This window comes from Pelophylax lessonae (assembly GCF_965119305.1).
Source record: "Pelophylax lessonae genome assembly, chromosome: 5".
NCBI lineage: Eukaryota > Metazoa > Chordata > Amphibia > Anura > Ranidae > Pelophylax > Pelophylax lessonae.
In genome coordinates this window covers 411015545-411303022 of record NC_138772.1, presented here as the reverse complement: position 1 = coordinate 411303022, position 287478 = coordinate 411015545, and the positions used below count along the sequence as shown (strand labels likewise).

The 287478-nt window shown below is 43.4% G+C and overlaps 1 protein-coding gene and 1 pseudogene across 2 annotated transcripts; both read left to right on the top strand.

Moving 5' to 3' along the window:
- Window positions 1-48116: 48116 nt before the first annotated feature.
- On the top strand, window positions 48117-186182 carry LOC309556539 (opsin-5-like; the record flags this gene model as incomplete). The annotated part of the gene is made up of 7 exons (XM_082258983.1): window positions 48117-48245; window positions 54003-54194; window positions 132633-132717; window positions 138499-138661; window positions 150850-150977; window positions 155818-156152; window positions 185556-186182. 7 exons carry the CDS (start codon window positions 48117-48119, stop codon window positions 186162-186164), a joined length of 1641 nt encoding a protein of 546 aa, XP_082115109.1. The 3' UTR covers window positions 186165-186182.
- Window positions 186183-258320: 72138 nt separating this feature from the next.
- Window positions 258321-262643, top strand: LOC309556537 (putative nuclease HARBI1; annotated as a pseudogene). Its single transcript has 2 exons — window positions 258321-258627; window positions 261836-262643. The product of its transcript is annotated as a putative nuclease HARBI1 (transcript).
- The last annotated feature ends 24835 nt before the right edge of the window (window positions 262644-287478 follow it).

Here is a 287478-nt window from a genome sequence, read left to right as displayed (position 1 = left end):
TCATTCTTTTTTGGACTGCTTGCTACAACTGAGCATAAGTGAGGTGAATGGTTTATAGGGGTTAATTTACTAAAGGCAAATAGGCTGTTTACTTTGCAAGGAAATTTTCCCTCAGCTTGGTGAATGTGGTAAAGTTCTGTTGGGTTCCTGTATCCAATGGTGTGGAAACACCATTTGATATTATCTCTTTAATTTATTTTCCTCCCATTTGCTCTCCCTCCTTGTTTCTTCCCTATCTTTGTCCGTCTATGTGCTGTTCTCATTATATGCATTGGTTCTATTTTTGCAGGATTGATTGTAACACACATTGTTTAATACTGTTTGTTTTCTATTGGTTGTGATGAATCTATGTAATTTCATTTATTAACATTATCCTTATGTATTATCACCTTGGAAATTTTTATCTATCAATCATTCTTTTGCTCCATTTACGTGCCTCCTTGGAGGCCTTTCTGTGCATGTCGGCAGCTCTGCAACGTCAGGCGCTGCTCTTCCTGTGCATGTCAGCAGCTCTGCACCGCTGAGCTGGGGGTCAACTTGGATGCCAGGTTCCTGGAGCGGTGCATGGTTGGACGTGACTGCCCAGACTAATATAGTGTTTCTAGCCACAAGCACACCAGCTTATAATTCTCCAATTGATGTGGTAGGGGAGCGAGTTGGGTGTTACCACACCCCCTAATAAATGTAGTTCTGCACATGTGAGGGCTCCCTATCCCTCTGCAGGCTTCACTTTGGACATGGCTGTGTATTGCTCACAACAGTGTATATGTAAGTACGTCTTATGGGAACATTTGTTTGCATTGGATGCTTGTAATTCTAATGGACCTGGCATCTATTGCTAGGCACCACTTGGATTCTTCCTCATGTTTTCTATATACTTACTTCTTATATACACCAGGTATGTTACAATGCCCATCTATTATTACTACTACTATTTTTTCATCAGGACTGGCTCCCGTTTTTTTGATCCTTGTGGGTGAACAATGTGGCAGAACCTTTGAGCATTTGGTCTTTCAAGCCCTCTCCATCCTTTTGGTCTCGACATATACAGCCTTAGTCTGGGGCAACATACTAGGACATGGTCATATTGGGGCACGTATCCAGGATCCAACTTGCAATGTTTTGACCCGACTGTATAAGTGTGAGTATACAGCACTTTATTTGCCATGACGACTGTATGGATTTGGTTATGATGATACAGTTTTGATAAATCATATATATTGATATACAGTACACCCCTAACATTTTACAACACTGAAGAAATGACACTTTGCTACAATGTAAAGTAGTGAGTGTACAGCTTGTATAACAGTGTAAATTTGCTGTCCCCTCAAAATAACTCAACACACAGCCATTAATGTCTAAACCACCGGCAACAAAAGTGAGTACACTCCTAAGTCAAAATGTCCAAATTGGGCCCATAGTGTTAATATTTTGTGTGGCCACCATTATTTTCCAGAACTGCCTTATACTCTCTTGGGCATGGAGTTCACCAGAGCTTCACAGGTTGCCACTGGAGTCCTCTTCCACTCCTCCATGACAACATATATAGTTAGGTGAGGTTGAATAAAGACAATAGTCCATCCAGTTCAACCTGTGTAGGTGTGTGTGGCTGTAATCATCTCACATCTCACATAGCCCTGAATGTTCTGATCCTTGAGATGTACGTCTAAGAGTCTTATGAAAGCCACCATACTACCCGCAGAAACCACCTCTTGTGGTAGAGAATTCCACAATCTTGTAGCCCTAACAGTAAAGAACCCCCCAACGTTGCCTGAGGTTAAAACGCTTCTCCACTAATCGCATTGTGTGCCCTCGAGTCCTCATGCAATCCCTTCGACTGAACAGCTTATTTTCTAAGCTGAGATCCCCATTGAGATATTTAAAAATTGCTATCATATCCCCCCTCAGGCGTCTCTTCTCCAGGGAGAATAAATCAAGCGATTGCAGTATATAGTAAAAAGTATATCAGCCACCAATTTAAGCGGATCCCGCAAGAATCCCCGGATCCGCTTAAATTGGTGGCTGATATACTTTTTACTTGAATAAACCGCTTTATAAAAAATAATACACTGTCTGGAGCTTTTTATCCTTTAAATCCTACAACATGAACTGCCTCATGGAGGGATAAGGAAGAAAATAACCATCGGCACAGGAGGATCTTAAAGGGGACTAACCAACAAACGAGATTGGCCGCAATACTATAAGGTATATGAGGCCCACTATATTCGGTAAGTCACCCAATTTATAAATTGCTGCACGGGAAGAAGGCACCCAGCACCTGCACTTTATTTTGTCACTCATTGAATTTTGCGAGCACTTGCACAGTTCCCAGGAAAAGGAACAAACACTGAACACTGTTTATCTGATTTTTATGACTTCTAAGATTTTGCACTTTTTGGGATTGACTTTTATTGATATATTTATAAATTGAAAAATTTTGGATTAATTAATTGGCACAGTATTTGCACCTTTGCACTATATTCGTAAGAATATTGCACATATTTATATTGTTTTAGCAAGCGCTGTAGATAGTCCTAAATAGTAGGACTATTTTTCCTTTTTATGATTTTTTTCCACACTACTGCTGCTGCTGTATTTATTTATTTATTTATTTAAAATTACGATTTATCACTAAATTATTTACACACTTAATGCACACTAAATCCTAGGCACGGGGAGTACGCCTCTTTTAAGTGGTACTTTTTCACTGTATGGTCTTGGCCACTGTGCTGCAGCTCAGTTTTAGGGTCTTGGCAATCTTCTTATAGCCTAGGCCTTCTTTATGTAGAGCAACAATTTTTTTTTTTTTTTTTCAGATCCTCAGAGTTCTTTGCCATGAGGTGCCATGTTGAACTTTCAGTGAGCAGTATAAGAGAGTGAGAGCGATAACACCAAATTGAACACACCTGCTCCCCATTCACACCTAAGACCTTTTAACACTAACGAGTCGCATGACACCGGGGAGGGAAAATGGCTAATTGGGCCCAATTTGGAAACTTTTACACTTAGGGGTGTACTCACTTTTGTTGGCAGCGGTTTAGACATTAATGGCTGTGTGTTGCGGTATTTTGAGGGGACAGCAAATATACACTGTTATACAAGCTGTACACTAACTACTTTACATTGTAGCAAAGTGTAATTTCTTCAGTGTTGTCGCATGAAAAGTTATAATAAAATATTTCCAAAAATGTGAGCGTTGTATACTGTATATACTTTGCATTTGTAGACCTGAGTACTCTGTTCCCATTTTTCCCTTGAAGAAGGAATTTTTATGTGCCGAAACATGTTGGGTATAGATGTCTGAGTGTAAACCTATGTCGGGTTGGATATTTACATCCTATGACCCACCTGGCTTCCCTGACTGAAGCTATGGTACATGTGTACTCCTACAGATGGTCAATTGTTTTTATATCTTTGTAATGTCATATTGTCACTTTTTACTATGTGAAAAAAATGTATTGATTTTTATACTCCTATTACTCCATTCATTCTCTGCCTGTAAAATCCTACTTTGGGGTTCCTCTTTTTGCGTTTTGATTTAGATTTAAAGTGATGTTAAAAGCAATAAAAAAAATAAAATAAATACAAATATTAAAATTACCTGCTCTGTGCAGTGGGTTTGCACAGAGCAGCCCTGAACCACTTCTCGGGTCCTCTGCTGGTGCTCCTGGCTCTCCCTCCTGCCAAGTTCCCCCAGAGCAACCAGCTTGCTATAGGGGCACCCAAGCAGGCTTGCTCCAGAGCTGCTGCTCTGCATGTCCATTCACACACCCAGCTACGGCTCGCCCCCCACGTCTCTTCTCTTGCTGTGATCAACAGGCGCAAGTCAATATTGGGGGAAGGGGGGGCTGGGGGCTCCTGCAGAAAGAAGGTTTTTACCTTTTATTCATATAAAGCATGAAGGTAAAAAGCCTTGAGCCGTTAGAACCGCTTTAAGCTATAATATAATTTTCTGGCTTTTATCCCATTTATATACATTCTGTTTGGATGTCATTAATGACCATTCTGTGTATTCCCTACACATCTTTAGGTATACTTATATTTTCTTTAAGATACAGTACAAGAACATATGAAAGAAAACCTTGTGCTGCATCCAGTATGTTTAGGGGACATTCAAAAAATGATTGTATGATATACATTAGACAATTTATAGCCGGGGAATATTGACCTTACTTTCAAATCATCCTGTCATTCATGAGTCCTATGACCTTCAGAGACACACACATTACTTCTGCTTTATACATATGTGATGTATGTAAGTGTAAACTGTATTCACTTCACTAAATGGGAAATGGCTGGAAGCAGCCTGCAGGAAATAGCTTTGTGTTCTCTTAGAGTTGATGTACCATCACTAAAAGAACATGGTTTAGAGCATGTACATGTATATTTTAGTTTGGACATCTTTGTGATTTAAAATGCATAAAAAGAATTCTGGACATGGTTATAGTATGTATAAATTCTAACGTAATGATATTAAGTTTGCTAAATTACTGTGAGTGTGTGTGTATATCATAAATATTTGACTTTTTGCTATAAATAAACAATGTCTACCATTTTTATCCTCTGTTGTATCTCAGTGATGCTGATCTTCTGCAGCCTTTTGAATTCACTTTTTCCTATATGCTAATACTCCAAAACTGTTGCAGTTGTTGGGTTTCCCAGTGGTGACAACAGTTGGACAAGTCTGAGCAATGTACAATATATCGGCATGGCCACTAATAGTCTCCACTGGGAGAAAGTGTCACGTTGTAAGAGCACAATTGGGAGAGTGGAAAAGAGCATTGTCCTCCCATAACAGGAAGGGGCTAAACAAGGACCCATTATGACAACATCACCCGTATACTGCAGAGATGCAGATTTGATAAATATTCAGAAGGATGGACTTTTAAAATTACATTTTTTTGAAAAAGCTTATATGAGATTCACAGATTAGGTTTGTCAGAAAACAGAGATATAGGTAGCTGTTATAACATGCAAACCTTAAATTTCCCTAAATGTGAGCATGGTCCTTCCCTCTCAACTTTTTCTGTTGGTCAGTGTGGCTATAGTTCACATTAAAGAGCTGATAGGGAGGTTCAGGAGGAATGAAGGGACAGGGTCGAGCTGAACCGTTGAAGGAAAAGTTAAGATCGGTACACAATTTCATCTTTTATATCTCTGGATCTACTATGAATTGCTTTAACATGTGGTTTCCACTTAGGGCCCTGTCACATTACTGTATTTTGCCATACATCACCACGTGTGTATCTTGCATATGTTAGTGAATTGAGGTGCAATTTTTTTGAATGGCATCTAGCACATCTCTGGAATGCAGCTGCCTTACAGTGCATCACAAGGCAGGCTGTGTGCTGTGCTGCAAAAAAATGCAGCAGAACCCATTTTTTTTCATGCCTACTGCAACATACTTCAAAGAAAACGTATACACAGTGGTGCACTGTTCTGGTTTATCATAAGCTTTCTTTGAATAGTCCCTAGTTTTCACAACTTTTAAAATTATTCTCCCCAGTAGGCTTTGAACATGGTTCCTAGTCATTTCTTACCCTTTCTGATTATGTGGCACTGTCCCCGTAGGGCTCGCTGTGTTGGTTTTTTGATATTTATTGTGAAACTTGGATGGGAAAAGGGAATAGCAGAAAACTCCAACTTTAGCTTTTTACAGTTGACAAGGACAACTCTCACTTGGCCTCACCAGGTTACTTGTGGAAGCAGTCACACTGCTTTACCCAAACTGCCACGTTTATAGAAAGGGTTAGAAACATAGAAACATAGAATGTGTCGGCAGATAAGAACCATTTGGCCCATCTAGTCTGCCCAATATATCTGAATCCTATGAATAGTCCCTGGCCCTATCTTGTATGAAGGATAGCCTTATGCCTATCCCATGCATGCTTAAACTCCTTCACTGTATTTGTAGCTACCACTTCTGCAGGAAGGTTATTCCATGCATCCACTACTCTCTCAGTAAAGTAATACTTCCTCATATTACTTTTAAACCTTTGCCCCTCTAATTTAAAACTGTGTCCTCTTGTGGTAGTTTTTCTTCTTTTAAATTAAGTCTTCTTGCCCTCTCTCCAGCAACAGACTTGGTGAACTACATTATCTTCAGGACACTCTCCAGCATCCCCTTTACTGACACCCGTCCACTGACTCTTCTAGCTGAAGTTGTGGCCCCCCTCAGGACAGGCCCCTTGACACAGATCTGTACTCACTGTATTCAGAATCAGATCCTTTCCAGTGTCCCTCTTCCAGTCAGCTCTGCAGGACCTCTGTGTTCGGTTCCTCTCTACTCCTTAGGCCCTCAGGTCAACCACCTGAGGCCTCATGGCAACTTTTACAGAGGAGGAGGCAGCTGCCCCCTCCCTCCGGGGACTCCACTCTCCAGCTGAAAGACCCCGAGCACATTTGACCTTGGCATTTATGCAGCATCCCAGCATGCACCAATGCACTTTCCTCTGCCAATCACTAGGGCTGTACTAAATGCCTGTGCACTCATTTGTCAGGTTTCCTCCCACTGTCCAATATGCCTCCCTATTGGACCAGTGTGAAACACTTCAGACAAACTGAGCTGCACCTGAGCACCATGAGCAGACCCCACTAACAGATCCTGCTCTCTGGTAGGCAGAGAACAATATAGATTTGCCTTGCAATCTTTCTGGTATGCAGAAAATATCCAAAACTAAACTCTCTCTGTAGCACCTACCTAGGAGGGTGCTACAATTATACTCACCTCATATATGAACAAACCCTTGTAGAACAATCAGAATGTTGAGAACACGAGACTTTGGTGGGCGCATGTGCCGAGACAGACATGTCCTGCTGAAGCTCCGTATCTCCCGGGACTTCTTGGCCACATAAGGCACCTGAACGGCTTTCCCCACCCTGCTTACCTTCCCTGAAGTACTGGGACCACTTTATGGTTCTTGGCGAGGCCGTCTGAAGGGTTCTGCGTAGGGCTGCATCTAAAATGGCGCTGCCCCCTTCTCCTCATGCAAGCACATGTCGAGCTGCTAAACAAACAGCAGCCTCAAGATGATTTTGCCGAATCTGACTGTGACTGTAGTGCCTCCTCACAAGCTGTGAAAGGAGACTCACTACATCCTAACATCATGAAACAATTTCAAAAGATGCTACAAAAAGCATTAAGGCAGACCTCCGACCATATAACAGAAAGCCTGACTAGAGAAATCTGTGAGTTAGGTCAACATACATCAGACTTAGAAAACAGGGTAGAAGATGTGGAAACAAATATACAGTCCTATATCTGTGAATTAGAGAATCTTGAGGAGGAAAACCTTACTCTGCAGACACGTCTGGAGGATTTTGAAAATAGAGTGCGTTGCTCCAGTCTTTATATTTGTGGGATTCCTGATGCAATTGTTGATCTTTAGTCTACTGCTAATTCCAAGAATTACTGCTGTCAATCCCTGTAGAACGTTTATAGCTTAATAGGATCCACAGGCTTTAACACCATGCAAATCTGAAGGGCCACCTTGTTATATAATCGCAAAATTCCATTATTTTCGCACCACAGCACAACTCCTGACGCTAGCGTATGAAAAGGATTTTCTCACTTTCCAGGGGCACTCTTATCAGCTATTTGATGATATTTCCCCAATCACGGTTGTTAAACGACGTGCTTTGAAACCCCTGCTTCAAAATCTTCAGCGGCACTATCAGATATCTTATCAATGGGGATTCCTGTTTTCTGTATGTTTCACTTACCAAAGTATTAAATATACTTGCCGATCTTCTGATGAATTGCAAACTACTTTACAGGATACATCTCATGGATAGGTCATCTATTTCTGAGGGGCCTTGCCGACATGCTACACCTAACTCTTCATGAGAGTCCTCCAACACCAAAGATGACCGAGGCCGACAGAGATTTTCTAAGCGTAGTCGCTTCAATTCACCAGACAATGACCCTCTAGATACTATAGGCGGATTTTCTCTTACTCTTCTTTCTCGATTCTGAACTTCTTAAATGTTCTATTATCTTTGATCTGTTGGTAACTGTTTTTATCATTACCCCTAATTTATCCTTAAACCCCTGACCTAAAATATATATTATTAGAGTTCATTCTTATCCCTTACCTCTTTTAACCCAGAAAATATATTCTTTGTGTTTTAAAACCTACAACTTCTTTACCTCCCATGCCCCTTTTTTTTTTATCCATATGGTATTACTGTTATCAGTAGTTCACAAATGTATATTATACACTGAAATATAATGTATTCCTACTTGTTATTCCTCCACTCTCTCCCTTTCCCCCTCCTTTTTCTTTCCTACCCACCCCTCTTTCCCTTTTTATTTTCCTTATTCATTACCGATTATCGCTGATTTTGGGTGTCAACTAACCTTTTTCTACATATCTTATATACATTTTGGCTGTTGTGGTCTCGGGAGACTTTCACTTTTCTCCCCATCTTTCTATCCTTTGGTATTCCTCCTACTTGTTCTTTTGGACTTCCCCGGACTGATATTTGGCCTCTGGGTCCGTGATTTCCGCGCACCCAGCACGCCGCACTTTTACCCGCTGTTTGCATAATTACCTTCAATGTTTATTGACAATATGAATCTTATCTCTGTCCCTCTTCTTACTACCCTTTCTCTAATTTTCTCTAATTCTTTACTGGTCCTTGCCCCTCCCTGAGGTATATGTGGCTACGCAGTACATAAATACAATTTGAGACCATATCATTTTTATGGTCTTCTTATGACCCCCTTGAATGTACTTACACTAAACGTACAGGGTCTTAATATACCGCAAAAGTGTACTAAAGCCTTTCACTCCTTGACATCAACAAAAGCGCACGTAGTGTGTCTCCAAGAAACCCATCTTACTACGATGGCAACTCCTAAATATTTTAGCTCTTTATACCCTCGAGGTTTCACGGCTTCGGCTAAGACCAAACAAAGAGGATTATTGGTGGCATTCCATCGCACAACACCTTTTTCTCTTCAGACAGAGATTAAGGATCCTGAATGGAGATACCCTATACTCACAAGGTATTTATCTAACTCTCCAATCACAGAAGCATCTCACTAAGCTCCAAACAAAACTCCAACATCTTTCCTTTCCCACTTACTAAAGGTGGTTGAAACTCATAAAATGGGCACAATATTAATTTGCGAAGATTCAAATCAAGTGCTTTACCCATTTTTAGATAAATTCCCAATTCCCATCACCTCTAATCCCCAGAAACACACATTCATTCCAACAATTACTCCAACAATATTCCCTACTAGACTCTTGGCATAAAACTAACCCTGCAAACGCCAATTCACCTTTAGTTCTCATCCTCATATTTTTCCTGGATTGATCATATATTGATTAAAATAGGCAGGACTCCCAAACTCCTTTCCTCTTCTAATATTACCTTTACATGGACTTACCATAGTGCTGTACTAACCACATTTACCTCTCTAAATCCTAAGGCACACGATCCCACGTGGCATATTTAATGACTCCATTTTATCTCATCCATCTCATTCCACAGATTTGGAAAAAGCTTTAAAAGACTATCTGACCAACAACAAAAAAGAAAAGTGTTTGCTACAGCAAAAGCTAGAAGCTGAATTGAATTCATCTCATGCGCTCTTTCAATTGAATCCTCCCCCCATGACTAAATTGTAACTAGATAAATCACGTCTTGACGTTGATCTTTTCCTTTCAGACTCAGTAACTAAATTGTTATGTAAATCCAGACATTCTTTTTACCTCAAAGACAATAAATCCGATACACTTCTAGCACGAGCCCTCAAAAAGTTAAATCACCTTTCCAAACCAATATGTCTAAAAATATCCCAAGATACATACACCAGCAACCCTGTGAAAATCCTTCATACCTTCCAAAAACATCTTGCTTCCTTATACAAAAAGAAAGATCCTTTTGACCAGGCTTCAGCCGAATCTTTCTTCTCACAAATTACACTTTCGACTATTCCCTTGGCCCATCGTTATTGCCTCGAAAATCCTATTGCCACTACTGAAATTATGATGGCTAATAAATCCTTTAAATTAAATAAGCATCTGGGCCCAGGTGGCTTCTCAGCCTTGTACTACAAGAAATTTGCCCATATTCTAGCCCCATTATTGACCGAAGCCCCTAATTCCCTCCTTGAGGAACACTCCTTCTGATCTAAAGCTCTAACAACAATTATTTCAATGATTCCCATACCTCACTGATGAAACATCTTGCTCCAATTATAGGCCTATCTCATTGCTTAACCTTGACATTAAACTTCTAGTGAAAGTTTTAACAACCAGTTTAAACAATAATATAAACTCTTTAATACACTGCTGAAAAAATGAAAGGAACACTTTTTTTAATCAGCGTATAGCACCAAGTCAATTAAACTCCTGGGATATTGCTCTGGTCAGTTAAAGCGTTTGTTACCCTAAAAAAAAAAAAAATATTGATCCTGTTCCCTTAAAGCATGTTATACAGCACAGTGGCTTATGCTGTGTAATTTGAATCCCTGTACCACCTAAAAAACCTGGCTGATCCTGCCTGGTTCTACCCTCCCCCCTGTAAACTGACCATGGTGTATCATGGCTGCTGAGCCCTGACACTGTGGTCAGTATCTCTGCCATCCTCCTCTGTCCTCCTCCCCCCTCCCTGCCTGTCAGCTTCATGTCACGACCTGCCCACACCTCCTCCTGCTAAAATAACTGTTGTTTTAAATAATCCTCTTTGTTTCCTAAGCCTGTGTACCTCTATGTCTATGTATTTTATAAAAAATATGCTGTATATACCTGATTTCAGTGTGTTTCTCGGCGATCTGGCTCTCTCTCTCCTCCTCTCCTCCAGTTTGACATCAGCATGGGATTCTCGGCCCCACCCCCTGCAGCTGTAATACGGGGAGAGGAGAGAGCTGGCCAGTCACGTGATAGACAAGCAGCACACTAAAATCAGGTATATACAGCTTTTTTTTTTATAAAACACATAGACAGAGGTACACAGGCTTAGCAAACAAAGAGGATTATACAAAGTAATGCAAGTGGCTTAACAACTGCTTTAAGTAGCCGAGGAGGTTGTTAATCAATTTCAGCTGGTTTAGTGTTAATGAAATTAAAAACAGGTGCACTAGATGGGCAATAATGAGATAACTCCAAAACAGGAGTGGTTTTACAGGTGGAGGCCACTGACTTTTTTTCCCTACTCATCTTTTCAGACTGTTTTTCACTAGTTTTGCATTTGGCTGAGGTTTCACTATTGGTAGCATGAGGCGATACCTGGATACTATAGAGCAGTGGTTCTTAACCTTGTTGGAGGTACTGAACCCCACCAGTTTCATATGCGCATTCACCGAACCCTTCTTAATTGAAAAAATAAAATATGATTTTTTCAAATTCAAAACATAGGTATATATTTAGGTATATATTTATACATAGGGAGGTGTTTGGAGGGCATACCATGGGGTGTTAGGAGGGCACACATTTGGGGGAGGTGTTGGGAGAGCATTCCATGGGGTATCAGGAGGGCACACACCAGGGGGTATTCACAATGCTTTATTGAGCTATATGAAAAGGACATGCATTTCCATCTGTCAGCTAACAGCACCTCTATGCTAAGCTGCAGTAACTCAGCAGACGTAGCATAGAGGTGCTTGTAAATGAATCCACCATGTACAGCTAGCTGAGCCTACCTCCAGGAACATTCACTCGGCTCCCTCTGCTCAGCTGCTCACACTTCCCTCTTCCAGGCGGGCGCGATCTCCGTGGTCAGGTACATCCCGCCCACTCACGCAGCAAGCACCTGCAGGAGATAGGCTGGAAACCTGCTGGGGGAGGTACAGGGGGCGGAGTGTCAAGTGTCTATGTGTAATGGCTGTGAGTCGTCCCGACCGCAGCTCTGATTTCCCGGGGTGCGCTCAGCCTCACAATCAGTAATATTTTCTCGGGGGGAGCAATTGCCCCTTTGTCCCCCCTGCCGAACCCCGGAGACTGACTCACCGAACCCCTGGGGTTCGATCGAACCCAGGTTAAGAACCACTGCTATAGAGGTTGTACAGGCAATCCAACTCCTCTCCAGGATGGCACATCAATACGTGCCATTGCCAGAAGGTTTCCTTTGTCTCCCACCACAGTCTTAAGAGCATAGAGGAGATTCCAGGAGTTACTCTGAGAGCTGGACAGGGCCATAGAAGGTCCTTAACCCATCAGCAGGACCAGTATCTGCTTCTTTGTGCAAGGAGTAACAGGATGAGCACTGCAAGAGCCCTACAAAATGACCTCCAGCAGGCCACTGGTGTGAATGTCTCTGACCAATCAGAAACTGACTTCATGAGGGTGGCCTGACGTCCTCTAGTGGGCCCTGTGCTTATTGCCCGGCACTGTGGAGCTCGATTGGTATTTGCCATTGAACACCAGAATTGGCAGGTGCTCCACTAGCATCATGTGCTTTTCACAGATGAGAACAGGTACACCCTAAGCACATGTGACAGACATGGAGAAGCAGTGGAGATTGTTATGCTGCCTATAACATTGTTCAGCATGACCAGTTTGGTGGTGGGTCAGTGATGGTCTGGGGAGGCATATCCATGGAGGGACGCACAGACCTCTACAGGCTAGACAATGGCATCCTGACTGCCATTGGCTATTGGGATAAAATCTTTGGACCCATTGTCAGACCCTATGCTGGTGCAGTGGGTCCTGGGTTTCTCCTGGTGCACGACAATGCCCGGCCTCTTCTGGTGAGAGTATGCAGCCAGTTCCTGGAGGATGAAGGAATTTATACCATTTAATGGCCCCCAAGCTCCCCTGACCAAAATCCAATAGAACACCTCTGGGACATTATGTTTCGGTCCATCCGAAGTTGCCAGATTGCACCTCAGTCTGTTCAGGAGCTCAGTGATGTCCTAGTCCAGATCTGGGAGGAATTACCCCAGGGCTGTCCTCTCATTAGGAGCATGCCCCGACAGGCATGCAAACAAGCACGTGGGGGGCCATACAAATTAATGAGTACCATTTTGTTATGCTGGAATGAAATTTTAGCAAAATGGACTAGCCTGCTGCATCATTTTTTACCTTGATTTTTTGGGGTGTCTTTGAATTTAGCCCTCTGTAGGTTGATAATTGTAATTTCCATAAAACAATGTGGCATCCTAACACATTACTCAGTCCAAATAGGTATAGAGATATCCAGCATGATCATTTTCCCCATTGTGATATGTGTTTTCAAAGTGTTCCTTTAAGTTTTTTAAGCAGTGTACATAGAGACCAAGTGGGCTTCATCAGGTGCTAATGTACATAGGGCAATGTTACTGATGCATGCTGCCAAATAATGTCAAATTCCTCTTTGCCTCTTATCCTTAGATATAAAAAAAGCATTTGATACGGCTTTGTGACCCTACTTGCATTATATCCTACAATGTTGGGGATTTGGCCCTTATTTGCTCGGTTGGATCTCATCTCTATATGATAAACCCAAAGCTTACGTAAAATATGCAGGATATTAAATCAAATCCATTTAATATCTGCAGCGGTACACGCCAGGGTTGTCCACTTTCTCCACTTTTATTCGCCTTGCTCATCAAACCCCTTGTCCAATCAATTTTCTCTGGCTCTTCAATTAAAGGTCTTGAATTAGTAGGACATCAACATAAAATTTGCCTGTTTGCTGATGACATTTTATTTTTTATGTCCTCCCTGCAAATCTCTGCCCCTAATCTTATTCGTAAACTTGATCACTTTCAGGTCTAACTAATAACCCTAAAAAAAACATGGCGCTGAATATATCGCTACCGCCCTCAGCTGTACAACAAGCACAAGCATCTCGTCCTTTCTCATGGTCCACTGCCCACCTCCCCCATTTAGGAATCTCTCTTATGCCTAATCTTACTGAACTCTTTACAGCCAATTTCCCCCCTATCTTGCGCCAAATACTAATTGTCTTCTCTTCACCTTATCTTGGATAGGTAAATATAATGTTATCAAAATGACTATATTACCTAAAATTCTTTGTCTTTTCTGGGTTCTGCCCATTTCTTTTCCAGCATAATTTTTAGAATATTACAGCGCGAATTGACAGCTTTTGTTTGGGTTTTTTTAAAACCCTGTTTGCCTAAGCATACCCTCTACCTTCCAAAACATAATGGTGGCCTCGGGTTCCCTAATTTATCCACCTATTACCATGCGGCTCATCTGGCACAAAATTTCAAATACCATGCAACTAGCGAAATCCCACTCTGGGTACCTTTTAAAATCTATGGATTGTGACCCAATATCTATATCTAATCTCTTATGGTTGGGGCCTTCCGATCATAAAAGACTCACTAATCTAGTCACTAAACATTCCCTTGCCATTTGGGACAGATTTAAATCAGTTCATGGTCTTCAACTTCCACATATCCCACACTTATAGTTTATTTTTAAAATCCTCTTTTTTACCCTGGACTTTTCGTAAATCTTTTAAAATATGGATCATAAATTAACCAGACTACATGATCTGATATCCTCTACTTTCCTTAAAACGTCCCCTGACTTATGTAAAAGCCATGGACTTCCAAATTCAGAACTTTTCCAGTATCTTTAGATAAAAAACTTTTTTTATGCCCTATATCAAAGGACGACTCGCACTTGATAAATTATCAAGCTTCGAGAATGTATGTAAACACGACCCCCCCATGCAAAAGGACTTATTTCAAATCTTTACGCCCAACTCATTTCTCAACCTAATTCTTGTCCACCCTTGTATGTAGCTAAGTGGGTGTCTGATCTTGGACGTTCGCTGAAAACAGACGAATGGGATGAGATCTGGATTACTACTTAATCCTCTTCGCAAAACATAGTTGCATTAGAGACTAACTATAAAGTGCTCCCACCCTGGTACTTGGTACCTGCCAGAACTGGGAAATTTGCCCCCAATTACTCCTCATCTTTCTTTCTAGGCTGTACTGATCTTGGATCATACCTTGATACCTCGTGGAATTGTCTGGTAGTTAAAAGATTTTGGAAATATATATTTCCCATGATCTCAACATTATTTGCAGTGTCCATCTCACCCGATCCTTTGATAGCGCTTTAAAATTGAAAACCGACAATTCTTTCTAGTATTCAGTTCAAACTCTTTCAACAGGTCACTACAGCTACGAAACAAACCATAGCTGAAGCCTGGAGATCCCCAACCCTGTTATTAACTGAAACCAAACAGAATTAATCAAGCTATGATTCATGCCAAAATAGAGGCCATATAGAAAATATGGCTCCCTTGGGTGACATATTATCTATCTTCCAATTTTGATGAATCCTTGTTGATGCCCTGGTAATTTCTACTCACATTCTCATTCTTTTTATAAACATCTTATGATTAGTGCCACACATTGACCCGGAGATCCCACCTCACGATTTTCTTCTTCATTTTATTCCTTCTCTTCCCTTTCTATTTTTCTTTCCATTATACCCTCTTTAATCCTTTTCCTCTTTTTCTTTTTTTTTTTTCCATCAGGTTCAAGTAGCAGTATCTTTAATTATTCTCTCCTAATTTTACAAATTATTGATATATGCTCCTGTATATTGCACAATTGCAATAATCCCTTAACACTCTTTTTTTAATATTCCTGTTTTTTACAGCTTACTATTAGCTTGACACTTCATCAAATTTTTATAGTTCATGTGTGGTTTCAGCCTCTTTTAAATAATACAATGAATTACCTTTTGTAGTTACTATTCGTATGATTATGTAACGAGACATACATTATTTTCAGTTACATTAAGGAGCTGACAAAGTATTGTCTTGTACCGCTTTTGAACTTGTTTTATTTTGTTACATTTTAACACTTGACAAGAGAACACGAGACTTCGTTCCAGATCTCAAAAAGAGGCTACTCTGATGGATTGGGATTGGATGTAATAGGTAAATGATGAAGTAGTGTGCTGTTCATAAAAAAATGTGTATGAACTTTCAATGAATTTATATTCATATATTAATATGACTTATAACAGTGTATAAAGAAAATCCATGTAAAACTTGCAACAAATATCCATTCACAAATCCAAATTGGCTAGTATATGGTGTACAAAAATCTGTGCACAATCTTATAATGAACATGCATAAATAATGATGCAATTGAAAGGGAAACAGAAAAAAGCCTTCTCCAAATAAAAAATGTATAACAAAGTTCGTGAATCATCGGTGCAGGTGTGCTCCACAGTGCACTTAAAATGTTCAGTGATAATGAGTGATTCCAATTTGTGTGATCCAACCACCTAATATCCACCTCTAGGTGCAATGTGCGCTCACCTGAAACAAACAGATAACTTGCAATGTAAGCAAAGCTCGCCTCAAAGAAGTCCTTTATCTTCCCTTAAGATCCTCCACTATCCAGAGTAGTTAGGCTCCATGGTCACATTCAAACAAACAAGATAGGTTCATTGTGCAGTACTTTATTTAGTTAAAAACATCTTAATCCAATGCACTCACAATGAAAAGGGCTTGTAATTTTCCTTACAATAGTCCCAAAAATGAGAACTTGACAGATGATAAAAGCGGCTTCAGCTCACCGACTTCCTAGCACAGGTCGCAGTGACACCGGATCTGTGACGTCACAGGCTCTCCTCCTACACGTTTCGTCACTAGTAACGTGAATTCTTTGGGGTGGGAGCATGGTGACAGATGCCGGGACTATATAGTCTCCAACTTCATTATGTGTAGTCATAGTAACGTCACTCCAATTTCACAAAGCAAAACAGTGGCATACAATCTGATATGTAAATAGGTGAACCATACATCGCTAAGCATAAAGGCATTTTAATTCACTGCTAATATTCATATATTCATAAATTTCTACATCACATTCATTAGAAAAATAGAGTACAAGCAGTGGATATTTATAAAGAAAAAATATACCATAAAAAATATATATATAAATAATTATATATATAAAAATTTAAAAAAATTGTTAAAAATAATTGGAATTAATAGGAAAAAATCAATAAGATGGATTCTTTGTACAGTATTGACCTTCTAAATTGACTTTACATTTAACCAATAAGGGGTTCATTATTTTAAGATCAACATGAAAAATTTAAAAATTGTGTTGGAGGGTATGTATGAAGATTACTCCACCTAGTGGTTATTATAGGTATTACAGGGGTCTAATAATTGGAAATAAAGCAATTTAAATCAAACTCAATATTATGTGCCTTAAGCTGCAGTGTACCTAATTCAAAAACCCAATATGATTCACTTGAGGAAACCTTTCCGAATATTCTGAACATGTTCTTTTATTCTTTTCCACGTGGGTTCTACCAACGTACTGTTTTTTGCATGGACAATGGAGTACATATACAACTCCTTCAGTTCTACAAGATATGAAGTCTTTAATCTGATATTGCCTCCCTGTAGTCATAGATGTATACTGATCACATTTTACTCCATTTATATTTGTCTTGTATATTTGTGACAGGCATAACATCCTTTGCAGGGGAAAAAAACCTTTTCCTTGAAAGAAAGAAAAATTGTTCTTTGGGCAGTCGACTAATTTTAATAATATTTTTTTATATATAATGTTTATGTCATATTTTTTCTTTATAAATATCCAGTGCTTGTAATCCTATTTTTCTAATCAATGTGATGTATAAATTTAGGAATATATGAATGTTAGCAGTGAATTAAAATGCCCTTTATGCTTAGCAATGTATGGTTCACCAATTTACATATCTGGTTAATGTCACTGTTTTGCTTTGTGAACTCGGAGTGATGTTACTATGACTACACATAATCAAGCTGGGGACTATATAGTTCCGGCATCTGTCACCATGCTTCTACCCTGAAGAAGTCCCGTGACTAGTGACGTAATGCATAGGAGGAGCTTGTGACGTCAGATCCGGTGTCACCGCGACCCATACTAGGAAGTTTGTGAGATGAAGCCGCTTTTATAATCTGTCAAGTCCTCATGTTTGGGAATATCGTAAGGTGAATTACAAGCCCTTTTTAATGTGTGTGGATTGGATTAAGAAGTTTTAAACTAAATACATTTTTTTTAAAAATGTACTGCATGATGAACCTATCTTGTTTGTTTGAATGTGCCCGTGGAGCCTAACTACTCTGGATAGAAGAGGTTCTAAAGGGAAGATAAAGGATTACTTTGAGGCGAGCTTTGCTTACATTGCGAGTTATCTGTTTGTTTTAGGTGACCACGCATTGCACCTAGAGGTGGATACTAGGTGGTTGGATCACTTAAGTGCACTGCAGAGCACACATGCACCTATGATTCATGGACTTCGTTATTAATTAATTTTCTATTGGGAGAAGACTATTTTTTTTCTGTTTCCCTTTCAATTGCATCATTATTTATGCATGTTCATTGTGCACTGATTTTTTTACACCATATTCTAGCCATTTTTGATTTGTAAATTGTTTTATATGGATTTTCTTTACACACTTATGAGTCATATTACTATGTTAATATAAATTGAAAGTACATCCACATTTTTAGGTGAACAGTGCACCACATCGCTGTTTTTTTAGTTGTATATTATTTCAAGACTCAGAGGGCTTGATTTGGTAGTAGCAGCAGTTTACACTCTTGTTTGCAATTTTGTTGTCATCACTAGCTAGCTTACCATAGCAGCACACCAGTTTCCCCGATTTAAATAGGTAAATGATACTGTATAAAGTGTCAAAGACATAAATGCTATCTTAATTTCATACTACATTTAATACAGTGTCCTTCATGGGACAGATAAAGTGGCATTTCCACACATTACCACAACGTTCATTTTAAACTTGGACGTGTATCCATACATTAGGAAGCCAGACATTATTAATGTAGCACTACCCCCATAGGGGGCCGCTGGATTATGCTTGTCCCCGGTTGTTGTCCTGACCTTGCAAGCCTATCGACCCCTCTGACACTCTAGGTTCAAACTTTCTCTAGCAAAATAAGATAACAAAAGCAAGAGACACAATTCTTTAGTGGCACTATTATATTTTATGCTGGTAAGCATGTGCTCCAATTAATAGTTGAATCAACATACACAGTCTCAAAAAGAGCATAAAAATAGTGAACTCTGAGTACAATACCAAATAATCAAATAGCAGTGTATATCTAGCTAAACAGTTAAGTGCAACTAAGAATAACCATTCAAGTGCAACACTGGACTTAAGAACTCATCAGCTCCCTCTGGACCACCGACGCACTGAGTTAGCTATTACTGATATACCCTTTCTGATTTAATAATGACGCACAAGGGTAGAGTGTTTCCTTAACTAGAGAGATTGTGTTTTTATGATCCTGTGTGGTAGATAATTTCAGCTTAAGGGTAGAAATTGTCTTCTGCTAGCATTGTTGGGGCCCATAGACGTTGTTAGACAGTTATAGGCCAGTGATATTAAACAGATAGTGAATTGGAGTGTGTAAAGCAAAGGTTTCTCTGTGACTGGAGTGTAAAATGCCTGCATGCAGTGTCTGTAAACAGTTGGATGACAGAAAGCGGTTAAGCGTCCGCCGCTCACCAATCCTGATAGGAATACAGCTTCCGCAGAAACAAAATGTATTGTGCAGACTCTTGCGTCTCAGTTGAGATTTTAAGAAGGGTCATCCAGCAGGCTGTCAGTGCGGTGAAGCTACAACAGAAGTGTGGATATGGATTGTAAAAGTTTGAATGAAGATGGACAGAAACAGCACCAGGTTTAGTGATCTGCAACGCAGTATGGAGATGCGCAGGCTTGAATGTCACAGTAAGCGGCTAGGCTGCTGAAAGTCCGCTGTGACTGTGTGATGACGGCAGCCTCCAACTGTCATGTCAGAAGTTCTGTGCTGAGAAAGTTAGCTCACTGAATGCAGTCAAAATATATATCCTCTCCCACAATCCTCTCTGCTCAGTCAGCCCTTTGGTATGTGTAGTTCATTTAACACTCTCCTGTTTCTAAGGAGATTAGCCCTCTCTCTCTGCTGACAGGAAGTGATGTAATTATCTGAATAATTGGCACTAGAGGAAAAAGGGTTAATCCATAGTTACACTTGGTAGTGTCCCTTGGTTTATATTATAACATAGCCACCACTTGGCTACATTGAATATTTGTAAAATTGTACCCAGTGTCAACCGTAATGACATTCATCCTATGAGGCGGTGTCTACAGTAGTTCACTCCAGAAGAAACCACAAAAAAAAAAGAAAGAGAGAGACTAGAGAGCCCATATGGTGTGGTAAAAAGTGTACAGTACTTTACGTTCAAAAAGGCTGCAACTAACCAAAACCTTTATGGGAAGCAAAACCTCGATATTGAGCTTGTGGAGAATAGGACTTAGTAATGGTCTTGGTGGCCTTTGATGCTCCAGTGGGCCCAACCCTGTGGTCACTGGCAGGATATCAGGACGATAGTCTTAATTCTGGAGATGTAACTCACCTTTACTATTATCCACTCACCACACAGGTGCCTGTGTTACAAATACAACCCTAGGGTTTTTCCTTGTCTTAATGAGGCAATCATAAATTATCTAAGCTTGTCCACGGGCGAGAACAGGGGAGCTAGAGTAGGCCAAGATCTCGAAATGATTTGTGCTGGAAAACCCACCCCATCTTTGGAGCTATTCCCTGCAGCTCGCTGCTCTGCAATCCAGAGCTGGTCCTCTTCCAGAAAAATAGATGCTTAATGTCATTTACCCACTTCCTGTAAACCTAAGATGTCATCAAGCTGACCTGGGTTTATGGAAGGCACCATTCTCTGCAGCATTCAGGACAGCCAAGCTACAGAGGAGGAAGAATACATGTGACCTCTTGTGATCTGCCAGAAGACTGCAGGATTTACAATATGTACTGTATGCAGTTTGTTTTTCAAAAAAAGATGTGGAACTGGTGTTGGGAGATAACATCTTAACCACTTAAGCCCCGGAGGATTTGGCTGCTAAAGGTCCAGACCCCTTTTTTCAACTTGGCACTTCGTGACTTTAACTGATAATTGCGCGGTCATGCAATGCAGTACCTAAACGAAATTTACGTCCTTTTTTTCCCACAAACAGAGCTTTCTTTTGGTGGTATTTGATCACCTCTGCGCTTTTTATTTTTTGCGATATTAATAAAAAAAGAGCGAAAATTTTGCAAAAAAATGACATTTTCAACTTTGTCTTTTAAAAAATATCCAATATACTCAATTTATGTCATTTTTTTTGGCCAAAATATATTTAGCTACATGTCTTTGACAAAAAAAAAAATCAATGAGCGTATTTTTATTGGTTTGCGCAAAAGTTATAGCGTCTACAAACTATGGTGTAAATACTGAAATTTACGAAGCTTTAATTTCTGACTGCCTATCTCATTTCATGAAGTGCTAAAATGGCGGGGCAGTACAAAACCCCCCCAAACTACCACTTTTTGGAAAGTAGACATCCTAAGGAATGTTCTGAGGGGCATGTTGAGCTCATTGAATATTTTATTTTTTTGTCACAGGTGTTTGAAAAATGACAAAAATAATTTTTTTTTTTTTTTTTTACACAAAGTTGTCATTGAAATGATATATTGCTCACACATGCCATGGGTATATGTGTAATTACACCCCAAAATATATTCTGATGCTTCTCCTGAGTACAGGGATACCACATATGTGAGACTTTTTGGGAGCGTAGCTGTGTACGGGAGCCGGAAAACAAATCACCACCATCAGAATTTCAAAGGGCGTACATTTTTCATTGCATTTTCTCACTACCTATAACGGTTTTGGAGGCCCTGAAATGTCAAGATACCACAAAACCCCCCCAAATGACCCCATTTTGGAAAGTAGACACCCCAAGCTGTTTGCTGAGAGGCATGGTGAGTCCATGGAATATTTTATATTTTGCCACAAGTTTCGGGAAAATTAAAATTTTTTTTTTTAATTTTTTTTTTTTACACAACGTTGTCACTAAAAGATAAATTTCTCACACATGACATGGGTATATGTGGAATGACACCCCAAAATACATTCTGCCACTTCTCCTGAGTATGGGGATGCCCCATGTGTGAGACTTTTTGGGAGCCTAGCTGTGTACAGGACCGCGAAAACCAATCAACACTCTCAGGTTTTCTAATGGCGTAAATTGTTCATGTCACCTCTGCACTACCTGTCGCAGTTTCGGAGGCCCTAAAATTCCAAAATAGCACAAAACCCCCCCAAATGACCCCATTTTGCAAAGTAGACACCCCAAGCTATTTGCTGAGAGGCATGGTGAGTCCATGGAATATTTTATATTTTGCCACAAGTTCCGGGAAATATATATATATATATATATATATATATATATTTTTTTTTACACAAAGTTGTCAGTAAATGATATATTGCTCACACATGCCATGGGTATATGTGAAATGACACCCCAAAATACATTCTGCTGCTTCTCCTGAGTACAAGGATACCCCATGTGTGAGACTTTTTTGCAGTCTAGCCGCGTACAGGACCCGGAAAACCAATCTGCACCTTCTGGCTTTCTAAGGGCGTAAATTGTTGATCTCACTCCTTACTACCTATCACACTTTTGAAGTCCATAAAAGGCCAAGATGGCACAAAACCCCCCCAAATGACCCCATTTTGCAAAGTAGACACTCCAATCTATTTGCTGAGAGGCATGGTGAGTATTTTGCAGCTCTCATTTTTTTTGGAAAATGAAGAAAAAACAGGAAAATGCATTTTTTTTCCTCTTTTTTCAATTTCCAAAACTTTGTGACAAAAAGTGAGATCTGCAAAACACTCAACATGCCTCTCTGCAAATAGCTCAGGGTGTCTACTTTCCAAAATGGGGTCATTTGGGGGGGTTTTGTGCTATCTTGGAATTTTAGGGCCTCCGAAACTGTGATAGGTAGTCAGGAGTGAAATCAACAATTTACGCCCTTGGAAAGCCTGAAAGTGGAGGTTGGTTTTCGGGGTCCTGTACTCGGCTAGACTGCAAAAAAGTCTCACACATGGGGTATCCCTGTACTCACGAGAAGCAGCAGAATGTATTTTGGGGTGTCATTTCACATATACCCGTGGCATGTGTGAGCAATATATCATTTACTGACAGCTTTGTGTAAAAAAAAAAAAATATATATATATATATATATATATTTCCCGGAACTTGTGGTAAAATATAAAATATTCCATGGACTCACCATGCCTCTCAGCAAACAGCTTGGGGTGTCTACTTTCCAAAATGGGGTCATTTGGGGGGGGTTTTGTGCTATCTTGGAATTTTAGGGCCTCCGAAACTGTGATAGGTAGTCAGGAGTGAAATCAACAATTTACGCCCTTGGAAAGCCTGAAAGTGGAGGTTGGATTTCGGGGTCCTGTACTCGGCTAGACTGCAAAAAAGTCTCACACATGGGGTATCCCTGTACTCAGGAGAAGCAGCAGAATGTATTTTGGGGTGTCATTTCACATATACCCATGGCATGTGTGAGCAATATATCATTTACTGACAGCTTTGTGTAAAAAAAAAAATATATATATATATATATATATATTTCCCTGGACTTGTGGCAAAATATAAAATATTCCATGGACTCACCATGCCTCTCAGCAAACAGCTTGGGGTGTCTACTTTCCAAAATGGGGTCATTTGGGGGGGGTTTTGTGCTATCTTAGAATTTTAGGGCCTCCGAAACTGTGATAGGTAGTCAGGAGTGAAATCAACAATTTACGCCCTTGGAAAGCCTGAAAGTGGAGGTTGGATTTCGGGGTCCTGTACTCGGCTAGACTGCAAAAAAGTCTCACACATGGGGTATCCCTGTACTCAGGAGAAGCAGCAGAATGTATTTTGGGGTGTCATTTCACATATACCCATGGCATGTGTGAGCAATATATCATTTACTGACAGCTTTGTGTAAAAAAAAATATATATATATATATATATATATTTCCCGGAACTTGTGGCAAAATATAAAATATTCCATGGACTCACCATGCCTCTCAGCAAACAGCTTGGGGTGTCTACTTTCCAAAATGGGGTCATTTGGGGGGGGTTTTGTGCTATCTTGGAATTTTAGGGCCTCCGAAACTGTGATAGGTAGTCAGGAGTGAAATCAACAATTTACGCCTTTGGAAAGCCTGAAAGTGGGGACTGGTTTTCGGGGACCTGTACTCGGCTAGACTGCAAAAAAGTTTCACACATGGGGTATCCCTGTACTCAGGATAAGCAGCAGAATGTATTTTGGGGTGTCATTTCACATATACACATGGCATGTGTGAGCAATATATCATTTAGTGACAACTTTCTGTAAAAAAACAACAAAAAAAAAAGAAATAATAATTTTCCCGACACTTGTAGCAAAATATAAAATATTCCATGGACTCACCATGCCTCTCAGCAAATAGCTTTGGGTGTCTACTTTTCAAAAAGGGGTCATTTGGGGGGTGTTTGAACAGTCCCGGCATTTTACGCTCAATCTTAGCCACACATCACCCACTCTTCTAACCACTTGAAAACCAAGCCTTTTCTGTGCCTTTTTGTTTACATGAAAAAATATTTTTTTTTTACTAGAAAATTACTTTGAACCCCCAAACATTATATATTTCTTTAAAGCAGAGGCCCTATAGAATAAAATGGTGGATGTTGCAATTTTTTTTGTCACACGGTATTTGCGCACAGATTTTCCAAACGCAATTTTTGCGAAAAAAATACATTTTTTTTAAATTTATTGCACAAATACACTATATAATTCCAATTTGTTTGGTAAAATTTAAAAGATGATCTTATGCCGAGTTCATAGACACCTGACATGACATGCTTTAAAAATTGCGCACACCTGCGCAGCGGCAAAAACGTACGTACATTTTTAAAAACCTTTAAAAGTCTCTACAGGTTACCACTTTAGACTTACAGAGGAGGTCTACTGCAAGAATTACTGCGATCGCGGCGATACCTCACATGCATGCTGAAATTGCGGTTTACATATGACACTAGACCAACGCTTGCGTGTGCCATTGCGCGCAAGCACGGGGGAAAGGGGGCGGAGCTCGATTTTTTTTTTTTTTTTGCTCTTTTATGTTATTTTGACACCTTTCCTTTAATTTTTTTTTTTTTTTAAATCATTTTTATTGCTATCACAGTGAATTTAGATATCCCCTATGATAGCAATCGGTAGTGACAGGTACTCTTTTTTTTAAAAATTGGGGTCTTTTATACTCTAGATCTCTCCTCTGACCTTAATGCTTCTGACCACGCCAAAATTGGTGTGATAAAATACTTTCCCAATTTCCCAATGGCCCTGTTTATTTCTGGCGAAAAATAAGTCATGAAATGCTCGTAGCCTCCGGCATCTTAGGCCATAGAGATGATTGGAGCCATTCTAATCTTCAATTAGCTCTATGGTTAGATAACTGAACCACCGGCTGCACTCTCGGGTTAACCGGTGGGACAGGAGAGCCCGAGAAAAACCACGGAAGGCTGCGGAAGGCGGCGGTGGGGGGGGGGGAGGCCCCTCCCACTGCATGTAAAAGCAGTCTAGCGGCCAATTACCTGCTAGGATTGCTTTTACATGTAAGCCGACCGCTGGCTGTAAAAAACGATACCAAGATGATGCCTAAATCTGCAGGCATCATCCTGGTATAACCACTCAAAGTCCAGCAACGTACCAGTACATTGCTAGTCCTTGTTTGGCATATAGGTTTTTTTTTTTTTCATGCAGCCTGTGGGCTGAACGGAAAAAAAGAGAACCTATCAGAAATCAGCACAGGAATAATGCGTAGTATTACTCATCATTAACCGCCCAAACAACCACCCACTGAATTTAATGATGGGTATACACGGCGCTATCCACGTATACCAAAATAGGATTTTAACTGCAGTGCTGAAATCAGAAAATCACCACAGCTGCTATCAGCAAAGGTATCCATATATGCTGAGCGCAAACGCTGTTTGTGTCAGAATATATAAAATCAATGCGTGGTAGCCGACAAGTACCTGCAAGAGAAACAGGTCACAAAAGAATGAAAAAACAAAGTACATTAAAAAAAAGTACATTAGGAAGAGTAGGACATATAAAATGACTGACAACAACAAAAGTTTTTGGATTCTCATCATTAACCGCCCAAACAACCACCCACTGAATTTAATGATGGGTATACACGGCGCTATCCACGTATACCAAAATAGGATTTTAACTGCAGTGCTGAAATCAGAAAATCACCACAGCTGCTATCAGCAAAGGTATCCATATATGCTGAGCGCAAACACTGTTTGTGTCAGAATATATAAAATCAATGCGTGGTAGCCGACGAGTACCTGCAGGAGAAACAGGTCACAAAAGAATGAAAAAACAAACAAAGGACATTTAAATGTACAGTAAGAAGAGTAGAAGGACATATAAAATGACTGACACAACAACAGTTTTTGGATCCTTTTATTTTTCTTTCTAACTGTTTCTTCATGTCTTGATTTGGGACTGCGATCTTCTGTGATCTTCTCTTCCAGCTTGGGTCTCTCAAAATGTCGATGGACATCCAACATCCTTCGAGACCCTGTGTTTGTGTGCCCTACACTGTGTCGTGCTGTACCCTACACTAATACTCCACTAGTGTATGGTAGCGCTCAAAACATTCCCCGATGCAGAGACCAGGTTGGTCAGGACATTTGGGACAATAATAACGGGTGTCACGCCTAAATCCGCGCCTGCGACAGACACGACATCTTCTTTGGGGCCATCTTTGGGTAGGGGTACTCGGGAGGGCATAAGGAAAATGCCTCTCATGCAGCCGGCTCACTGCATCTGGAAGGGGAAGTTGGGCAGGCATGCCTCCTGGGTACAGGTAGGCAAGGATGATCTCTTCCTGGAATTCCCGGAAAGATCCAGTTCGTCCTGACGCCTTGTATAGGACAAAGGCGTTCAGCATCGCCAATTGGAATAAATAAACAGACACTTTTTTGTACCAGCGTCTGGCTTTACGGGCAAATAAATACGGCGCCAAAATCTGGTCGTTAAGGTCCACCCCTCCCATGTTAAGGTTATATTCGTGGACACAGAGGGGTTTCTCCACAACGCCAGTTGCCGTAGTGATTTGGATTGTCGTGTCTGCGTGAAGGGAGGACAGAACATAAACATCCCGTGTATCCTTCCACTTCACCGCAAGCAATTTGTCCGTTTTCAAGCAGGCTCTCGCCCCCCGACTAAGACGGGAATCTACAAGCCGTTGGGGGAAGCCCCGGCGATTAGGTCGCACGGTGCCACATGCGCCAATTTGTAATTCGAGCAGGTGACTAAATAGTGGCACGCTTGTATAAAAGTTGTCCACGTACAAATGGTACCCCTTTCCGGATAAGGGTGACACCAAGTCCCAAACGATCTTACCGCTGCTCCCTATGTAGTCTGGGCAGTTGGGGGGCTCCACAGTGCTATCTTTTCCCTCATAGACCTGGAAACTAACTGTATAGCCTGTGGCCCTGTCACACAATTTATACAGTTTGACCCCGTATCTGGCACGCTTGCTGGGGAGGTACTGTTTCATAGCAAGGCGGCCAGTAAATTTAATCAGGGACTCGTCAACGCAGACAACTTGTTCGGGGGTAAACAAGGCTGCAAACCGCTGATTGAAGTGGTCTATGAGGGGCCGAATTTTGTGGAGCCGATCGTATGCAGGGTCTCCCCGAGGACGACAGATTTCATTGTCGCTGAAATGCATAAATCGCAGAATTTGCTCATATCTCGCCCTGGACATGGAGGCAGAGTACATGCGCATATGGTGAAGTGGGCTAGTGGACCAATATAGCCGCAATTCACTCTGTTTAGTTATGCCCATGTGGAGGGAAAGGCCCAGAAAGATCTTAAATTCGGAAACCGTTAAAGGTTTCCAGCCGAATTGTCTGGCAAGGGGCGAATTTGGGTTGGCGGCGATAAATTGTTGAGCATATAAATTTGATTGATCCACAATAGATCTGAAAAGATCTTCCGTGAAGAACAGCTCAAAAAAGTTCAGGGGCGTAAAACCAGCTGTCTCCACGTAGATTCAAGGTTGGGCGGTGAATGGGGGAAGTACTGGCGCTGTAGTATCAGTGGGTTGCCAATTAGGAAATGCCAGCGCATCAGGGAGGGCACTATGGGCTCTACGGGCCTGTCTTCGAATACGCGGTGGCTGCGGGCCACTACTTGTGCTAGCCACCGCACCAGCTTCAACTGCACTTAGGGGACTCGCCACGTCACCAGGTCTTACTGCAGTGCTGGTTGTACTAGGTCCAGGGTGTACTAGGCCGCTGGCGCTTGCCAGGTCGCCAGAAGGATGAGCGGCACTAGTACCCACACTCTGCTCCATACGAGCACCCTGCGATTCCTGCATCTCAACAACACCAGAATGGGGTCGGGTACGCCTGGGTCTAACAGGGACCCATCTGTCGTCGGAGCTATCTGTCAGGGAGCCGCTGCTGTCATTTGGTTCGTATACTGACCCTGATTCTGCCGGTGAGGCTTCCCCATCGCTCTCACCTGACATGGTCATTATACTGTAAATAGCTTCATCACTGTACGAACGTTTAGACATTTTGGTAACTAAATTTACCCGTACAGTGATGCGACTCACAGGTAATAAAAGCACCTGGTTGTCGAAGATTATTTCGAGCGCTACCAAAAAAACTGCTAATGCTAGCAGGGATCAGGCCTGACTCTGCTAACACAGCGGTTTTGTGTCTTGTGTTTTTTTTGTAAGTGACAGTAATCTGTTGATTACTACACTTACCTGGGTGAAAGGGTTAAACGCAGGTGCTGGCAGGAATCAGTGCTGATCGTGCAAACACTGCGTTTTGGGAACCCTAAACTATGGGGGCGCTAGTATAGTTCTGATCAGATCAGATATTGATCTGTTCAAACACTATACTAGAAATGGAAGTGTATGTGCGTGCGTGCGTGCGTGCGTGTGTGTGTGTGGCAATCAAGGGGTTATTTCTAAACTATGCGCTGGGGATCTGGGGGGGGTGGCGGGGACCCTAAACCTCCTTTGGGAAAGAAACTAGCTAGCTAGCACAACCTCAAGTCACAATGACACCAATACAAAATACAGTAAAAACAGTATATTATGTGTGTATTAGTGCTAATGTGACAGAGGGTGTAGGGGTTAACGGGATGTGATCAGGGGGGGATCAGGGGTTTAAATCTTTATTGGAAGGGACTGGCGGGTATCCTAAGGATAAAAGGAACGGTGGCAAGCGCTAAACCTGGTCACAAGTCACACTTATACGGGTATATAGAAAATGCTATATACTGTATACAGTGTGCGTTGTGGCAGGGGGTGTAGGGGTGATCAGGGGGGGATCAGGGGATTAAATCTTTATTGGGCGGGTGGGGGGGACCCTAAACCTGCTTGGGACACAAACTTAGTCGCCTGCGCTAATTCTGATCACAATCACACTAATACAAAAATACAAAAACACAGTATATTACGTTTGTATTAGTGCTGATGTGACAGAGGGTGTAGGGGTTAACTAGCGGTGATCAGGAGGGGATCAGGGGGGATCAGGGGCTCAAATCTTTATTAGGGGGGGGTGGTGGGTAATTCAAGTGGAAAAGGGGGGGTCGCAAGCGCTAGACCTGACCACAAATCACACTTATACGGGTATATAGCAAAATGCTATATACTGTATACGGTGTGTGTTATGGCAGGGGGTGTAGGGGTGATCAGGGGGGGGTCAGGGGCTTAAATCTTTATTGGTCGGGTGGCGGGGACCCTAAACCTTCTTGGGACAGAAACTTAGTCGCCTGCGCTAATTCTGATCACAATGACACTAATACAAAAATACAATAACACCGTATATTGCGTTTGTATTAGTGCTGATGTGACAGAGGGTGTAGGGGTTAACGGCGGTGATCAGGGGGGGTTCAGGGGGGATCAGTGGGTTAAATCTTTATTAGGGGGGGGTGGGGGGTAATTTGAGTGGAAAAGGGGGGGGTCGCAAGGGCTACACCTGTTCACAAATCACACTTATACAAGTATATAGGTATATGCTATATGCTGTATATAGTGTGTGTTGTGTCAGGTGCTGTAGGGGTTAATTGGGGGGGCGATCGGGGGTGAAATGTGCCTATCTAACTGTGTGTGGGTGTGCTTGGTGCAATACTCACAGTAAGATGTGCTCTCCTCTCACGCTGGATCCAAAAAGACCGTTGTGGGGGGAGGGCACATCTCCTCTAAGCCTGTGTTTACATTTCACAGGCTTAGAGGATGATCTGATTGGGCAGGACCGATCAACAGGTCCAGACCAAAAATGATTGGCCTGGACCTGATGACTGATCGGTTCTGAACCCAATCGAGTCATCGGCGGCGGCGGCGGGGCGCGGGAGCGCGCACAGGGCCGGCAAAAAGTGCTGACGTAGGCCTACGTCAGTTTGCCTGGCCGGGGCTGAGTGCCGACGTAGATCGTCGTGCGCCGGTCGTTAAGTGGTTAATGCAAAATCTGCAGCTTTCATGAACATCAAATGCCATGAAGAATCTTCAGGGAAAAAAAAAGATGAAAACTTATCTTATAAAACAAAAAAACTGTACAACTGTTTATGATTCATAGTGCTTAGCCTATGTAATGTTACACAGTTTAAATTTGCTTAAAGTGGAGTTCCACCCATTTTTGGAACTTTAGATCTTTGTAATCCCCTTTAAAATGGCTTTTACCATTGGAAACTTTTTTTTTTTTTTTTTGCTAGTAAATACCTTAATTTCGGATTTATTCCTCCTCTCCTCACTTCCTGGTCCGATCGGCGATGACGTCATTCGGCGATCCGCAGTGTCTGCTGGGATGTATTCTATTCCAGAAATCTCAGTAGCTGTATCTGTACTGAGCCGTGCCTGCCCCGCCTCCGCCCCGCCTCCTCTCAATGAATTGCATTGTATGAATGTATTAAGGCTGTTCTCTGCCCAGCCTCCGCCCCGCCTCCTCTCAATACAACTCAATGAGAGGAGGCGGGGTGGAGGCGGGGCAGAGAACGGCCTTAATACATTCATACAATGCAACTGAATGAGAGGAGGCGGGGCGGAGGCGGGGCAGGCACGGCTCAGTACAGATACAGCTACTGAGATTTCTGGCATGGAATACATCCCAGCAGACACTGCGGATCGCCGAATGACGTCATCGCCGATCGGACCAGGAAGTGAGGAGAGGAGGAATAAATCCGAAATTAAGGTATTTACTAGCAAAAAAAAAAAAAAAAGTTTCCATTGGTAAAAGCCGTTTTAAAGGGGATTACAAAGATCTATGTATTCCAACCTATTAAAAATGGGTGGAACTCTGCTTTAAATCATTTTAGGGATTTTTAAGCAAAACAGATCCACATTAGCATTAGTACTTATGACACAGGGTACTAATGTGTCAGTTCTTCACTTGTAGATTAGAAGGTGACCTGAGAATGAAAATTGTTACTTAGCAACACCAATTCATATAATTGCATTAAACATATTAAACATATTTTGTGTGCGATCGTAAAGTAAGAATTAGGGAATCTGCCCTTGACTGAATCAAAAATTCTAAAATCTGAGAACCTCAATCTTTGCAGCAAATCTCAATGAAGTTGAAATGCGTTGGGAGCTTTTCTGTGGCTTGTTACAGAACAACTTGCTTGACATGTATTGATATTTTATATGACTATTTAAGTGAGGGTTCATTCCGTTATGTGTATAGAGTCCAGAGTTTTTATACTTGGCTTTTATATTTTTTATACCAATAAAAGTTAGTTTTTATATTTACTGCCTTCACTTGTTTTGGGCTGCACTAAAATTCCCAGGGAGAATTTTCTTTCTTTCTTTCTTTATTTCAATGAAGACTGTAGAGCAAATCTTGCTGATAAATTCTGTCCAATTTTGAAGGTAATAGACAAACTAATGTAAAAAAAGGGGGGCTGGGCACTGTCCAAAAGCAAAAAATGTTTTTAAAACATTTCACACAGTGGGAAGAGGGTCCTTTAATGTGCCTTTGAGGGCAATATGGGAAAAATTCCAAACCTTTAAACTGCATGCTTTGTTGATGTATTTAATTTGTATGTGGTGTTGCAGAATAGTGCAATTTCACAGACGGCATGAGGGACATCAAGTCCTGTTTTTGACAGGCACCCTTCCTCACTTCCGGGAGACAGTGCCGCGGTGCAGTCCCTCGGAAGTTCGACCCCCCTCCTCCTTCCCCCGACGCCGGGCCAGTTAGAATGCATGCTCAGTAGGGAGCCGGCTGTGAATCAGAAAGGCTTCACTACCAGTTTCCCTTAGAAGGAATGGCAGCGGTAGCACCCGTCACCCGATCAAAAAATTGGCTGGGTGTTACATCGCGGGCTCCCTGGACAAGTAAGTCTTCTTATATTAAAAGTCAGCAGCTACAGTATTTGTAATTGCTGACTTTTAATTTTTTTTTTTTTGCCACCACTTTAATATGTAATAGTTTTTTAAACTTTTGCATTAAAGTGATTCTAAAAGATAATTTTTTTTTTTCTATTATGTTTTACTTCACTGCTCTGTATAGTGGTTTTGCACAGAGAGGCCCGATCCTCAACTTCTTGGGTCCCCCACCAGTGCTCCTGGCTCTTCCCCCTGCCGATTGGTCCAGTCCCTCGGAAGTTTGACCCCCCTCCTCCTTCCCCCCGACGCCGGGCCAGTTAGAATGCGCAGTGCGCTTTGCGCATGCTCAGTAGGGAGCCGGCTGTGGATCAGAAAGGCTTCACTACCGGTTTCCCTTAGAAGGAATGGCAGCGGCAGCGCCCAATCCGAAAATCGGCTGGGTGCTAACATCGCGGGCTCGCTGGACAAGTAAGTGTTCTTATATTAAAAGTCAGCAGCTACAGTATTTGTAACTGCTGACTTTTAATTTTTTTTTTGCCCAGCTGGAACACCACTTTTTTTAAACTTTTGCATTAAAGTGATTCTAAAAGATAATTAAAAAAAAAAATTATGTTTTACTTCACTGCTCTGTATATTGGTTTTGCACAGAGAGGCCCCATCCTCCACTTCTCGGGTCCCCCAGCAGTGCTCCTGGCTCTTCCCCCCTGCCGATTGGCCACCATAGCAAACTGCTTGCTGTGGGGTATGGGGGCACTCGTGCAGGCTTGCTCCACGCCCTCTTTCTACTCTCACTGGCTGTGATTGACAGCAGTAGGAGCCAATGACATCTCTATCCAGAGAAGAAACAAAGAGCCACTGCTCTCAAGCACAGTGCTAAGATTGCGCTAATTATAGGGGGCTTGGGGGTGAGCTGCACACAAAATGTTTTTTACCTTTAGAACCACTTTAAGCTTGGCCTAAATACAGTAGCAGCACACCAATCTGATTCATTTCAACGTGGAAAAAAAACTTTTCCAGGTAGTTTTGCATGTGACACTTTTTTTTTAACCACTTGCTGCCTCCCCCCCTTTAAGTGACGGCAGGCAGGAGCGGGACGACATCATATGACCGTGCCCCAGAATGGCTGCTCTCATGCACATAGGAACATGGCACGACCCTGATCTTGGTAAAGAGCCAATGACGCGACTCTTTACCCATGTGATCAGCTGTGCCCAATCACAGCCGGTCACATGTAAATTTGGAAGTGCCATTTATCGCGCCTCTCGCCTCACACTGTCAGAGTGTGAGGAGAGGAGAGACGATCAGCAGCTCTTGCTAGAAGGGATGACCAGGACTGATCATCAGTGCCCTGATTACAGTAAAGCCCCAGCAGGTGCCCATCAGTGACACCAATCAGTGTACATCAGTGACACCAATCAATGCCCATCAGTGACCCCAATCAGTGTCCACAGTGCCCCTTAGTGATGCCAGTCAGTGGCTGTCCGTCAGTGCCTGCTCATTTGCGCTGCCCATCAGTGCCGCCCACCAGTGTCGCCTATCAGTGCCACCTATAAGTGCGGCATATTATTCTCTTCTCACCAGTGCCACCTCATCAGTGCCAATAAGTAGAAAGGTACTGGGCTACCCTTGTGCAATATAAAGCAATAATAGTCTAATAGACAATGATATGTGACATATATCAAATACAAAATTCAAACTCCAAAATGACAACATATAGTGCTATAAATCGTATAGTGAAAAAATAAATAAATAAATGAATGTATAAATATATATGCAAGACAATAAATATATAAATAATTGGTGACTGTCCGTAGAATAGTGACGAAAAGGTGCAATAAGTGCTAGAATAGTCTCTTGAGTGAGGTTGACAATAGGTGATATACTTCAGTGACCCTCCGTTTCACCACTCTGTGCCAGAAGGTAAGGTAGCTCACTTACCAGAAGTTGTGGATTCTTATGGCGTACGCCAAAAAGAATCTAAATGCGCTTGTTTTGCTGTTCATCTGTGTATATGGACGAACTCCGTGGGATGCTGGTATGCACTCAGAATAGAAGAAAAGAGAGGCTCCTCATAGTGTAAAAAGGTAACGACCTTTATTTGTGCAATTCACACGAACACAGTAAAAACGCAATCTTCATATAAAAGCATCCATTAAAAGTCCATAAAAAATCACTGCAGCATTAAAACTTCCATCACACCAAATTAAAATATACGTGGGTATCACAGCAAAAAACAAACCGTGTTGTGGTCAAAAAGGTAAATATTCAACCGCTATTGAGCTCCTGTGTGGCCTCGCGGCTGGTGTGACAGGACGCTGGTTCTCTCCGCTAGCTGCGCCGTACCCGGAAGTGGGAACTCGGTGTGCGGTCCAGCTATCTGCTCATTAATATATATATTAATAAATAATTAAAAATAAAAATAAACATTATGCACAACATGAATATTAACAATTATAAAATAACTTTTACTGGTATTTATGATAAAACAGAGGTTAACTTTTTAGATTTGACTATTAACATCAAACAAGGCAAATTTTACACAAAAACATTTTTTAAGAGTACAGATCGCAATGTATACATACCTACCAGATCGCAATGGATACACACCTACCCACAGTTGCCATCACCCGCGGTGGATCAAGGGAATCCCAAAGGGACAAATGTTAAAAATGAAGAGAAACTGTAAAGATGATACAGACTATGATGAGCAAACTAATACACTTATAGAAAGATTCACAGATAAGGGATATAATGCACAAAAATTAGTTACATTGCGAGATCACATCAAAACTGTGGATAGAAAAACCTTACTGGAGGACAGAAATAAGAATAAGGACCAGAGCACCAGTCACTTTAATTTAGCCTTTATCACACAATACCATAGAAACCATAGACAATTTGAGAAAGTGATCAAACAACATTGGCATATACTTATGAGGGATAATGCCCTCAAAACTATTCTACCTCCCAAGCCACTCTTCATATACCGCAGAGTACCAAACTTGAGAGATAGATTGGCCCATAATATCCCTGACCCCCCGAAGAGGATGGTGTCATCCTTTCTGGATTTTAAGGGTTTCTATGCCTGTAAAAAATGTAAAGCATGTAACACAGTTAAAACAAAAACTAGAAAACAAACTTCTTTCAAATCTCACACCACGTCCAAAGAATACCAAATCAAAAAATTGATTACATGCTCCAGCACCCACGTAACCTATCTAGCAACCTGTCCATGTGGCCTACAGTACGTGGGCCGCACCACAAGAAAACTGAGCATAAGAATAGGGGAACACCTTAACAACATCAGAAAGGGCTACAAAAAACACAGTCTCTCTACGCACTTTAGGACGCACACAATAGGGATCCCACCCTTCTCCGCTTTTGTGGGATAAACAGAGTAGAACCCCACTGGAGAGGGGGGGGGGACATGAAAATAGCCATATCAAAAAATTAGACATTTTGGATATGCGAATTAGGTACACTACAACCTGGCGGAATGAACAAAGACCTTGATATTAATTGTTTCATTTCCAACTTTTAACCAAGGTTAGTGTAAGCAGGTGGCAGATACAATAGTAATCTTTTAACAATTTTTAACAATTTTAAATTAGTGTAACTAACACATATTTAATGTTTATTTTTATTTTTAATTATTTATTAATATATATATAACCAATTCATTAGTGAGGTGGCCATGGGCCAAGAAAAATAAGTTAGATGATGGGACCAAGATAGAAGGGTCGACCATTCACAAATAACCAATTTATTAATATTAGGGCCATCTACAGCCCATCAAATATATATGTTAGGTGTTAAGATAAAGAATGCATAAAAATATGTAAACGGAAGCAACTCATTGGTTTTACATCTGACCTACACCTAATAAGTAGGATAGATATATATAATGGGTGGCCAATAAATGAATAAATAAAATAAATTCTTTGCAAGAAATAGATGCAATATAGATACCCCGGAACCATAATTGATATACATCCTCATGGGATAGGGTATATATAATAGGGGGTTATTACGCTTTAATATATAACAAATTCCGTATGTCTCCTATACTGAGATCTAAGGCGCTGGAATAGTGATATTCAGGACTTATCATAATACAAGAGATCAGATCGCGGACCTAGTGAATTGCTTCCGGTCTGTATGAAAAAAGTTGGAAATAAGGGTGGGATGAAAGGCGGGTACCAATGAATCCTTTCGCATATAACCAAGCTGACACGCAACGCACGTACCACTTCCGAAGACGTCACATCTCTGACGAAACGCATCAAGTTGGTACGCACGTTGCCTCGCTTTGAGCAGATAGCTGGACCGCACGCCGAGTTCCCACTTCCGGGTACGGCGCAGCTAGCGGAGAGAACCAGCGTCCTGTCACACCAGCCGCGAGGCCACACAGGAGCTCAATAGCGGTGGAATATTTACCTTTTTGACCACAACGCGGTTTGTTTTTTGCTGTGATACCCACGTATATTTTAATTTGGAGTGATGGAAGTTTTAATTCTGCAGTGATTTTTTATGGACTTTTAATGGATGCTTTTATATGGAGATTGCGTTTTTACTGTGTTCGTGTGAATTGCACAAATAAAGGTCGTTACCTTTTTACACTATGAGGAGCCTATCTTTTCTTCTATTCTGAGTGCATACCAGCATCCCACGGAGTTCGTCCATATACACAGAGGAACAGCAAAACAAGCGCATTTAGATTCTTTTTGGCGTACGCCATAAGAATCCACAACTTCTGGTAAGTGAGCTACCTTACCTTCTGGCACAGAGTGGTGAAACGGAGGGTCACTGAAGTATATCACCTATTGTCAACCTCACTCAAGTGACTATTCTAGCACTTATTGCACCTTTTCGTCACTATTCTACGGACAGTCACCAATTATTTATATATTTATTGTCTTGCATATATATTTATACATTCATTTATTTATTTATTTTTTCACTATACGATTTATAGCACTATATGTTGTCACTTTATACACGTATGCACGTGCATTTTGGAGTTTGAATTTTGTATTTGATATATGTCACATATCATTGTCTATTAGACTATTGCTTTATATTGCACAAGGGTAGCGCAGTACCTTTCTACTTCACATGTTTTAGATCACTATAATATATATAGTGCACTTGACTACTTGCTGCTTCCCATACACACTACTGCACCTAGGCACGAGTAATTTACCAGTTTCACTAGTGCCCATAAGTGCCACCTCATCAGTACAGCCGATCAGTGCCGCCTCATCAGCGCACATCAGTGAAGGATAAAAATTACTTTTTTTACAAAATTTACTGACAGAAAATTTTTTTTTTTCAAAATTTTTAATAAATAAAAAACCCAGCGGTGATTAAATACCACCAAAATAAAGCTTTATTTGTGTGAAAAGACATAAAAAATTGGATTTTGCTACAGTGCTGCACGAACACGCAATTGTCATTTAAAGTGTGACAGCGCTGAAAGCTAAAAATTGGCCTAGGCAGGAAGGGGGTGAAAGTACCCAGTAGGCAGTTGGGTAATCAAGTAGTAATAGGCCTGAATTAACTGGTGAAAGTAGAAATCACAGCAGATTTAAAAGCTTTAAAAAAGTTTACTCTTAAAAAAATAAATATAAAACCCTCAACTCTGTGCACATTGGCCAGTGGAAAAAAACTGTTTAATAGCATAGTTTCTGAGCTTCTTTTTTCACAGTACCACACTTCATTGTCTGCTGGGGTCCAGCTGAAGAAACAGTGCAGTTGATTTACTAAGGTTAAATAGGCTGTTCACTTCCCAAGGGAAGATGCAATGTGCAAGGGAGATTTCTCTAGAGCTTAGTGCATGTGATGAAGTTTCACTTTGCAAATAATATACAATCACATGCAATGAAAATGTATTTTTGCTTGCACATAAGGGGAGAATGGAAGTAAGCTTATTCACTAAATTCACAGGGTAATTTGCTTGCAACGTAAACAGTCTATTTGTCTTTTGTAAATCAACCCAATTGTGTGGCACTTTTACAGTGCCAATGCACCAAAAAAGTCTACAAACTTCGAGGCACAACACAAGACCTACCGTGATGCAAAAATTTGAAATGTGGCAGCTAAGGTCTAGCTGCAAAAGTATTGCGTATTAGTTTTAGGCAGTGGAAGGAACTGGTAATGGTGGCAGGTATGTTTTATTTTTTTTGTGAGGGCTGAAGAAAATGAGAAATGTAGAATGTAACAGCAGGCATTGGTAATCCAAGATTGGAAGAAAAGAGGTTCCCACTTAAAGTAGATGTAAACTCAAAGCCTTAGGCTGGGTTCACACTGCAGACGGATACCTGAATTCGGACCAGAATCTGAGCCAAAGACGCACAGGACCCCTGTGCAATTCACTCCGCAGCCTCTCCGGAGATATGTGAACCGGCTCCATTGAAAGCCGGGCACAATCTCCTGTCATGCCAATTGGATAGAGGGAAAACCCGTATCCAATTCGCATTAGTGTGAACCCAGCCTTAATCAGTTAATCTGCTTTGCGTCTCAAAAAACCCCCCCCAAAAAATAGCTTTTTTATAGCAGTCATGACTGCTAAGTGCCTCTATCTGTGATGTTGATGGCAAGAGAATTCACTGGTGTGCAACTTTAGGGCTGGGCTTCAACCCTTTTCTTTCAACAATAAGTTGAAGAGTCTTGCATCTGTGCAACAGCTTAAACTGGGTACACACAGGCTGAAAATTAGACAGAAACTGTTGCTTCTGCAGGAACTAGCTGAATTTTGGTCCTTGTGTACAGCTGCCTGTTCTACAGAAGCCGGTCTTACAACCAGCTTCTGTAAAACGGGCATGGTGGGAAATCGGCATTTCACCAGCATCTGATCAGCGCTGGCAGCCAATGGCAGCCAATGTTGTACTTCTAAAAAAAAGTGCTAGGCATTGCCTGGCTGAAATATTTTTTTTTTTTTATAGTAACAAACATTTAAAAATTAAATAACTTTAAAGGTCACAAGGTGCAGCAACATAATAGGATTTTTTTTTTTTTGTTTATATACACTTAAGGGTCCATTCACAATAGGTCCACTACAGTGCTTTAGCTTGTGCCAATAAAGCACAGGGGACCGAAAATAAAAGTATGGATTTTTTCTACAGCTTACCTGTAAAATCAATTTCTTAGAGTACATCATGGGACACAGAGCCATATTCTGGTTGTGTGCAAACAGCCTGCCAACTCATAACACATACATTTTATGTAGGCTTTGCTTTAATCAGGGTGTACACCGATGTAGCTTATTCATATGTCTATGTAACCTTACAGTTTATGTTGTTGTCACAAAATAAGACTTTACCAATAAGCCACCCTTCTGGCATTTCGCCCCTTTCAAACTTCCGGTAGAGAGCACTGTCTTGTAACATCCTGGAATCATGGCACGACCCTGGGTGACCTGTGTTGGCACTCATTATGCGCTGTCTGGCATCACACACCAATTGGACGTTCAGGGAGTGGCACGTCAGAATCATCCAAAGCCAAGGGATGGTACTGGACGCACAACTGTCACGCCCCCTAGACGCCGGCTTTACACACACGCAGGACACCGCGGTCTTTGCATTGGCTTTGGATGATTCTGATGTGCCTATTTGCAAGATACCTATGTAAGTGCAATTTTAATAAATCTTTGTGCAAATCAAACGGGATTACGCTATGTGCTGCATATTTCCCCTTATACGCTTATGACATCACGTTTGGAGTTCCCATATGATGTAGAGGAATATACCTGATTACCTGGTCTTTGAAGGAGGCGATCCATTTGGATTCATTACTTGGCGTATGTGGCTGTTCCATTAAGTTGGAGGCCTCAGCTTCTGGTAAGCTGCCACTCTGCTATCTATATTCCACGGGTGTACTCCTGCCTCTATCTTTGGATTCAAGTCTTCGGGTCTATTATCACCTCTCTGGGACTTTTTATTTTTGGATTCACATTTTATCACCTTATGGACTTTGTTGTTCACTGTTTATTTAGTGTCATTTATTTAACATTTCACTTTTAAGTAAATGGGTTGCACCATATCTGATAGCGATGCACTACCTTTTGCTTAATATTACCTTGCTGCATCCCTCCTTATGCTGTAATTCCATGAAAAATAAATACTTTTGAACAGAAAAGGTCTTTATTTTTTTGTGGGTGGCTACAGACTTAAGCTGCCAAAGCCGGAGCTTTGCACTTTGTATGCTGCTTGTACTGGTGATGTGAGGGGTTGGAATGTAGGGTAGGGATGGGACAGTGTTGTGTTGAGGTGTGAAGCAAAGTGTAGTGTTGGAGGACTATGAGGGTCTGTGTTGTTCAAATATGGAGAGAGTCCAATACCAGACACATATGTTTGTTGTTCCTGAAATTCAACAACCATGGTAAATGTGTAAAAAATTGAAGCTCCGTGAAAATAGAATCACACTCATACAGTTAAAATTGTGTTTGTTCCATTAGTGCTCTGTATATTTATGTAGACCTCCCCCCCCCCCCCAAAAAAAAATTTACAAACAAAAACCAAAGAAAAATGATAGTGAAAAGAGATCCAAGTGTAGTGATTTGAAACCATGACGTTGTTAACTGTAGTTAAGTTGCAAAGCACTTAGCTATTCTGCAGAATAGAGCTGTTTGGTGAAAAGAAAGGAGTGTGTTAAGGCTAAAATGCACATATAGCTAAAGTACTAAACATTGTAGGGAATCTACCACAGAAAAAGTGTGAGTTTTTAATGTGGACCTGAAGTGGTGTAGTGGTTAGAATACTTTGTTCTGCACCGTGCAAGCATGAGTTCGAATCTACACACAGATGAGATTATGAAATCGCTGAACATAATGTAAGTTTGCAAGCGCTTCACAGTGTATGTACCTGATGTACATTTTGTAGCAATATAAATGATCCAATCCGTTAGAGTTTTTAAACAAACCAAAATAATACACAAAAGAAGTTAGGTGGAGATGGTCAGCCTCAAACCTACGGCAGAGGCAGATGCATTAATCAGAGGATATGTGCACAAACCCACTAGACCACAGTGCTATGTGAGACTACTCTGTGCACATAGACATAAGTATGAGAATTTGACAAGCCGCGATCACCATTCAGCGTAGCTCAACGCCGCTGAAGGCGGAATTCATTGTTGCTGTCACGCTGTCCAATTCGCCACTGCGGGAGTTAATTGATTGGAATGCGGCTAGAAATAAACAAGCCAAAGCAGTCTTAAGCTGGAGGTTTAATAAATTAGGCCCCCCGTGTCCTGATCTTGGAAGACTGAAGACGACATCTGACATAAACAAAGTAATGTGGGGGACAGCTTCAGATTGAGGGTGTATATTGCAACCTGAGCTAAATGTATTTTCAACTGGCTGAGGAACATACAAAGAAAAAATGTCTGCAGATGGGTTTAAAAGCATCCATAATGCATTCAGTGGGGTCAGTTTGCTAGCCACTTAAGCCTCGGAAGATTTTACCCCCATTCCGACCAGGGGGTATTTTGCGATTCGGCACTGCGTGACTTTAACGGACAATTGCGCGGTCGTGCGACGCTGTACCTAAACGAATTTGGCGTCCTTTTTTTCCCACAAACAGAGCTTTCTTTTGGTGGTATTTGATCACCTGTGAGATTTTTTGATCACGCGCTATAAACAAAAAAAGAGCGTCAATTTTGCAAAAATAGCAATAACATTTTCGGCCAATTTGTTTTATGCTACCTATGTTTGGTAAAAAAAATCGCAAAAAGCGTATTTTGATTGGTTTGCGCAAAAGTTATCGCGTTTACTAACAAAGGGAAAGATTTTTGTCATTTTTGTTGTTTTTTTTTTTTTACGCGTAATGGCGGCGACCTGCGATTTTTTTTGCGGTACTGCGACATTGTGGCGGACAGATCGGACCCTTGACTGACATTTTTGACACTTTTGGGGTTACCAGTGACATTTCTACAGTAATCAGTGCTATATATATGCACTGTTACTGTAAAAATACACTGGTAGTGAAGGGGTTAACTTTATTTGGGAGGGAGGGGCTGTGTGTGTCCCTAGGGGCGTGCTTTCTACTGTGATTGGCTGTGGCTTGAGCTGTAAGGACACTGATCAACGGATCTACATAGTAGATCCATGTGATCAGTGTCTTTACAGCGAGGAGAATGACAGGTGGCTTGTTTACACAAGCTGCCTGACATTCTCCCTCTCCCCCGCCGATCGCCGAGTGGCCGGCGGACATCGGGTCCGCTGGTCACGCGCGCGGGGGGGGTCCGTGACCACGCGGGAGCGCGCCTCCGGCGGCGCGTGCTCGCTCCCTAGACCCTCACAAGCAAGCAACGTAGCCCTACGTTAGTTTGCCTGTGAGGGGCTGACCGCCGACGTAGATAGTCGTGCGGCGGTCGGCAAGTGGCTAGAGAAGTAAAAAATATTTACTTAGCAAAATGAAGCAGCGTTCATTTTGAATACCTAATCCTGTGTAGATGGTTTAAAGAAAAAACATGGTTTTGCCTTTAAGTGAAGGCAGCTTCGGCTTTCCAAGTGAACATTTCCTGCTCCTTAATAAATCAATTCTAACAACTTTGTTTTGCTTGGAAATCATAAAAGCTTTAGTTACTCTAAACTGGGGTTCTGCCCAGTTATTTGATTATTTTCAAATGAAATCCGTGTAGATGTCAGTATACACATGTTCAATGCTCTTATAATTCAGTTCTTTTCAGGAATTGCTAAATTGCATCATACGTTTATTGTGAATGATTCATCTATCAGTCAGGCGCTCATGTCTCATTTCTCCTCATGCCCTTCTCCTCCAAGATGTTCTACATGACCTCCTAAATAAGAAAAGTCTAAAATAAATGAATAAAAAAGAAATAGGTTAATTAATGGGATTTACTGTACATTTTTTGTGAAGGCTGACACATGCAAAGCTCCGGCATTTGTCCCTATGGGTCCCTAGGGTGGGATGAAGAATTAATGGTTGGTTAGCACTTTTGCCTTACGGCACCAAGGCCCTGCTAGGGCTCATACTTATGGACCCTAAAAAATGATCACCAGTATCAGGTGTAATTCTCAATATCTGTTCTTTTTGAGATCTATGGATGCTGCACTGTAGCATTTATAATGTTCTTTATGTTATGTGTAATGTCAGTATCTGTTCCTATTATATTCTGTGCACCTGGAAAGTATTCACAGCGCTTCACTTTTTTCCACATTTTGTTATGTTACAGCCTTATTCCAAAATTGATTCAATTCATTATTTTCCTCAAAATTCTACAAACAATACCCCATAATGACAATGTTAAAGATGTTTGTTTGAAATTTTTGCAAATTTATTAATATAAAATGAAAAAAAAATCAAATGTACATAGGTATTCACAGCCAAGCCCCAAATACAACCTCAAGTCTTTGAGGATGATGCTACAAGCTTGGCTCACCTATTTTGGGGCAGTTTCTCTCATTCCTCTTTGCAGGACCTCTCAAGCTCCATCAGGTTGGATGGGGAGCATTGATGCACAGCCATTTTCAGATCTCTCCAGAAATGTTCAATCGGGTTCAAGTCTTTGCTCTTGCTGGGCCACTCAAGGACATTCAAAGAGTTGTCCAGTAGCCACTTCTTTGTTATTTTGGCTGTGTGCTTAGGATTGTGGCCCTTTTGGAAGATGAACCTTCGCACCAGTCCGAGGTCCAGAGCTCTCTGGAGCAGGCTTTCATCAAGAATGTCTTTGCACATTGCTGCATTCATCTTTCCTTTGATCCTGACTAGTCTCCCAGTTCCTGCCCCTGAAAAATATCACTACAGCATGATGCTGCCACCACCATGCTTCAATGTATTGCCCAGGTGATGAGCAGGGCCTGGTTTCCTCCAGACATGACGCTTGTCATTCAAACCAAAGAGTTTAATCTTTGTTTCATCAGACCAGAGAATTTTGTTTCTCATGGTCTAAGAGTCCTTCAGGTGCCTTTTGGCAAACTCCAGACGGGCTGTTGTGTGCCTTCCCTCTGGCCACTCTACTATACAGACCTGATTGGTGGAGTGCTGCAGGGATGGTTGTTCTTCTGGAAGGTTCTCCTCTCTCCACAGAGAAACCCTGCAGCTCTGTCAGAGTGACCATTGGGTTCTTGGTCACCTCCCTGACTAAGGCCCTTCTCCCCCGATCACTCAGTTTTGGCCAGAGAGCCCACTCTAGGAAGAGTCCCGGTGTTTCCAAACTTCTTCCATTTATGAATGATGGAGGCCACTGTGCTCATTGGGACCTTCAATGCTACAGAGATTTTTCTGTTCCTTTTTCCCAGATTGTGCCTCAATACAATTCTGTCTCAGAGATCCACAGATGAATTCTTGGACTTCATGGCTTGGTTTGTGCTCTGACATGGACTGTTAATAGTGGGACCTTATATAGACAGGTGTGCGCCTTTCCAAATCATGTCCAATCAACTGAATTTACCACAGGTGGACTCCAGTTAAGTTGTAGAAACAGTATTATAGGGGTATTTTTAGTTAAAAAAGGTATTTGAGGCAGGAACTCCGCTTTAAGCATGGTGGAGGGAGTGTCATGGCCTGGGGCTGCATGAGTGCTGCTGGCACTGGGGAGCTACAGTTCATTGAGGGAACCATGAATGCCAACATGTACTGTGACATACAGAAGCAGAGCATGATGCCCTCCCTTCGGAGACTGGGCCACAGGGCAGTATTCAAAACACATCCCAAACACTTCCAAGATGACCACTGCCTTGCTAAAGAAGCTGAGGGTAAAGGTGATGGATAGGCCAAGCATGTCAAACGGAAGGTGGAGGAGCGAAAGGTCTCTAACATCCACCAGCTCCGTGATGTCGTCATAGAGAAGTGGAAGAGGACTCCAGTGGCAACCTGTGAAGCTCTGGTGAACTCCATGCCCAAGAGGGTTAAGGCAGTGCTGAAAAATAATAGTGACCACACAAAATATTGACACTTTGGGCCCAGTTTGGACATTTACACTTAGGGGTGTACTCACTTTTGTTGCCAGCGGTTTAGACATTAATGGCTGTGTGTTGATTTATTTTGAGGGGACAGCATATTTACACTGTTGTACAAGCTTTACACTCACTACTTTACATTGTAGCAAAGTGTCATTTCTGCAGTGTTGTCACATGAAAAGATATAATAAAATATTTACAAAAATGTGAGGGGTGTACTCACTTTTGTGGGATACTGTATGTGATTGAACAATGCAGTGAAGCAACTGCCATGTCAGGTATGCTGGGTCCAACTCTTAGTATGTGTACCTATTATATACAGTATGTGGGGCCATTGCATTGTAGCACTTCACTTTTCTTGTATAAATTGTGTAATTTTAGTATTTTTTCCTATTATACATATATGGATGCAGCCAGGGGCTGACTGGCAACTTTCAGCCTAGGGGGCAAGTACAAACCAGAGGCCCGTGGTGCAGTGACTCGGCCCAGCTCCCACTCTCCCTCTTCCCAGCCTCCTCCTGACCCCTATTCTAGGCTAAAGCTCCGCTCCAGGTACTCTCTAATCACCGGCTGAATCCAGGTTCCTGACCTGGCCAGCAGGGGGCAGTTGGGGTTAGCTGGACAACTCAGTCGGGGCTGCCTGGGGGAGGAGAGTCTCCAGTGGGGCATAGAACTGGCCTCTGCTCAAACACAGTTTACACCGTCCATGCTGGGGGAGGCCTGCGCTCTGTCCTTGTCTTCATCTTACACTCAGTAGGCCAGCAGTGGGGACTTTTTTACTTCTCTTCACCAGGAATCATTTAGGCATGTCTGTGGCAGAAGCGGTGCAGCCTTTTTACGGGGCATCAGAACGGCCCGGGGGGGCAATTGCCCCCTACCCCCTGGCCCAGTCCTCCCCTGGATGCAGTACAGTAGTACTTCTACTACCTTGTATGTGGAGTGTAATTTCAGTATTTGCTCATATTATATATGTGTTCATACTGTACAGAAGGTGTCCTCATACTATGGCCCTCCAGTTGTTCAGGAACTACAATTCCCATCATGCCTAGTCATGTCTGTGAATGTCAGAGTTTTACAATGCCTCATGGGATGTGTAGTTCTGCAACAGCTGGAGGGTCGTAGTTTGAAGATCCCTGCTGTACAGGAACATTTCTCTTGTCCTGTATGCTTGGTGTAATATTCAGTATCTTTTCCTATTATATATATTTGGATGCTGCACTGTAGCACTTCTCTTATCCTGCATGTGGGATTTTAGTATCTGTTCCTTGAATATACAGGCATATATGGATATGGACAACAGTATTTCACTTGTCCTATATACTTGGGTATACATCTCATTATTTTGCCAGAGATAATGATGAGAAACTGCACATTAGAATTTCTCTTGTTCTATATGCCACTGGAGCCACTGTCAGTTTTTCCTGCAGTTAGTATCCAGTCTGGGAAGATTATCCTTACTTCCTGCCCTGGTGGATACATAAGAAGTTAGAAGAGTCTGCCCAACAAGTGCACAGGAATGAAAATCTGATTACGTTTTTAAACTTTTCCCTCTCAGCTACAGGTAAATTATTGGAGCCAAGTGTTGGAATCTATCCAGCATTGGGGCTGTGGACTCCAACCTCGATCCATGGATGAATTTTATTGAAAATCCAGTATTAATGATGCCCAGGACAAATGGAGCGGGTGAATCTCCTGGGGACATAGACAGCAGTAAAAACCAGACAGACGTTTTGAGTTTTTATTTCAAAGATATATTTCTATGACAGTTTAACCTGTTGCTGACCGACCACCCCCCACAGATTTACTGCAGCAAGGTGGCTCGGCTGCACGAACTGACTTAACTGTACGTTGATCCCACGCGGGGCTAGGGGGCATGTGCGCTGTCCTCGCGATGTTCTGTTTCGGTTCAGAGCCGATCAGTCATCAGGTCCAGGCCAATGATTTTTGGCCTGGACCTGGTGATCAGTTATGACCAGTTGCAGAACATCCTATGCCTGTGTAATGTAAACACAGGCACAGAAAATGATGCAATCTTCTCTCCTGGAGCCCTTTTAGGTTTCAGCGTGAGAAGAGAGAACATCTACCATGAGTACACAAGCACTACACTGACACCAGTACACATAGGCACATATTCAACCCCCTGATCACTCCCCAGTTAACCCTTTCACTCCCTGTCACAGTGTCACTGTATACAGTATACAGATAATTTACTGATGACTGTATTAGTGTCACTTGTGACTTCAGTTAGTGTGAGAGACAGTTAGTGGTCATCGCAAATAGGTTTAGGGTACCCGCCATATATCCCCTATTAAAGATTTAACCCCCTGATCACCCCCAGTTAACCCTTTCACAGCGTCACTATATACAGTATACAGATAATTTACTGATCACTGTATTAGTGTCATTTGTGACATCAGTTAGTGTGAGAGAAAGTTAGTAGTAGTTAGAGGGAGTCCCAGATAGGTTTAGGGTACCGGCCATATATCCCCTAATAAAGATTTAACCCCCTGATCACCCCCAGTTAACCCCTACATTGCCCTGTCACAGTGTCACTATTATAGTGTACAGATCTTTTTTTCTGATCACTGCATTAGTGTCACAGGTGACATCAGTTAGCATTACCGTTAGTTAGCGTCAATACAGGATAGCGTCAGATTGCCCGCCGAATAGTGTCCCCAATAGTTTAGTATAGTGTTCCCAAAATGCAGCATTAGCAGGATAAGCTTCGACAACTTCCAGCACCTATGTTTAGCCCCTGCCCCCCCCCCCCCCGAGAAGTGCAGAATCAGCAGATTACTGTCACTTCCAATACACAGCACACTAAACCGCAGCGTTAGCAGAGTTGGGCCTGATCTCTGCTAGCGCTAGCAGTTACATTTTTTGGTAGCGGTTCTAACAGTCCTTGACAACCAGGTGCTTTTTTACCTGTGAGTCAGACTAGGTACCTATTTTTTTATGCAAAAATGCCCAAACAGAGGTACACTAGTGAAGAGGCCTACACGATGCTGAGCATAACAGAAGAGAGTGATGGGGAGGCCTCACTGTCAGAAACAGGCTCAGTATTCAAACCTGTAGAGAGCAGCGCTACCCTGACAAATAGCTCTGACGATGGACTAGTGGTCCCTGCTGAGGTCAGGCGTACCCGAACCCTGTTCTTCTGTTGCTGAGGTGCAACAACCGCAGGGTTCTTGTATACAGCAGAGTGTCAGTACTAGTGCCGCTCAACCTACTTATGAACTGTCAAGCACCAGCGGCCTAGTAAACCTTGGTCTTAGTCAAACCAGCACTGCAGTAACACTTGGTGATGTGGCGAGTCCCAGAAGTGTAGTTCAAGCTGGTGCGGTGGCTAGCACAAGTAGTGTCCCGCAGCCACCAATAATTCAAAGACAGGCCCGTAGAGCCCATAGTGTTCTTCCTGATGTGCTTTCAAATCCTGATTGGGAGCCCACCATTTCTGCAACGCCTGTACTTCCCCCATTCACTAGCCAACCCATTCAGGTGGAAACAGCCAATTTTACGCCCCTTGGTTTTTATGGGCTGTTTTTCACAAAAGATCTGTACAGATCTATTGTGAACCAAAGCAATTTATATGCTGATCAATTCATCGCTGCAGATCCAAATTTGTCCCTTGCCAGAGAATTTGCATGGAACTTAAAACCTTTCTGGGCCTATTCCTCCTCATGGGCATTACTTAAAAGAGTGAGTTGCAGTCATATTGGTCCACTGACCCAATTCATCATATGTCTGTGTTCTCTGCTGCCATGGCCAGGACTAGATATGAGCAAATCTTGTGGTAATGCACTTCAGTGGCAATGAACTTTGTCATTCTCGGGATGACCCTGGATATGATCGGCTCCACAAAATTCGGCCCCTTGTAAACCACTTCAACCAGAGGTTTGCAGCCTTGTATACACCCCAACAAGCTGTCTGCGTTGATGAGTCTCTGATTACATTTTATGGCCGCCTTGATTTCAAACAGTTTCTCCCCAGCAAGCGTGCCAGATATGGGGTCAAGATGTATAAGCTCTGTGATAGGGCAACAGGCTATACATGTAGTTTCCTGGTTTACGAGGGAAAAGATAGCAATGTGGAGCCCCCCAACTGCCCAGACTTCATGGGGAGCAGTGACAAGATTGTTTGGGACTTGGTGTCACCCTTGTTCGGAAAGGGGTACCATTTATATGTAGACAATTATTTCACAAGCATGCCACTTTTTAGTCTTCTTTTTGATTTTGGAATTGGCGCATGTGGCACTGTGTGACCTAATCGCCGGGGCTTCCCCCAACGGCTTGTAGATTCCCGACTTAAACAGGGGGAGAGAGCCTGCTTGAAGTGTCATAAATTGCTTGCAGTGAAGTAGAGGGACACACGGAATATTTTCGTTCTGTCCTCCACTCACGCAGATACGACAGTCCAAATTGCAACGGCGACTGGTGTTGTTGAGAAGCCCCTCTGTGTCCATGAATACAACCTTAACATTGGAGGGGTGGACTTCAACGACCAGATGATGGCGCCGTACTTAATTGCTCCCAAGACCAGACACTGGTATAAAAAAGTGTCTGTATACTTATTCCAATTTGGCTCTGTTGAACACTTATGTGCTATACAAAGCATCAGGAAGAAGTGGATCCTTCCTAAAAATCCAGGAAGAGATCATCACAGCCCTTCTGTATCCAGAAGGTGCTGTGGCCCGAATTCACAATCCAGAGTGAGTGAACCGGCTGTATGAGAGGCATTTTCCAGATGTCCTACACAAAGAGCACCCCAAAGGAGGTGTGTCTGTAGAAAACAAGGATATAGGCGTGACACTCGCTATTTCTGTCCCTCCTGTCCTGGCCAACCTGGTCTCTGCATCGGGGACTGTTTCCCTCGCTACCACACACTAGTAGAGTTTTAGTATAGGGTACAGAATAGCATGGCATGGTACAGCATGGCACAATTTCACACAGGGTCTCGAAAGATGTTGGCTTTCACATATTGAGAGACCCTTGTCTAGAACAATTTTTTACAGTTACAAAAAAAGTGTAAAAAAAAAGTGTAAAAAAAAAGCTACAAAAAAATAAAAAATTCAAAAATAGTTGTCATTTTATTGAGGTAATTTTCTGTTCTTACTCTACTTACACTACTCTTTCTACTTTTAATGTACTTTATAATATAATGTTATACTGTAAAATTTTATTGTTACTATTTTTCATTGTTAACCATAGTTTTCTTTGCAGATCCCGCCATTCTACTGTACTGTATGCTATTATAATGTAATGTTTTATTGTTGCTATGTTTTTCATTGTTAACCATAGTTTTCTTTAGTTAATGCATAGTTAATGCTGTCTTGGCATTTCATGGCCTCCGAAACTGTGATAGGTAGTGAAGAGTGAAATCAACAATTTACACCCTTAGAAAGCCTGAAGGCAGTGATTGGTTTTCGTGGGCCTGTATGCGGCTAGACTGCAAAAAGGTCTCAATACTCAAGAGAAGCAGCAGAATGTATTTTGGGGTGTAATTCCACATATATCCATGGCAAGCATGAGCAACATATAATTTCAATGACACCTTTATGTAAAAAAATTGACAAAAAAATTAAATATTTAATTGGCTCAACACGCCTCTCAGGAAATTCCTTGGGGTATCTACTTTCCAAAAAGGGGTAATTTGGGGGGAGGGGGTTGCATTTCCCTGCCATTTTAGCACTTCAAGAAAATAGATAGGCAGTCAGAAAGTAAAGCTGCGTAAATTCCAGTACATACAGTACACTGTAGTTTGTAGACGCTATAACTTTTGCGCAAACCAATAAATAAACGCTTATTGAGATTTTTTTTAATCAAAGACATGCAGCTAAATACATTTTGGTCTAAATGTATGACAAAAATTGAGTTTGATGGATATTTTTTATAAGAAAACGTAGAAAATGTAATTTTTTCTCAAAATGTTCAGTCTTTTTTAATTTATATCGCAAACAATAAAAACCGCAGAGGTGATCAAATACCACTAAAAGAAAGCTCTATTTGTGGAAAAAAAGGACATACATTTTGTTTGGGTACAGCATTGTATGACTGCGCAATTACCAGTTACATTCACGCAGTGCCAAATTGCAAAAAATGGCCTGGTCATTAAGGGGGTAAAACCTTTCCGGTCCAGAAGTGGTTAAAACAATTTATTACTAAAAAATATTTTTACTCTGTATTTTTATTTTGAACATGTGACCAGCAGTAGAGGACTAGAAGCTCCTGCTGCCTTTTTTCCCTGCAGACAGGCTGGGAAAGATCTGGGTCAGGTGACAGCTGTATATTGATTTGGAAAAAGGCACTTAGATTTTTTTTTTTTTAAATAGTTACAGTGCCATCATCCATATACAGAAAGAGCAGGGATAATGTAAGTTAAACAGTGTGTGTTTACTATCACTTTAAGACACCATGCACATGGCCGCCTTGGGCTATATGACATAAAACGTGGGCATATTTCCCCAGGAGCCACAAGTGCTCTGTACAGCCGGCCACAGAAAGCAATGGCTACATGCAGCAGTATATGGGTGTATGCCAGTACTTGCGTAATCACACTCACAAATGTATGACCATGGACACAGAATATTATAGCGAGCCATTGCTTTCTCTGGGTGGCTGGAGCTCCTGGGTTGGGAAATACACTCAAATGTTTTGTCACACGGCCCAAGGTGTCAGTGCGCATGAGGTCTAAACTTGCAGCGTATGTGCTTATGGGAAAGATAAAAGGAATTTGTTAGGTCAAAGATAAGGGAACTGCCACTGCTGACTTCTTTTTAAAGATATACCGTATGCTCTGAAGTGATCACTCTTATCCAGACACCTGAAATGTTCATGCTTGTTCCAGGTCACTGGCTTGCCAACCTGTCTATATAAAAATGACAGTGCCAAGCAAGTCAGTAAAGGCAGCTGTCATGTTTCTGTTCAAAGGGGGATTTGATGTGTTGTGGGAGGTAGAAAGTTTAAATGTGAAGTTTAGTAAAAAGAAAAAGAATGTTTTCACCAATACAGCACCAGTGACATACACTATATTACCAAAAGTATTGGGACACCTTCCTTTACACGCACATGAACATTGATGGCATCCTAGTCTTAGTCTGTAGGGTTCGATATATATGTCACTATGCCTCCTGTCAATGTGATATTACTGCGCCCCTGTCACTATGCCCCCCTGTGGTTGTCCTATTACTGTGCCCCTGCCACTGTGCTCCCTGTCACTATGCCCCCTGTCACTGTGCCCCTGTCACTATGCTAATACTGTACCATGTCAAGAGCCCCTGCATCTCCTGTACCATACCCGCAGCCCCTGCATCTCCTATACCATGCCACAGCCTCTGACATGTCCTCCTGTACCATGCCCACACAGCCAATGACCACCTCCTGTACCACGTCCGCACTTTTAACCGGAATTTGCTCATAAATATATATATATATATATATATATATATTTATTTATTTATAGAGCCCTATATGCTTTCATATCTGTCTTATCTATAATGCACTGTTCAAATGTGCTTTAAAATGCATGGTTTTCCCTTTTATGAACAAGAAAATAATGACATTATGCTGTTGGGCTGGTATGAAATTATTTCCAGGGCTGAATTTTATTCCCAGTCCAGCCCTGCCCAATCCTGCAGCCTGATCCCTTCCAACCTGCTTTCTCCATCTCCTGTTACCCTCTTCCTGTCCTTTCTTGCTCCCAGCTCCCTCTGCTTGATCTCCAGTGTATGGCCCTGGCTCTGTTAGGATTACGCTTGCATTCCCCATTTGCTGTATATATTTGGTTTAGGCAGTTGGGCATTGTGTGTTACTATTTGTTTGGTTATCTGGTTTGTTTTACAGTGTTTGGTTTATTGGAGGTGCGTTTACATTTATGTTCACTTATTTAGCCCCGGTTCACATTTGTGCGAGTGCCGGGTTCGCATGTAATATCGGAGCGCACTGCTCCGACATTACATGCGATCAGCTGTGCGGTGCGAGTTTAGCCATACAGTTTGTATGGCTAAATTCGCATCGCACCCGGAGCAAACACGCACAGGAGGCATTTTTGCAGCCGCATCAGGATCGGATCGCACAGCGGTTCACACTTGTGCGATCCGCTCCTGTGCGAACTGCACGATCGCACTGCGATATGCGATCAAACTGGGGGTGTCGTTAAGATTACATTGACACCCCCAGCGTATCGCATATGGCAGTGTGAACTGCCGGGGGTGCGTGTGCGATGCGGGAACAGGCTGCGAATTCGCAGCCTTCTCGCATCGCATAAATGTGAACCGAGCCTCAAAAAAAAAAAAATTGCATTCTTTTACACTGTATTTGTACCTGACATTCTCTGTGGCAGTCCACACATTTCCGGTTACACCGGCAGCTGACACCCCTGCACTTTGAACCTTATTTACTCCTTACCTCTGTGTACATAAATTACTCCAGAACCCATGCACTGTGTGCATGTTATGTACTCCTTATGCCTGTGCTTTGTATGTTATTTACTCCTAATTACTGCACATTGCATGTTATTTACTCCTGACCCATGCACTCTGCATGTTATTTACTTCTGATCCCTGCACTGTGTACATAAATTACTCCTGACCCCCTTCGCTGTGTGCAATCATTACTCCTGACCCCTGAACCCTGTCCCTTACACAAAATTGAACCAGAGTAAGCTAGATTTTATTGAACCATACTCCTTTAAGCCCTTCCCACTTTTACCACTGTTCATTACATTGTAGATTCCGACATGCTTTGTAATTTTGAACAAGTTTAATGTATCAAGCAAAGAAGAGAGAAGATATGAACTTGACATACTGTATGTAAGGAAATATGCTTAATTCTTATGCAGTGGATTGCAGGGTACTCATAATGTAAAATGTTTTATTATGTATTTTTCACCAGCAATTGGTTCAGTCAAGACAATTCTTCAAACTTTTGCTCAGTCATTCTTACTGCTATATTGTGAACGGTTTGGAGAAATTTGACCTCCTACTACTAAAGTCATTCACAACACTGCTAAATGCATTTTCCCTGTTACTTTCTCATACACGTCATAAGGATTCTCAATCTGAGAAAGACATCCCAAGTGAACAGGTTTGTATCTCAGGTGGTGGTTTCCAGAGTGTAAATGTGGTGGCACTTGGAGGTAGCCCCAAAAATGAGAAGTGGAAGAAGATAAGAGGGCTCTTATAGTGTAGCATAGTTATAGTATAGTTGTATGAAAGACATTAACCAAAAAGCTTTGGGTATATTTATAATAAGGAAATAAATAATGTGACTTACATCTTGTAGGCTGTGGATGCTGTAGACCTATGGTATACACTATCTTGTGACAGAGCATAAGGCTAATATTTCTTTCTTCACATAGGCAGTGGTGTTGATACAGGGGGCCGGGGGGGGGGGGGCAATAGCCCTTCCTCAGTTATTCCTTGCCCCTCCCATGTACCCCGCTAAATGAGGCTGCCAGGTAGTGGTGGAACTTCCAGGGTCATAGCGAGCGGGCCCTGCCGTTCCACCACCTGGGGGGGGGGGGGGCGACAAGTGGAATGGGGCCCTGCTGCTATCATAATCATAAGCAGTATTGGGACCCCTCCTGTATGCCCAAGGACCTGTGCACCTTCTTTCCGAAGTGCACAGTGAAACCAGGTGCTGATGGACAGGGTTATCCATCCCTGCTAACCTCTGTTATGCAGCTGAACTTTTCACAGCTTAAAAGAAGTTCTGACGTGCAACGGACAGTAAAGGAACAGGGAATAAAAGTGTAGCACACCCCCATAGGGACTGCTAATGAACTTTGATTTGAACCCCTGTACAGCCAGGCACACCAAATTTTCACAAGCACCCCAGAGTCAGAGAACAATCCTTGACTTTGTTTTTGTTACTAATTGAGGATTAATAACTTGGATAGGGATGGGAGGGGGATGCCCATATGACTACAGCAAAACTTCGCTAACACTTTCAGGGACATCTTCCTATATACAGTCTATATACTAGAGTTTCACGATTACTCGTTATAAATTGCAATATCGATTCCCCTCTCCTCATGATCTTAAAACGGCATGTCCTCGATTCTTACAGAGCTGGTCTCTGCTCACTTACAGCTGTCAAAAAAAAAAAAATGCCTCAGCAAATGTTTATCAACATTGTTAGGGTTGCTAGTTAACTATAAACACTATGTTTTAGCCCCCCCGTTCACACTGGGGCGACGCTACTTCGCACCGCGACCTCGGAGCGGCCGCCACGGACTTCATAACATTGAAGTCTATGGCGGTCGCCTCCTGGTCGCCCCAAAGAAGCTCCGGACCCTTTTTCTGAGTCGGAGCGACTTGTGTCGCTCCTATCAGAACGGGTCCGCAGCTTCCCTATGGGAGGCGACCTGCGGCGACCTGTGAGGCGACCAGGTCGCCTCACAGGTCGCCCCAGTGTGAACGGGGGCTTAGGCTTGGTTTCCACTACCGCGGCTACGAAGTCGTGCTACTTCTAGCGCGACTTCGTAGCTAAAGTTGTTTGCGGCTTTCAGTGAGACTTGTCCCTCATTATAGAGGAAAGTCGCACTGAAGCCGGCTCAAAAGTAGTGCACAAACTACTTTTGAAGTCGCCGCAACTCAAGTCGCGGCAGTGGAAACGGGCTGCATTGAAATCAATGGCTTTTGACTTGCTGTGCGACTTGACATGTGTCAAGTCGCACAGCAAGTCGCACTAGTGGAAACCGAGCCTTACAATGTATAATTTTGTTCTTTTAGATTAAGAGCCCATTCACACTGCCGCGACTTGTCAGGCGACTTGTCAGCCTGACAAGTCGCGGTATGTCGCGGTCCATTGAGTAATACAGGACCCGTTCTAAAAGGAGCGACACAAGTCGCTCCGACTTAGAAAAAGGGTCCTGTACTACTTTGGGGCGACCTCGGAGCGACTTGCATAGACTTCCATTATGTGAAGTCCCTGCAAGTCGCGCCAAAGTTGCGGTGCACAGCGGTGCATGCGACTTCACAGATCGCCCCCCGAAGTCGTGCCGCTTCATTGTGAACCGGCACTAAGGCTACGTTCACATCTTGGTATTGCTATTTACAGGCGTTTTTTAGGCGTTTTTTCAGGCGTTTTACAGGCGTTTTTGTGCAGGCGTTTTTAGGTTGACTAGTAACCAAAGGAAAAAAATAAAAAAGCTTGTAATCTGCCCAAAAAGAAGCTCATGTACTTTTTTGAGCGCTGGGCGTTTTGCTTAAAACGTCAAAACGCTCAGATGTGAACAGGGGCAATTGAAATGAATAGGATTTGTCTTGTTGGGCGTTTTTTAAGCTGATCCTAGAGCAGAAAAACTCCCCAAAAATGCCCCAAAACGCCTTCATGTGAACTTAGCCTTAAGGAATGAACTTCCATCTGTAAGTGAGGGCAGTTTAACCTTAAAGACAAAGCCTTTTTCTTATGCCCCGTACACACGTGCAGATTATCTGCAGACTTTTGTCTGCAGACTTACCTTTTCTATGTAGTGCAAGGGCCTGCCGGATTGCATACAAATTGAAAGTGTTTAGGTTTGACCTCATATTATATGGTTTTGGTAAGTCTGCAGACAAAAGTCTGCAGATAATCTGCACGTGTGTATGGGGCATAACACTTGTTGCTTACAAGTTAAAATCTGTATTTTATGCATCATGTCCTTCCTTTGTGAAGACACTCAGACACTCAGGTTGAGCAGTGTTATTTAGTGTTATGCCCCGTACACACGTGCAGATTATCTGCAGACTTTTGTCTGCAGACTTACCAAAACCATATAATATGAGGTCAAACCTAAACACTTTCAATTTGTATGCAATCCGGCAGGCCCTTGCACTACATAGAAAAGGTAAGTCTGCAGACAAAAGTCTGCAGATAATCTGCACGTGTGTACGGGGCATTAGGTTCTGCAAGATACACAGGATGCCTTGTTGTTGGCCTTGCAGCTTCCGCATACATTTGCAAATGTGTGTTAACTAAACTCCTGATTTTAACCTACATCGTTAGACAGGTTTATTTGGTTTGTTAGCAGACTGGTGGGTAAGTATTTCAAACTAGGGATCGGCTGTTTTCCACACACCTTCATTTATCCCCCTTGCTGATCTACTCACTCTGTCCTCTCTTGCTCCTGTGCCTCCAAGAAAGGCTTCCTCCCTTGTGTTAGGGCATGATCCTTTCAGCACCTGAGCCATGGACCGAGGCAGGACCTTCAGCCCTTTCCTTTTCCTCTTGTATTTTACTTGCAGAAGGTGAAAATAACATCTAAAGATGGATATACGATCTTATTATTCATCTGTTACTAAAAAGCAGGCATGAGATTCTGCTGCAAAGGAGCAGCAACAGGACAAAAGTCAGCATTCTAAACATCCAAATTTAGGGATTAAATATGTGGAAACTGATTCCCCACACAGGGATTTTTATCTTGCTGAAGAAGAAGGGGAGGACCCTGAGCTATTACCACAGTTTGATGAATCAAGTTTTCAATCAGCAAGCTCACATCAATACAGTGCTAATGGCAAATGATCCCATGCCTGTGATTATGATCAGTCTTTGGTACATTGGCCAACTGGTGGCATCAAGAGCAAGCCACCAGGGCCATGTGACATCAGTCAGTGTGCTACTGAAGAGCCAAAACCACCAATACTAAAAAAAATACCCACAGACAAAATTTGGAGCAAACTTTCCGACTTCAATGGTTCCAGTCATTCAACTGGCTGGAATAATCAATTTCACAGTATGCAGCATAGTGCTTTTCATGTAGATTTTTTTTCTGTGTCCAAGTAAGTGGGGACAATAATTATTTGATCCTCTGCAGATTTTGTAAGTTTGCCCATTTACAAAGAAGAGAGGGTCTGTAATATTTATTTGTGTGCATGCCACAGCATGAAAAGTCTTCTTCCCACAAAGAATCCTGTGTAAACTGGCAGGATTTCAAAAGAAACAAAGAAAATGGTACATTTATTATGAAGGGCCTAAGTAAAGCACATACCAGAAAGGTGGAAGAAAACCGCTATTATATTAAGACAATTGCTACATAGCTACATAGTTAGGTTGAAAAAAAGACACAAGTCCATCTAGTTCAACCAAAAAAAAAAAAAAAACACAAAAAAATATAATTTCCCATATACACCATCCTATACCTACAGTTGATCCAGACCAGAGGAAGGCACCCCCCCCCCCCCCAGCAAAGCATGATCCAATTGCTGAAGTCCTTCTTTTAACAGCAAAAAACAAAATTGCACAAAGAGAGCATTGCTACAACTCTTGTACTTTCTTGCTGAATAAAAGGACTGTCTGTCCCAAAATCTTTGGTAATTACAAAAAAGATATGCATGCATTTGCTATATTTTTATGTAGCAGTCTATAAAATATCTTCTCCCCATCTGAAACCTAGCATAAAAAAATATATTTCTTGTTTTCATAGAATTGGAAAAAATACCCAATCCTTTATTTTAGCTTGAGGAAAAAAAAACTTTCCATGAGATCACAATTATCATAAAATGTTACTGTCTATTGGTTTATAAAAGAAATAACAATATTATAAAAAAAACATTGATACAAAATGATGTTGATATTAATGTGAATAGATGCTGTATGCTGGATGGTTGTAATATGGTGCAAATGCTGCATACAAAGTTATGTTTCTTATTGGCTATGCGCACTCTATCCTATGAAGCAGCCATTCTCAACCAGGGTTCCAGAGGTTGGCAGAGGCTTCTTGAGCTGTGGCTAATTTACCTCCTGTCTGATGATGCCTGCATAGTTCCAGGACCAGCATCACTTGGGGAGAATCGACGGCAAGCCCCGGGAGGTTTTAACCCCTTCGTGACCAGGGCCTATTTTGCAATTCGGCACTGCGTGACTTTAACGGACAATTGGTCGGTCGTGCGGCGCTGTACCTAAACGAATTTGACGTCCTTTTTCCCCACAAACAGAGCTTTCTTTTGGTTGTATTTGATCACCTGTGCGATTTTTTGATCATGCGCTATAAACAAAAAAAGAGCGTCAATTTTGCAAAAATAGCAATATTTTCACATTTTTTATATGAAATTCCCCCCAAAAAAATGTAAAAATCAAAATTTTTTAACATTTTCAGCCAATTTGTTTTATGCTACATATGTTTGATAAAAAAAAATCGCAAAAAGCGTATTTTGATTGGTTTGCGCAAAAGTTATTACTAACAAAGGGAAAGATTTTTGTCATTTTTGTTGTTTTTTTTTTAACGCGTAATGGCGGTGATCTGCGATTTTTTTGCAGTACTGCGACATTGCGGCGGACAGATCGGACCCTTGACTGACATTTTTGACACTTTTGGGGTTACCAGTGACATTACTACAGTAATCAGTGCTATAAATATGCACTGTTACTGTAAAATTACACTGGCAGTGAAGGGGTTAACTTTTTTTTGAGAGAGAGGGGTGGTGTGTGTCCCTAGGGGCGTGATTCTAACTGTGATTGGCTGTGGCTTGAGGTGTAGGAACAGTGATCAACGGTCCTACATAGTAGAACCGTATGATCAGTGTTTGTACACAGGGGAGAATGACAGGCGGCTTGTTTACATCAGCCACCTGCCTTTCTCCCTCTGCACCGACATCGGGTCCGCCGGTCACGGACCCCCCCGCGCGGGAGCTCGCTCTCCAGACCCTCACAGGCTAGCGACGTAGATCTACGTCACTCTGCCTGTGAGGGGCTGACTGCCGACGTAAATAGTCATGCGGCAGTCGGCAAGTGGTTAACTATCTCTAAGGCAATCTGACCACCACTGTAAGGGGCATACTTTCCACTAATGAATTGGTGTTAGTGGAGGTTATCTGGGATAAAAAGGTTGAGAAAGACTGATATATACATTTTATTTATGCTATTTTTATAACCCATTACAAAGTACTTTTCCATTCATGAAGCTGACTTACTGCTAGGCTGTGAACCGTATTAATAAATTAAGTTGCAAATAAAAAAAAAAAAAAAAAGATTGTATTGTAGAAAAGAAACTTCATGGATCAAAAAAAAAAAAAAAAAAGCTCATTATTTACATCCATCTATTTAAAATGAACTTTTAGCAGTTATGGCTTCATTAGTTAGAGAAGACATAGCAGAGACCTAAAAAACAGTCCTTTTCCTATCCTGGCAGATGAGACAAATAATCATAGCAAAACCAAACAGCTGTCTGCTGTTGTAAGATATTTTTTATATCAAGCTGTCCATCAGAGGTTTTTGAAATTTTGCGAAGCAGATAGCCTTGATGCTACATCATTGACAGATTATATATTAAATTTCCTTTCCTCACTAGAGATTTATAAAATTGGTGTGTCGGTCAAGCTTATGATGGGGCCACGGTAATGAGTGGTAGGGTGAATGGCGCTTAAGCAAGGATTCAAAAAGAGGTGCCTACTGCTCTATTTGTCTATTGCAGGAATCACTGTCTTAATTTAGGTGTCGTTGACATTGTTAAAAATGTAGTGGAAGCATCTGAATTTTTTGCAAAATTGGAAAGGCTTTACGTTTTTTCCAGTACATTTGTGGTTCACTCAATGTTTGAAAGTGGTCAGAAAGAAATGTCAACAAAATCCACTTCTGGACTGGAAGGATTTGCCCCCTTAATGACCAGGCCCTATTTTGTGATTCAGCACTGCGTTATTTTAACGTGCGATGCTGTAGACCTGGGGTGTCAGACTCAATTTCATTGCGGGGCCGCATCAGCATTATGGTTGACCTCAAGGGGGCCATTTATAGCTGTAGGATTAGATGTCCAGAGCACCCCACCATCAGAAGTCAAGAGTCACTCACCCTTCCTTACGTCACGATGCATCCCCTTACCATGTGCTTCTGGCAGGAAGAAGATGCAGGTGGATCTGGGAAGAAGTGCAGGGTCTGGAGGAGAACCAGAGGAGGGCTGGAGTCAGCTTCCAGATTCTTCTGAATGCTGAGACCAGATGAGGCAAAGACAAGGTGGTGTTGTGTCTGCACAGAGAGGTGCAGGAAATGTAGGAGGAGTTCTGCCCTCCTCTCTGCTGCAGACTGCAAAGAAGGGGGGCTGGGCAAAGACGAGCCTTTCTGCAGCTGCACAGAGGAGTGCAGGATCTGGCAAAGGAGTTCTGTCCTCTCTGCTACCGACTACAGAGGCAAGGTGGGGGCAGAGACAAGGAGGGTGCCGCAGCTGCAGGAGAGGTGTGAGGGCCACATGAAATGGCATGGGGGGCCACATTCAGCCTGCGGGCCTTGTGTTTGACACCTGTGCTGTAGACAAATAAAATGTATGTCCTTTTTTCCCACAAACAGAGCTTTCTTTTGATGGTATTTGATCATCTGTGTGATTTTTATTTTTTTGCGCTATACACAAAAAAAGAAAAAAAAAAAACAATATTCTCACATTCTGCTATATACTGTAAAATTCCCCAAAAAAATAATTAAAAAATCAAAATGTTTTAACATTTTAGTCTAATTTGTTTTCTGCTACATATTTTGGTAAAAAAAAAAATGTAATAAGCGTATTTTGCGCAAAAGCTATCGCGTCTACTAACTACGGGAAAGATTTATGTCATTTTTATTGTTTTTTTTTATTATTTTTACTAGTAATAGCGGCGATCTGCGATTTTTAGTAGGGCTGCTACATAGCGGCGGACAGATCGGACCCCTAACTGACATTTTTGACACTGTTACTGTAATAATGACACTGGCAGAGAAGGGGTTAACACTGTGGGTGATCAAGGGGTTAAATGTGAGCCTAGGGGAGTGATTATAACTGTATGGGGCGGGGCTTATGGAATGACCATAGAGACCTGTGATCCTATATAGAAGGATCGCAGGCACTCTGTGATCATTCCAGAGAGAAGAACGGTCAGCTGTGTTTACAACAGCTGACCGTTCTTCTCTCTCAGCGGAGAGCGATCGCGGGTGCCAGACGGCAATCAGAGCCACCTCCCCCGTGCATCGGAGTTCCCACTGCCGCTGGTGGCGCACACTCGCCCCCTAGCTGCAGGCTCGCGACCGAAGTGACCCCATGTTGGTTCGCGCAGGAGGGGCTGCCTGCCGCAGTATATCTGCGGCGGGCTGTCCAGAAGTGGTTAAGCTACAACAATTAAGTGATACAAGGTGGACATGCCAATATACTGCGGGCAAAGCTGTACTCCAGACACTTAAGCCTCTCTTGGGAACCCTTAAAGTTATTGTAAGGCACCTTTCACACTTGTGCGACTTATCCTGCAACTTGGAACTGCAAAGTCGCATGGCAAGTTGTACCCCATGATTTCCAATGAGTACCGTTCATATCTGCTTCAAAAGTAGTCCCTGCACTACTTTGGTTCAACTTTAATGTGACTTTGAGGTCCATAGACCTCAAGATTACACAGGCATTGCTTCAAGTCACGTTGAAGTCGCGTCAAAGTCGCACAACTTTCAGGTCGTTCAAGTGTGAAAGGGGCCTAAAGGTATTTTTTTATAAAAGCCTTCTCTTTTCGGTTCCCCGCCAGTGCTCCTGGCCCCTCCCCTCTGTCCAGTGCCCCCGTGGGAAGCCCCTTTCCATGGGGGCACTCGTGCGTGCTTGTACCCAAGCCCCGCTGCTGCGTCCATTGACCATCACTGGCTTTGACAGCAAAGGCAGCAAGGCCGGAAAGTGAGGAAAGAGAAGAGCTGCAGACTTGCAGGGCACTGTATCGAATGAGGGCTCAGGTAGCTAAAAGGGGGGGGGGTGAGGGGGGATGCTGAAACCTTACCCTTTACCTTAATGCAAGGAATGCTTCTAATAGAAAAACTTCTATTATTATTCTATCACTTGTGCTTTTTGAAAACATATTAAAAAGGAGACAGACGTTATCCAATATGCTACAAGCAAAAAAATCTTGATTTGGCATCAGCAGTTCTTCTTGTCCAGAATGTCATGGAAGAAATGAAAAAGACGGCCCTACAGGACCTGTGCAATCTTCCACAATAGGAAAGGTTTGGGTGGATACTATGGACTTGTGCATTAAATGCAGATTACAAACGTCTGATCCTGAAGGAGGTGAAACACCTCGCAAATGAAGAGATCGCTGACCACCTTTAACCACTTTAAGACCGGAAGGATTTGCCCCCTAATGACCAGGCCCTATTTTATGATTCGGCACTGCGTTACTTTAACGGACAATTGTGCGATCGTGCAATGCTGTACCCAAATAAAATTGATGCCCTTTTATTCCCACAAATAGAGCTTTCTTTTGGTGGTATTTGATCACCTGTGCGATTTTTTATTTTTTGCACTATAAACAAAAAAAGAGCGACAATTTAAAAAAAAAACAATATTTTTCACATTCTGCTATATGACATTCTCATTAAAAAAAAAAACCTTAAAAATCAACATTTTTTAACATTTTAGGTCAATTTGTTTTCTGCTACATATTTTTGGTAAAAAAAATTGCAATAAGCGTATTTTGATTGGTTTGCTCAAAAGTTATTGTGTCTACTAACTACGGGAAAGATTTATGTCATTTTTATTGCTTTTTTTTACTAGTAATGGCGGCGGGCAGATCGGACCCCTAACTGACATTTTTGACACTTTTGGAGGTACCAGTGACATTACTACAGTAATCAGTGCTAAAAATATGCTCTGTTACTGTAATAATGACACTGGCAGGGAAGGGGTTAACCCTATGGATGATCAATGGGTTAAATGTGAGCCTAGGGGAGTGATTCTAACTGTGGGGGGACGTGGCTTGTAAGATGACCATAGAGACATGATCCTATATAGAAGGATCACATGAGCTTTGTGATTATTTCAGGGAGAAGAGCGGTCGGCTGTGTTTACAACAGCTGACCATCCTTCTCTCTCAGCGGGGAACGATCGCCGGTGTCAGGTGGCAATCAGAGCTGCCTGACCTGTGCCTCAGCTTTCCTGCTGTCAAGTGGGGGTGGGAGCTCGCCCCCTAGCTTCCCTCGTGCGACTGACGCATTCAAGCACTTAAAGCGGAGTTCCGGGCACAAAAACGATATTTTTTTTTTGTGCCCCTCCGCTAGTTCGACATTACCTGAAAAGGAATTGGATAGTTATTTTTTTTTTTTTTGTTTACTCAACTTGTAATTGAAGATCGTAAATACTCACCTCAGAGTACTTCCTCCCTCAGCGCCGCGGCTCACCCCGTCACTTCCTGTCTCGCGATGATTCCTGGGAGCTGAACGTCATCGCTCCCAGGAATCAATGCGACTGCACCGGCCCCGCTCGTCACTTCCGGGCGACGCCGCATTCCCCTGCTAAACAGCTTCTGGGCATGCCCAGAAGCTGTGGAGGAATGCGGCGCCACACCGGAAGTGACGAGAGGGGCCGGTGCAGGCGCATTCTGGGACAGGAAGATGCGGAAGAAGACACAGAAGAGGACCGCACCGGCTTCACCTGCCCACAAGAGAGATGGAAACGCTGTGGAAGAAATTTTATAAGTAAGTATTTCTTCTAAAAGGTAAGTGCGAACCGGGACAGATCAGAGGCTAGCCATTGTGGAATGTGCTAGCCCTGACTGTCCCGGGGGTATGTTCATTAAAAAATGACTTCTGTGCCCGGAACTCCGCTTTAAAGCTGTAGTATACTCAGACTATTAAACCACATTTAAGCAATATATAAATCCAATCAGTTGTTTTTAATTAAACACCCACTAATGGTATGTTTAAAGAGCATTCTTACTGTTAGAAATCACTAGATTCTGATCGCTCCCGCTTGTTCCTAGCCACCGACATCACAACTATGGTCTTCCGCGTTTCTGCAGTGCTTTATTTTCGCCCTCTGTATGTTTCCCTGGTCATAATCCCACGCATGCGCATTACACGCCGTATCTGTAGCTTGTCAATGGGGAAGGAGTCTCGTGGGATCTCGGAGCTGACGCCAACAGAAGGAAATGGCGCAGCCCCGGCATATACCCAGCATTTTCCCGGCAGCCTAAGCTTGCTGGAAAATAAGGAATAACGACGCTTGCGCAGGTGATGTCATTAAAAGAAAAAACAACAATTTCTCGAAAAGGAAGCAGGTAAGAGGAGCATAAAAAATACAATAGCCTGCTATTATTCATGTAAAGAAACATGATCAATATGGGGATACTACCGCTTTAACCAAAAAGAAAATAGTTTTTTTGTATTTTTAAAAGTTGACCTCAATGGCAAAACTCTATGGCTGTAATTTTGAGTATTTAGAATCTGAACTCAAGTAGGCTCTTGTGACTTTGAAGAGGAAAGAAAAATCAGATGGCATAAAAGTTAACACTGTCCTGGAGTTCACAAACTTTCTGCAACCCTATGCTGTCCACTTCTTTGAACTGTACAGACTGTGTAAAATTGCATGCGTTTTACGAGTAGGCAAGCTTTTCAGCACTGAAATGAATAAAATCCTATTTGCGTACGACAATGACAGAGGAAAGGCTGTCAGATCTTGCCACTCTAGCAATTGAGTTCAAAGCGGAGTTCCGGCCTTGGAAACGTTTTTTTTATAAAAAATACCCCCGGGACAGTCAGGGCTTGTCAATTTTACAATGGATAGCCTCTGAACTGTCCCAGGTTGCACTTACCTTTTAGAAGAAATACTTACCTTGAAAATTTCTTGTCCAGCGCTGCCATCTCAGGTGTGGGCAGCTGAAGCCAGGGCGTCCTCTTCTAAGTCCTCTTCTGTGTACTCTTCGTCCCAGAATGCCCTGCACCGGCCCCGCTCGTCAGTTCCGGTGCAGGCGCGTCATGCCCAGAAGCGGTTTAGCAGGGAATGATGCACCTGCACCGGAACTGACGAGGCGCATTGATTCCTGGGAGCGATGATGTTCGGCTCCCAGGAGTCAATGCAAGCAGGAAGAGATGGCGCTGGCCGCGGCCGCAGAGGGAGAAAGTAGAAGGAAGGTAAATATACTTTCTTCAAAAACAAGGTAAGTAAAGAAAAAGAAATCGGGAGTATCCATTTGTTTTTAGGGGATTTAAAGCAAGCGGATGGCCCAAAGTTGTTTTTGAGGCCGGAACTCCGCTTTAAGCTTGCAGCCAAGATAAACATAGATCAAGTCATTGACAGGTATGCAACAATGCATAAAAATTCATATACTGTATGCTCTTCTAAATACAGGGGGCTCCTGCTTGCTTCAGAGGGCTATTAACAGAGTAGAAGATAAGAAATTATAGATCTATTTGCTAAAGGGTGATTTGCACGAGAATTGGTAGGAGAATTTCAAAATCTATTCTAGACCAATATAGACATTTTGAAAAGTGAGCTGTATGGGAGCATTTTCCTGATCCTGCTATTTTGACCTAGATTATTCAATTCTCATTTTAATTCTCCTACCTATTCTCCTGAAATTCTCCTAGCCAAATTGTAGGAGAATTGAAAGGGGAATTGAAGAATCTAGGTCAAAATAACCGAAGCAAGCAAATTCTTACATTTAGCTCACTTTCCAAATCATATCTATTGTTCTAGATTTGGAAATTCACCTTTTAGTGAAAAGACCTGATTGTTTCTTATTACTCAAGTGTGTGTGAATGAGCTTGTTTTGTTCAATGCTGCACCTACTGTATGTTAAAACTTTTAGATCAGTTCTTTGTTAAATGCAATGTTCTGTTGAATGAGCTAATGCTCTATAAATAATATTCATTATGTTATTTATTATAAATGCACCTTGACAGTCCTATTTTATTTAAAAGTCTCATTAGGTAGAAAGTGTCTGGCTGTGTAAAATTGGTAAATGATGGTACTTAATATTAGAGAGAGATGCGCACGCATGCACATACTCTGATGTCTGAAGCAAGGAGTAAGAAAGGAAAGCTGTTGAAAGCTTGCCTTTTAAGCATTAGGTTAATACCGCATTACTCTCGTATTTTGTAATCCTATTTATACTTACTTTTTTTTTTTTGTGGTATTATTTAGTGGGAAAAAATTATTGTGGCCCTCCCAGTTTTGACAGTGGCATCTTATGTGCCCCCCCCCCCCCCATATATTGCTCCTAGAGTTGCCACTGCGCATAGGGGATGTCTAGGTTGCTCTTAATGCTTTGGGGGCCCAGTTCTAGGTCCACTGTAGTGACATCAGGATTGTGGGTTGGTTGTGATTGGGTGATAAGAAAGCCCAGGGCGTTCTTTATGTAGCAGAGGTATCTGTTTAGTAGGTGTTTTTTGAAAGCGGAAAAAGAAGAAAAAGCGGAGAAAAGCGGAGTTAGCTAAAATTTAGGTATTTATGCAACATCATTGATAAATTTCACTTTCTTGGATAAGAAGGGTAACACAGGTTTGAAGAGCTATGCATCTGGAGAATTTAGCAGGATGGATTCTGTTTTATTCACATAAATATGAAATGCTGAATATGGGTATTTCATATGTAACACTTTCCACAAGCACCTGGTTCACCCAAGGCACTACAATGTGAATAGCCTGGAGAAATCTGACCTCCTGCTATTAATTTCCTTCACAATACACACAGCTAAATACATTCTCCCTCTCTCCTTCTAATACTAAAAAAAATGGATTTTCAGTCTGAGAGAGGCAATCAAAAGTGAGCAAGAAATTCTGTGCTTTTTTATTAGAAAGCCCAGTATGCTCTGCAATCAGTCTCGTAGATTAGAAGACCTCTGTATAAATGATTTATTTGTAAAATAAGTAATAAAATAAAATAAAAAAATATTTTGTTTTCCTTAGGTAGGCTTTTGGAAGGCTCCATTCACATGTGGGCATTTTTGGAGCGTTTTTCTGCTCACTAATCAGCTCTCAAAACGCCCAACAAGACAAATCCCATTCATTGCAATGACCCCTGTTCACATCTGAGCGTTTTGACGCCCTAAGGAAAACGCCCAACGCTCAAAAAAGTACTTGAGCTTCTTTTTGGGCAGATCACAGGCGTTTTGTCCCATAGACCTCAATGTAAAGTGATATTTGGCGTTTCACAGGCGTTTTACAAGCGTTTAGTTGCTCCTGATCAGCTCAAACAGCACAACTCTCCACCCAGCTCTCCACCCAGGTCTCCACCCCCTTGGCATGCCTCTGCTGTGAGCACATTTTCCTGAAACAGCTTAGGCAGTTTAGGTGACCAGACCCTGCCATACCAAGGTGACCGTAGCCTGCTGCCATACCAGGGTGACCGTAATGTAGTTTAGGTGAACTGACTCTGCTATGCCAGGCTGACCAAACTCTTCCATGCCAAGGTGACCGTAACAAAGTTTAGGTGAACTGACTCTACTATGCCAGGCTGACCAAACTCTTCCATGCCAAGGTGACCGTAACGAAGTTTAGGTGAACTGACTCTACTATGCCAGGCTGACCAAACTCTTCCATGCCAAGGTGACCGTAACGAAGTTTAGGTGAACTGACTCTGCTATGCCAGGCTGACCAAACTCTTCCATGCCAAGGTGACCGTAACGAAGTTTAGGTGAACTGACTCTGCTATGCCAGGCTGACCAAACTCTTCCATGCCAAGGTGACCGTAACGAAGTTTAGGTGAACTGACTCTGCTATGCCAGGCTGACCAAATTCTTCCATGCCAAGGTGACCGTAACGAAGTTTAGGTGAACTGACTCTGCTATGCCAGGCTGACCAAACTCTTCCATGCCAAGGTGACCGTAACGAAGTTTAGGTGAACTGACTCTACTATGCCAGGGTGACCAAACTCTTCCATGCCAAGGTGACCGTAATGTAGTTTAGGGTAAATTGACTCTGCTATGCCAAGGTGACCGTAATGTACAGTAGATATATATATGGAATCAAAAAACACCATTTTGAAGCCCTAAAACCCAATAAATGCCCCTAAAAAGTGCCTAGGGTTCTGGATCATGCCCCAGGGACTATGAATCAGGCAAAAAAAAGTTCTTAAAAATTGTCGTTTTTGATAGAGAGCAAATTATTGAAAAAAATAAAAAAAAATAAAAAAAATAAAAAAAAAAAGATTTCTTTGGATTTAGTTTTAATTTTAGTGTCTGGGGGGTCTAAAAAGTGTACCTGTGAAGTTTCAGCTCTGTAGCATGTCCAGAACCATAAAAAAAAAGATCATGCAGAAGAGGAGGTCCCTGGGAGGTCCAATGCAGAGGAGGAGTACCCTGGGAGGTTCCTTTGCAAATGTTGTAAAAAAAACACTCTGCTTTTCCATTGGTCACCAAAAACACCTGTTAAAAACGCCCAAAAAAAGCCTGTAAAACGCTTGCAAACGCTTGCAAAAACGCCTATAAAAACGCCTGTAAAACGCCTGAAAAACGATAAACAAACGCCTGAAAAACGCCAACGCCTACATGTGAACGGAGCCTTAGCACAGCTAAAAGAAATGGAGCTTATTTAGTGTAGTTTAGGTATTACATTTTAGTTTATTTATTACTTTGGGGTTTTTTTTTTTCCTATTTTGTTGTGTATTTGATCAGTATTTGCATAATCCTTTATGTGTACACAAGATACGGAGGAGTTAGGTGCAGTCCTTGCCTCCTGAACCCTGCTGCTATACAGCCAAAAGTAAGCCTGAATGTAGTGAAGAAGATAGATTTGGAACCTGGCACATCCCATGACATCAAATTTAGGTGAGTAAATAAATTATCTAGCTTTGAATCTTTTTACACTAAAGCTGCCTATAGATGGATCGAAATTCGCCTGGTTCAGCTGAATTTGGATCTATTTATGGCTGTTCCGGCTCAACAGAAGTTGATTTAAAGATTGACTTCTGTTGAATGGGTCTGTTGGAAATATTTTTTTTGATCTGCCGACTGCAACTGACAGGCTGATCAGTGTATTCTGATAGCAGGGGGGGGGGGGGGGGTCTTCCTGCTGTCAAAATACAATAGCACAGCAGGGAGGATTCCTCCATCCACCTCACTTGTGTGGATAAGGGAACCCATTCTTCTTTTTCTTATCAGCCCTCAGGCATCTATTGCCTTATTCAGCAATTAGAAAGAATTACAATCCTGAATTTAGCTTTTCATTTTTCCTCTATGCTATTCACTCCAATGTATTTTGTCAAAATGGTAAAGGTTCTCTGGTTTTTGCAGAATGTTCATGAAAATGTTCATCCCTAATGATCATTATCAAAATTGATCCATCTTTAGGGCCACACAAACATGGGAATCAGGCATTAAACATATTTTTTATATCTAATGCATTAGGAGCAATAAAACATTGCTATCATTTCAATTAAAGCTTCGATTACAAGATCAGCAGCTTAAGATGGCAAATCAGCGAGTGTGCTATAGAATGCCCATTTATTATGTGGTCGTCAGCATTGGCTGATTAGAGATAATAGAACTAATGCTGTTGTCAGCCTCTGTACATCAGGTTCCAATGAATATGTGAAGTGAATGCTGAGATCACACTCTTTTTTCTGCATTACACATTCATTACTCATTCTGTTCATAGATAGAGTCTTCATGTATTATGGTAAGCAGCTGACATGATTCACTGTGTTTCTCTTGTCAGTGGCGGTATGGAATAATGTAAAGTCACATATCACAAAAAATAAAACATCAAATGCTCTTGGTACAGTTAGAAAGCTGCAGTAGGTAAAATAAGAGACACTTTAAGAAACACCTACATTGGCCACATAACATAAGAAAACTAAAAATAAAAAATACTTGTTCTATTGAATAACGAAAGGAATGTTTTTTTGTTCATTTAAAGTAGCAACCAGGGTGCAACCAATCAGTAAAACAGAAGTTTCCATGACTATGAGTTATTGAACTCCTCTTCTTACTTATACAACAAGGAAACTTGTAGCAAGAAGAACACAGGGCTGCCATTGCTGATCTTCCTTAAAGAATACTGTAGTAGGTTTCCTATTTATTCACCATTCTCAGATACAAATTCATTTCTCTGCTTACTTTCTCAGCAGCTCAGTAGGATGAAGCATAAGTACAGTAACTAAGCAAAAGACCTGTAGCCGGGTGATAGGCCCTCCACTGTCAGAACCAGTGTGCAGGCAGCTGGGTAGGAGCCTAATAGCATGCAGCTTCTCCAGAAGACCCAGCTACTGTATTAAGCTCCTTTATATCAGTGTTTTGTATTTCCAGTGGGGTGGCCCTATTTCCTTAGGTTTTAGATCCCTCCAGCTGTTCGCCTATTACCTAAGCTACCCTGGACTTCACTGAGAGGGATGCTGTTTGTGTTCTAAACTTTTTTTACCAAAGAAGTTATTTTTAGCTAGACTCTCTGTTGCTACAGAGTCCTAAAAGGACTATGCTCTGCAGCCATGTTACTCTAATTAAGCCACAAAAACTTTCCTGTAAAAAGTCCATGTTTGTGCAGTTGTTTTATCTGTATTGAATTATTCTGCAGTGTATACATTCTCTTTACCGTTCTGATCTTGTTTTGCCATATTGACCTACACCTGTTTATTAAACTGCAAGTTAAAAGAATTAGCAGACACAGAGAGTGGTACCAGGCTCGAGTGACGAGTCCTCTGGTAGTGAGGGGGTCAGTGCTCTGGCTCCCTCCCCAGCGCTTGGTTCCCCAAAAGCAAACTGGATTGAACCTGCGGTATAGAGACCCCATGGACCTAGCCGCATGGTACAGGAAAGCAGAAGGAGTTAATTAAGTGCACGCATTAGGGTCTGCACTTAGTGCATGGCGGGACTCATTCCGTCACTGGGAGTGAGGTGGCAGAGAAAAGCTGGACTATTGGAGTAGTGCACAAGCTCAGCGATGTCCCCCGCTAAATGCTACATTCAGAAGACAATGTGTGCAGTGACATGGGACAGAGTGTTTCAGAGACGGGATCTCTATGTTGTTACACAGCTATGCAAGGTGTACGGTTCACTTCTAAGTCAGGATTCCGCCTTATTGTTGATTTGCACATGACTGCGTCCTGCCTCGTTCCAGGCATTAGTGAGTGCTTACCAGAGGAATGGTGCCACTATGTGCAGGGTGAATAGGCCCCACCCACAAGTTTACCTCCCATAATGCCAAATGAGCTTCCCTTATTCTGTTCACTGTTAGGTAGACCATAGAGTATGCAATTTTCTTTCCTTCCACCAAGGGTGGAAGATATGAAAATTACTCAATTTCCCCATCAACACAGTAAGTATTGATGGAGGAATCCCTCCCACAGCGCTATTGTATTCTGCCAGTAAGGAGCCTTCCCTACTGGTAGAACACGATTAGTGTTACTTGTAAACACACGGGGTGCGCATGCATGGATCAAACTTTGGTCGGTCTATGCTGTCTTTAGGCTGACCACACATTGATAGGTTTTTCGATCAGCCTGCGGATGAATGAATCTTCCCAGTGGTGGAGCCAGCTGAATTTTCCAGCAGGTTTTTCCAACAAAAGCCAGACAGAGCAGGGCCAGCAGGGCCACCCACTGATGGAGTTTCAGTTACTCAGGAATTGGCCAAAGTTTGTACAGTGCATGCCCAACTTAAGCTCTGTTGCCAACCAGCTTGTTGTACTGGAGGGGACAGCCACCATCTTGTAGAGAAGAATGGTATGTTCAAGTTGGTTGCCAGATCTGAGGTCTACTGAGGTGTCTGTACTGGGGAGGGGTTTCTGTACTGGGGACGGATGTCTATACCAAGAGGTCTGTGCTGGAAAGAGATATCTCTACTGGCCAGTCTGTGCTGGGAAGAGATGTATCTACTAGTGGGTCTGTGCTGGGAAGGCGTGTCTTTACTGAGAGGTCTATGCTGGGAAGAGATGACTTTACTGAGGGATCTGTACTGTGTCTGTGTGTCTGTGTTGGGAAGGGATGTCTATACTAAGAGGAGTGTGCTTGGAAGGGATGTCTCTACTGGTGGGTCTGCGCTGAAAAGAGATGTCTCTACTGGTAGGTCAGTGCTGGGAAGGGGGTGTCTATACTGGGGAGGGGTATCTGTACATAGGGATCTGTTCTTGTGTGCTGTGTGGGGGGTCAGTCTGTACTGAGGGGTCTGTGCTGGGAAGGGATGTCTCTACTGGCGGGTCCGCACTGGAAAGAGATGTCTCTACTGGTGGGTCTGTGCTGGGAAGGGGTTTCTATACTAAGAGGTCTGTGCTGGGAAGGTATGTTTGTACTTAGGGATCTGTACTGGTAGGGGTATCTGTACTGAGGGATCTGTGCTTGTGTGGGGGGGTCAGTCTGTACTGAGGGGTCTGTGCTGGGAAGGGATGTCTATACTAAGTGGTCTGTGCTGGGAAGAGTTGTCTCTACTGGTGGGTCTGCACTGAAAATAGATGTCTCTACTGGTGGGTCTGTGCTGAGAAGGGGTGTCTATACTGACAGGGATGTCTGTACTGGGGAGGGGTATCTGTACTGAAGGGTCTGTGTTAGTGTGCTGTGTGGGTGGTCGGTCTGTACTAAGGGGTCTTTGCTGGGAAGGCATGTCTATACTAAGAGGTCTATGCTGGAAAGGGATGTCTTTACTGGTAGGTCTGCACTGGAAAGAGATGTCTCTACTGGTGGGTCTGTGCTGAGAAGGGGTGTCTATACTGAGAGGTCTGTACTGGGGAGGGGTATCTGTACTGAAGAGTCTGTGTTAGTGTGCTGTGTGGGTGGTCGGTCTGTACTAAGGGGTCTTTGCTGGGAAAGAATGTCTGTACTAAGAGGTCTGTGCTGGGAAGGGATGTCTTTACTAGTCGGTCTGCACTGGAAAGAGATGTCTCTACTGGTGGGTCTGTGCTGAGAGGTACAGTATGTGCTGAGAAGGGATGTCTCTGAGGGCAGGTGTAAGATGTGTGCTGGGCAAGTAATACCTCTACTGATGGGTCTGCTAAGAGGTCTGTGCTGGGAAGGAATTTCTGTACTGAGGGGTCTGTACTGGTGTGCTGTGTGGGGGTCAGTCTGTACTGAGGGGTCTGTGCTGGGGAATAAGGGGGGTGGGATATTCAGGAAAATTAGGAGAGATCTGTACTGTGGCAAATATGGGCTTGGAACGCTTTAATTATTCCCAATGTTTTCATTTGGAGAAGGGGGTGTTCAAAAAAACGAGTGGTCCCGATTGTCAGATATCCTAGTTCGCCGCTGCCAGGCAATAAAAACACATTAATTGCAAAGATACATGCTTATTTGTGTTTTAGTGAAAGGGTTGGATGCTTCACTTTAACAGAGAATAAAATAAAGGAAATCAAACTGAATGCTTTTTCCATCCCTTCATTTAAATGACTCTGCTTAAACATTCCTTTGGTGTTTTTTTTATATCTTATCCATCTGATTTCTGCATTGGTGAATTAACAGTGTAGGAGAGTGCAACAAGTCACTGAGACACGCACACGCACAGCATCCTCCTCTCATTGCTTGAAACAGAGCAGCCAGTCCTGATGTATGTGCTTATATGCACAGATAGCAATGAGCTTGTTTCAGAATTCCCTACAAAGGACCTCTTTGCACAGCATATCATAGGACCCCTCTGCATAGCTCTTTTCAACAACCGCTTGGACCTGTTCTCCATCTCACCTGTGACAAATTTCTAGGAGCATCAAATGAAAACATTAGGTAAGCATCATTTTTAATTAGACTCAGCAAGCAGTTCATTAGCATTTCATTTATGAGTGCAGAGGATGTTTATATTACAGCACATCATAATGCTAAGGAACACCTAATAGTTTTAATTATAGTTTTTATCTATACAAATAACTATAGATATCAAGAAACACCCAGGGGATGTGCAGCATCTACAACATGCATTTTTCATGTTACACTATATGCATTAGCCCAGCTCATGCAAATAATTTTATATGTACAAACAAATGTATATATATATGTATTACAGATAAGTGCTTTTAGAGTATTGCGCTCCAAGAAAAGCAGATTCTCAAGGAGATGCTCATTGTATGGACCAACCCACATGGAAGAAAAATATATTTAAAATATATTTGTAAAAAAAAAAATTCATTTCCCCCCCCCCCCCCAAATATATTGGAAATATATTTTTCTTCCATATGGGAACAAAAGAAGTTATTACAGTATTATTGTTGTTAAAAAATAAAAAAATCTAGGGAGGATTCACCAGTTAGTAGGTAGGCACATCTCTGCATTTGTAGTTCTCTCCTTTCCACGTATGCATGTTTCGTAACTGTGTCCTTCTAAAAGGGTCGGTCATCCTTCATTGTTGTTGCCACTCTTCTGACTATTTATAACAAGGCTATTGTGATTAACAGCTGCCTTAACTATCACACAAAGGGTCCAATGCATGAAGCACAGGGCATGCTAAAAGTGTTATCAGCAGGTGCATTAATAAGGTCCTATTAAGGAATATATGTTTCAAGTATTTTAATGCCTGGAGTTTTTTGAAGGAAAATTTTCATTAAGGCACACATTCCTATCTGATCTTCAAACCTGATTCAGGGAATATTTAACTTGGTAAACATTTTGGATGTAAAAATCACATAAGCATTACATCTGCCAAAAAATAGTAAAAAATGATTTTCACACCGTTCTGCAGTGCATTGATAAGACACTGCTGAAGTGGATTTTTTAGAATAAATAAGTAAATAATGAACCACTTGCTGAGTTTTACTGCTACAGGGCGGCAGCTGTGCGCAGGATCATGTGTATATATAAATATATAGATATACAGTAATCCCCCGCTACATCGCGGTTCAGTTTTTGCGGTGCCGGTAATTCGCGTTTTTTTTTGTAATGTTATTTTACTATATAAATCATTAAAAATGAAAGATTTTTGTGTTTTTCATAGCTCTTGCTCTGTCTCTAAGTATCTTTTATGTGTTTAAATGAGTTTCTATTGTTTTAAAAGTGTGTTTAAAGACCTTAAAATGCTTCTACACGTACAGTGACAGTAAAAAAATCATGCCTACAATGCATTTTAGTAGGGTTTTTCTATTTTGCGGAATTTCACTTTTTCGCGGCTGGGTCCGGAACGTAACCCCCGCAATGGAGGGGGGTTTACTGTATACATGATCCTGCACTTCTCCCTACAAGGGGTGGTTGTGTGCCACTGGCGGGCTGCTTCTGCTGTGATTATTTACAGCAGAAGCCAATCTGTGGTTGTCGGGCACTCGATGTTCCCCGGCACCCACTGATAGTCAGTAAATTACACAGAACGGGGATCTGCCTATATAAACAAGGCAGAGTTGTGTTCTGACAGGCAGGAAGGGAGGAATTTTGTGCTCCTGCAAAGCAGGAACTATAATCCATCTCTTCCTCTAGTAAAAGCAGCACACATAGTAAACACAACACTGACTAGGCACACAGCTAACCCTTTGATTGCCCTAGATGTTTAACCTCTTCCCAGCCAGTGTCAGTAGTACAGTGACAATGCATATTTTTAGCACTGATCACTGTATTAGTGTCACCGGTTTCCACAAGGTGTCAAGGTGTCAGTTAGTCCGATTGTCCGCTGCAATATTAGTCGCTGATTGCAGCCATAACTAGTATAATTTATTAAAATTTCAGTATACTGTATATCCCATAGTTTAAAGACGCTATAACATTTGTGTAAACAAATCAATAGATGCTTATTATGTTTTTTTTTTTTATTTTTTTTAATTGGATATGTTTTATACCAGAAGGTAAAAAAACATTGTTGTTTTTTTTTTGTTATTTTTTTTTTCAAAATTGTTGGTCTTTTTATGTTTATAGTGCAAAAATTAAAAAAAAAAATGCAGTGGTGACCAAATACCACCAAAAGAAAGCTCTATTTGTGGGAAAAAATTGACATAACTTTTATTTGGGTACAGCGCTGCATGACCGTACAATTGTCAGGTAAGCTAACGGAGTGCCGTATCGCAAAAATTTAATCAGGGATAAAGTGATTTACGAGGGGCTGAATTTTGTGGAGCTGGTCATATCCAGGGTCACCCCAAGGACTACAGAGTTCATTGTCATTAAAATGCATGAACCGCAAGATTTGCTCGTTTCTAGTCCTGGCCATGACAGCAGAGAAAATTATGAATTGGGTCAGTGGACCAATATGACCGCAACACACTCTTTTTAGTAATGCCCATATTGAGGGAAAGGCCCAGAAGTGTTCTAAATTCGGGAAACAGTGATAAGTTTCCATGCAAATTCTCTGTCAAATTTGGGTTTGTGGCGATAAATTGATCGGCATATAAAGTGCTTTGGTCCACAATCAATCAATCCATTAAAAACAGCTCATAAAAACCAAGGAGAGTAAAATGGGGCTGTTTCCACCTGAATTCCAGGTAGACTAGAAGTGGTGAGCTCCCAATCAGAATTTGCTAGCGCATCAGGAAGGGCACTATGGGCTCCACAGGCCTGTCTCTGAATTCTTGGTGGCTGCGGGGCATTACTTGTGTTAGCCTCTACACTAGCTTGAATTTATTAAAATAAATGGGCTGCACTACTTGCGTTGTGCGCATGAAAACACGAATGCACAGATCTGAATAGACCCCTATATCACAATCCTGTTTTTACATTAGCATCTTCAGCCCCCCCTTCACATCAGTCACTCCTCTTCACTTCAAAATTCCCCCATTCACATTACTGACCTCAGCCCCCCTCATTACATTACTGTCCTCAGCCCCCCTTACTTTACTGTCCTCAGCCCCCCCCCATAACTGTCCTCAGCTCCCCCTATTACAGTTCTCCGTGACCCTATTAAAGTCCTAAGTGACCCCATTAATGTACTCAGCCCCCCATTTCTGTCCTAATGGGGGATTACTGTCCTAAGACCCTCAGTACAGTCCTAAACCCTGCCATTACTGTCCTGAGCCCCCCCCCCCCATTACTGTCCTCAGTCCTCCTATAACTGTCCTCAGTTTCCCCCCATTATAGTCCTCAGTGACCCCCATTAAAGGAGATGTACAGCCAAAGCTCGTTTGGCTGTACATCTCCTTTGGATCACAGGAGCTATATTCATTTTGCACTCCTGTGACCTGTTTTCATTAGAGAGCAGGCTGAAGCCCGCTCTCTGCTGATGTCATAGAAGTCCATCCAGGCACCGCGTCATCACGACCACGGAGTCGGAATCAGCCAGGTACCTGGACCGAAACCCAGCTCAGCCTCTTGAGCCGCTGAGAGCCAGAACCGGCTGCTCCCCACCCCTCCACAGCCCAGCGCTCCAGTGCGCAAGGAGGGGGCAGAGCAGAGAGCTGCTGACTGACAGTGATCAGTGGTGTTCAATTGCTCAGTGCGAAGGCGCCGGGGGACAGATGCAGCATAGGGCCGATGCTGCATCCACCTAAGTAAGTAATAATTAAAAAAAAAAAAAACAAACTTCTCTTTTAATGTCTTTAACGACCCCAATAATGTACTCAGCCCCCTATTTCTGTCCTAAGCCCCCCATTACTGTCAGTCCTCATTACTGTCCTAAGGCCATTAGTACAATCCTAAACCCTGCCATTACTATCCTGAGCCCCATATTACTGTCCTCAGTCCGCCCATTACTGTCCTCAGTCCCCCCTTTACTATCCAGAGTCAGACCATTACTGTCCTCAGTCCCCCTCATTACTGTCCTGAACCCCCCCCTTAACTGTCCTGAACCCCTCCCTTCACTGTCCTGAGCCCCCCCTTAACTGTCCTCAGTCCTCTCTATTACTCTCCTCAGTCCCCTCCATAAGTGTCCTCAGCCCCCCTATTACTGTCTTCAGTCCCCCTATTATTGTCCTGAGCTCCCCCATTACTGTCTTAAGCCCCCCCATTACTGTCCTCAACCCCTCCATTACTGTCCTGAGCCCCCCCATTACAGTCCCGAGCTCCCCCCTTTACTGTCCTGAGTTTCCCCTTAACTGTTCTGAGCCCTTCCTTAACTGTCCTGGGTTCCCCCCTCCCATTAACTGTCCTGAGCTTCCCTCCCCTAGCTGCCCTTGGACCCCCCTTAACTCTCCTGAGCTCCCCCCTTAACTGTTCTGAACCCCTCCATTATAGTTTTCAGCAATCCCATTAATATCCTAAACCCCTCTTCACATCACCCCCTCCTATCCTACCTTACACAGACAGGGTAGAGGACAGGAGGCACAGCAGATATGGCCAGAGGGCTTTGTGAGAATGAGAATGACAGCAGTGGCAGAAACAGCTCTGGGCAAAATGGCTCCTAAATGACGGTACCACTGCGGTTCGGATAGGACATTTGACTTGGTCTGGACCCAGACTGCAGTCCGCCACTTAGGGATAACTGGTCTAGTAGTAGGAGTATGGAGTAGTGACTGTTTTAGCAGTAAGTAAATCATTAGTGAGTTTTAAAAAGTAGGGCAGTTTCTGTGGAGTGCTGCAATGGAAAGCCAGACTGTAAGGGGTCAAGAATGTTGTTTTCAGTGAGGTTGGAGCTTGGACAATTGTAGAGTAAGCATTCTAAAAGTTTAGAGGTACATGAGAGCAAGGAGATATGTCTTAAGTTGTTCAGGTTAGTGGGGTCCAGTGAGGACCTTTTAAGAATGAGGGTGATCTATGCATGATTTAGAGATGAGGGGAAGATGCCAGCAGAGAGGGAGAGATTGAAGAGAGCATAGGATAGAAGAGGGTGACCATAGTAGTTACGAGGTAACAGGATCCAGGGGACAACTGAATAGGTGGGCATCTGAGAAAAGTTTGGTAACCTTTTCAGCAGTAGTCAGATCAAAAGAAGACAGAAGTACCAGGAAATAAGATATAAGATTTTTTTCCGGATGGTACTTTAACGACACCCCGGGTATGAAAGGGGTTACAGTCGTTTAGGACATTTCATTCCCAAACACAAAGGCAGCTACCGGACACTCCACTCAGCGGAACAAGAAACCCATACGAATAATCCCCCCCCCCCCCGAGTATGAGACGAGGCTCTGTATTGAGGGTCAAGCAGGAATCAGACTGTTTATTGAAAAGGAATACACGCTTTGTATACACATTAGAAGTAATGCAGTCACTACATGAACAATGACCCAAATCCAGCCCCCAACATCACACAATGGTTACATAATGAGCCCCCAATACACAGTACTCTGAGTGTCAATACATCCCTTAGCAGACAACAGGTGAGTTCATTAGCACACTTAACAATAGGTGAATGGAAAGCCATCCACAGACAAGAATATCACAATTTACTTATTCAGACAAAAGCAACATCGTTAAGCAATAGACAGTCAGTCTCCACATTGAACTTCCTGGAATGCCCATATTAGGAGTTGTACTTCCTGGTCATGGACCTCACAATGTACAGGGAATAAAATCTTCATATTTCAAGAGAGACATCATTCCTGAATATCACTGTCCCATTTGGAGCCATCCAAACCATATCCCCAGTTCCCCCCAGTTTCCTGGTCACCCCGCGCCCAAAGTGACTCCCGTCACAGGTACCAGGTTTCTTTATGTGTTGCACAAAATGGACAAGAAACTCCTGTACACTTACTTGCCCTGCTGCTTGAAACTGACAGTGGGTACAATATCCCATATCTTCTGGTACTTCCCCAAATTAAGATCTTTATGGGAGGAAGTGAAGACCACTAGGGCTGCAACTAAAGATTATTTTCATAATTAATTTGTTGGCCGATTATTGTTTCGATTAATTGGATAAAAATCAGAAAAAAAGTTTGGTGTATTATTTAGTTAATATGTAAAGTTTGAAAAAAGACAATTTGTTCTTGAATGTATCTATGCAGTGGTAATTATAAATAAACAGCTATATGGTTAGGGAACAAAATACGAAGAAGCAGAATAGAAAACGCTTCCCGAACAAACACATTTTCATACAGTGTATGTGGTTTTCGTTCAGAAATTGCATTCGTTTTAAATTAAATATTAAAAACAAGTGAAATTTTTGAATGACATTCGTCCATTCATCGGATTTACAAAGAATTTTTTTATGAATATTTATATGTTCTCATCCAAAAATCGATATGTGTATAGCCAGCATAAGACATTTAGTAGCAGCAGCATGTTTTTTGTATTACCTGTCATGATGGGGTTAAAAAACACAAAATAACCCTTTATAGTACAATGTATATATATATAATTACACTTACCCTTACCCAGAAGTAGGATATACAGGGTATTTTAACTGGGAGTCAGATATGAAGCTAAGTGAAGGGTTTGGGGGAGGGGGGAATACATCTTTTATATTAAAGTAGTACTAAAGGCTGAGACTTTTTTTGCACGGATATAATCATTTAAGATATAATAGTAAACTTTCAGTTTAAATTGAATTATAATGCCCTTTATTACCTCCAGTCTATCAGCCTCCAGGTTCTCTGGGTTCAGACACTGATCTTTCCTGCACAGAGCCTTTAAAGTGATTGTAAACGTTGGATTTTTTATTTATTTTTTAACAACCAACTTGTCATACTTACCTGCTCTGTGCAATGGTTTTCCACAGAGCAGCCCTGATTCTCCTCTTCTGGGGTCCCCCACTGGTGCTTTTGGCTCCTCCTGCCTTCAGAGTGCCCCCATAGCAAACTGCAAAGTATGGTATAGAGTAGGGATAGACCAATATGTTTTTTCAGGGCCGATACCGATATTTTGGTTACAATGTATTGGTATCGGTCAATATGGGCTGATATTTTGTACATTTAAAGTTTTGAAAAATAAGGACAATTTTTGACACTAATCTGGTACTGAACATGTTAATTTTTGTTTAATGCTTAATGGCTGGCTTGCTGGCACCCTGCAGTGGCTGGCTGGCACCCTGTGGTGGGTGGCTGGCTGGCACCCTGTGGTGGGTGGCTGGCTGGCACCTTGTGGTGGGTGGCTGGCTGTCTGGCACCCTGTGGTGAGTGGCTTGCTGGCACCCTGTGGTGGGGGGGGTGGCTGGCTGCCTGGCACCCTGTGGTGGGTGGCTGGCTGTCGGGCACCCTGTGGTGGGTGGCTGTCTGGCACCCTGTGGTGGGTGGCTGGCTGTCTGGCACCCTGTGGTGGGTGGGTGGCTGGCTGGCACAAGGGCTGTGGGTGGCTGGCTGGTACAGGGCCTGTGGGCAGCTGGCTGGTACAGTGCCTGTGGGTGGCTGGCTGTCTGGCACCCTGTGGTGGGTGGGTGGCTGGCTGTCTGGCACCCTGTGGTGGGTGGGTGGCTGGCTGGTACCCTGTGGTGGGTGGCTGGCTGGCACAGGGGCTGTGGGTAGCTGGCTGGTACAGGGCCTGTGGGTGGTTGGCTGGTACAGGGCCTGTGGCTGGCTGGCCTCGCTGGTACAGTGCCTGTGGCTGGCTGGCTGGTACAGGGCCCGTGGATGTGGGTGGCTGGCTGGCACCGGGCTGCTGTGGGTGGGTGTATGGCTGTTATACTCTCCTGCGAGACTAGTCCCGACTCCAGACGAGGCTGTCCAAGGCGAGGGAGGTGGCCTAGGAAGGCAGAATGACGTCACAAAAATATCGGCAATATCGGCCAGTTCTGGGGCCGATATATCGTGGAAAGTGCATATCGGCAAGGCCGATAATCGGTCTATCCCTAGTATAGAGTGCCCTTATAGCAAGGTAAAAAACGTCTGCCTTCAGAAGCAGAATAAATCACTCCATTCACCTGACCAGGACTATATGTCCCACAAGGCATTGCTCCTCACACATTTTCATGTTCTCAGGCACTTGCTGACATGTAGGGTCGGTGTACTGAGCTGTGTGTGTGCTGCACAGTTTTTTCTGATATGTAAACAAATAATGCATTCTGTAAGCAGGTCAACTAGTCAGCTGACTGACTAATTGATTATGAAAATAGTTTAAAACTAGTTTCATAATCATTAATTAGTTCTGTCAGCCCAAAACACAGCTATTAAACAACTGACATCTGTTGACCTAAGTATAATTCCTGCAGCTTGCCCTCTTCACCTAACAGAGGGGTCCAATTGGAAATACAAAGCCTCTCTCACTGTCCATGTATGAATTCAGCTCACTAAGCTGGCCATGGATCGAAGTTTGACCAGTTTTGCAAGAACTGGCCGAATTTTGATCCATGTACAGGCACCCTGGTTGTACACAAGTCAATCTATAAATCAACTTTTTTACAACCAGCCTGTAGAGTTTTTCCCGAACTATAAGTGCCGACGGATGTAGCAAGCAAAACCAATCATTGTGTTCTGTTAGCAGGGAAGGCTCCTCACCAGCAGAACACAATAGCACTGTGGGAGGGATTCCCCATCAGCACTGTGTTGATAACGCAATCAATCAAAAATGTTCTTTCCTTCCACTAATGGTGGAGGGAAAGAAAATTGCATAATCTATAGCCTGCCTTATGAAAGAAAAAGAAAAACTCCAGACCAACAGATAAATCTACAATTAAAAGTCTGTGAAGGTTCTTATCTAACACATGTATTCTTCAAGGTACATGAGTCACATTTAACCAATTCCGGACTGCCCGCCTGCAGATTTACGACGGTATTTTGACATTAAATACTGCAGATAGCTGCCATAACCCCAGTATTTTCTTACACGGCCGGCGGTCCTCTTTCACATAAAAGTGGTCCTAGAGGCCGATTCACCGCGGGATCACTTTTATGGGTGGTGAGAGAGGTGCCCCCCCCCCCCCGCCGCTTCCCGGTAGTTTTCCCTGCATACTGGAGCTGTCGGTAGCGGGGAAAATGATCCGCTCCGTTGCAGTCCCACATAGGAAGTCAAGTAAGGGGAAGATGGCCCCCATTTGACTCTATGACCTTGGAGGACCAGAGCGACGTCATAAGCCGCTTCCGCCCAACGGCCTTAAAGGGCCCATTTTTTTTCTTGGTGAAAAAAAAATGACTGCTTATTTCTATTACAAGGGATGTTTTCATTCCTTGTAATAGTAATAAAAGTGATCAAAAACATTTTTGTTTAAGGGACAGTGTAAAAATAAAAGGTAAAATAAACATGAAAAAAAAAATGTAAAGTTCCCCGTCCCTCTGAGCTTGCACGCAGAAGCGAACGCATACGCAAGTCGCGCTCACATATGTAAACGGTGTTCAAATAACACATGCAAGGTATTGCCACGATCATTTGAGTGAGAACAATAATTCTAGCCTTAGAACTCCTCTGTAACTCTAAATTGGTAACCTGTAGAAATTTTTAAAGCGTAGCCTGTGGTGATTTGTAGTTACCAATGTTTGTTGCCATTCCAGGAGCATGCTCAATTTTGAAGCATAACATGTTGGGTTAATCAATTTACTTGGCATAACATTATCTTTCACATTATAAAAAGAAATTGGGCTAACTTTACTGTTTTCTTATTTTGTTATTAAAAAAAAGTGTATTTTTTTCCAAAACAATTGCGTTTTTTAATGGCGCTTTTCTACTGCATGGTACGGCTCGGTATGGCTCGCTTTTGCACTTTTCCACTGCATGGTACCGCATGGTACGTGTTTGAACAGTTCGGTACGGTTTGGTGCCGACTCGTACCACGCAGTGGAAAAGCAAACCGAGCCGAGCAGGGCCAAGCAGTGCCGAGTGGAGCCGAGCCGGTACTCGCAGTGGAAAAGCGCCACAAGTTCGCTGCGCAAATACGGTGGGACAAAAAGTATTGCAACGATGTCCATTTTATTCTCTAGGGTCCCTACTTAAAAAAAAAAAAAAATATATATATATATATATATATATATATATATATAATGTTTGGGGGTTCTAAGTAATTTTCTAGCAAAAAATACTGATTTTAACTTGTAAACAAGTGTCAGAAATAGGCCTGGTCCTTAAGTGGTTAAAGCAGTTTCCCAAGTTTTTTTATAGTGTGAGGAACAGCAGTTGAAGGACATATATGTGACTTATCCTATACAGCACCCTCCTAGGTAGGTAATAGAGTGAGTGTATAAAGTTTTTGGTTTCTCTGCTTAACAGGGAGACAGCTAGGCAAATTTAGGTGCTGTCTACCTTACAGAGAGCTGTGATTCGTAGAGTCTGCTCAGTGTATCCTAGTGCTGCTCATGCTGTCTTGAAGGTTTTATACTGGTCTGGTAGTTATTGGATGTACTAGAAAGTGGGAGGAAACGTTGCAGATGAGAGCATAAATATCTAAACAGCCCTGGCCAATTAGAAGGGGATGTACCCCAACGCATGCTGGGCAACTGTATTTACATCTGAAAAGCACATGAGCTCTGCGTCTTCCTCTACAGATGTCCAGGAGGGGAGGGGGGCTGCCATGCGGCCTCAGGTGAGCGACCTGAGGGCCTGAATCACTAAAGCTGCAACCCATAGTTCTTTTGAGAGCCGACTGAGGGAGGATGTCCATGGATCCTGTCTAGTACTACTGAGGAAGGCTGCCGTGTGTGCTTCAGGAGCCTTGTGAATAAAGATCCCCACATGGGATCGCTGGGACTTGTGCTGTTAGATCCCCTCTGGGTGCTAGAAGTCAGCTGCTGGGTGCAAAATTAAGGGTTCTCTGAGTTCCTTCAGCTACAAAGGGACTTGATCATTCCGTACATCTGCTGTATGGTCCGGCGACGATCAGCTACACAGTTCTATTGAGAGAGTTGTCCTCGACTGTAAATAGTTTATTTGGAGTATCCTACTAATTCCCCTGTCCTATCCAAGTTCTCCAAATAAAACATAAAACAAATCCCCTAGACTGGTCATTTAAGACAAGGAGCGGAAGAGTGTGTGCACTTGGCTGTGTGAAAAGACCCTGTGACTGACTGTGGATTAATCGGTGGGAAACTCGGGCACCAAAATCCAAGCGGCTCCTGCATGGGTAGCGCTACATTTGCAATTATGTAACAAGCCTGGGGTGTAGGCTTCCCTGCCAGATAACTTAGTTTAGTATAGTAAACAGTTAGCAACCTGCTGACCAGGTGAAGAAAGTGCATCATATATTGTATATCACTTTTCTTAGTCTGCTCTTTTCTGTCAATAGGCTCCCCGTGTTAGACTGAAACTGTACAATTTTACAAGAATTGAATATAAGGACAGATACTGGTATCTAAGTTAGTAGTATTTAAAAAAAAAAAATTATTTTAAGGACTACATAACAGAATTAAATTTTTTCATAAATGCCCAGAGTTCTGTTTTAAATATATTGGTGTCTGAATACACAGGCATTTTATATTTTATAAATATAGTTTTAACACAAACTATTTAAAGTATATATAAAACCAAAAAATGTTTATTGAAAGAATGTGAAGTTGGGATGGTATAGAACCTATCTTGGTTTTGTATTACTGTTTGTGTTCCAGCTGGGGACAGTAATCCTTTCTAATGTTTGAGTGATAACTGTCATTGACATAGAAAGTATCCAAATGTTATATTTGTCATCTGAGCAGAAATACAGGCTCTTAAAGAAATAGAAAAATATTGCACTGAGGACACCTGTTTAGGTAGCAGCTGTCTAAAGAGGATTCTCTCACCCTTTAGAAAGCTTCCCTTTAGGCTCTGTTCATTGGCGTCCCGGATCGCGATCAGAATCAGGGCGATCCCGAATTATGGCAAATCGAAGTGATGGGAATCACACATGCGTGTCGCGATTTTCTGTGATTCGGGATCGTGGGCAGAATCGCCGCGATTCTGCCCGCGATCCGGGAACGCTAATATGTGAACGGAGCCTTAACATATAGCAACGGTACACATGTACCAAAAAATAAAAAATAAAAAATAAAAAAAGGAAAAAAAGACTGTTTTTTTTAAACTATTCTATATTTCAGAAAAAATGTTGACCTTAGAAATACATTAAAATCGAATGCAAACTTACAAATTTCCCAATGGCACATAGTCTAAGTAAATTACAGTAATTGAGAAAAAAAAAAAAAAACAATGCGATTTAAAACATTAAAGCATCGTCCATGTGAAATCAATAGCAGAGCTCCCAGTATAGTAATAGGCCAGCATGCTGTTGAACATCCACCTGCTTTTGCTGTTAAACAGAGCATGTAACCACTAAATACAAAGGCACATGAACATCTCCATATGCCACAAGGTTTCCAGTTGGAAAGATACAGTATGAATAATTGCATGGTAGTATGTGCACTTCAGTTTACTAACACATGCATGCCCTCTTTGTAGTTGTATGGCCAAGCTAGAAAATATATCAGATATTTTATATAATAAAAAATAGCAAAAATAGCAAATTAGCAGGCTTTAAAATAAATTTATATACAAATTAATATATATATATATATTAGAGATAACTATGTATATTTCAAATCTACTATTACAGCTAGCAGGTTGGAATCTGAGTTCCTTTTCACATTTGTCAAGCTTTCTTTAACTGCTTTACTAAAAAGAACACCTGTTGTTTACAGTGTTCAATAGCTCAAGCTCAAATGTACATACAACTGAATGAATCAGAGGTGCTACTCATCCTCATTCCTTTCCCCCTGTGAAATTAGGATAGCACATTTTTACAGCAATCACCAATGCATGAGAACTTCAACACTGCCCTATATAGAATTTCAGAATAGAGTCTCTCAAACCATATTTTTTTAAAAAACAAACTAGCTAACACAGGCGCAAAAGCTGGAGGGATCCAGGGCCCAAGACAAGGGCCAACCCACTTGAACTCTGTAGTACTGAGTACTGGGTATTTTGGTGAAGCTTCATACTATTAGAATCCTGCCTGACTGTGCACACACTGGTTCTGACAATGGAGGACTGCTCACTTAGTTGCAGATCACTTTCCCAGCTACCTCTGTCTCATCAGGTGTGGCCTGTCTGAGCTGCTGAGGGAGAAAAACAGAGAACTTCATTTTTCCTGGGTGTGTCCAGGAGTCTATAGTGTTGTGGGAAATTAGGTTTTTCTTGCTGGGTAATATTTTTCTTAAACCAAAGGAGTAGTTGGCCTTTAAAAATCACTGCAGTCTAAACCAATTTTTTGAGTTCACTTACTTACACCCACATTGTTGTGCACTACAACCAAACTATTTATTGCTTGGCCTTCCTCCAACGCTTTCCTTTATAATCCTAACCATATGAATATATCAGTATACCACATAGTTAATGAGGGAATGTTGGCCTGTGTCTAATTACAATAATTCCTGCTAGCTATAAAGGGTTTTTCAGTGGCTTTTACATTTAAACTTGTTCTTACTGCGGAATTTAATTATACCAGTTAATCATATTCACAATCACATTCCGTCTGTTTCAATGGTTTTTATTGAAATTTTCAAGACAGAAAAACATATACAGTAAGAGATTTAACAATATTACATAGATCTGCATCATTGTACAATGAACATTCAGAAAGAGTATTTTAACATCTTCTGACCTGCACTTCTATTACTGCTCATTACTCGATGAGCCGTATCAGAGAAGAAACAACAAGATAACATTACTGTACCATGTAAGTAACAAAAGGTAGCTCTTTCCCTATCGTTCGTCCAAGAACTATATGAGGGGGAGAGAGGGAGGACCATATTAATATGGCCATAAGGCCGGTGTCCTCTTTCCCAATTATGGTGTAATCTAAGAGATCTAGTAAGACAATCCATAAAGAATACCACTGAACGGGGTGCCATAGCCTCCTCTTCAGTGTTTCATTCATTACTATGAATTTAGTAACATCTGTCTCCCTGGCTCTACAGGGAGAGCACAGGGATAGGAGTAAGCCAAGAGAAGGAAGAAAAAGAAAGGAAGAAGAGAGTACCAAGAGAAAAACAGTGTGCTACATGGTATGTACCTGTCTGATTCCTGACAACTTACAAAGGGTCAGGCAAGTATTTGATTCAAGGTTCCCAGACTTTATCAAAAATAGCTTGTTTATTTTAAGAGGCATTAATTCACCATAATCCATGACGACTTGATTTCCACCAAGTCAAAAGGGATCGTGGTTGTCCTCCAGGACCTAGCTATTGCTATTGCTAACCTAGCTGCTGTAAAAATAAATGCTTTGAGTTTTCCTGTCTGCCTTGGTGTTCCTTTAACTGGACATCCCAGAAGAGCTTGCTGTGGTGATTTAATTAGATTCACCTGTGTAAGTGAAAAAACAAAATTATAAATACGGATCCAGAAGTGTTTTACTTTTGGACAGGACCACCAAGTATGTCTTACTGTGCCTTTCATACCACAACCTCGAAAGCAAGAGAAAGAAGCCCGTAACATACGTCGCCACTCTCACCGAAACCATGTACCATCTCTTCAAGACTTTATCATTTTCTTTGATCAAGGAAGTATTTATGTACGATTTTGAAGTACACTGAGTCATCCTGAACCATTCATCTATTTTGAACGTTTCACTTATGTCTTGTTCCCACTTCATTATTTAAAAGAGTTTTTCTGACTCAGAAGTCAATATGTTGTAAATTTTGGAAATATGGCCAGTGTGCTTATCGTAGGACCTGCACAAGTACTCTATTGAGGTAGAGGTGGTAAGATCAGACGTACACTGAAGGGACTTCAAAAAATGTACTATTTGAACATAATGAAAAAATTCAGAGTTTGGGAGCTGGTGTTTGTCTCATAAGGTTTCTTTAGATAAGATCCCTCTATGATCGCAATAGTCAGCTATATGTATCATCCCTTGTTTGTCCACCAGGCAAAAGTGTAGGGATTAAGACCTCTGATGAAATCAGGTTTACACACTAAGAGAGCAATGGGAGTGTGTGGGGACTTGAAACCATAAGGTTTTGCTAATTTGTCCCATACGTTTAGTGAGAATGGTATTGTGGGACAACAGCATGATCGGTCTGTGTTTGGGCCTCAGCCACATTAAGTGACTAATCAGTCTTGTGGGGTACAAGGAGGATTCTATTTTCATCCAAGTAGGCTGGGATGATGAAGAATGGTAGCGAATTAGCTGTGCCAGTTGTGCTGCATAAAAATATTCGGCAAGGTCCAGAACTCCCAGGCTGCCCCTTAATATAGGTGCGTATAGGGTGCGTTTGTTCACCAAAGGTCTCTTTTTCCCCTCAATATAAATTTCAAAACCTTATTTTGGAACTTGTGTAGATCCGGCATACAGATTGAGATAGGAAGTGATCTGAATAGGTATAATAACCTTGGCAAACGATTCATCTTGATCGTGTACAGTCTACCGAACCATAATGGGGGGTTATACAATGTATGCCTTTAATATTGGGATGGCACCTAAGTTTGATAGCTAGGGGTTCCAGGGCTAGTATAAATAAAATGGGGGATAGAGGGCACCCTCATCGGCTTCCCCTCTGAATATCTATTTGTTGTGAGCTATATCCTTTTACCAGGATCCTGGCAGTGGGTGCACTAAAAAGAGTCTGGGCCAAATCCATAGCCTTTAAATACATAGAATAGATAGACCCATGACAAGGAGTCAAAAGCCTTGCAAAGGTCTAATGACAACAGCATACCCTTCCTGGGCCTGCGATTGTCCCATAACACTGATATTATATCTATTAGTCGTCGGATCTAGTCAGGAGCCTGTCGGTTGGGCACATACCCTACCTGGTCCAGATGGATATATCCAGATAGAAAAGTATTAATTTGGTTCGCTAAGACTTTAGTCATCAATTTGAAATCCACATTAATGAATGAGATTGGACGGTAGTTAACACAGTCCCTCCAGCTTTAGGGATGACATGGATAAAGGCTGCATTTTCAAGTATAACCAAAGCAGAGCCATTTAAAAAAATAAAATAAAAGATTAAATCTTTAAAAAAGTAGCATAGGTGAGGCATTCACATTAATTCTATTACACATAGTGGCACATACATACAGTACTGTATGTATTTCAGATACATACAGAACTTTATGTCTCTTTGGTAGTATTTTGAGATTTTTAAGTCTCACCATTTAATTATAAATGATACACCTAAGGTGTACTAAGCCACGCTCACCTAAAAGTGCAATGTGCAATAAATAACAACAACCGCTTAATATTAAGGTGCATATAGTAAAAAGTGCATCAAAAAATGCAAAACCAATATTTAGAAGATAAAACACAAATAATGACTATAAAGTGCTTAGCCAGATAAATATTGCATCAAATGGTTTTAAGAAAAGTGCATATAGCCAATATAAAGTGCATCAATAATCAGTGAATACGTGAATCATAAGTAAAGTCCCATGCACCAATGAATAGATAAATGAATAAATAAATAAATATAAATGGTGCAGTCTCCAAGGGATGTTTCTTCCTCATGAAACAAATCTTCACTCCATTCACCACATAGGCACCCGGTGTGTGGGAATGCTTACCAGAAAGCACCGACCCCTTAATTACAGGGGGTCAATGCAAGCAGACTGATATCAGAGTGACCAGAATCCAAAATGAAAGATCAAGCCCTCCTCGAGTATCCACTCCGCAAACGCTTGTATAACAAATGAGCTTCACACTCCTCCGCCACCTCACGCTCCTCAGCGATATAAAAATGAAGGAATGGCCAAAATGGTGAAGTACATTCAAGCAGTTTATTAAGAAATAAAGTGGACACACTTACATCATAGATAGATATATGGGCATACAACACAGGATCCGAAATTGACACGAGTGGTTACCGCTTCCGTGTTATTCAAAACGGCATCAATCGGTCCCGGAAATGGCAGAAAAACAGCGCGATTGCGCTCCTGGGTTTTTTATTTCTTACTTCAAATTTTGAAGAAAAAAAAAAGTTTTTATTTTTCTGTCAGTAAATTTTGAAAATAAGTAATTTTTCTCCTTCACTAATGTACATTGATGAGACGGCACTGATGGGCACTGATAGGCTGCACTGATGGGCACTGATGAGGTGGCACTGATGAGGAGGTACTAATATGCCACACTGATGGGCACTGATAGGTGGCACTGATGAGCACTGATAGGCGGCACTGATTGGCAGTGATAGGTGGCCCTAATGGGCACTGAGAGGTGGCACTGATGGGCACTGACGGGCGGCACTGATGGGCACTGACGGGTGGCACTGATGGACACTGATGGGCAGCACAGATGAGCAGGCACTGACTGGAAACACTATGGGCACTGATGGTAGGCACTTTTTGAGCTTTTATGTAATCAGGGCACTGATGATCAGTGCCCTGATTACCTTTTCTGTGTTCCCCTTTGAGGAGGAGCCGCTGATCAGCTCTCCTCGCCACACACTCTGCCTGTGTGAGGCGAGGAGAGCCGATAAACGGCACTTCCTCATTTACATGTAACCGGCTGTGATTGGACACAGCTGATCACATGGGTAAAGAGCCAAGTCATTGGCTCTTTAGCAAAATTTGGGGTCACGCCGTGTCTTAGCAACATGGTGCGGCCACAATCGCCTCTCTGCGTGCCCCCGTGGGCGTGCGAGAAAGGTTGTTCTGGTGCGCCGTCATATGACTGCGTCCCAGAACAATAGCCGCACCGCTCCGCCATCAATTGACGGTGGGCGGGCGGGCAGGATGTAGTTAAACCCACAAGTGCTTTTTTTTAATACCACTACTATTCCTTTATACCAGCTTTTGAATTTTCCAAATGCATCACTTTAGAAATTAGATGAAAGGTTTAGCACTTGGAAACACTTTTTGGAGGATAAATAGTGCATTTTACATACACTATATAGATCAGACCAAAATGAGGGACAAGTCAGGAGGAAAGAAGGACAGAGGGACTTTCTTCCCAATCAGGGACAGTCCCTCGAAATCAGGGACAGTTGGGAGCTATTTGGAATTAAAGCCACTTGGTCATGATAAAACAATCGCCTCTGTTAGATAATGATATGTGCCTCACTGTATGTGCTGTATAAAAAAAAAAAAAAAGAAGATTTCTGCCTTATTGTAGGAATATAACCAAACAACGATAGCATAGCTCCCAACTGTCCCTGATTTGGAACAAAGTCCCTCTGTCCCTCTTTCCTCCTCATTTGTCCCTCGTTTTGGTCTGATCTATATAGTTGTATATAAAATGCACTTTTTATCTTTCAAAAAGTGTTTCTCAGTGCTAAACCTTTCATCCAATTTCTAAATTGCTGCATTTGAAAATTTCAAAAGCAGATATAAAGGAATAGTAGTGGCAAAGAAAAAAAAAAAAAAAAGCACTTGTAGGTGTAGCACGACCCCCTTGATGGCTGCTGGTTAGTGGAACTTCCTCTGCACTCACCTGACCCTGAGAAGTATCCAACCCGCTAGGCACTATAAGTTCAGACATTTCAGATATGTTCTCCAAAAATACACTGACACAAAAAATACAAGTTTGACTGTTTACTGAGATAAAAGGTAAATCAAACAACTTAATAAGAACAAATAAGATTCTGTAATAGCAGATATTGCAGTGTCACTCTATTAAACCCCAATTACTACAAAGGGGGCTCAAAAGACCAACACTGCAGGAATAAATGCTTAATCAACAAAGTATTATATTCAATGAGTGAGAGTGACTGAAAGAACTATTAGCTTTAACTGTCAGGGATACTATTGAATGTATTAACCTCGACTAAAACCAGAACTGGCAATATCTCATGTTTATCTAATGAGAATCTATCATTATGTCAATGGGTCCCCTTTAAGAATTGTGAGTAATGAAGTTCCTGCTCTAGCAAGGCCTTGCAGAATCTTTGCCGGCAGTTGGAGCTCTTTTATCACTCTTTAGTGTGATATTTGTAATGGAAATGTAGTGGTGTATATGAAATCCTATCTGCTATCAGTGTATGGTGGATGCAGATTTATACTTGCGATTTCAGATGTCAACAGGCACTCTTTTACAGCAGCAGCGTCCACATGTGACAATTCGGTCCCCAGGCAGAATATCTCCTCACGATGCTGCGTCACTGGGAATGTTTGGCTCTCGCTGTTTCGGCCAGTCAGTTCAGCATTACCCGCTCTGCACTCAGCTCAACTGGATCCGTCACCTTCCTGTGATTTCCAGCTTCCGCACTGCTGAGGATGGGCTCCGCTCTCTCTCTAGGCCGCACTCTCAGGCCTCCGTCACTGACTGTGTCCTCCAGCACCTCTCAGATCCATCCGTCCTCCACGAGTCCCAGCAGCAACAGAGAGCGTGCTTGGCTCCGCCTAGAGATATATCCACTCTCCCATAATCCTTCACTCTCCTATCACTCCCTGGGAGTATAGTCCCTCCTGCCATCCATGTAGCAATCCACCTTCCACACCAAACTACATCTCACACAATTCAATTTGTTCATTTCCGGGGAAAAATCAATCCTCCTTATAGACTCTTAAAGGAGCACTCTAATTGCATTAGAACGGTAACTTAAATATATATATATATATACTGGCTTGGCTTGGCTATATAGGTTTACCTAATCTTTGTTTGTATAATTCTCTTTTAAGGGGGCATGAGAGGGGGTGTGTCCTATGCCTACATACTTTTTCTAATAGATGTCTCTCGTTCCCATCTCAAAAAGTTGGGAGGTATGCTATAGCAGCAGGAGGGGAGGGGCGGGCACTGACACAGGTGACGGAGGCACATAAATGGACCAAGGTGTCAGGGCTCAACAGCCATGAAAAACCGTGGTCAGTTTACAGAGGGGATGGCAGAACCAGGCAGGATCAGCCAGGTTTTTAGATTATACAGTGGGCCAAATTACACAACACAAGCACTGTGCTGTTATTCGTGCTTTAAGGAAACAAGATTCTTTTTTTTTTTTTTTTTTTCTTTTTTTTTAGGGTTACGAACGCTTTAAATGCATTGCGTTATAACAGTCTGATCAAGGCAAAAAATAAAAAAAACCTGTTATCTCTGCCAGAGCACCAGTGCTTTCCTGTGTACTGTGCACACTTACTGTTTATTTCAAGGAGTCAAATTAGCCTATTTCTTATCTTGTAGGACAGAATGGTCATCACTCATCACCTATGCTTCGGAGATAATATATACAAATGCAGAGTTTTGCCCATGGGTTTAAGTAGTTTTGCAAAGGAACTGGGCATGTCTGATAACACTTATTCCACAAAAATGCTGTGTGTTTTCAGCTTACAGCAGGACTATGCAGGAGATCAACAGCTATTTTTTTTTGTACTTCCTGTCATGTTTCCAGGGCAGAAAGTGAAGGGAAACTGTCCCAATGGTATACAGGAAATAAAAAAGTTTTAAATGTTCCCTACCTAAATTAAAACATCAAAGTTACATTTACTTTAGGTATGAATAAATGCATTGCTGAATTGGTCCTGACACAGCATCAGTGTTGCTAAGTAAAGTTACATAAATGTACTCTTTTGGTTGAACAGAGATCAGTTCCCACAAGTACACTTTGATACACTTTGCAAAGGGGGGTGGCAACTCCATATTAATGCCCATGGTTTTGGAACAAGATGTCCAACAAGCCCATAAAGGTGTGATGGTTAGGTTTCCACTATCACATAGCTGCTATAGATGAATTTACTTTCCTTTGTTAAATAAGCCTGTAAGACATTATTTGTCTTTCTAATATAAACATTAATAGTGATCTGCTTTAAATTTTAAATTCACCTTTTCATGAAAAATAAGAAGGTAAATTAAAACCCTACACCGCCACCCACCACTTCTTTCCTGGTCCCTGCTATACTTACCTCTGTGGATGACGAAGTGTCAGTGCCCACGCAGCTAGTGTAGCAGGCCAGGGTTTGGAAACCCTGCTATGGGGCCCCATGATCTATAACACCCTCGCATCCCGCAGTCCCCAGTGGGTGGGAGAGTGATCCCCTTTAATGCTAGGAGGAGTTCACCTTTAATGCTAGTCTGAAGTAAGGTTTTGCTAAATCCATTAATTACCACATTGTAATGTATGCCTTTAATATATATCAGTTCTGCTTTAGTAATTTAACGGTAAGCAGATAAGGTAGGAAGAAATTATGCAATGTTTCTAATCGTAATTTTCAAGTCAGCTTTTATGAGAGTTAATGAAATTCCTAGGCTGAAATGGTGTTAACTTATTAAATACAAATGCCAAAGATAGAGTAGCCAGCCAAGTGCCTCTTCCTCATTACCCAACTGAAAGAGATGCATGAATATGTGCCCTTACAATAAAAGTGTGTGCTTTTAAGCTTTAAAATATACAGCTTAAAAGATATAGTTACATACATTCATAGCCAAACAACTTTATTCCAGCATTCAGCCTGCCTGCGAAAGGGTCACTGAGAGGGTACTTACAGTGGTCAAAATATATTCCCAACATTCAAAGCTCAATTCCAAATCGTGTAATACTCTAGGTCTTTTTCTTTCTATGGGGTCAATTCACTAAGAGGTGAAAAAAGCTGAATAAAATGTGGTGAAATAACGCATGCGGAAACAATTGTGCAAATGTTCAAGATACTAAGAATTTTGCGGTAAATAACTACTGCCGTAAAGTTTTGATAATGTGGCATAGTGTTGATAATGCTCTGCCCCCCACACCCCAAAGCACCTTGTCCCTTTGTTGATGTGGACAAAGGCCTCTTCCCCACAACCGTGGGCGGTGGTTGTGGGGGTCTGTGGGCAGGGGACTTTAACAAGGGGGCCCCCTAGATCCTGGCCCCCCATGTGAATGAGTATGGGGTACATAGTACCCCTACCCATTCACCAAAATAGTGTAAAAGTGAATAAAGACAGTACAGGAGTTTTTGACAAGTCCTTTATTAAAAAATAAAACAACAATGTCCCCTGTTTTATATCCATCGTCAATCGACATGCCCGCTGCACCGCCAACCCCCTTGTTAAAGTGGGCTTCAAGATTCCAATAAGCCCCCCGCCTGCAGACCCCCACAACCACAGCCCAGGGTTGTGGGAAAGAGACCCTTATCCTCATCAACATGGGGACAAGGTGCTTTGGGGTGGGGAGCAAAGCTCCCTTACCCTAAAGCAGCCCCCCATGTTGAGGGCATATGGCCTGGTATGGTTCAGGAGGGGGGGGGGCGCTTGCTCGTCCTCCCCTTTCTTGAACTGCCGGGCTGCATGCTCAGATAAGGGTCTGGCAGGACTACTGATAAGACAGTACAGCCAGCCCTCCTGTACTGGGTCCGGGCTCCATAAGTTCAAAAGGGGGGCCTGGGCAGCTTCTGAGCAGGAGGCCTGGCTGTACTGTCTTATTGCAGACACTGATCCTCAGATCTAGCACATGTGCCCCTTCTATCTGCTGTCTAGGCCCCCATGTGTGCCCCTTTCCCCTGCAGCACTGCCAGCCAGAGGCGGCTCTAGGCTTTGTGAGGCCTAAGGCAAAACTTGGACATGAGGCCCCACTCACGCCCATAATGGGAAAAATAATTAAAACGATAAAAATGAACTGTATAAATTGCATATATTATGAGCCTTAACCTTTGTACTATGAACTCACAGTTTCTAGAATGTTCTCTAACCAATTCTTCTTTAATCAAAGATCATTAAACATCGGGTATGTTTGTATATATATATATATATATACTGTATATATATATATATATATATATATATGTCTGCTCTTACATCACAGTCCCCAGCATTTCCCTATGGGTCATGATTCCCTGAGTCCCTCCTTACATCGGAGTTCAGTGTCCCCCCTTACATAAGAGTTCTCCTTTAAATCAGATTCCCCCCAGCATATCCTCCTTACATCAGAGTCCACAGAATGCCTCTTAACATTCGAGTCCCCCTCTTAAGTCAAATTTCACAGAGCCCCCTTTACATCAGAGTCTCCAGAGTTTCCCCCTTAAACTGTAAGAGGGAACTCTGAAGACTCTGATGTAAGAGGAGTTCTGGAAACCCTGATTTGAGGGGGAAAGCTGGGGACTCTGGGGTAAAAGGGAACTCTGTGGTCACCAAAGCTCCCCCTTGCATCAGAGTTTCCAGAGACCCCCTTACACTTCCCTTCCTCAGTCCACCACAGTCTAGGGCACGACAAGTCCCACTGCAGAAGGCTGCCATACCTGAGTCCCCACAGAGGGCACTGTAAATTCCGGTATAGTGCACTGCCATTCCTCCCTGAGGAATGGAAGCCTGCTATGCTTGGACTTGTACTGCTCTCTGTAGGGGACTGAGGAACTACTGCCTGCTATGCTAAGACTTGTAGTGCCCTCTGTGGGGACTAATGCATGTCAGGCTGCTATTCTGGAACTTGTAGTGCCCTCTGTGAGGGACTGAGGATTCCTCAGTCCTCCACATTCTAGGGCACTATAAGTCCCAGCATAGTGGGCTGTCATTCCTCAGTCCCTCACAGCTGGGGGGAAAAACAACAGAGTTAAACATCTAAAGGACCACTCCAACCAAAACTACCAATAATGTACAGAGTCCATATGCTATATAATGTCACATCCCCGCTACCCCTCACCTTCCACCTCGGGTGTTGTCATTGTGTAGGGCAAAGGGCTCCAGCTCCACCATGCTTGGCTTTGATGTCAGATATGCAGGACTGGCTCAGCTCCACTCTCTTCCCTGGCAACTGAACCCAGGTTCACGGGGGGCCTCTCCTCCTCCCCCAGCCGCCCAGGGGCCCTCTCCTTCTCCCCCAGCCACCCAGGGGCCCTCTCCTTCTCCCCAGCCACCCAGGGGCCCCTCTCCTTCTCCCCCAGCCACCCAGGGGCCCCTCTCCTTCTCCTCCAGCTGCCCAGGGGCCCTCTCCTCCTTCTCCTCCAGCCACCCAGGGTCCCTCTCCTTCTCCTCCTCCAGGCAACCAGGGTCCCTCTCCTTCTCATCCTCCAGCCACCAAGGGTCCCTCTCCTTCTCCTCCTCCAGCCACCCAGGGTCCCTCTCCTTCTCCTCCTCCAGCCACCCAGGGTCCCTCTCCTTCTCCTCCAGCCACCCAGGGGCCCTCTCCTTCTCCCCCAGCCACCCAGGGGCCATCTCCCTCTCACCCAGTCACCCAAGGGCCATCTCCTTCTCCCCAAGCCACCCAGGGGCCCTCTCCTTCTCCCTCAGCCACCCAGGGGCCCTCTCCTTTTCCCCTAGCCACCCAGGGGCCCTCTCCTTTTCCCCTAGCCACCCAGGGACCCTCTCCTTCTCTTCCAGCCACCCAGGGACCCTCTCCTTCTCTTCCAGTCACCCTCTCCTCCCCCAGCCACCCAGGGCCTTCTTCTTCTCCTCCTCCTCCACCAACTATTCTAAGACTCTTCCAACTTCCCTGGGGCTACTCACCCCCTTTGCGTAGTAGACACCACAAATCTATGACCAGCCTGCAGAGTGACAAGTCGGGGCCTGGTTACCTGTATGTTCCTGGGCCAGGGCAGAGCTCTCCTCCCAGAGCAACAACCGATGATAGCAGAGTGAGCAGACCGGGCAGTCACTTCCTACTGATGCAGGTACACACCCACCGATTCCTCCACATCTTAGGATTACATTATCAGACAGCCAATCCCCAGGCAGAGAAGGCGGGGTAAGTGTCAGTGGACAACAGACACCTGGCAGCCGCAGTGAAAGGACTGCAGCACACTGCTGCAACTTTTATCTCCGAGGATTTAAAACAATCTTTTACTTGGGAGATTTCCCTGACTGCGCCCTTCTAAATGTTGTCGCTCCGCCACTGTCCGCGAGGCCCCTGTAGGTGCGAGGCCTTAGGCAACCGCCTAATTTGCCTAATTAGAGAGCCGCCTATGCTGCCAGCTGCCCTCCCCTCCTCTCCCACTGGCAGCTGCTGCGGGCACACAGGGGGATGTTTCATGATGGAGAGCGGGGAAAGGGGCCAGTAAATATGTAATTTACTGGCTCCTTCCTTTCCTGAATGAACGCAATTAGTGACCAGCACCAATCATGCCTGTGTCCATTCATCACAGAAGCATAGTAGACTGTGTTTTATATGGTTCTGTTTGTGAATGAGCAGAAAGCTTCGGAGCACTTCCTATTAATTCATCTGTGCTGCTGAGGCTACAGAGAAAGGGACTGATAAATGATAATGTCCTTAGTCACTTTTGGATGAGGGGAAGGGGCCCTGTCAGGTAGGCTGTATGGGGCCTCGTGATTTCTTTTTTTTTTTTTAACTATTTATTTATCAATATTTTAATTATTACAAAATTCAATAAAAACCTTGAATAGTACACAATCCAGACTTCTGTATAATACAAAGAAACAAGTACAATTAATTTAGTAAACTTCTTTTTCACCCCTCCCATCCCCCTCTTCCCCCCTCCACCCTCCCCCTACTCCCCTACCCTCTCTCCTTATCTCTTAATTTTCTTTTTCTCCTTCATTCCTTTTAGTATATTCTCTAGTTTTTCTAACTCATTCCAGCATTCCCATAAGGTTTCCCATTTCTTCCTGTCCTCCTCTCCCTCCCCAAAAGCACAAATGTAAAGTAGCATCTCACGGTACCTTATGATCTTTAGGCCTCATGCACACCACACAGGTATTTTTTTTTTTTTTACTGCTTCGAAACGTCCCTCCATGTTATCCTATGTGTCCATGCACACATAGACTTTTAGAATCTTTTAGTGGCAGGGGCATTTAAAAGCAGGAAAACAAACGCAGGGGAACTGCGTCTAGAAGTAGCAGCATTTTGGCAGAAAAAACGATTACCACATTTAAACGCATTTAAATGTACATAAAGCGCGTTAACGCTAGGTGTGATTTTAGTGCTTGAGCGTTAATTTATTTCAATGACCAGAATAAATTATTATTCTGGCCAATGAAATGCATTAACGCCCAAGTTCTTGAAGGTTGAAAATGCTCCTAAACGCTTGTAAAAGTGTTAGACAGTGTCAGGCGTTTTTTCTGCTAAAAAGCTGCTGCCAAGAGGAGGAGCATTTTTAAAACATCCTGTGTGCATGAGGCCCTATATCATTAGGATAATCATTCACACAGCACAGCAGGTGCTCTATGGCTCTGTCATAGTGTGTCACATAGCTGTTGGGTGCTGACTTTGCTATGGCTGTACTGTGTAACAATGTGTAACACACAGTAAGGTCATAAATGAAAAAAGTCAGCACCCAACAGCTATGTGACACACTTTGACAAAGCCATACAGCCATAGAGCACCTGCCGGGCTGTGTGAATGATTATCCTAATGCTAAAGATTATAAGGCACTGTGAGGATGTTGATGATTATATTAAGATATTACAACGGATGTAACACCTCACTCACTGTGTGCTGACCAGTGCCCGCTGCACTACCCACTGCCAGGGTTAGTTTTTACCACTCCCTGTTCAACAACAGTCTCGGAACCTGAGAGAGTGGAGCAGCTAAAGCACTTTACAGATCACTCTGCCTAGCACCATTGTTGCACTGTTGCACAATTTTAATTAACATTAATTAACAGCTTTATATTTAAAAACGTATATATCTTTGAAAAATATAAGATTCCTGTGCTAAAGGTAGTCATAAATTATACAATTTTTTTTATTCAATTTCCTTTAGATTTACCTTCCACTTTGTAGTGCAAAAGCCTGCCTGATTGCATACAATTTGAAAATGTTTAGGTTTGACCTCATATTCAATGGTTTTGGTAAATTGAAAGGATAGTTGTGCAGGAAAATTGTATAATGTATGGCCAGCCTTAGTGTACCAAAGGAAACATAAATTATAAAAAAGCAGCAAACTAGTGGTCTGTATATTAGACCTAAACCATAAAAACGGTAGTAAAGGTGTGCTAATAATTAATTACAATCATAAAACATAAGTGCTCAAATCATAGTGATTGAACAATATTATTTTAAGTGAAAAAACATCAATACCACAACTTATGTGGAAAGATTAGTGTGAATGTCCCCAAAAAAGACAGTGCTGAATAACACTGAATATAAAATGCCACAACAGGTGTCCTCAAGTGCAGCAAATGCTCTTACTGAAACTGTAGGATCTCTAAATGAAAAGAGATCTAAGAATGCTTGGCTGACACAGCCTAGGTAGCTTGTAGTATCCAGCAACACCCTCAGGGTGCATTCCCTGATGATGTCTATGAATGGACGAAACATGTTGAGTGGGGCTTGGTGATGTCATATCCTCTGGAAGTATTGTGGCGGTCATCTTTGATTTTCTTCTGCTGCCATTCCTGCATTTCTATGTACATGTTACTGGTGTATTAACAATTCCTCCATTCGTTTCCAAAACTTTTACACTATGGGATGTGCCTCTGTGTTCTTTTTCCATTACAAATCCTCCTATGTAAGTTGTACCTGTTTATCTGCCGTGTTCTCTTTTCTACAGCCAGTCAGAGTGCAGAATTTATACAGCTTTCCTGAGCTTTCAGAAAGCAGGGGGCAGAGATTTAAAGTTAGAATCTGCAGAGCTCAGTGAGAGCTGATTAGAGGGAAAGGACACGCACCCCTTCACTTAGGACACAGGGACAGAGCTGAGGCTGTCAGTCACAGGCTGTGTGCTGGAGCTCTCTCCCCTGTCACATTTTTACCTCTTGGTGTCAGGAAAACTGGTCAGAAGTGACTCATGCAGATAGCAGAGGAACAAGGCAGCAGAGAGAAATTACACTTAGTGCTCTGGATTGAGACAAGTACACACTATAGGGGGATATGCTTTCTTCATATTTCATGTCAGAGGTACAGTGCATGCTTGTCATTATTGCAATTTTATCAGAACAGGACTTCTAAAACACGGCTGGTTTCAGTTGTCTGAAAAGGGCACTATCTGGTCATATGAAGTCAGACTCCAAATGTGGATTGATTCAAACTAACTTTACAGCCATTTATGAATATACCATACAACGGAAGTGTTTAACATCTCTTTAAAAATAAACTCAAAGGCCTCTGGCTATCAGTGTCTTGCTTACCAGACTTTGCCCATGACTGCTCATGATAGTCATTAGCAATTTACAAAAGATTATAGCTAGGCAGTGCAGACTTGCTAAACTGCATTTAGATAACCCCCTGCTCAATAGAATTGATGATACTGCTAGGATTTTCCATTCTACTGCTAGGAAAGTTTGATGGCATTTTTATGACCTGCTGGAGTCTGAATCTGAGCTGTTCAATCGTATGATTTAGTTGTTGAATTAGGATCTTTAAAAAAAAAAATAAAAATTTAAGGGTGACACCTTGATCAGTACGACTTCCCATCTTTTTACTCCGTTTTGGGGTTCCTCGGACCTTGTTTTTGCAACTTCTCAGGAATGGGAAAGGTCAGATACATATTCATAACTCCCTTCTCACCATGACTACTGGTACTTCTTTCACAGTAAAAGGGAGAGGAAATCAACCCACTGAGCTTAGGGAGGACTTGCGTGGCTTAGAAAAAGGTAAATAACAGCATGGGGCAGGGTCCCTACAGATGAAAACCAATGACTCCCCTCTCCTAAAATCCTGCTATTCATTTTATCAGTGCTCCCGTACCACATTGTGGCAGTCGGGAACTAACATTACTTCTTTCAGCTGGAGGTGTCCGAAGCTAAGGAAAGTGGTGACCTCCATCCTTCTGTTATGTGACAGTACTTGGGCCTACAGTTTGGCTGCTAGATGTGAGCACTTACACTGGAGGAGGAAAAATGTTCCTCCATACATGGGTGAACGCTGGCATGATGAGTATAACAAGTGTGGGGGGGTCTTTTTTACACTCACTTTGCGCTGAATGGTCGAAATGACAGTTTCTCTTTAAGGTCTTCCAAGTAATACACTGATTGGAGAATTTTTACTAGAGGAAAAAAGTATTTGTGTGTGTAAACTGTTCAGAAACTGTTCTGTCAGAAAATTGGATGAAAAACAGATCTAGACAGTTTTTACATCGGTTGTGTACTTCCATTTTTGCATCAGTTTTTTTAACAAATTTCTAATTTTTGGAATGACTAAAATTCAATCCGTCTCAAATTGATCCGAATTCAAATCACAGAATAGCTGGCCGCCACATCCTTCACGATCGATGACTCACCAGCTGTCAGCGGGGTTTCCTGCTGGCAGCTGAATGTAGGAACAATTGCTTTGGGGGGGGGGGGGGAAATTGGGGGGGACCCCACACCACTTTTTCTTAAAACTTTGGCATTGGGTTTCCCTAAACTTCATACCAGTCCTGAAGGGCCTGGAATAGATTGGGGGGACCCCGACACAGTTTTTTACAGAATTTTTAGTTGCTGGCAATTGTTTTTACATTCAATCTACAGAAGGGGGAAAAACAAACAAGCAGAATACCCATGTGAAAGGGGCCTAAGATACTGGATCCCCCCTTTGCCAGTACCTGTGCTGCTTTGGGCATCACTATAGCTGATGTATAGGATCTCAAGGAGATATATTTTTCATCTGTTAAAGCTTGGGCCTGAGCATAACTCTAGGTCAAGGGTGTCAAACTAAATTTAATCGCGGGCCGCATCAGCATTATGATTGCCCTCAAAAGGGCCGGTTGTATCTGTAAGACTAGATGTCCAGAGTATCCCCTACCCTTACGTAAGGTGTCAAGAGCCTTTCCACCATCAGAAATTGAGCCCCCCACCATCCCTTACAGTGCTCCCCTCTTATCTTGTGCTGCTGCTCGGAAGAAGCTGTAGGCATTTCTGGAAAGCAAAAAGCACAGGGTCTGGGGGAGGACCAGAGGAGGGCTCTCCTGCAGCTGCAGGAGAGGTGTAAGGGCCACATGAAATGGCCTGGAGAGCCGGATTCGGCCCGCGGGCATTGTGTTTGACACATGTGCTCTAGGTGGTGGAAGAATCTAGGGGGAATGCTTTATGTTTCATGCTGATACCTGCTTGATATTTACATGACGCATCATTATATACACTTTTGCAATACATCTTAGAATACAGAGTTAACATCCTATAGAATACAGATTTTTTTTTTTTGGGGAGCATAACATGGTTCCATCAATTGCACCTGTAATACATAGAGATAAAAGCATAAAATTAATACTATGTATGAGAACGTGATTACTTATCAGGAATATGTATTACTAATCAATTTTTTGGAGCTCATAATTATGGGATACATCTAATCCCACACATTTATTATAAGCATCACAATTTTTCATAAACCATTCATGTTTACATATAGTAATTCTCATGTAGGTGTCAGTAAATGCATTTAGCAAAATTCAGTCACAGGAAATCAGTCTAGGACATGTTTATCAGATTAGACTGACACAGAAGACATAAAGTGCCTGCCTACACACTCCAGTACAATGCAAGGTTAACAAGCTCTGTAATATATAATAATATATTTGCTAATAACTATTAGTTGTTAGGTTTTATACATGAATTTACGTTTATTTTACCAATTTTAATTAAAACTTGCATCATCTGTAAGGTGAAAAAAGAACTATTAGAAGAATGCTGTTGGGAAACAGCACCTTTGTGAGAAGGCCCTGATGGAAGCAGAAATTATCCCCAGGAGATATATTCAAAGCTACTTCTGGATTAGTGATGCTGTGAACAATTGCTGCATAGAAACTATATGGCTCATGATTTGCGGAAGAGATGCTTCCATTAAAGCCTTTTCACACAGCTATTTTATCAGGAGGAGTCATTAATTATTTGCATTTTTGCTATAATAAGCTTTAGGTTGGGTGTACTGATTTCTGCGTGTGCATGTCATGCCTTTATCTAATCTTTGACCTTCATCACTCAGTTTTCTTTGCCACTGTTGCACAGTAAATATGGCAGTACCACACTCCATATGCATCAAAGAAGAACAACGATCAGTGATACGTTTTTTGTGGTCTAAAGGTATACCAGTAGCCAAAATCTATTTAAGGCTGTCATCACAATATGGGGACAGTGTTTTACCACAGCAGAGTGTGAAACCTAAAGTGGTTGTAAACCTCAGCCATGGAATCTGAACAAAGCACATACATCTGCAGTGTTTACTTATCTCTCTCCAAAGCGCTAAGTGTAGTCTCTCTCTGATGCTTCTTTCCCCTATTATCAGCAAGAATTTCCCGAAACATGAGATAAATTTGTGTCAGGAGGAAGGGGGGGGGGGAGAGCTCACAATGGAGCTTGTCTATTCAGAACACAGTTCTTCTCCTGTGTGGAGGGGGGTGTGTCTTTCCTCCAAACAGCTCTCACAGACTGTAACTGCAGTCCGCCCCCTCCTGTCTGCTCCTGACAGATGAAAAAATATTTTTAACACAATATGCCCTTTTGAAGGGGTGTAGAGAGGAGAAGTGTCATGGTCTTACCTTCTTGCTGTTCTCCTTCGTTTGACATGTGCTGGCGGCCATCTTGGTTTCTGGGTTTCTTGTAGCCTCCCACCCTGCGGCTCCTCCTTCCCACTGGGAGGAGCTGGATGCCTAGCTCATATATATAGGAGGTCTGTGGCTTCAGTTCCTTGCTTGGTCCTCCTGTGTTCACATGCTTCTAAGACTGCTGCTGCTTCTGGTCCCTGATCCTGGCTTCGTCTGACTACCCTGCTGGTTCCTGATCCTGGCTTCGTCTGACTACCCTGCTGGTTCCTGATCCTGGCTTCGTCTGACTACCCTGCTGGTTCCTGATCCTGGCTTCGTCTGACTACCCTCCTGGTTTCTGACCTCTGGCTTCGCAAGGACTCTGCCTCAGTTTCGCCATCCGTTTGGACTTTTGCTTTACAGCTTGATTTTCAATAAAGCCTTCTTATTTTCACTTATCTGTTGTTGTACGTCTGGTTCATGGTTCCGTGACATTAGGACCAAGCCATGAATTCTGACGGTACAGGGCCATCCTCGCTACCCACGCTGGTTGCCAGACTTGATCAGCAGGATCACCTGTTGGGTCGGTTCGCCGTGGCGTTGCAAACCCTGCTTGAACGCACGGCTCATTTCGCTCCCGTTGCCGATGGGTCGGTTGTCGCTCCTGGGCCCACTCCTACTGCCGCTCCGGTTGTTGCGCCAGAGTCTACCCCGACACCTGTTGTTGCGCCTGCGGTGTTTCGGGGTATGACCGGTTCTGCCCCCCTTCCACAGCGCTTTGGGGGAGAGCCAACTCAGTGCCGAGGTTTCCTTAACCAGGTGGGCATTTATTTCGAGTTGCTGCCACATGCCTTTCCTACTGAGAGATCAAAGGTGGGCTTCTTAATTTCGCTGCTCTCGGACAAGGCCTTGGCCTGGGCCAGCCCTTTATAGGAGAACAACAATCCGGTGGTTGCCGAGTTTTCCGGTTTTGTTGCTTCTCTTCGGAGGGTATTCGATGTGTCGGCTCGTGCTGCCTCTGCTGCGAAGCTCCTTATGTCCATCAGACAGGGTTCACGATCCGTAGCTGAATACGCCATTGAGTTTCGTACCCTGGCAGCAGAGGTGGGCTGGAATAATGAGGCTCTGGTCGCTGCTTTCTCTCATGGTCTCTCGGATGCCTTGAAGGATGAGGTTGCAGCTAAGGACCTACCAGTGGAGCTCGAGTCTCTTATTTCTTTCTTGATTTTGATTGACACCAGACTCAGGGAGAGACCTTCCTTTAAGGAGAGTCTGCGGAGGCCTCCTAACAGATTGGCGCCTACCTTTGCTGTCCCACCCGTGCCTCCCTCTCCTCCCACGCCTCCTGGGGATGACTTGGCTGGGGGTGAACCCATGCAGCTGGGCTTTGCTCGCCTGTCCGAGGGGGAGAGGGTACTCCGAAGACGCGAGGGTCGATGCATGTACTGTGGTCTCGGTGGGCATTTTCGGTTGGCATGTCCGAACGTACGGGAAACGCTCGCACCTGAGATCCTGTCGGGGGCAGATCTTGGGTGGAGTCTCCTCGTCCCCGGTTTCCCGTGTTGACAAACCACTGATCACTGTTGTCCTCTCCTGGGTCGGGGGCTCTGTGACGACCCAGGCGTTGGTGGACTCTGGTGCTGGTGGTTTGTTCATTGATAGTGTGTTCGCTGCCGCCAATTCCATTCCTCTGCAGGCCCGAGGTTCTCCACTGGCTCTTGAGGCGATAGACGGCAGACCCCTTCTGCCGCCACACGTGACTCATGAGACCCTTCCAGTGGGGATAGCCATTGGTGCCTTTCACAGAGAGTCGGTCTGCTTCCAGGTTATTTCGTCTCCACACTACTCGGTGGTCTTGGGGTACCCCTGGCTCCAGAAGCATAATCCGACTTTCGATTGGAGATCGGCCGAGATCCTCTCGTGGTCACCGCAGTGTGGGGCTAGTTGCATCCATGGGCCTGTCAAGTTGCTGTGTACTTCCTCGGACTCTCTGTTGCCTCCTGAATACGAGGAGTACCGGGATGTATTCGATAAGGTGCGCGCGGTTGCCCTACCTCCGCACCGCCCATACGATTGTGCCATCGAGTTACAACCTGGTGCCGTTCCTCCTCGTGGCAAGGTCTATCCACTGTCGGTAGCGGAGAATGAGGCCATGGAGGAGTACGTGAAGGAGGCGCTTTCACGCGGACACATTCGCAAATCCTCGTCCCCGGCAGGGGCTGGATTTTTCTTTGTGAAAAAGAGGGGCGGTGAGTTGAGGCCTTGCATCGATTACAGGGGTCTCAATCGAATCACGATCAAGAACGCTTACCCGATACCCTTGATTTCCGAGCTGTTCGATCGCCTTAAAGGGGCCACGGTCTTTACCAAACTCGACCTGAGGGCGGCATATAACCTTGTAAGGATCAAGGCGGGCGATGAGTGGAAGACCGCGTTTAACACCAGGACCGGTCATTATGAATCCTTGGTTATGCCCTTTGGGTTGTGCAATGCGCCCGCAGTCTTTCAGGAATTCATTAACGATGTTTTCCGTGACCTGTTGCAGCAGTGTGTGGTGGTCTATTTGGATGACATCTTGGTATATTCTGAATCCATGGAGACCCACATTCTGGATGTCAGACGAGTGTTGCAACGGTCACGAGAGAACAAGCTGTTCGGTAAGCTTGAGAAATGCGAATTTCACCGATCCCAGGTAACCTTCTTAGGTTACATCATTTCCGCTGAGGGGTTCTCCATGGATCCTGAGAAGGTTTCGGCTGTCTTACAGTGGCCCCAGCCCAGTGGTCTTCGCTCCCTGCAGCGCTTTTTGGGCTTCGCCAATTATTATCGGAAGTTCATCAGGGACTTTTCCATGCTAGCCAAGCCTCTCACGGATCTGACCAGGAAGGGCAGTAATTCCCAGGTCTGGCCGCTCGAGGTCATCCAAGATTTTGAGGCTCTAAAGTCCGCCTTTGTGTCGGCTCCGATTCTGTCGCATCCCAACCCTGGGTTGCCCTTTGTCCTCGAGGTGGACGCGTCTGAGACGGGAGTAGGCGCCCTTCTGTCTCAGCGTAGAACACCAGAGGGTCCTCTGCTTCCTTGTGGGTTTTACTCCCGGAAACTGTCTTCCGCGGAGTGCAACTATCAGATTGGTGACAGGGAGTTATTGGCCATCATGCAGGCCCTTAAAGAATGGAGGCACTTGCTCGAGGGTTCGGTGGTTCCGGTCCTCATCCTGACGGACCACAAGAATCTGACCTACCTTTCTGAGGCCAAGAGATTGACACCACGTCAGGCCAGATGGGCTCTGTTCTTGTCACGTTTTAATTACGTGGTCTCCTACCTACCCGGTTCCAAGAACATCAGGGCGGATGCCTTATCACGGCAGTACTCCGACCTGTCCAGGGAGGAGTCGATTCCGACTTCGGTCATACCTCCGAATCAGATCCTGGCCGCCATTCGCACCAGCCTGACCTCTCCCCTGGGTGAGCAGATTTTGGCGGCTCAATCTGGTGCTCCCTCTGGGAGACCCAACGGCAGATGTTTTGTGCCTGAGGAGCTGCGCACTCGGTTGTTGCGAACCTACCATAACTCCAAGACCGCGGGGCATCCTGGAAAGAATCAGCTGTCCTGGGCTGTTTCACGTCTGTTCTGGTGGCCTTCCCTACGTTCCGACATCGCCGCATATGTAGCGGCATGCTCCGTTTGTGCCCAGAGTAAGTCCCCTCGGCACCTTCCGTTGGGCCTTCTGCAACCCATAGCCACCGGGGAGCGCCCATGGTCACACCTGGGGATGGATTTCATTGTGGACCTCCCTGCATCCCGAGGCCATACGGTCATTCTCATGATTGTGGATCGATTTTCCAAAATGTGCCACTGTGTTCCTCTCAAGAAGTTACCCTCTGCACAGGAGTTGGCCACGATTTTTGCCAGGGAGGTCTACCGGTTGCACAGTTTGCCCAAGGAGATTGTGTCAGATCGGGGGAGTCAGTTTGTGTCCAGGTTCTGGCGCGCCTTTTGCTCCCAGTTGGGGATTCATCTCTCCTTCTCCTCGGCCTACCACCCTCAGTCCAATGGGGCCGCAGAACGATCCAATCAGGCCTTGGAGCAATTCCTTCGTTGCTATGTCTCCGATCACCAAGACAATTGGGTTGACCTCCTGCCTTGGGCTGAGTTTGCCAGGAACACGGCGGTGAACTCTTCCTCTGGGACGTCTCCCTTCATGGCCAATTATGGGTTCCAACCTGCCGTGTTACCGGAGGTATTCTCTTCCCAGGATATTCCGGCTGTGGAGGATCACCTTTCCGTCCTACGTGCTTCTTGGGTACAGATCCAGAAGTCCCTCGAGGTCTCTGCGCAGCGCCAGAGACTCCAGGCTGATCGCAGACGAGCGCCTGCTCCTTCCTACCAGGCCGGAGACCGTGTATGGTTGTCCACCCGCAACCTCAACCTTCGAGTGCCCACTCCCAAGCTGGCGCCTCGCTTTGTTGGTCCCTTCCGAGTGCTTCGCAGGGTAAACCCGGTAGCCTATGCCCTTGCGCTTCCTCCTGGCATGCGGATCTCCAACGTGTTTCATGTTTCCCTGTTGAAGCCACTGGTGTGTAATCGTTTCACTTCCTCGGTTCCTCTGCCTCGTCTGGTCCAAGTGGGCAATCGTGAGGAGTATGAGGTGAGCAATATCCTGGACTCACGCCTTGTCCGCGGTCGGGTGCAGTTTTTGGTTCATTGGCGTGGTTATGGTCCAGAGGAGCGTTCATGGGTTCCCTCCGCAGATGTTCATGCTCCTGCCTTGCTCCGAGCCTTCCACGCACGCTTCCCTCAGAAACCGTTCTTTACTCCGCGGAGGAGGGGCCCTTGAGGGGGAGGTACTGTCATGGTCTTACCTTCTTGCTGTTCTCCTTCGTTTGACATGTGCTGGCGGCCATCTTGGTTTCTGGGTTTCTTGTAGCCTCCCACCCTGCGGCTCCTTCTTCCCACTGGGAGGAGCTGGATGCCTAGCTCATATATATAGGAGGTCTGTGGCTTCAGTTCCTTGCTTGGTCCTCCTGTGTTCACATGCTTCTAAGACTGCTGCTGCTTCTGGTCCCTGATCCTGGCTTCGTCTGACTACCCTGCTGGTTCCTGATCCTGGCTTCGTCTGACTACCCTGCTGGTTCCTGATCCTGGCTTCGTCTGACTACCCTGCTGGTTCCTGATCCTGGCTTCGTCTGACTACCCTCCTGGTTCCTGACCTCTGGCTTCGCAAGGACTCTGCCTCGGTTTCGCCATCCGTTTGGACTTTTGCTTTACAGCTTGATTTTCAATAAAGCCTTCTTATTTTCACTTATCTGTTGTTGTACGTCTGGTTCATGGTTCCGTGACAAGAAGCCTGCAGATAAACAAGTAAATCCTATGTAGAAAGATTTGTTTCATCTCTGTGTATCATCTGAGGCTGTTCACTTCATTAGGTATATGTCAGGGTTTACAACCACTTTAAAGATGCCTCAAGAGGTCGTCAATTTGCCACAGACCACCATGAGGAAAAAGTGGTGTATGCATGGCTGAGGGACAAACCCTTTTTATTAGGGTATATATAAGCTTGTGAAATGCTGGAACAAATGTGTTAAAATACAAGGGGACTATATTGAAAATTATGTAACTGTACGTTCTTTACTGTTGTTCTAATAAGTTATAGAAATTGAGTGTGGATAATTTTTGACTCTTCTACAAACTCTGATGAAATGTGGTATTTCTGATTTGGCTGGGCACAAGCGGTTTAGATTACCGTATTCATTGGCGTATAACACACACTTTTTTCCCCTGAAAATATAGTGCAAACAATTGGTGCGTGTTATACGACGATATTTTTTTTTTACCAATGTGCGGGGAGGGGGGGGGGGGTGGCGATTGGCAGTCTGGAGTAGGGGTGTCAGGCTGACTGCCCCGCCTCTCCTGGCCCTGGGACAGCCCTGCCAGCATACTCTGCAGTTAAGAAAAATGCACCGCCAACCCCTTTTTATAGATCCTTCCTACATTATATCATATCACATCACTGTCATTTAAAAGCGGTGCCTCTAAATACCTTGTAAGCTTCCTTCTCTCTGTCCGCTCTCCTCCTCCTGCTCCTCCTCCTCTGAGTGTAGCTTCAGATTGGAGGAGGAGAGCGATCACATGACCGGCCAGTAAACGTCACAGGAGAGCTGTCACATGATCGGATATGAAAGAACGGAGGTAACAACTATTTAGAGGCATAGATTTACAATGACACTGAATGTAGGAAGCATCTATGAAAAGGGGCTGGCAGTGATTTTTTCTTTTTTACTTTAGAGTACGCTGGCAGGGCTGTCCCAGGAGACTGAGGGTCTCCTGGGAGTGCATGGGGGTTATAATTAGGGTTGAGCGAACACGGACTGTATTATTCGTGTTCGTACCAAATAATTGGATTTTTGTTACCCGAACACGGACCCGAAAACTTTACTGTATATTCGGGTAAAAATCCGTGTTCGGTCGTTTTATTTCCGGGTTTTGCATGCATTGGCGCGCTTTTCATGGCGGGCTTTCAACAGCCAATCAACAAGCTTTTAACTGGTGTGCCTAAGCCATCCCAGCCATGCCTACAAATGTATTAGTATCTGTGATTGGCCATCTGAAGCATGTGACCAAGTCTTTATAAGTTCGAGGCAGCACCGCTGCGGCGTCATTCTGCTGTTTAGTTCAGGGACAGAGCACACATCAACGTGCTGGCTGCTGATTAGGGACAGACAGGAAAAAAAAAAAACTTTTGTGTCCGGATAGAATTGAGGTACAGGTCTGAGTGTGTTAGGCAGGGCGAGTTGTAGGCATTTTAGGGCGAGGCTGCTGCTGATTTTTAGGGTCAGACAGTGTGTTCTACAAACTACAATCGATATTGCTGTGTGGGGTGGGGTTTGCAGTCACCCGATCTATGATCTTATCAATCCTTTTAGGGAGAGAGTCTGCTGATTTTTAGGGTCAGACAGTGTGTTCTACAAACTACAATCGATATTGCTGTGTGGGGTGGGGTTTGCAGTCACCCGATCTACGATCTTATCAATCCTTTTAGGGAGAGAGTCTGCTGATTTTTAGGGTCAGACAGTGTGTTCTACAAACTACAATCGATATTGCTGTGTGGGGTGGGGTTTGCAGTCACCCGATCTACGATCTTATCAATCCTTTTAGGGAGAGAGTCTACTGATTTTTAGGGTCAGACAGTGTGTTCTACAAACTACAATCGATATTGCTGTGTGGGGTGGGGTTTGCAGTCACCCGATCTACGATCTTATCAATCCTTTTAGGGAGAGAGTCTGCTGATTTTTAGGGTCAGACAGTGTGTTCTACAAAACTACAATCGATATTGCTGTGTGTGTGGGGGGGGGGGTGTCACGGGGTAACGTGGCAGAGCCTGACGTAAGAGGAGTGACTTACCGGGTAACTGGCGTGGCACAGGTTCACCAGAGGCGCGGAGTCTAAGTGTAAGCCGGTCTTCACCAGGGCCCCAGAAGGTGGGGATGGATTTGGCTGCTTGCTAACACCAGGTCGCGGCCCCCCGAATTCCCTGGGAGAGCCAGGAACAGATCCAGGACCAATAGCCGGTAGCAGGTAAACAAATCAGGACGAGACAGGAGGATAGTCAGGACAAGCCAAGGTCAGGGCGGGCAGCAGGTAATCAGAATCCAAGGACAAGCCGGGTCAGGCAAACAGGAACAGCAGATATAACAGGCACAGGATACAGGAGAGCTGAAGACAACACAGCAAAGTGCAGTACTGCTGGGCTGTTTAAATAAGGCAGCCTGTTTGCCAATTACTGCAATTAGTCTGCTCTAGGTTAACCCTTTAGGAGACTCATGACAGCACATCAGTGTGTTCAGGAAGCATTCCTAACAGCGCCTGCGCAGGGTATTAAGTCTCTGACATTGCCCCCCCCCCCCTTAAGGGCAATCTCCGGGTGCCCAAAAGGTTCCTTTTGTGGGGATGGTTGCGGAAGAAATTCCGGATTAAGTCCTGGGCATGGAAATTCTGTACCGGTTCCCAGGAATTTTCTTCGGGGCCGTAGCCCCTCCACTTAACCAGGTATTGTAGCTGGTTCCTCCGCCTTCTGCAGTCTAGGATGGCCTCCACCTCAAATTCTTCGTCCCCGTTGATGGTGACAGGAGCAGGTGGTTCCGAACTTCTACCAGGAAAGGAGTCAGGTACTGCAGGTTTCAAGAGTGAAACGTGGAAGACTGGATGGATCTTGAGGGAATCGGGAAGCGTCAATTCGTAAGATACCTCATTTAATTTTCTCCTCACAGGGAACGGGCCAATAAACTTGGGTGCCAGTTTTTTGGAAGGGCATGCCAATCGGAGATTGGTGGTGGCTAACCATACCAGGTTGCCGGGCTGGAGAACCAACTCACCTCTCCTTCTTTTGTCAAAGAACTCTTTATTGGAGGTCTGAGCCTTGGTCATGGCATCCTGTAAGATTTTGTTGTTCTCCTTAAGGAACTCCAAGATATCCCGGACTGCTGGCACTGTAGATTCAGGAATAAAGCAGGGCAAGAAAGATGGGTGAAACCCGTAGTTGGCATAGAATGGAGACTGACCTGTAGCCGAGTGTTTGGCGTTATTGTATGCGAACTCTGCTGATGGAAGTAGCGAGACCCAGTTATCTTGAACAAAGGTGGTGAAGCATCGGATATATTGCTCGAGGGTCTGGTTGGTCCTCTCAGTCTGCCCGTTAGTCTGGGGATGGTATGCGGAGGACATTGACAGCTTGATTTTCAGTGAATCACATAAAGCTCTCCAGAAGCGAGAAGTAAATTGGACACCTCTATCCGACACAATGTTCATTGGGACCCCGTGAAGCCTTACAATTTCTCTGATGAAGACCTGCGCCGTCTCAAGCGCGGAGGGTGTACCTCTTAGTGGTATGAAGTGAGCCATTTTCGACAGACGGTCTACTACCACGAAGATTGCAGAATAACCGTCTGATGGAGGAAGTTCCACAATGAAATCCATGGCAATCATCTTCCATGGTCTGTCAGGGACTGGTAGTGGTCTGAGCAGGCCCCATGCCTTATTTCGGGTTGCCTTGCTTCGTGTGCAAACAGTACAGGAGGAAACATATTGTTTACAACACTTCTCCAAGTCGGGCCACCAGAACGTGCGCTGCACAAGATCCAGGGTCTTATGGATCCCGAAATGACCAGCCATCGGGTGGTCATGACACAGTCCTAGGATGGACACACGAGCACTTTCTGGAACGAAAATTTGATCCCCTCTCCATAGCAGTCCATTTCTGGGTACCAGTATAGTTCCAGCAGGATGGGGAGCATTTACTGTGGCTTGTCTCAGAGCGGTAAGAAGGTCAGACTGTAATAGCAGAAAGTTACCTTGGGTTAAGATGGTGTCAGGTACAATGATTTCTTTACAACTGTCGTACATTCGAGAGAGAGCATCGGGTTTCGTATTCTTGGAACCCGGTCGGTACGTTATATGGAACGTAAATCTGGAAAAAAAAAGTGCCCACCTTGCTTGGCGAGGTCTCAGGCGTTTGGCTGTCCTCAAATACTCCAGGTTCTTATGATCCATGTAGATGAGTATGGGATGTGCCGCCCCTTCCAATAGATACCTCCACTCCTCCAGGGCGGTCTTGATGGCAAGGAGCTCCCGATCCCCTACATCATAGTTCCTCTCCGCAGGAGAAAGCTTACGGGAGAAGAAAGCTACCGGATGAATCAGGTCCTTGAGACCTTGACGCTGGGAGATGACTGCTCCTACTGCGATTTCCGAGGCGTCAACTTCAAGGATGTAAGGCAGGGCGGGATCCGGGTGGCTGAGGATAGGAGCAGACGTAAACAGCTCCTTCAGGGCTGTAAATGCGACTTGCGCCTCGGGAGACCAGTGGAAGCGGGTACCTTGTTTGGTGAGTAGGGTAATAGGGGCGATGATGGAAGAGAACCCCTTGATAAATTTCCTGTAGAAATTTGCAAATCCTATGAAACGCTGAATCCCCTTTTTATCCACCGATGCGGGCCAATCCAGGATGGCGGAGACCTTCTGAGGGTCCATTTTGACCCCTTCAGAGGAGATTATTAACCCGAGGAATTGGATACTCTGCTGTTCAAATTCGCATTTCTCTGGTTTTGCGTAGAGCCTGTGTAGCCGGAGTCGGTGGAGTACCTTTTTAACGTGTTCTCGTTGCTGGGCCAGGGAGGAAGAGAAGACCAAGATATCGTCCAGGTAGACAATAACAAAGATGTCCAGATAGTCTCTGAAGATGTCGTTGACAAAGTGCTGGAAGGTGGCCGGGGCATTGCAGAGCCCGAAAGGCATCACCAAATATTCATAATGCCCAAATCGGGTGCGGAATGCTGTCTTCCATTCATCCCCCTCCCTAATACGGACCAAATTGTAGGCTCCCCGTAGGTCCAGTTTGGTGAATACAGAGGCGGTTCTTAGTCTCTGGAAGAGTTCAGGAATCAAGGGTAGGGGGTACCGGTTTTTGACCGTAATTTTATTTAACTCACGGTAGTCCACACATGGCCGAAGTGAATGGTCTTTTTTCTCCACAAAAAAGATCCCAGCTCCTGCCGGAGAAGTAGAGGGTCGGATGAATCCCTTCTCTAGATTCTCCGTCACATAGTCTTTAAGGGTACCCAATTCTCGTTCCGATAAAGGAAAGATACGTCCGAAAGGGATCTCGGCCCCCGGAAGCAATTCAATTGGACAATCATAGGGGCGGTGGGGGGGTAAGGTCTCAGCCCCCTGTTTACTGAAGACATCCAAGTATTCGTGATAAGATACTGGGACAGAGGAACGTATCTCCTTATCAGCGTCCATACAGAGTAGGGTGCTAGGAGCACTATGGCGTACTGGCAGGCAATGATTCTGGCAGTAAGGGGACTGGAACTTGACGTCTCCAGAAGTCCAATTAATCTGCGGGTTGTGTGCCTGAAACCAGGGTAACCCCAGAATAACGGGAAACAAGGGAGAAGAGATGGCATCCAGGCATAACAACTCCTTGTGCCCTTCGAGAGTGGCCACAGGCAATGGAGGGGTTTCTTGGGTAACTGGCCCAGACTTGATGTGGGACCCATCTGCTAGGAAGATGGAGAGTCCCTGTGACTTGGGTCAAAGTGGGATGCGTTGATGGGCAGCAAAGGTAAGGTCAATGAAGCAGCTGCATCCCCCGGAATCAATAATAGCGGTGACCGGGATCGGGCCTTCTGGGAGCTGAAATGAGATAGAGAGAGCCAGGTGAGTGGTATTGTTGACAGAGACTGGATAACTTGAGGGGGATATAGAAAGACGCTTACGCATCTTTGCTGGGCATGAGCGTACAAAGTGTCCGGCCTCTCCGCAGTACAGGCACAGGTTGTTCTGACATCGTCGTGAGCGTTCTTCTGTTGATAAGGAAGGACGCATAAGCCCAAGTTGCATCGGCTCCGACGTATCCGATTCAGAAATAAGCGGAGCAGTGTTGCTGGAACGGGCACCAGAGGAGAAGGTGTGGACGGGATTAGGAACCCGTGGCAACATCCAGACTGGGCGGGTCTGCTGCGTGGACCTCTCTGCTCTACGCTCACGTAGCCGGCGGTCTATCTGTATGGCCAGGGTGATTAATGCCTCCAAGGTCTCGGGTATACCCACTCGGGCCAGTTCATCCTTCAAGTTTTCTGAAAGACCCAGGCAGAACTGATGTCGCAAAGCTGCGTCGTTCCAGTGAGTGTCCGTACTCCAACGCCTGAAGTCAGTGACGTAATCCTCTATGGCTCTACGGCCCTGTTGAAGCGAAGTGAGCGTGGTTTCTGCGGTAGCAGTGCGCTGCGGGTCTTCGTATAACTGCGCCATTGCGTTAAAGAAAGCCGTCATGGAGTCCAGCTGGTCATTGCGCTCTTCAAGCAGGCGGTGAGCCCAGGACTGAGGTTCACCTTGAAGCAGGGATATGATGAACCCCACTTTGGTTGCTTCCAAGGAGAAGGTTCGGGGTTGCAGGGAGAAGTACAGCTCGCAGGCATTGCGGAAGGCTCTAAACTTGCTCCGATCCCCAGAAAACCTTTTCGGCGTAGGGACCCTTGGCTCAGGAGGCAGCATCACCACCGTCGGACCGGAGGGAGCCATGGAAGCAGCAGAAACTGTAGGGTCCGTGGAGGGGGTCAGGGACTGAACACGCCCCTCCAGCTGGGTATAGCCCTCTTGCAGGGACTTAACGGCCTGGGTAAGGGCCGCAAGGTGCTGGCAGATGTCATCCATAGGAGAGGCTCCTCTAGCAGGCTCAGTCATGGCTGTGTTGTACTGTCACGGGGTAACTTGGCAGAGCCTGACGTAAGAGGAGTGGCTTCCCGGGTAACTGGCGTGGCACAGGTTCACCAGAGGCGCGGAGTCTAAGTGTAAGCCGGTCTTCACCAGGGCCCCAGAAGGTGGGGATGGATTTGGCTGCTTGCTAACACCAGGTCGCGGCCCCCCGGATTCCCTGGGAGAGCCAGGAACAGATCCAGGACCAATAGCCGGTAGCAGGTAAACAGATCAGGACGAGACAGGAGGATAGTCAGGACAAGCCAAGGTCAGGGCGGGCAGCAGGTAATCAGAATCCAAGGACAAGCCGGGTCAGGTAAACAGGAACAGCAGATATAACAGGCACAGGATACAGGAGAGCTGAAGACAACAAAGCAAAGTGCAGTACTGCTGGGCTGTTTAAATAAGGCAGCCTGTTTGCCAATTACTGCAATTAGTCTGCTCTAGGTTAACCCTTTAGGAGACTCATGACAGCACATCAGTGTGCTCAGGAAGCATTCCTAACAGCGCCTGCGCAGGGTATTGAGTCTCTGACAGGGGGTTTGCAGTCACCCGATCTACGATCTTATCAATCCTTTTAGGGAGAGGCTGAAGATAGGCAGGTGTCAGTGGTCCACATCCATTTTGCTGTGTGTGGGGTGCAGTGAACACAATCTTTTTGGGGTGCAGTGAACACAATCTTTTTTGCCCACTGAGGAGGAGGGAGAAAAGTATTTTTCTATCAGTCACTGTGTGCAGCATTTTTCCTTCAGCTGTGCTGTGCTGACTGATCATACACTGCTGTGTTCAGTTCACATGTGCTATTATTGAGTGGTTTCAAAAATCATACACTTTTTTTCTATTCCACTATTCAATATACAGCCTTGGGTTAAAAAAAATTAAATTGTGGCCTGCAGCAGAGCTGAATGATATTTGGGGTTTTTGGGGTTCATCTCATACTTCTGAAGATTTGAGGGTGCTGCCTGTTCCAAACTCCTCCTACTCCTCATCCAGCCTTTTAGGGGTACAAACAATAGTAATTGGGGCCTAGTGTGGTTTTGTACGTGTGAGATACATACACTTTTTTGATCATATTTTCTTTTCCGCTATTCAATAAAAACCTTTGGGGATCAGTTAAATTGCGGGATAGTCTGTGTTGGTACGTGTGAGATCCACCTTTCCAAGTTTTTGGGGTTCATCTCATATTTCTTAAGATTTGAGGGTGCTGCCTGTTCCATACTCCTCCTACTCCTCATTCAGCCTTTTAGGGGTACAAACAATAGTAATTGGGGCCTAGTGTGGTTTTGTACGTGTGAGATACATACACTTTTTTTGATCATATTTTCTATTCCGCTATTCAATAAAAACCTTTGGGGATCAGTTAAATTGCGGGATAGTCTGTGTTGGTACGTGTGAGATCCACCTTTCCAAGTTTTTGGGGTTCATCTCATACTTCTGAAGATTTGAGGGTGCTGCCTGTTCCAAACTCCTCCTACTCCTCATCCTGCCTTTAGGGGTACAAACAATAGTAATTGGGGCCTAGTGTGGTTCTGTACGTGTGAGATACATACACTTTTTTTGATCATATTTTCTATTCCGCTATTCAATAAAAACCTTTGGGTATCAATTAAATTGCGGGATAGTCTGTGTTGGTACGTGTGAGATACACCTTTCCAAGTTTTTGGGGTTCATCTCATACTTATGAAGATTTGAAGGTGCTGCCTGTTCCATACTCCTCCTACTCCTCATCCAGCCTTTTAGGGGTACAAACAATAGTAATTGGGGCCTAGTGTGGTTTTTTACGTGTGAGATACATACACTTTTTTTTATCATATTTTCTATTCCGCTATTCAATAAAAACCTTTGGGGATCAGTTAAATTGCGGGATAGTCTGTGTTGGTACGTGTGAGATCCACCTTTCCAAGTTTTTGGGGTTCATCTCATACTTCTGAAGATTTGAGGGTGCTGCCTGTTCCAAACTCCTCCTACTCCTCATCCTGCCTTTAGGGGTACAAACAATAGTAATTGGGGCCTAGTGTGGTTTTGTACGTGTGAGATACATACACTTTTTTTGATCATATTTTCTATTCCGCTATTCAATAAAAACCTTTGGGGATCAGTTCAATTGCGGGATAGTCTGTGTTGGTACGTGTGAGATCCACCTTTCCAAGTTTTTGGGGTTCATCTCATACTTCTGAAGATTTGAGGGTGCTGCCTGTTCCAAACTCCTCCTACTCCTCATCCTGCCTTTAGGGGTACAAACAATAGTAATTGGGGCCTAGTGTGCTTCTGTACGTGTGAGATACATACACTTTTTTTGATCATATTTTCTATTCCGCTATTTAATCAAAACCTTTGGGTATAAACAATTAAATTGCAGGATAGTCTGTGTCGGTACGTGTGAGATACACCTTTCCAATTTTTGGGGCGCATCTCATACTGCCGAGGATTTGAGGGTGCTTCAGTCTGCCTCCTGCCTGTTCCGAACTCCTCCTACTCCTCATCCTGCCTTTAGGGTACAAAAAATTGTAATCGGGGCCTAGATTGTGTTTGTACGTGTGAGATACACCGTTTTGTAAAATTTGTCCTATTCCGCTATTCAATATACACCCTGTTTGAGTGTAAAAAATAAAATTGCGGGATAGTCTGTATCGCTACATGTGAGATACACCTTTTTAAATTTGTTTGGCGCATCTCCTTCTACCGCCGAGGATTGCAGGGCGCTTCAGTTTGGCTCCTGTTCCCAACTCCTCCTACTCCTCTTCCTCATCCTGCCTTTAGGGTACAAAAAATTGTAATCAGGGCCTAGTTTGTGTTTGTACGTGTGAGATACACCGTTTTGTAAAATTTGTCCTATTCCGCTATTCAATATACACCCTGTTTGAGTGTAAAAAATTAAATTGCGGGATAGTCTGTATCGGTACATGTGAGATACACCTTTTTAAATTTGTTTGGCGCATCTCCTTCTACCGCCGAGGATTGCAGGGCGCTTCAGTTTGGCTCCTGTTCCCAACTCCTCCTACTCCTCTTCCTCATCCTGCCTTTAGGGTACAAAAAATTGTAATCAGGGCCTAGTTTGTGTTTGTACGTGTGAGATACACCGTTTTGTAAAATTTGTCCTATTCCGCTATTCAATATACACCCTGTTTGAGTGTAAAAAATTAAATTGCGGGATAGTCTGTATCGGTACATGTGAGATACACCTTTTTAAATTTGTTTGGCGCATCTCCTTCTACCGCCGAGGATTGCAGGGCGCTTCAGTTTGGCTCCTGTTCCCAACTCCTCCTACTCCTCTTCCTCATCCTGCCTTAAGGGTACAAAAAATTGTAATCGGGGCCTAGTTTGTGTTTGTACGTGTGAGATACACCGTTTTGTAAAATTTGTCCTATTCTGCTATTCAATATACACCCTGTTTGAGTGTAAAAAATTAAATTGCGGGATAGTCTGTATCGGTACATGTGAGATACACCTTTTTAAATTTGTTTGGCGCATCTCCTTCTACCGCCGAGGATTGCAGGGCGCTTCAGTTTGCCTCCTGTTCCCAACTCCTCCTACTCCTCTTCCTCATCCTGCCTTTAGGGTACCAAAAATTGTAATCGGGGCCTAGTCTGTGTTTGTACGTGTGAGATACACCGTATTATAACATTTTTCCTATTCCGCTATTCAATATACACCCTTTTGGAGTGTAAAAAAATTTAATTACGGCATAGTCTGTATCGGTACGTGTGAGATACACCTTTTAAATTTGTTTGGCACATCTCCTTCCCCCGCCAAGGATTGCAGGGCGCTTCAGTTTGCCTCCTGTTCCCAACTCCTCCTACTCCTCTTCCTCATCCTCCCTTTAGGGTACAAAAAATTTTAATCGGGGCCTAGTCTGTGTTTGTAAGTGTGAGATACACCGTTTTTTATCCTATTCCGCTATTCAATATACACCCTTTTGGGGTAAAAAACATTAAATTGCGGCATAGTTTGCATATTTGACTGTGAAATACACCCGTGCGATACTGTTGTTGTTTCGTTCCGCTATTCAATAAACACCTTTCTAGGGCAAGATCTTAAATTACAGAAATATGAGGAGACCGTCAAATTGGGGCCGTGGCCTGGGTCGTGGTGCTGCTGGTAGAGCTCCTGTTGTAAGGAGAGGACGTGGTCGATCTGTGCCAGCTACACGCACAAGTGAAACACCTTCCTCAAGTGTTAGTAGGCAACAGAACCTGCATCAGTATTTGGTAGGGCATCATACGCCTCTAGAAGTGATGAGGCCAGAACACAGAGAGGCGATAGTAGATTGGTTTGCTGCTGACAGTGCCTCCAGTTCCTTCACATTGTCTCCCACCCAGTCTACTGCAGAAAGGTCAGAGTTGGCACCTGCAGCCGATGTCCAACCGTCTTTCACCTCACCCCCTTGCAAATCAGGCAAGCAGTCTGAGCCCCAAGCCATACAGCAGTCTCTTGTTCTTTTTGAGGACTCTGTCAGCAGGGTTTCCCAGGGCCATCCACCTAGCCCTGCCCCAGAAGTGGAAGAGATTGATTGCAGCGATGCCCAACCACTTATTTCTCAAGATGAGTACATGCAAGGACCATCGCAGCACGTCTCCGATGATGACGAAACGTAGGTGCCAACTGCTGCGGCGTTCAGCATTGTGGAGACCGACAAGGAGGGCAGGGGTGAAGACTGGGTGGAAGATGATGTGGAGGACGATGAGGTCCTCGACCCCACATGGAATGAATGTCATGCAGGTGACCTGAGTAGTTTGGAGGAAGAGGCGGTGGTCGCACAGAGCCACCAGCACAACAGAAGAGGGAGCAGGGTGCAGAAGCGGAGCAGCCGTGCCCTAGACACTACGCCTGCTACTGCCCAACGTAGCAAGGGAACGAGCGCACCAAAGTCAGCTCAAAGGAGTTCTCTAGCGTGGAAGTTCTTTAGAAAATGTGCTGATGACAGGACACAAGTGGTTTGCACCCTGTGCAATCAGAGCCTGAAGCGAGGCATAAACCTTCTCAACCTGAGCACAACCTGCATGATCAGGCATCTAAGTGCAAAGCACGAGCTGCAGTGGAGTAGACACCTTCAAAACCAAGAAACGTCTCTGGCTCATCCTGCTTCCTCTTCTGCTGCAGTCTCGGCCGCTCCAGCCACATCTGTAGTGATACCGGCACCTGCCACCCCGCAAACAGAGGCTCTGTCAGCAACACCACCACCTGGGTCACCAACCATCTCCACAATGTCCCGTGGAAGCGTTCAGCTTTCCATCTCCCAAACACTTGAGAGGAAGAGGAAGTACCCCCCTACCCACCCGCGATCCCTGGCCCTGAATGCCAGCATTTCAAAATTCTTGGCCTTTGAAATGCTGTCATTCCGTCTGGTGGAGACGCACAGTTTTAAAAACCTTATGTCGGTGGCTGTCCCACAGTACGTCGTGCCCAGCCGCCACTACTTTTCCAGGCAAGCCATCCCTTCCCTGCACAACCAAGTGGGGGGAAAAAATCAGGTGTGCACTGCGCAACGTCATCTGTGGCAAGGTCCACCTAACTACCGATACGTGGACCAGTAAGCACGGTCAGGGGCGTTATATCTCCCTAACAGCACACTGGGTAAATGCAGTGGCGGATGGGCCTGAGGCGGATAGCAATTTGGCGCGTGTCCTTCCACCACCGAGGATTGCAGGGCGCTTAAGTTTGCCTCCTGTTCCTAACTCCTCCTACTCCACTTCCTCATCCTCTACCGCCTCCTCATCCGGACAGCGTAACACCTTCACCACCAACTTCTGCACGGCCAGGGGTAAACGACAGCAGGCAGTTTTAAAACTTGCCTGTTTGGGGGACAAACCACACACCGCGCAGGAGTTGTGGAGGAGCATGGAACAGCAGACAAATGAGTGGTTGCTGCCAGCGAGCCTCAAGCCCGGCCTGGTGGTGTGCGATAACGGGCGAAATCTCATAGCAGCTCTGGGCCTAGCCGGTTTGACGCACATCCCTTGCCTGGCGCATGTGCTGAATTTGGTGGTGCAGAGGTTCCTTAAAAACTACCCCGATATGTCAGAGCTGCTGCAGAAAGTGCGGGCCGTCTGTGCGCACTTTCGGCGTTCTCACCCTGCTGCTGCTTGCCTGTCAGCGCTGCAGCGTAACTTCGGCCTTCCCGCTCACCGCCTCATATGTGACGTGCCCACAAGGTGGAACTCCACCTTGCACATGCTGCAAAGACTCTGCGAGCAGCAGCAGGCCATAGTGGAGTTTCAGCTGCAGCACGCACGCGTGAGTCGCTCTGCGGAACAGCACCTCTTCACCACCAATAACTGGGCCTCCATGCGAGACCTGTGAGCCTTGTTGCACTGTTTTGGGTACTCCACCAACATGGCCAGTGTCGATGACGCCGTTCTCAGCTTAACTATCCCACTATGGAAGAGGATGTGGCACAGGATGAGGAGCTGGAGGAGGAGGATGAAGAGGTAACATTTCCAAGGCTTTCAGGGCAGTCATTCGCAAGGGGCTCCGAGGGTGGGTTCCTGCACACACAAACGCCAGGGACACAATTGTCCAGCAGGGGCACAGTTCTGGAGGATGAGGAGGATGAGGAGGAGGAGCTGGAGGAGGAGATGGAACCATGTTCACAGCAGTGTGGCACCCAGGCCAGCTCATGGCCATCACTGGTGCGTGGCTGGGGGGATACAGAGGACACGGACGATACACCTCCCACAGAGGACAGCCTTTCGTTGCCTCTGGGCAGCCTGGCACACATGAGCGATTACATGCTGCAGTGTCTCCACAATGACCGCCGAGTTGCCCACATTCTAACTTGTGCTGATTACTGGGTGGCCACGCTGCTGGATCCCCGTTACAAGGACAACGTACCGTCCTTAATTCACTCCCTGGAGCGCGATCGCAAGATGCGCGAGTACAAGCGCACGCTGGTAGATGCGATGCTGCTGGCATTCCCACCTGACAGCGGGGCCACAGTGGAAGCACAAGGCAGAGGAGGAGGAGGAGGAGGAAGAGGTCGCCAACGCAACCAGGGCACCTCCAGCACCTCAGAAGGCAGGGTTAGCATGGCCGAAATGTGGAAAAGCTTTGTCAGCACGCCACAACAAACAGCAGCACCAGCAGCTCATATGGAACGTCTTAGCAGGAGGCAGCATTTCACCAACATGGTGGAGCAGTATGTGTGCACACGCCTAGACGTACTGAATGAGGGGTCTGCCCCCTTCAACTTCTGGGTCTCCAAGTTGGGCACATGGCCTGAGCTTGCCCTTTACGCCTTGGAGATGCTGGCGTGCCCTGCAGCCAGTGTATTATCTGAACGGGTATTTAGCACGGCTGGGGGCGTTATCACAGACAAGCGCAGCCGCCTGTCCAGCGACAATGTGGACAAGCTCACGTTCATTAAAATGAACCAGGCATGGATCCCACGGGACAAGGAGGAACAGTTGCCGAGGCATGGATGTGTTTATGGGCTTCAGAGACAGCATCCCATGTTGAATTAGGCATGCATGGCTGCACCCTTCCTCCTCTGGGTGCATGCCAAGGCACGGCCCTTAAGGCCCTTCAAAATCCTCAGCACCAAGCCCATGATGCTCTTAATCCGGCCCTGGTCCTCCTCCACCACCGCTTCCACCTACACCACCCATAGGTGTGCGCAGCCTATTGCATTAGGGTGTGCACCCCAAAGTTGAAATACACATGCATGTGTTTGCCTACATGTACATGGCCCCGATACATTACTCTCCCTGCTGGCAAAGAGAAATAGAGCAGAGCAGGTCCGAGGGAGATCTTTCCCATCTCCTCACTGGCAAACAGAGCGATAATGCTATGTGCCCTAGGTGATTAGGGTGTGCACAGGCACATCCGGCACACCCTGTGCGCACGCCTATGAGACCGCCACATCCACCACCACCTCAACCTCCCTCCTACTCCATATGGGCCTCGTCCTTCAGAGATGAAGAACATTGTTTTATTTTTCTGTTTTTTTTTTGTTGTTTTAAGTTATTTCCCTATCCACATTTGTTTGCAGAGCACTTGCCATGCTCTTAACAATGTTTTGCTGCCATTTGCAGCACTCTAGCCCTTTCCATTGGTGTTTTAGAGCCATTTTAGTGCCTGAAAGTTCGGGTCCCCATTGACTTCAATGGGGTTCGGTGTCCGGGAAAAGTTCGGCAAAAGTCCGGGACACGGACTCTGACTTTTTTTTAAAGTTCGGCCGAACCCGCCGAACACGGACATCCAGGTGTCCGCTCAACTCTAGTTATAATAAAAGGGGGTATGTACTTTGCATGGGGGGGAACTGTGTAATGTAAAGGGGGGCTATATAATGAAAGGTGGTATGTACTATTATTTTTAATTGTTTCTTTTTCTTTCCTGAAACTTCCTTCCTAAGTGAAGGTGCGTGTTATACGCCGATAAATACGGTACTTGTTGACTCATAATGCCGTTTCAGAGAAGTCTACTAGCCCCCCACCCTCATAGCCCCACCTGCTGGCCCAACTGGAGATTAGCTGGAGATCCTTTCGGCATGCTATGAAGCAGAAGTGATAATATGAGTTACATTTTACTAATTCCCTACTAATACCTAGGGTTATACCTAGGGTTAATCAAAAGCAGACCTCAGATCAGATCTGATCTGCCTCATATGGCCAAGCATATTACTGCGCCAGTGCTTGCCGGCTGCGTAGACTTCTATAGACTGTCAATATATTTACTAATAAACTAATTGAAGGGCATCTCAGAGATGTCTATACAGCTGATTAGTGCAGGATTACTGTACACAGCTGTCTGACAGTGAAATGTGTCCCCACTAGAAAATATTGCCTCCATTACTGTTCCAGTGACAACTCAACATAGTAGCTTTTGCCTCATTTTCTGTCCTGGTGACATTGGTCATCTAGACAAATAGAAAGGGTAAATCTACCTAGTGGGGACACAGACAGCCATAAAAACCTGGCAGGTGTTCTACTTCCTTACCATTCTATGCAAAATGGAAACATGACTTAATATAAATAATTTCAGTTACACTCCAAAGTTCTGTTTTTACTAATAACATAAATATAAATTAATATTTTCACATATTTCATACATGTACACTGTTAAATGTTCATAGAAAAATGTTAGAATTTTGACTTTTTTTTTACTTATTTCCCCTTTATATATGCATGAATTATTCATTGCAAACACTGCAGATAAAAATGCTTAGAAGAAATCAGACGTCACCTCTTCCAAAAGAGTTCTTGATTTAAAAACATGCCACTGCCCCAGGAAAACACGCATGTATTATGTATGGGTGTGATTCAGTTACAGAATTCAAGTGTCATTTGTAAAATATTTATTTGAGTTTGAATTTCTTGACACAACATTTGGTTGGGATTGTCTAAACAGAAAGTGTGTTTAACTATTTGCACCATTCAAGTGATAAAGCTAAATGGAATGAAAGGAATATTGTTGTTGAGCCAATGTTATGTTCATATTAGGTATGTCACACAGAACTGCAACAGGTAAAAACTTTGTAGATTCTAAAAGTGATGAATCTGTGATTCTTCTGACTCATCCTTATCATTGACTGAATCCAGCAATGATATTATTAGAGACAAATTGCAAATAATACTTCTCTGGTTCTTATAATACGCTTATTTGCTTTAACCATTTATGGTCCAAATTATTGCTTTGTTCCTGGACATTCCTGGACATTCCCGATTAAAGGACCTGTCAATCCAAAATTGATACTTTACAATTTAGTAGATGCTGAAGGGTTTATAAGCTAGTGATTTCTAATATTTCACATATGGCAAGATCTTGGCACTTGAGTTTGCAGGCCAGCACAGCTGCCATTTCCATTGAAGAGAAACTTGTGTCTTTGTTGGATTTTTAATTTCTGTGATGAAGAATATCAAGGACCACCCAAATCTCAAATGTTGGCAGGAGCCGAGCAAGGAATGGTGATCTTTTTCAACAGAAGTTAAGAATAGATAAAGGATAGTAATAGAAATAGGCCACCTATGGTTGAATATCATAATACAGCTGCCTTCAATTTTGGTGAAACCAAAAATTTATATATATGTTGTTTTTTGAGGCGCTGCAAGGATTGTATTTTGATCAACCTTGAACTCCTATTATATTGTGTAGTAGTGCAAGAATTATATAAACTCAAAAAATTATACAAACTCAAAATATATAGTATTACACAAAATTCAATTTTTCAACATTGTTCATAACAACTTAATCACTTCAGATCACCCCATGTGATAAGTGCTCTGTATTCATCTTAAATTTAGGTGCTCCTTATTAGTAGTCCTTCACCTCATGTTTTTCCTAATGTACTGTATTTTGTTATTTGATTTTTTCCCAGTAAGAACAAAAACAGTTACAAAAATATGCTATAAACATAATTTTGCATATTGTTAAAAAAATTAAATAATAAAATAAAAAAATAAAAAAGACATTTGCAATTTTTGTAAAAATCTGTAATTTCACCAAGATCAATTGTTCTTCCTTAACAGCGAGTGACTGCAGTCACAATAACTTTAACTTTAAAATCACTTTTGGGCAGACTAATCTTTTGAAAGAAGCCTACCACCATTCCGCACCTTTTGACCTGCAGAGTTTAATAAAGGTAACCTCTAGTTTACAATTTGCAGGTATGCAACACATTTACTTTAATTGCTTCACAAGCTGTACTCAAAGAAGAGAGGTAGACAGACATGATGTTACTTGGCTAGGAGCAAATTGAAACATAATAATACTGTTGAATTATAGGATAAGCATCATGGGCTGTTTGAGAGCAGCCATGCTCCTATGCATAGAGGCAGTTGAACCTATGCCACTGCTTCTCCAGACTCCACCTAACTGCATTCTAGTCATTTAAAGCATAATTTTCCCAGTTATGAAGGTCCTGGCAAGTTGACAAATAGGTATTGCTGCTCACGTATAGTATCTCACAAAAGTGAGTACACCCCTCACATTTGTGTAAATGTTTTATTATATCTTTTCATGTGACAAAACTGAAGAAATTACATTTTGCTACAATGTAAAGTAGTGAGTGTACAGCTTGTATAACTGGAAATTTGCTGTTCCCTCAAACTAAACTCAACACACAGCCATTAATGTCTAAACCACTGGCAACAAAAATGAGTACACCCCTAAATATAAATGTCCAAATTGGGCCCAAAGTTTCAATATTTTGTGTGGCCACCATTATTTTCCAGCACTGCCTTAACCCTCTTGGGCATGGAGTTCACCAGAGTGTCACAGGTTACCTCTGGAGTCCTCTTCCACTCCTCCATGACGACATCATGGAGCTGGTGGATGTTAGGGACCTTGCGCTCCTTCACCTTCCGTTTGAGGATGCCCCACAGATGCTAAATAGGGTTTAGGTCTTGAGACACGCTTGGCTAGTCCATCACCTTTACACTCAGCTTCTTTAGTAGGCAGTGGTCATCTTGGAGGTGTGTTTGGGGTCGTTATGTTGTAATACTGCCCTGCAGCCCAGTCTCTGAAGGGAGGTGATCATGCTCTGCTTCAGTATATAATAGTATATGTTGGCATTCATGGTTCTCTCAATGAACTGTAGCTCCTTAGTGCAGACCACACTCATGCAGCCCCAGACCATGACACTCCCACCACCATGCTCGACTGTAGGCAAGACACACTTTTCTTTGTACTCTTCACCTGGTTGCCGCCACACATGCTTAACATCATCTAAACCAAATAAGTTTATCTTGGTCTCATCAGGCCACAGGACATGGTTCCAGTAGATTACTGCCCTGCGGCTCAGTCTCTGAAGGGAGGGGATCATGTTCTGCTTCAGAATGTCACAGTATATGTTGGCATTCATAGTTCCCTCAAAAAACTGTAGCTACCCAGTGCGGGCAGCACTCATGCAGCCCCAGACAATGACACTCCCACCACCATGCTTGACTGTAGGCAAGACACACTTGACTCCTCACCTGGTTGCTGTCACACATGCTTAAAACTATCTGAACGAAATAAGTTTATCTTGGTCTCATCAGACCACAGGACATGGTTCCAGTAATCCATGTCCTTAGCCAACTTGTCTTCAGCAAACTGTTTGTGGGCTTTCTTGTGCATCATCTTTAGAAGAGGCTTCGTTCTGGGATGACAGCCATGCATACCAATTTGATGCAGTGTGCGGCGTATAGTCTCAGCATTGACAAGCTGACCCCCCACCCCTTCAACCTCTGCAGCAATGCTGGCAGCACTCGTACCTCTATTTCCCAAAGACAACCTCTGGATATGATGCTGAACACGTGCACTCATCTTCTTTGCTCGACCATGGCGAGGCCTGTTCTCTGTGGAACTTGTCCTGTTTAACTGCTGTATGGTCTTGGCCACCGTGCTGCAGCTTAGTTTCAGGGTCTTGGAAATCTTCTTATAGTCTAGGCCATCTTTATGTAGAGCAACTTTTTTTTCAGATCCTCAGAGAGTTCTTTGCCATGAGGTGCCATGTTGAACTTCCAGTGACCAGTATGAGAGAGTGAGAGCGATAACACCAAATTTACCACACCTGCTCCCCATTCACACCTGAGACCTTGTAACACTAATGAGTCACATGACACCAGGGAGGGAAAAAGGCTAATTGGGCCAATTTGGACATTTTCACTTCGGTGTGTACTGACTTTTGTTGCCAGAGGTATAGACATTAATGGCTGTGTGTTAACTTATTTTGAGGGGACAGCAAATTGACACTGTTTTACAAACTGTACACTCACTGCTTTACATTGTGGCAGTGTCATTTCTTCAGTGCTGTCACTTGAAAATATATAATAAAACATTTACAAAAATGTAAGGGGTATACTCACTTTTGTAAGATACTGTACATGTACTGGCTGTCTGGGTAGTTTACGTTCAGGCGTTGTCACACACATGGACACTAGCATAGATTGGAACTTCACACAAGCAATATCTTCTTTGATATGTTCAGAAAATAGTGACCTACACAATTAACTTTGGTTCCCAAAAAATCCATGTGCACAAGTTATTTTACTAAAGACCAATGTTATTTTATATTATCAGCGCTTCCAGCAGTCTATTTTTTGGGTCCTAAAACGGAAGGGTGAGTATCAAATATGGTTGTAGCAGTGTATATTCACATATAGTCAATTTGGTGGTGAGGATTAGATGGGTTGAGATGGGCCTTGGCTTGTTCTGATGTTTTCAGAAAAGTTGCAAGGGTTTAAACAATATTTGAGGAAATTGGAAGCTATCGGATAGACAAAAGCCTTAAAGAAACAAATTAAGCAATTTTTGAACCTATGCCACTAATTTAAGAGCAATGTATCTCTCTGTAAACCTTTTTCATTGATGAACTTGCTAGGTGTACATCTCATTCATCAGATAATTTCGGAATGTATATTGTTATTTTATAGCTGACTCACTCCATAATGCCCGGCTATGGGACATTCTTTTTCTGATTAGCATATATTGACATGTATTGTGCTTGGTAAAATGTATCTACATAAAGTCTTGTGTATTCCATTCCATTATTTGTGGATTTTACATATTTTCTCAGAATTTTCTGTATTACCTTATTTTTTTTTTGGGCATTGGAAGTACAATACTAGTTTGCTAGTTAACTAGTTCCACAGTTAGTGTTTTTTATTCCTGGAGCATTAATTTAAAGAATTAGTCAGTGCCCGTTTAACGAACATTGAGCCTAATTTCTCCAATTTCAAGGAAGGGGGTCTGTTATATTACAGCTTTTTCCACAAAGTACAGAAATTTGTATAGTACACACATCAGAGAACCCAAAGAAACTTTGAATCATGTACATTGGGCAACAGGGAATCACTCTAAAAGTAGTCAGTGGGAGTAAAAAAAAAATACATAGTGGTCAGCAGGAGGAGGAATAGTATCCCATTGTTGCTGTCAGTAAAACAAATAGTGCCCCACTGTTGGTGTCCGGAGAAGGAATGGCGCAACATTGTTGGTGTCAGTGGAAGAGATGGTGCCCCACTGTTGGTGTCAAGGGAAGGAATGTTGCCACATTAACGGTTTCAGTGGAAGAGATGGTGCCCTACTGTTGGTGTTAGGGGAAGGTTTGGTGACACATTGTTGGTATCAGTGGACGTGATAGTGCCCCACTGTTGGTGTCAGGGGAAGGAATGGTGCCCCATTGTTGGTGTATGTGAAAGCAATTGTGCATTATATTAGTGGGTAGAACAGTGCCTCAATGGCTGGATAAATGTAAGTAGAGGGCCACATCTGGCCCATGGGCCACAGTTTGGAGACCACTGGTCTAATACAAACTTCTGAAGTGTACAGTGAATCCAGAAAGTATTCAGAGCGCTTCACTTTTTCCACATTTTTTTGTGTTACAGCCTTATTTCAAAATGGATTAAATGTATTATTTTCTCAAGATTCTACAAACAATACCCCATAATAACAATGTTAAAGAAGTTTGTTACAAATCTTTACAAATTTAAAAAAAAATAAAAAACAAAAAGAAAATCACATGTACATAAGTATCAGTGAAATCAGTGAAGAAGTTAGTTTTAGCATTAACCTACCAGATGACAATTACCTGAAACCTTTAGTGATAGATGACCTTTAATCTGCTTTTTCATGGATACAATAGCACTAATTTGTAGGCATGTACACAATGTCTGGTTTAAGGGACAGTTTAAGGATCACTCATTCTGCTAGGTAGACTTACCTGTTCTTAAAACACATAAAAAAGCATGCGTTTCAGCCCATTACTTGGACCTTTCTTGAGCATGATGAACAAGGAGGAATTGTTATCCATTGGGAACTATGAGGGCTTCTAGATGAGAGGTGTATTGTTATACTTGTCTGCCAAAATCTTAAAATGCTATTGTATTAGATTTTATTATTTTGGATAATTTTGTTTTTCAGATGGAGTTTGCAAGAAATATTTCTCACTATTCAAATATTCCCAAAACAGCTGATATTGTTGTTGGAGTGGTTTATTTGATATTTGGTAAGCTTTATTAAACATATATGTCTATAAATATAGTAAAATGGTGGTTGCCTTATATGCTTTGTAAATTACATCGTTATTTTAAATTTGGGTAGGTGAAGGAGAGACAGTACAGTACAAAATAATCACTTCCAGCACTCAGAGGTCCCCCACAGTTGAATAGAACTGTACAACAAACCCAAATGCTAGTTGGATGCAGCCTTCCACGGATAGGGGAATTCAAAGTGGAACTACAGAAGCAAGGAGACAGGAAGGTGCAAGCACCTAGTGCAAATTAAATACTTACAAACGTGCAACTGGTAAAAGCACATAGATCACAAGATGCCCTATAATGTGTGATACGTATGCTCCAATTGTATCCCTCTATATAGCCAAGCTGATATGTTACCCCCTTCCTCAGAGCTGAACTGAATTTATTGACCAATTAGAGCATACATATCCCACATTGTAGGAGATCTTGTGGTCTATGTGTTTTTACCAGTTGCACTTTTATAAGTATTCAAATTTTATCAATTTTACTTGCTATATATATATATTTTTTTTTGCGGTAATGCACTATATGCTTTCGCCTTCCTGTCTCCCTGCTTTTGTAGTTCCACTTTGAAGGCAAGACAGTAGATTGTGGGCTCAATTCAGAAACCTGTTTTTCATTTTTTCAGGTGTTTTCTCTGTCTGGTCTTATCTCTTTCTGTTATCAATCTTGATACCTTTTTTACCTCATACCTCATTTAAAAACTTGCATCTCACATTTTCTATAGTCAGTTCTGCATTTTACCACTACCAGTTCTTTTATGATATAGTCCGTTTTTTTTATCGGCCCTTTCGAGAAATGTAATGTAACAATCAATTCAGAATTACCATACAGGTTATCACACTTATGTAATATTATACGAGTTCCAGAGTGGTGGTAACTGTGAGTTTTATTAGCTGTCTATTTAGGAGAAATAGAAAAGGAGCTGTTTGAGTTGGTGATAAAATTACAGTCCACAAGATAAAATAATGATTTGATTTAGGATAAATTATTGCTTTTGACAGATTAATATTATTTGACATGAAAAAATAAAGATTAGAGACTCAACAACAACATGAAATTAAATTCCCCAAAGAGGTAGCGCAATCAATTGTGCCAAAATAAATAAACAATCTTAAATTTCACCTGGTGCAAAAAAAAGATGTCACTCTCAACTCTACAAATATTAAAGTTCATACATTGAATGTCTCAAAATGTTTATTAATCTTCATTATGGTGCAAAATAAGCCATAAATCTTCCAAATACCACACCTATTGCGAGCAGGTAATATCCACTCCCACAAGCCACCATACCCACCAAAATTTTTTGCCTCTCATTTTACTGAGTGCAAGCGGTGCTTTGGCATACAGCACTGTGCAAAAGTTTTAGGCAGGTGCAAAAAAATGCTGTAAAATAAGAATGCTTTCAGAAATAGAAGTGTTAATAAATTATTTATATTATTTAACAAAATTGGGAGAAAATGAACAGAAGAGAAATCCAAACCAATATTTGGCATGACCACTCTTTGTCTTCAAACCAGCATCAATTCTTCTAGGTACAATTGCACACAGTTTTTGAAAGAACTCGGCAGGTAGATTGTCCATAAATCTTGAGAACTAACCGCAGATTGTCTGTGGATGTAGGCTGCCTCAAATCATACTGTCTCTTCATGTAATCCCAGACAGACTGATGTTGAGATCAGGGCTCTGTGGGAGCCAAACCATAACTTCAAGGTCCCCTTGTACTTCTTTACACTAAAGATAGTTATTAATAACATTAGCTGCATGTTTACTTTTTATCAATGAATAAAATGGAAAATAAATGAAAAAAAAAAAAATACAAATCAAATCAATATTTGGCATGACCACCCCTTGTCTTCAAAACAGCATCAATTCTTCTAGGTACACACAGAGTGCTTGTGCACACAGTTTGTGAAGGAATTTGACAGGTAGGTTGTTCCAAACACCTTAGAGAACCAACCACATATCTTCTGTGGATTTAGGCTGCCTTAAATCGTTCTGTCTCTTCATGTAATCCCAGACAGACTCCATGATGTTGCGACCAGGGCTCTGTGGGAGCCAAACCATCACTTCCAGAACTCCAGGACACTAGGACATTGTCATTGCTGAATTAACAGATGTCAAAAAGGCAAACATCTAGTCTAGTGCAGAGGTCCGCAACCTTTACCATCTTGTTAGCCACATTGCACTATACCAAAAAGCTGTGGTGGCTAAATCCACTTTTTTTGCCGGTTCTGTGCCGGGGTGCTATGATTATAGATGGGGAGATAAGCCCTTAATACGATATTCCATATTATAGTAAAAACAGACATTTTAAACTAAGAAATGATTAGTCAGAGAATGAAAAAGGTAATGTTATAAAGTAAGCTCTCACAGTGTAAAAACACAGACTGAAGCTTCCTTGAGAACATTGAAGAGAGACCAGTAGATGTGGCTGGAAGACTAAAGTCACCTTAAGGAACATGTTACACCAATATTTAGAGTGCAACATATAACATGTTCCCAAGCACCTACCTTCAACCCCCTGAGCCCCCACCTGGCCACCCCTATGCCCCCTTTACAGCATGCAGGGTTTCTCCTACCCCACAGCCACTGTCACATTTAAAATTGGTGTGGCTGTGCAGGGCTCTGTCCACACAGCCACATAGTTTATTTACAGAGATCTGTGAATAAATAAACTGCAAGTTCTGATTTAAAAAGCAGCTTGTGGTTATCAATGGACCACAAGTGCTTTAATTAGCACACTTGTTGTCTATTGACATTTCCTCCAGCTTTCTGATTGCGGGTGCAATGCTTTGCAGGCTTCTTTAGAAAAAATAATAATTCCACATTTTTGTTCCAGCATAAATATGTGAATTTATTTTTTTTCCCCTAAAGGTGAATGTAGCTTATAAAGAGGTATAGTTAAATACAACATGAGTCTATTTGTAGTATGCGCTGTCACAGTTCTTCTATCCACCAAATATTCTTTAATTACAGTGTAACAGGTGAGAATCTATAACACAGACATAAACCTCAAGACAGAGGGTTATCTTTTTTTAAATATAAAAAGCTTTCATTTTGTATGCTTTTCTGCACACAAAAAAAAGACAGAGAGCTAACAATTTGCAGCCTACCTTAAAGGAGAACCTTATTAAACTACTTAGGACTTGGGGACCACTGGCAAACAAAAATTGTTGAGAAAACTAACACACGTAATGAACACATATAAAATGCGCAGCACGACTTAAGGCCCCTTTCACATGGGCTTTCCGATCAGGTCCACCTGTCAGTTTTTTCAGGCGGACCTAATTGGATGCTCCTTGCATCCCTATGTGGCAGCGGATGACACCGCTGACACCCGCTGCTATCCGATCCGATCCTGTCCGTGAAATCCAGATGGAGGGAAACCCTATTTTACATCCATCTGGAGGATCGGATTGGATAGGATTGGATGAAAATGGACAGGCGGTCCATTATCATCCGATCTCCCATAGAGGAGAGCGGGGCTCTGACAGCGCTGTTTCTGAAAAGTAAGCGAAGATGGAGCTGTCATCCACCTACTCAGCAGGGATTGACGGATCGATCCCCGCTGAGCAAAACGGAGTCCGGTGGGTGGAAAGCCAGTGTGAAAAGGCCCCCAAGTGTATCAGTCAGCATTATGTTACATACAACATAACATACCGAGTTTAACAGTCAGGAGAAAGAAGTGTGGTGGTCAAGAGAATGTAATGTACTGCCCTTTAAATTGGTGTCAGTGGGAAAAAATTGGCAGTCTGTACGGATGCCTTGCATTGGTGCAATGGGGAAAATAATGCCCCATTACATTGGTGTCAATGGGAAGATAATTCCCCTTACTTTGTTGTGAATGTGTGCTTATACCTTACATATTGTAATGCATACATGATGTTACATAATGTAATGCATAATTTAAATTGTTATCATTAATAATTGGCAAGTAATACCCTGCAAAGTATTAAGTGGGCACTATTAACTCACCTGAGATACAGATTGCCCTGTTCCACACCGCCAAGCCTCTTTGCTCTGATTCAGTTGGTCGACTGGTGGCAAATATAGAGCTCTCTATATTTTCTAATTTTGCCACCAGTCAATCAACTGAATTAATAGATCAACCAGCCCTACAGTGCTGGTCGTAGGGTGAAAGCTGTCAATGCATTAGCAACCTCCAGCTCTCAACATAGGCTGCAATCCCTTCCTGAATTCTGTCAGCTGCCAAAGACTCTGTTGGTGGGGGTGCTTCTACAGGAGGGCTGGGGCAAATTTGCTGGTGCTCAAGTACCAGTAAGCACCCTCCTGGTGCCACCCATCAAGCAGTGATCAACGTATAAAAAAAACCCTTTGTTAAAAATTATATTGAACATTTTGACATAATTAAATAAAAATCAAAAAAATCCTGCGCTAGGAATTAAAAATTAAATTGAATGTGAGATATGTGATAGTGAAAGCAGCTAAAACACTTAATCTTATAGAAATCAAAACCAATATATACAACAAATTGTGTAGCGCTAACATCAGCAATGTTAACTTTAAAAATTATATATAGTACACACAAAAAATATTATAAATATATGCAAATAATAACATATGCATAACAAAAATCGTGCATCTGTGTAGAAAAGTCCATTGAAGGAATATGTAAGAATCAATAAAACACAAGTCCCAGAGTGGGCGATGATAGGTAGATGGCTTATATCCCAAGGAGATGGTGGAGCAGGAATACACCCGTGAGGAATATACAAATTGGCTGCTTACCAGAAGCATAGGCCCCCAACTTAATGGATAGGCCACAAACGCTTAGATGTAAATCTGCAGTGTAATCAATCCTTCAGATATCAGGAGAGGAGATGTGTATCTGGTACAAACTCTCGCAGTTAACTCCAAGGATAATAAAAACCATATGTGTAGGAGGAAAATAAAGAACACATAGCGTAGTCCAGTAAAAGAAACGAAAGGAAGTTTAATCTGAATTGCACTTACAATATCCCATTAAAAACGAGCAGAGTAATAAAATTGCGGCGTCCCGCATGTAGAAACTGAGCCGTCGTCTAAGGGGGTGTGGTAGTGTTGCGTCAGGTACCGCCCGACAGGTTTCGTCATACGTGACGACGTCTGGGGCGTGGACTTTTCTACACAGATGCACGGTTTTTGTTATACATATGGTATTATTTGCATATATTTATAATATTTTTTGTGTGTACTATATATAATTTTTATAGTTAACATTGCTGATGTTAGCGCTACACAATTTGTTGTATATTTTGACATAATTGCATACATTATGCAAATTGTGCTTGTGTAAAGGTTATTGGAAGTGTAAAATGGAGCATGAGGGCTACTGTGGGCTCAAGACAGAGCTATTACTTAGGGATTAAAAGATGTTCATAGAGAAAATATAGTAGTCAGATGATATTACCACTGAACCATGGTTTATAAAAATGATTGTTTGGTTGTAAGGTCTCCAGCTATTTTTCCAAGCACATACCCCTGGTGCCTGCTTGATCTTTTGCAAACATAACTAACTTTAAAAATTCAATTTAACCAATTCAAACCAAAGACTAGTAGGCCAGCAGATGTCTTACACAGTTGCATGGTAGCCATAGACATGCGATCCTCACTCTTTCTGACTGAAATCATACACATGGTTCTGTCATATGCTTATGTCACCTTATTGTATGGATATCCCTTATGTCACCTTATTGTATGGATATCCCATATTTACTTCTCATGTTTTGTCTCCTGATTGTACTTAGGTTTGGGTTCACTGTTTGGTAACAGCATCTTGCTGTACATATCCTACCAGAAGAAGCAGCTGTTAAAGCCAGCAGAATACTTCATAGTGAATCTGGCTTTGAGTGACCTTGGAATGACTGTGGTTCTGTACCCTCTGGCCATCACCTCCAGCTTTGCACACAGGTTGGTCTGCAGCTGTGCTACCAATCACCTTGTTTGCTAATGTAGTAAAATTCATTACTTTGTATTTCGATCATTTTTGCTGGAAAATAAAATGGCACAAAAAATATAAGAAACACACATTTAATGCTTTTTCCCCAGTAAATTTCTTTTTAATTTACACCATGTACATCACAGCCTGTATACTCAATCTTATAAATGAAAAATCACATTGTTCAAAAATGCACATTTTATTTTGTACTTAGGATGTTTCATGGCCACAGACATTGTAGTAATGGATACATCTGTCTCTTTTTTCTAGTAATGTATTCAGAGACTCAGCCAGTTGTGTATTGTTATATAAAATGAGTTATTGTTAACAGCCAGGACCTTAGTATTCTATTCACAGGCGTATGTCTCATCACCTTCAGAAAAGAGGCCCACTCACCAACGACTGCAGCTATTTTTTTCTTTGTGTTATTCCATTATAGTAATAATAATATTGGCGACACATTTTCCAGCCCATTATAGTGCACATAAACTATTCACATTGTTCCCTGCCTTTAAAATATCTTACAGCGTTATGTCCCTTTCTGCATCATATAGACAAACTGTTTGCAGACTTGGAGGTGAATACAGTAAACTCACTAATACTCTCTCAAATATTAAAGAAAACTAGAATACCCAGTGATAAACCTGTAACATATTACTGGCAGAAGTCATGCTGGCCAAAGATACTTAGACGGTTCCCCATGAAGAGCAGGTAGAGAGACAGACATCTGTCCTGCTAGCCCTAGTAACTTCTGTGTTACAGTTGCAGGAGCTCCAACCTTTATGTGCATAAAGCCCCGTACGCACAGGCCGAATGTCGGGCGGCATCAGCCAGTTCAATAGAAACCGGCTGACATTTACAGCCCGTGTGTACTGCAACTGGACCCACAGAAGCCGGCCATCTGTCTAAAGGGCATGACTGAAAAAGGCCTGCCGATCGGCTCCCGATCAATCAATGGGGGGGGGGGGGCGGTGGTGCCCCCCTGTCAGAACACAATAGAACTGTAGGGGAGTTCGTTGTACTAACAACTGACTTATAATACAGTGGCAACCTGAGCTGTCAGTTCTTCTTTTTTGTTCAGCCTGCTGGGTTGAAAAAAAGAAAAAATTAGCAGTGTGCACTATGCTTGAAAAGATAGGCAGCTTTGCTGCTAGGTTTACTGCATTTTTACACAATCGAAGTCCAGGGCTGTAAATGTACTCGGTAATTTTCAGAAAACTAAGTCTGATTTTATTTCTAAATAATGATTGGGAGGAGACATGCAGGTTTACTCTGTAACAGTGCAAGGAGGAAAATGTAGTGTTCATCCATTTTTACTAGCTTGACTTCAGTAGTGAAATCTGATTGCTATGGCTTATAATGCTTGTTTGTTTACCAGAAAAGCCCCAAAGTGTGCCAAAATATGTCTAGATGTACAGTGTATAATAAATATACTGGATCATTTTTTTTTTTTTCATTAAAGTGTATGTAAATCCTTATTTAAGTTTTGGATAGATTAGGGTAGGGTTAAAACCCTGTCAGGTTACTTTTTGCTGTTTGTGTCCCACAGCAGAGATTAACATTTTCATCCTGTGATGCAGACACAACAATAAGTGAAAGAAAATCTCTCCATAGTGAGGGGAATTCACCTTTTAGACAGCTGTCACCAGACCACATGTCCACATAGGAACATTAACCCTCTTGTTTTGAATACAAATTGAAATTTTGGATTTCTGCTCATTTCCTGCATTTGTGACAATTGTCATCAGTATAAATAAAGGGATGAATCTCCCAAGTGGGTACATGTAGAGCAATAAAAACAGGGATTTCAACACTTCCTTACTCTAAAAAACAAAGAAAGCACAAAATTACTCTTACCAGTATTCCCTTTTCATATAGTCTTTATGACAGCATCCCTGCCCACCAATGAGATATCAGAAATTGGGAGAGTTAATAAATTTAGGTCAAATCTACACCCGCTTAGTGCCTAACATAGAGGCAGAAGAGGACAAATAAACACCAATGGAGGAAATAAGCCTGTACTGTTCCGGTGACTACATGGAAAGAGAATTACCAGTAAGAGTGGTTTGTGTATTCCACTACATCCCTTGGCAGCCCACCTGAGAGATATAACAGATAAATATGTTACGGGTGGGAAACTAAAAATAAAACTTTCTGTCCAAAGTCCTGATCCAGATCCACATCCAGCTTGTAGTGACCTATAAAAGTATTTAAACTTGACCATGTTGTAGCTTTACATATCTGGTCCACCATTGCTGAGGCAGCCTCACTCCAAGAGGTGGAGTTCAATCTGCAAAAATGTGCTTTCAATTTGATGGCTTTATAACTGCAATGGATGGCTTCAGTAATCCGTCAGGCTATAGTGATTCTAGAGGCATTTTGCCTTATTCCTACCTTGGAACTGAGCTAAAATATTTTTGTCTCTTCCCCTAAGTTTTGTGACCTGTAATTACTGGAGCAAGCACCTCCTTACATCCAGTTTGTGAAAGTCTTCTTCTTTATTAGTAGGATCATGATAAAAGGAAGAAATCTCAGTAGAGTGATAGGAAGATGTCTTCTTAGGAATATAGGAAGGGTCTGTAGGAAGGAATGTAGGAAGAATAGAACAATCTTATTGTGGAATATGCAGGGCTGTCTTACCGAATGGGCACACTGGGCAGTTGCCCGTTGGCCCCACCTACCCAGTGACCCAGCCCCAGCCAAGCATTAGTCCCGACTCCCGTGTGCATCCAGCCGCTGAACTTAGCAGTTGGCAAGCGCCTGTCAGCCCTGTGCTGCTGTCAGGCCACTTGGGCCGTGGAGGGGGAATCCACAACTGCAGGAATGACTGTCCACCTCCATGGGAACAGGCACAGACAGGAAAATCGAGTCTGACTCCCGTCCGTGTGTGTGTTCCCCGGACCCAGCCACCAAACTTGGAAGCTGTCATTAGTCTGGCACTGCTGTACCAATAAATATAGCCTTATCAATAATTAGCATTTTTATTCTTGTGGGTGATTGTGTAGGCAGGGCCCCAGTGCACTGCATTGCCCGGGGGCCCTATAATGCTCTTAAGATGGCACTGGGAATATGTTAAAGTTTATGTGTAAAGAAAGCTTCTCTGCCTTTTGGCTAAGATCAAGTGTAGTATCTGTTCTTATCAGTTGGTATGGAACCTGATGGTTAGTATCGGTGGGGGCCGAAATGAACCAGGGCGCTCCGGAGCTACCGGGGGACTGGGAAGTAAGCCACATCAGAGAAAGCCGGATGGGTCCATTGCCTCCTGATTTGAATGGGTCCGCCCCTATCAGTTTGAAGGGAGCAAGAAAACCAGCTTGTCCGACTGGTTAGTACTGCTCCTGGATGTGATTGGTAAGGAATGGCGGATGGCAGTGGGAGGGCCTTTCCTCCTGGGTTGAATCTGGCCTTGCAAAAGGCTTGTCCCCAGTTGAAGGCAGGCTCACCCTAAGCTGTCCAACGTTCTGATGCCTCCTGATGGGATAGGGCTACACTGGGTCTGGCCTTGGGCCGAGATAGAAAAAGCCCGTGGTGTACGTGCCCCTGGGGTGGCAGCCCAGGGGAGCCTTAATTCTCACTGGTGAGGGGCAGCTCGCCTTGAGTTTTTTGGCACCTTGGTCACTGCACCATACACACTTTTTCCGCACCTGCCTCTTGGGCAAGGCCTTTTGGCTTCGACCAGAGGAATTTTTATTCCGGCCGAAAGGCCTGCCTTTGTATTTTCACATTGGCACTAATTCACCTCTCCACTTCCCCTTCCCCACCTTTTGTTTGTGTGTTCTTTTTCTTTGTAGTTTGTCACTTTACTATCACCTTTTTTCACTGCACGACTTGTAGGGTGTGGGTCCTCGGGCCCAGCCTTGAGTCTTGGGAGGGGGTGGATATGGCCTTTTGGCATAGTTCGCCCTCTCTCATGGGGTCTCCCTTCGGGGGAGCCCCACCTAGTACTTGGGGTGGGCTGTTTCGGCAGTCCCCCTGGAGAACGGGGTCCGTCTGGTTTCGGCCAGACAGACCATAAGTACCTTATATCCCTGTCAGGAGTCTTGTGCCCCGGGGGATCAAGGTTAGGGTCCAACCTCTTCGGAGGGGAGACCATCTTTTCGCGCACCCTGTGCACTTTTTGTGTTCTCACGTTTGCGTGTGTGCACTTTTTTATGCACCGGGTGTAAGTCTTTTGAGTGTGTTTCACACGCCACGGGCTTAAGAAAAAAAAAAAAAAAAAAATGAAGACTGACAGGAGTGATTACAACCGTTAGCTTTTATTCATTTATGTAAAATGTTTATCCAAAGGGAAAAACAAACTGTTGCTGTAACTGTTTATAAAGTGTTTGCTGGAATTTGACTTGAAATTGTAAGTTAAGTCCCTCTAAATTTGCTAGTGAATGCAACACTACCCTCTTTACATGTTGGCAATGCTGCTGTCAAAGGGTGGCTCCATTGCTCCTCTATGAAGTGGAGCCACCCTAAGACAAAAAGTGTGTTACTGGCCAGATCACCAAAAAAAAAAACTTAAAAAAACTGAACTAGTGCAGCCACTACTATTTAAGGATTGGTAAACCGCAATACATTAGGTTTGGATAAGCTGGGATAATTTTTTTTCTTTTTTTTTTTTTAAGTTGTTTCTTTTACTTCTTAAAATCTTTCTGTTTGTCTACCACTTTATCCAAGATTGTCTCCAGAGTCTTGTCAAACAAAAATTCTCCATCCAAGGAGATGCCACAGAGCTTAGCCTTAGATCCCTCACCCGGATTTAATCCATTCTTCCACAAATGGATAAGACGTCAGTTTTGGCAGTGAAGCAAATTTTCTCCAATGATGCCTTTACAGCAATTAAATACTCAGAATCTTTGCAATCAACTAAACCAGAAAACAATAAAAAAACATATATAGCTGCAGCATTTAAAGTTTTTTAACCCTGTTGGGCAAATACAGTGCCTTGCGAGAGTATTCGGCCCCCTTGAACTTTGCGACCTTTTGCCACATTTCAGGCTTCAAACATAAAGATATAAAACTGTATTTTTTTGTGAAGAATCAACAACAAGTGGGACATAATCATGAAGTGGAATGAAATTTATTGGATATTTCAAACTTTGTTAACAAATAAAAAACTGAAAAATTGGGCGTGCAAAATTATTCAGCCCCTTTACTTTCAGTGCAGCAAACTCTCTCCAGAAGTTCAGTGAGGATCTCTGAATGATCCAATGTTGACCTAAATGACTAATGATGATAAATAGAATCCACCTGTGTGTAATCAAGTCTCTGTATAAATGCACCTGCACTGTGATAGTCTCAGAGGTCCATTTAAAGTGCATAGAGCATCATGAAGAACAAGGAACACACCAGGCAGGTCCAAGATACTGTTGTGGAGAATTTTAAAGCCGGATTTGGATACAAAAAGATTTCCCAAGCTTTAAACATCCCAAGGAGCACTGTGCAAGCGATAATATTGAAATGGAAGGAGTATCAGACCACTGCAAATCTACAAAGACCTGTCCGTCCCTCTAAACTTTCAGCTCATACAAGGAGAAGACTGATCAGAGATGCAGCCAAGAGGCCCATGATCACTCTGGATGAACTGCAGAGATTTACAGCTGAGGTGGGAGACTCTGTCCATAGGACAACAATCAGTCGTATACTGAACAAATCTGGCCTTTATGGAAGAGTGGCAAGAAGAAAGCCATTTCTTAAAGATATCCATAAAAAGTGTTGTTTAAAGTTTGCCACAAGCCACCTGGGAGACACACCAAACATGTGGAAGAAGGTGCTCTGGTCAGATGAAACCAAAATCGAACTTTTTGGCAACAATGCAAAATGTTATGTTTGGCGTAAAAGCAACACGGCTCATCACCCTGAACACACCATCCCCACTGTCAAACATGGTGGTGGCAGCATCATGGTTTGGGCCTGCTTTTCTTCAGCAGGGACAGGGAAGATGGTTAAAATTGATGGGAAGATGGATGGAGCCAAATACAGGACCATTCTGGAAGAAAACCTGATGGAGTCTGCAAAAGACCTGAGACTGGGACGGAGATTTGTCTTCCAACAAGACAATGATCCAAAATATAAAGCAAAATCTACAATGGAATGGTTCACAAATAAACATATCCAGGTGTTAGAATGGCCAAGTCAATGTCCAGACCTGAATCCAATCGAGAATCTGTGGAAAGAACTGAAAACTGCTGTTCACAAATGCTCTCCATCCAACCTCACTGAGCTCGAGCTGTTTTGCAAGGAGGAATGGGCAAAAATTTCAGTCTCTCAATGTGCAAAACTGATAGAGACATACCCCAAGCAACTTATAGCTGTAATCGCAGCAAAAGGTGGCGCTACAAAGTACTAACTTAAGGGGCTGAATAATTTTGCACGCCCAGTTTTTCAGTTTTTTATTTGTTAAGAGAGTTTGAAGTATCCAATAAATTTCGTTCCACTTCATGATTGTGTCCCACTTGTTGATTCTTCACAAAAAATTACAGTTTTATATCTTTATGTTTGAAGCCTGAAATGTGGCAAAAGGTTGAAAAGTTCAAGGGGGCCAAATACTTTCGCAATGCACTGTATGTGGGCTTCAAATTACTAAGCATATTTATACTAATGTATAATCCATAAAAAAACTAAATCAATAAAGTGCAATACGAGTGTTTGATTAATTATAAAGGATGTGAAAAAAATTCACGCAAACAGAAGTCTGTGATTAAAAATTTCTGACAAAGTAATACAAAAACCATAAATAAAAAGTTTATAAATAAGATGTAAATAAACAAAACAGTGTAGCGCTACCCAAAAACATAAAAACGCTGACCCAAACAAAAAAAAATGATGCACACCAAACATTACTGTTCCTGTCCAGGGACACAAACCTGAATGACAGGTAAACATAGGCGCGGGCTACCCAGGTGACTTAACCGGGTGACCCTGTCCCTATGTCTAGCTCTCATTGGGCGAGTGTCATTTACAAATGACAGGTAAACGTGGGGGCAGAGTTACCCAGTGACATCACCGGGTGATCCCTCCCTTTAATTACACTTGCCACACCAGTCCCAGTGTTCCTTATCACCGCCACACCCGTCCCAGTATCAATGATCATTGCCACACCAGTCATATTGTCCCTATTCACAGTCACACCAGCCATATTGTCCCTATTCACAGTCACACCAGCCATATTGTCCCTAATCACAGCCACACCAGTCATATTGTCCGTGATCACCGCCACACCAGTGCAATGTTGCCTCTGCCTGCTGCCTGTACCAGCCCTGGCCTGTTTATTGACCACATTTCTGGCTGCTGCCTGGATCAATCCTTTGCCTGTTTGCTGACCATGTCTCTGCCTGTAGCCTGAACTGACTCATCTGCACATCCCACTGACTATGTTCCTGCTAGACACCAGGCCAATGAACATGGCATTCCTGGGGCAGCCACGTACCTGTAGGATGGGCTTGCTTGGCTTATAGGAACTGAGACTGCATATAATCAGCCCAGACAGTGAAAAAGTCTCACATACATATGTTGTATCGTCATACTCTAAAGGAGTAGCAGAATGTGTTTTGGGGTGTAATTCTAAGTATGCCCATGCTGTGTGTGAGAAATATCTTATTAAGTTTCCAACTTTGTGTAAAAATATCATTTTCATGTTCTTTCCACTGACCAAATACCCAGGAGTGTTTACTTTCCAAAATGGGGCCATTGGTTTCCAATGTCCTGGTGCTCCAATACCTCAAAAAATGTGATAGGTAGTCAGGAAATTTAATTTGTAATTTATGCTCCCTGAAAGCCCAAAGGTGATCCTTGGATTTTGGACCCCTCTATGCATCTAGGTTGTAAAAAAAAGTCTCACACATGTAGTATCCTTTACTCAGGAGGCATAGCAGAATGTGTTTTGGAGAATAATTCTAAGTATGCTTAGGCTGTGTGTGAGAATACACAGCCTAGGGTCTATATTCCAAAAAGGGGTCATTTGTGGGTTGTTTGCACTGTCATGGCTATTTAGGCATCAAAAAATTAGATTGGCAGTCTTTATATACCACAGGCAGTACATACCACAGTTTGACTCTATAACTTTCACACAGACTAAATAATATACAGTGATTTGGGTTAAGTCAAGTCCCTTGAAAAAGCCAAATTTGTGTAATGCATAGGGCAGAGCACCAGGAGTTTCTGAAAGTCACATTCATCCAGCGGAGAGCCTTCTCCCTGGGGAATTTTGCAGCTCAACCGAGGGAGCCCTTGAGCGACAGCCTGACTCTGTAAGAGGTGGTGAGCCGCGGATCTCCCTGCTCTGCAATGAGTGTTGTAAAGCCTCTGATTATTTACATTCTGTGAGTGGATTACTTTGTGTTATTAACCACTTGACCTCCCTCCGGAAGGTTTTACTCACTTCATCGGGCTATTTTTTGCATTTTATCACTGTGCTACACACCTCTTTATAGCCAAGGAAGCTGCCATCAAAGCCTCTGTTTGATCTGCAGTTGGCAGGGTGCTGCACATGTGATCAGCTATAGCACAAACCTTTTCATGGCTTGACAGTTTGGTTGAGAACACAAGCAACTGTGACAGTTATTAGTCACAGCATGCCTTGAATGCAAGTGTTTTGGAAAACAGTTAAACAAGTAAAAGTGTTAAACCACTTTAATCTCCTCCTCTTCTTTTAAGAGTGACAGTTTAAGTAAATGGGGGGAGGACACTCAAGCATGTGATTGGGAAAAAGTAGTTGGCACAAGGAATTTAACTCAAATTTTGAATCTTTGACCTACATGTGGGGAGGTGCAGCATGGTGTGGCAGCAGTAAAAACACAGCCCAGTTGCAGAGAACAGAACTTGTATTAATGCAGAATCCAGTAATTCACAGCAACCCCAGTGGAAAAGTACCCGACCTGGAATACTCACAATATGCAACAGCAAAGTGTAGCAAAGCAGGTCTCAGATGTGCCGACAGTGTTTGTCTTGAGGGGCTGAATGTAGCCTGGCCTGGCCAGTCCATACCCAAATGGGGAATTTTCAAGGATGGCGTGACCCTACCCTTGTCCTACTCATCTGTAACCTCTCCCTGTCACTACCCACACGTGAAATGCGCGCCAAGCCTGAAAGCCAGGATGTTAAATAGGCTCTGCCTGACCCAAGGTGGCTGCCAGAGTCAGATAGCTTCCCCAGTGACCCAGGAAACCATAAAGGAACCAGATCCTCTTGACTTTCTCTCTCTCTCTGCAATTCCGCTAGGGTTGAGCATCACCTGCAGTGGAGAAAGTAAACTGCACCTGCCTACATACAGGATTCCATAATAGATGGCAATTCCTCTGCAATTTTTTTGTCTTTGCATTTGGAACATAGCAGGTGGAAAAGGAGCCTGGAAGTTTAGAAATACAAGCAGTACATTTTTTTCTGAAGTATTAACCCCCTCCCTAGGAATAGAGGAAGATCTCTTTACTTTTCTAAAAGAAAACACAACACAAGAGAAAAAAGCAATGGGTACAAGCATTCATTTTTTGAAGGAAAGTAGTAGAAAAGTAAAGGAGAATACTCATACCAGGCCATATAGATGCCTCCCTAGCATTTTTGATCTCCTGAGTAGCAACAGCACCACCATTCCCGTTCATTTTTCAGCCACACCAGCAGTACACCTTAAATAGATCAAAGACTGTCCACAGAACCAGGTTCACCTTTGGCTGCTCCCTGTCCACCTCTTTAAATCTACCAGGCTGGCTATCACAGAATAGGACTCTAAAAAAAAAAAAAAAACATGTCAGCAATGAACTAAAAAGAGAAGATAAATTTACCTTACATGAAGCAGAAACCATTTAAAATCCCCACACACTCACCAGTCTGGTAGTGGTGTTATCAGAATTGCCCTGTGTTCCATGGTGGTAACAGAACCAGAAGTAGACAAAAAACATCTGGGATGCCACACAGCTGCATCTGGATGCTGCTGAGGCTCTCTGCCACCATGCAAAGAAAGAGAGGTGAACTACTGCTAGCAAAAACTCATGCTTGGAGCCCGCTGCAAAAGCCTGTCCTCTCCACGACTTATGCCTAGGACTTGCCTCCCTATCACCCTGTACAACCAGCCTCCTGCATCTTCCTCAGCCTGGGACCCTGACTGGCTCCCTCCCTCGCAAGTTACCCCAGTAAGGAAGAAGTTGGAACCAGCTTGAAAAGGGAGACACTGAAATGGAGCCCACAGGAACTCCCACCTGGGGTCCTATGGAAAAAATCCCTCTGATCCTGCCCCGGAGGGGCAGGAAATCACTAAAGTAGTCTCCCCCGCAGGTGGGTGGTCACTCAGGTGTGCTTTCTTGAGAGATAGTGGAAAAAAAGTTTTGTCTTTACATATACTTTAACACACATTTGGAGAAGAAATATACACTATATTACCAAAAGTATAGGGACGCCTGCCTTTACACACACTTTATTGGCATCCCAGTCTTAGTCCGTAGGGTTCAATATAGAGTTAGCCTATCTTTTGCAGCTATAACAGCTTAAACTCTTCTGGGAAGGCTGTCCACAAGGTTTAGGAGTGTATCTATGGGAATGTTTGACCTTTCTTCCACAAGCGCATTTGTATCAGGAGACTAGCCAGAGGAGAGTTGCCCGTAGGCCTGGCATGGTGGGCAATTGCGTGCACACATATTGCGAACGCACGTTCACCACGGCAAAGATATGTGCGTGCTGGCTCACGCAATGCTTGTCAGATCCTGGCCTTTAAAAGAGTGACTGTAGCACATGGACATTGATGACTGGTCTTCAGCTTCCTGCTTCCTGTTCCTGTGTGTGTGCTTATGCTTCTGATCACCTGTTATCTACCCAGCCTGCCTTTGGATACCTCTTGTCTCTACCCCAGCTCTGACCTCAGATTGCCCATGGATCTGCTCTTGTCTCCTGTCCTGTGTATGACTTTGGCTTGCCTGACCACATCCTTGTTCTTCTGTCTGCTGACCACTGGCTTACCGACCTTGGCATCCATCTCGGACTATGTTTCCTGCTTCACCCTGTCTGCTGTGAGTCGCCCTGGTGCCTACCTGCCTTACCCAGCCTGCTGTACCCACCTGCAGTACTTACCTGTTGCTCCAGCCTGCAATACCTATTTGCTGTATCCAGCTTACTGCGCCTTCCACTGCAACCTGTTTTCTGCTGTGTGCAGTCTGCACTATCATCAGCTCCACTGGGTCCTACTGCTCACCTCATCTGGTATCCTTCTACGGAGAGATCGCCACACCTGCATCTCTCATCTGTGGCACAGTCGGCAATCCCTGCTTCTATGGGCTTTGTGTTCCCTGTTTCCACATTCAGGGACACTGAGCACTCAGCCACAAGGAGAGCCCTCTCAGCATTTCAGCTTCAAGACCAGGTACGTGACAATTTTTGAGGTCAGGCACTGATGTGGATAAGAAGGCTTGGCTCGCAGTCTGCGCTCTAATTCATCCCAAATGTGTTCTATCGGGTTGAGGTCAGGACTCTGTGCAGGCCAGTCAAGCCACCCCAAACTCTCTCATCCATGTCTTTATGGTCCTTGCTTTGTGCACTGGTGTGCAGTCATGTGGGAACAGGGAGAAGCCATCCCCAAACTGTTCACACAAAGTTGGGAGCATGAGATTGTCCAAAATGTCTTCATATGCTGACACCTTAGGAGTTCCCTTCACTAAAACTATGGGGCCAAGCCCGACCCCTGAAAAACAACCCCACACCATAATCCGCTGTCCACCAAATGATTTGGACCAATGCACAAAGCAAGGTCCATAAAGACATGGGGGAACGAGTTTGGGGTGGAGGAACTTGACTGGCCTGCACAGAGTCCTGACCTCAACCGATAGAACACCTTTGAGATGAATTAGAGCACAGACTGTGAGCCAGGCCTTCTCTCCAACATCAGTGCCTGACCTCACAAATGCGCTTCTGGAAGAATGGTAAAACATTCCCAAAGACACACTCCTAAACCTTGTGGACAGCCTTCCCAGAAGAGTTGAAGCTGTTATAGCAGCAAAAGATGGGCTAACTCTATATTGAACCCTATTGGATGCCATTAAAGTTCATAAGCGGGTAAAGGGAGGCATCCCAATACCTTTGGTAATATAGTGTATGTGAAGTATGCATGAATGAGCTTTTCTATATATCGTAATATTTTTGTAATTTTGACAGTCCTACTGTATTAATCACATTTCTCTGTCTTTGTTTCTAGGTGGATATATGGAACACATGTTTGTTTGTTTTATGCTTTCTGTGGTGTTCTGTTTGGAATATGTAGTTTGTCAACTGTAACATTACTAAGTACGGTGTGCTGCTTGAAAGTTTGTTTTCCTACTTATGGTAAGTTCACTTATTGACAGTCACACAGTTTGCAGTAGAAATACTTTAGGACCCATTTACCCGGAATGTGCATTAATGCAATCAAGTGTGAATGGGCCCTCAGGTGACTGTAGCCACTCACTTGTAAAAACATAGTTGAGCAATGTAACCGATACTTTGTTATCTATACTAACAGTTCATTTTTCAAGACAAGCTTTTAAAAAATGTTCTTCCTTATTCCATGCCAAACAGCTCTCTATGGATTTTGTACTGCCTAGATCAAAAGTAGGGAAAGTATTTCCTGAAAGCATGTCATTCAAACCATATGAAATTGTTTCAAGTTTTTGCAGTCCTAGCAGTTTTCTTGATATGAGGAAAATGTAAAGCCTTTAAAAAGGTACTTATTCACACCAAGCCAGTTAGTAAAAGAGCACAAACCTAATACTACTAGGGATGATCGAACGGTTCGGGTCAACCATCAGTTCGACCCGAACATTGGCTGTTCGAGGTTCGGCGGAATTTAGAACTTTTTGCTCAAAAAGTTCGGAATTCGGCAACCAGAACCAACCAAAATGAAATGGTTCAGGAAATGGGCTTTAAAAGCCCGTGATTGGACCAGAACCATCAGTAAAAGCCAATTGAGGGGGCAGGAGAATGCTAGGAATGTGATTGGAGTGACTAGGGGGTCCATAGGCCAATCATTAGTGAATACGCCCCCCAGTATATAAGATAGCCCCCGCCAAATTCCTAGCATTGTTATACAGGGACATGGAAGAGAGTGGAAGCAGTTCTGTGACTTCTGTTACAAAGTGTCATTTAGCAATTTTTAGTGTGAGGAAAGGGATATCTAGTGTAGTTAGGGTGCTATTTTCCACTATAGTTAGCTTTAATTATTCAGTTTCTGTAGGGAAAGTGTTAAGTGTAAGGGGACCGTAGTGTAGTGTAGGGTTAACTGACTGTGACTGCTATGGAAGGGTGACAAAACCCTTCCATATCAGGGTGACCGCTATAGAGAAAAGATTGTTTCTCTTGTGTCACATTCAGTGCACTAATATGGCTTCGCCCCTGTCAGCATTCTTTTTGCTGCAGGCATTTATAGGGCTTTTTTGAGGACATGTTTGGAGTCAGGCATGACATCTGAACATGTGTATAGGGGTATATATACACACACGTCTGTATATATACACCTGCACATATGTAGGTGTGAAAGGAGCAGAACACTATACTTGCACTAATTAAATAATTATCACTAATATGGCTCCGCTCCTATCACACCTATATATGTGTAAGTGTAAAATACATATAAGTGTGTGTGTATATATATATATATATATATATATATACCCCTATACAGAAGTTCAGATGTTTTGCCTGCCTCCAAAGAACCCAAAAAAATGCCAAAAAAAATGCCAGCACCAAAAAAAAAATGCCCAGGTTTGTTCTTGCAGGCGTTTTTTTGGGCACTTTTTTTGGGTTCTTTGGAGGCAGGCAAAACATCTGAACTTCTGTATAGGGGTATTTATATACACATACACTGATATGTATTTTACACTTACACATATATAGGTGTGTTAGGAGCGGAGTCATATTAGTTTAATTTTTTCATTAGCAAAAGTATAGTGTTCTGCTACTTTCACACCTACTGTATATATGTGTATGGGTATATATACATATAAGTGTGTGTGTATATATACCCCTATACAGAAGTTCAGATGTTTTGCCTGCCTCCAAAGAACCCAAAAAAATGCCAAAAAAATTGCCAGCGCCAAAAAAAAATGCCCAGGTTTGTTCTTGCAGACGTTTTTTTGGGCATTTTTTTGGGTTCTTTGGAGGCAGGCATGACATCTGAACTTCTGTATAGGGGTATATATACACACCTACACATATATAGGTGTGAAAGTAGCAGAACACTATAATTGCGCTAATTAAATAATTAGCACTAATATGGCTCCGCTCCTAACACACCTATATATGTGTAAGTGTAAAATACATTAAAGTTTGTGTATATATATATATACCCCTATACAGAAGTTCAGATGTTTTGTCTGCCTCCAAAGAACCCAAAAAAATGCAAGCGCCAAAAAAAATGCCCAGGTTTGTTCTTGCAGGCGTTTTTTTGGGCACTTTTTTGGGGCTCTTTGGAGGCAGGCAAAACATCTGAACTTCTGTATAGGGGTATATATATATATATATATATATATATATATATACACACACACTTGTATGTATTTTACACTTACACATATATAGGTGTGTTAGGAGCGGAGCCATATTAGTTTAATTTTTTCATTAGCAAAAGTATAGTGTTCTGCTACTTTCACACCTATATATGTGTATGAGTATATATACTGTACATATAAGTGTGTGTGTATATATACCCCTATACAGAAGTTCAGATGTTTTGCCTGCCTCCAACACCCCCAAAAAATGCCCAAAAAAACGCTTGATACTAAACCGGCAAGGTGTGAAAAGAGCGGAGCCATATCCCTGTTCTATAAGTGACAAAATACAAACAATCTTTTTTTATATGGTTCTGGACATGCTACAGAGCTGAAACTTCACATGTACACTTTTTAGACCCCCCAGACACTAAATCCATTTTTTTTTTTACATTTTTTCAATAATTGGCTCTCTATCAAAAATGACAATTTTTAAGACCTTTTTTTTTGTGTGATTAATAGTCCCTGGGGCATGACCCAGAACCCTAGGCACTTTTAAGGGGCATTTATTGGGTTTTAGGGCTTCAAATTTGTGTTTTTTTTTATTACCGAAGTTCGGGTCCCATTGATTTCAATGGGGTTCTGATATCCGGGCTGAACTTTCGGGAAGTTCGGATGTTCTGGCCGAACCAAACTTTTGAAAAGTTTGATCATCCCTAAATACTACTACACTGGTTTCTAGCATTCTTTTTGCCTTCAGGATATAATGCTTTGTGACACCATTTAAAGTATGCCCGTCCTCGTATAAATGGGGGCAAGTCTTATACTGGAGTGGAAGTCTGGCAGTAGAAAGCTTTCACAGGATAAAACCTTGTTCTACTTTGCCAAAAAATATGTGGAACCACCCTTTCAAATGAGCCTTTACTCCATTTTTAACATATTAGTGAAAGCATCTCACTTACTACTAGACACCACAATGTAGCTTTAATTCACAAAGCAAAGAGAACATGATAAAAATGCTTATTTTCCAAAAATTAAAGTCCAAATAGATTTCACATTATAGTTAAATGGCTGAAAATAAAAATCGGGAAAGAGCTGGGCTGACATATACGGAAGACAGGTGTGTCTCAGTCCCAAAAAGTATTGTAATGGAACAAGAGGTAAAAAAGGCCCAGGGGACTTTAAAGAGACAATCACACAAAAAAATATAAAATTACATAAAGTAAAAAAGGAAGAACAACCTATGAGAATCACAAGAAGTCTCCACCCTGCGCCAATGATGTAAGAAGATAATCTCTAAGTAATGAGCTGCCACCTAACAAATAATGACAATAAAAATAAAAGGGTGAATTGAATCAAAGGACCCAGACCACCAGGCGGCGCTGATAAATCATATATACATGGTAAATCTGAATGTGAACTATATTCCAAGGACACCCATGATATTAAATCCAAAAATAAAATAAAATACACAACAAATAGAATTTGTAGTATTGGGATAAATTATAGTACAACAATAAATATGTCTATAATTGCTCTGTAAATGCTCTATAAACAAGTCTAATTAATTAATCCCCTATTAATTGGACTTGTTTATAGAGCATTTACAGAGCATTTATAGACATGTTTATTGTTGTACTATAATTTATCCCAATACTGCAAATTCTATTTATTGTGTATTTTATTTTATTTTTGGATTTAATATCATGGGTGTCCTTGGAATATAGTTCACATTCAGATTTACCATGTATATATGATTTATCAGCGCTGCCTGGTGGTCTGGGTCCTTTGATCCTATTTACCCTTTTATTTTTATAAAATTACTTAAGTTTTATGCTCCAAAAAGATAAAAAAAAGACAATACATAGTGTTACATATAACAAACATAGTACTCAATTAAGAACATTGCACATAACCAATATGTATAGAGATACTTTTTAATCAGTTTGAACATCAATCGTATCGATGGTCTGTGCTTGCTGGATCTTGACATGTTTCGCGAAGACACAGTTTCGCTTCATCAGGAGAAAGAAAGCACAGATAATCTATAGGCAAGAAAACATGAAACAAATACTTTTTTTTTTTTGGGTCTTTGTCTCATGTTGCTACGTTTTCTTGCCTATAGTTTATCTGTGCTTTTTTCCTGATGAAGCGAAACAGTGTCTTCGCAAAACGCGTCGAGATCCAGCAAGCATAGACCATCGATACGATTGATGTTCAAACGGATTATTAAGTATCTCTATACATATTGGTTATGTACAATGTTCTTAGCTGAGTACTATGTTTGTTATATGTAACATTATGTATTGTCTTTTTTATCTTTTTGTAGAATAAAACTCATGTAATTTTATATTTTTTTGTGTGGTTGTCTCTTTAAAGTCCCTTGGGCCTTCTCCTCTTGTTCCTATGAAAATAAAAATCCTTATACTTGTGTAAAGCTTTGTGAATCAAACATGTTGCATTTTAACTGTATTAACCAGAAAAAAAAACACTTCTGGGTTCTGATTTGTAACCTTTTTCTATAACAATGTCCTTGCTGCCTACTGAAGCAGTCATGGGAATGGCAGCTGATGAAGCTTAGTCATTAGGTCAGAGAACGTTTCATTTCCCTCTCTTATTAGATTATGCAAAGTAAAATGCTCATTTTGTGTATATATCTTGGTATGTGAATTGTAATTTTAACAAAAACTCATCTTTTTTAGGAAATAGATTTGGCCATAAACATGGAAGCATTCTCATTTGCTGCGCCTGGGCATACTCAGCTCTTTTTGCCACTTCACCTTTAATTCACTGGGGCAATTATGGAGCAGAACCATATGGCACAGCTTGCTGCATCGACTGGCGTTCTTCTAACGTGAGCCAATCCGCCATGTCTTACACTATAGCTCTTTTTGTGTTTTGCTTCCTAATTCCTTGTGGAATTATAATAACTTCATTTACGCTTATATTGATAACATTGAAGGAGTCTCGGAAAGCTGTGGACCGTCATAGTTCAGTTCCTGCAAGGATGAGCAATGTACAGATCACCATTGTAAAGGTAAATTACTCAGAAACTTGGATCAATCTTAGTAGCATGGCCTATAGTATGCACTTTCTCTGTCCCCAGGGACACCTAGGGGGGAATTAATAAAAAGGGATAAGACAGATTTTATCCCAACCGGTGCTGTTGCCCATACCAACCAATTTGCTTTTATCACATCAGGAACCCAAAATAATAACATAACTTTATTGGGTAATCACAGGCAGCCCTGTTTTTTTTTTTCTTGGATGAATATTTCAATACATAGCTGAATTCATTATTGTTTATCCTATAACACAGGTTTGCATAGTCATTGTAGTCTTCTGTCTACACATGAACATGCATGTCTGAGCATCAAAGATGTATAAACAAGCCTGGTTATGCAACCGTTGCAAAAAGAAAAAAAAGGTATTGTGACAGCTAAATCATACCCCAATGTACAACCACTATCTTCTGCCTATAGTAACTTTATATTAGAAATACAAACTGGGCAATGCATAAATCATAAAGGAAAGCTGTTTAACTTAACGTCTGCATTTTGTTTTTTGGATGCACTCTTTGAAAGAAAAGCTAATTGTTTATTAGTATTTTGCCTGTTATAACGCCAAAATTAATTGAAAACAAGAGTTTCTACATATTCTGGGTCATGATAGCTATTACACACTGCATTATCTGGGTCAAAATTACTCCTTTCAAAATGTTTCACTGGTGATCACTATGGAGGCTAGGTAAAAGAGGTGCTGAAATTTAAGGCTTCTTTCACACTATCCGTCTGTCGGACGGACTCCGTTTATCTCAGCAGGGGATCGATCCACCGATCCCCCGCTGAGCAGGAGGATGACAGCTGTTCTCCGCGCTATGTGCGGAAACACAGCTGTCAATTCCCCATACATCTCTATGGGGGAATTGGATGGGAACGGACCCTCGGTCCGTTCTCATCCGATCCCATCCGCTGGACGGATGGAAAATAGGGTTTACATCTGTCTAGATTTGACGGATCGAATCGGATCGGATGTCAGCGGACATGTCTCCGCTAACATCCGATGCCCCATAGGGATGCATGGGGGGACCGTTCAGATTCGCCAAAATAACGGACAGGCGGATCTGAACGGTCCGCCTGTGTGAAAGGGGCCTTAATGTCAAACTTCGGGCTAGGATTTCCCCCTTCCTCTTTCCTTCCCCAACCATTGAAGCATATCTGCTCTGCAGAAAAAAAAAATCTAAACTTTTTTCTAAATGTGTTCTATTCAGTACGGGGACATCACAGGTTATCTTCACCCTCGTCTTCCTCTGGCAGTAGGCTGATCCTGAATGCTGCAGAAAGCAGTGCTACATATGATATATACAGTGGGTACGGAAAGTATTCAGACCCCCTTAAATTTTTCACTCTTTGTTATATTGCAACCATTTGCTAAAATAATTTAGGTTCATTCTTCTTCCTCATGAATGTACACATAGCACCCCATACTGACAGAAAAACACAGAATTGTTGACATTGTTGCAGATTTATTAAAAAAGAAAAACTGAAATATCACATGGTCCTAAGTATTCAGACCCTTTGCTCAGTATTTAGTAGAAGCCCCCTTTTGATCTAATACAGCCAGGAGTCTTTTTGGGAAAGATGCAACAAGTCTTTCACACCTGGATTTGGGGATCCTCTGCCATTCCTCCTTGCAGATCCTCTCCAGTTCTGTCAGGTTGGATGGTAAACGTTGGTGGACAGCCATTTTTAGGTCTCTCCAGAGATGCTCAATTGGGTTTAATTCAGGGCTCTGGCTGGGCCATTCAAGAACAGTCACGGAGTTGTTGTGAAGCCACTCCTTCGTTATTTTAGCTGTGTGCTTAGGGTCATTGTCTTGTTGGAAGGTAAACCTTCGGCCCAGTCTGAGGTCCAGAGCACTCTGGAGAAGGTTTTTGTCCAGGATATCCCTGTACTTGGCCGCATTCATCTTTCCCTCGATTGCAACCAGTCGTCCTGTCCCTGCAGCTGAAAAACACCCCCACAGCATGATGCTGCCACCACCATGCTTCACTGTTGGGACTGTATTGGACAGGTGATGAGCAGTGCCTGGTTTTCTCCACACATACCGCTTAGAATTAAGGCCAAAAAGTTCTATTTTGGTCTCATCAGAGCAGAGAATCTTATTTCTCACCATCTTGGAGTCCTTCAGGTGTTTTTTAGCAAACTCCATGCGGGCTTTCATGTGTCTTAGACTGAGGAGAGGCTTCCGTCGGGCCACTCTGCCATAAAGCCCCAACTGGTGGAGGGCTGCAGTGATGGTTGACTTTCTACAACTTTCTCCCATCTCCTGACTGCATCTCTGGAGCTCAGCCACAGTGATCTTTGGGTTCTTCTTTACCTCTCTCACCAAGGCTCTTCTCCCCCGATAGCTCAGTTTGGCCGGACGGCCAGCTCTAGGAAGGGTTCTGGTCGTCCCAAACGTCTTCCATTTGAGGATTATGGAGGCCACTGTGCTCTTAGGAACCTTAAGTGCAGCAGAAATCTTTTTGTAACCTTGGCCAGATCTGTGCCTTGCCACAATTCTGTCTCTGAGCTCTTCAGGCAGTTCCTTTGACCTCATGATTCTCATTTGCTCTGACATGCATTGTGATCTGGAAGGTCTTATATAGACAGGTGTGTGGCTTTCCTAATCAAGTCCAATCAGTATAATCAAACACAGCTGGACTCAAATGAAGGTGTAGAACCATCTCAAGGATGATCAGAAGAAATGGAAAGCACCTGAGTTAAATATATGAGTGTCACAGCAAAGGGTCTGAATACTTAGGACCATGTGATATTTCAGTTTTTCTTTTTTAATAAATCTGCAACAATGTCAACAATTCTGTGTTTTTCTGTCAGTATGGGGTGCTATGTGTACATTCATGAGGAAGAAGAATGAACTTAAATGATTTTAGCAAATGGCTGCAATATAACAAAGAGTGAAAAATTTAAGGGGGTCTGAATACTTTCCGTACCCACTGTATATATATATATATATATATATATATATACACACACTGTTCCCTGCAACATTGTCCTATACATGCAGGGCAGGGGCAGGGCCAGGAAGTAAGTGGGTTTAATGAAGACTGGCATCATTTAGTTATTAAGAGAAGTTGCACTGGGGTGGTGAGCAGGGGAGTCTGTGGGAAACAGTACCTGGAGAAATTATAGCAGCCAATACAGAGTACCTCAAGGTGACACTTTTAAAGAGTTTCAATTAGTTGAGAATTTCTGTGAAAGATGATCATCCTAAAATAGGAACAGGAAATATTATAGGAGTAAGGGGATCCCCAGTTTAAAAAGAGCATAGTAAGCTCTAATGCTTCATTACAGGGATTTGAAATGAAGTTCCCAGCAAACTGGATTGAATCTGGCTGCTATCCGGATTGAATATAAGGGCTGACAATATCCTTACCCCTGTACTGGAAGGTGTGACTATAGGTATTTACCTTACTAAGGTTTTTTAATCAAATTTAGTCATTAATAAAGTTTTGTAAATTTGTATTAGTTAACCACTTGCCTACAGTGCACTTTCACCCCCTTCCTGCCCAGACCGATTTTCAGCTTTCAGCGCTCTCACACTTTGACTGAGAATTACTCAGTCATGCAACACTGTACCCATACAAAAATTGTGTCCTTTTTTTCACACAAATAGAGCTTTCTTTTGATGGTATTTGATCAATACTGGGTTTTTTATTTTTTGTGCTATAAATAAAAAAAGACTGAAAATATCGTGAAAAAATGCATTTTTCTTTGTTTCTGTCATAAAATTTTGCAAATTAGTCATTTTTCTTCACAAATTTTGTCCAAAATTTATACTGCTACTTATCTTTGGTAAAAAAACCCAAATAAGTGTATATTATTTGGTCTTTATGAAAGTTATAGAGTCAACAAGTTATGGTGCTATTCATTGAAAATTGATCACACTTGATCACACCTGATGTACTGAAGGCCTATCTCATTTCTTGAGACACTAAAAGGTCAGGAAAGTACAAATACCCCCCAAATGACCCCTTTTTGGAAAGTAGACATTCCAAGGTATTTAATAAGGGGCATGATGAGTTTTTTGAAGTTGTAATTTTTTTCCCACAATGCTTTGCAAAATGAAGATTTTTATTTTTTATTTTTTTTTTTTTACAAATTGCCGAATTAACAGGTTATTTCTCTCACACAGCACATGTATACTTGCAACTACACCCCAAAACACATTCTACTACTCCTCCTGAGTATGGCGATACCACATGTGTGAGACTTTTTCACAGCCTGGCCACATACAGAGGCCTAACATCCAAGTAGCAGCGTCCGGCATTCTAGGAGCACAAATTACACATATCATTTCCTGACAACCTATCGCACTTTTGAAGGCCCTGGAGCACCAGGACAATGGAAACCCCCATAAAATGACCCCATTTTGGAAAGCAAACAGCCCAACGTATAATTTTTGAGGCATAATGAGTCTTTTGAATATGTCATTTTTTTCCACAAGTTTTTGGAAAATGTGGAAAGAAAATGAAAACACATTTTTTTTACACAAAGCTGTCCATTTATGCAATATTTCTAACACATCGCATGTACATAGCAAAACTTGCACCCCAAAATACATTCTGCTATTCCTCCTGAGTATGGTGATACCACATGTGTAACACTTTTTCACAGCCTGGCCACATACATAGGCCTCACATCCAAGTAGCGCTTTACACAAAGTTGTCCATTTATCCACTTTAAGACTGGGCCTATTTTTGACACTTGGTGTTTACAAGCTAAAATCATTTTTTTTGCTAGAAAACTACTTTGAACCCCCAAACATTATATATTTTTTTTAGCAGAGACCCTAGAGAATAAAATGGAGATCGTTGCAATATTTTTTATCACACTATATTTGCGCAGCAGTCTTCCAAATGCGATTTTTTTGAAAAAAATTCACTTTTTTGAACTCAAAAATCAGAAAACAGTAAATTTAGCCCAATTTTTTTCCATAATGTGAAAGATAATGTTATGCCGAGTAATTAGATACCCAACATGTCATGCTTCAAAATTGCGCATGCTCACAGAATGGCGCCAAACATTGGTACTTAAAAATCCCCATAGGCAACATTTTAAAAATTTCTGCAGGTTACCAGCTTAGAGTTACAGAGGAGGTCTAGGGCTCAAATTATTGCACTCGCTCTAACGATCGCGGCGATACCTCACATGTATGGTTTGAACACCGTTTACATATGTGGGCGGGACTTGCGTATGCGTTTGCTTCTGCGCGCGAGCTAACGGGGACAGGGCGCTTTAATTTTTTTTTTTTTCCTATTTATTTTATTTATTATTTTTTTATTTTTACACAGTTTAAAAAAAAAAATGTTTTGATCATTTTTATTCCTATTACAAGGAATGTAAACATCCCTTGTAATAGAAATAGGCATGACAGGTCCTCTTTATTGTGAGATCTGGGGTCAAAAAGACCTCACACCTCACAACTACACTAAAAAAGCAAAAAAAAAAAAAAAAATTGTTGAAAGAGGAAAAAAAAAAGCAAAAAAAAAAAGCGGCCCTTTAAACCGGTTGCTAGGCAACGTCTTTTGACGTAGCTCCGGTCCTCCAAGACCATAGAGTTGAGTGAGGGCCATCTTGCCCTCACTCGACTTCCTGTCTCTGAGGATCCGGGACCGGATAGTTTTCCCCGCTGCCGGCGGGTCCGGTAAGCTGGGAAAACGTCTGGGACGCGGCAGGAGGGGGGGGGCACCTCTTCCCCTGCACCGTAAGGGTAATTCCGTGGCGAATCCGCCACTGGGACCACCCTTATCTGAAAGCCGACCGCCCGCCGTTTCAAAAAATACCGGGGTTATGGGGGCTATCTGCTGCCATAACCCCAGTATTTAGCTTTTAATGGCCGACGCATATAGTCGTTAGGCGGTCAGTAAGTGATTGCATGTATATGGCAAACAGGTGACGATGACTGACGGGGTGACAGGTGACGATGACTGATGGGGTGACAGGTGACGATGACTGATGGGGTGACAGGTGACGATGACTGATGGGGTGACAGGTGACGATGATTGATGAGGTGACAGGTGATGATGATTGATGAGGTGACAGGTGACGATGATTGATGGGGTGACAGGTGACGATGATTGATGGGGTGACAGATGACAATCACTGACGGGGTGACATGTGACGATGATTGATGGGGTGACAAGTGACGATGACTGATGGGGTGACAGGTGACGATGACTGATGGGGTGACATGTGACGATGATTGATGGGGTGACAAGTGACGATGACTGATGGGGTGACAGGTGACGATGACTGATGGGGTGACAGGTGACGGTGATTGATGGGGTGATAGGTGACGGGCGATGGTCACTGATGGGTGACAGGTGACGGGCGATGGTGCACGGCGGTACTGATGGCAGTCTCTGGTGACCGGTGAACTTTAGGCTACGTTCACATGTGAGCGTAGCGATCACGGGCAGAATCACTGCGATTCTGCCCGTGATCCAGAAATCATTGCAAATTGCGGGGCGCCTGTGCGTTGCCCGTGATTTGCAATAGCACCCCAAACGCTGTGCGATGTTGCTGCGATTTCCGCCTGCCGAATCGAGGTAACATCACGCAAACAACGCATGACGCTCCAAAGAAACTCTTGTACCTTTTTTGGGCGTCATGCGATGTTTGCGCGATGTTACCACGATTCGGCAGGTGGAAATGGCGGCAACATCGCACAGCGTTTGGGGTGCTATTGCAAATCAGGGGCAACGCACAGGTGTCCCGCGATTTGCAATGATTTCCGGATCGCGGGCAGAATCGCAGTGATTCTGCCTGCGATTGCTACGCTCACATGTGAACGTTATGGGTGTCAATTTCTGGGCACTGATGAGGTGACTGTTGGGTGACAGGTGACATTGGGGGGGGGCTGAGGACTGTGTGGGGACCTTTATTAGTGTGATTTTTACTTTGTGACATGTGTACAGAGCAGTAACTCACTATTTCTAGCTCTTCTCCCCTCATACTGGAAACTGTATGAGGGGAGAAGAGCTAGTAACACTGAGTTACTGCTCTTTGTTTACATTTTGTGATCGGCTGTGAATGGATTCACAGCCGATCACATAGTAAACAGTCACTGTCAGTGACTGTTTACTACCGCCGGTGACAGCTGTGTTCCTACGGAACACAGTGCCACCGACATGACCGCGCTGCGCGCTCCCGATCGCGCATGCGCGGTCATCTGGTGGGCGCCTTCATTGTGATCGGCTGTGTCATTGGAACACAGCCGAGCCCATTGGCTGTTTCCCCACTGCCGGTGACGGGGGGTGTCCCGGGGACACCCCGACACCGGCAGTGCAGGGCGGCGCGCACGCGATCGCGCGCCTGCCCTACTTAAAGTGCCGCCGTCATTTGACGGCAGCCCAGGATAATGGTCGCTCCGCCCCGCCGTCATATGACGGCGGGCGGGCGGCAAGCGGTTTAACAGCAAGGGTGTCTTTATTACCTACTTTATCAATTTGTGCTATACGGCTGACATATTTTTGACATTAGTTCATTTAGGTACATACACCCTCATCATATCATTGGCGAGACAGTGACCTTTGTGAATCTTTAACTTCCCTTACCCCTGTTGTGCTTTGTAAGTGGTTCACAGCAAACACTTGATATTAAACAAAAGGAGTCGCATCCCATAATAACATTTACATAGTTGACAGCAGGGAGTTTCGCCATGTTGCGCAAATTTTATAGTAGGCTTTTTTTTTTTTTTGCCAGGCTCGACTTGGGCTTCAAACCATATTGTAAGGCCGTCAGAGCTTCCATTTAAAACAAAGAAATTTATCATGATATTTTGGTTTTTGTTTTTACTAAATTTTGTTTTAAGCACAGTCATGCGGGGGGTTTTCAATAAAGACTGCAGTGTACATAAGTGAGCCACCCAACACTTTAGGCATTGCTCTTATTCTGATATACTGTATAAACCAATATGGGTTCACCTTGACAGATTGGAACGGTGCCATTTCCTGCAATAGGCTGTGACTTGTCATGCAATTTGACCTGTCATATCGCTTAACAAATCGCTCCAATGTGAACAAGGCCTTTAACTGATGAAGATCTCAGTACTTGATGATTAGGACATACGTGTCAATACTCCATCTGGAGAGTGATGTTCCATGGCCAAAAAAGTCCAACTTTCTTCTGGTGGTGATATTTAACTTAAAAAAAAAAACATAAACATAAAATATGTGTCGCGAGGTGTCATATGCGAAAAAGATAACTGTTTGACATGTGGAAGGAACTCTGCTCCATCTAGTGGCCAAAATGACACATTGCAGCTGTTCTGTGAATTTCTGTCTGTGAGTTTAACAGAATACAACATCCATAATTCTCTTAGAGTACCAGGGTGCACTGCTTCACCGCACAGCCTTCTGGGGGAAGCTTTATAAAGGAAGGGAGGAGCCAGGCTCACTCTCTTGGAAAAGACACAGTGAGACAAGCAGGAAGCCAGTGCTGTGGGCTGATGCTGCATGTTAGGCCGAAACTCCTGGGCCTGAAGTGACTAAGTTGCAGTGTTTCATCTCCAGTAGAGGATCCCTCCTGGAGGTCCCATCGATGTTTTGCAGAGACCACAGTCATCCACCACTAATACCTAGCGCGGCTGGTGACAGAGGCCGGAGATGAGACAGTCCTGTTGGTGAGAGGGCACCTGCCCAAAAAAACTGACTCTATCTACCAAAGAAATAACTTTAGTTAGGATTAACCTTAGAGTAGTAGAAGGCAATATATCGGGTGGCCCAGTACATCTCCCACAGAAGTTTTACCGCCAAACCTGCACAGACACCCCGCGGTGATTACTAACTGTTTGCTGCCATCTTCTCTATTGATCATCCATCCTCAATGTGGATTACAAATCGCGAGTGCACCAACATTGCTAGCGAAGATATAGAGAAGAAACAGCGGAATCACATGTGGGACTCAGATAGGCCTACCTGTCTGGTACTGTGTCTGGCATTCATTATACATGACTGTGGGAGTACTTTTATCTTTCTAAGTTGGTACATGTAATTCCTTAAAGAGCCATATTTCATTGTATCTCACTTGTTTCATTCTGATACATAGTAAATTAAGCTTTAATTTAATGCAATCCTGTGTGTTGTCCCATTGTGTCACCCAGAAGGACTACAGCTGGAGAGAGGTAACAAGTCATTATTATTTATTGAAGTGTTATATTACAATTTGTGTAGCCATGTAGTATTCCAGTCCTGTTCTGGGTCAGTTGTGCCTAGGGAGTGTTCGAGCCAATTCCGAGGGTTGTTAGGCAGGGCATAGACCCAATAGTCTAATCAGCAGCTCCTACGGGGGTAGTGCTACACGTGGGGGCTCGTCCGGGATATCTACAGTCCTGCAACACAACCATCTCAGCCACAGAATCCCCCTCAACGCAGAAATGGATCCTACCGCTGCAGCCGAGTGGTGCAGGGAAGAGAATGTTGTAGTGGAAAATGGCCTGGTGGTTGAAATCAAGGGAGAGGTCTGGACTGAGGAAAAACTCCTCCCAGTTTTAAGGGCACTGTCCACAGACAGGAAATTCTGGGTGACTGACATAAAGACAGACACCACCGTTCCACATACGTATGCATTGTGTGAGTGGAGGAAGGGGGTCCCTAATTACTTTAAGGGAACCAGTGTAAAGACTACTGACCAAACAGAACTTTTCTTAATACATCCAGAAGTCCTTACTGAAGGTCCCTCATCCACCACTCCTGGGGGATCCAGCAAAGAAAAAGGTGTCCAAGAAGGGAGTCCAGAGTCACCACCTTTGTCTACCTTTAGCTCAGAACTGTGTGCTGTTCTCTGGTAAATCGTAGCAAAATGTAGTAAGGACTCCCCAAACTATCTGATGACTGGATATAGGAAGCTCAGGACATTCTCTGGGAAACAGCCTGTGCCTTCAACAGAAGATGGGTTTGAAGAGTGGTTAGATACCGCCACTCAGGCTTTGGAAGAGTGGGAGGTACCAGAACAGCACAAGAAACAGAGAATCACAGAAAGTTTAAGGGGACCTGCACTAGAGGCCGTACGTAATCTCAAGCTAAGCAAAAAGAACTGTACTGCACAGGATTATCTAGACATTCTACAAGATGTATTTGGTCGGACGGAGAACGTGGCTGAACTTCTTTACCAGTTAGACCACTGTTACCAAGAAGAGGAAGAGAAGTTGTCCGAATTTATTAGACGCCTGGATAAGATCATCCACCAGATCTTGTTAAAGAAAGGGATAGACCCCCGGAAGGTAGATGAGACTCGTGCACGGCAGGTGCTGAGAGGGGCTCAACCCTTAGATCCCATTGCCATACTGTTGCGAACTGGCCAAGATGGTGGCATTCTGGAATACCCTGACCTGATCCGAATGGTCAGAGAAGAAGAGGTCATGTTGGACAACAAAAGGAAGAGTCGGCAGTTTGACTCAACTGCTCGTGTCAGAGTGATAAGTGCAAAAGAAAGTGACTCGCAAGTTGAACTCCTAAAGACCCAGGTGTCCCAGTTGATAGAAATGGTGTCCATCCTGACTAGTCAGGCATCTACTCTACCTGATGGGAACGCGTCAGAGAAGCCGGATAAACCTTCTAACCTTAGAGTAGACCCGGAACCAAGACCTAGGAGATCGCTAACTTGTTTCAACTGTGGGGGAGTAGGACATGTTAGAGGAGTATGTCCCAGCCCAGGAAATTTCGCCTCAGAACCTCGCAAGCCAGCGGAAAAACTTCAGAGGGCACCCGTGAAGGAGTCGACCGGGTGCCCGCCAGTTTCAAGGGACTCCAAGAGACTCAATGATTCAGGGAATCTGAGTCAGGGAGTCAGATCCAGGTACAACGCCCCTAGTTCTATACTCCAGGCTACTGAGAGGAGGAAAATCAATGCACATCGGGCCCAGAGGGGACTGAAGTCCAGAAGAAAAAACAAGAAGAAAAGAGCTTGGGTGCAGAGAACTGAATCAGACTACAAGGCCACTCCAAGAGAATTCCCAACTAACTTGGTCGGGCCTTCCCCTGTAGTCTCCGTCCAGGTAGAAGGAATTTACACAAGAGCCCTCCTTGACACTGGGGCTCAAGTGACTCTTTTGTACAGAGATTTTTATGATAAACACCTCACCCATCTACCTCTGCAGAAACTGGAAGATCTAGAGATATGGGGTATCGGGACTCAAAGTTTTCCCTATGACGGGTATCTGCCAATCAAGTTGACCTTTGACCCATCAGTGGCTGGTGAAGCTGAAACCTTCGACACCCTAGCGGTGGTCTGTCCTCGTCCGCCAGGGGCCAGCAAAAGCTCTCTCATCGTAGGGACCAACACTGACCTGGTAAGGCGCCTCCTGACACAGCTGGTCCAGGGACAGGATGCTCCAGCGCCAAGGATTCACCCCATGCTACGGCAGGCCTATCAACGATTAGTATTGGAGCAAGAGACTCCTGCAGAAGGAGTTGGAAGACTCTGGAAGTTGGGCAGAACGGAAGGTCTTGCAGCCAGGAGAGGTGGCTTGTCTGAAAGCTTCCGTTAAACTCACATGGAAACAGCCGGGCCCTTTTATCATCTTTGAATCAGGTCCACAGGAAGAGGAGAGAGGGATAGAAGTAATTCCTGAAGTGATCCCTTTGAAAGTGTTACAGAAAAACCGTGGAAGGGTTTTAGTGAGTGTCAGAAACACCTCTACTACACCGGTGAAGGTACCGGCCAGAGTGCTGTTGGGCCAAGTTAACCCGGCTACCCCAGTTGTCCCATCTGATCTTAAAGAGGAGGAAAGGGGTGAAGTTGTCATAGAAGAGCTCTGCTCTGGAAACGCTGCCCTCCCACCGGAATGGGTGAAGAGGGCCAAGGCACAACTTGCTCGATGGAGGGAAATATTCTCTAAGGACGAGTTTGACGTGGGATGTGCCAGGAGTGCCACTCATAAGATCCGCCTGAGTGAGGACAAACCTTTCAGGGAAAGAGTCCGGCGAATCCCCTTAGGTGACTTAGAGATCTACGTCAACAGCTGGCAGAACTCAAGAAGACCGGGATTATCAGAGAATCCAGGAGCCCATATGCTTCTCCGATAGTGGTAGTCCGGAAGAAAAACGGATCTCTGAGGCTTTGTATTGACTACCGAACGCTGAACAGAAGAACCATCCCAGACCAGTATACCACTCCTCGAATGGAAGACGCCCTACAGAGCCTGTCAGGGGCGAAGTGGTTCAGTGTGATGGACTTAAAGAGTGGGTATTATCAGATCCCCATGCACCCTGAAGATCGGGAGAAGACAGCCTTCATCACCCCTGTGGAGTTCTTTGAGTTCAATCGCATGCCTCAGGGGTTGTCAGGGGCCCCTGCTACCTTCCAAAGGCTGATGGAAAGGACCGTTGGAGATATGAATTTGATAGAGGTACTGGTATACTTGGATGATGTTATCGTGTTTGGCAGAACTTTGGAAGAACACGAGGAGAGGTTGGAAAAGGTCCTGAAGAGGCTACATGAAGAAGGCCTGAAACTTTCTCCTGAGAAGTGCCAATTCTATCAGTCCTAGGTCCATTACCTGGGCCACATCGTGTCTGAAGAAGGGGTGGCCACTGACCCGGACAAGCTGGATGCTGTCGCCTCCTGGCCGAGACCTACAAATGTGACCGAACTTCGGTCGTTCCTGGGTTTTTGCTCCTATTACAGGAGGTTTGTAGAGGGGTTCGCCAAGATTGCCCGACCCCTCAATGAGTTACTAAAGAACGAAGAAGATGACGTTCCTGAACTGGTCAAGCCAGTGAAGTCCACCATGGGACCCCGGAAGGCCAAGGAGTCCATCCAGGATCAGTGGACCCCAGAATGTGAAGGGGCTTTCATTCAGTTGAAAAAGAATCTAACCACTGCCCCTGTGTTGGCCTACGCAGACCCCACGAAACCATATGAACTACATGTCGATGCCAGCCGAGATGGGCTGGGTGGGGTACTCTACCAGGAACATGAGGGTCACCTGCGACACGTCGCCTACGTGAGCAGGAGTCTACTACCTGCTGAAAGGAATTATCCTACCCACAAACTTGAATTCCTGGCCTTAAAGTGGGCAGTGGTCGACAAACTGAAAGATTACCTGTACGGAGCTGAATTCATTGTCAAGACGGATAATAATCCCCTTACCTATCTGTTGACTACAGCCGAGCTGGATGCCACAGGACACAGATGGTTGGCTGCCCTCTCTAGCTTCAACTTCAGCCTGAAGTATCGGCCAGGAATCGGGAACAGGGATGCAGATGCCCTATCCAGAAGGTTGCATGCACCACACGAACCTGATGAAGAATGGACCCATTTGGCTCCAGAAGGGGTGCGTGCCCTATATCAGGGAACTGAACTTCGATCCAGAGGAGGATCAAGAGCCGAAGAAATTGGGGTTTAGGCTGTTGGAGTACCCAAATACTATTGCAGACCCAAGTTGTTTGTCCAAAAGGGACTTGAGGAAGGAGCACCTGGAAGACCCTCTGGGGAAACTTCTTTTGGAAGCATTGGAGATCCAGTGCCCTGAGTTACTTCTAACGGACTCTCCTCAAGGGGCTCGTCTTTTGCATAGAGAGTGGACCCGGCTACAGATCCAAGAAGGGGTGGTCTACCGAAGAGGTCCATCCGAAGATCTGGAGGAGAAGTGGCAACTGTTCTTACCAGCTAAATACAGAGAGAGAGTTCTGGCTGCTCTTCATGACAATCATGGCCATCTGGGACCTGAAAGAACTTTTCAGCTTGTCTGAGACAGGTTCTACTGGCCCTGTATGAGGGACGAAGTTGAAGGATACTGTCATTCTTGTGTCCGATGCATACAAAGGAAGACTCTGCCACGTCAAGCAGCCCCAATGGGCCATCTGCAAAGCCAGGGACCCATGGAACTGGTGTGCATTGATTTCCTTTGCCTAGAGCCTGATCTGAGTGGTCAAGGGAATGTCCTTGTGGTAACAGACCATTTTACCAGATACGCCCAAGCATTCCCAACAAAGGATCAGAAGGCCTCAACGGTAGCCAAAGTTCTTGTAGAGAAGTTCTTTGTACACTATGGGTTACCACAACGCCTCCATTCTGATCAGGGAAGGGACTTTGAAAGCAGACTGATCAAGAGACTGTTAGATCTGTTAGGCATTCAAAAGACTAGAACTACTCCATACCATCCACAAGGGGATGCCCAGCCTGAACGATTTAACAGGACTCTTTTGGACATGTTAGGAACTTTGAGCTCAGAGAAGAAGCAGCATTGGGGCAAACATGTAGCTGCCATTGTGCATGCTTACAACTGTACTGTCAGTGATGTTACTGGATATTCCCCTTATCGTCTAATGTTTGGGCGAGAGGCTCGGTTGCCAGTGGATTTGGCCTTTGGCATCTCGCCCGATCACACCTCTTCAGCATCACACAAGGGATATGTGGACCGACTGAGGAAGAGTCTGAAATCGGCCTATGATAAAGCTCAGGCAACATCTGATCAACGTGGATTGAGGAATAAAAGGAATTTTGACTTAAAAGTTCGGATCCAGGACTTGCAACCCGGGGACAGGGTATTGTTGAGGAACTTGGGTGTCCCGGGAAAACACAAGTTGGCAGACCGCTGGAAGTCCCAACCTTATGTTATCTGCAAGCAACTACCAAACCTCCCTGTGTATCAAATTCGGCCTGAAGGAAGTGTGGGTCCATTGAAGACTTGGCATAGGAACCATCTACTACCTCTCTCTGAAGCAGTTCGCATGCCTCCTATCGTAGATTCACCAGAGACCCCTTCGACCTCTCGCCTGTCCAGACCAGTCACCAGATCTCAGTCGATACTCCCAGATGTGAGGGAGGGAAATTCTCCATCTGAAGATCTGGAAGATGAAGAGGAGGTACCTGACTGGATGTGGTCATCTCAGTTATCAGAACCCACACCTGCCTCCCTGTCTTCATCCGAATTGGCTGACAGAGGAACCCTTCGGGCGGAAGCCCCCGAATTCATACCTTTCCACATGCTTCCAGAAGAAGTAGTTGATGATGAAGATCCTGAGGAGGAGGTTGCACCTTTCTCTGAAGAAGAACTGACCGCTCTTGAAACATCAGATTCCTGTGTGTTGGAACATGAGGAGGAGGACATTGAAGAATCCCCAGAAGTGGCTGGTCCTAGTACCTCTGAGATCGTGCATCCCAAAGAACAGAGGGAAAGAAGAGTCATTCACCCACCCAAAAGACTGACCTATGACCAATTGGGTGAATGCTCGGAAGAAGCTATCTTTACTTCCAAACGAACTCTTGATCAGCCTAGTTCTTCCACCGCAGATTTGGTGGAGGACAACCCTAGCTCACCCCCAGGCACATCTGTACAAGCCACTCAAGTGTCGAGGGTCTGTGAACAGAATTACTTTCCCTCCCCCGACAATTGGTGGGAGGTTCCTATGTCGAACCTGTGTTGTAATATGCAATTGTTAAGTTTGAACTCTGCTTATGAAAAGGAAGATGATTCCCTGTTATGCATATGTTAATGTTTTTTTTTTGTGTACTGCCAACATATGCACTGGAGTACATGCTGTTGTCCTCTTTGGGGACCAAAGTTTCTCAAGTGGGGGGAGTGTGTAGCGAGGTGTCATATGCGAAAAAGATGACTGTTTGACATGTGGAAGGAACTCGGCTCCATCTAGTGGCCAAAATGACACATTGCAGCTGTTCTGTGAATTTCTGTCTGTGAGTTTAACAGAATACAACATCCATAATTCTCTTGGAGTACCAGGGTGCACTGCTTCACCGCACAGCCTTCTGGGGGAAGCTTTATAAAGGAAGGGAGGAGCCAGGCTCACTCTCTTGGAAAAGACACAGTGAGACAAGCAGGAAGCCAGTGCTGTGGGCTGATGCTGCATGTTAGGCCGAAACTCCTGGGCCTGAAGTGACTAAGTTGCAGTGTTTCATCTCCAGTAGAGGATCCCTCCTGGAGGTCCCATCGATGTTTTGCAGAGACCACAATCATCCACCACTAATACCTAGCGCGGCTGGTGACAGAGGCCGGAGATGAGACAGCAGCGGAGAGTTCCTGGGAGACAGTCCTGTTGGTGAGAGGGCACCTGCCCAAAAAAACTGACTCTATCTACCAAAGAAATAACTTTAGTTAGGATTAACCTTAGAGTAGTAGAAGGCAATATATCGGGTGGCCCAGTACATCTCCCACAGAAGTTTTACCGCCAAACCTGCACAGACACCCCGCGGTGATTACTAACTGTTTGCTGCCATCTTCTCTATTGATCATCCATCCTCAATATGGATTACAAATCACGAGTGCACCAACATTGCTAGCGAAGATATAGAGAAGAAACAGCGGAATCACATGTGGGACTCAGATAGGCCTACCTGTCTGGTACTGTGTCTGGCATTCATTATACATGAGTGTGGGAGTACTTTTATCTTTCTAAGTTGGTACATGTAATTCCTTAAAGAGCCATATTTCATTGTATCTCACTTGTTTCATTCTGATACATAGTAAATTAAGCGTTAATTTAACGCAATCCTGTGTGTTGTCCCATTGTGTCACCCAGAAGGACTACAGCTGGAGAGAGATAACAGGTCATTATTATTTATTGAAGTGTTATATTACAATTTGTGTAGCCATGTGGTATTCCAGTCCTGTTCTGGGTCAGTTGTGCCTAGGGAGGGTTCGAGCCAATTCCGATGGTTGTTAGGCAGGGCGTAGACCCAATAGTCTAATCAGCAGCTCCTACGGGGGTAGTGCTACATATGTAAATTTAATAGAATAATAAATACAATATAGTTCTGTGATCTTATACATTTTCAAGAAATCTCCATTAAAACCCTGCTTTATATGAACACTTTTTCTTACTTTTCCAGAGGGGTGCTGCAATGTAATGCTATTCTTAAAATGATATATCATGTTTTGTCATGTTTTTTAAAGATTGGCAATGTGCAGTTTTGTGTTGGATCACGCTTCCTATAATATAACTTAGATTAAATTGTCTATCAGCCACCCCTGAAGTCTTAGAAATGAGCTATGCAGATTATTCCTGGCAGCCTAATATGCATATATAATATTGTCCACAAAACATAATTCCATGATCAGTAGGATATGGGGAATGCTGCTATGCTGGAACCCAGAAGTGTGATAACATTGAAATGTCACTTGTCAAGCTACGCATGATTTATATGCTGTAATGGTAACTTGTCAGGACCAATACATTCTTGGCGCAGAGTTCCACACTGCACTTTCAGTTATGACAGGCAGTATTATTCAAGATCAGTCAGTGCTAGCTGCAGAATTTAAATCATAGCAAAAAAAAAAAAAATGTTTTATTATTTAACAGCACAAAACATGAATGTATTGCAGTATGTTACCAATACATTACCCAAATATTTTAAAGAACATTCTGAAAGCCCTGTAAAATGATTGTAGCATTTCCACATAGTGTATAAAGCCTTAGAATCTTTAATAAGAATATTTAAATATGGCTTATATCATCTAGAGTGGTAAGTGATCATCGATCAGACTCCTGGTCTTTCTTTTATTACATTGACTTGTGAGTTATACAAACCAGCAAATCTCCCCACCACATCTCTTTGGTGTTCTTTGTCCTCATTACCTCCATTAGAATTCCATGTTCATACAAGCAAGTCTTATGAAAGCATTAATGAGCACATTTTACCAACAAAATTGCCTTGCCTCAGATAAAGAATATCAATGCTCTGACATTATTTCCTATTTAGTTGGTGCACAATTAGTAAAGACTGTAATGGTGCTTTTGTAGTTATGAAGCCATTAGACTTTAAAATAATTGACGTTTATAAACAAAGTGCTCCTTTTTTTCATTTCAGACCATTAATGAATAGGAAACAATAAAACAACTTGTTTTAAAAAAGGAACTCTAGACAATATGTAAAATCCTTCAATGAACTGCTAATATTATCCAGAAAAAACTATCACTTTGCTATATTCAGAAAGCCAATACAATTTACCTTAATTATTTCTCAGACACACCACTGCAGTCTTCCTGTTTCTTTTTCTTAAAAGCAGAACGCCTCATGTAAAAAATGGCAGCAAGAGGTTTCCTCTAGCCACCAATCAAATTCAAACCTGGGTTGGAATTTTGAATGTGATTGGTGATACTGGAAGCACCTTGTACAGGAAGTACGCTCCCAACACACCTCCCATTAAGCTGCAAGAGGGCTGGTTGCATTAAAATTCAAGGTTTGTTTATTCATAAGTGGACCCCCATGGAAAATCCATTATTCCCCCTGTAGATATAAAACATCTGCAGATAAAAATTTAAATATAAAGTACCTTGTGCTGTTGTTCAGTTGTTTAGTCATGTCTGACTCTTCCTGACCCCATGGACCATAGCGCCAGACTTTTCTGTCCTCCACTGCCTCCCGGAGCTTGCTTAACTTCATGCTCATTGTTTCAATGATGCTATCTATCTATCTTGTTTTCTGTCGTCCTTTTTCCTTTGATGTTTCCCAGTATCAGGGCCTTTTCCAATGAGTCCTCTCTTTGCGTTAGGTGGCTTGAGTTTCAGCTTCAGGATCTGTCCTTCCAGTGAATATTCAGGATTGATTTCCTTCAGGATTGACTGGTTTGATCTTATTGCCATCCATGGGACTTTCAAGAGTCTTCTTCGACACCGTAGTTCAAAATCATTAATTCTTTGGTGTTTCTGCCTTCCTTATGGTCCAACTTTCACAGCCATAGGTTACTACTGGAAATACCGCAGCTTTGACTATAAGGCACTTTGTCAGTAGGGTGGTCTCTCTGCTTTTTATAATGTTGTCTAGGTTTGCCATTGCATTTCTCCCAAGAAGCAAGCATCTCTTAATTTCATGACTACTGTCACCATCTGCCGTAATCTTGGAGCCTAGGAAGATAAAATCTGTCACTGTTTCCATTTCCATTTCTTCTCCTTCTATTTGCCAAGGACTGATGGAACCAGTTGCCAGAATCTTAATTTTCTTAATGTTCAATTTCAGGCCAGCTTTTGCGCTCTCCTCTCCTCACCTTTATTAAGAGACTCTTTAGTTCTTCACTTTCTGTCATTAGTGTGGTATCCTCTGCATATCTCAGGTTGTTGCTATTTCTCCCTGCAGTCTTAATTCCGGCTTGTGATTCATCGATCCTGGCATTTCGCATGATGTACGCTGCATATAAGTTAAATAAGTAGGGTGACAATATATATCCTTGCTGCACTCCTTTCCCAATTTTGAACCAGTCAGTTGTTCCATGTCCTGTTCTAACTGTTGCTTCTTGACTTGCATACAGTTTTTTCAGAAGACAGGTTAGGTGGTCTGGTATTCACATTTCTTTCAGTATTTGCCACATCATGTTGTGATCCACACAATCAAAGGCTTTATTGTAGTCAATGAAACAGAAGTAGACATTCTTCTGGAATGCCCTTGCTTTCGCCATGATTTAGCAAATGTTGGCAATTTGATCTCTAGTTCCTCTGCCTCTTCGAAATCCAGCTTGTACTTGTAGTAGCTTTCGGTTCACATGCTGTTGAAGCCTAATTTGTAGAATTTTCAGCATTTCCTTGCTAGCATGTAAGATTAGCGAGATGGTACAGTAGTTTGAACATTTTTTGGCGCTGCCCTTCTTTGGTATTGGAATGTAAACTGACCTCTTCCAGTCCTGTGGCCATTGTTTTCCAAAATTGCTTTTTTATAGTGAGTACAGCACTTTAACAGCATCATCTTTTAGGATTTTGAATAATTCAGCTGGGATACCATCACTTCCTCTAGCTTTGTTAATAGCAATGCTTTCTAAGGCCCACTTGATTTTACTCTCCAGGATATCCTGTTCAAGGTCAGTGATTGTATCATTGTGGTTATATGGGACATTCAGATCTTCTGTGCTATTCTTGCCATCTCTCCTTTATCTCTTCTGCTTCTGTCAGGTCTTTGCCATTTTTGTCTATTGTCATGCCCATCTTTGCAAAAACACTTTCCCTTGATATCTCAAAATTTTCTTGAAAAGCTCTTTAGTCTTTCCCATTCTGTTGTTTTCCTCTAATTCTTTGCATTGATTGTTTAAGAAGGTATTTTTCTCTCGTCTTGCTATCCTCTGGAAGTCTGCATTCAGTTGGGTATATATTCCCTTTTCTCCATTTCTATTTCCATTTGCCTTCCTTCTTTGTTCAGCTATTTGTAGGGCCTCATCAGCCACTTTTCTTTCTTGCATTTCTTCTTTTGGATGGTTTTCATTGCTGCGTCTTGTACAATGTTACACACTTCCTTTCATAGTTCCTCAGGCAGTCTGTCTATCAGATCTAATCCCTTAAATTTGTTCATCACCTCCACTGAGTATTCACAAGGGATCCGATTTACATTATGTCTGAAATGGATAGTGGTGTTTCCCACTTTCTTCAATTTAAGCCTGAATTTTGCCATAAGAAGTTCATGGTCTGAGTCACTGTCAGCTCCAGGTCTTGTTTTGACTGTATAGAGCTTCTCCATCTTTTGCTGCAGAGAATATAATCAATCTTATTTCTGCATTGACCATCTGGTGATGTCTATGTGTACCGGCACGTTTGCTTGCTCATATCTTCCCCCTCTTTCCTTCATGGGATTTTTGGCTGTTTGAAAGTTACTGAGTTGCTTCACTTACTTCCCTGTGGCTGGACGGTGGACTCTATCTGGGATCAATCAAGACTTCAAAGCTTTGTTTTCTCCTGAATCTCATTGCTGGACAACTACCCGATCTCCATCAATGGATGAGTATATAACTTCAATCATTCCATATTATTCATTTTGGATATGAGGACTACTTCTATAAAATTTGCTGCTACTTTTTTCTCTGTGATGTGTGAGGGAGGTATATCTACATAGATCTAGTGACTTATATATGCTCAGTCTGTCTTCAAGTGATGTTTGAATGAGCCTCCTCTGGACCACATACACACAGCAGCCTCATTTGCCTCTATGGATGATTGCCACATGCTGTTTTGTTTGTTCCAGCGCACCCAAAGTGCTTTATCCCAATGATGTGGATTGAATCCTTGTTTGAGTATCCATCAGGGGATTAATTGCATCTCTGAGATTTCATATATTTCAAAATCTTTCACCTATCACCAGCCTATGTGCTTTATTTATCAAGAGTTATATTGCACACTTCAAACCAGCCTCTCATCTCTTGGTTACTTCATGGTCTTATAGATATACATTATTTTGATATTTCTTTGACCTTTTTGACACAATGGTACCAAAATCTCTCTTCCAACTCCTTCTGCATGGCAACGCAGAAGCATCCCAGAGGGCATTAAGGAGAACGAAGTAACTCCTAGATATCATCCCCTCAGACATGTCACCCGAAGATGAGTCCCTCAGACCAGAAATTGTCCATTGTGCTACTGGGGAAGAGCAGAGGGCAATTTCAAGTAGCTCTAGAACTAATGAAATGCCTGGGCCAAACCCGCAAGGACTCTCAGCTGTGGATGGTAGGAGTGAAAGGAAAGTTTGACGCTGTAAAGAAGAATACTGTATATGAATCTGGAATGTAAGATCAATGAATCAGGGTAAGCTGCATGTAACCAAGCAGGAGATGGCAAGATTGAACGTTGATATATTGGGAATTAGTGAACTAAAATGGACTGGAATATGTGAATTCAACTCAGATGACTATTATATGTACTACTGTGGACAAGAATTTCTCAGAAGAAATGGCGTAGCGCTCATAGTCAACAAAAGAGTGAGGAAAGCCGTACTGGGGTACAATCCCAAAAACGACATGGTTGATCTCAGTCAGTATCCAAGGTAAACCACTCAACATCACAATAATCCAAAGTACCTTGTACCCAGTTTCAAAACGGTAGCGGGTGAAAGGGTGAATGTTGGTGTAAGGTAAAAATATTTTTTAACTTTTTACCACAGGTTTTTTTTTCTATAGTAGGAACAAGGATTCTTCATGTTGGGTGGTCCACTATTCAATAAGTAAACCTTGTATTTTAGTGCAACGTCCTCTTTAAAGGAAGCCTGTACTTTACCCATTCAGAGAAACCTCCAGTACTTATGCCATGTGGGGCAAAGTATTGTGTACAAGTGGCCCCACCGGAGGTAAGAGAATAGGATTATTGTAGAAATTATAGCAATGCAGCTCAGACATTCCTGTCTGTCAACATATATGACAACTTATTGTATATACACTATAACTCTTGTCACTCTAAATCTCTTTTTTGTATTTCTGATTTTTTTGCAAACAAACATTGCAAATTAACATTATTATGTGTTTCTGTTCTTTTGATTGCAGTGAAAGAAATGTTTAACATGCCAGGTTAATCAAAATGCATTTAAAAAAAAGACAGAATATATAGATTGTAGCATCTAGAAAAAAGTAAGAATTTGGTATTATGACTTTGTAATCTAAGCAGTTCAGTAAAGTCCAACTAATGTGAACAGCATTACGATCAAGAAATATATAAAAAGCAAAGTAATTGCTACTGTCATCGCCTTCGGCTCAGCTGAGGAAAATCAAATGCAATCACAAATTAAGGACATGCAAGGTGGCAGGCGGCAGTGTCATCACATATGGAATATCTATGCATTCCTGCAATTGTAGCTAAATTAATTGTTAAAGCTTTCTGGCTTATTCCTGGTTTCACTAATTCCTTTATTTCGTATCTGCAGAATTAGGTGTTTTTTATTAGATAATTGTATTGCCTTTGGATCTGATAGAGTTCATCTCTTTACCCTTTGCTATTCTGTTTTTTACCAAGTAGTAGCTAATGATAGATTCAAATAAAATCACTATTGCACAAAATCGTAAAAAAAAACATTTACACAATTCATGGACATGGTCAATACACCAATAGGTTGTTTGCTGATAAGTAAAGATTACAAAAGTAATTTAAAGGAGAATATGCTTGGGACAAACATACAGTAGAACAAAAAGTTGAAAAGAAAAAAAAAAAAACAGGCAGACTTGATGGACTACACTTTTCTATGTTAGTTCTGCATTCCTGTGATGCAGATTCAGCTGACAGCGGGCTAAAGCCCATCGTAGGATGACATTACTGAGCTGGTCCAGGCTCCGCAGGGATCCCAACAATAATGTTGGAATCTGCCCAGATGCCTGACAAGCAGCTGGCTCAGCCTCTCAGCATGCCGCTGACAGTCAGCCGCTCCCGCCCCTTGCACAGCTTGGCTCTCCAGTGAGCGTTAGAGAGGCAGAGCAGAGAGCGATAACTGACAGTCAACCGCTCTCTGCTCGGTGAAGACTGAGAACTGACTGATCAGCGGTCAGTTGATTGCTCGATTCTCGGTCTTAGAGCCAGCAGGGGACACTCACATAGGTGAGTATGATTTGTTTTTTTGTTTTTTACATATGCACTTCTCTTTTAAAGGAGACTAGTGCAATAGCTGAAATATACAGCTTGCTAGTGCTCATATTTCTGGCTGTTATGCTCCCTAATTGCAATCACAGAGTCACTGGGCTACAAAAGTTATGCAGATCCAGATTTGCTTTCTGAGTGTTATTTTCAATAACTCAGAAGTGGCTATTGGAAGAGAATAATGTCCAAGCAACTAGCAAACTAACTTTCAGATGGAGGTCAGCGTTGGCAGACTACATTTTTCTTTCAACACAAATTTTCTTAAAGGGTTCAGTCTTCAGTAACATGTTATATGTTTCATCTGTATTTAGGGTTCTTCATGTTGCTAAGCTCTCCCACATGGCAGTGTGCATGTGCTCCTCTCCCCTGCAGGTGCTGCCACTTTCAAAATGTGAATTAATAAACAAGTCTCGTCTGTCACTGCGGCAGATGGACTTGTAGTTATTTAAGGAACACTAGTGTGTTATTCAGCACTCTCATAACCCGTTGACACTTTCTCTAGCGGTGGTGCAAAAACCTGAAACAGCAAAACACAAAACATGCATGTGAAACACACACTAAAAAGTGCACTTAAGGGTGTGCTTTAGTCCACTCCCTGAAGGGGTAGGACCTCTACCCTGATCCCCTGGGGTGCAAGGCTCCTGACAAAGGACTTACAATGGTCTGCCTAGCCAGAAGGCCTGGCAGACCCGGTTCTTCTATGTCAGAAGAAGCCGATCATCGAATACTTGGTCCAGGGGCTCTCCTGAAGAGAGATCCCCCCCAGGGGCAGGGGAGAAAGGAACCTGAGGGCCACGCATCCTCCCCCCCTAGACATTAGGCCCAAGGACTCACACCCTTCATCCAGTGAGAAAACAAACACAAAAGTGCCTCTGCCTGTTGGTTGGTAGGACCGTGCCGGTATCCTAGCCAATCAGGTGCACTACTGCTCAAGTTGCACCTTGCGCATTGGTTGCCCCGCCCCCCAGGCTCTGAGTCCTTCAGAGCGGAGGACTCAGAGAAGGATAACTGAAGCAACTTCTAAGTTCTTCCTCTAACCTGCTGCCTGTGCCTGCCATGCCCGCCGCCGGTCTCAGCATTGCACAGTGTGTCCAGCCCGCCCGGGTCCCAGCTTCTCATGAGAGATGTAAGTCAACTCTTCATTCGTTCTGCACTGTGAGTGTGTGTCCTCCTATAACAGCAAAACCAGAACTTTAAAAACGATAATTAAAGGAGATCTTTGAGGGACTCTGCCTTGCCTGCTCTAAAGTGGGATATATGGGGGATCCTGCCTGGCCTGCTCTAAAGGGGAATCTATGGGGGAGCTTTGGGGACGCTGGCCTGCTCTAAAGATGGATCTATGGCGACCCTGTTCCAAAGAGGGATCTGTGCCATAGATCCCCCTTTAGAGCAGGGTCCCTGATAGATCCCCTTTAGAACTCGGTCCCCCTAGATCCCCTTTAGAACAGGCCCTGGGGCTCTATAGATCCCCCTTTGGAGCAGGGTCCTCATAGATCCCCCTTTAGCGCAGGGTCCTCATAAATTCCCCTTTAGAGCAGGGTCCCCATAAATCCCCCTTTAGAGCAGGGTCCCCATAGATCCCCCTTAGAGAAGGGTTCCCATAGATCCCCCTTAGAAAGGGTTCCTCATAGATCCCCCTTTAGAGCAGGGTCCCCATAGATCCCCCTTTAGAGAAGGGTCCCCATAGATCCACCCTTAGAAAAGAGTCCTCATAAATCCCCCTTTAGAGCAGGGTCCCCATAGATCTATGGGGACCCTGCTCTAAAGGGGGATCTATGGGGATCCCTCCCTAAAGGGGGATCTATGGGGAGCATGGCCTGCTCTACAGGGGATCTTTGGGGACCCTGCTCTAAAGGGGGATTTATGGGGACCCTGCTCTAAAGGGGGATCTATGGGGACCCTGGCCTGTTCTAAAGGGGGATTGATGATGACCCTGGCCTGCTCTAAAGTGGGATCTATGGGGACCCTGCTCTAGTGTCCCAGTACCAGTGTGCCACACCGCCACCATCAGTGTTCCACACCGCCACCACCACCAGTGTTCCACACCGCCACCACCACCAGTGTGCCACACCGCCACCACGACCAGTGTGCCATACCACCACCACACTGCCACCACCATTTCAGGCAGCAGGTACCAAAAAACAAAACAAAATACAGTTACTCACAGTTAGGAGGACTCAGGACTCAGACCCCCACAGTGTGCCACACCGCCACCACTATTAAAGATCTTAAAGAACGTAATTGCATTATAGAATAGTAAAAAAAGTCACAGTTACTTTGCTGACTAACTAATTACTTTTTCAATGTGGTAACTGAGTCACTAACTCAATTACTTTTTGGGAGAAGTAATTTGTAACTGTAACTAATTACTTTTTTAAAGTAAGATGAGCAACACTGTCGATCACACACTGGGGTAGGGAGAAAAACAAGCTCTTCAGCTATAATTACCCTGCCTAGTGCTTTCTGTATGTAAATTTGGTTGTCTCATGTGTTGCTATGGCTTTAAGGAGGACTCGTGTATCATTAACTTTAATTTAGTCATCTGGTATACAAATTCCATGCATTAGAGCAGACACCCCAGATAGACACTACAGTGGTACCTCAATAGTAGTGTGTGGCTTCCATGTACATGTAGAACTCTATGGGCCTTTTGACACAACAGCAGATTCTAACAGCTCAATCCATGAACCATGGTGGACTTGCTCCTTTTGGTGGGATCAGAAGGTGGACCTTCTAAAGTAATAAAGTTAAGCACAAATCACCATTAGTATTCTAGAATCCTTGGAAGGACTATTTTTTTTTTTTTAACATGAGCTAGGGCCAACTCTAAATTGCTTCAATCTTACCCGTTAGCGATTTTATGACCTCCCAATAATGCTGTCGCCCAGATACCAGGCTTCTTCCAGGCCTATTGCTCATATTTTTTGGATTGGCTATTAACCCTGCCTTACAATTAAATGCTAGAACTGCCAAAACCTTAATCTAGATAAGCCAAAGCATAAGTATATTAGGAATGCAGGTGATCATTCTTTGAAATAAGGCAAAAAAGGAGGACCCCGACATCAGGGATATGCAGTTCTGGGTGTCACGTAGGTAGTTTTGTTAACATTAAGCCCTGCTGCGGGCAAGCGGCAGGGTTTACTTGTCAGATGGAAGCCTTCGGGGGCTGTGCTGCTGCCTAAATACTTCCACACCCCGTAAAAGTGCTCCACCCTGTGCACGCCCCTGCTATATGTTCAGGGCTCCGCTTTGCTAGCTGCAGGCCCAGGACCAGAAAAGCAGGTACCGCTGGCTAGAGGGGAGGCAGGAGAGTGCCCTCCTCCCCTTCTTGTTCCTGCCCTGAAATTAATGTGTATGGTGTTACTTCCGGGTCCCTGTTGACAGTTTCCCTGGGCCAGCAATTTTTCTAATTGTAAAAAAGTTACACCCACGTACATAAAATCCCCCCTCAAAATTTTTTTTTAGCCCACCACCACATATACGCACAAACGTAAATGCACACATCGGGGCACCTATGCCTGCAAACGTTGAGAGAGCAACAATTCTAGCACCAGACTTCCTCCGTAGACCTAAACTGATGACCTATAGGGGTTTTTAAAGAGCCACCTACAGAAAATAAAGTATACTAAAGTTTGTTGCTATTTCATAGGCGCACCCAAATTTAAAGGGGTTGTAAACCACTGCAGTAAAAAAACAAATGAAAAAAACGTTCCCCTGTAAGACAATTGCATAATATGCTAATATGCATCACATACTAGCACATTATGAAATACCTTAGAACGAAGCCCTCCGGAGGAGCGCTGACAGAGCTTCCATCTTTCCCCAATCTTCCTTCTGGGTTCAAGGACTCCGGCTGTGTCAGTGGTCAGAGCCACGATGCTGCCACTCCCACGCATTGGGGCGAGAGCCTTCGAATCCAGCGCGGTGCTCTGCATACTTTCCTGGACCTTCAGAGCACATGAGTTGGTGACCTCACTGGCTGCATCCAGTGTGAATATCTCCTAAACGGTGCTCATTTGGGGATAATTATTTTACCTACAGGTAAACCTTATTTTAGGCTTACCTGTAGGTAAAAATCACAAAGTGGCCTTTACTACCACTATAGGGTTTGACTTGCTGGGTGTGTATTTACTTAGTGCAAACTCAGCTTTTAAATTTTACCAAAAAAAATGGGTAATTTTTTTTGCATTTTTGTGCCCCCTAAAATTAACATTGGAGTGTTTTTTACTGACATTTTACATTTCCTAGACCTTTGTGGTAAATCGCTGCTCATCACACTGCAAGGTCTCTCTCGTCCCTGCTAGTCCCTGGGTGCAATGCTGGAGACAGGCAGGGAGGTAAGTAAGAGATAAACAGCGCTATGTTATAAAACATTAAAATGTAAGTTGCTATAAAGCCCCTTTTACTTTTTAAACCCCCAGACATTCCTAAAAGCACATCAGATTTAAATATCGTTTTGATTACATTTTTTTTACCAGGACAAGTAGACTGTCATGAGAAACAAGTAGATAAAATAGAACACCAATTTAGTCCTTTGGACAAGAGATTTTCACTCCCCTGAATATAAATATTTCATTTAGTTTCCTAAAGTCATCAAAGAAACTCAGGCTTCCATGCAATTTAGGGATGAGCATTGTGGGTCCACTCACTGTTAGATTCTTCTATAACCCAACCCTTTCTCTGAACTTAATCTGAAATAGATTTTTTTTCTGAGGTTAAAGTACCTGATAAGGCCTTTCTTTTTACTTTGATGTGAGGCTCAGTTTCAATGTCAAGGTACATTTTGTTAGGTTAGCCAGATAATTCTGAAAACACCTCTTGATTTTTCAAGAACTCTTGAAAACGCTCTCACCTCTTGAATCTGAGTAGCAGACAGAATCTCTGACATCTTAACTTTTGGTATACCTCTTGCTGATAATACTTTAGGGGTCACTCTCTACTAAGAGAGACTTCCAATCATTCCAGGGTGTTATTAGGTTAACATAATATATTTGGAGGGGCTTTCTTTTTCTGGGCTGGTATACTGTACCTGGTAGTTGATATCACTGAGTCTTACTCTGATATCTACCACTGTTCTGATTTTCCTCGTCGTTTCACAGCAAATCGGAACCGATGAATGAAAATTCGTACAAAAAGGCTTTTTTGTTGTTGTTTGTTACTTCTGATCATGCGCAAACTTTCTTTTCTGATTTGCCTTGTACAAAAATAATCTGAAAACGGTACACATTGAATGAAAATCGTTAGTTTTTTTCCATACGAGAATAATTTTGGAGCTTGTTCCTCAGAGAATTTTCGTATGAAAATTCAGAATCCGCTGCCGAAAGTTGTGTACACACTATGCGTCAATCATGCGAAAATTCTTTGGACGAAAATGTTCGCCTGATTTTCTTATAGTGTGTACGAGCCTTAACACCATGTTTTTACCAGAACAGTTATAAATTGAGATTATGCAGCATTTGCCCAGCAAAGGAGTGACTTTGATTAATGATAGTGGTAGTTGCATTTCTGTGACAGTGCAGTGGGACAACATGTTCAGGAATCTCTTTGCAACCAATAACACCTCCCCTTAAAGGGGGAAACAGTGTTAAACTTTTATGGCACTTGGCAGAACTAATGAGTCCCAGCTATGAATGTACAAGCAGTACATACTTTGTCTCACCGCCTTTCAGTATGATTTATCTATGCTAGCCATACATATAACAATCAAAACTTATTGATCATAATAAAACCGTTAACATAAAGTGACACTGTCACTTTATTCTCTGTATAAGGGACATTCCTGCAAAGAGAAGGGTTAATACTTACCATCCCTGCTGTCCATGCTGCTGATCCTCACTGTCTTTACAATATAGGCTAAATAAAAAATCTTCAGCATTATTTAACAAAACAAATTTAATAATGATAATTTGCATATCAAAGCAAAAACTTAGAAGATTCTATATTTTCACATATCACATTTATGTATATAAATGGGCATCATAGGAAAAATGTTAGTTCTTGGTAGCCCTAATAATTATAAATATATCTGTTTCCTTTGGAAAAAAAAAATATATATATATATATCTGTTTCCTAACTAATACAATGTCTTCTCATTTTCTTTTCAGCTAAGCATCGCTGTGTGCATTGGTTTCTTCACAGCATGGAGTCCATATGCTATTATTGCTATGTGGGCAGCATTTGGGTCTATTGATATCATTCCTCCTTTGGCATTTGCAGTGCCTGCAGTATTTGCAAAATCATCAACAATGTACAATCCCATGATTTATCTTCTGTTGAAGCCTAATTTCCGAAATATTCTTGCCAAGCATTTTACAGTTCTACACAAAGTTTGTGCCTTTCACTCTCTGTGCATGAAACATGTCAATGTTTGTCATCATGTATCACTTCTTGGGCTATTCCAAAAACTGTTTGGACGAAGAAGATCAATCTGTCTTTCAGTGACATCAAAAGAAGGATGTCAGTACTTCCCGTGTGATAAGTGCAAAGATACATTTGAACGTTTCAAACACTATCCAAGATGTCGCCATGATGTACTCACAGCTTTGCCTTATGCTAAACAAACAGGTAATGCTTCAGAGATGAAGCCATCAGATCTCAAACAGGATGCCAAGAAGTCTTTAAGAGTGAGTGTACAAGGACAGAAAAGAACTGGTGTGGACAGCTTTGAAATAACTTTAGAAGTGATCCCTGGGTCTAGTAAATGTATATACTGAGATATACAGAAGAGCTGTTATACTGTTTTTTTTATACCCAGGGCTTTTTTTCTCAGCATAAAGGTACTTGAACTGCCCCCCCCCCTTCTGAGTCACTTCAGGTCTTTGCCCCTACCCACCTCAAAGCGCCATCCCTTGGTTCCACCCCTACCCACCTCCAAGCACCACCTAATTTAGGGAATACAGAGCCAATTATAATTTTGCTGTGCTAGGTAATTTGTATGGAATTTGTTAAGAACAAGAAAAGCTGTAAAATAGATCCCCCTGCAGCCAGCAGCAATATACCCCCCAGCAACAATAGATTCCCCCAGCAACAGTCGACCCCTGCAACAAAATATCACCACAGTAACAATAGACCCCTGAAAGCAACAACAGATCTCCCAAAAGCCAGTAGATCCATTCCAGCAACAATTGACCCCCCCCAGCAACAATACACCTCCACAGCAACAATAGACCACCTTGCATAAATAGATCCCCTAAAGAAACAATGGTTTCCCCAGCATCCAGCATTAGTAGACCCTACAGCACACCCCTTGCCATTATATACATTTAGTGCTGGAGGTGCCGGAACCTGCGTTTTCCCACGTTCCTGCTGAAAAAAAGCCCTGGTTATACCTCTTTTTCTCCTGCCTTCCTATCATTCCAGTGCTGCAGCCTCCAAACCGTTCAGTATTCCACACGTCCTTGGTTCCTCCCTTGTCCTAACCTCCTTGGTCTCTTTCTGCCTTCAACTTACTCCTCCTGATCTCACCTGTGCTCCCTGCTTCTGTCTCCTATAACTACATCAACACCTGATGTGTCTTGACCCCTACTAACTACGCTCTGTGAACCTTTGGGATTAGTACTGCTGTTGTTGGCAGTCCCTAGATGCACATGACATATTAAGCTTGGCCAGTCTGTCCAGTGTCTAAATTTTGCTGAGGGCGCAAAAGTACTATTGAATATAAAGCAGCTTTGAAAAATGGCTGCTAAAGTTGATGAGCAGTGCCGTAGATCAGAGTCTGAACTAGTGCCTATACCTTACAATACACTGTTGGTGGTATTTTTGGATAGGCTTGGGAAACAGTGCCCTACCTATTATACTTCAGTACACCATTGCTATTACCATTCTTGTTAAGCAGATGATGCTTTCTGTGTGTCTCTGTGCTTCTAAGGAGGTAATTTACAAATGTTTGCCAGACAAACAGATATTCAGATTAAAGGAAGAGGGCTCTTTTTTAAATGTTTTTTCACCTTTATAATAAATGTGTTCTTTAGGTCCTGAGTAATAAAGTACAATTTTCATTTTTAATTAAAATAAGCTTGTCAAGGGAGAAATATAGGATCTGCCTTTGCTGACCCTTTTTGCTAAATGCTTGTCACCTGGCTTTGGCTTAATAACGTCTGATTCACAGAGCAAACTGCTACCCAGTCAGGTAGCATTTTCCTTAAAAAAGATCAGTAATGACAGCTTACCCATCTCAGGAGAAGTTGTTTTAATATATGCATCTTCTATAAAAATTCACTTACTGAACACAACACCATTGAAATTTACTACGTACGTATAACTTCTGTATATATGTTAACTTACTAGTAAACAAGAGATCATATGCATTTTTTATCAGATTTACTATTTGAATCAGTTTACATCTTTTTTAAGTATTGCTATTAAGAAATAATTAAAAAACTGAATTGTTTTATAACAAATATTGGTTTACTTTCTACTTGCTATTTGTGGAATGAACCTATTTATACTGAAATTAGTTATTTCACAAATGTATTCATCACAGTACATTGTCCTTTTGAGATACTTGTAATTAAATTCTTTTGCCCTATATTAAAAATAATTATTCATTGAAGGGGACCAGTTTTTGAAACACCTGTTATGTAACACCACTTTGGCCATAAACAGTAAACATCCTAATCTGACAAACGCACTTTGTTGCTGACCACTCTATACTGAAATCCTAATATAATAATTTTATGTATGTTGATATACATTCTATTGTATCCAACTCTCTGTGGTTCAATGGGCCATCTATTCCATAGAAATTTAAAGTGATGGTGATTTTATTTTATTTTTTTAGAGCTTAGGTCATCAGATCTTTCATCAAACCTCCCCGATTGATTCGATTTGGGACACACAGTGCATAGTTGATTTATACACATATAGTAGGGTAGTAGGTAGTGTACAGTATAGCCCATAGAGTCAGCAAATTATATATACACTTATAACATACAAAACCAGATGTAACATACATTGTCTCTGGCCATAACAGGCACCCAATTAGTGAAGTCCCTGCAGGTTATAGGGATAATCTTTCACATCTTATGGTAATATTATTGTCAAAATATAGTATTTAAGGAAACACAGTATTTCTTGGTATCAATGTAGTAGATTGATGTGTTTGCAGTACTATGAGTTTTCCCATGCATAATAAAGACTCAGAAATTAAATTGTAATAATTATAATTTCAGAAATGCTGATAATTAAACATAAAAATGTATCAACTGTACAATGGTGTTATGTCGTTATTTACCACAATTCAATTGTGCATAGCTTATGACCTTGTGACTCATAATCCTTTAGTATTATGGCCTCTCCATGTTGGGGTAGTACAGTAGAGTATATCAACCAGAATTGTAAAGAATTACTCAGTAGCATATTAGAAATTAAATTCTGTGAGGCCTGGGGTAGTTGACCAGGCCTACCAGATATTTTCTAATGTTTGTGAATGTGCAGTGAAGATCTATCCGCAGCGTAGGTGGGGTTGAGGATAGCGGCTTCAAAGCATCATTTTTTCTGGCTCAGAAAAGAGTTATAGATAATGTAAAATTCAGTAAACTGATCAAGATCTGGCAGGTCAAGAGAGTTCAAAAGGCACAACTTAGGGTAAGGCCCTATGATCAAAGTGAAAACTTTGTTGATTATAGTGATGATTTGCTGCAATTATCCATGCAGTTTGGGACATCTCAATAGCATGTGTACCCTTCTGTGGGACTCTAATTAATGTTTTGTCTCAGGCCTCTTTCACACGGGCGCTCCGTATGTCCGTATTTCATCCCATTTTTTTGCGGATGAAATACGGACATAATGCATGTCAATGGGATTGCGGATGTCAGCGGATGACCATCCGCTGACATCTGATTTTTGTCCTTTCAGTTCTGTTCTGATTTTTTAAAAAACGGAAAGGAAGCAAAATCGGATGTCAGCGGTGTCATCCGCTGACATCCGCAATCCCCATAGACATGCAATATGTCCGTATATCATCCACAAACGGATGGGATGATATGCGGACATACGGAACGGTTGACACAAGTGTCATCCGTGTCCGTGAAAAAAAATAAAAAAGTGCCGCAGCAGAATAAAAAATCGGAGCGGCCGTGTGAAAGAGCCCTCAGTGTTCTTCTGTTACCTGCCCTACATCCTATTTTTATCCTGCTTTGCATTGCCCTCTGAAAGAGGACTGGATTGGAACCCACAACCTCTACTGTGTCAGGCAATATCTCTTCTTACTGAGCTACCTGGAATTTTGGAAAGTTTGCGGGACAATTCCTTGAATAATCCTGTCTTGAAACTTGCTTGTCTTGAACCCTGAACTCTTTGCTCCTCCTATAAACTTCTTAAATGTAAGCCGTGTCTATGCACTTCCTGTTTGCCAGATTATTGTGCTCTCTCCAGCCAGTATCTTGCTTCTGTCCTCCCTGCTGCTGTCCATATTTTGCTACCACTTATTATGGATCCATGGCTTTTTTCTCAACAATGCTTCTGCCTGATTCCAGCCTGTAACTACTTGTTACTGACCTTTGGCTTGTTTACTGACTATGCTTTTGTTTTATCCTTACCTGCTTATCTGCTACTGGACCCCGGCCTGCTCACCCCCTTGTGGGGCAATCCTGAGGACGGCGACTTGGTACTAGCACTCACCAAAATCCATTTACACCATCAAGAGCTCTGGTGAACACTGGTTATTATTCAGACTCTGCTCAGGTGAGCCTGCGTCATTTACCAGGATGACTGCCTGTGTACCTATCCTGCTGATCGGTGGTACTTCTGGAGTCCGACCCCCTGATCATGACACTTAGGTTAAAATCTGCCCTTGATTGTACCTAAAGCCAGATGCAGATTAGACATGCAGTAGAGAGAAAGCATAAATCAGGGAAATCCCATAGTGTCACCAGAACGTCCGCTGAAAAGATTCTGAGTTCCCCTGGTTCTGGAAACAAACCTGTCCAGTTTTGCATTGAATATGGACACCAACAGATCCACATCTGGTGTAGCTCACCACCAACAGAGTGCCCTGAACACTTTCGGGTGGATAGCCCATTGCCCAGTGACAACTGCTGGTGGCTGAGGAAGCCCACCTGCCAATTCTCTATTCCTTGAATGTGAACTGGGGACAGAGTGCGGAAATGAAGATCTGCCCAAGACAAGATGAGGTCCATTTTCTCCTGGGCCACTGGACTCCTGGTGCCTACCCAAAGATTTATATATGCCACATCTGTGATGTTGTCTGACTGAACCCTTACAGGGAGACCCTGAAGCTGTAACGACCAATACAGAAGATCTAGGCCGATTGCCTATAGTTTCAGAATCATGATAGGTAGTAACTTCATCAGTGGAGACCAAGTTCCCTGCATCAAAAGGCAATCCATCACTCCCCTCCAACCTGTTAGGCTGGTGTCCATTGCCAGCACTTTCCAAGAAAGGCGAAAGGACTTCGCTATACCAACTATTGGGGGAGACATCCAGCAGTCCAGTGTCTGCAGAGTGCTGGGATGTAAAGACATTAGTGAGTCCAATGACTGTGTCCTCCTGTTCCATACCATCAGAACATTCTTCTGTAGAGGTCTGGAATAAAAGTTTGCAAAGGAAATGTTGTTGAACAAAACAACCATCAGTCCCAAAACCCTCATACAAAGATGAATCTACTACAGAGGTATGAGGAAATTGTGATTAGATGTATTCATAGAGGGGTGAAGGGTAATGGTAACACAGGGACCTGAGAAAAAAAACATCTGATCTTTTAAGGCAAGACATTTCCCTCTTTGAAGACGCTGTATTGACGGCGAAACGCATTGACGCACTTCCGGTTGCGGACCAGACGGAACGTCACTTCCGGTCAGGAACTTCCTATGTGTGGAACGCACGCCAAGAGCGGCGCCACACAAGTTCACTGTACACGCTTATATACTATATTCGTTTGTGAGTATCCATTTGACTTTTTTATGGCAATAAATTGGTTTAAACTTACTTCACCATGTATGGCCATCTTTTCATTTAATGGTGGAAGCGGAAGCGGACCCATTTAATCTTGAAGGCTGCATAGGAGAAGTTTTGGTTTCAAAAGATCCCGGGCCAGTGTGCAATAATTACCAAGGTCTTTTTATATTGGCAATCTGGTGAGTGGGGAACCGTGAGGGGCACCTTATCACTTTGCAAGCACTTTGATTACTTGGCACTTTGGCACCTTATTTGGATCACACTAAGGACTTTTCTTCTCAAGCACTAAATATTTACTTGGACTTATTTATAATCACTTATGTGGATTTATGCACTTTATAATATATTGTTTATTGCATATATGATTATTTCAGCACTTAGCACTTTATGTTTATGATAATTTGATATTATTGGAGCTAGCGCTGCATAAATTCGTTTACATCATTGTAGTTCACACCAGTGTGGTCAGTTCCAGTGCGTTCCAGTTCCAGAAAAAAAAGTAAAACATGCTGGATTTTTTCTGCACTGAACTGTACTGGAACGCGGCAAAACGCTTTAAAAACGCACCAAAATGCACTTAAATGCACCAAAAATGCACTGAAACACACGTCCTTATTTAAGGTGATGAAAAAGAGGGGAAAATGCACTGGATTGCATCAAAAATACACTGGAAGGCATGGAAAACGTGTCAAAAACACATATGCAGAAAAGCATCCTGAATGCATCCGAACTGCATTTCTGTGGTGTGAACTGGCCCTAAGAGTCAAGTTTTGCAGGCTTGGAGACCCAGGACTTCTTATGGAACTGGGATCGAGGCTTTGCCCTGGTTGTGGAAATTTTATTAGGACTAGTGTGGACATTTTTCAGTATGTGTTTTATTTAGATTGTGATTATGGCTCCTGTTGTTGGTTTGCTTGCAATACGCTCATCAGAGCATGTACGGGTGAACTGGCAAAGACTACTGTTAGTGAAAACCTTCCCTTAGATGTGCAGACGTGTTCACTCTACATAGACATCTCTGCCGGCGAACACTCCATGCGGTATGCGTGGACCTGTTTGCCGGTATAGATCTATGTGTATTGTGGTGTGGAGTCAATATCGTTTTGATATCTATCTGCCTTTATGAAAGGATATACGCTCATGTCTTTCTACTGTGCTTGATCACCATAGTGGAAACTGCATGGCTCCTTCCCTGCAGATAGCCTCACATCTATGGGAACAGTAGTATAATCCTATTAACCACTTGCCGTCTGCTTACGTTGATAGTACTGTGGCAAAGTGGTCTGTTATCGTCTGACGACGTAGATCTACGTCATCAGACACTCCCCTTTCTCGGCGGCGCGTGCGCGCTGCCGGAGGCTCGCTCTCGCTGTATTCAGTCACAGCGGGAGTCGGGCCAGGGGAGGAGCAGCGGCGATCGCCGCTGGTCTTCCCCGATCGTCGGGGATCTAAGTGACAGGCAGGGTCAGATTGCGCTGAGCCCTGGATCTGTCCTTGTGTCACACAGTCACCTCCCCCCACACACGTCAGTAAGCACCAGGCATACATTCGCCCCTCCCTCTCTAATAAAATTAACCCCTTCCCTGCCAGTGTCATTTTTACAGTAACAGTGCATATATATAGCACTGATTACTGCAGTAATGTCACTGGTACCCCCAAAAGTGTCAAAAATGTCAGTCAAGGGTCCGATCTGTCCGCCACAATGTCACAGTCCCGCAAAAAAAATCGCAGATCGCCGCCATTACTCGTTAAAAAAAAACACCAAAAATGACAGAAATCTTTCCCTTAGTTAGTAAACGCAATAACTTTTGCGCAAACTACGCTTATTGTGAATTTTTTTTACCAAACATAGTTAGCAGAAAACAAATTGGCCAAAAATTTTAAAAAAATTTGATTTTTACATTTTTTGGGGGGGAATTTCATATAAAAAATGTGAAAAATATTGTTGTTTTTTCAAAATTTACGCTCTTTTTTCTGTTTATAGCGCAAAAAGTAAAAATCGCACAGGTGATCAAATACCACCAAAAGAAAGCTCTGTTTGTGGGAAAAAAAGGACGTAAATTTTGTTTGGGTATAGCGTCGCACGACAGCGCAATTGTCAGTTAAAGTCGCACAGCGTCAGTTAAAGTCGCAAAAAGTGGCCCAGACGTAAGACAGCAAAATCCTCTAGTGGTAAAGTGGTTAAGCATTGTTCTCTGAAGCTTTGCTAAATGGAATTCACGCCAGTAGTGGTGGCAGGAATACATGCACGAGTTTCTCCACTAGATCCTCCTCTTAAAAAAAGGAGGAGGGAGGAGAAGGATGTTGCCTTCATTTGTGATTACCCTGGCCCAACAGAGAGTTGCTGTTGTATCTCTGCTAAGGCAGGTGACAAATCATTCTTAGTTGCTTAGCAATAAAGAGCCCCAGAGGTAGCCAAAATAAGAGAAGAGAAGAGGCGTCAGAACTGCTGCAAACACCCAAATCCCCAAGGGAAGCTGTACCAGGGAAAGGACTTTCCTGACCTAAGAGATATGTAGGAGTATGTTAACTAGATTGAGGGGGGATGGTTAATCAGATTATAATGGGGAAGACAGGGGTCAGTCCCTATTGGTGGGTGGAATGGGGAAATATGGGGGGAGGGAGGCCAAAGTTAAAAAGGCAATAAATAATAAGAAAAAAACTTTAAAAAAATATAAAAATGAAGGAACACTATCATCATTTAAATGTTAAAAGGAATATAATAGAACGTTAAAAGAAAATCAAGGCTGCAAAAATTCAAAACAAATGACACATTGCAAAAGAGAACAAGACAATCCCACATACATTCTTTAAATATATTAATAGTAAAAAGGTCAGGTCTGAGCATGTACAGAAGGTCCGTTACAAAATAATCTAGAGTAGGTGACTGGGGACAAAGAGAAGGCAAATTCTTCAGCTCTGTGTATACAAAGGAGCATGGGGGAGCTCATGTCAATAATGGGGATGGTATTGTCACAGCCCCAAATGATTAACTATGGCTCAAAACTGATATGAACCAGAAATATTTAGACAGAATAAAGGTCAGTAAGGCAGCTGGACCAGATGGAATACTCCTATGGATCCTAAATAAATTGAGCTCTGTCATTTCAAAGCCATTATTTCTAATTTTTGTGGACTCTTTAACCCTTTCGCTGCCAGGTCCATATGTCATATGTACTTGACTGGGTGGGGGTGGCTTCACACAAATCCAATGGCTGCAGCCACTGGGATTGTGTGTAAAACTGACAAGCAGACTTCTGCTTGTCAGGTGGAAGCATTCGGGCATCTATGCTGCCACATGATTGCTTCCACACACCCCCCCCCCCCGGATAATGGCACCCCTCCTCTGCACGCCATGTATTCCAGGCTCTGCTTGCCCATCTGCGGGCCTGAGACTGATATGGGGGATGCCGGTGGGTGGAGGGAGGAAGAAGAAGGAGACACATGTCCGCTCTCGTCTCCTTGTTGGTGACCTAGAAAGCAACATGTATGATGTCACTTCCGGGTCACCCAGCTAACATAGCCAAGAAAGAATGTATTGTAATGCGATCTACATTGCAATACATTCAGTGAAGCACAGAGGAGATTTGATTTCTTTTTTGAGGAGGTAAGTAAAACCTTGGACAGAGGGGTGGCTGTTGATGTGGTAAACTAGGATTTTGCAAAAGTGTTTGACACAGACCACACACATGACTAATGTGTAAGATAAAGTTTACAGCCTTAGAAATATCAGTTTGTAAATGGATAGAAAGCTGGCTAAAAGATTGTATTCAGAGAGTAGTGGTTAATGTCACATACTCTGAATGATCTAAGGTTTTTAGTGTTGTACCCCAAGGTTTAGTGTTGGTACCCTTACTTTTTAATATATTTATAAATGATACAGAGTCTGGGATTAGAAGTACTATTTTAGTCTTTGCAGATGACATCAAGCTATGCAGTGAAATAACATCCTTACAGGACGTCTCCAACTTACAAGCCAACCTCAATGCATTGTTTAATTGGACAACAGTGTTGCAAATGGAAAAATGTAAAGTTATGCACTTGAGGGCTAAAAATATGCATGCATCATACATACTAGGCAGAGTACAACTCAGGGAATCAATGGTGGAGAAGGATCTAGGTGTTCTGGTGGATCGTAAGTTTAATATTAGCATGCAATGCCAAGCAGCGGTTTCCAAAGTGAGCAAAGTCATTTCTTGCATTAAAATAGGCATAGACAGCAGAGAGAGAAAATTAATTTTGATCCCGTACAAATCATTAGTAATATCTCATCTGAAATGCGCAGTTCTGTTTTGGGCACCAGTTCACAAAACAAATATTGGGGAACTGGAGAAAGTGCAGAGAAGAGCAACCAAACTGATAAGAGGCATGGAGGAGCTCAGTTATGAGGAATGATTAGAGGAACTGAATTTATTTCCTCTTGAGAAGAGGAAATTAAGGAGGGATATGATCAACATGTATAAATACATAAGTGGCCCATACAGTAAAATTGGGGTAGAGCTATTCACCTTAAGGTCATCACAGAGGCAGAGGGGGCACTCTTCATATCTGGAAGAAAAGAGACTTAATCTCCAAATACGGAAAGGGTTCTTTATAGTAAGAGCTGTGAAAATATGGAATAGACTCCCTCAAGAGGTGGTGCTGGCCAGCACAGTAGATTGTTTTATAAAGGCCTGGAATTTTTCCTAAATGCACATAACATAATTGGATACTTATATTTATAGGTAAAGTTGATCCAAGGAATAACCGATAGCTTGTTCGGGGATCAGGAAGGAACGTTTTCCCCTGCTGCAGCAAATTTGATCATGCTTTATTTGGGGGGATGGGGGGGGGGGATGCATTCCTCTGGATCAACTGTGGCCATAGAATTGTTTCTATTTGTGAGTGTGGTTTGTTTCAATGTTGGTTGAACTGGATGCACTTGTTTCTTTTTTCAACCAGATTAACTACAGTATGTAACTATGAGATATTCTCCCCCCATAATGGGACTTGTGTCAAGCTAGCAATCCCAGTCAGCTGAAAAGACACTGTGCAGGAGCAGAAGTGCACTGGTTACCCCAGGAATTGACTTCAGCTATCAGTGCTCCCCTGGATCCTCATAGCTGAGGAGTCTGCCCTGTGTGCCCTGAGTAAATCACCAGAGCAGTGACTGCTGCCATTGTATCTGTTGCTTGTGCTGCACCCGCCGCTGCCTCTGCTACAGATCAGCTTTCTCACTAGGTGGCAATATGGTCATCATCGTGAAACTTGGCCCCTCTGGCATCACAGCTGTGCCCTGTGCGCCAACTTGGCCAGTGTGGAGGGTGGGGTGTTACTTCCCCTAAGTCTTGAAAAGTAACAAGCTCCCTTCTGGAGTGCAGTGACTCGATGCGACCAATGGGAGGAGGAAGTGCAATTGCCACTTCACCCCACTAACTCAGATGTGAACAGCACAACAAGCATAGTAGTACACCAATATTTGAAGCTGACACATCAGAGGCACAGTGCAAACAACATACAGCAGTATCTGGCATCTGCCCCAAGGGGTGAGATGGGGAGCGGGCATTGCCATTTAGGGGTACCAGTAGGCTACCAGGGGAACTTACCATTTCCACCACAGGACCCATTTCTTTCACCAGGGATCCAGCCTTCACCCATCATGGCGGGATGTGCCTCAGAGGGCCTTCAGGAACTTGATCCCCCAACTGGGGTTCACTGCTCTGTACTGCTATTGTACCCTATTCAAGGTCCAGTGCCGTACGGCAATATTACAGTCCATCCCCACTTTGCGTCTTTTCTGTCTGGTGCGAGGTCTGGGTACCATTCTGCTGAGCACTAGTCCTAATAGGGATGGATCTGGATACCAACCAGACTCCTGAATCTTTACAGAACCATTAGAAAGTCTGGCCTCTAGTGTGCAGAGAATTGCACAGCAGTGCTTATCAGCTTCAGACACTAGCAAAAAATGGAGGACCTTCCTGTATGGGAGGAGTTATACAGGAGGAAACTTACTTTCTTTCTGCTAGTGTCCAGTTACCTGTAAGTGGCCTAAAATCCCATGAGTAAAGAATAATAGAGGTGCTCTGTGTCCTGTGATGTATGATAACGTTTAATGTTAAGTTAAGTTAAGTTAAGTTAAAAAGATAAATATAAAAGCATGAAGCAAGTCAATGGTTTGGTCTGTAGGGAAAAATCCAGTAGGACCAGAGACCGATGTAGCAGACAGCCAGTCTAAAAAGTGTAAGCAACAATCTTAACCACTTGTCGACCAACCCATGCAGATTTACTGCAGCTCGGCTGCACATAATCACGTAGATCTATATGATTATGTGGTTTTGGTGGCACACGTGCGCCGCCGGAGCCGCACTTCCGCTGTGATTAGACACAGCGGGAGGCAGACCATGGGAGGAGCAGGCTCGATTGCTGCCACCCTACCGCAATCTTCGGCAAAACTGACAGGAGAGCCGTCTGGTATGTAAACAATGCAAGACAGCTCCCTTGTGAGAGAGGCAGGGAAAGATCGTGTGATTCAGCTAAGCTGAATCACAGATCTCTCTTTGTCTCTGTTCAATCTATCCACCCCCCCTCAGTTAGTAAACACATATAGGGGACACCTTTAACCCCTTGATCACCCCCAGTGTTAACCCCTTCCCTGCCAGTGTCATTTATACAGTAACAGAGCATATTATTTAGCACTGATCACTCTATTATTGTCACTGGTCCTCAAAAAGTGTCACTTAGTGTTAGACTTGTCCGCCGCAATGTTGCTGTTGCGATAAAGATTGCTGATTACCGCCATTACTAATAAAAAAAAATAAAAAGTCCATAAATCTATCCTGTAGTTTGTAAACGCTATAACTTTTGCGCAAACTATTTATATTATATGCTTTTTGGGATTTTTTTTTTTTACCAAAAAAATGTAGCAGAATACAAATTGGCCTAAACTGATAAAAAAAAATTAGATTTTTTAAAATTTTTTTATTGGGAATGTTTTATAGCAGAAAGTAGAAAATATTGGTGTTTTGATGCTCTTCATTTGTTTATAGCGCAAAAAAAGAAAAAACGCAGATGTGGTTAAATACCACCAAAGGAAAGCTCTATTTGTGTGAAAAAAAAGGCATCAATTGTATTTGGGTACAGCATCGCAGGACCATGCAATTGTCAGTTAAAGCAACGCAGTGCCGAATCGCAAAAAATGGCCTGGTCATTAAGGGGGTAAAACCTTCCGGGGCTGAAGTGGTTAAGGTGTTACTACACCTACATCATACAAACCTTCAATAAATGTTGTATTACATGCTGTTCATACTCACTCTGTCACTGATATTTATTTTCTGTATTCTGCAAAAAACCTGGTTGATCCTGCTGTTCTATATCTCCACCTTCTGTTCATGTCTCCAGTTCAGCTAGGGATTTTACAGCTGTGGTGGCAATTGTGCACATCTTCAGTTTTCAGTGAGTTTCTATGCTAAGCATTTCCTCCCTATCACATCTCAGCATCTCATGTAACTATAGTCACACATGTTAGTGTATACACAATGGTAAATGACAACCCACTCCCTCCCTCCTCCTCCATGCCCACTAACCAGCTAAACACATTGGGGGCAGGATATTAGATGTAGATTAATAGTAACTTCACCTCCCTCTTATTCTAGGACACAGGCTGGAGGGGCGTAACATAGCCTGTGACTGGCAGAAATCCACCCACACCATGTTATTTCCACAAAATAATAATGATTTGATTTGAAATATACAGTATATTACAGTTTATTGATATTATTTTTTTATTTTTACACTGTTTTTCAAACATGTGGCCAGCAGCAAAGGACTAGAAGCTCCTCCTGCTTATGTTTCCCTGCAGACAGGCTGGGAAAGAGCAATATTTTTGATAGGAAAGCAGAAGGACTGGCAAGGACACCAGGGATTGCACTCAAAAGGAGCAATACAAAGAGAATATGATACATTTTCATACAAGTACATGGTATAACAGGCACATACATTTTAGGTTCATATTATAACTGTGTACTAACATTTATAGGTAAGGTTGATCCAGGGAATATCCCAATGCCTCTCGGGGGATCAGGAAGGAATCTTTTCCCCTGCTGGAGCAAATTGGATCATGCTTTGCTGGGGGGTTTTTGCCTTCCTCTGGATAAACTGTGGGTATAGGTTTGTATGTTTTTTTTTATTGGTTAAACTAGATGGACTCTTTTCTTTTTTCAACCAGACAAACTATGTAACTATATATACATACCAGGAATATACAATGGTGGGTTTAAATAGTCTTTAGCTATTTTATGATATGGGAACTAGTATGGGTCTGCTTTACAACCACTAGATGGCATAATAATTCACTTTTAAAACTGTTCTCTTGCTGATAAACTCTAATTCTACAATTCATAAAGTGAGCTCAAAGCAAATGCTTCCCACACATAATCAGTGACTACATTAAAAAGTGCACCCTGCTAGCAGAAACAATGACTTCTTCTTGCATTTTATAATGTTTCATGCGGCCTGTGTTCACTTTTCACTCACAAAGCTGTAGCTGTTCACCGTCCTAATTCAAGGCCAGTTGTATATCTGTGAACCCCCTCAAAGCACATTGTTCCAGTTTCCATCAATATTGCTCATTGATATTTTTTTTCCCCTGTTGAGAATATAATGAATCAGACGTAAAAAAAAAAATAACACTGAAATATGACTGCATTGTAAGAAGTTCATGGACAGATTCTAGAGGGCTTTGCAAAAGACAAAGAATTGCTATTTGCTTTCAGGTAATAGTAAGGCCACTTTCAAAGCCCTGCATGAAATGTTATTATTTCATGATCACATGCTCATCATTTCCAGCAGAACTCTGATATCTAAATCCTCCCTGCAAAACATCTTTCCAGGTTTGTGCCTGTGGTGGTGTTGAAATTGGGCAATGCTAGACATCTCTGGCAATAGGCAAAGAGCAACTGAGTCCACCCTGTGTAATTGAGCATAGCATACATATAACAGTTTCAAAAATAGCTAAATTAGAAAGTGAATAAAGGAGTTAAAAAGGGACTAAATTAGATGACTAAGATTTATTATGGGGCTTAATAACGATAATTTTGAGGTCCCCTTTAATGGGCATTGGACTTGTGTTGATGGCATCAATTTAGGGATGCTTCTGGGATTATTCAGAATTCATTAACAGATGCATTTAAACTGCAGTTGGACTCTTTCTGACCTGCTGCAAGCAGGTCTTGCATTCCTATAGACTTGTATGGGAATGTAAACGCACTTTAAGTGAACAAAAGCTTGCACATCTGATACAGTACAGTTACCAACAGTACAAAAAAAAATCACAACAGCCCCAACCTATAACTGGCGCATGTATTTGAAAATGTGTGCAAACTAAACCCCTTGGATTTAATGTGAACTTTTAGATAAGGTCAATTCGGTTTGTTGCAGGCTGGCTGGTAAGTGACCTGGGAATTTTTGTTTGTTGTTTTTTGACATGCCTTGTTGTTTCATGTGCTCCTTGCTGCAAAGGCCACTTATAGGTTGGGGTGGTTGCCATTTGTTTTTACTGTTAGTAATTGGTGGGGGGATGCACTGGATACCTTTGCTGCCATTGTGCTATTGTTGGGTGTCCAGTGCGTCCTTGTACGTTTAAAAGAGAAGTATGGGATTATGTTTTTTTTGAGGATCATGCTTGCCTAGCTGGATGCAGCATCAGTGCGTTGCTGCATCTATCAACCGGCGCCTCTATGACTGAGAACTGAGCGATCTAACAGTGCCGATTGCTTAGTTCTCACAGCTCCCTGCTCTGCCCCCCCCCTGCGCACGTACTAGAGCACTTGGCTGTGGAGGGGGTGGGAGCGGTGGGCTTGCCCTCTCAGCGTCTCGCTGAGAGGCTGAGCCGGGTGGCGGTTCAGGCATGTGGGTAGATCCCGACTCCATTGTCACAATCTTGCCCAAGCCTGGACTGGGTCTGTGATGTGAAAAGGGGTCACAGAAGTGCAGAATGAACTGAATCCCTGTGATTAACAGGAGAAGTACAGCCAAACAAGCTTTGGCTGTACTCCTTTAAAGAGAGATGGGCTTCCTCCAGGCATACCTGCCCTTAATCTATCCATTATTATATATGTGCTCCAACTCAGGAGACTCTCATAATTATAGAGTTAGGACTGCAGTACACTGAGGTGCCCTGACTTGGCCTCTACAGCTTACACATGTTTTTGTAAATGTGTGCAAAAACACTTGTTTTTAATGTGAACTGTAAGGCAGGGTCAAATTGGTTTGTTGCAGGCTGGCTGGTACGTGAGTTGGAAATTTTTGTTTGTTGTTTTACATGTCTTGCTGTTCCATGTGCTCATTGCTGCAAAGGCCAGTTATAGGTTGGAGTGGTTGCCATTTGTTTGTACTCTTAGTAATTGGTGAGGGGATGCACTGGATACCTTTGTTGCCCCTGTGCTGTTGCTGGGTATCTAGTAGGTCCCTGTACGTTTAAGGAGGGATGGGCTCCCTCCAGGCAATCTATCCATTAGTATACAGTATATGTGTTCCGACTAAGGAGACTCTCAAAAATATAGTCAGGACTGCAGTACACTGGGGTGTTGTGACTTGGCCACTGCAGCTTACGCAAGGGTAAAAAAAAAAAAAAACCCTTGGTTTTAACATGAACTGTTAGGGTCAATTTGGTTTGTTGCAGGCTGGCTGGTAAGTGAGCTGGGAAGTTTTGTTTGTTTTTTTTCTACATGCCTTGCCGTTCCATGTGCTCCTTGCTGCAAAGTCCAGTTACAGGTTGAGGTGGTTGCCATTTCTTTGTACTATTTTTGACATGGATACTACATCTATATTTTTTATTAATGCTTAAATGTTGGCATTTAATATTTTTCTGAAGCGTTTGGTTGTCAGTATACCTAAATGATAGGAATGTGAGTAGCGTAACCATAAAAGGAAGGGTAATCTGTAGATATATGCACCTTAATGCCCCTATGCCTACGTGCAACAATGCTCAACAAGTACAAATCCATGTATTTAAAGTGAAGTTTCACCCTAAAAATGATTTTTGGCTTGTCTGCTTGCTTTAAAGTACCTGAAAAAAAATTGGATAATGTCAATTTTTTTTTTCTTTTCACTTACCTTGTTTTTAATGCAAATATACTTACCTTCCTTCCTCTTCCTACCTCTGCGGACACGGCCGCCGACGTCACTTCCTCCTTCGCATTGCATCCTGGGAGATGAGCGTCATCAATCCCAGGATGCAATGGGAACGGCCGGCTGCTATTCAGAATGCCGATCGCAATCTACAGCGCATGCGCGAGATTGCGATCGGCATTCTGGGTAGCCAGTTCCAGGAAGAGGGACACAGCGGGGGACACAGCGGCTTCAGGCGCCCACAATGGAGATGGCCGCGCCCTGCAATCAATTTTAAAGGTAAATAATTATCTTTATTTAATTACTGTAATGACCTGTAATGTGGGGCTAGTGTTAGGTTAATTAGGGATAGATTATAGAAGTTGTATGTGGCCGGAACTCCACTTTAAATTGCACCTGTTCACATTAGTACACTCTGCTGCTTGTAGCGTGCCACCTATTGCAGGAAGAAGTACAAGAGCTTTTTTTTTTGTTTTTGTTTTAGCAGATTTGTGCATGTTTAGCCCCATAGAGTTTAATGGGTATGCCAGAATATGCTTGACACAAGCGGTTATGCATGCCTTATGTGTTTTTTTCAAACATTTCTCTGCCACCACAACAACACACAAAAAAGCTAGGAGATATAAGAAGGACAGCAGGTAATGTCACAGATAATTCTAAATTTTCATTGAGCAAGAGAAAAATGCCATAGACTTACAAAACACATGTATAACTCATGAAAAACACTTTAAATGTGGGTTTATGCATAACAAAATGCACAAAAATGCACTAAAATACATTGGCAAATCATCTGTGGCATGTCAGTGTATGCATCACATCTTGCAAGTGGAGCAGACATTTTGCAGCTTTCTGCCAGGTTCCAGATACCTGACAGAGACCATCGGCATGTCTGCACACGCATGGGATCTTGCAGCGCATGCGTCCCTCCCTAAAACATTGTTTCCTGAGATGTGTAATGGGGACATCCTAGGAGGCAGTGGGTGGGGTGATTCTTATGTCATCCTAACCTAGGTGAGGAATCAGAAGGTGGAGGCCACACCTTCAAACTATCTACTATTGTGTAATAGTAAGAGAGATAAAGGTAAAGGGGATGATAGAACGCTAATTTAATGGATAAAGGTCCTTTCTAAGGATTTATTAAATACCCCCAAACCCTCCTCCCTGTCATTGCACAGCAAAGAGATACGAAATGACTCATTACATTTTAAATTAATAAAGAATCTGTCAAAAACAGAAAATCAAAAACTTTTGTGCTTAAAGAGCATTCAAAATTATATTATGATATACTGTATATTTATGAAAACTGAAGAAGATACATTTTTCGTTAAAGTAAAATTAATGGCACAACTTTTATTTTATTTTGGATGGGGGTCATTACCGCTGTTAGTTTTTTCTGCCATTTGTGTCCCATTGGGGAGATTTCCCTTCACTTCCTGTCCCAAAATCAAAGCAGGAAGTGAGAGGAAATCCCTCCAAATTGAAGGAATTCTTGATTTCACTTTGAATGACAATTACTCAGTCATACTACACTGTACCCAAATGAAATTTTAATCATTTTGTTCACACAAATAGAGCTTTCCTTTGGCAGTATTTATTCACCACTGGGTTTTTATTTTTTGCAATTTAAGAGAAAAAAGTTTGAAAATGTTGAAAAAAAAACAATATTTTCTTATTTCTATTTTAGAAGAAATCCAATAAAATCAAATTTCGTCATACATGTAGGCCAGAATGTATTCTGCTACATGTCTTTGGTAAAAAAAAATCCTGATAAGTGTATGATAATAGGTTTGTGTGAGAGTTATAGAGCCTACAAGCTAGGCTACGTTTCATAGAAAATTGATCAATCCTGATGTATTGACTACCTATCTCATTTCTTGAGGCCCCAAAATGTCAGGACATTACAAATACCCCTTTTTGTAAAGAGGACGCTCCAAGGTATTTAGTAAAAGGCATAGTGGGTTTTTGGAAGTTGCAATCTTTTGCACTCAATAGTTTGGGTAATAAAGTTATTTCTTACACATGGCATAGATAAACTTACAATTACACCCCAAAATATATTCTGCTACTCCTCCTCAGTATGGCAATATCACATGTGTGAAACTTTTCCACAGCCTGGCCACATACAGAGGTCCAAGTAGCACCGTCAGGCATTCTAAAGGCATAAAGTACACATTTCATTTCCTGATTTTTGAAGGCCCTGAAACACCAGGACAATAGAATTACTCACAAAATGACCCAATTTTGGAAATAAAACACCCCAATGTATATGCTACGAGGCATAATGAGTCTTTTGAACATGTCATTTTTTACCACAAGTTTTGGAAAATGTGAAAAGAAAATGAAAACATTTTATTTAACACATAGAATGTACATGGCAAAAATTACGCCCCAAAATACATTCTGCTACTTGTCCAGAGTATGGCGATACCCCATGTGTGAGACTTTTCCACAGCCTTACCACATACAGAGGCCCAATATCCAAGTAGCACCATCAGGCGTTCTAGGAGCATAAAATACACATTTCATTTCCTGAGTACCTATCACATTTTTGAAGGCCCTGGATAATTTTTTAACCATGTGGAAAGCTGTGCGCCGATGATTTCTGGGACATATGTGTGACAGATGTTGATGACTGGGATGTGGCAGATGTTCACTGGGACAGATGTGGCAGATGTTCACTGGGACAGATGTGGCAGATGATCACAGACAGATGTGGCAGATAATTACAGACTGATGTGGCAGATGATTACAGACTGATGTGGCAGGTGATTACAGACAGATGTGGCAGATGATGTGTGCCAGGTGATTATAGACAGATGTGGCAGATGATGTGCATCAGGTGATTACAGACAGATGTGGCAGATGATCACAGACAGATGTGGCAGATTATTATGGACAGATGTGGCAGATGATGTGTGCCAGATGTGCACCAGATTATCAAAGACAGATGTGGCAGATGATCACAGACAGATGTGGCAGATGATCACAGACAGACCGGGCAGAGCATGTGTGCCAGATAATTACGGACAGATGTGGCAGATGATCACAGACAGATGTGGCAGATGATCACTGGGACAGATTATTTTACTGGGACAGATGTGAAACAGGTGGTGTTTTTACTGTGTTAGGGACAGCTGGGTGATCAGTGAGTAAAAAGCAGTAAAAGTGCTGTAAACTCACTGATCTCCGGCTGGCAGCACGGATCCGCTCTCCTTCTCCTTACTGACAGGCTCTGTGTGAGGAGAAGCAGAGCCGATCGCTGTTACAACGGCTGTGTTTACATTACATGATGGCTGTGATTGGACACGTGATCAGGAGGGCCAATCACAGAGCCCTGCTGAGCGGTGTTGCGCTGTGTCTGGAGGACACAGGCACACTGGGATTGAGCAGCTACGCGAGCACGCGGCCATGCGACCTCCCTCCTTCTGAAGGAAGTTAAGCAACGTCCAATCAGAAGGAGGAAGCTCCCACCCGGCTGTATATGTGCAGTGGCTGGGTAGGAGGAGGTTAAAGCAGAGTTCCAGGCAGAGGGAATATTTTACTTTCTGGTGTTTACACAAATGTTACCCCTGCTGAGGTGTATGCCATGGCTGAATTGCTGCTCTGTACTTTAAAATCTATACTTATGTTAAAGTGACATTGTTAAAGGTTGTTTTTTTCTTTTTAACCACTTCTGGACCGAGCCCATTTCTGACACATGTTGTTTACAAGTTAAAATCTGTATTTTTAGCTAGAAAATTACTTAGAACCTCCAAACATTATATATATAAATAAATATATATATATATATATATATATATATATATATATATATATATATATATTTTAGCAAAGACTCTGGAAAATAAAATGGCGGTCGTTGCAATATTTTTTGTCACGCGGTATTTGCGCAGCAGTCTTTCAAACACCATTTTTAAAAAAAAAAAAAAATTCACTGCATTTTAACCACTAGCCGACCGGTCACGTTGCTGCTACTGCAGCAGAGCGGCTCGGCTCGGTCCAGCGGCGTAGACCTACGTCGCTGGATTCCTCCCTCTCTCGGCGGCATGTGCGTGCCACCGGAGGTTCGCTCCCGCTATATTCAGACACAGCGGAAGTCAGGCCAGGGGAGGAGAGTTGGTGATCACCGCCGCTCTTCCCCGATCATCGGGGAAAGAGTTAGGAAATCCGCCCACGTGTGTAAACAAAGCAGGCGGATCTCCTCTGTGACAGGCAGGGACAGATCACAGGATTCAGCATAGCTGAACCTGTGATCTGTGTCTGTGTCACACAACCCCCTCCCCCCACACACGTCAGTAAGCATGAGGCACACACTTAACACCATGATCACCAACAGTGTTAACCCCTTCCCTGCCAGTGTCATTATTATAATAACAGTGCATATTTATAGCACTGATTACTGTAGTAATGTCACAAGTCCCCCCAAAAGTGTCAAAAATGTCAGTCAGGGGTCCTATCTCTCCGCCGCAATGTCGCAGTCCCGCAAAAAAATGAGTAAAAAAAAAAATAAACAATAAAAATGACAAATCTTTCCCGTAGTTATTAAATGTGATAACTTTTGTGCAAACCAATCAAAATACGCTTACTGTGATTTTTTTTACCAAAAATATGTAGCAGAAAACAAATTGGCCTATAATGTTAAAAAATGTTGATTTGTAATTTTTTTTGGGGAATGTTATATATCAGAATGTGTCGCTCTTTTTTTAAAAAAAAAAAAAATCGCAGAGGTGATCAAAAACCACCAAAAGAAAGCTCTATTTGTGGGGGAAAAAAAGGACATAAATCGCAAAATATGGCCCGTCAGGAAGGGGGTAAAATCTTCCGGTCTTAAAGTGGTTAAAAATACGCTCATTGAGAATTTTTTTGTCAAAGACATGTAGCTAAATACATTTTGGCCTAAATATACAGTATGACAAAAATTTAATATATTGGATATTTTTTAACAGTCAAAGTAGAAAATGTCAATTTTTTCGCAAAATTTTTGCTATTTTTTTATTAATATAGCAAAAAATGAAAAGCGCAGAGGTGATCAAATACCACCAAAAGAAAGCTCTGTTTGTGTGAAAAAAAAGGACGTAAATTTAGTTTGGGTACAGGGTTGCATGACCACGCAATTGTCAGTTAAAGTCTCACAGTGCCAAGTTGAAAAAAGTGGCCTGGACGTTAAGCAGGAAAATCCTCCGGGGCTAAAGTGGTTAAAAAAAAAAAAACGAAACAGAAAAGTTTGCCCATTTTTTATTTATTGTGAAAGATGATGTCACGCCGAGTAAATAGATACATAACATGTTACGGTTTAAAATTGCGTACACCCGCGGAATGACGGCAAACTACGGTACGACGATACCTCACATGTGTGGTTTGAACACTGCTTTCATTTGCGGGCACAACTTACGTATGCATTTCCTTTTGTGCGTGAGCTCACAGGGATGGGGAGCCCTTTTACATTTTTTTGTTTTTTTACAATTTATTTTATTCGTTTTTTTTAATTTTAAAAAATAAAATAAAATCTGATCACTTTTTTTGCTGTCACAAGCAATGTAAACATCCCTTGTCACAGTAAAAGGCAGTGACAGGTACTCTTTTTGGAAGGATCAGGGGTCTAAAAGACCCTAGACCCCTCCACTGCAATTCAATGTATTCAAAATCCTGAAATCGTCATTTTTGAATACTGACAGTTTTTTTAAAATTTACGCCTTTAACCGCCGAGTAACCCGGCCGTGAGGTCATCACGTCGATTCCGGGTTACTACATCTGAGACCCAATCAAAGCTGAATTTGGCTTTGATCGGGACTCCAACCACCTGGTGGATATGCCGGCTGGTTGCTCGGGTATTCCAGTGGGACGGGAGACCCAGGCAGAGCCGGGTAAGGCGGCGAAAGGGGGGGGCGTCCCCTCCTGCTCACTGGGATAGCGGCCAAGAGGCTCCCGAGCCGCATCGGCTGTTATCACCTGAAAGCCGACCGCCGGCTCCAAAAAATTGTACTGGGATGATGCCTCTAGCTGCAGGCATAACCCCGGTACAACCACTTCTGTGAGCCGATGTAGGGCTACGTCGATTTGCAGGAAGTGGTTAATAACAAACATGTTATACTTACCTGCTCTGTGCAGTGCTTTTGCACAAAGCAGCCCCAATCCTCCATTTTACTGGTCCCCTCTCCTGACTGCACTTCTTCAGCTAGGGCCTGCAATAGCAAGCCGCTTGCTCTGGGGGCACTGGTTTGTGCTTGCTCCGGAGCCCTGCTCTATGCATCCAGCTCAGCTCTCATGCACATTGCTCTGGATCAAGAGGGAGCTTAGATGAGTATTAGGGGGGCTGGGGGGGGCATTGTAGACAGTAGGTAAAAAGCCTTGAGCCTTTTTGAGAGTAGAAAATGGCAGGCCTTGAGCCTTTTTAACCACTTTATTGCCATGTATTGTGTGAACGGTTCATAAAATTGTAAGTTCCTTCAACTTTTGGAGAACTCATTTTTATTACCTGTAGTGCTTACCTCTGGAGGAACTGCTTGGTATGAGGGGTTCTCTGTTCTGCCATGATTCTGTGAACCGCTCCATCCCCTCTGACACCTGGTAAGATAGTGGGCTGCTGCAGACTCCTGTAAACTATAAATTAAATCCCGCGCTTATGGTGCAATGAAAATGTGAAGAAAAATTTGTGCAAGTGAATAATTAAATATAAATATATATATAAAAGGTTATATATAAAAATATATAAATGGGTGATGCAGCTGCTGTGGCTCCAAGTAAAAACTTAAGTAAGATGTGTGATCAAATTTAAAACAGTGCTAGCATAAAAACATTCATAAAGTGAAATATAATATTGTGAAAAAAATCATAAATTAGCATATAAATACTGTACATAAATATGTATTTATATGCTAATATGTATGGTTGTTGTGGAAATGGAGGAGACTCGGACCTGTTCTAAGGATATAAAAAGTTCCATAGAAGAAGGCTTGGTGCAATATTCCTATTGAATCTTTCAAGATATATTATTCTGCTGTTGCGGTGAGTGGGGAACCGAGAGGGGTCACCTGTCACCTGGAGCACCTTATATAGTTTTTATCTGCACTGGAGCACTTTTTTGGAATTTGATCACTTTTAAGAAAGGACTTGATATTTATGTATTTATATGCTAATTTATGAATTTTTTCACAATATTATATTTCACTTTATGAATGTTTTTATGCTAGCGCCGTTTTAAATTTGATCACACATCTTGCTGCAGACACCTGTATGAGCTTAAAGTGTTACTAAACCCACACAAGTAAAATCAGCCTATATATGCAGTAAACCATGCTTCTTACACTCACTGTGGAACGTAAATGGTTGATCTTCTGCATTGTGTAAAAAGACTGTTTGATCCTGTGTGCACAGATCCTTCTTTTGTTCCACTGACTCCAGAACATGTCCGGATAAGACAGAGTTACTGGAGGCAGGCTGCACATGCTCAGTTTGGTGTGTAGTGCTAGAGAGTTTTTTTTTTTCTTGGGAGAGTACATGTGATCATTCAATAAGCACTGTCCAGACAGAGGGTCAGGGGTCCTGCATCCTGATAGGACAGCTCAGTACAATATGAAAACTCCTCCTACAAGCTTTACTAGGAACTGATAGAAATCACAAGAACGCTGATGATAAAAGGTATTTAGCAGTTTATATTTACTAAAATAATTGCATTTCCATGTTCTGTGGACTGTGAGAGACCAGATATAGTGAATGCAGGATCCTGTGTTTAGTAACACTTTAAGTCGTAGTATACGACCACCACTGTATTAGCATATGGAAATAGACACCAGTTTACTTGATTATAAACAGAGTAAGTATATTATTGCAATGCAATATAAATAGCAATGGAAAAAAGCAATAAACTGGTAAATGAATCAGATTGCAATGAACCAACTGACATGAATACCAGGCTATAATATGGCAGCTTTCTGGGCGCTTTGTCTTGCGTTCCAGAAACTCCAGGTGTGAACTGAGCCAGGTGTGAACAGGAGCTGTGTTACTGGCCAAATCAGCAAGGTAAAGCCAAAAGAAAAAAAAGCCTAAAAAAAGAAAATAAATGCAGCCACCACATCTAATGATTGGTAAGCTCCAATATATTACATTGTGGTTTTGAGTTTAATACTGCTTTAATCCAGATAACAGTGGTACTATGAAAAATCGAACTAATATCAGCACCGGTAAAGGGCAGTGTAAACAGTGAACTGCTTAAACAAATGAATAGAATAAACATCAATCTTACAGTATTTCCTCTGCAATAAATCACTAACAGTTGTATCAAAGTGCACTCCGTATATATTATATATATACTATCAGTGGCGTAGCGTGGGGGGTGCAGCGGGGGCCGGCCGCACCGGGCGCAACATCTGGGGGGGGGCGCATCCGCAGTGTCACTGTCTGTCTGACTCTGACATACACAGTTCACACACTGTCTGCGGCTGCCTCCATCTTTAGGCTGGTAAATGTCCAGCGTGGCCGCCCTATGGCTGAAAATGGCAGGTCGGGGCTGGACTGTGCCTCATCTGTCCATTGGTGTAGGGTGGGGTGGCGTTACAAGCCAAGCCCCCGTCTATGCCGCCTCTCCTCACTGCTCAGTCAGTTTAGCAGCGAGTGAGTCAGCAGCCTGGCGTTGTCACAGAGTGAGTTTTTTTTCTTTTTAATCACCTGATTAGAGCCAGAGGCTTTAATAGGCTTCAAAAAAGGGTGGACCCGGGGCGCAGAGCAGTGCGACCCGAGCCCACCCATTGTGTAACAATAGCGAATGATAATTCGCTATTGTCACACGGATCCTCCTCCTGGCCAATCAGGAAGCGATTGGCCCGAGACCCGCTTCCTGATTGGCCGAAAGGCGAAGTCATGCCATTGGTCAAGGAGGCGGGAGGACTCGGAGATGCGGGGAACTGAGGAGAAGCCGTTGTTGCAGGTAAGCCTCTCTGCATTGAATGGGGGCACCCTGGTCATTCTGCAATGACAGGGGGCACACGCTGGTCATTCTGCAATGACAGGGGACACACGCTGGTCATTCTGCAATGACAGGGGGCACACGCTGGCCATTCTGCAATGACAGGGGGCACACGCTGGTCATTCTGCAATGACAGGGGGCACACCCTGGTCATTCTGCAATGACAGGGGGCACACGCTGGTCATTCTGCAATGACAGGGGGCACACGCTGGTCATTCTGCAATGACAGGGGGCACACACTGGCCATTCTGCAATGACAGGGGGCACACGCTGGTCATTCTGCAATGACAGGGGGCACACGCTGGTCATTCTGCAATGACAGGGGGCACACCCTGGTCATTCTGCAATGACAGGGGGCACACGCTGGTCATTCTGCAATGACAGGGGGCACACGCTGGTCATTCTGCAATGACAGGGGGCACACGCTGGGAGATTTCCAAAAAGATAGAGACCGCACTCAAGGTGTTTTAAGATGAAACCAATCGAACTCCTTTATTCTTCATAAATACGTGTCGGGTTGACGTGTTTCATGATGTAAATCGCTTAATCATAACCACACACGAGGAGACTGTGGATGCTGAAGAATAAAGGAGTTCCATTGGTTTCATCTTAAAACACCTTGAGTGCGGTCTCTATCTTTTTGGAAATCTCTATGCTTTGACGGCGGATCCGACCTGCACCAGGCTTCGAACTTGCACCTGAGCGGCTCCTCTCTTTGTTTGTTTCTTATCTAGGGGGCACACGCTGGTCATTCTGCAATGACAGGGGGCACGCTGGTCATTCTGCAATGACAGGGGGCACGCTGGTCATTCTGCAATGACAGGGGGCACGCTGGTCATTCTGCAATGACAGGGGGCACACTGATCATTCTGCAATGACAGGGGGCACGCTGGTCATTCCGAAATGACAAGGGGGCACGCTGGTCATTCCGCAATGACACTGATCATTCTGCAATGACAGGGGGCACGCTGGTCATTCCGAAATGACAGGGGGGCACGCTGGTCATTCCGCAATGACAGGGGGGCACGCTGGTCATTCCGCAATGACAGGGGGGCACGCTGGTCATTCCGCAATGACAGGGGGGCACGCTGGTCATTCCGCAATGACAGGGGGGCACGCTGGTCATTCAAACTTTTATTTAGATGCATTTTACTTTAATTACATCAGTATTTTCATAACAATACATGTGCTTAGGGGGTAAGGGTTTCTTTAACTAATCTAGTGGAAGAGACTAGAGTGCTAAAATCCTGCGGGTTAGGGGGCGCAAATTACTTGCCTTGCCCCGGGTGCTGACAACCCACGCTACGCCACTGTATACTATATTACCAAAGGCTTTGGGACGCCTGTCTTTACATGCACATAAACTTTATTGGCATCCCAGTTTTAGTCCATAGGGTTCAATATTGAGTTGGCCCACCCTTTGCAGCTATAACAGCTTCAACTCTTCTGGGAAGACTGTCCACAAGGTTTAGGAGTGTGTCTATGGGAAAGTTTGACCATTCTTCCAGAAGCGCATTTGTGAGGTCAGGCAGGAGGCCTGGCTCACGGCCTACACTCTAAGTCATCCCAAATGTGTTCTATCGGGTTGAGGTCAGGGCTTTGTGCAGGCCAGTCAAGTTCCTGCACCCCAAACTCACTCATCCATGTCTTTATGGACCTTGCTTTGTGCACTGGTCCAAATCGTTTGGTGGAGGAGGGATTATGGTGTGGGGTTGTTTTTCAGGGTAGGGCTTGGCCCCTTTGTTCCAGTGAAGGGAACGCTTAAGGTGTCAGCATACCAGGATATTTTGGAGAATTTCATGCTCCCAACTTTGTGGGAACAGTTTGGGGTTGGCCCTTCCTGTTCCAACATGACTGCGCACCAGTGCACACAGTAAGGTAAAAAAAGACACAGATGAGCGAGTTTGCAGTGGAGGAGTTTGACTGGTCCTGACCTCAACCCGAATAGATCACCTTTGGGATGAATTAAAGCAGAGACTGCGAGCCAGGCCTTCTCTCCAATATCAGTGCCTGACCTCACAAATGTGCTTCTGGAAGTATGGTCAAACATTCCCATAGACACAGGGCCAGATTAAGAGCATCAATGACCTGGTGCTGAGAATTTTGGTGGGCCTTTATTGGAAATAAATAAAATTAAAACGCAAATAGTTATCCGGTGTCTACATGTACCACCTTCAGGGCTACTCCAAGCTCACCCTATACAGAGAACATACTGTGCCCATCACTGTACATCACAGTGTGACCATATTGAACATATACAGTATATGCAGATGATATACTGTATTATGCCAACCATACACATCCAATATGGATTATATTGTGCACCCACATTTATACATCAAACTGTGCCCACACTGTGAATTTATACAGACTACAGACAGTACACACATCACACAGAGGTCAGCATTTTCTCACCATATATTATGTGCTTTGAGTGAGTGATTTGAGTCACTGTAAAGACACTCTATCACTTCTACAGAGGGCGGAAGGGGGTGCCCCCCCCCCCCCCCATCGCTGCCGCCTTTCCCAGGCTCTCCTGTCCCAACCTGGGACAGTTCTAACCAGCAGAATGCGGTGGACTGCACAGAGAGGAACTGACATTGTTCCTCCCTCTCCATGGCACCAGAAATTGGAAGCGACGAGGATTGTGTCACTTCTGGTTTCCGGTTAGCGACCAGTGAAGCAGACGATCCAGCTGATCTGTGTCTGATCGGCTACTTAGGAGGCCAGAGGAGAGATCTGGGATCTAAAAAATAAATTGCCCCCTCCCCCTGTGCTTACGAGCAAATGTGAATGCATACACAAGTCCTGCATGCATGTATAAACAGTAATCGCATCACACATGTGAGGTATTGTTGCAAATGTCAGAGCGGGAGCAATACTTCTAGTGCCAGACCACCTGTATAATTCTATGCTGGTAACCTGTAAAGGCTTTTAAAGCTTTGCATATGGAGATTTTTAGGTACCATAGTTTAGCACTGTTCCAAAGGTGTACGCAATTTCAAAGCAGCACTGGTGTTGCCAGTTCGAATCCCAACCACGGCACTACCTGCCTGGAGTTTGCATGCTCTCCCTGTGCCTGCGTGGGTTTCCTCCTGGAACTCCAGTTTCCTCCTACACCCCAAGGACATGGTGTTAGAGATTTTGAGTTTAAAATTATTTTAAATGATAAAACTCACTGAAATACATATGAATGTTGTAATGTAATATATTTGTTTTGAAGGTTACTTCATTATGACTTTGTCAAGGACAAAGAAGCCATTTTGCTATGTATGTTACATAGTTACATAGTAGGTGAGGTTGAATAAAGACAATAGTCCATCCAGTTCAACCTGTGTAGGTGTGTGTGGCTGTAATCATCTCACATAGCCCTGGATGTTCTGATCCTTGAGATGTACGTCTAAGAGTCTTTTGAAAGCCACATACTTCCCGCAGAAACCACCTCTTGTGGTAGAGAATTCCACAATCCTGTAGTCCTAACAGTAAAGAACCCCCCACGTTGCCTGAGGTTAAAACGCTTCTCCTCTAATCGCATTGTATGCCCTCGAGTCCTCATGCAATCCCTTCGACTGAATAGCTTTTTTTCTAAGCTGAGATCCCCATTGAGATATTTATAAATTGCTATCATGTCCCCCCTCAGGCGTCTCTTCTCCATTCTTTTCTGAGTTTCTATGTTAGTATGTTGGGTGGAGTTATGTGTCTTGCTATAGACGCAAACCATATATGCAAAAGTGGGTGTTACTTATATATTTAGAATTACTACGTTCTTGGGACACACTTTTTGCTGACATCGTCTTTACATACAATATAAGAATACACTATGTTAGACGTTTTAGAGAGAGCAATGAGAAAAGGACATCCTACACTCTGAAGACATAAAATCTGTCATATATCTCTCTCTCCTTCTGTCCATTTTTGTTTTGTTCTGTTTCGTATGTTTTGCTTTACTTTAAGAAAATAAACAACTTTCTTGAAGTATCGTAACAGCTGATAAGTCTATTTCGAACAATGCTGAGAAGTTAATTGGCTCCTGTCTAAAATTGGCCCCAGTATGTGTATGTATGAATGTGAGTTAGGGACCTTAGATTGTAAGCTCCTTGAGGGCAGGAACTGATGTGAATGTATAAAATTGTGTAAAAGCGCTCCGTAAATTGACAGTGCTATATAAGTACCTATAATAAATTAAAAAAATAAAAAATAAAGCTTGACATATTTGATATCTTTTTTTTTTACTTGGTATAACATACTGTATTTTCTGGCGTATAAGACTACTTTTGAACCTCAAAAAAATCCCCCAAAAATGGGGGGTCGTCTTATACGCCGAGTATAATATCTCCAAGGTAACCTAAGTATAATTATTACCGGTAGATGTAATCTCTCAAGACGCTGGCTGTGTGGGAATCCTGTACCGGTATACCGTATGTACCGTAGCTTCGGCTACATACAGTGTACCACGTTGAGCCAATCAGGGAGAGCGATATATTCTATTATTGAATGCAAAGCCTGCTCGGATTGGTGGAGTAACATCAGCTCGCCTCTCTGCCAATCCGAGCAGGCTTTACATTCAATAATAGAATACATCGCTCACTGTGATTGGCTCAGCGCGGTATACTGTATGTAGCCGAAGCTACGGTACATACGGTATACTGGTACAGGATTCCCGCACAGCCAGCGTCTTGAGATAACATCTACTGGTAATACTTAGGGTAGCGATTACATGTATTACAGTACTAGGGTACCTTGGAGATCTATGAGAAATCTGATGTTTATCAATGGTGTTGCCTTGCTTCGGAAGGGGGGTAGTCTTATATGGCGAGTATAGCCCAAAACCTAGGTTTTAACTTGAAAATTAGGGGGGTCGTCTTATACGCCAGAAAATACGGTAATATTTTATATTTATAGGGGGGTGATTCTTGCGCTGTCCTGAGAGGTGTTGTGACGTATTATATGTCTACCCTTGATGCTGCCCGTACTGTTACTGCTGACCATACAGTTATAGTAAATAAGTAAAGGGGGGGGGGGGAGTACAGCGCTTCAGGGGATATGTGTATAAGATAATGATACAGGAATTGTGTGAATAAATAAGTTAAGGTTGTAATTAAATATAAATATAACAAATATATTATTGGTCTTAATTGTTAAATAATAAAAAAATATTATTATTCAACAATTAAGACCAATAATATATTTGTTATATTTATATTTAATTACAACCTTCATTTATTTATTCACACAATTTCTGTATCATTATCTTATAATATTTTATACTTTACCAAAAAATGGGGCATTATATTGTTTTTGTGTGCACAAAAAGGCATTACATTTTTCTTTTCCCAAAAATTATGCATTTGAAAAAACTCTGCACAAATACCATGTGGCATACAGTATCTCACAGAAGTGAGTACACCCCTCACATTTTTGTAAATATTTTATTATATCTTTTCATGTGACAACACTGAAGAAATTACACTTTGCTACATGCAAAATATACAACAAGAATAACAAAGAAGTAAAAAAATATAAATTCCACTTCTGATGCCCTTTTTTTAAAGTAATTTACCAAATGCCGGATGCACCTCACATACATACAAGTCAAGCGTATATCAGACACCACCCGGGCTCTCAACCCATCCCCACACCATCGTCATTACGGGTGTGGGCAACTAGGCGGGGGGCAAACCAAGGCACAATAGGTATTCCCTTCATACATACACACTTGATTTGTTCAATTAAGTACAACATGTGTATAGTGGTCAGATGTGGCTTAAATAGAACATCATAAGATAAAGAATAGGAAAGGGTAGTGGGAGAAGGAAAACTAACCTTCAGGAAAAAAAGAATACAGGGAAGATAGCAATCAATTTAACAACTAATGTTGGGTATGGCTATAGGGTAATCAGGTAGCAAATATATACACATCTGAGAGTAAAGGGATCACGATGAGTTAGTAGGTATTTCAAAGGAATAATACATCCAGCCTGACCAAGTGTCTATAAATTTGTCTTGGTGATCTTTGACCATAAGTATCCACCTCTCCTCTTCCATGATAGCATCAACCTCCCTTTTCCAGTCCAGCAGAAATGTGGGACATACTGATTGTTTCTAGTATATGGGGATCAGGGATTTAGCTGCCTTTAGTAAGTATGGAGTGACACTCCTCTCATATACTTTAGTCGATGAAGGGGCCCCGTGAAAAAGGAAATGTAGGGAGAGAACCTTACGGGACAAAGAATCATTTTCTGGATCCATAGGGCAATTGCTTCTTAACCACTTTACCACCGGAGGATTTTCCTGCTAAAAGACCAGGGTTTTTTTTGCGATTGTTTACTGCGTGAATTTAACGGACAATTGCGCGGTCGTGCGACGCTGTACCTAAATGAATTTCACGTCCTTTTTTTCCCACAAACAGAGCTTTCTTTTGGTGGTATTTGATTACCTGTGCGATTTTTTGATCACGCGCTATAAACAAAAAAAGAGCGTAATTTTTGCAAAAATAACAATATTTTTCACTTTTTTTTATATGAAATTCCCCCCCAAAAAAATGTAAAAATCAAAATTTTTTAACATCTTCGGCCAATTTGTTTTACGCTACCTATGTTTGGTAAAAAAAATCGCAAAAAGCGTATTTTGATTGGTTTGCGCAAAAGTTATCGCGTTTACTAACAAAGGGAAAGATTTTTGTCATTTTTGGTGTTTTTTTTTTTTTAACGAGTAATGGCGGCGATCTGCGATTTTTTTTGCGGTACTGCGACATTGCGGCGGACAGATCGGACTCTTGACTGACATTTTTGACACTTTTGGGGGTACCAGTGACATTACTGCAGTAATCAGTGCTATATATATGCACTGTTACTGCAAAAATGACACTGGCAGGGAAGGGGTTAACAGTATTGGACAGGGAGGGGTTAAGTGTGTCCTAGGGGCGTGCTTCTAACTGTAGTGGGACAATGCTATTGGTGTAAAAACAAAGATCAACGGTTCTACATAGTAGAACCGTCTGATCTTCATTTTTACACAGGGAGAACAGACAGGCGGCTTGTTTACATAAGCCGCTCTGTCTTTCTCCCGCTGTACCGGCGATCGTAGTGTGAGCAGCGGACATCGGGTCCGCCAGTCACACTCCCGCACTCCTCCGTGAACGAGCCGAGGCTATTGGCTCTAGAAGGAGTGACAGGCGAGCGACGTAGATCTACGTCACTCTGCCTGGCCAGGGCCGACTGCCGCAGTAAATATACTGTGCGCAGTCGGCAAGTGGTTAAAAGGACCTAATCATGGGACATGTCCACCACATGTGAAGCGTTCAGAAGCGTTCATTGCCCCCCGGAAACAAATAACACTTTTACAAAAAAAAATATATATATATATATATTAGTGTTTTTTTTTTTTTTTTTTTTTTTTTTTACCATTACTATTCCTTTATACTGGCCTTTGAAATTTACAAATACAGCCATTTAGAAATTGAATGAAAGGTTTAGCACTGGGAAACACTTTTTGAAAGCTAAATAGTGCATTTTATATACAACTATATAGATCAGCCTAAAATGAGGGACAAATGAGGAGGAAAGAGGGACAGAGGGACTTTGTTCCAAACCAGGAACAGTCCCTCAAAATCAAAGACAGTTGGGAGCTATGGGGAAAGTGACTGTCATTTAATATGCTATTCACAAGGTAATATAAAGATTTATTATGGAATAAAGTGTGTTCTTTGATACCTGCCAACACATTTTATGGTCAGAGGTGTGGAATAGGTTTGTCTAGTTAGCATTTAACAGCTGTAATGTAACTATAGTTCATCTCAGGTGTTATAAGGAAATTGTGCTCACTGTCATCATATTTATTAGGTATATATACTGTACATCTATACTTACTGTATATATACATATATCAGTTTATTGACCTCATTCTTATAGCTCTTAACTTATACAAAACATTTTGCAGGGAGCCCCTGGAAGAACTTACAGTCTAACTACAGAAAATCTGTCAATTGGACAGTTCATTTGTTTTTTCGTCCAGTGCATCGACACAAATCGAAGATCTGCCGTGATGTTTTTAAACCAAAAATCAAAGGAAAGTTTGGAAAACCTCTGCTGAATGGCTGATAAATTGAAAGGTTAATGTGTTTCTCGCCTGTTAAAAATTGAACTGCCGGTACTGCACATATGTGACCCAGAAGCAAAAAAACCCCCCAGAGCAACTGATTCATTTATGTCCATTGGACGATTTATCGTTCCAAATTCAGTCATTACATGGTGGCATCATCATTTGCTCTCATGAACGTGTGTTCATTTTTCGAAAACACGTTTAACCGATTTTTCAACTGGTGTATGGCTAGCATTACTCTAATACTCTGCACAACCTTTACAAGGAAAGCCACATACTAATGCCCTTCTCTAATAATAAGCCCTATCAGTTTGAAATGTGTCAGAAGGGCGTGGCTTCAGGTGGGGACTGTCAGTGTTACAGACCTAGAATATGCCTATATCTGAAGAGTATAATGTTATCAATGTGCGACCTTCTTTGTAAGGATTATGAACACGTGTAAACACATGTAAAAACAAATACACTTAACAGGAGGGGAACTTGATCTGGGAAGGATAAAGGTCAGAAGGTTTTTTATCTTAATGCATTCTATGCATTAAGATAAAAAAAACCTTCTGTGTGTAGCATCCCCCCTCAGCTTCGCAAATACTTACCTGAGCCCTATCTCTGTCCAGCAATGTCCACAAGTCCCTCAGCCATCTGGGACTCTCTCTCCTAATCGGCTGAGACACAGCCGCGGCACCATTGACTATCAATCAAAGTCAGTTAGCCAGGAGAGAAATGGGGAAGGGGCGAACAACAGCTCAGTGACTGAATGGACAAATGGAGCTGCAGCTCGGCTCGGGTGTCCCTATAGCAAGGTGCTTGCTGTGGGGGCACTCGAAAGGAGGGAGAGGCCAGGAGCAGGAATGAGGGACCCGAGAAGAAGAGGATCAGGGCTGCCCTGTGCAAAACCAACTGCCCAGAGCAGGTAAGTATAACATGTTTTTTTTTAATTTTTTTTAATCAAGACTTCAGCAGCGGGGACTCCGATGCACGGGGCAGGCGGCTCCGATTGCCGCCTGACACCAGCTGTTGTAAAAACAACTGACCGTTCTTCTCTCTGGAATGATCACAGAGCTCCTGTGATCCTTCTATATAGGAACACAGGTCTCTATGGTCATTTCACAAGCCACACCCCACCACAGTTAGAAACATGCCCCTAGGTACACATTTAACCCCTTGATCACCCACAGTGTTAACCCCTTCCCTGCCAGTGTCATTATTACCGTCACTGGTCTCCCCAAAAGTGTCAAAAATGTCAGTTAGCGGTCCGATCTGTCCGCCGCAATGTCGCAGTCTCACTAAAAGTCACAGATCGCCGACATTACTAGTAAAAAACAAAAAAAAAAACCCCAATAAAAATGACATAAATCTTTCCCGTAGTTAGTAGGCGTGATAACATTTGCTCAAACCAATCAAAATGCGCTTATTGCGATTTTTTTTTTACCAAAAATATGTAGCAGAAAACAAATTGGCCTAAAATTTTAAAAATTTTGATTTTTAAATTTTTTTTGGGGGGGGGGAATGTTATATAGCAGAATGTGAAAAATATTGTTTTTTTTTTCCGAATTGTCGCTATTTTTTTGTTTAAAGCGCAAAAAATATAAATCGCAGAGGTGATCAAATACCAGCAAAAGAAAGCTCTATTTGTGGGAAAAAAAGGACATCAATTTTATTTGGGTAAATGGCCCAGTAACTAATGGCAAAATCCCGGACGAGCCCCCAAATGTAGCAGGGTTTCCAGGCCTGTGGCCTGATGTGGGTCTGCCATTGTTACCGGTTACCTCTCCGCCCATGTGAGCTGCGACCCTGGCTGTGAGAACTGAGACATAGATGACTCCGGCATCTTGGTTTTGTGTTTTTTATTGTAGAAAAGGGGATGGGAGAAGGGAATGAGTGGGATATTCCTTTAGGCTTAACTAATTACACTTGGGACTTAATCCTAGAAAAATGCCCATTGACACTTCCTTGACGCCAGCCGACACCAGCCAACGCTCACTAACACTGAGAACACACTGTAGCTTGATAGAAGTGCTGGATCCTCGACAATAAATCCAGAAGACCCAAGACTGTGAATTGTAGAATTACTGACACTCAGTGGCGGCTGGTGCTCAAAATTTTTGGGGGGGGCGCAAAAAGAAAAATGTAATAGGTATTGCTTCGCGCCAAAAAACGCAGTAAAAAAATTGCGTGACTTTGAAGCTGTGCCCCCTTCAATGCAATAAACACTGTGCTGTGCCCCCTTCAATGCAATAAACACTGTGCTGTGCCCCCTTCAATGCAATGAACACTGTGCTGTGCCCCCTTCAATGCAATAAACACTGTGCTGTGCCCCCTTCAATGCAATAAACACTGTGCTGTGCCCCCACAATGCAGAGTTCAGCGTGCATGCCCCTTTCAATTCAGAGCGCCACAGCATTGTCCCCAATCACTGCAGAGCGCCACAGCATTGTCCCCAATGATTGCAGAGTGCCCACAGCATTGTCCCCCAATGATTGCAGAGTGCCACAGCATTGTACCCCAATGATTGCAGAGTGCCACAGAATTGTACCCCAATGATTGCAGAGTGCCCACAGCATTGTACCCCAATAAATGCAGAGTGCCCACAGCATTGTACCCCAATGATTGCAGAGTGCCCTCAGCATTGTACCCCAATGATTGCAGAGTGCCACAGAATTGTACCCCAATGATTACAGAGTGCCACAGCATTGTACCCCAATGATTGCAGAGTGCCACAGCATTGTACCCCAATAAATGCAGAGTGCCCACAGCATTGTACCCCAATGATTGCAGAGCGCCACAGCATTGTACCCCAATAAATGCAGAGTGCCCACAGCATTGTACCCCAATGATTGCAGAGTGCCACAGCATTGTACCCCAATGATTGCAGAGTGCCCACAGCACTGTACCCCAATAAATGCAGAGTGCCCACAGCATTGTACCCCAATAAATACAGAGCGCCTCAGCATTGTACCCCAATAAATGCAGAGCGCCACAGAATTGTACCCCAATGATTGCAGAGTGCCACAGAATTGTACCCCAATGATTGCAGAGTGCCACAGCATTGTACCCCAATGATTGCAGAGCGCCACAGCATTGTACCCCAATAAATGCAGAGTGCCCACAGCATTGTACCCCAATGATTGCAGAGTGCCCACAGCACTGTACCCCAATAAATTCAGAGTGCCCACAGCATTGTACCCCAATAAATGCAGAGCGCCACAGCATTGTACCCCAATAAATACAGAGCGCCTCAGTATTGTACCCCAATAAATGCAGAGCGCCACAGAATTGTACCCCAATGATTGCAGAGTGCCACAGAATTGTACCCCAATGATTGCAGAGTGCCACAGCATTGTACCCCAATGATTGCAGAGCGCCACAGCATTGTACCCCAATAAATGCAGAGTGCCCACAGCATTGTACCCCAATGATTGCAGAGCGCCACAGCATTGTACCCCAATAAATGCAGAGTGCCCACAGCATTGTACCCCAATGATTGCAGAGTGCCACAGCATTGTACCCCAATGATTGCAGAGTGCCACAGAATTGTACCCCAATGATTGCAGAGTGCCACAGCATTGTACCCCAATGATTGCAGAGTGCCCACAGCATTGTACCCCAATGATTGCAGAGTGCCACAGCATTGTACCCCAATGATTGCAGAGTGCCACAGAATTGTACCCCAATGATTGCAGAGTGCCACAGCATTGTACCCCAATGATTGCAGAGTGCCCACAGCATTGTACCCCAATAAATGCAGAGTGCCCACAGCATTGTACCCCAATGATTGCAGAGTGCCCACAGCATTGTACCCCAATAAATGCAGAGTGCCCACAGCATTGTACCCCAATAAATGCAGAGCGCCACAGAATTGTACCCCAATGATTGCAGAGTGCCACAGAATTGTACCCCAATGATTGCAGAGTGCCACAGCATTGTACCCCAATAAATGCAGAGTGTCCACAGCATTGTACCCCAATGATTGCAGAGTGCCACAGAATTGTACCCCAATGATTGCAGAGTGCCACAGCATTGTACCCCAATGATTGCAGAGCGCCACAGCATTGTACCCCAATAAATGCAGAGTGCCCACAGCATTGTACCCCAATGATTGCAGAGTGCCCACAGCATTGTATCCCAATAAATGCAGAGCGCCACAGCATTGTACCCCAATAAATGCAGAGTGCCCACAGCATTGTACCCCAATAAATGCAGAGCGCCACAGCATTGTACCCCAATAAATGCAGAGTGCCACAGCAATGTAACCCAATAAATGCAGAGTGCCACAGCATTGTCCCCCAATCAATGCAGAGTGCAGCGTGCGTGCTCCCTTCAATTTAATGCACTTACCTGGCGGCGGCGGCGGCGGGTTCTTCCCTCCTCGATCCAGTCCGTCCTCTCTGCGGCGGCGGCGGCGGGAAGGAGAGCGGCTTCTCCCTCGTCCTCCGAGCGGCGGTGACGGTGAGTGACTGACTCACGCACCGGCACCGCCCCCATTGTGACGTCAGGGATCGGATGTCCTGGATGATGATTGGTCCAGGCTGGAGACTGGACCAATCACAGCCAGGATATCCGAAAGTGGGGGTGTCCAATCGCAAGGACTTGCGATCGGGTTACGCCCCCAGAAGGCTGCCGATCGGCGCCTCTTCTGGGACGTAACCCCCCCTAGCCACCACTTCCCTTACAAAGGCCGGCGAACCCAATTTTTTTTTTTTTTTAAACTTTATTTGTTCGCTGTCATTTTTTTTTTTTTTCTTTTTTTTTTCATCTTTTTAGGGGTAGGGGGGCGGCGCCCTGGCGCCCGCTATGCACGGGCCGCCACTGCTGACACTGCTGTACTGTAAAGTCACTGAATACTCCCCTCCCGCCTTGCACTGGCTTGAGGTAGTACGCTGTAGATTTCTGTAAAGCTGCAACTCTCAACTGTCACACTCTGTCCAATTCAGGGCCCATATGCAGGCACCCCCTTTAACCTTGAACTCTTCGGGGTTCACTGACTGTGTACCCCCCTTCAGGGTCCTCAACCTAGGTACCCCCTTTCAGCTAGCTGGCACTGAATCCCAGAACCTCTTCTGGAGTGGTCCCCTCTGACTCTAAGCAGACCCCCAGGGGCAATCCTCAGTACTCACGACCTGTGTAGGCTTTCCTGGGACTGGACCCCTCTCTCTCTCTCCGCAGGCTCTCGGCACTCCGGATCCCCTCAGCTCAGCTCAACACTCTCTGGATTCTCAAGCGAGACCCCGAGACATCCACTTCCTCAGACTAGAGGAGAGAAAGCTGTACTCTCCCTCCTGGGACTCTGCTCCCGCCAAAGACACCCTGTCACGCCCTTCCCCTAAACTTATACTCACTCCCAGAATCCTTTGCAGCATAATCTGCTTTCTGGGGTAGTTACAAGCTTGGATGTGTCCCCTCATTGGGCTTCCCACACTGCCCTATGAGAAGCCTCTCACAGGAGCCAGTGGGGATACTTCTCCCCTCAGCAGGCACATCTGGAAGCCCTGACACCTGACATCTGACAGTAAATAAATCACAGTCCTACTGTTAGTCAGACAAGGCCCACTATACATTTACCTAGCACCTTCCTGTAGGGTGCTAAATATACATCTGTTTCCTACTATGTTTATGTTATGTCCGTTGTGCTTAAATGTTATATGTATATTTTTAGTTGGTCTGGGAAAATAATATCACATACCCTTTATGAACTGTATATAAGCTGTCCTGACCTGAATCCATTTGAATACAGACTGAAAGACCATACCTGTCTGGATGTCTTTTTTTCGAGTGCTCGTAAATTCTTTTTAGGTTTAAGGGAGGCTGGCCAGCAGAAGTGTACCTACCAAGGGGTATTACCTTTCACTCGGCTTCTCCTCCTGCCCTGTGCACATAAACTTGTCAGAGCCGAGGAGGAGGCAGCTTCTGCAGTGTGTAAGTCCTCTCTGTAGTGGGTGAATTTATAGGCAGCTGATGGGGAGAGATGCCAACTGCCTTTGTGTCAATGATAAACGGGTTAGTGGCAGGGCCGGCCTTTGGGGTGTGCGAGCTGTGCAGCCGCACAGGGCGCCATGGGCAACAAGGGCGCCGTGCGGCCATCACAGCTCGCAGAAGATCAGGCGATTCAGGCTGCACAGCGGGAGGTAAGCGGCGACCGCGGCCTGGATAGGGTTAACACAGGCCGCGGCCGCCGCTTACCTCCCGCTGTGTGGCTGTGCCTCGGTCACCTACTGAGGCAGTCCGAGGCGAGCTGTGTATCACACACAGCTCAGCCTCCGATCCACGCTGACAGATCTCTCCTCCCTGCAGGGACGCCAGAGGAGAGATCGTCAGCTCCTCCTCGCCCCGCCCCTTCTCCTCCGCCTTCCGCCCTGCCCACACTCCCCGGGGATGTGTGGGCGGGAAGTTTAAAGAAAGAAAAGCTGCAGACAGCATAAGGTAAGTGAGGTCTCCTTCAAAAAATGTAAGGGGGGGCTCTGTGTGAGGGGGGCTCTGTGTGGGGGGGGGGCTCTGATGTAAGGGGTCTGTGATGTAAGGGGGCTCTCTGATGTGGGGGGCTCTGTGTGGGTGGGGCTCTGATGTAAGGGGGCTTTGTGTGGGGGGTCTGTGATGTAAGGGGGCTCTCTGATGTGGGGGGCTCTGTGTGGGGGCTCTGATGTAAGGGGGCTTCGTGTGGGGGGTCTGTGATGTAAGGGGGGCTCTCTGATGTGGGGGGCTCTGATGTAAGGGGGCTTTGTGTAGGGGGTCTGTGATGAAAGGGGGCTCTCTGATGTAAGGGGGGCTCTGTGTGGGGGGGCTCTGATGTAAGGGGAGCTTTGTGTGGGGGGCTCTGATGTAAGGGGGGCTTTGTGTGGGGGTCTCTGATGTAAGGGGGGCTCTGATGTGAGGGGGCTTTGTGTGAGGGGTCTGTGATGTAAGGGGGGCTCTCTGATGTAAGGGGGTCTCTGATGTGGGGGTCTCTGATGTAAGGGGGGCTTTGTGTGTGGGGTCTCTGATGTGAGGAGGGCTCTGTGTGGGGGGGGGGGTCTCTGATGTTAGGGGGGCTTTGTGTGGGGGATCTCTGATGTGTGGGGGGGTCTCTGATGTAAGGGAGCTCTGTGTGTGGGGTCTCTGATGTGAGGGGGGCTTTGTGTGGGGGGGTCTCTGATGTGAGGGGGGCTTTGTGTGTGTGTAGGGGGTCTCTGATGTTAAGGGGGCTTTGTGTGGGGGTCTCTGATGTGTGGGGGGTCTCTGATGTAAGGGGGGCTTTGTGTGGGGGGGTCTCTTATGTTAGGGAGGCTTTGTGTGGGGGGTCTCTGATGTGAGGGGGGCTCTGTGTGGGGGGGGGTCTCTGATGTGTGGGGGGGTCTCTGATGTAAGGGGGGCTCTGTGTGGGAGGGTCTCTGATGTAAGGGGGGCTAAGTTATTAGTGATCATAAAAAAGAAAAGTCAAATAAAGTGCAAAAAAATGCGCCACAGGATTAGCTCGCACAGGGCGCCTGAACACCTAAGGCCGGCCCTGGTTAGTGGAGCCTAGTGCGGGAACTTGTTACGGGATTTAGCCCTGACTCGTGGAATGCTAGCATTTAAATCAAATGGTCCTATCGAATCCAGGGCAGTTGGGGGGTAGGTATATTTAAGAGGAGTTCCAGCTGTGGTAAAAAAAATTAAAAGTCAGCAGCTACAAATACTGTAGCTGCTGACCTTTAATGTATAGACACTTACCTGCCCAGGGAGCCCGCGATGTCAGCACCCCAGCCAATTTTTTGATCGGCTGCCGGGTGCTTCCGCCACCATTCACTGAAAGGGAGGCTGGCAATGAAACCTTTCGGCTTCACAGCCGGCTCCCTACTGCACATGCGCAAAGCGTGCTGCGCATTCTGATTGGCTCAGTGGCGGGGGAAGGAGAAAATGGACAGAACTTCTGAGGGACGGCACCCGAAGTGGGGAAGGGTACCTATCAAAAACAGGTACCCAATCCCCTCTCCCCCCGAAAGGTGCCAAATGTGGCACCGGAGGGGAGGAGGAAGCAAATGAGCGGAAATTCCACTTTTGGGTGGAACTCCACTTTAACTAACCTTAGCCCAAGAATTCTAACATGATTCATGTGCACCGTCTGTTTTTTTGTGTGATTTCCATGCGACTAACTCACCTATCAGGAACAGAAGACTAATACCACATACCACGTTGTGTAAATATATTACCTTTAAAACTGCTTTCTCCTGGATCTGCAAAACACTGCTGCTCATAGTCACCCATTGCATTTTGTAAACAAAGATCTCCTCTGTGAATATTATGTTTTATTCCTATCCAAGCAAACTCTCTCAACACAATTCATTGCTTGCTGTCATTAAGTAGGTCATTTCTTTTCAGTGACATGCAGGTTGCACCTAGACGTTTTTGTGATACCCATTTGTGTATTCCCGTCACCCTGACTTCAGGTTCTGATTAAATATAGGTCAACCCATTTATAACTGATGCAGGAACTAATATTAAGATATAGATGTACCTGAAAATAATAGTGACGTAATGTGTTTGTGATACTTTACCAACAATAAAAAGCAGAATTTTTCAAACTTTTTTTCAGTTGTGGCACCCTTTAAAAGTATGCACTCAGGGGTCACTCAGTCGGCACTGCCACTATTTAGATAGCGCCTTGTATTTTTTTTTTAACCAATACAAGGCATTCTTTCATTGTGATGTCACTGCCCCACCTCTTCACTTTCAACTTTTCTTCATTGAAAAGAAAATACAAAGCTTTCTGTGACTGTGAATGGCAACGGTGCCAAGCGACCAAATTCCTTTGGTTAATATGCAGAATAGCAGCCAGTTGGCACTGGGCCTGGAAGATTGCGGCTATCACTGTAGTAATGGTGACTACTACATTGATTTACAGCTTCCACAGGGATCAGTCAGATATGAGGCATGCAGGCTTACCCCGTTCCAAGCTGGACCAATGTAACCATGCAATAAAATTCATACCTAAACTTCAGCTCTCAGCTCACCATACACGTATACATTTTATTAAATAAGCACACGGGCTGAACAAAAGAAATTGAAAAGATTCCTCCATCCACACTAACAGTGCAGATGGACAAACTCGCTTTGCCGAGGTATTGTATTTTGAGATCAGAATACCCAAACCGTGCCTGCATCTAGATGCAGGCACTATTTGGCTGATAATTTTTTGTGAGGCTCCTTTGGCAATCAACTTTTGTTGGACTGTGCAGTGGATAAAGGACCATACACTGCTCAAATTTTGGTCCCGCCAGCAGGAATTGGATGAAATTCAAGCAGTACATGGCCAATTCTCCTGCAATTTATTTTTGATGATTTTTGTTTTGTGTATTTATTTTACATTTATTTTATTCATATATATATATATATATATATATATATATATATATATATTATTCAAGCAGAAAATCGCCAAAATACACACGTCAAAATGCGCGAATACATATAAAAATGCGCAAATGACACATTTCCATTCATTTCTATGGGAATAAAAATGCGCCAAAGCGCTTAAATCTGCCCAATTCAAGCTACAAAAAAAGCTCCAATTTCTTCGAGCTTCAGGTGAGTGGAGTGGAGATGTGCACCAAAACCATAGATAATAATTGATTTATTTCTCCTCCAGCGTTTTAGAGCTTGGAGCTTCAAGCTCCAAAATGCTGAGGTGTGAACAGTGGCGTAGCGTGGGTTGTCAGCACCCGGGGCAAGGCAAGTAATTTGCGCCCCCTAACCCGCGGGATTTTAGCACTCGAGTCTCTTCCACTAGATTAGTTAAAGAAACCCTTACCCCCTAAGCACATGTATTGTTTGTTATGAAAATACTGATGTAATTAAAGTAAAATGCATCTAAATACAAGTTTGAATGACCAGCGTGCCCCCTTTCAAAGTAAAATGCATCTAAATACAAGTTTGAATGACCAGCGTGCCCCCTTTCAATGCAGAGAGACCAGCGTGTCCCCTTTCAATGCAGAATGACCAGCAAGCCCCCTTTCAATGCAGAGAGACCAGCATGTCCCCTTTCAATGCAGAATGACCAGCATGCCCCCTTTCAATGCAGAGAGACCAGCGTGCCCCCTTTCAATGCAGAGAGACCAGCATGCCCCCTTTCAATGCAGAATGACCAGCGTGCCCCCATTCAATGCAGAGAGACCAGCGTGCCCCCATTCAATGCAGAATGACCAGCGTGCCCCCATTCAATGCAGAGAGAACAGCATGCCCCCATTCAATGCAGAATGACCAGCGTGCCCCCATTCAATGCAGAGAGACCAGCGTGCCCCCTTTCAATGCAGAATGACCAGCGTGCCACCTTTCAATGCAGAGTGACCAGCGTGCCCCCTTTCAATGCAGAATGACCAGTGTGCCCCCTTTCAATGCAGAGTGACCAGCGTGCCCCGTTTCGATGCAGAGAGACCAGCGTGCCCCTTTTCAATGCAGAGAGACCAGCGTGCCCCCTTTCAATGCAGAGAGACCAGCGTGCCCCCTTTCAATGCCGAATGACCAGTGTGCCCCCATTCAATGCAGAGAGACCAGCGTGCCCCTTTTCAATGCAGAGAGACCAGAGTGCCCCCTTTCAATGCAGAATGACCAGCGTGCCCCCTTTCAATGCAGACAGACCAGTGTGCCCCCTTCATTGCAAAGAGACTTACCTGCAGCGACGGCTTCTCCTCAGTTCCCCGCGTTTCCTCGAGTCCTCCCGCCTCCTCCTTTCGGCCAATCAGGAACGGGTCTCGGACCCGCTTCCTGATTGGCCAGGAGGAGGATCCATGTGACAATAGCAAATTTTCATTCGCTATTGTCACACAATGGGTGGGCTCGGGCGCACTGCTCTGCGCCCCGGGTCCACCCTTTTTTGAAGCCTATTAGAGCCTCTGGCTCTAATCAGGTGATAAAAAAAAAAACACTCTGTGACAGCGCCAGGCTGCTGACTCACTCACTGCTAAACTGACTGAGCAGTGAGGAAAGGTGGCATAGGCAGGGCTTGGTTTGCAACGCCACCCCACCCTACACCAATGGACAGGTGAGGCACAGTCCAGCCCCTCCCCGACCCGCCATTTTCAGCCATAGGGCAGCCGCACTGGACATCTCCCAGCCTAAAGATGGAGGCAGCCACAGACAGTGTGTGAACTGTGTATGTCATAGTCAGACAGACAGAGTGACACTGCGGATGCGCCCCCCCCCAGATGTTGCGCCCGGTGCGGCCCGCCCCCCCTGCACCCCCCATGCTACGCCACTGGGTGTGAACAAACAGGGCCTAAGTGGAAGGGGAGACTGGAGGTGAGGGGCACTACAACACATATGGGTGAGTTATATATTGAGTGCCGGTTCACACACATGCAATGCGAAAACCCTGCAAATCCACTGCGGGTTCCCACATCGCACCCGACTCGTGGGGCAGTTCACACTGCCATATGCAAATTGCTGGGAGTGTCAATACAAAGTTAACAACACCTCCAGATCAGTTCCCATATCGCAGTGCAAACTGTCAATTCGGACATACAGTAAATCGTATTGCATAGGTGTGAACACCCAATGCAATTCGATTCTAGTGCGGATCAAAAAAAGGGTCCTGTGTGACTTTGGTCCGAATGCGATGTGAATTCAGCCATGCAATCTGTATGGCTGAATTTGCAACGCACAGACATCACATGTGATTTGCATAGTAGTGCGGTGCGAATCACATGCAAGTAAGTAGAAAATCCCTTCACCTATCTCCTAATGCAAACCAACAGGGAAAGACCACCTAGCGAATAGAACTTCATGTACCTCAGAGGGCACACATAGCTTTAGGCAGTGCATTTTAAGATAATCGTAGACTAGTCAACATGGACACCTAATAAGTATAAATCCATTGGTCATTATTAGTTGATCAGGTAAATAGGTGAAGGGTGGTTAGGAAGCAGTTAGGCAGTTAAGGCATATCTAAACCCAAGAACAAAAATGTAATATATTTCTGTCCTAGGGTGACAACACTGGCTGTATTGAATCTATGGAGGAGCAGTGTTGTCACCTAGGGCGGGATTGCTAAACACCGTCCCCTCTTCTAATCTTCATAACATAGTGGGGTGGTGTTCTGTAGTCCATAAGGAGAGCTGGGAACTTTGCTAAGTGATAATAATGCAGCACAGCAGAAAGCACAGGACATTATAAGCTCACAAGATTTCTAAAAAGCACACCAGGTACTTTTTACGACTAGGTATAAAAGGTATATTTTACAGACAATAAGAGAAGTTTATTGTTTGTGTTTACTTTAAGGAAATCTGTCTATAGACACTAATAAAACACAGCGTTTATAACCCCTCTCAATGCAAGGTTTTTCAAATTCTTGGCTCCCCGCACCGTCTGGGCGGCCTCTTTGCTGTATTTTTATTATTTTTCTTTTGTATACTTGTCTTTTTTATATGTCTTCAGAACAGTTACATGACATGCAGGATCTTCTTCTTCAGATCTTCTCCAGCGATATGCAGTTCTCAATGATGCAGAGACTGATCTTGCTGTGATGTCAGTGCCGCTCTCTGCATCAGTGAATGTGTGATGACATGCAGTGCTGGGACAAGGTCATCCAGCACCCAGGGCAAGGATACCAAAATGCGACCCCCCTTTCCCTAGGTTTAGGGTCAAGGTGCCCCCCCCATCCCTGCAATAAACCATTGCACCCAGGGCAACTTCTCCTTCTGCCCACCCCTTGTCCTGACATGATCCGACATGACCACCTGCACTCACAGTATGTCCTCAGTCTGGGTTAAATGATGTAGGGCTAATGGGTGAATGAGTAGGGCTCATGCAAACTTGAGCTCAAAAACACTGCTTTTACTGGCATTTGAGCCTTTTTTCCCCCTACATCTGAACGCCCCCCATGTCCAGACACAATATAGGCATTTACATTAGTTTAGAGGCAGAAAAGAAAAACACCAAAGTTTGCAATCAGGAAAGGAGCCTTTGAGTGTAAAAAAACATTCAAAGCATCTAAACTCGCAAAAATGTGCGCTTATGCGTGTTAATACATTTTAATTATCGGAATAAATTAGCATTCTGAATAGAATGCATTAACACCAGACATGTGAATGTGCGTTAACACCTATGAAAAAAAAACAGCATTTTACCACGTTTTTCTGCTGCTATACCCCAGTAGGAGAAAAAGCGTCATATTGAATACAGTGTGCATGTGGCCTTACTGTGGGGGACAGTACCAGACAGGAGGTAAGTATTGCAGCCAGAGTTGCTTTTTTATTGTAAATGCCTCCTGGGACCTCAATTATTAATCAAGCTGATCTCTTATACATGTATGTGTGGCATTTTTTCAGTGGGAATGCAGGGGTTCCGACACCCCCTGTACTGAATGTATGTAATGGCAAGGGTGCTGTGGTGCGCTGGAGGGTCTATTGATGCTGGTTACTGGGGGATCTATTGTTCCTGGAACATATCTATTTTTGCATGGTGGGCTATTGTTGCTGGGGAGGTCTATTATTGTTGCTGATTGGGCTTATGTTGCTGGAGGTCAATTGTTGCTGGAAGAGATCTACTGTTGGGGGTAGGGTATATTGTTGCTGGAGGGCATCTATTTTTGTGTGGCAATCTATTGTTGCTGGGCAGGTCTGTTTTTATTGGTGGGGGATCTATTGTTGCTGGTGGAGCTTATGTTGGGATGTTCGGGGTCTACTGCTGAGGGAGGGGGTCTATTGTTGCTGGCTGCTGGAGAGTCTATTGATGCTGGAATGGCTGCTGAAAATAAGTTTTTGCTGCCTGTGTCTATTTTTGTTGGGGGTCCATTGTTGCTGGTAGGGTGTCTATTGTTGTGGGGGTATCGGGTATCTATTGTTGCTGGGGAGGGTCTATTACTGTTGGCTGTGGGGGATCTATGTTACTGCTTTTGTTAACAAATTCCACACAAAGTACTTATCACCGCAAAATGATACTTGGTTCTGTATTCTCTAATTGGGGCTGTGCTGGGAGGTGGGTAGGGGGTGGAACCAAAGCATGGTGCTCGGAGGTGGGTAGGGGGCAGAGACAAGAAGTGACCCAGAAGGGGGCAGTTCCTGCACCTATTCTCTTAGAAAAAAAGCCTTGCGTATACTTAAGAGAAAGTTGACAACTCTATACTTTTCATTACATGTAAAATGACTCCTACATCTAGTTTTTCATTGCTTCTGTATTTTATCCTTTAGGGCCAGTTCACACTAGTGCGATGCCAGACATCACATCGCATGTTGTGCAGATCACATGCAATGGCTGTGTGATGCAATTTCGCATCAAAATGGTGCAGGACCTTTTTTTGGTCCCCATTGAAAATCGGATTGCATTGGTGAAATTAACTTTACATCAGAAGGCTTCCTTCACATCAGAGGTTCCCCCACCACGTCAGAGCCCCCAATTTACATCAGAAGCCCCTCTGTACATGAGAGCCACCTCCATCACATCAGTCACTCCTATACATGAGTACCTCATTTACATTAGAGCCTCCCCATCACATCAGTCACTCCTATACATGAGTACCTCAATTACCAGGGCCAGATTAAGAGCATCATGGGCTTGGTGCTGAGGATTTTGAAGGGCCTTAAGGGCTGTGCCTTGACATGCACCCAGAGGAGGAAGGGTGCAGCCATGCATGCCTAATTCAACATGGGATGCTGTCTCTGAAGCCCATAAACACATCCATGCATCGGCAACTGTCCCTCCTTGTCCGGCCTTCGTGCTGTGTGGGGAGGTTCTGAGGGAGCTGCCTGGGGAAGCGAGCATAGAAGCCAGACTTCTGTGTTTACAAGTGACAGAAGAGCGGTAACAGTGAATATGGCCAACCCGGGGCCTATATAAAAGGTAGGGGCCTGGAGCTGCAGCTCCAATAGCCCCTACGTTAATTTGGCCCTGTCAATTACATTAGGGCCTCCCCATCACATCAGTCACTCCTATACACGAGTACCTCAATTACATTAGAGCCTCCCCATCACATCAGTCACTCCTATACATGAGTACCTCAATTACATTAGGGCCTCCCCATCACATCAGTCACTCCTATACACGAGTACCTCAATTACATTAGAGCCTCCCCATCACATCAGTCACTCCTATACATGAGTACCTCAATTACATTAGGGCCTCCCCATTACATCAGTCACTCCTATACACGAGTACCTCAATTACATTAGAGACTCTCCATCACATCAGTCACTCCTATACATGAGTACCTCAATTACATTAGGGCATCCCCATCACATCAGTCACTCCTATACACGAGTACCTCAATTACATTAGAGCCTCCCCATCACATCAGTCACTCCTATACATGAGTACCTCAATTACATTAGGGCCTCCCCATCACATCAGTCACTCCTATACATGAGTACCTCAATTACATTAGGGCCTCTCCATTACATCAGTCACTCCTATACATGAGTACCTCAATTACATTAGGGCCTCCCCATTACATCAGTCACTCCTAGACATGAGTACCTCAATTACATTAGAGCCTCCCCATCACATTAGTCACTCCTATACATGAGTACCTCAATTACATTAGGGCCTCCCCATTACATCAGTCACTCCTAGACATGAGTACCTCAATTACATTAGAGCCTCCCCATCACATCAGAGTTCTTCTATCACATCAGAATCCTCCCATCAAAAAGCCCCCTCTCATCCCAGTCAAAGAGACCCCCCAGTAACAGAGTCACCCCTTCACAGAACCATAAGCTGAAAGTCACTGTAGTAGTCACCGTCTTCTGGGTGAAGTTCCTAGTGGCTTCCTCTCTGCATATTACCTACAGGGGGGTCACTCAATCGGCACTGCCACTATTCAGATAGCGCCTTGTATTTTTTTTTTTTAACCAATACAAGGCATTTTTTCATTGTGATGTCACTGCCCCACCTCTTCACTTTCAACTTTTCTTCATTGAAAAGAAAATACAAGGCTTTCTGTGAATGGCAACGGTGCCAATCTACCAAATTCCTTTGGTTAATATGCATAATAGCAGCCGCTTGGAACTGGGCCTGGAAGATTGCGGCCATCACTGTAGTAGTGGTGACTACTACATTGATTTACAGCTTCCACAGGGATCAGTCAGATATGTGGCATGCAGGCTTACCCCGTTCCAAGCTGGACCAATGTAACCATGCAATAAAATTCATACCTAAACTTCAGCTCTAAGCTCACCATACACGTATACATTTTATTAAATAAGCACGCAGGCTGAACAAAAGAAATTGAACAGATTCCTCCATCCACACTAACAGTGCAGATGGACAAACTCGCTTTGCCGAGGTATTGTATTCTGAGATCAGAATACCCAAACAGCGCCTGCATCTAGATGAATGCAGGCACTGTTTGGCTGATATTTTTTGTAAGGCTCCTTTGGCAATCAACTTTTGTCGGACTGTGCAGTGCATAAAGGACCATACACTGCTCAAATTTTGGTCCAGCCAGCAGGAATTAGATGAAATTCAAGCAGTACATGGCCAATTCTCCTGCAATTTATTTTTGATGATTTTTGTTTTGTGTATTTATTTTACATTTATTTTATTCATATATATATATATATATCTATAATAAACAGGCAAAAAATTTGGGGGAACATACCCATGTATTTCCAAAGCTGCTGCTGCAGCTATGAACCAAAAGACATGTATATTAAAAAAGAATAGCGCGCAAATGCAAAGGAAATTACTACCAAATCTGAAGAGAGTCCATAAATAAAAATGGGGGTTTGGTCCCACCATATGGCCATATCGTGCTCAAGCCCACTACTGCGTCAAAGTACCCCATTATCAGTGGGTCCTACACTATCCATGAAAAAGAGATGAATCCAGCCTTTCTAACCCTTGGAGATAATACTCCTTGCTGGGAAAAATGTGCAAATGCACTACAGGGGACTCCTCCTATATCCACTTGATGGTGGACACTGATTGAGTACAGGTGTGTGTGGGGGGTGGGGAGGGCTGCTCAACCTCGATAGTCTGGTCAGACCGAATACATAATAAACAGGCAAAAAATTTGGGGGAGCATACCCATGTATTTCCAAAGCTGCTGCTGCAGCTATGAACCAAAAGACATGTATATTAAAAAAGAATAGCGCGCAAATGCAAAGGAAATTACTACCAAATCTGAAGAGAGTCCATAAATAAAAATGTTTTGCCTGTTTATTATGTATTCGGTCTGACCAGACTATCGAGGTTGAGCAGCCCTCCCCACCCCCCACACACACCTGTACTCAATCAGTGTCCACCATCAAGTGGATATGGGAGGAGTCCCCTGTAGTGCATTTGCACATCTCTCCCAGCAAGGAGTATTATCTCCAAGGGTTAGAAAGGCTGGATTCATCTCTTTTTCATGGATAGTGTAGGACCCACTGATAATGGGGTACTTTGACGCAGTAGTGGGCTTGAGCACGATATGGCCATATGGTGGGACCAAAACCCCATTTTTATTTATGGACTCTCTTCAGATTTGGTAGTAATTTCCTTTGCATTTGCGCGCTATTCTTTTTTATATATATATATATATATATATATATATATATATATATATATATATATATATATATATATATATTATTCCAGCAGAAAATTGCCAAAATACGAATGTCAAAATGCGCGAATACATATAAATCTGGCCAATTCAAGCTACAAAAAAAGCTCCAATTTTTTGAGCTTCAGGTGACTTGGAGTGGAGATGTGCACCAAAACCATAGATAATAATTTATTTTTTTCTCCTCCAGCGTTTTAGAGCTTCGAGCTTCAAGCTCCAAAATGCTGAGGTGTGAACAGGGCCTAAGTGGAAGGGGAGACTGGAGGTGAGGGGCACTACAACACATATGGGTGAGTTATATATTGAGTGCCGGTTCACACACATGCGATGCGAAAAACCCTGCGAATCCACTGCGGGTTCCCGCATCGCACCCAACTCGTGGGGCAGTTCACACTGCCATATGCAAATTGCTGGGGGTGTCAATACAAAGTTAACAACACCTCCAGATCAGTTCACATATCGCAGTGCAAACTGTCAATTCGGACATAAATCGGATTGCATAGGTGTGAACACCCAATGCGATCCGATTCTAGTGCGGACCAAAAAAAGGGTCCTGTGTGACTTTGGTCCGAATACGATGTGAATTCAGCCATGCAATCTGTATGGCTGAATTCGCAACGCACAGACATCACATGTAATTAGCATAGTAGTGCGCTGTGAATCACATGCGATGTCTGACATCGAATATGTGTGAACCGGCACTAAAGCATTTTCTTCTTCAGTAAGTGGAAAATCCCTTCACCTATCTCCTAATGCAAACCAGCAGGGAAAGACCACCTAGCGAATAGCACACATAGCTTTAGGCAGTGCATTTTAAGACAATCGTAGACTAGTCAACATGGACACCTAATAAGTATAAATCCATTGGTCATTATTAGTTGATCAGGTAAATAGGTGAAGGGTGGGTAGGAAGCAGTTAGGCAGGTAAAGCATATCTAAACCCAAGAACAAAAATGTAATATATTTCTGTCCTAGAGTGACAACACTGGCTGTATTGAATCTATGGAGGAGCAGTGTTGTCACCTAGGGCGGGATTGCTAAACACCGTCCCCTCTTCTAATCTTCATAACATAGTGGGGTGGTGTTCTGTAGTCCATAAGGAGAGCTGGGAACTTTGCTAAGTGATAATAATGCAGCATAGCAGAAAGCACAGGACATTATAAGCTCACAAGATTTCTAAAAAGCACAACAGGTACTTTTTACGACTAGGTATAAAAGGTATATTTTACAGACAATAAGAGAAGTTTATTGTTTGTGTTTACTTTAAGGAAATCTGTCTATAGACACTAATAAAACACAGAGTTTATAACCCCTCTCAATGCAAGGTTTTTCAAATTCTTGGCTCCCCGCACCGTCTGGGCGGCCTCTTTGCTGTATTTTTATTATTTTTCTTTTGTATACTTGTCTTTTTTATATGTCTTCAGAACAGTTACATGACATGCAGGATCTTCTTCTTCGGATCTTCTCCAGCGATAGGCAGTTCTCATTGATGCAGAGACTGATCTTGCTGTGATGTCAGTGCCGCTCTCTGCATCAGTGAATGTGTGATGACATGCAGTGCTGGGACAAGGTCATCCAGCACCCAGGGCAAGGATACCAAAATGCGCCCCCCCTTTCCCTAGGTTTAGGGTCAAGTTGCCCCCCCCCATCCCTGCAATAAACCATTGCACCCAGGGCAACTGCTCCTTCTGCCCACCCCTTGTCCTGACATGATCCGACATGACCACCTGCACTTACAGTATGTCCTCAGTCTGGGTTAAATGATGTAGGGCTAATGGGTGAATGAGTAGGGCTCATGCAAACTTGAGCTCAAAAACACTGCTTTTACTGGCATTTGAGCCTTTTTTCCCCCTACATCTGAACGCCCCCCATGTCCAGACACAATATAGGCATTTACAGGAGTTTAGAGGCAGAAAAGAAAAACACCAAAGTCGCAATCAGGAAAGGAGCCTTGTAAAAAACACTCAAAGCATCTAAACTTGCAAAAATGTGCGCTTATGCATGTTAATACATTTTAATTATCAGAATAAATTAACATTCTGAATAGAATGCATTAACACCAGACATGTGAATGTGCGTTAACACCTATGCAAAAACACAGCCTTTTACCACGTTTTTCTGCTGCTATGCCCCAGTAGGAGAAAAAGCGTCATATTGAATACAGTGTGCATGTGGCCTTACTGTGGGGGACAGTACCAGACAGGAGGTAAGTATTGCAGCCAGAGTTGCTTTTTTATTTGAAATGCCTCCTGAGACCTCAATTATTAATCAAGCTGATCTCTTATACATGTATGTGTGGCATTTTTTCAGTGGGAATGCAGGGGAACGCAGTTCCGACACCCCCTGTACTGAATGTATGTAATGGCAAGGGTGCTGTGGTGCGCTGGAAGGTCTATTGATGCTGGTTACTGGGGATCTATTGTTCCTGGAACATATCTATTTTTGCATGGTGGGCTATTGTTGCTAGGGAGGTCTATTATTGTTGCTGGTTGGGCCTATTTTGCTGGAGGTCAATTGTTGCTGGAAGAGATCTACTGTTGGGGGTAGGGTATATTGTTGCTGGAGGGCATCTATTTATGTGTGGCAATCTATTGTTGCTGGGCAGGTCTGTTTTTATTGGTGGGGGATCTATTGTTGCTGGCGGAGCTTATGTTGGGATGTTAGGGATCTACTTTTGATGGAGGGGGTCTATTGTTGCTGGGCAGGTCTGTTTTTATTGGGGGGGATCTATTGTTGCTGGTGGAGCTTATGTTGGGATGTTAGGGATATACTGTTGAGGGAGGGGTCTGTTGTTGCTGGCTGCTGGAGAGTCTATTGATGCTGGGGTGGCTGCTGAGAAATCAGTTTTTGTTGCCTGTGTCTATTTTTGTTGGGGTCCATTGTTGCTGGTGGGTGGGGTCTATTGCTGTGGGGATCTATTGTTGCCGAGGGGGGGGGTCTATTACTGTTGGCTGTGGGGGGTCTATGTTACTGCTTTTGTTAACAAATTCCATACAAATTACTTAGCACTACAAAATGATACTTGGTTCTGTATTCTCTAATTAGGGCGGTACTGGGGGGGGTGGGTAGCGGGTGGAACCAAAGGAAGGTGCTCGGAGGTGGGTAGGGGGCGGAGACAAGAAGTGACCCGGCAGGGGGAGTTCCTGCACCTATTCTCTTAGAAAAACCGCCTTGCATGTATGTATACTTAAGAGAAAGTTGACAACTCTATACTTTTCATTACATGTAAAATGACTCCTACATCTAGTTTTTCATTGCTTCTGTATTTTATCCTTTAAGGTCGGTTTACACTAGTGCGATGCCAGACATCACATGTGATTCCCACCGCAATGTTGTGCAGATCACATGCAATGTCTGTGTGATGCAATTTCAGACGTACAAACATTCGCATCGCATTCGCATCAAAATGGTGCAGGACCTTTTTTGGTCCCCATTGAAAATCGGATTGCACTGGTTATCACACCTATGCAATCTGATTCCTGCACCATTTCACAGTTCAGACTGCGATCTGCCAACCATTCTGTCATTAATTTTACATTGACACCCGCAGCGTGAACCACTGTGCGATGCAGGAACCGTCACTGATTCGCAGGGTTTTTCCCGCATCGCACCAGTGTGAACTGGGACTGAAACATGGTTGAGGACATAATGGTCTGCAGTCTGGTTTTCAGAATCTGTCACCTGCTCATACTTTGTTTTGTGTGTTGCTTCTTTTGAATGTTGCAGCGCTTGTCAATGTACACAGTGCAAATGTCAAAGGAAAGTCCAAACATATCAGGTGTTGCATGTTCCAATATTTGTATAATGTGTTTAAAGTGCCCGGCTCTTTTATAATGACTCATGTAAATGTGAAGCTGCCCTCCTGAAAGTGAAAATTCCACCTTCAATAATTATAAAATGAAAAGGAAAAAAGCGCCAACACAAACAAACTTCCATAAAAAATACTAATACTAATGTCCATGAATTACGCATGGGGAGTATTATGCCTAATTTATGGACATTAATATTTGTATTTTTAATGGACGTTTGGTTGTGTTAGTGCTTTTTTCCATTTCATTTTATAATAACCAATATTTGTATAGTAACACAAACAACACACAGCTCATATATTATTCTCATGTTTCAATATTTTTTTATTAAAGTTTAGCTCATCAGTTCATTTATATTTAATAGTATGTAAGATGCACAATTCTCCATTAGCATTTCCTGCTCACACAGTATAGGACTATTTAGAAGGTCGTGTATGTTCCTGATTTATATTAGGTTAGAAAACTTGCTTTAACCACTTTACGTCTGCTCGCGGTAATACTACTGTGGCAGAGTGGCTCGTTATCGTCTGACGACGTAGTATTAACGTCGTCAGACACTCCCCCTTCTGGGCGGCGCTTGCGCGCCGCCGGAGGCTCGCTCCCGCTGTTTTCATTCACAGCGGGAGTCGGGCCAGGGGAGGAGCAGCGGCGATCGCCGCTGCTCTGCCCCGATCGCCGGGGATCTAGTGTGGAGATCCGCCCGCCTGTGTAAACACAAGCGGACGGATCTCCATAGTGACAGGGAGTGACAGATCGGACTGTTCAGCATAGCTGGACATCCGATCTGTCCATGACTCACTCAGTCACCTCCCCCCCTACACGTCAGTAAGCACCAGGCATACATTAACCCCTCCCTCTCCAATAAAATTAACCCCTTCCCTGCCAGTGTCATTTTTACAGTAACAGTGCATATATATAGCACTGATTACTGCAGTAATGTCACTGGTACCCCCAAAAGTGTCAAAAATGTCAGTCAAGGGTCCGATCTGTCCGCCGCAATGTCGCAGTCCCACAAAAAAAATCGCAGATCGCCGCCATTACGCGTTAAAAAAAAAACACCAAAAATGACAGAAATCTTTCCCTTTGTTAGTAAACGCAATAACTTTTGCGCAAACCAATCAAAATACGCTTATTGCGATTTTTTTTACCAAACATAGGTAGTAGAAAACAAATTGGCCAAAAATTTTTAAAAAAATTGGTTTTTACATCTTTTTTGGGGGGAATTTCATATGAAAAAAATGTTAAAAATATTGTTATTTTTTCAAAATAAACGCTCTTTTTTTGTTTATAGCGCAAAAAGTAAAAATCGCACAGGTGATCAAATACCACCAAAAGAAAGCTCTGTTTGTGGGAAAAAAAGGACGTAGATTTCGTTTGGGTACGACGTCGCACGACCGCGCAATTGTCAGTTGAAGTCGCACAGCGCCGAATCGCAAAGAGTGGCCTGGACGGAAGACAGCAAAATCCTCAGGTGGTAAAGTGGTTAATAATCAGATATCATAATGGGGTGTATCCCTATAAAATAAATGCAGTTGAGCACAGCTTTTACTTTTTTTTTTTTTTTTACCTTCAAGAGGAACTGTAACATACAAAGGAAGTCCTAACCACAGACTTTATACAGATACATATATCGAAACTCAAATTTCACTGTCTATAAGAAACTTTTTAGCCATACTCTGCTGCCCCCATTTTGGCTTTTTGCTCGGATGTCTGAGCTATGCTATTCTGAGCACACTTCCTCTTTCTTCATACCATAGATGACGCATAATGCCTACAGATAATGAGTGACTGTTCAGTTCACCACCCTACGTCACCACCTGGACTTCTAAATGTGCCTTGAAAAAAGATAGCACGGAAAAGATCAGAGGTAGGGGAGTTAGTTAAAGTTCAGCTCTAGGAACAAGCCCTCCCCTTCCTTGGATTATATAGAAATTCACAAAACAATCACCTGATTTTTTCATTTCTCCCAACTACAGGTATTAAAACAATATAAATTCCCCTAGGGGTGGGACTTTTCAGGCACAATGCAACATAGGTAACAAAAAATAGATATAAAATATTTGTTTATTACAGAATCATAAATACAATAATAGAGACAATAGTGTATGGATAAAATCGTTTTAGCAAGCAAATTTCATATATGCAATTATTTTGACTCAACCATCCAATCCAGATATGGTATCCAACACGTTTCGAGGTTTATCACCTCTTCTTCGGGGATAATACTGGAAACTTTTCTGTAAGTGTTGAAAAAACATATGTATCACATATGGTATCTAAGTGCTAATATTCATCTAGGGAAATCTTTTTGAAATAAATGGGATGACATTGATTATAAAAAATATGACACACTTACATGGTTGGTTTGCATATAAACAAACAAAGAGCTTGCTGCTTTAAAAACAGGGAAACGTTGAAAACCCACGTAGTGCTGTATATTTGAAGAGTAGAGTATATATGGGTATATGTATCCCAAATATAAAGAGAAGGGAAAGGGCTGATGGAAGATTCACCTCCAATGCACTCAGAGCAGCTGGAGTCCAATGATGCTTAGCAAAACAGGGAAGAGCAAATCATGCAGAGCTGCAACGTAAAAAAAAAAAATATATATATATATATATATATATATATATATATATATATATATATATATATATATAGTAAGCACGCTAAAAATATGTGCTGGATGTCCAAAAAAAAAAAAACTTTTAACTACAGGTATTACTTATAAAACTGACTCGTGAAGCATACTATCTCACGATGTATCCCTGTCAGTGTCAGGATAAGGTCACCTAGAGCCCAGGGCGGACATGCTAAATTAAGTAAGTAAAGAAAAACGTTTGAGCATTATGTGTCAGCAAAATCCCCCCCCCAAAAAAGAAAAAATTGAGCACTAATCCCCAAGCATAAATTCCCCCTCCTCTAAATTGAAATCCACCCCCTGCTGAAATCCTCTCTCCCAGCACAAATCCCCCCCATCATCCCTACTAGCACAACATCACTTTTTCAAATAAATTTACCCTCCTAGCTCAATTCCCCTACCTCCACTATCATATCACCTCTTCTAGCACAAACCTCCCTGAATCACCACTCCTAGCACCCCCTCCCCCCCATTATTCCTCTCATAACAATTCTTATCCCCTGCTGCTCCCCAACACAAATCCCCTCCCCCAATCTCCTTGCGGCACCCCCCCCACCTCACATTATACCACAGTGCCCAGGGCAGCAGTCCCTCCTGCCCACCCCTTGTCCCAGCCCTGATCCCTGTAGTCTGATTTGATAAAGCTAAACTCTGGGAAAGAAAAAATGCAGCCCTACTGTGTAGACGAAATGCAAATTTAGGTCTATGGGGCCACAAAAAGCACCTTTACTTACCCAATCCTTTCCTCCCACAGTCAACCTTCCAGGCTATAGGATGCCCTGGTGGTTGCAAGTCTTTTGACGTCATCAAGTCCAGTGTAGAGCCCATAGCACTGCAATGGGTGTGAGCACAGCAAGAGTCAGTCCACTACTGGAGTGTAAGAGGGTAAAGGGGAGCGCAAATTGCCGGGGAGCAGAGGATTGGGTAAGGAAAACTGGTGTTTTTTGGTGCTTTGGTGAGCACAGTTTACTATTGAAATACATCCTAAGGAATAGGAAAATGCTATTAGAGTACATGGATTTTATGTTCTCTTATTATTACTGTGTTTTCTCTTTTTCTTTATAAGCCTGTGGAAACAGTCTTTGTATGTCATATGCGGTCCTTAAGAAAGCATTCTAAGGAGCAGAACGCTCTGCGAAACGCGTTGGCCCAAGTGATCATATACTGTATTTACATTGAATATATACAGGCAAATGAGCCATTACTGTATGGGTATATCACGTTTTTACTTTTATTGATATTTTGATATGTCATGTTTTTACTCTTTAAATATTATAATAAAAAGTATTTTTAATATTATGCGTTTTTTTCTATTTATGACAGCCTCACAACCTTTCAAATCCAATGATTTAGGACAAGAGTGCGGAAACGTTTCTGTTGGGGTTACAGGCCCCCAGCAGTTTTTTATAGTTTTCTAGCCTCTTGCTTTCCCTTTTTTTTTCATGGGTAAGGAAAACAGTTTTTTTTTTTTTGCAGTCCTAGACCTAAGCGATCATGTAGTTCCATCTAGACAACTTGTTAAAAAACTATCTCAACTGTTTCAACTTCTCAGGTTAAAAGTAGAAGTTTATGTTGCACACATTTGCAAGTACATGTGAAGTCACACTGCTGCGTCAAGGCCTCTCTGGCAATTCCTACTCAAAACAATGTAAATTCCCAGCTTGGGAAAGAGTATATTGGCCGGAATACACGATTAGAATATCGCCGGATCATTCGACCACCGACTTATGAAAAAGTGTTCGTTGGTCGAAAACGTTGCCAACATACACGGGTCGAATATCGCCCGACCGTTGACCGCCGACCATCCAAACAGTGTTCAGCTTGATGATGTTCTACAGATTTCAAATGAACGACCTTAACACCAACGTATAGAATATCGTTCATTCGCAAACCAGACGACAGAATTTTTCATGTTTTTCAAACTGTATTTTTTGTTCACAATATCGATATCAGTCATTGATGGCTGGGTATAAACGAGTAGAATATCGGCAAATCGTTTGCTGAACGGAAATTTTCGGCCGATATTCTTATTGTGTATTCCGGCCATATGTGTCTGATTGTAAACCACAAATCTCATAGTTGCCGTGCAAATATCCAAAAAAGGACAAACAAAAAACCGCGCACAAACCCTAACCTTATATTATGCAATCACCCCTTATGCAAAACAAAGTGCATACAAATGCTGTGCAAATGTATAAAAAAATATATGAAATCAAAAAGTCATAAAAACATAAATCAATTAATAAAGCTCACACCATATACAGTATGACCATAAAGTGCAATAGTGCCAAACCATCTGACATATAATTTATATACAAATACTGTGCAAGTGTAAAAATATACAAACACATTTTATCATATAAACAAAAATTGAATAATGGAGCTCACTCCACAAATGCCCCTAAAGTGCAAGAGGGCCTGGAAACATCAAAATCACAAAAACAGACAACTTAAAAAAAACCAATGCAAACAGTGCAATAGTGCAGAAAACACGAGAAAAATGCTACTAAGTATATATGTGTTGTCTTGGAGACTTAGGCCCCTTTCACACTAGTGCGACTTGTCCAGCGATTTTGGACCGCAAAATCGCATAAGACAAGTCGTTTTCCATTATTTTCAATGAGCCCCATTCATATCAGTGCGTTTTGAAGTCGCACCGACTTCAAAGTAGTTCCTGCACTACTTTGGCACGATTTTAATGCGTTTTGAGGTATATAGCCCTGAGCCATTGCTCAAAATCGCGTCAAAATCGCGGCAAAGTCGCGTCAAAATCGTGTCGTAAAATTGCGTCACATAAGTGTGAAAGGGGCCTTAGTTCAATTGTACGCCTCATTTTTTCTATGTCCTAATTTGACAGGCGTGTGGGTTATCAACTCCCACTAGTCACTCTCCTTTCTTTTTTTTATCCTAATGCCTCTCACTTGTTCACATTCTTTTACCCCACTTGTCATTTTATGGTGGTTATACCTCTCCCACCTGCTGTTCTTTCTCCTGCCCTGGTTCCTGTTTTTTAGCTCCTCCTACCTGTCATTCTTTCTCCTCCTCTGGTTCCTGTCGTTTAGATCCTCATACCTGTCCAATGTCAGTTACTCCTGTCACTCCAACCTGTCCACCTTGTCACTGAGGCAAGCCATAGGTGATGCAATTTTCTTTCCTGCTACCAGGGGTTGCAGAAAGATAATCACTTGATTCCCCCATCAACACATTCAGTGTTAATGGAGAAATCCCTTCTGAAGCGCCATTGTGTTCTGCCGGCGGGGACACAATCATTACTGCTGGTGGCTATAGTTGCCATCAGTAATCACATGCAAAAAATCTGACAGGCTGGTTGTATTGAAGTCGATCGATGGATCAACCTCAGTACAACCAGCCTGCCCATAGATAAATCGAATCTTGGCTGGCCCCTGCTGACCCGGCTGAGATTCGTTCAATCTATGGCCGGCTTTAGTTACAACTCTTTCCACATAGCAATCATTAAATCAGCACTCCATGCTACTTGTCAAACTTTTTTGTTTTAAATGGTGGCATGGTAAGTCATTTAGTGCCATACTGCAAAAGCTGCTTACAGTTAAGAGCTTACCATATACTGTAAATGTATATTGTCTTATTTATCATTTTGCACATTCATTTTCCATTTTTTAACAACTTAATATGTGCAGCACTCTATAATCCCTATATCCTAACCTTAATATCTGCTAACCAAATATTACCTTTGGCAGGCTCCCATCGAAGAGCGAGGACGGGACTCAGTTTGGAATTTTTACCCTGGGCATCAGATGACCTTGTCCGTGCGCTGTGGGAAGCAATTAAATATTTACCTTTTACAGATAGCCTTTGATTGGCAAATGTACATTTAAGATGATATTAAACTCCAGTTAATATTAGTGCCCATATAAGTCCCAGGATGGAGGGGCTTAGTGAGTCGAGACATGGGAGCCAAATACCCCAGCGCTATTTCAATGTAGTCGTCTACTGTTCTAGGGCCCTTTTACAGGGTTGAAACTCCAGGCAAAGTGGTTCAACACCCAGTGGGAACACCTGTAGTTGCCCTGACTCTTTTTATGGTCTTCTGTGGTCCATGAGTGGGAAGCTAAAGGTCTTTTAGGCCAGGCCAGAGTCCCCTGAAGTGAGTACTAGTAAACTTGAGCATCAGTGTGCCATCCAGGAGCGTGCCCAACTGGGCAGGGCTATGGAAAGGACATTGGGAGAGATTGGTATATTAATAAGGGCACCTTGATTATACTCAGTGATGGAAGCTGAATACTGTGGACCTATGGGGAAGTGGTCCCAACTCTATGGTGCTTCCTAGAAGAGGAGGTGGAAAGGGAAGATGGCCTACAAAATATTTGCTGTAGTTCTACACCTGAATGACAACTACAGAATGTCTACTTCTGCGTGTGCCCTTCCCTGCCAAAGAATTCTGTTAGTCAGTCAGTGTGGTGCTAGATGTCATGAGAATCTTTTAAAGTTAAAATAAAGTATGGTAAATGCATTTTGTGAGTACATTCCTTTATTTTCAAATATTAATGGCTATGGCCAGGAATGTGGTGAGCGGGCCCTTCAGCCAGGAGTGAGACACAATATGGCAAAATGTGGGGCGGTTGTCCTATCCAAAAAGAAGCAGGACAGAGACTCACACAGTTTGGGGCCAACACCTGAACAATCAAGGGCCCCAAAGTTTCCTCCAAATTGCTTGTTTTGTTTGCTGTTATGATCTAACGTCCGGTTAGAGGGTGGCTACGTTCAATCTCCATGGTCCAACTCAGGGCCAGAACAAGGGGAGGGCAGGAGTGGTGGCTGCTCTGGGCACTGTGGTATTATGTGAGGTGGGAGGCCATCATGAGGAGATTGGGGGGAGGGGATTTGGCAGAGAGGGTAGAATTGTGCTAGGAGGGGACTTTTTTTTTTAGGGGGGTATTTGTGCTAAAAGGAGAGATTGTGCTGGGAAGGGGGATTGGGGGTTGAATTTGTGCTGGGAGGGAGGGAGGGAGAGGATGTATACTTGGAGGGGGAAGTTTAGGGGGTAGAGGATTTGTGCTAGGAGGGGTGGTTTCTTTTTTTGGGAGGGGCACATTTGTTCTGGGGGGGATTTGGGGGAAAGGGGGGCAACGATTTGTACTGGGAGGGGGATTTCAGCAGGGGGGGTGAATTATTACTTGGAAGAAAGAGAATTTGGGAATTTATGCTTAGGGGGTAATCATGCAGATTGGGTTATCAGTTTTGATTTTTCCTGGCACATAATGCTCATGCATCTTGGGGGGGGATGGGGGGCGGCAGTTTGCCACGTTCGCCCTTGGCTCTAGATGACCTTGTCCTGGCACTGGTCCCACCATGTATGTAGCACTGTCCCCGTAGTGCTTTCTGTATAATGACTTATTGGGCCTCCTATGATTACCTGCAGACAGTCACTTAGGGACAGTTCACACATCCACCCTTACTCCCAGTGGCTCATTACTCAATAAACAATCTAGGGGTTTTTTATATTTATTGTGGAACTTGGATGGGAGAAGGGAATAGTGGAATAATCCAACTCAAACTATTTACAGTTGATAAGGACAACTCTCACTTAGCCTTACCAGGCTATTTGTGAAAGCAGACACACTGTCCTCTTGCTCTTCCTCTAGCAGCAGACTTGATGCAAATACATTATCTTCAGGACACTCTCTAGCATCCCCTTGACTGACATTCGTTGTCCACTAACTTCTCCTCAGAAGGGGTGGCCCTCTCAGAACAGGCCCCACGACAAAGATCTGTACTCACTGTAGACAGAATCAGATCCTCTCCAGTGTCTCCCCTTCAGTCACCTCTGCAGGACCTCTGGGTTCAGCTCCTCTCTGACTCTCTGGCCCTCAGGTCAACCCCCTGAGACCACATGGCAGCTTCTACAGAGGAGGGGCAGCTGTCCCCTTCATCCGGGACCCCGCTCTCCAGCTGAAAGACCTTGAGCACATGTGCCCTTGGCATTTGTACAGTATCCCAGCATGCACCAAGACACTTTCCTCTGCCAAACACCAGGACTGTACTAAATGCCTGTGCACTCATTTGTCAGGTTTCCTCCCACTGTTCAATATGCCTCCATATTGGACCAGTGTGAAACTCTTCAGACAAACTGATCTGCACATGAGCAGACCTCACTAGCAGATCCTGCTCTCAGGTAGGCAGAGAGCAATACAAATTTACCTGGCAAACTCTCTGGTAAGCAGAAAGATCAAAAAACTATATTCTCTCTTCTAGCATCTACCTAAGAGGGTGCTACATGTATAAACGTTCCCATCCTCTCTTGACGGATCCTAAGATGGTCTATCGACTATGGAATTGTAATGTGCATAGAACAGTGCATATAATCACATCTAACATTCACTGATCATTGTAAACAAATGGAAATGAGAAGGATCAGGAAAGGTTGAGGAGCTCATTGAGGATGTTACAAGAGGGTAGAAAGACACATCAAGAAACACTTTCATGAAAAATAGATTACAGGACCATTAAGTAGTAGACGTGTAATGATTGTGTTTAGAGAATAAGAATATCAGGACTGGTTAAGTGTAACTTTAAAGAGTGTATTGTATTAAGTGTATTTCAAGAGCCTACTGAGAAGCCAACATAGGCAAAGGTTACTGGCAGTCCAATGTGCTTTCATCCCAGAATAATATACTGTAAATCACAGATCTAGCCCTATCACCTCTGGCATTAATCGAAAAACTTTTGAACTGTACACATGGCTTTTCCTGGTTAGCTGCCATGTCTTAAACTTCCGTGTTAATCTTGATTTATGAGAAATGTTTACATATCTGCATGTGTTCAGTTTGTACAAGGTGGGTGTGAATTTTATATTAAGGAACTTTTTGTGTTTATTTTTGTCTGGGTGAAGGTGAATATAGTTTAATACAGAGTGATACATGCAATATTTAAAGGACAGGAATACAGTCTTTTTTTAACTATCATTTTTAGAAGAGCTGTGCATTGGTAGCCAGCTTGTTCTTTCATTACAGCTTTCCTGTAATTCAAGGGGAAAAAAAAAAAGAAAAAGAAAAAAATATATATATATTATATATATTATATATATATATATATATATATATACAGTGGGTACGGAAAGTATTCAGACCCCCTTAAATTTTTCACTCTTTGTTATATTGCAGCCATTTGCTAAAATCATTTAGGTTCATTCTTCTTCCTCATGAATGTACACATAGCTCCCCATACTGACAGAAAAACACAGAATTGTTGACATTGTTGCAGATTTATTAAAAAAGAAAAACTGAAATATCACATGGTCCTAAGTATTCAGACCCTTTGCTCAGTATTTAGTAGAAGCCCCCTTTTGATCTAATACAGCCAGGAGTCTTTTTGGGAAAGATGCAACAAGTCTTTCACACCTGGATTTGGGGATCCTCTGCCATTCCTCCTTGCAGATCCTCTCCAGTTCTGTCAGGTTGGATGGTAAACGTTGGTGGACAGCCATTTTTAGGTCTCTCCAGAGATGCTCAATTGGGTTTAAGTCAGGGCTCTGGCTGGGCCATTCAAGAACAGTCACGGAGTTGTTGTGAAGCCACTCCTTCGTTATTTTAGCTGTGTGCTTAGGGTCATTGTCTTGTTGGAAGGTAAACCTTCGGCCCAGTCTGAGGTCCAGAGCACTCTGGAGAAGGTTTTTGTCCAGGATATCCCTGTACTTGGCCGCATTCATCTTTCCCTCGATTGCAACCAGTCGTCCTGTCCCTGCAGCTGAAAAACACCCCCACAGCATGACGCTGCCACCACCATGCTTCACTGTTGGGACTGTATTGGACAGGTGATGAGCAGTGCCTGGTTTTCTCCACACATACCGCTTAGAATTAAGGCCAAAAAGTTCTATTTTGGTCTCATCATACCAGAGAATCTTATTTCTCACCATCTTGGAGTCCTTCAGGTGTTTTTTAGCAAACTCCATGCGGGCTTTCATGTGTCTTACACTGAGGAGAGGCTTCCGTCGGGCCACTCTGCCATAAAGCCCCGACTGGTGGAGGGCTGCAGTGGTGGTTGACTTTCTACAACTTTCTCCCATCTCCTGACTGCATCTCTGGAGCTCAGCCACAGTGATCTTTGGGTTCTTCTTTACCTCTCTCACCAAGGCTCTTCTCCCCCGATAGCTCAGTTTGGCCGGACGGCCAGCTCTAGGAAGGGTTCTGGTCGTCCCAAACGTCTTCCATTTGAGGATTATGGAGGCCACTGTGCTCTTAGGAACCTTAAGTGCAGCAGAAATCTTTTTGTAACCTTGGCCAGATCTGTGCCTTGCCACAATTCTGTCTCTGAGCTCTTCAGGCAGTTCCTTTGACCTCATGATTCTCATTTGCTCCGACATGCATTGTGATCTGGAAGGTCTTATATAGACAGGTGTGTGGCTTTCCTAATCAAGTCCAATCAGTATAATCAAACACAGCTGGACTCAAATGAAGGTGTAGAACCATCTCAAGGATGATCAGAAGAAATGGAAAGCACCTGAGTTAAATATATGAGTGTCACAGCAAAGGGTCTGAATACTTAGGACCATGTGATATTTCAGTTTTTCTTTTTTAATAAATCTGCAACAATGTCAACAATTCTGTGTTTTTCTGTCAGTATGGGGTGCTATGTGTACATTCATGAGGAAGAAGAATGAACCTAAATTATTTTAGCAAATGGCTGCAATATAACAAAGAGTGAAAAATTTAAGGGGGTCTGAATACTTTCCGTACCCACTGTATATAATTTATATATACTATAGAATTGCTCTGTAGTTATACAGTATATATACAGAATATACATATAACCCAGGAGAGATACACCAGGTCCCTGTGGAGCAGTTGGTAAGTATATGGTTCCTGAATTGCGATCTTAAGGCGGCTAATCGGTGGGGCCCAGTTTTTAAGGTGGTACACATAAGTACAAGTCATCCAATACTTTTCTGCCACTTGTTTACAAGTTTAAATCAGTATATTTTGCTAGAAAATTACTTATAACTCTCAAAACATTATATGTTTTTTTAACAGAGATCCTAGAGAATAAAATGGTGATCATTGCAATTTTTTATGTCACACGGTATTTGCGCAGTGGTTTTTCAAACTGAATTTTTTTGGGAAAAATACATTTTAATGAAAAAAAAAAAAAATATATATATATATATACACACAGTATCTCACAAAAGTGAGTACACCCCTCACATTTTTGTAAATATGTTATTATTTCTTTTCATTTAACAACACTAAAGAAATAAAGAAAAGTCAAGCATGGTGGTGGGAGTGTCATGGTCTGGGGCTGCATGAGTGCTGCCAGCACTGGGGAGCTACAGTTTATTGAGGGAACCATGAATGCCAACATGTACTATGACATACTGAAGCACCAATGCACAAAGCAAGGTCCATAAAGACATGGATGAGCGAGTTTTGTGTAGAGTAACTTGACTGGCCTACACAGAGTCCTGGGCTTAACCGGATAGAACAACTTTGGGATGAATTAGAGCAGAGACTGCGAGACAGGCCTTCTCATTTCAACATCATTGCCTGATCTCACAAATACGCTTCAGGAACAATGGTCTAACATTCCCATAGACACACTCCTAAACTTTGTGGACAGCCTTCACAGAAGAGTTGAAGCTGTTACAGCTGCATAGGGTGGGCCAACTCAATATTGAACCCTACGGACTAAGACTGGGATGCCATTAAAGTTCATGTACATGTAAAGGCAGGTGTCCCAATACTTTTGAAAATATAGTGTATATGTTTAAGTTTGCTATGTCATCAGAACAATAGATGAGGGGAAACCTTTCAGTAAGGATACTTGTTTCAGTTACAAATGTCTATGAAGGCAATTCCTGTTTTGGGATCTCACCAAAGGGACACAAACAGCAAAATGAACATGCGATATGTGCCTAAGAGGTTCAGGATCTTCAATTTTGAATCTATTGTTACAAATTATACTTTTTATTGATTAAGATGACTCCCTTTGGTGAGGCTGTTCACATACAACAGAAAACCCCCAACAAGAGGTGTCCCAAGGATGGTCCAAATTGGTAGAAAACAGTATTGGCGTCACACCAATGTTCATAGGGTCCAGTATAGCTTTTGAATAAATAATTGGTAGAAAAAATAAAGCCATTGCAACATATATCATATTATGCTATATGAACTCATTAACGTTTATACTTTTCTTTTTGCATTGTAGCCACAATGAAGAAGGAATGTCCGAACCCCCCTAACCCCCAAGCATATTGGAGGAATTTAATGAAGTAATAGATTTCTGGTGGTATGACCTACTTTAACATGGCCTGCATCCAATTCATGAAAGTTTTATGACAGTTTTGGTACCAGTAATAACATTAGTGCCAGATTTAGATAGCTCCTAGTTCTGCCACTTTAGAATCTGTTGCTATGGCTGCAAAAAATTCTAAAAGAAATAACATAAGTCTGCAAAAAGGAAACTTGTGGTAAATAAGACCAACTCTGACTTTACGTACAGGTAGATGTCGGTCTTCAGAGTGGGGCATTTTGTGCTGGGAAGCTATTGCAAACAAGGCAGCTTCCAACAAAGGCCTCCCTGGTTGCTATGAATCTGGTTACCTCCAACATCATAGCAACTGTTGACGCATCGACATTCTGCTGGCTGGGAGATTCCCTGACTGACCGCTAAAAATAAACAAAGGGCTGGGGATCTAGTTGACATCATAGTTTACTTCAAATATGACAGTGGACATTTGTTTACTTTCAGCTGTTGACTAGGAAATCTTCCGGCTAGTGATTGAAGGGGGAATAGTCATCTGTTGCTATCTGTTATGTCCTGACTAGCAAAGGGCTGAACAAGCACTAACGAAGGAGTGCCTGCTCTCCAGCTTCAGTGCCACACCCCTCTATGCGATAGATTCATGTACCTGTTCCTGGTAAATAAATGAATCAGTCCCCCATGACAACATTTCTTGTGTGGTGGAGCGAGGGAATTATTTTTGAATTTCCCAGATTGGCTCTCTTTTCTACCAACAATTAATTATAAAACTTTACTGGAGTCTATGAACATTGGTGTGGCACCATTGATGCTTTGTAGAAATTTATCAAGGATTTCCTACAAGCGACTGAAACCTTGTCTTCTCTAATCAAACCTAAAAATGAAATAGTTTTGGCTATTCTTATACATGAAATGAAACACACCATTTCGAGTTAATCATTCAAGGAATGGGACAGACTCTGCCCCCCACATCTGGCAATGACAGCGTCAAGGGACCTGGACAGAAAAGAAGTTGGTGAAATACTTGCCCTCTCCATAGACCATTCCACTTGGTAAAGCATTAGAATGTGACCCAATTCAGAGTCTTTGTAAATGGACACCACTAGCCTGTAAGCACAACAACTTAAATGTATGTTCTTACAGGTTTTAAGGAGTTAAAAGTTACAATGGACATTCCTGTAGGGAGATAAATCAGGGGAAATGGCCAATCTGACCTGCAGGCAATCTCTCCATATGCATTTACTGTTCTTTGCAGGTTGAGCTGTGATGGAACCGTCCAGCACCCAGTTTGGGTGCCTCCGTCAAGATATAGCTTCCTCCAGTATGGACCCAGGAACCAGGTATTATCTCTAAGCACCCAAGACTAGGTGACACTAGCTTAGATGCAAACTGGAACTCACTTTATTGAAAACTCCCACAGAATTTACGTATATAGCACACAAGATCAGATGGCCTGATCACATTACTGTAATAATACAAACTGTAAACAGGAATATAATTAACATAGCTAAAGAACAGCCAACATAAACATCAATCTAATTAAACTGCTATAAGCCTATGTGACTCAGTGCCCACCAAGGTGATGCTTTGATTATTTAGGGATCACAGACTGTCCAGCAACAGTCTACAACAGTCTATGAGACAAAATTTATACAATGTTCCAGCAGTCTGAAAAAGGTGGAATTAATTTATTTTCATAGATTAGGGATATTGTTGATAAATATTTCTGTGCAAAGTAAAGAAGCTTCTCCACCCCAGTCTGCAGGAGGGCCACCACATTCCCTCTGACCATTAACCTGTACAAGATTAATATTACACCTTTCCATCCACTCCAGAAGGGAAACTTTATTGCCCCTATTCAGAGAATTAATCCAAGCCTCACTCTCAGCTTTCATCACATTGTTGTCCATTAAAGAATGATCTGCTCTTTCCATGGGCCATAATCAGTGGGTAGGAAGCTTGCCCTAGTCCTCCCTAAAAGCCCCTGTCCTGGTTGGGTCTGTTACATGAGCAATTCCTCATTATGGCAAATTAGACAATACAGCTTGGCACCTGGGTCACCAATTGAAATTAAAGAAACAAAGGTGCAATAAAGAAACCCAATGCCATTACCACATCTATGGGCTAGTAAACTGAATTATATAATATTTTTGTTTAGATAAACTTTTCTCTGCTGAGTTTGAAAAATAGTTGGACTTTGTAACAACTGCTTGTTGAGCAATACCCATTGTTATCACAAGCACATTGTAAGTCATTGTGTAAAGAAACCTGAGAAATAAAACACACTAGGCAAATTAAATCTTATCAAATAAAGAGATGAATAAATTGTATGCTATATAAAGCAGTAATGAAACTTACCCTAATAGGGCTGATACAATTTACCTGATGCAGTGATGATTATTCAGGTCTAGATAATTTAATGTCCAATGATAATTAATAAATATGCATGTAAGTAATTTACATCCCAACAGTCATTCTGGTCTGTAAACTGGAACATTCAGATAGCAGGAAGGCTTAATAAGCAAATGTTTATGTCATCATATTTATGCAATCACCTTTTTAGTACACTTTCAGTATGTTACATTTAAAATGATGTTTTTTCCACATTAAAACAGTAGAACATTCTAGAATGCAGTAGAATGTAATAAAAAAAAAGCATTTTTATACTGCCCTATTGTGAATTTAGTCAAAGACAGACCTTTCAAGGTATATAGATTTAGCCCCGTGTGTAGCTAGCCTTTGGGGACGATGATGTCACATATGACGTAACATGTAAGACATAGTCTGTGTCTAAACTAACCACGCCAATGGAGCTTGTATACAAGTCATTTTTATCTTGCGAACAACTATTTTAACTGCTGACTCTTCACTGGATTGCTGTAAGTGTTTAGTAAACTTTTTTAACCACTTCCTGCCCGCCCTATAGGCGATTGACGGCAGGAAAGTGGTTGCATTATCCTGACCAGACGTCATATGATGGCAGCAGGATAATGCGATCTGCGCGCCGCCCGGGGGGCACGAATAGCAGCGATTGGTGATGCAGCGTGTCACTCTGACACACCGCATCTCCGATCTCGGTAAAGAGCCTACTGACGTAGGCTCTTTACCATGTGACAGCTGTGTCCAATCACAGCTGTTCACATAGTACACAGGAAGAGCCCTTGATCGGCTTTCTTTAGTTCGTGCCTGATGGGCACGAGTAGAGGAGAGCCGATCTACGGCTCTCCTGACGGGGGGGGGGTGTCTACTGGTAATCATAGCATTGATTACCAGTGCAGACCCTTGGGGGGTGCCACTAGAACCACCAGGGATGCCCACCCATGACCCCAGGAATGCCCACCCATGACCCCAGGGATGCCCACCATGGCCACCAGGGATGGCAATCAGGGCTCAGGGAGCCCATCAGTGCCCTCCCTATCAGTGCTGCCCGCCAGTGCCCTCCCCATCAGTGCTGCCCACCAGTGCCCATCATTGCCATCTATCAGTGCCGCCCTCCAGTGCCCATTATTTCCCACCAGTGCCGCCTATCAGTGCCCATTAGTGCCCATCAGTGCCGCCCACCAGTGCCGATCAGTGCCGCCTATCAGTGCCCATCAGTGCTGCCTATAAGTACCCATCAGTGCTGCCTAAAAGTGCCCATTAGTGCCACCTATCAGTGCCCATCAATGCCCAGCAGTGCACCCTATTAGTGCCCACCAATGCTGCATATCAGTGCTACCTATCAGTGCCACATATCAGTGCCCATTAGTGCTGCATATCAGTGCCGCATATTAGTGCCATCCCATCAGTGCCACCCCATCTGTGCCACCCCATCAGTGCCTCCTCATCAGTGCCTGTCAGTGCGGCCTCATCAGTGCTCATCAGTGCAGGAAAAAACATATCTATTTACAAAATTGTATAACATAAACAAAAAACTTTTTTTTTTTCAAACTTTTCAGTCTTTATTTATTTGTTTAGCAAAAAAGATAAAAACTTGCGGAGATCAAATACCACCAAAAGAAAGCTCTATTTGTGGGAAAAAAATTACATAAATTTGGTTTAGGTACAGTGTTGCATGACTGCGCAATTGTCATTCAAAATGCAACAGCACTAAATGCTGAAAATTGGCCTGGGCAGGAAGGGGGTGAAATGCCCGGTATTGAAGTTATTAAAAAAAAGTGTTTTACGCTATGTGGACCCCCTTTTTTTTTCCTTTTTGGTCACGTCTGTGGAACACTGGAGCCTCGTACACACGCAACGAATTTCCGCCGACTGGTCGTCCGTCTTTTGTCCAGAGTGCGTGTCTGTTGGTTGGAATGTGCTCTAGACTGCACACAGATTTTGTCATCCGACAAAAGATGACGTCACTACGTCCAACGCTACAAAAGAGGAAGTGAGTTTTTGACCATGACCCTTCTGGGCTTCTCGCGCTGATTTCGGTAGCATTTGTTTGGTTAACGACATTTCGCTAGTTTCCGAGACATCGTTCGAGAAGCAATTATGATGACCGAGGATTCTACTCTTGCTGTTGTTGGGCTGGGAGTAATTGCTCTGAGCCAAGTTCTTTGCAAGAAGAAGAAAAAGAGGACCTCCTGGACCAAAAATTGGTTGTTCAACCGTGATCAATTGTCCCACATGTCCTTGTTGTGGGAGCTACAGGAAAATAATCCTGATGACTTCAGGAATTATTTGAGGATGACGGATCCAATTTTTCACTGTCTTCTTGCCTTGGTGTCCACCCTATATTCTGAAGCAGGATACATGTATGCGGGTTGCAATTACTCCTGAGCAAAGGCTAATTGCAACATTGAGATATCTTGCAACAGGGAGAAGCCTGCAGGATCTCAAGTTCACCACAGGCATCTCCCCCCAAGCTCTTGGAGTCATCATCCCTGAGACCTGCTCTGCTATCATTAAAGTCTTGCAGAAGGACTATAGCAAGGTATGTTTCATATTTTTATATTACATTCCATGTATTTGTCATGTCAACCTAATTTAGATCATTTTGGATGTACATCAAATTACAGATGTCATTATTTTGTAACTACCCTCTGGCCTCATGCACATAGTAGTAAAGCTATATATTTTCCTAAAGAATTTTTAAAATGACCCAGTAACCACCCCAGCATTCTCTCCTATGTGTCCCTAAACGCATAGCCTGTTAACAGTATATTGTATCTGTGTAATTTTCTGACTTTCCCAGAACCAATTATTCCTTTAGAAATGTTTTTTTACATAGTTTATGAGGTTTATTAAAGACATCAGTTCATCCCTTCAAACCTATGATTGTGTATGTTTAATTTCTGATGTAAAAACATTCAGTGGGCACAAGCCCTTAATGATGTTTAAAAGCATAGTTTTACCCACCCACCCATGCTAAATGTAAAAGTCAGCATATACAAAAGCTGTAGCTGGTGAATTACAATATTATGACATTAGGAGGTGAAAATTAAATGTATGTACAAACCCGATTCCAAAAAAGTTGTGACACTGTACAAATTGTGAATAAAAACAGAATGCAATGATGTGGAAGTTTCAAATTTCAATATTTTACTCAGAATAAAACATAGATCACATATCAAATCAAATTTATTCATAAATAGCATCAAGGATAGGATCAGTAGTTCTATATCAGTTTTTGCGGATGACACAAAATTGGGCAGGGCAATAACTGCACAGCATGAAGCAGATATCCTACAGAATGACCTGGACAAAATAACAGAGTGGGCTACGACATGGCAAATGAGGTTTAATGTGGAGAAGTGTAAGGTTTTGCACTTGGGGACTAAAAACATAAAAGCACAATACATGCTAGGGGGGGAACCCTTGGGGGATTCAAAAATGGAGAAAGATCTGGGAGTTTTGGTAGATGATAGACTAGGCAATAGCATGCAATGTCAAGCGGCAGCTGCCAAAGCCAGCAGAATATTAGCATGCATAAAGAAAGGGATGTATTCCAGAGATAAGACTATAATCCTTCCACTTTATAAAACTCTGGTCCGACCACATCTGGAGTATTCTGTCCAGTTCTGGTCGCCAGTCCTCAGGAGGGATGTGTTGGAGCTGGAGAGGATCCAGAGAAGGGCAACTAAACTAATTAGGGGTTTGGAGGAGCTTAATTATGAAGAGCGTCTGCAATCGCTTGATTTATTCTCCCTAGAGAAGAGACGCCTGAGAGGGGACATGATAGCAATTTATAAATACCTCAATGGTGATCTCAACATAGAAAAAAAGCTATTCAGTCATAGAGAGTGCATGAGGACTCAAAGGCATGCATTGCGATTAGAGGAGAAGCGTTTTAACCTCAGGCAACGTGGGGGGTTCTTTACTGTTAGAGCTACAAGATTGTGGAATTCTCTACCACAAGAGGTGGTTTCTGCAGGAAGTATGATGGCTTTCAAAAGACTCTTAGACGTACATCTCAAGGATCAGAACATTCAGGGGTATGTGAGATGATTAGGGCCACACACACCTACACAGGTTGAACTGGATGGACTATTGTCTTTATTCAACCTCAACTAATATGAAACTATGAAATGTTTAAACTGAGAAAATGTATAATTTTAAGAGAAAAATAAGTTGATTTTAAATTTCATGGCATCAACACATCTCAAAAAAGTTGGGACAAGGCCATGTTTACCACTGTGTGGCATCCCCTCTTCTTTTTATAACAGTCTGCAAACATCTGGGGACTGAGGAGACAAGTTGCCCAAGTTTAGGAATAGGAATGTTGTCCCATTCTTGTCTAATACAGGCTCCTAGTTGCTCAACTGTCTTAGGTCTTCTTTGTGCCATCTTCCTCTTTATGATTCGCCAAATGTTTTCTATGGGTGAAAGATCTGGACTGCAGGCTGGCCATTTCAGTACCCAGATGCTTCTTCTACGCAGCCATGATGTTGTAATTGATGCAGTATGTGGTCTGGCATTGTCATGTTGGAAAATGAAAGGTCTTCCCTGCAAGAGACAACATCTAGATGGGAGCATATGTTGTTCTAGAACTTGGATATACCTTTCAGCATTGATGGTGCCTTTCCAGATGTGTAAGCTGTCCATGCCACACACACTCATGCAACCCCATACCATCAGAGATGCAGGCTTCTGAACTTAGCGCTGAGAACAACATGGGTTGTCCTTGTCCTCTTTAGTCCGGATGACATGGCGTCCCAGTTTTCCAAAAAGAACTTCAAATTCTGATTCGTCTGACCACAGAACAGTTTTCCACTTTGCCACAGTCCATTTTAAATGAGCCTTGGCCCAGAGAAAACGCCTGCTCTTCTGGATCATGTTTAGATTTGGCTTCTTTTTTGGCCTATAGAGTTTTAGCTGGCAACGGCGAATGGTACAGTGGATTGTGTTCACCGACAATGTTTTCTGGAAGTATTCCTAAGCCCATGTTGTGATTTCCATTACAGTAGCATTCCTGTATGTGATGCAGTGCCGTCCAAGGGCCCGAAGATCACGGGCATCCAGTATGGTTTTCTGGCCTTGACCCTTTCACACAGAGATTGTTCCAGATTCTCTGAATCTTTGGATGATATTATGCACTGTAGATGATGATAACTCCAAACTCTTTGCAATTTTTCTCTGAAAAACCCCTTTCTGATATTTCTCCCCTATTTTTCCCCACAGCATTGGGGGAATTGGTGATCCTCTGCCCATCTTGACTTCTGAGGGACACTGCCACTCTGAGAGGCTCTTTTTATACCCAACCATGTTGTCAATTGACCTAATAAGTTGTAAATTGGTCCTCCAACTGTTCCTTATATGTACATTTAACTTTTCCGGCCTCTTTTTGCTACCTGTCCCAACTTTTTTGGAATGTGTAGCTCTCATGAAATCCAAAATGAGACAATATTTGGCATGACATTTCAAAATGTCAAACTTTCAACATTTGATATGTTATCTATAATATATTGTGAATAAAATATAAGTTTATGAGATGTGTAAATTAGTCCATTCTGTTTTTACTCACAATTTGTACAGTGTCCCAACTTTTTTGGAATTGGGTTTGTAGATGTCATACCCCAAAATGCTAAAGATTCCCTTCATGTTGTTCTTATGTTAAAGTTGCATAAGCATTTTTCTGCCAAATGTGTGTGTAATAATGTGATGTGCTCAAGCACTAATTTTATTTAATTTTTTTCCAACAGTTTCAGTCCAACGCAGAGCAGTGGCAGGAAGTTGCTGGCCAATTCCATGAGCAATGGAATTTTCCCAATTGTGGGGGTGCTATTGATGGCAAGCACGTCCGCATTGTCCCACCACCTAATTCGGTATCCTATTATTTCAATTACAAAGGTTTTTTTTAGCATTGTCATGCTAGCAATCGTCAATGCTAATTATGAATTTTTGTTTTTGGACATTGGAAAGAATGGCTGCAATTCTGATGGGGGAGTCATTGACCAAACCGAGTTTGCTCAGCGGCTACAAAATGGCACTCTCAACTTGCCATCCAGGGAGCACACAATTGAGGGTCTCAATTTTGTTTTCGTGGCTGATGATGCCTTTGCGCTTGAGGAGCATCTTTTGAAGCCATTCCCTCTGAGAAACCTCACCCCCAAGCAAAGGATTTTCAATTACCGCCTATCCCGTGCTAGAAGAGTGGTGGATAATGCCTTCGGGATAATGTCAATTAGGTTTCGACTTTTCTTGACCTCCCTCTATCTGGCATTATACAAAATTAATAATGTGGTCTTCTGTTGCTGCATCTTGCATAATTTTTTGCGCAGGCATGCAGAGACATATGTAAGTTTTCAGCCAATTGAGAGTGACCCTGCCATGCCAGGGCCGAGTGTAGAGGCTGAACCACGTGGGCCTGTTGATCCTATGACACCTATGGAAGTAGCCCGTTCTGGCTTGTCATCCAGAAGTGCCCGTGATGTTAGACAACAATATGTCGAATATTTTGTGGGGAGAGGGGCTGTTTCTTGGCAGCATTTCCTGCCTGATACAGTCTAATTTGTATCAATATATTATTATTTGTGCAATTAAAAAATCTTGCATTTATTCAGGAGTGTGTATTTTAATATTCTGGATACATACCACAATCAGCATGTTTTTTGTTCATCATGTGTTATATATGTGTGACTTTTGAAGGGTTAATACATTCATCAGTGTGTTTATCTACTGTTGTCTCTCCCCAGCTGCTCAAATTAGATTTTGGCCATGTGTGTTTGGTTTACCAGTTGCTCCAATAGTGAGATTACACCTTAACTGATTCACGAGGTCACTATATCGTAATTATTTTTAAGCACCACATGTTTCACTAAAGATAATCTACATTTTGGAAGAAATGTGTGCATTTGGGTCCATATGTCAAGTATATTGATTAATATAATTTATATACAATGTAATAAGCAAAATATGAAATTTCAAAGCTCCGGGGCATTGCTAGGTGGCCAAAATACCAGGGCCTTCAGCACCCCAGTTAAATTCGAAAAGCCCTCTCACATTGTAAAGTAGGTCACACCCAAGGTCCACCCAATGTCACCTTACATTGGTGGTCATTGGCCAGAAGGTCCCCATACTTTTATTTTTTATTAATACATTAGTGTAATAACAACTTACCTCCACCTGTTATGTTGTGTTAATTTATGACATCCTTCTCACTGCCCACCAATGTAAGGAGATGTCAGTGTTATTTGGCGCAGCAATATTGTTTATTGAGTGTTATGTGAAACTCGCTCAGTGTATAGATATACTGTAAGTGTTATATATAGGTAATGTAAAGTGAAATGGACAAATGAAGCTGCAATACACTATATATTACACTGATCTCCATACTCTGAGTGCTAGTACCTATCACAATGACATATAGAATCCTAGGATTGCTAGTCCTTTAAATAGAACCTGTATATGTGTAGACTGATTGCCACTCAGTCGACAGATATCATTGTGCACTCAGTGTACTAGTGAATATCACTTGTTAGATGGCCACTGGTCCAGAAGGAACAAACATTGTTGAGTGGAAACATTTTTTAATAACACACATTCAAAGGGTTAGGGTTAGGGTGTTGTAAAGTGCTTAAACACCAGACTCTCTTTTTAAATCAAAACAACTTTATTGTGTACTGAAAACAACACAAGACATATGCAGCAAGAAATGGCTCTAGACAGTAATCAGCAAAAAAGAACAACAGCATAGAGACCTAAAATTCAGGTCAGCAAAAAAATCCCAAACATGAGACTCGTTGCGAAACAGAGGAAACAGTACCATATGCAGGCATCTGGTCTGTAAAACATCACTCATGACGTCCAAGTAGTGGAAGAGTTGAGCCACCGGTCCCAGACCTTATGATATTTGCCCGGGCAACCCCTATTAACATAGATCATTTTCTTATAGGGGAGAGTATTATTAACCTCATTAATCCAAGCTGCCAAAGTAGGCGCAGCCTGTTGGATCCAACCCCTGGCCAGGAGTTTACGGGCCAAGAAAAGGGTTTCGTACAAAAAGGTAACCAAATGTTTGTCTAGCTCAGCATCAGGAAACAGCCCCAAGAGGCACAATCTGGGGTCGAGTGTTACAGGAGCACCCATCTGGTCGTGGAGAAATTGGACAACTTGTGCCCAAAATCCCCACACACGCGGGCAGTGCCACAAGAGATGGTCAAATGTACCAGCCAACAACAGACACTTAGGGCAGTGGGAAGCCCGGGCGGGACAAAACGTAGCCATGCGTTCGGGAGTAAGATATGCCCGATGGAGGATACAAACATGGGTAAAGCGGTCAGACATCTTGGGGGAGACAGATTTGGTGCAAAGCAAAATATCTTCCCAGTCTTCATCTAGAACCTCCCCCAACAAGGGTTCCCATCTAGACTTAAGATGGTACGCAGCTTTAGTAGCCGCAGGGGTCACCAGCATTTCAAATAATAGGGCAATCAGTTTACAATGATCCGTACCCTGAGAACCCTAGTCAAATCCAGCGGTTGTACAACGGGGCACGTCACTGGGAACTGGGCCCGCAAGGCATGATGAAGTTGCATATAACGAAAAAACATGTTGGGCAGAAGGTTAAATTCCCGCTTGAGTTGACTATACATTTTCACTGATCCCTGATGTATCACATGAGAGAGCAGGAAAACACCTTTAGAGATCCAAACCTTCGGATCAGGGAGCAATAGGAGTTCGGGTAATGTTTTATTCAACCACAGCGGAGTATCAGCGTGGAAAGCTTCACACCCCATCTTTTGCATTGCCACATCCCAGATCCGTTTATAGTTATAAAGGAGACCCCCACACGGAGGACACCTAGGAGACCATGCACCCCCCGGAAAAGATCACAAAACGGGTGAGGGACATCAGCTCCAGAATCCATACAGACCAAAAGACGGCACCGCAGATTATCCTGTTTATCAATATGGAAAAAATAGGATAGCTGAGCAGCCAAGTAATACAGGGGGAGATCCGGGACAGCAAGGCCCCCCAGGGAGGTAGGGGGTCGGAGCACACGCGAGGACAACTTGCGCCTGGAGGAGCCCCAAATGAAGGAGTTCCAGAGGGACTCCAGAACCTTAAAGTAGCGGAGAGGCACATACACTGGGCAGTGCCAGAGGACATATAATATTTTAGGCAAAAGGATAATTTTAAGGAGACCTATACGCCCCATCACCCCCAAGGGAAGCCTAGCCCACGCTTGCAATTTAGCTTTAAACAGAGCAATAACTGGCTCAATATTCAGGGAAACATATTCCGAGAGACACATACTCCTAGATATTTAACCCTACTAACCCGCTGCAGGGGCGAAGAGGCCTGATCCGAAGTAGGGGGGAAGACATCCATGGTAAGGATCTGAGATTTATCCCAGTTGATGCGTAGGCCGGAAAACTGGCCAAAACGCTCAATAACTTGTAGAGCCGAAGCCAGGGAAGGACCCGCGTCAGAGAGGTATAAAAGCATATCGCAGCATACAGACTAACGGTCTCCACCAGCGGGCCGACACATAGTCCCGCGATGCCCGGATGGGAGCGAAGCGCCTCCGCCAAGGGTTCCACTGCAAGCGCGTACAATAGGGGGGAAACAGGGCACCCCTGACGCGTGCCCCAAGAAAGAGGAAACACATCAGAAGTCCAACCATTCACCAATACACGCGCACGGGGGGCATCGTAAAGCCAAAGGAACGTAAACAGTGCCACAAATAAGTCCATTCGACAGAATCAAAGGCCTTTGCCACATCAAGTGAGACCTCCACAGGAGACCCCATCTGATCATGCGAGGCCTGCAAGTTCATAAAAAGCCGTCTGGTATTGTACGCAGTGTTTTTCGTGGGCATAAAACCGGTCTAGTCAGAATGTATCAATGTAAGGATAACTTTATTTAAGCGAAGAGCCAAAATTTTAGCCAGAATTTTTACGTCAGTCTGTAAGAGAGATATAGGTCTGTATGATTCAGGTTGAAGAAGATCCTTTCCCGGCTTTGGGAGCAGTACTATAAGAGCCTCACGCATAGAATCCGGCAAAGCAGCTCCCTCAAATATGGATTGATATAGGGCCAGAAGTCTGGGAACAAGGGTAGTGGAGAAGTGGGTATAAAACTCTATCGGGAGCCCATCTATACCCGGGGCCTTACAACGGGCAAAGCTAGAGATCGCCACCTGCACCTCTTCAGCAGAAAAGGGAGCCTCAAGGGCCGTCACCTGGTCCGCCGAGAACTGAGGGAGGGAAAGATCAGCAAACAAAGTGAGCAGTTGGGGGGGGGGGGGGATCGTAAGCTACCTTAGAGGAGTATGTGTCACGGAAAAACTCGGCAAACATGCCAGCAACCCGGGCAGCATCACTAACCAGGAAGCCGTCCGGGGCAGCTAGAGAGATAACAATGGGGGGACGGGCCTCTAAATGAGCCAGGTACGCCAAAAGCCTACCTGGACGCTCACCCTGCTCAAAAATACGCTGCCTAGCAAAGAACATTTTATGGCGGGCTCTTTCATAACTAAGCTGCTCAGCCACCCGTGTCTGCAAATTTAAGGCTAGCAAGGGCTTCCAGAGTCGGCGCTAAAGCATACCGAACCTCCTGAGAGGCCAACTCCTCCAATATTTGGGCATAAGAGGCTCGAGACTGCCGCTTGAATTTAGAGATAGTATCCGATAAGTGTAAACGCGCATGGGACTTAAAAGCATCCCACACCGTCAGGACATCTGAGGTGCCGTCATTGAACTCAAAAAACGAGTCCCACTCTGTCCCCATGGATTCAGTGTCAGGGATCACATCAAGCCAAAACGGATTGAGACGCCAGTTACTGTGTGGGGGTCTGGACAAAACATCCAGGACCACCCAGTAAGGGGCGTGATCAGACAGGATACAGGGGCAAAAACCCGCCACCCACAGATGGGGAGCAAGCTGTGGAGAAATAAAAACATAATCAATGCGGGACATGGACGCATGAGCCGCGGAAAAGCAGGAGTAAGCCCTTTTGGTGGGGTAAAGGTGACGCCATGTATCAATAAGGGAGAACTGGGCCACAACACAACCAAAGCGGGTCAAACCACCCGATGGCTGAACGGAGGGGTCGGAACCCACCCTGTCCAGCATGGGGTCAATGGTCATGTTGAAGTCCCCTAACCAAACAACAGGCACAGAGGGATGCCGGGCCATGAAGTCAAAACCCGCCCCAAGAGCAGCACCAGTAAATGGGGGAGGCACATAGTAAGCCATTAGCAACATAGGGGATCCAGCCAGAGTCACATGCAGAAAAACATAGCGACCTTGAGGATCGGTCTCCACCGAGCAGATAGCAAATGGGAGGGACTTAGCCACCAACACAGAGACACCACGGGAATAGGAGCTGTACGTGGCGTGAAAGGCCCAACCCATCCACGGTTTCTTGAAAGCACGAACCAAAGAACCAGTTGCGTGGGTTTCGACCAGGACAATAATATCGACCGATTGGGCTTTCAAAAAAGTAAAAATGGCCGCACGTTTAATTCTGTCCCTCGCGCCACAGACATTCCAAAGCAATACCTTCAGTGGGGCCATGGGAACAGGGAAAAAATATCATGAGGAGAGCACACATCAGTGGAGACCGAGCCTACAGGGAGGCACAGCATAGGAATGCAAAGTACAATAAGGAAAGGCATGATAAGAAAAATAAAACAGGAACATAACGCATGACAGGTAAATATGCATACAAGGCAGTATTGTAAATGGTCCATATGCAGTACACAAAAATATCCATAAAAAACAAAACCCTAACCCACCCAGCTCTACACCAACCCCAACATGTGGGAGCATACAACCCCGAACCGAGAGTCCCAACAAAAACTGGAGGAGAAATGCGCCAGCCATGGTGAAGACCCCGAAGGATCCAACACAACCACAGCCGGGGTACCAAGCTTGAAAAAACAAGTGCCCAATACGAGCTGGCAACACGGGCACGTGGTGGCAGTAGCTGGGGGGCAACCATACTCTGAAGGTCAAAAGAGGTCACTTGACGCATCCGGTTAACAGCTCCCAGGGGACATGACATCCAGGGGCCGTGTAGGTAGAACAAACCGGAGGTGAGACCGCTCGGCAGTCTGTTGAAAGTCCATCAGTCAGGCCGGAAAAACAAAGAGGTAAACGGCATCCAAACAATAAAAGAGGGGGGAGAAGGAGGGTCCAGGAGCAAGGACAACAACAAAAAGGCATAGCAGGTAGGCGCTCCAGAACCCCCAGTAGGCACAAACAGTGAGATACAATCCCAAACGATATGAGCCCCAGGAGATCCATAATGGTCACGGACAGTGAGAGAGAGGCACATAGGTGGCAGGGCAGGCACATCGGGCGGGAGTCACGGGAAAGTCAGAGTACTCACATCCTATGCAGGGCGCAGTCTGTCCAGCCACGCCACAGCCTCATCCGGGTCTTCGAAAAAGTGCACCAGGTCCTCGCCAACCACTCTAAGCTGGGCCGGGAACAACATAGCGTATTTCAGATTGCAGGCACGCAATCTCCGCTTGATATCCACAAACTTGCCCCGACGCCGCTGGACCTCCGCAGAGAAGTCAGGAAAAGCTAACACTTGGGTGTTGAGATGGGGGATATTGCCCTTATCCCGGGCCAGACGGAGGATAACATCACGATCCCTGTAGTTGAGGAATTTTGCAATAAACACCCGTGGAGGAGCCCCCGGGGGCGGCGGTTTGGACGGCACACGATGGGCCCGCTCAACCACAAAGGACTGAGAGAAGGGTTCACGGCCGTAGGTAGCAACAAGCAGGTCCTCGAGGAAGGTGGCCGGGGAGGCCCCCTCAGCACCCTCAGGCAGGCCAACAAATCTCAAACTGTTGCGGCGCATGCGATTTTCTAAATCATCTTGTTTAGCCAAGAGCTGGGTGATGTGGCGTTCGGCCTGGTCAGAAGAGGCCTGCAGAGGGGGGACCGCGTCTTGCCGGATGAGAGAGACATCGATTTTCACTTCCTCGATTTTCGCCGTCAGGGTCGCCTGGCATGCCGAGATGGCATCCAGGACCTGCGCAAGGTCAGTGGCGGGAGCATCAGAGGAGGCAGACTGGGCCGCGCCATTTTCCGGCGGAGACTCCTTGTCTTTGTGCCAGAATTTGTCCAACTTAGCGGCGGCTTCGGACTTTTGCCGAGGGGGAGACATACCGCCACCGGGTCCGTGCAGGGATAGGAGCCGATACAAGGTGAGTCAAGTGTCGGAAAGAGAGCAGGATCGTAGAATCAGGATGATGCCAGCGGAGCTCATGGTCAGTGCGTCCTACTCCATTGCGCTTCAGGCCACGCCCCCCCACCAGACTCTCTTTGGTGAGAGCATATAGATTGCTTTGAATTTCAGGAAACTTTGTTCAGTAGACATGTAAACAAAACTGAACCAAAACAGTTCTTCAAGTCTTCTTATTTATTACTTATAAAACTTTATCATATGCATAGGAGCCCTGTATAAAACAGTATAAAAATTGTAAAAACTTTGGGACACCTCTTGCACATGATCAGTTATTGGCCAAAAAATAGGCCATAATTTTTTTTAAGAACATTGGAGAAAAAAAAAATATCCCAATTTAAACCAAAAAAAAACCATAAAACGTAACCTTAAAATTTTGCAAGCAGGTCAACAAAGTCACGCATTTTGCATTGTAATGCTGTAGCAGCCTCCTTAATTTTTTCCAGTTCTGAGCAACACTGCAAAGCATCAACAGTCATCCTGGCAATTGTACAACTAGGAATAACATGACCTGTTAATAAAAAATAATATATATTAAGTACATGCCAAGCAACTAGATGAGGTCATAATATCTAAACATTTGGGGTCAAGTTCATCATAAACTAAATAATAGTTAGTACCTACCCTGTGCATTGTTGTGTGTAACCTGCTTGCTCTTATGACACCTATACTACTATGAAAGTACACAGTGCAAACATTATGTTCTCTTTACACTTGTGTCTGTGGGTCATAAACGATTCCACCTGTAGACACAAACAGCTCACTACACCTCTTCCTCCCCCATGGTAATGCACTTTATACTATGTACATTAGCACTGTATGGTTTCACACCTTGCTGCTTTGAAGCATTAAATCAAATACAGTAAAACCTTGGATTGCGAGCATAATTCGTTCCGGAAGCATGCTTGTAATCCAAAGCACTCTTGTATCAAAGCGAATTTCCCCATAAGAAATAATGGAAACTCAGATGATTAGTTCCACAACCATTTATTCATAAGTGCTTCAGTTTATAGTCCATATAAAAAGATTATAGCATTGCGATAGGTTATATAACCATAAAATGTCCATCGACAAATAGCCGCTTCCACAAGGGGATTAGAAGCAAAATCCAGCAGGAGCTACAGAGTATCAAAGAGAAGAGAGGCGCCTCGAAGTGTAGCAATATGGTTCCATTTAATGAAGGTACAACATTTAGCAACTCACATGGTTGATGAATAAAACAGGCACATCTAAGTATGCAGGCATCCGGGGTAAAGCTGTCCACATAGACTATCTTCTGCACCGCCGGCTGCCAGTCTGTAATCCTGACCGGGAAGACCACCCTGCAGTAAAGCGATCTGAAAGCGAGGGGCAGCATGGAAGGGATGATGTAGATGGCGGTGCGGAGGATGGACTATGTGGACAGCTTTAGCCTGGATGCCTGCATCCTTAGATGTGCCTGTTCCAATCATCAACCATGTGAGTTGCTAAGTGTTGTACCTTCACTAAATTTAACCATATTGCTACACTTAGAGGCCCCTCTCTACTCAGCTGTGACTTGAGGCTACTTGTATATCAAGACATCGCTTGTATATCAAGTCAAAATTTATTTAAAAATTTTGCTTGTCTTGCAAAGCGCTCTTAAACCAAGTTACTCTCAAACCAAGGTTTTACTGTACACCAAAATAGAAATACACTAGAAGCAGTGGCGTCTCCAGCTTTTATATTTAGGGGGGGGCACATGGGGGGGACGGGATCAAAAGTAGGGGGGCCAACTATAAAATGCAATTTATATATATATATATATATATATATATACATACATACATACATACATACACTATCTATCTATCTATCTTAGAATGCACTCCAGAGGCCTTGTTACAAATTCACTTTGTTTTATTTGTTGAAAATACAATACACATGAGCGTCAACGTTTCAATCTGACTAGGGACTTTCATCTAGATGCTAAAAAGTCCTTAGGCATACTTCCGAGAAGGAAGCTGAAGAGTCCCTTTAACATGACCTATAAAAATAAACCTGAAATATTCCTGACAGTGGACATCAAAACACATAAACATGAAATATTACTGACAATGGACAGCCAATGCATAATCATGAAATACTCAAGTTAAATGGTCAGGAATACTTCATGTTTATGCGTTTGATGCCCATGGTCAAGAATATTTCAGGTTTATGTGTTTGATGGCCAATGTCAGGACTATATCAGGTTTATGCGTTTGATTCCCAAAATGGAAATCAAACACAAACTTGAAATATTCCTGACAATGAGCATCAAACTCATAAACAAAGTACACCTCACAACGCGCATCAACATTAACATGAAATATTGCTGGCAACGGCCGTCAAATGCATAAACATGAAATATTCCTGACAATGGATATTAAAAGCATAAACCTTAAATGACAATGTGGACTGACACACTGACAGAATTTTACAGCTGGACATAGCAAACTTACAGACATGTATTATACATGTTTGCCATGTTCAACTGTAAAGTTCTGTCAGTCCACATTGTCATTTTCAGGGGCGTGAGGGCGGTACGAGAAAAGGAAATGTGCAGTGGACTCACTGCTCCACTTACCTGGCACCTCTATAACCGATGTCCCAGGGCCTGCTCCTTGTGTGCTGGCTGTGTCTGGCTCCTCTGCTGCGTGCTGCTGCCTCGCCTTACCGGTGACTCCACTGGTGTTGTCCACACACTCATGGCTTTCAATAGCATAAAACATGAAACATTTGTAAAAATTGGCCAAATAAAGACATAAACATGAAATATTCCTGACAATGGGCATCAGTCACGAATATTTCATGTTTATATATTTGAAGGCCCAGAGCATGCGGACAGCATTAGTGGAGTCACCTGTAAGGTGAGGCAGCAGTATGCAGCAATGGAACCAGACACAGCGAGCCAGCACACAAGGAGCGCACTAGTGGAGCAGTTCAGCTCAGCTGTAAAATAAATTCGGTCAGCATGTCAGCCCACATTGTGAGTCCATTGCACATTTGCATCTCAAACCACCCTCACACCCCTGAAAATGACAGTGTGGGCTGAAATGCTGACAGAATTTTACAGCATTGTTCAGCTGTAAAATGCTTTCAGCTCAGCATGTCAAGCACTGTCCACATTGACAATTGTTGGGTCAGGGTGTGAGGGTGGTATAATGCATGGGCAGTGAGTGGACTCACTGCTCCAGTGACTCACCTCCCACTGGCTGAGGCTGCCACCTCTATGATGCCGCCAGGCCTGCGGCTGCTGCTCCTTGTGTCCTGGGCTGGTGGCTGGCTCGGCTCCTCAGAGTCCTCCACTCGGACCACTCTTCTGTATACTGGCTCTTGCTTGCTGAAGTTGCTGGCTCACTGGCTGGGCTGGCATATGCTTTCTGCTGCCAGACGCCAGTGTCCCCGGTCCCGACAGACTGAGACTGCTGACAACATGTGACGCCAGTCACGCCACTCCCGCACTGACCTCTACACTAACCCCCTAGACCAGTGGTTCTTAACCTGGGTTCGATCGAACCCCAGGGGTTCGGTGAGTCAGTCTCAGGGGTTCGGCGGGGGGGGGGGGGGGCAACAGGGCAATTGCTCCCCCCAAGAAAATATTACTGATTGTGAGGCCAACCCACCCCCCCCCCCCGGGAAATCAGAGCTGCGGTCGGGATGACTCACAGCCATTAGACATGGACACTTGACGCTCTGCCCCCTGTACCTCCCCCAGCAGGTTTCCAGCCTATCTCCTGCAGGCTGCTTGCTGCTTGAGTGGGCGGGATGGGGATGTACCTGACCACGGAGATCACGCCCGCCTGGAAGAGGGAAGTATGAGCAGCTGAGCAGAGGGAGCCGAGTGAATGTTCCTGGTGGTAGGCTCAGCTAGCTGTACATGGTGGATTCGTTTGCAAGCACCTCTATGCTAAGTCTGCTGAGTTACTGCAGCTTAGCATAGAGGTGCTGTTAGCTGACAAATGGAAATGCATGTCCTTTTCATTTAGCTCAATAAGCATTGTGAATGCCCCCTGGCGTGTGCCCTCCTGATACCCCATGGTATGCCCTCCCAACACCTCCCCCCAGTGTGTGCCCTCCTGACACCCCATGGTATGCCCTCCCAACACCTCCCCCAGTGTGTGCCCTCCTGACACCCCATGGTATGCCCTCCCAACCGCCCACCCCAGTGTGTGCCCTCCTGACACCCCATGGTATGCCCTCCCAACCCCCCCAACCCCCCCAAGTTTGTGCCCTCCTGACTCTCCACTGGTGTGTGCCCTCACTACCCTCCCCCACAGTGTGTGTCCTCCTGACCCTCCCCCCAGTGTATGCCCTTCCAACCCCTTGGTGTGTGCCCTCATAACCCCCCGGTGTGTGCCCTCCTGCCCCCCCCCCCCCCCCAGTGTGTGCCCTCCTGACCCTCCCCTGGTGTGTGCCCTCCCAGCCCCCTGGTGTGTGGCTTTACTGATCCCTGTACACTGTCCTATCCTCTGTCTTGTCAACTCCTGTCCTCTGCCCTATTCTCTGTACACCGTCCTACAGCCTACTGACCACTCTATCCTTCCCTACAATCAACTGACCCGTATACACTGCCCTACATGCTACTGGCCTCTGTACACTGCCCTACATCCTACTGACCTTTCTACACCGCCCTAAAAACTACTGACCCCTATAGACTGCCCTACATGCTACTGACCTCGCTACACTGCCCTACAAACTACTGAGCACTGTACACTATCTACAAACTACTGAGCAATGTACACTACCCTACAAACTACTGACCACTGCACACTGCCCTACAAACTACTCACTACTGCACACTGCCCTACAGCCTACTGACCTCTGTACGCTGCCCTACAGCCTACTGACCTCTGTACGCTGCCCTACATACTACTGACCTCTGTACATTTTACTTTGTATGATACGTTTAATTCAGTTCTGTAAACAACACCTTATTTTCTGGCAGTGCCCCTCCCGAGACTAGACTCATAAAATCATATTTTATTTTTCCAATTAAGAAGGGTTCGGTGAATGCGCATATGAAGCTGGTGGGGTTCAGTACCTCCAACAAGGTTAAGAACCACTGCCCTAGACTGACCCCCCCTACACTGACTCCCCCTACACTAACACTTACACTGACCCCTACACTGATCCCCCCCTAACATTGACTCCTAAAATGACCCCCCTACACTGACCCCTTCACTGACCCCGCCCCCCCACATTGACACCTACACTGACCCCCCCTACACTGACCCCATCACTGACACCTACACTGACCCCTCCCCCCCACATTGACACCTACATTGACCCCCCCTTCACTGACACCTACACTGACCCCTTACACCGACCCCTCCTACACTAACCCTCCTACCCTACACTGACACCTACACTGACCCCCTTCATTGACACCTACACTGACCCCCCTTCATTGACACCTACACTGACCCCCCTTCACTGACACCTACACTGACCCCCCTTCATTGACACCTACACTGAGCCCCCTACACTGACCCCCCTTTACTGACCCCCCTCCTACACTGACACCTACACTGACCCCCCCTACACTGACCCCTCCTACATTGACCCCCCTTGACTGACACCTACACTGACCCCTCCACACTGACCCCTGCCACACTGACCCCTCCTACACTGACACCCCCACACTGACACCTACACTAACCCCTCCACACTGACCCCCGCCACACTGACACCTACACTGACCCCTCCTACAGTGACACCTACACTGACCCCTCCACACTGACCCCTGCCACACTGACACCTACACTGACCCCTCCTACACTGACACCCCCACACTGACACCTACACTGACCCCCCCCCACACTGACACCTACACTGACCCCTCTCACACTGACACCTACACTGACCCCTCCTACGCTGACACCCCCACACTGACACCTACTCTGACCCCTCCTACACTGACACCCCCACACTGACACCTACTCTGACCCCTCCTACATTGACACCCCCACACTGACCCCTCCACACTGACACCTACACTGACCCCTCCTACACTGACACCCCCACACTGACCCTTCCACGCTGACACCTACACCGACCCCTTCTACACTGACACCCCCACACTGACACCTACACTGACCCCCGCCACACTGACACCTACACTGACCCCTCCTACACTGACACCCCCACACTGACACCTACACTGACCCCCGCCACACTGACACCTACACTGACCCCTCCTACACCTCCACACTGACACCTACACTGACCCCTCCTACACTGACCCCCGCCACACTGACACCTACACTGACCCCTCCTACACTGACACCTACACTGACCCCTCCCACACTGACACCTACACTGACCCCTCCTACATTGACCCCCCTTGACTGACACCTACACTGACCCCTCCACACTGACCCCCGCCCCACTGACCCCTCCTACACTGACACCCCCACACTGACACCTACACTGACCCCTCCACACTGACCCCCGCCACACTGACACCTACACTGACCCCTCCTACAGTGACACCTATGCTGACCCCTCCTACACTGACACCCCCACACTGACACCTACACTGACCCCTCCTACACTGACACCCCCACACTGACATCTACACTGACCCCTCCACACTGACCCCCGCCACACTGACACCTACACTGACCCCTCCTACACTGACACCCCCACACTGACCCTTCCACGCTGACACCTACACCGACCCCTCCTACACTGACACCCCCACACTGACACTTACACTGACAACTCCTACACCTCCATACTGACACCTACACTGACCCTTCCTACACTGACACCCCCACACTGACACTTACACTGACAACTCCTACACCTCCACACTGACACCTACACTGACCCCTCCAACACTGACCCCCGCCACACTGACACCTACACTGACCCCTCCTACACTGACACCCCCACACTGACCACTTCACTGACACCTACATTAGTGTCATCCTTACCTTAAGCAGCATGGCTGTAGTGTCTCAGATTGGAGGAGGAGCAAGTGTGTAATAGGGAAAGTTCTGTCCTCCTCTGGGAGCTGGGGGGTGGGGCAAACTGATGATGTCATTTGATATTAGGACCCTGACAGACCCAGCATCCAATAACTAGAGGGGAGCATGGAGATGTTCAGAATGTCTCTATCTTAGGCTTTGCAGTGGTGATCACAGAGAAGATCTTTCAGCTGCTTTTGTCTCTCTCTGCTGCTCCTAAAAGATCGGTTCTCTGTGATCACCACTGCAAAGCTCAGCTAGGAGAGCATTTCTTGGTGTGCACTCAGCTCAGGCTGCAGGACAAACATTTATACTAAATACAGATAAGAGAGAGAGAGATAAGGCAGAGCGAGGATGGTTACAGTGACCTGAATGAGGGAGAGTCACTCCTATGTCAATGAGGCAGACTGGCAGAGAACTGTGGAAGCTCCCAATGCGCCCTCCCCCTCTCTACATATTAAGACACAGTCCTATGTGTCTTCACTGCCCACCTCTCCTCCCATCTCTGCTGGCTGGGGAGGAAGGAGACGGGGAGGGACTGATTGTAACTACTGTATGTGTACCCACCGCGTGTATAATAAACCTGAATTCCACATACAGCAGTTACAATCAGTCCCTCCCCCTCTCCTTCCTCCCCAGCAATGTAACGTCCGCTGTTTGTCTGTGCATGGGCTGTCTGACAAAGGGGGCGGGTCCCGCATATCAGTTCCGCCCATCCTGACATCAGAGCTACATTTTGACAGCTCTACTCTCTCTCCTTACAGCTGCCTGGCTTCCCACCAATCACTGGCGCTGTGCGCAGTGCAAGACAGAATGAGATGAGAATCCATGACTGTTGTTGTGCACATAAATTGGAGGGGCACATTGGGGGGCACAGACTTATTTTGGTGGGGCCATGGCCCCCTCTGGCCCCACCCTAGTGACGCCACTGACTAGAAGCAACATTAGAATAATACTTACTTGGGCACAAAACAGGCTCCCCAACACTTGGTTCTGTTTGCTACTTTTTTGGAGACTCACTCTGAATCATGGCAGGGGATCTTGGAGCAAATATTTCCAGATCTAATCCGGCTGTAGGTGACAGATCCCATGGCTCAAATGAGGGAACTTCGGGGACATCTGGAATGTCCATTTTGTCTGAAATACAACAATAGAAGGTTAAAGAATCATCCCAAAATCACATATTTTTCGTCTCCCATTTCTAAACATTATGTGCCTACCAACCTTGATGTTGCTGTGGTGGTAAGCTGATTTGCTGAACACTTGACTCCACCATGCTGCACTCTGGACTACTTGCCACATTGCTTTCCTCCATAGTGGTCACAGTGTGTTTTCTTTGATCATATTCTACATAATAAAAATGTGGCATGTCAGAAAATTCACAGGAGGGAAATTTGCTATGACATGGTGCACTGCTTGACAGCTATTTTCACAGAAAAGATTCTGACATGTACATGGTTACCTCCTAAAAAGTAGGGACATTAATGATTTACTCTATTTAAAGGTGAAAAAAACAATATGGAACAAATATTAGTTTGTCAACAAAAATATTTGCAATAATATGCCTATATAGTTTATTGTTGATTCCTGTCTTTTAATTTAATATACAAATAAATCATAAAAATATCAAGAAAATACATACATGACAAAAATAAATAAAAAGTAAAGTTTTTCATATACATTAGTATCTATACATTTCTATACAACATACACCAAATATAACCAATACATATTGCTTAAACACAACTATTGCTTACTTCTTTTCAGGATATGATGGATGTGACCTAGCTGCTCTTGTTCCCGATGTTTCAGATCGGACCATCTTTTTCCGATTTGGTCCTTGGATCGATCCACACCATAAATCTTCTTTAGAGATGAAATGACCTTATCAAGAATTCGGTCTTTTCTGGAGTTGGGCCTTTCATAATTCTCCAGCTTGCCATCATAATTGTTTTTCTCCAGTATGGCCACCATCTCAACCATCTCACCCTTGCTCATAGGTGTGGCTTTGGTTTTTTTATGAGCCCAACCACTGCGGCCTTCACTACAACTCCCCGATTCTGCCATCTCCTTCACGAATCTTCCGCGACTCACGTGTGTGTGGCATGCAGCTTAATATTCGGCACGTACACGGCCCTGCCTCAGCGCGCCACTGGAGGCGGAGTTGACGCATGAGCTGTATTTAAAGGACGCCAGATCGTTCGCTCGCCGATTCGCCATGGACAGATCTTTTCCAGGAGCACGATCGATCGGCGAACCACGATTCATCTGAGCAAACAAAGGTACGATTTTTGATTAGAGCACGGGTGTTTTGGGCCCTATACGACTTATATTGGGCCTATCTTTATTATGTGACAAAATACATGATCTTTGACTATGTTTTGTGTTGTGTTGTGTCTTGCAGGCATAAAAAATGGTTGACAAATTCACGTCACCTGATTTTTTAACTCAATTTATTGAGGAATACAGACAGTTGCCTTGTTTGTGGAAGGTGAAGAGTAGGGATTACTCAAATAAGCAACTAAAAAATGAGGCTCTTCAAAAATTGGCTGATTTATGTAAGCCATTTTGCCCAAATGCTGACATTCATTATGTCAGGAACAAAATCCAAAACCTGCGCAGCACCTTTAAAAGGGAGCTTAACAAAATCAGGAATTCGGAAAGGTTAGGAGCTGCTACAGAGGAAATATGTGTACCAAGGCTCTGGTATTTCGAGAGCCTGCACTTCCTGACTGAACAATCAGAAGCAAGGCCATCCCTGTCTACTCTCCCTTCCACTTTGGCAGAGGGCTCATGTGCTGCCACCCAGGAGGAAGATTTACTGGAGCCAAGCTTGACACAGGTATAGCATTTAACAATATATTGTCTGCAATAAAGATAATGATGCAATAAAAATATTATCAAGCCAATAATTCACCCTTAATGTAATGTCTGTTATTTGGTTAAAATAATCAAACAAACGTGACATTTTATATACACTATAACATTATAATCATTTTTTAATTTCTTAAACAGGAAAGTGTCAACGTGGAGGAGCCAAGTGGAAACCAGGCATCATCGGAGCAGTCAGTAACCACCCAACCTCCTGAAAAGAGACGCAAAAAAACTACAAATTTGGAGGAGGCCACTGCTTCCTTTCTAAGCCAGGCCTCTATGGCCCTGCAAAGAAAGCCAGATGAGGCTAACTCATTTGGCTTTCTCACAGCCAATATATTAAGGCTGATGAGTGAGGAACAGCGCCAAATGGCAGAGCTCCTCTTACTACAGGTGCTAAATAAGGGGGTCCGAGGAGAAATCCATGGACACGCGCACCTGTCAGATTACCAGCCACCCCCTCCACCTCCACCACAGCCACCACAGCCACAACAGCCACATGGCAGTCAGTGGCAATATGCCCCTGATCCCCACCTACCCCCAGGGTCACATGACTATACATATTTAGAAATGAAAATAATTTATAATGTGATTTTTCTGTTACCGATTATTATTTATTTATACGTTTTTTGAGGAGGGAATGCCCTTTTTTTTCTTTTCTATTTTTACTAATGAGAGTATCTCTATATTTATGTTTGGATATATTTATTTCTAAAGTAAAGAAAATGTTAAAAAAACTACTTGCCTATCTTTATTTCTAAAAATTGAGCATATTGGGAGTAGGCAGCAATATATGTATTATACATTAATGAAAAAATAAAGGGACACATCAATAGTTAGATATTTTCCATTCATAAACCATTGAGAATGGTGAAGAGTTAACAATCTTAAAAAAAAATGCATGCAACATATAGAATAGCCAAATCATTATCATCATCATAACAACACATGCCTCTTTAATTCTAAAGTATACAATTATGAGCAGCAGCTTCCTTCTTCTCACATTAACCAAGATGAGCATGTGCACCGCATTTTAAATATTTATTTGCCTGCTGCGAGACGAAAGCTCTTTCTTGATACAATGGCTAGTTTTCTTTACAAAATTCTTCCGGGTCGTTATTTGCTTCCGATCATGCATGCGTGTTTCGATTTTAGATTTTTGTCTGACGAAATCTGTACTGACAAAATCGGACGTTATGTTGACGGACGACAAAAATTTTATAGCCTGCACACCAGGATTTTTTTGGCCGAAAAGTCGGAGTCGGTTGTCGGAAGCACCATACTAACAAGCCGAAAATCGGCAGATCGGTCGTCGGACGAAATTTCCCGGCCAAATTTCTTATCGTGTGTACGGGGCTTAGGGGTTTGTTTAAGCCCCGTACACACGTACCGATTGCCGGCCGTAAATATTCGGCCGACGACCGATCGGCCGATTGTAGGCTTGTTAGTATGATGCTTCCTACAGCCGACAGCGCATTTTCGGCCTAGCACAATCTGTCGTGCAGGCATTAAAATTTTTGTTGGCCAACACCAGAACGGCCGATTGTTCGCCATTCAGTACAGATTTCGGCCGACAGACAGCAGATTTGCAAGACTGGGCATGCTCAGAAAAGAAAAAAGACAAGGAAAGTTAACCATCACATGACATCACTTCTGCAGTCGGCTGTTGTTGGCCGACAAAATTTGTGTGCAGTTTTTTGCAGTTTTCAACAGACACGACAGCCCTGGACAAAAGACGGCCGATCGTTCGGCCGACGATCAGTACGTGTGTACGGGGCTTTAGCCAGCCATGTTACCTTCCTTTCCAATCTAACCGCTGAGGGATTTGCTTTGAGTGCTGGATCATTATTTTGACTTTTTTCTAGACTCCTATAGCTTGGAGTCTAGAGATCTGGTAAGCTCTCATCCTGTTTATTATCACGGTGGAGGTGCACCAGCTGGATATTCATCTAAACAATCACATTTCTTTGGATATTTCTTCAATGGACTTTCTTTTCATCTGTCACTATGCACTTTAGTGTTCAAGCACTATATGGATTATTTTTTAATGATTTACTTTGAACTTCATTTATTTAGCACTGCAATTTTTATCATGTATGTTTTTGCACAATTGGTTCTGTTGCGATATAGCAAGCAGCTTTATTTCACTTAGGTAATTATCACCTGCGCAGTATTTTTTTTTTTTTTTACTTTTTGCAACTTTTATTTATTCATGTAAAATCTGTTGATAAAATGTGAGCTGGAGTTTGGCTTCAATTTGTTAGCGTATCTAAATCTGTTAATACATTTAACACTACCCGCCCTCCTTCCCCAGACTGACAATGCTGCTGTCTGCTGTGCCTCCTTTTCTCAGTCCTCCAGAGTTGTGCCTCACTAATACAGGAGGTGTATTACTGGCTAGATCAACAAGTGAAAACAGAGGGGGAAAAGCCTAAGAAAAGAAGACGAATGCAGCCACCACATCTAATGATTGGTAAGCTGCAATATAATTTATTTTCGGTTTTGGGTTTAATACCACTTTAGTTCTCCTGGAATAATAACCCTAGCTATGCATGTATGCTACCCTGTGATTGTAGCCATACCGCCCCTGTTGTTGGGTAAAATAGCTGTATCTGACTAGTTTGACAAAGAAATCCTCTACCTTTAACATATCTTTAAAAAAAACCTTCAATGTATTTTAATACCACTTGAATGTGTCTTGTATTGTCCTTATATTAACCTTTTATTATCCTCTGCATATGGCAGAATACTGGTTCATTTAAGGCTCATAAAATGTCATTCAAGAGGAAGTAAACCCTCCTCTACAACTTGTACCTATAGGTAAGCCTATAATAAGGCTTACCTATAGGTACTGTAAATATCTCCTAAACATGTACCGTTTAGGAGATATTTACCTTAGAAGCATCCAGTGACGTCACTGGCGCAGGCGCACTGAAGGAACGGCCGCTCGTGCCGTTCATTCAGAACTCCGTGCCGTGACTGTCGGCTCCCGCGCGCGTGCGCGGGAGTGACGTCACCGCGCCTCCGGCCAATCAGATGGCCGGATGCCGCGATCCCGGAAGACGGGCGACTAGACATGTCGCCCGTCATCCAGCTAAGCGGACGGCACGGCGGGGGCTCGTTCTAAGGTAAGTATTTCATAATGAGCTAGTATGCATCGCATACTAGCTCATTATGTGTTTCTCTTGCAGGGTAAGTAAGAAAAAAGAAAATAAAAAAAGAGTTTACAACCTCTTTCAGTAAACTGAATAAATAGTTGTAGGTTACCTGGTTTTATTAAGGTGTGGTTACTCAAATCATAATGAAATGACTAGTTCATGAGAACATACAGCTATGCTTTAGGACAAGGCCAGGCATGCAACCTGACTTAACCCTATGTACACACATATGTACTTTTTGGTACATTTTGCATTTTGCAGAAACGCACTACAGTCCATTTAACATGGTTTTTATAGTATACATTCAAATCTTTGCCTTTTTCTGCTGGTGTGCTTTTGTAAAGGGTCGGGACTTTTTTTTCCTGCAGTAGATTGCGTATTGAATGTAATAGACTTCAACGGAGTTGCACCAGAAAATGCAATTGTGTTTTTGATGAGTTTTTTTATGTGGTTTATGTTTTATTTTCCTTTTTAAAATGATGTACATAGCTGGTTGCTAAGGAGAGGGCGGGAAGCCAGTTTCCGCATCCTTAACAACCGATGATTCGATATTTGTCAAAGTCAGCGTCACACCAATTCGGACGGTGCTGTTGCCGGCAATAAGCTCTCATTTGTCATGCAATTTGACATGTCAAATCACATGTCCAATCGGCCGATGTGAAAGGGGGCTAACACGGGGAAGGAAAATCATCTTAGAAAAACCTTATGTGCAGCAATTTCACTTATTTCTCCTATGTTTGTGTGACGGGAGTGTTACGGAACAGGGCCCTCCTGAGCAGGTACCTCCGTTGACTGATGCTCCTAGTGCTTCCCGAGGGCTCCAAGCACTCCACCAGATACCGTTAGCACTTCAGACTCCACGACCTGCCGCAGCTTGGTTAGGGTCTTGGCATCTCCTACCCACCCTGTACCAACGACAAGGCTCCAGGTTCCTGTGGGTGAACCTCTCTTTCCCCAGAGAGTGCAGCAGAACAAGCTCTTACACAAGCTCTTACAAGAGCTTAGTGATTCTCTAAGGGAGTATGGAAGACCATAGCAATCCCTGTAGCAGATTCCCCCAATAACGAGACAAAGCTCCGAGTTGAGGGTAAAACAGGAACAACATTTATTGGAAGAACACAGCACACTTTTATACAGAAATTGGAACATCCTTCCCCCCAACAACCGCTTTCCCATTGGTCTACTTCCAGTTCCCAATAAGGTCCTCTCCAGCCCATGCAAATGAGGGCTTGAAAATGAGTCAACAGTGATTGGTCAGATAGCTTTGACCAATGCAAGGAGACAGAAGCCCCAGGGGGCAATCAATGTAAACTATAGTCAGACACAGAACAATGGTTCCCTAACGAGCCCTCAATACACATTACTCTGAGTGTCAATACCTCCCTTAGCAGACAACAGGTCAGGTCATTAGCACACCTGACAAAAGGTGAATGGGGAGCCACCTTAGACAGTCTGTCTCCTCAGAACTTCCTGGAATGACCATATTAGGAGTTGACTTCCTGTTCCTTACAGTTTACAGGAAGAAGGTTTAGCTTCCAAGATAGAGGCAAGACTCCATTACACTCATGGGGACCCAAATACAGTATTATGCTTTAAAATATAAAAAGTTACTTTTTATACATTAAACATAGACATGTTACATATCCCCAGATAGCTCAGGTCTGAGTACACATTATTAGGTGAATGGCACTCAGACCCCACAAATACAGTTTAATCGCCATGGAGCCAAAGTCTTTTAAAGCCTGGTCCATAGTCCAAAGGCAGCAGGCGGGCAACCAGGCTCCTCCAATGCAATGGGGCGAGATTGGTCTCGTCACAGGGAGAAATATGTTAATTTTTGAGCTGAGCTGATGCAATAGACCAGGCTATATAAACACATGGCCTCTCTATTAGGACAGTTAAAGTGGTTGTAAACCTACCTCTACTGATTGTACCTATAGGTAAGCCTATAATAAGGCTTACCTATAGATAGTGTAAAAATCTCCTAAACTTGCACTGTTTAGGTAGGAGATATTTACTATATACTGCGACGGCGACATCATTGGCACATGCGTTCTGAAGGAACGGCATGCGCGGGAGTGACGTTATGTGGTTTCAGCCAGTAGCACAGCCGGAGTCCACGGACCCAGAAGGAAGACAGGAGAAGATGGATGCAGCCTCCAGCGGGGACGACGAGATTTGTTTGCAGGTATGTGATGCATACTAGCACATTATGCCTTTACTATGCAGGTAAAAAAATAGCAAAGTTTACTTCCTCTTTAATGTGTGTGGAAATCTGAAATTGTTTTATGCTGGTCATACATTTATTTATTTTATTTTTTTTAATAATCTTGAAGTAAAAAACAAAGAATAATTCACTATTTTCCAGCTAAAGATTCCAATTGAATGCATGCAAAATCATTTCTATCAGAGCGATTTGTTGAGGTTTCTGTTTTAAATGTATTTTTATTCTATAACAAATATTATTTCAATCTATTAGTCCCCGTTCACACTAAGGCGACCTGTGAGGCGACCTGGTCGCCTCACAGGTCGCCGTAGGTCGCCTCCCATAGGGAAGCTGCGGACCCGTTCTAATAGGAGCGACACAAGTCGCTCCGACTTAGAAAAAGGGTCCGGAGCTTCTTTGGGGCGACCAGGAGGCGACGCCATAGACTTCAATGTTATGAAGTCCGTGGCGGCCGCCTCGGAGGTCGCGGTGCGAAGTAGCCGTCGCTTGTATGTGAATGGGGCCTTACATTTATATAAAAGCGGAACTAAACTCTCTTACACCCCGGTCACACCGATCGCGACACTGAAATCCTGCTACTTCACTTTAACCACTTGCCGACCGCCGCAAGTACATATACTGCGGCGGTCAGCCCCTCACAGGCAAAGTGACGTAGGGGTACGTCACTAGCCTGTGAGGCTCTGGGGATCGAGCATGCGCCGCCGGATGCGCGCTCCCGCTCGGTCATGGACCCCCCTGCGTGTATGCCCGGCGGACCTGATGTCCGCCGGGCACTCGCGATCGTCCGTTACACCGGGAGAAAGGCAGGCGGCTAATGTAAACAAAGCCGCCTGTCATTCTCCCCTGTGTAAGAATAGTGATCATACGGTTCTACTATGTAGTACCGTTGATCACTGTTCTTACACCTCAAGCCACAACCAATCACAGTTAGAATCACGCCCCTAGTGACACACTTAACCCCTCCCTCTCAAAAAAAGTTAACCCCTTCACTGCCAGTGTCATTTTTTACAGTAACAGTGCATATGTATAGCACTGATTACTGTAGTAATGTCACTGGTAACCCCAAAAATGTCAGTCAAGGGTCCGATCTGTCCGCCGCAATGTCGCAGTCCCGCAAAAAAATCGCAGATTGCCGCCATTACGCGTTAAAAAAAACAACAACAAAAATGACAAAAATCTTTCCCTTAGTTAGTAAACGCAATAACTTTTGTGCAAACCAATCAAAATACGCTTTTTGCAATTTTTTTTTACCAAATATATGTAGCATAATACAAATTGGCCTAAAATGTTAAAAAATTTTGATTTTTACATTTTTTTTTGAGAATTTCATAAAAAAAATGTGAAAAATATTGTTATTTTTGCGAAATTTACGCTCTTTTTTTGTTTATAGCGCATAATCAAAAAATCGCACAGGTGATCAAATACCACCAAAAGAAAGCTCTGTTTGTGGGAAAAAAAGGACGTCAAATTCATTTAGGTACAGCGTCGCACGACCACGCAATTGTCCGTTAAATTTACGCAGTGCCGAATCACAAAATAGGCCCTGGTCAGGAAGGGGGTAAAATCTTCTGGGGCTTAAGTGGTTAAGTAGCAATTTCAAAGTAGCATTTCAGTGCTACTTCAGGTGCGACTTGGAAAACATCTGTGTGGCTTCATGCACAGATGTCTATGCAAGTCGCACCTGAACTTGCAAAAAGTAGTGCAGGAACTACTTTTAAAATGAGTGCGACTCTGACAAGAACCGATTTGACCGCTTCCAATGCAAACAATAGGGTGCGACTTGTCATGCAATTTGAAACTGAAAAATGGCATTACAAGTCGCACCGGTGGGACTTACTTTTTTATTCCTTATGCTACTAGCAATAGTAAATATGAAAGTATACACTATTATATAAATATACTTTTTATTAATACCATTTCTTCAGTTGCTTCTTGGTTGCTAGCCTAGGCCAAAATAATATCATGCATCCCAAAGTCTTCACGGGTATTTCTTAGCTAAGCACACCTTCCTGTCTGCATGCTTGAGCTAAAGGCAGATAGATTCCAGAAAGTAAATGCTACATGAATCACCTGCCCTTACCCAAGATGTGTAAAATGAAAGACACTGATACTTTCGCGCTACCAAATTAATAACCACTATGTGTGTGCAAAATAAACCAAAAGTAACTCAATGAAAGTGAAGGGTGCTCCTCACATCTAAATGTGTTCCCGCAAAGTCCAATAGACAGTTGTCAGTAGTCATGCGGCACTATAGATAAGATATATATTTCTATATAAATCTCGCTATCTGACAAAAAGTTTAATGCGTGTAGCAGGATTCCCAGCCGTTTTGCTGGATATGGGTCCCCCTGGGTCACCGGGTGCAACAAAAGTACCTTTGTGCATGTTCCTCCAAGTGTGAGCACTAAGACAATGACCAGTCCAGTATCTTTGGTTTTTTTGTATTTATTGAGAACTTGGATGGGAGAAGGGAGTGGGATCAGTGTTGCCAACCCCCCGGAGGGAAATTTACTGGCAGAACGTCCAAAATTTACGGACAGCACCAATTTTTTACGGACACTGAAAAAAGTACCTAAAATAAAAATTTTCAGTGCTAAACCGTGCAAATATCAATATTTTAACTATAAACATGTAGATAGTTCTATTAGCAATGTGTTAAAGTTAAACAAAAAACATATTTCTCAAATTTACATGAAGGTTGGGTTACCATAACCCAGCCAGCACAGAGTTTCCCCTTACATCAGAGTCTGCAGACTCTGTTCAGACATGGTACAAGAGGTGGTCAGACACTGCGGACATGGTACAGGAGGTGGTCAGACACGGTACAGGAGGTGGGCAGACACTGCGGACATGGTACAGGAGGTGGTCAGAGGCTGCGGACATGGTACAGGAGGTGGTCAGAGGC